Genomic DNA, 272,742 nt, shown 5'->3' on the forward strand with positions numbered 1-272,742 from the left:
GGGGCCCCATCGAGCCTGCAACCGGAATCGAACCCAGGACCTTTTGGTCCATAGCCCCATGCTCTAACCATGGTGTAAAACTGGCCAGGGCCATTTTCTTGTTTTTAATGTTAATCATGTCTGTTACACCCTCAACTGTTTGGCTCAATGGACAGAGCTTCAGCCTGAGGATTGAAGAGTCCTAGGTTCAATTCTGATCAAGGGCACATGTCAGGATTGCAGGCTCAATCCCCAGTGGGGGGCGTGCAGGAGGCAGCCAATCAATGACTCTCTCTCATCATTGATGTTTCTATCTCTCTCTCCCTTTTCCTTCCCCTCTGAAATCAATACAAATCTATTTTTAAAATAATAATGTCTATTACAGAGCCCTTTGTACAAGTTAAGTATGTGATATTGCATGTGAAAGAATGTTGTAAATGGCTCTTCCAAACTTTTCTATTAGCAAATTAAGTGGCAGATAATCCTAAACAGTTCTATACAGCAGGCATCTCACTTGTGTGTGTACACCGTGACAAAACATCCCCAATGTTAATCATTGGAGTGCTCACCCCATAAAAGCAGGAGGCTTTAGAGAGAGGGGGAAAGAATCGTATGTAATGTCTTAAATAGATCAGAGCTCCTTATAGATGAGGATTCAGAGGTTTGAATGGGAATGGAGGCTAAATGATAGGTTCAGAGTCATACAGCTAATTAATGGCAAAGCCAGATATAAAATTTAGTCAGACTCCTGATTGAATGCCATCTCCTGCATCTAGCCGCCTACCCCTACATTATAACATACTTCTTTTCTCTATTCTCTATCATTTGAATTTTGGTCTTTCACAGCAAAGAGAGAGTTGCAGATGACTGGAGCTTTGCTGACTGGGTTAAGAGAAGAGGTGTTTAATTTGAACAACTTTGAGGGTTCAGATGTAAGCTCCTTGTAGACATTTGTGAACTATCTCCTCCCCTCTTATTTTTTTTAAAATATATTTTTATTGATTTTTTACAGAGAGGAAGGGAGAGAGATAGAGAGTCAGAAACATCGATGAGAGAGAAACATCGATCAGCCGCCTCCTGCACATCTCCCACCGGGGATATGCCCGCAACCAAGCTACATGCCCTTGACCGGAATCGAACCCGGGACCCCCCAGTCCACAGGCCGACGCTATATCCACTGAGCCAAACCGGTTTCGGCTTATTTTTAAGACTTAAGAGAGGTGCCAACTTAGTCTAGACCCCCAGCATAGTAGAGGGATCAGCCAGCAGCAGAATAACTAGGGCTGCTACATATTCCTTTCAATGACCCCCATTCATAATTGAAGAGCTCTCCAAAAATCAATATTAAAAGACTAGTTTGAGACAGGTCTTGAGTGGTTCACAGAACAAGCCTGAAAACGAGTGGTATGGAAGATTTATTTCTATGACAAGGACAGAGATGCTATTTCCCCTTGAATATCTACATCTCCATTTCCTTTTCTAAGCCGCCCAAAGCAGGGCAAATCCTTTCATCCCTATTACCCAGAAGAATGTACGGCATGCAGTAGGGGTCCTATATACGATAGTTGAATTTGAATGAATGAAATAATTTATTCATAGCTCTCTGATCAGTTTATTCTTTTTTAAAAAAATATATTTTATTGATTTTTTACAGAGAGGAAGGGAGAGAGATAGAGAGTCAGAAACATCGATGAGAGAGAAACATCGATCAGCTGCCTCCTGCACATCTCCCACTGGGGATGTGCCCGCAACCCAGGTACATGCCCTTGTCCAGAATCGAACCTGGGACCCCTCAGTCCGCAGGCCCACGCTCTATCCACTGAGCCAAACCGGTTCGGCCAGTTTATTCTTTTTTTAAAATATTTTTTAAAATTGATTTTAGAGAAGGAAGAGAGAGAGAGAGAGAGAGAAACATTGATATGAAAGAGAGACATTGATCTGTTGCCTCCCGTACAAGCCCTGGGGGGATCAAACCTGAAAGCTAGGTATGTGCCCTGACTGAATCGAACCTGAAACCTTCCAGTGCATGGGACATGCTCCAAACAACTAAGTCACACCCAATAGGGCTAGTCAGTTTATTCTTTAACAGAAAAAAAAAAAGAAATCCCTAATAAATTGACTCCCACACATTATTGTTTTCCCTGTCTTAGACTCTCAAGCTTCATCCCTTCTGTCTAGACTTCCACTAAGCTAATTGGATCCTCTACTTTGCCCTTTCTGATACCTTTTTATAATATACTAGAGGCCTGGTGCACAAAATTCATGCATGGATCGTGGTGGGGAGAGGGTCCCCTCAGCCCAGCCTGCACCCTCTCCAATCCGGGACCCCTTGGGGGATGTCCGACTGCGGTGGGGCCTACACCGGACATCTCTCTCACAATACTGGACCACTGGCTCCTAACCGCTCACCTGCCTGCCTGCCTGATCACCCCTAACCACCTCTGCCTGCTGGCCTGATCGCCCCTAACTGCCCCCCCCCACTGGCCTGATCACCCCTAACTGCCTCTGCCTGCCAGCCTGATTGCCCTCAATGGCCCCCACCCCCCGCCCGCTGGCCTGGTTGCCCCCAACTGCCTCCCCTGCTGGCCCAGTCGCTCCATGCAGCCTGCTGCTCAGTTGTTTGGTTGCCCCTCACTAACCCCCCTGCCGTCCTGGTTGCCCCACGCAGCCTGGTTGGTTGTCTGTACGGTTGCGATGGTTGCTTAGGTTTTTATATAGATAGATAATACTCTACAGTTGACTAGATAAAGGAAGTGTGTTTATGCTCTGCTTTATTTTGTGAACTGATAATGTAACAAAATATATGAGTTAACACAAATATATTTGGCAAGACAACCTAATCAAAGTCACAACACTTCATTGATAGATTTTAATAAACATTAATGTTTATGAATTAAGATGTTTCTTGATAGAAAGGGAAGTGGTTTTTTTCTCTTAAAAGTCTCCTTTTCCACTTTGTAGAGTTCATGCTCTTTTCATTCCCTTTAAAAGGGGGACATTGATTTGCTGTTTCCTTAGATGTCACCCAGTTCTGTTTCCTTTTTCATAGTTTAAGAAACTTTCTTTTGAGTTTTTCTGGTCACCATGTGTATTTATCTGTAATATTTGAACTGGAAGCTTTTTAGAACAAGGGCTGCCCTCTATAGATGAATAGAGTGATGTTTATTTTTATGTTTATTTTTAGTGTTTATTTTCAGTAGTTTTTAAGCCTCTTCTTTTTTTTCAAAGAAGCTGCAATTGTCATAATACACCTCAAAAAGGCAGATCATGATACCAGAAACTGAAGAGTCCTGTATGATGGAAATATGAACAAAATGCAATAAAAAGCAGAGGTTAGAGATAGTTTAGGTCTGAGTCAGTTATTGAAGAGGTATGGGGTGATAAAATTGGGATGTGTTATTTGGAAATAACTCTGCTGGGAGGTTAAGGCATGGGAAGAAAATGAAGTTCAATAATCGTTCAAGTACTGACTTAAGGTTGAGGAGGATTCAGGGATGGGGAAGACATGATCCCTAGCCTCTGCAGTGATGGAGACACACGTAACTGGAGGGTAAAGCAGACCAGGATAAAGTAATACGTTTATAGAGAAAGGGCATTTAGAAAAAATTGAAGAAAAAAACAAGTTTACTCATTAAGGGTGAAAATTATCCAGAATGCCTGACATTCTCATGCATGAAGCTACTTTTATTAGTTCCTGGAAGCCACAAGGACTAGTATTTCCCCAACCCAGAAGCATGCCTCATTGAGTACTTGTATATAAAGTCCCTAAGTATTTTATTTACTGCTTTTCCTAAATTTTGGGATTTAATATAGAATTGTACTTAAGATTTTAGGTTACCATTTAAGCACTGCAAATGCAGTTTCTTAAGTTCCATGTTTTTATTAAGTGAATATCACTTTTTGAAATATTCCTTGCACTAATGAGTCTTAAAAATTCAAAGATTCACAGCTAAAAGGAATTCCCATACAACATATGGTCAACTTGAAGACTTCTCAGCAACATGCAGTCAAAAAGTCAAGCATTATAGCTGGTCTAAGAGATAAAACATTTCTAAAGTCCTAACCAGTTTGGCTCAGTGGATAGAGCATCAGCTTGTGGACTCAAGGGTCCCAGGTTTGATTCTGGTCAAGGGTATATGCCCAAATTGTGGACTTGATCCCCAGGTGGAGGCATGCAGGAGGCAGCCGATCAACGATTCCCTCTCATCATTGATTTTTCTATCTCCCTCTCCCTTTCTCTGTGAAATCAATAAAGATATATATATTTTTTAAAAAAATATTTGCTTTCGATTTTTAAAATTTGTCATGATAGCACAATATAAAGTCAATAGCTCTTGATTTTCTTGCTATGCTCTAGCTAGTGACCACTGATGGTAATGTGGAACATTTCCTGCTAGTTATTCATTGATTTTTTTTTTTTAAGTCTTTTTCTTTTCCAGAAAGTGGGCAGGAGATAAGATGTCAAGAAGTAATAAGTAGTGAAATGAAAGAGGGGAATGCAAAGGAACCAAAAAGAGAAAACATTAAAGTGACCTTATTTTTTTTTTCCTCCCTGTGTATGCAGATAGACAGGAAAATTATAGCAGTAATTGCAGACTCCTTTCCACCAAAGACAGAATGACCTTGGGGAGGTAGAGTAGGAGAGAAAAAGTCCATAAAGCTGCATTCTCATCCAGGCCCCGCCTGACTTGCTGGGTATGGCGTTGGCCAAGGTTATTTACCCTTTCTGTGCCTCAGTTTCCTTAAATATTGAAAAAGATTATTCGCCTGTTTGAACTACAGGGAAGCTGAATGAGATAATGCTTTGGGGGCACCCAAAACTGGTGAGAAAAAAAGGTGCTATAAGAATACCAAGTACAGTAGTACTATTATTATTGAACTGTGGATCCTGTTGGAATGAGTCATCTTGCTGCAAAGATGCATAAGCAATTCCAAGTGTGGCAGAGGACCAGACACAATAGGAAGAGGCAAGTATTCCTAAGTTAAGGGAGAAGATCTGATTTGCAGTGAAATCTGTCCTTCTCTTGTTCAAAGAACATAAAAAAGGGGTAGGGGGGAGGGGGTAAAGAAGATTTGAAAATAAGTATAGCAATGTGGTTGTACAAATAGACTTTTGAAATACTAGAGCTTAAATACTGAATTCAGGCTTTGCCACTTAAACTATGACCTTGGGCAAGTTGCTGTTTCTATAAACCTCATTTTTTCCCCATTCGGAAAATGGGGATTATGATAGAATCTATAGGGTTGTTATGGGGATTTAAAATGTACACCCTCTCAAGGACTCCGTAAAATTAGCTGTTATTGTAATTTTGGGGAGATAAGGAAAAGTAGAAATCCCGATTGACAACAGTGAATCTTTTCATTTTTATTGTAAGAGGAAAAGGCAAGTGTTTATTTTATAAGACATTACATGATTGAAGGGGCCTAGGAAGAGGAAAAATTTGTTTTGCCAAGTCTGGATCCACTTATATTTCACCGATCCGGTAACTAGTCAAACCTTGGATATCTGGCGAACAAAACACAAACAGGAAAAGCCTTCCGTGTGCTTCAATAAAAACAGCTTTCTATTTTAAAGATGTATCCATACAGATTAGAAAAATCTCTCGGCTATCCAATGGCTCTTATAAAACAAAGCCCAGATGCCCTGCTTTTGTTGTTTTAAAAGAGAGCCGTCAGGAGCGCGGGGACTACGCTCCCCTCCCCTTGCGCGCTGGACTGGGAAGCCTTGGGGCAAAGCCCTGGGTGCAGAGCGCGGTTTGAGTTTTTTGTGTTTTTTTTCTCCATCGATCCCGGAACCTGCGCTCGGGCGAGGGGGGCGGGAGCGCCGAGGGCGCGAGGGAGGGGTCTGGTCGCGGGGCGCGGCACCGCTCGCCCATCCCCCGAGCGCGCGGCGGGGCGGCCGGCCGGCGGCCGCGGAGGATGCGGAGGGGCGGCGACGCGGGCCGGACCCAGCCCGGGCGGCAGGGCGGGCGCCGCCCGAGGGGGTAGGGCGCGCGGGGGCGCGCCGGGCTGGGGAGGCGCGCTCCGGCCGCGCTCGCTCCGCGCTCCCTCGCTCGCTCCCTCCTCCCGCGGCGGCAGCAGGAGAAGGCGGCGGCGGCGGCGGCTGGGGATCAGACATGGCGGCGGATCTGAACCTGGAGTGGGTCTGCTCCCTGCCCCGGTCCTGGACGTACGGGATCACCAGGGGCGGCCGAGTCTTCTTCATCAAGTAAAGAGCCGGGGGCGGCGCGGGGGCCCGGAGCGGGCGGGGGGGCTGGCGAGGGGGAGAGCGAGCGGGGTCTGTGCCGCTTCAGCCCCTCGGGGCTCCCGCGCCCCCACTCACGCTCGGTCTCTGCCCCTCTCTCACCCCTGCAGCGAGGAGGCGAAGAGCACCACCTGGCTGCACCCCGTCACCGGCGAGGCCGTGGTCACCGGCCACCGGCGGCAGAGCACAGGTAACGCGCCCCCGGCCCGGCCCGAGCGGAGTTGGGCTCCGCCGGGAGGAGGCGGCAGAGCCCGGCCGCCCGTCCCCCGGCAACCTGCCCGGAGCCGCGGTCCCCGGGAGGCGGCGGCCCCGCCGCCAGACTTCTCTCGAGTCTCTGGACGCCCCTCTTTTCCGCAGCCTTTCATCACCACTTGGAGACGGCGCCCTCTTCCTGCGCCCTCTCCCCATCCCAACCTGGACAAACCCCACGCCCCTGGCGTGGCCGATTCCCCTCTCCCCGGGATCCTGAGGTTTTCCTCCGGCAGCCGCTCCTGAATCCTTCCACTACCCGCCACCCCTCTCGATCTGCCCCCTTTCCACCTTTAGGAAGTCCGTTCCCACTCCCCTCCCCGCAGCCCGGGACCCTGCCTCTGGTGCGCGGGATAATGTATTCACATCCTCTCCTTCCTTCGGGGGAGCTGCCTCCTGCCGCGCAGCTTCCTCCTCCTCCTCCTCCTCGGTGGGCTTTGTGGGTGGGTAGCTGATTGAGGAGGCAGAGAGGAGTCTGGGGGTGCTGCGATCCTCCCTGACCGAGAGCTGCTGTGGAAATGCTGGGCGCTTGCCCTCCTGCCGCGGGAGGAGGCATTTGCAGCCGCAGTTGCCGGCCCAGCCAGATTCAAAGTCCCCGGCAGCCGCCGCCGAGGTTGCACAGACCGCCAGGAGGCGGTGGGCGTGCAAGGGGGTGTCCCATGGGTGGGCATTTGTGCCCTAATTGGAGGGGGATCGGCGGGGAAGCAGGTCTCCCCGAAGCCTTGGGTAGCTTGTTTGAATGCTAACATGTGAGTTGAGCTGGAGACGGGCTGGTGATAGCTTCAGTGCTGGTCTGGCTTTCTTTTGTCATTCTTTGTTTACATTCGTGAAACTTGTTTGTCTTTGAAATGGAACATGTGTTCTCTGACTGGCCTGCCTCTGAATCTGGTGGTTGGGGAGGCTTGAGAACAGCTTGGGTCGAAGGTGAGGCCGGCTTCAGCAGTCCTTTATAGAGCTGTCTTCCAGGATACTACTTTCTCTCCAACTCTGGGGTTCTGTGACTCTCAAGTTGCCAAGGATATTGAACAAACCTGCCTTTTCTTTTTAAATCCGGGGTGCACTAAAGTGACTAATGTCTCTAAATTTGCAAAAAGGTGGAGGAGGAAAGGGAAGGTTAGTGTAGCAAACATGAGATTACATTTTTAAGGCATTTCTGACTAATAATACCGTCATATGTAACTCCCCGGAGCAGTCTTCGACTTAAATATACCTTTCAGTGTTTCGCATACGTATTTCAATTTTGCTGGCCTCTTTGCCTTATGGATAGTAACAAATTTATTTTAGAAGACTGTATAGTATTTAAGTTACTTAGTTTGGAATTGTTTTTCTTGCTTATTTTGGTTATGTGTATCCCATTTTACCCGCATAGATTTGATAACATTAACACCACAGAACAATTTCATTCTCAGATAATTTCACATTAATTTTTTAAAAACACGATCTTTTTTGTTTCTGGTTTGGTTTGCTTTGCTTTGACTCTGGTTTTTGTACACACATCAATGCTTTTTGTTTCAGAGAGATAGATACTATGATTAAATCCAAGCCACTAGTCATTTATAAATACTATGCAATAATGTCACCATGGTTCCTCTGAATTATTCAGGTTTATTACTTGAAACTTTAATTCTCTTAAAGTCAAGTCTATAGAAACACACATGTATAAGTGTGTGATGTCAAGATTTTTTCCCTCTCATTTAGTGTTTAGGAAGTACTTTCTCATCGGCGAAACTTCCTGGATGGATTCATTAACGTAGCCTAGAGGAATGGCCTTAAATAGACACAGTACACCTAAGAAGAAGCAGGTGTTACCTTTTATGGACGGGTTTTTTTGGTTTGTGTTTTTTTGCCAACTCTTCATGGTTATTTCACCTAAGATTACTTCATTTGGTTTTTGGGTGTCAGCAAAGTTCCTCTCCATTCTGATCATTACAGTATATGATCATATCAGATAATCTCTAATATTGTGAGAGATTATTAACATTGTGATACTTTTCTGATGGCTTTCGATTTGAATTGCCATTTTCCTAAAAATGATATTATATCTCCTGTGTTTTATTACCAGCCTAACACAATTTTTTTTTTGGTTAGGAACCTGCTTAATAAATGCAAACAGCTGTTCATGAAAATGAATAATTAAAATGGATTGAAACTTATTTTGCTATTCTATTGAAGTAACACTAATTGTGAAATGTATGTTTTTTAGATTTGCCTACTGGCTGGGAAGAAGCATATACTTTTGAAGGTGCAAGATACTATATAAAGTGAGTTTTTTTTATTATGGTTTTTTTCCTTGGTAATTTGAATGTTGTGATTAATCTGCAGTTGAATAGTTAGTTGTATGTGTAGGTAGGATTATGATATGGCCTTTCCCCCCTTCATATGGTGGTGTAATTTTGAGAGAAAAGATGACACTCTTAGTTGCATGTTATTTGCCTGGGCACTCATCGGTTTGGAAATGACATCTCTTCTGGCCACAATTACATTTTTGGTCTTTCTGATTCCTGGATGATATAGTATTATAATATTTTTGTCTTTTATCTTTTTTTCCTCTTTTTATGTGAATTCTGTTCATGTGTTTTTTGTTCAGTGCTGTTAAGAAGTAGCAGAAGTGATGGAAAGCTAGGGTACAGTTTGATGAGTAATATCAGGGCTGAAAGTAAAAACAAATAAATACTGAATATTTCACAAACATCTGTTAAGCATTATTTGTAATTTGCCTCAGTATTTAAATATATCTGAGTTTTATAAAATAGATCTAAATGTGTTACTGATGTTTGTGATTGAATAAAAGGCGCTCAGTGGAGCATGCAGAGGAGGGGTGACCGGTCAGTCTTGACCTTTGAACTAATTCCATGAACTATTGAACTAATTTCTATTCACAGTTAACTTGGTAGTACTTAGAGACAAATGCAATGCTTGAGGTCAGACTACGTAGGAAAAATTTTTATACCCCAAGGGAAAATAAAGGTGGTTTCATATTTATTTTAAATTAGAAACTTGTTTAGCATGTTTTTTGTCATTTTAAATTTTTTGCTTCATGCTAAGGAACTAAAGCTTGAAAGAGAATATAAGATTTGGCTGAGATGTCAATAGTTTACTCATAATAACAGATACCTAGCTAACGTTACCTTTATTTCCTCGGTCCCTGTAAGGTATTTTACTAAGTGACATTTTTAAGATCATGCCATACTAACATTAAATTATAATTGCTTGTCTGACTTCAACATTTTTTAGAATGATATTCATATAAAATGTCGAGGGATGTTTATAGGTATTAGGAATGCTTGCTTTTAGACGTAGAAATAGAGAAAGCACAAGTGTGGTACTCCTGGGTATTTTTCAGTTACATCTTTCATTTGGAGATGTGTGATACACTCTTAGATGGCCTAAAAACTAAAGATCTGAGTAAAGTGCGGCGTCATCAAGTACCTTTGCTAGTGGTTATTGTCTCTTAATTTAAGGTGAGGGTTTATTGGCATGAAAAGGGATGCTTCTTTTTTTATTTTTATTTTTTGGATGTAGTCTTAATGCTTCTGAAGATGTTCATTTATTTCTATCCAATATCATTTTTAACTAAATAAGCCTCACTGATCTTACAGTAATAGGAGTAGCACAACAATCCTCAATGTTTTAATTCCTGTGATTGTGTACATTCTTAGATGAATGTTTATTTGAGAGTACACAGTGTTACTCTGTATGTTTTACTTTAGAACTAAGCTGTTTAAGAGACTGAATTTTGTTTTACTAGCCGTTTTGATTAGACTTTCTTTTATGTTGACTTAAATAAGAATTTTCTTTTGAGTGTCATGCCTAAGTAAGTTTCTCAGGAGAATGAGGGACAGTATTAAGGAAGCTGTAATTTTACTTGAACTCTGAGGACCTTTTAAGACTAGTTGGTTTTAATCATCTGGTATTAAGAGACATCCGATAATTGTGTCTAATAGTAACAGTAAATAATTTAGGTTATAAAAGTAATTTGTCCTGAAATTGAGCATATTACAGAAACATATCACTCATTAAACTTATTTTACGTAAAATTGATGATTTGTTGAGTGATACGTAGATTTTTCCTTTCTGGGTTATATCAGAAGACTAATTTCTTTTAAGATTAGTTGTATTCCCAATGTTGGCTGTAATTTCCTAGAAACTTTTTACTTGTGTTGTTATGACCAATTACGGATGCTTTACCATTCTAATACATGCTTTTATCTTAAAGCTTACAGTTTACAAAGCGCTTTCACATATATTACGACGTCTGAATCTCATTTTAATCATGAAAGTAGAAGGAAGAATGACTATGTTCATCGTCACACCGTGTAATAGAATAACAGAAACATGCCTTTGGAACTTAGAGTCTGCAAGATAGCAAGATGAGGAACAGCAGGAACATGAACTATATTTAGAATGTTCTGAGTAGAAGAAAGGATAGGAATCTGAAGTAGGAAAGTGATTAATGTTGGTGAATGTCATTTCTCTAAGTTGGTTCTTAGATGAAGAAAGGAAATTGATCAGATTATAAGAAAAAGAGGTGATACAGTAAGCAGAGTGGATTTTGTTCACAGGGGAAGAGGGAAGATTGGCCGAAAAGAGATCTATCCACCTCTTGCTAATTCCTAATCACGTGTTCCTGGGAGGCTCCCTTAGCAAGAAGGGAGAGCTAGAGAACTTGAGGAACATTTAACTCTCCAATTTTTTCTCTCTTGAACATATGTTGGCTATTGCTCAAAATGGCAGATTGCCAAAAAGAATTATCTTTGGATAATAGTTTGGTATTGACTGTTGGATCAATGTGTGTGGTAAGACACCCGGGCTGGGAAGAGGCAGAAGAGCTGGGCAGCGGTCTTAAACCTCTCAATCACTTTGGAGTTGTCTTCACAACTGTTTTTTTAAAATCCCCCATTCACCCTCTCCTACCACCCCCCACCCGTCTGTCTTCACATCTTTATATTGGGCTGTCTGAAAAAGGCAACCTCTGAATTCCATTCCATTTTGCCTGACTGGCGTGGCTCAGTGGTTGTTGACCTATGAACCAGGAGGTCACGGTTCGATTCGCAGTCAGGGCACATGCCCGGGTTGCCGGCTCCATCCCCAGTGTGATTCTCTCTCATCATTGATGTTTCTATCGCTCTCTCCCTTCCTCTCTGAAATCAATAAAAATATATTTTAAAAAAGAAAAAATAGTTTTAAAAAATAAATTCTATTCCATTTTTAAATTTCTTTGAATTTTATACTATCCTGGAAATTTACAATAGTCTACAAAATAATGAACTCACAGTACCAAGAAGAGACGCTGTGGGAAACTGGGAAAGCTACTTAGCTTTCCTATCTTGCTTAACTATTTTAGCCTCTCTCTTTAACCTTTTATAGACAACCACAGATAAGTATGAAGCCTGTAGTGGCAGAGCTGTGTGGGCTTGCTTTCGTTTGCTGCAGTTTGTACTTTGTACACATCTTCCCTGCAGAGCTGCATGAAACAGTTAATAGTGTTAATGTCAACAAAGGGCCTGGTTAGAGTAGGAGTTGTGCAGATAAGCATTGGATAAACTAGTTTATGTTATACACTTTTTGGATTTGTTTTTAATAAAAGTTTCCAGTTAGGTAACAGAATATGTAATATAGAGAATGTATTTTACTCTAAATCCATATGGCCAAAAAATGTTAGTATTTGAAAATTAATTTATCTCAAATATAGATATTTAATACTTTAATTCTTTTCTGTGAAACCTTTTTCTGTGTACCTTAAGCCGGCCATCCTCTAAATTATTGTATTACGTGTGTGTGTGTGTGTGTGTGTGTGTGTGTGTGTAAATACATGTACACAGAGTTTGAATTTGATTACTGAGTTTCTATATTGCTTTTAAAACTTAATTCATGCTACTTATCTTTAGAAATAATTGTCAGTGAGTTTCATAATTTATGAAGTGTAGCTTAAAATATTCAATACCTTAGCCCATAAAGTACAGAAAATAATTTTATATGTTTAGAAATTATAAAGCTTTCTGCTTACTCCTTGAAAATAACACTTAATGATGCTGTAATGACAGGTCACGGTAACTTAAATGGATGTGTCATTGACTATTCCTTTGTGTTTCATAGCTTTGAGAAGGTTAACTTAAAGTGCCAGTAAGTCTTAAAACAATGTCCTCTGAATAGTGAGAAACTTTGTTCTGATTATTTAAAGGTCATTGTTTTATGTGGCAGGATGGGAGATGAAAAAAAGTCGTTGTAGGATAATAAAATAGTATGTAAATTTTGAGGTTATATTCTCTCATATTGCTTTTTCCTTGGCTTAAATTTTTTTTATTCAGTTCTGAAAATTGAACTTCTTTTTAGCTATGCAAATAGAGCAGTGTTTGATTTTGACTAATGAAGTTTTATTTCAATATCTGCTATAGCTGGATCTAATGTGTGCTGAGAATTTCAAACTAACCTTCAGTGAGGGGAATTTCTTACATGAAGTAGCCATATAAGGTTGCAAGTGATTTAAAAAATGTTTCTTCGTAGGTTGCTACAATCCAAAATATGAGTGAAGATGGGAACATAAAATAACTGTCGCAAGAATGTTAGGATATATTACTGTGTATTTCATATTTAAAATGTTTGATATATCTTAGTACTGTAATATGATAATTGGATTTTGATTACTAAAGTAATAACTGTATGCCGCTCAGAACAATTCATTGACATTGTATTTCTTTTTCATATTCATAACAGAGTTTAGACTAATAAGGAATTCTTATGAGTGTAAAGCACTTTATACTAATTCAATAGGTACAACACAACTGTGAACAACCTTCAAGGAGTTTGTAGTATAAAGACATGTATTAAAAGAGGGCGATGGTGTGGGAATCATAAACATTTAGTGCTGGACATTTCAGCATAGCATTAAATTAATTTAATCTTCACAATAGCTTTTGTTGTGTGTGTGTGTGTGTGTGTTTTCTTTTCAGATGATGAAACTGAAACTTAAAGAGGTTAAGGACCAATTGTAGGTCATACACCTTCACTATTAGTCACTAGCATTCAAATTAAGGGCTCTGGGCTAAAACTCTTCTGTACCTAAAAATATCTGCTATAGCTGGGCAGTATTAGCAGGTTCTTTTATCCCTCCGTAAGTTGATTGCTTGGACTAGAGGTATTCTTTCATAGAAACAAGTGCAGTGGTAGGTTATTGGCCAAGCCTACAAATAAAACTTATTTAACCTTCCAAAAGCCTGTTGACTAGTGTTATATATTGGCAGGGTCTTAGAATTTGGTCATTTCTTTTCATCCACTCAGTAGTGCCTAGTAAATACCATGCACTATTCTAGGGACTTATAAATTAAAAGGAAACCACTCTCTAGGGACCCTGCCTTCCTGGAGCCTGCAGTCTAGTAGGAGGAAAACATTAAAACAAAAAATGGAAAAAAACGTGATTTTTGAAATGGCATCTTCATAAAGGGAGAGAAGATTGTTCTGTGACAGATTAGGGAAGCTTAACATTAATAGCGGTGTTTCAATGATAAAATGCATTTAGAGTTTCAAGGTTGGGATACCAGGACTCCCAACCACAGTAAATTTTATTGCGGAATCCCCTTGTCCATCTTTTTAGTCCCAGGACCACTGCTCAAGACCAGGCCTCTGGTCTCCTCTTCTTGGAATACGTAGCTTAATGCCTGGCATCCAGTCATCCTCTGAGGAAGCCATGTCCATGGTGATGAAAGGATGCTGGCTCCTGCTCTGCGAAGGAGTTAGTTGGGGATGAACAAGAGGAGCCGCCACATCTCAAGTGGTGGCATTTTGAGAACCCTTTCTGAATTTCTCAAATGATTGTCCCGGTAATCTGGATATTTTTTTGTTTGTTTGTTTGTTTGTTTTTTATATATTTTATTGATTTCTTACAGAGAGGAAGGGAGAGAGATAGAGAGTCAGAAACATCGGTGAGAGAGAAACATCGATCAGCCGCCTCCTGCACATCCCCCACTGGGGATGTGCCCGCAACCCAGGTACATGCCCTTGACCGGAATCGAACCTGGGACCTTTCAGTCCGCAGGCCGATGCTCTATCCACTGAGCCAAACCGCTTTTGGCAAGGATGTTTTTTCTTATTTGCAAAGCTGGTGTATGTTTAATGAAGGGGGGAAGACATGAAGAGTAGAAAAAGATAGAATTGGTTAGAAGAGTCAGAGTTGGAGGCCCTGGAGGTAAACCTCCCTGTCTACCCACCTCTGTCCTGTGAAAGACATAGAGTTCTTTAGCATTTGTTGACAAATGCTCTTCTGTCACTTTTTCATTTTTCTATAATAGATACGCATAAGTTCGGGTTGATGGTGAAAAGTTACATGTATATATGTGTGTATGTGGAAACTGGAGTAATGGTGTGAAAAAATGATACTAGTTGTCAGATGGTGTTATAAGGAATCAGAGGAGGAAGAGGCAGATGGGCTGGGCTGTCCTAGAAAGGCATAAAGGAAGGAGGTAGGGATTGCTAGGCCTGGGGATATGGATGGAATTCACATGGGTTGATCTAAATCAGTGGTTCTCAATCTTCTGGCCCTTTAAATACAGTTTCTCATGTTGTGACCCAACCATAAAATTATTTTCGTTGCTACTTCATAACTGTAATGTTGCTACTGTTATGAATCATAATGTAAATATCTGATATGCAGGATGGTCTTAGGCGACCCCTGTGAAAGGGTTGTTCGACCGCCAAAGGGGTCACGACCCACAGGTTGAGAACCGCTGATCTAAATGAATGGTAGGATAAATTCATAGGAGTTGGGATATATATATATAATGTGTGTGATGACTAGTGATAACTACCCTGCTGGTAAATGATAGAGCTCTAGTGAGTCTGGTCTTCGAATGTCAGGCTGAGCTTTTTATTTCCTAGGCAAGCCATGGCAGATGTCTTTTGGTGTATGCAGTATTAATAGTGTAAAGTGGAGGTTTTAAAAGAGATTTTAATGTAGGCAGCATGGATTAGAAAGGGACAAGCCTAGAATCAAGGAGACCAATTCTGGCTCTGTTGCTGTAATCTAGGGGCTAGTTGCTTAAACCGAGTAGCAGTGGGAATAGAAAGGAAGGAGGCCATTGATCAAAGATATTAAAAAGGAGTTGACAGGCCTTAGAAATCTTGCTGAGCTATCAGGTTGACAGAGAAAGAGAAGTCAAAAGCCACGGAAAGCCTTTGTGTCTGAGTGGCTACAAGAATGATTTGTGTAGGGAGGGGGGGGGGGACTCTAGGTGGAGGTATTAATGATGGTTTGATTTTTGAGCTATTGGCATAGCATTTTAGGTGGCTAAAATCTGGCGTTTCCAAAGGACTCCCAACATTATTTTCTATTCCTCCTTTATGAACAAGAAACACAACTTCCTATCCACAAAACATCCTCTCTCAGCTACCTAATTGACTATCTGTGTATATACAGAACCAAGTTGGAAATACCATGTTCATCCAATCCATTATTTATTTAACAAATACTTATTATTTACTATGCACCAAGTGATTTAGGCTTTGTCAATGAAACAGACATAGACCTTACTCTTAAGGAGCTTATAGTTAAATTAGTGGGAGAGTCGATCATAAAATAACCACAGGTATATCACTGTAGACTGTGAGAAATGCTGTGAAATATACATCATGCTTTGACCAGATATATTGAGAGGACTTGACCCAATGTGGGGGCTATTGGAAGAGGCCTTTGTCACAAACATAGAGATGAGCCTGCCTCTGAAAGTTCAGCTGGAGTGGGTCAGGACAGAGCAGTAAGAAAATCACCTGAACGATGAACAGTTAACTAGTATCTTGGGCTTGAGATTGGACCATAACCTGAGTGAAAGTATTGCCATTATCTAAAGAAAGACTTGGAATGGGATTGGTGTGATGTGGAAATGTAGAAAAAGGAGTAAAACTGCAGCAGAAGTAGTTGGAGTTCCTGTCTACTATCCAAGAGAGAGCAAGGCTTGGCCAACTGATTTTGCTTATTACTTCAGTCCCAGTGGCAAGATCTTCCAATCAGTCATCCACTGATGTTTTCTTTCTTTCATTACTCTTCACCACATTTTGAACTCCGAATTATATGCCTTGGCATTTAGGATGCATCACTAATCAAAATAGAACTAAAAGCTCTACCCTTTTGGGGAGTGGGGTGGTAGGGGAGCAAATGTCAGAGTAAACAGATAAGTACATTGTATAGTATGTAAGAATATATAAATGATATAAGAAAAAAATTAGAACAGGGTAAGAGCAGGAGAGAAGTGATAAGGAAGGAGTATGGGAGAAAAGGGAGGTGAAATCCGAGAAGTAATGGGTGGACTCCAGGGGCCTCACTGGTTGATGTGATCAGCTGTTGCTCAGGAGATGAGCCATTGCAGGTCTGAGCAGAGGAGGAGACGTGACCCTTTGAAAGGGTCATTGATGAGATTTTGGAGGATTAATGCAGCCCCTCCAGAGCCAGTTCTGTGCCCCATCAGATTCTCTCCTTATACTTCTTAGTTCTTAACAGGATTATGATTAAATATTTAATATGTAATTACTGTATTTTGTTTACAGTGCCGTGATGATCAGTTAGCATTGAGTTAATAACAGCTTTACAGGAGAAAAGGGAGACATGACCATATTATATAAAATAACCCCTCAATCCTTATTTCAGAAACAGTATATTTTAGAATCAAGTCAACACTTAGTTTGATACCTGTTTGCACACACTCTGTGTGATAGGTAAGCTTCATGAAAAGCAATCTTGTTCATTGCCATATTTTTAGTCCCTTAGCCTAAGCCTTTCTCGTAGTAGTTCCTCAATAAATATTTCTCGATTGAATGAATTTTGATGATGACAGTCAACTTAATTTCATGCTATTCAGAAACTTTATAATTTGGCCCTTTGGGAAACTTAAATATTTTCCATGTGACATTTATCCAATCCAATAGGGAGTTAGTAAACCAGCTGTTGATCAAGTTTGCTTTATGTGATTCTCCTCTGAAAGGCAGATAGGATCTGCCCAGAGGCCTGATGGTAGGACCAGAGGCATGAGAAAGCCAGGATAGTGCAGAGACCCCTGAGGCCTGGGTGAACATAGCCGAAAGTCAGGCCTTGCCATTGATCGTGCTGTTTCCAGTTAGAAACCTTCACAGTTTAGGCCGCTGTGGTTTCCAGAGAACAGGGGAGATATTGAAGTCTATACTGTCAGGAATAGCATTGGTAAAGCGAATGCAGACCAAATCGGAAAATACTAGTCCGTGGGTCCTTATAGAAACCTGGGAGGAATAGAAAATAGTCCTCGTGTTGTACAAATGATAGGAGTTTAATGAACCACTTAGGAGTAACCTCTGTGCCTTTGGGGATTATTCTCTGAAGTGGCTAGTAACTATAGAAGCACCTGAGAGAAGCCCTCCGGACTTCTCACTGCTCTTTAATAAGGAAGCCTTTCCCTTACATTTCAGGGGGAGTAGTTGAAAATGTGTGGTATGTGCATTGCCATATTTTTAGTCCAGGTTTAGGCCTGTACCTGTGAGAATGAAGAGGAAGTGTTGAATTCTGAGCAAGAAAACAAGAGAAACCAATCCTCTACTGGCTGTCGTGGGCAGGGATGATTGAGGAAACCAGGCGGTGGAACTTCACTGTGATCAAAACTCCACCCTGCTGTGGTAGGCCAGGGATTCCCTTCGGTTCTTCGGAAATTACTGGCCACTTCAGAGAGTAACTCCCAAACCGTGTCAGTGCTGCGGTCATGTGCTACCAAAACTTGCCCACTACATATTCCCAGCGATGTTCTGCATGGGTTTTGTTTTCCCTTTCCCTTCCAAATGACTTAGGTTCATTACACATATTATTTCTTTGGATAGACATGATCTTAAAAATAAAAAAGGGGAGAATTTATCTCTGAGATGAAAATTAGTTTTAATCTTCATACTGAATCAATTCCAACAGGGTTTGCTGAACTTGGTTGAAAGTGCAGATAATACCCATTTTATTAAATATTATAAAGCTGTTCAACCTAAAATTTAAAGCTCAGTAAAATAGGACAGTTTGGCAGAATCCTAAAAAGAAATAAGTCACTCCTTGCCCAGTTCTTATAGCACAAGGCAATGATAGAGGGAAAGTAGCATGTTATATACTTAGTGTTGATTTTTTCTTCTCTTGAAAATTCATCTGTTGCGCTGCATTTACTTTTAAAAGTTGTTCCATCACAGAATATAGGTGCATTCTAATAATTGCAGCATTTAAAAAAATTTAGTAAAGAAATATCAGAGGATTCCAAATTAAACAATAAATCGATCAGACAAATAATATGTCTGTTTAGTGGGCGTGCTTTTTCCCAACCTGTTTTATGATGTGTTTTTTCTGATTATAGAAGTAATGCATTTTTATTATAGAACATTTGGAAAATACTGAAGAGTATAAAGAAGGAAAAAACCAAAACCACCCAGTCTTGTTACTATGCACAGAGAATTTATATTAATATTTCTGTATATATGCATAATCATTTTTTAAAAGATTTGGGTCTTATCACCAATCCTGCATTAAATACTATTTTAATTAAATTTATATTATTGGCCTGGTCAGTGTGGCTCAGTTGGTGCTGGAGCATTGTCCGGTGCACTGGAAGGTCACCAGTTGGATTCTCAGTCAGGGCACATGCCCAGGTTGCCGGTTCAGTCCCCTGTTGGGGTGCATACAAGGAGGCAACGAGTTGATGTTTCTCTCTCTGTGTGTCTCCCTTTCTCTCCTTTTCCCTTCCTCTCTCTAAAATCATTAAAAATGTACATTATGTGTTCCCATGTCATTATATATTTATTCAATAGATTTCACATGTTTTTTATTCCTTTTTATTGAATTTTAGAAAGAGAAGATGGGGGAGGGAGAGAGAAATAGAAACATCAATGAGAGAGAAACATCAACATCGATCTGCTGCCTCTTCACACCCCCTGCTGGGGACCGAGCCCCAAACCTGGGCATGTGCCCTGACCAGGAAATCCGACCATTGCCTTCCTGCTGCATGGGTCAACTCTCAACCACTGAACCACACTGGCTGGGCTGTTCAGTAGATTTTTTTTTTTTTAACTATGATGTTCTGTTTTATGAATACATAATACTTTAATCATTCCTCTATTTTTAGATGTCTGTGTTTCCAGCATTTTGCTGTGAGGAAAATTCTTATATAACATTCTTATGTGCATGTCTGTTCCCTAGACTTGGAATTATTGATGGAAAAGGATATGCGTTTTTTAAAAGGTTCATCACTTAACATTTTGCCAAATTGCTCTCTAGAAGATTTGTGCAGATTTATGTTCTCTCCTACAGTATGTGAAAGTGCCACCATTTCTTCATACCTGCAATAAATTCCCTTGATTGGACTGATAAAATTGAAAGGTAACTGATGGAGAATCTGTGTGGATTGTTATTAGTGATTCAGTTGGTTTGGAACAGCCCCCAAAATTTAGTGGCTTAAAACAGCAATGATATATATATATATATATACACATACACATACATAATTCCGCACCTTTCTGTAGGTGAGTGGGCTCTGCTAGGCTGTTCTTCTGTTATGTGTGGTATCACTGAGGTTATTCATGCAGAAGTCTTTTGCTGGAACTGGGCTGTGGCTGGAATATCCACTGTCTCTCCTCGTGGCCTCTTACCACCTAGTGGTCTATTTCGAGTTTCTTTATAACATGGCAGCTGACTTCTAAGGGAACATCCCAAGGGGACAAGCACCAGTGTGCTAGGGCTTGTAAAATCTCTGACTGCATCATGCTTGCTTATGTCCTATTAGCCAAAGCAGGTTGCATGACCAAGGCCAAAATGAAAAGTGGGAGAGGACACAGCCTGTAAATATTGGGAGGTGTGGTTTCTTGCAGACCATTGATGTAATGGACTACCAGACATGGTAACTGAGTTTCAGTTAACACTGCAACGCTAATCGGTCAGCAGTAGCTGTATGGACCACTGTATTCAGAAGATTTGGAGACCCACTTCTGCATCAGTAAGAAAGCCTATTGTGAAAAGCTAGTGATGTTTGCAAGGGCTTAGGTGAGGATGTGGATGGATTTATCATCCTTAATTTAATATCTATGAATTTATATCATAAAGCCTTAAACCTAAAAAATAAAAGCAATTCATGAGCTTGCATGTAAGCCCAAGTAGTTTAGAAACATTTGAGTACTTGGGTAAATTGAGTCTTAAGCTTTTGTTCATCTTGGTTTCACATTGACAGCTAATACAATTGGTAGTATAAGGGATCAGCAATTGGTATCTTCTGCGGGGTTGGTTTGCAAAATACCATTGTATTGTACTAGAACTGCTGTTGCCCATTTCTGAGTGAAAAAGATGTAGCAGAGTTCACAGATTAGGGTCAGTGCCCTTAGTAGTGATTAAGAGTGTACAGCCCAGGATCGTGTGTGTGGATGGATAGTTGGATGGATGGATGGATGGCTAGATGGCCAGAGTCACATATGTATCGATATATATACATGAATGTGTGATTTGTAAGTACTTGACTAAGTTGTCACTTGACCTTTGGATTGCTTCATGTGATTTAACTAGTAATTATCTGTGACAATTTAAGGTCAGGCCCTATAGCCTGTATTCCAAGGAAGATTTATTGGGAAATGTTGCTATTGCTCCTGGAACAGTTTGTGGAGTCTTCTTTTATGCTCCCCACCCCCCATACTCTGCACCCTAGGAGGTTATACATAACAGTTTGGTTCACCTTCTAATCCCCCATTTTTGCATTTACACACACACTGCAGTTCTCTTCTCCGCACAGCTGCAAAAGAAACTCGAAGTTGAAAACAAGCAGTATTATTGGTAGGAGAAATGAAACCCTGTGATGAGATTCTAAATCCTTTCTGCAAATAATACTTCCTGCCTGGCCTGCTATTAAAGTCTCATTTCAGAAGACACCAAAATTAAAATATTTCACAATTTTTGGCTTCAATTCCTGAAAATCATTAAAGGAGAAGTGTAATTGATTATCCAGCGTCAATAGATATGATTAATTAATCTTGTTATATAAGCCAACCATCCAAAAAATGCAGTGGCTTAAGAAAGAACTATATTATTGTGTACACATCTCTGGGTTGGCTGGGCAATTCCTCTAGTTTCTGTTGGGTTGACTGTTGTGTGGAATCAATTGTGAGTCAAGTGGGAGATTGGCTGGTCTAGAATGGCCTTATCTGAACTTGGCTCTCTTTTACATGATCTCTCGTCTTCCAGTAGGCTTGTTCTTGTGGTGAAAGCAGGTGTCATTTATACTGGAAAAGTGAATGAGCAGAAGTGCTCTGTGTCTCTTGAGGCCTGGGCTCAGAATTGAGACAGCATTCTATGACCACTGCTTTCTGTTGGTCAAAGAAAGACACGAGGCCAGCTCAGATTCAAGGAGTGGATACATAGGGAAGCATTACAAACTCATATTGTAAAGCTTGTGGAGACAGAGAATAAAGAATTAGAGGATTTGTGTAATCCATATAACACACGTGCCCCCAAATTACAGAACCCGGCTGAATTGAAGTTTCTCTGTCTTAAATATGGGATTACACTTGGGCATGGCCACACTGCTTGTCATGTATTCCTTCAATTACATAGAAAGTTAAGTGGACATGTGTGTGAGATTCTTTTACCTTTTTTTTTTTTTTAAAGTGCTTTTGGGGGTGGGGGGGAGACAGAGAGAAACATCATTTTGTTGTTTTACTTATTTATGAATTCATTGGTTGATTGTGTATGTGCCCTGGCCCGGGATTGAACCTGCAATCTTGGCGTATCGGGATGACGCTTTAACCAACTGAGCTACGCTGCCAGAGCTGTGAGTCTTCTTTATTAAAACATTTAGTACCTAAATCCTCTAGAGTAGCGTTTTTTTCCTTTTGATGATGTATATAGTTGGTTGGTAGTCTCATTGAGGCCACATCAGTTTCAGGTTCAGAATGGGCCTTAGTGTTTCCATTGTGGGAGGTGAAGAAGATACTGTAGGTTCAGTGTGCTTCTGAGAAGGCTTTCAAGTACTGGCATACCTTTGCTCTATTACACTTCACAAAGGTTGTGTGTTTGTGGGTCTTTTATTTTCCTTGTGGCACTTAACCAATGGCTCAAGTTCTTGTTCATTTACTTTTGTCATTTGTCTAATTCCACTGAGACTTGTGCTTCATAAGAGCAGGGACCTCCTCTGATCTATTCACTACTGAATTCTCAGAGCTTAAGTTAGTGTCTTAGGAGATGCTCAATAAATATTTATAATAAAAAACGTGTGATAAACAAGTGAGCAATGTGTTAAAATACAGAGTATTATATGCTATGTCTCTGGTATATTGTAGACATTCATTAAATCTTTATAGATTCTTTAAGGGAGGGTCATGGGAGTGGGAGCTCAGAGAACACGAATAATTGGAACCACAAAAGTTTTTTTTCCAGATAAATGTGAAGGAAGGCAGAGGAGAATTTAGGGTATGACAAATTTGTTGAAACAGATCGTTGGACTTTAGGCTGGGAAGGAGGGGAGGGGAGCAAGAAGACATCTAATGGGTTGGGATAGAGACTCTCCCAAGACAGAGGGAGAGTGGTTAACATGCATGCTGGGAGGTTGAGGGCTGTATTGATGGAGTGTGGTCACTGATGTGATGACTTCAGATGGGCCATGTTATGAGTATGGTCCTGGGATTAAGGGAATGAATGGCTCGGGTAGTTGAAGGACCATGAACAGTAGGGAATAAATAGCTGCTGTTGGTGCAGCAGGGCAGCTGCTGTCCTCAGGGAGAAGTCTTTAACAGCCAGGATATTGGGGTAATGCTTTGAGAAGAGGTTGAGGATAGAGGGGAGTTTGCTAATGATGGACCACCACTTCCATGGTAGTCTAGTTTACAAGATTGAGGTGGCATGAAGGCTAGGTCAGGGATAGACAGAGCAAAACATCGTAGGGCTAATGCTGGTTTAAGGGATGGATTAAGAAATGGAATGGAGACTGTCTGACCTTGGGCACTGAGAGGTTTGATGGATTTAGGTTCAGTAGAGTATTAGAGAAAACTGACCCTGAGACTAACAGACAGAGGCTAAGACATTTGACCAACAGTGTAGTGGTTAGCCCAGGGGCTTAGGTAGACATGTTGTGAACTCACTCTGTCTGGAACTTGCTTACTAGACAGAGATAGAACTCGTTTATTATGTCAGTATTTTTACTGTAAGTTTTTTTCAGAATATTTTAAGTATCTTTTTATTGAAAATGACATTTTCCTTATGCAAACTATTTAAAAATATCAAACATTAATGATATATGCAAATGCTAAAGAACTATGATTTAATTACTTTATGTAGTGCTATATCTCAAATACTAAATCAAGTCTAAAATCCAAGGATCAGGATTTTCAGATTAACATTTTCCAGTTTTTGTTTCTAAAGTCTTTTTTACTTGGTATTAACAAAATAGATATTTTAAATGTAAATATTTAATCTCTTCCTTTTGCTCTTAGTCACTTTGAAAGTTTAAACTGTGTGGTGAACCAGAGCAAAATTTCATAATCTTTAAACCACAAAGTTGCCTAATAGGCGGCAAAAATAGGGATGACAACAGTGGGAGATTTACAAATTCCCAGAACCACCTGGAAATAATTTTACTCTAAGCTCATAAGTAGGAACTCTGTAACATGAGGAATAATTAATAATAATTACTTTCTTGCCTCTAACTCTTTGGTCATACTTGTTCCATTGAAAGGAGCAAGGCAGGTTAAAATAATCTGTGTAATTTAAACTGTACAATATAGGTGAGTTTATTTTATGCAATTAGCAATTTTCTAATCTCTGTGGGTGAAATATTTTACTACTGCATTTATCTGATCTAAGACAGTTTAAGACCTTTTTTGAGTATGTGTTTTATTTCATTATGAAAAATTTAATACATGCCAAATGAATATAATACAGCAAAGATAAAGGAAAACAAGATAAATAACCATTACACACAAAACTCAACTTTAGCTCTAGAATGTGCTCAGATCTTTGAAGGTCCCTCTTGGCCCCCCCCCCTTCCCATTCCTCTGCCTCCCATAGGTAGCCACCATCCTTCGTTTTGTGTTTATAACATCCTTATGGTTTTCTTTAAATTTTACTACATATGCCTGAATCCATATACAATGCATGGTTTAATTTCCCCTGCCTTTTTTTTTTTACATTACAAAAGGGAAATTACTCATTATGTGATTTACTTATTGTGCTAAGTGTATTATTTGTGAGATTCATCCACAATTGATGTAGTTTATTTTAATTTTTTTTGTATGTTTATACTATAATTTAACCATTTCCCATTGGTGGACATTACTTCCTGTTTTATTTTATGGCTATTATGTGAATGCTAGGGGCCTGGTGCATGAAATTCGTGCACAGGTAGGGTCCATCCTGTGATCAGAGCCAATCAGGGCCTTCCTTCATTCCGCATTACCCCCTGGTGGTCATTGCACATCATAGCGAGCGATCCACCTCTCAGTCTCCCAGTCGAACTTCCCAGGGGACATTTTGCATATTAGCCATATATATTATGACTGTAAATGTGATCAGGCATATATATATAGGTTATTGTATGACTCCTCATGCACATTTATATGCGTTTCTCTAGAAAAAATAACTAGGAATATAATTGAGGTTGTAAGGTGTGTGCATTTCCACTTTATTGAATAAATCTAAATTATTTTCCAAAGTGGTTGTACTATTATATTATAACCCTTCTAGCAGTACATGAGTTCTTCTTGCTTCATATCTTTGTCAGTACTTGATATTGTCTAACTTTTATATTTTTGACAATCTGATGGTTGTCAAATGTTTTCTTATTGTGGCTTTTTCTTTGATTTTCCCAGATTAATGAAATTAAGCATCTTTTATTAGGTTCATTGTGTATTCATGTTCTTCCTCTGAAATGCCTGTTTATATCTTTTGTTCACTTTTCTTGGTGTCTTTTTTCTTGTGATTTTTGTTTAATATAGATAATAATCTTTTGTAAATTCGAGTTTATAGCCTGCCTTCTCTTCTTTTAAGTGATCTTTTGATGAATATAATTATTTATCTTCTGTAAGTTATGACAAAGTGTTTTTTTCCCCCTTTCTAGTCCTTTTATTTCTTTTTCATTTTAATTCTTCTATTTATGTTGCCGGCTAGGTATTTCTTTACGTGGCTGGCTAGTCCTTATCAGAAAGCTCATTGTCACATATTTGGAAGACAAGCTCTATGTAAAATAGCTTAGGTGTGTTTTTATAATACCAGCTGTTTTCCCTGGCAAGAAGGAAATCCAGACAATTCTGAACCTGTTTTGATCATGAGATTAAGTAAAATGCTTTTATTAGATGCCTGTGAATAATGAACGCAACTCTATCTAGTAAGAGAGCCTCTGCCAGGAAAGGAAGAAAGCAATATTCTTTCCTACGAAGTCCATAAACCTTGATTTTTCTTCAGGTCTCCCGTTTCTATGTTTCTCTGATAGTCTTTAGTCAGACAATCCACCTGATCTAGTGTGGTTTGGGAGCCTGTTGGTTTTTTTTTTTTTCCTCACCCAAGGATATGTTTTATTGATTTGGGTGGGGGGGAGGGGGACATCGATTAGTTGCCTTATGTGTGCCACCCCCCACCGGGGATCGAACCCGCAACCTAGGTATGTGCCCTGACTGAGAATTGAACACGCATCCTGGTGTACGGGAAGGTGCTCCAACCAACCCAGCCACCCAGCCTGTGCAGGGACTGTTGATTTTTAAATGATCCTTGGAATCACCATTATCAGGACTGTAAATGTGATCTACCTAGAATCAAATTGGAATAGAATATGTAAAAGACAATAACAATTTAATTGTGTGAATTGTAGTCTCAGGCATAAAATATTATTAATCTTTATCTAAAATTTGTTACTGCTCTGCACTCAAGATTGCAAAGGCCTTCACTTAGGTGATAAGATTCTATTATAGATAGAATTTCTCATAATCAAACACATAGAGGAGAATAGTAATGTTTTCTGGCTTCTGTGGAACTAAGCATAACACCTTACTGACCCAAATACAGATGCTTCTAGACTTATGACGGGGCAACACCCCAATAAACCCATTCTGAACTGAAAATGCATTTCAATAAACCTAACCAACCGGTCAAATGCCATAGCTTAGCCTAGCCTTCCTTAAATGTGCTCAGAACACTTAACATACGGCGTACAGTTGGGTCGAATCATCTAACACAAAGCCTAGTTTATAATAAAATATTGAGTATCTCGTAATTATTACATGTATCACTTTTGCACTATTATAGATTCAAAAAATCAATCATAATTTGAACCATTTTAAGTTGGGGACCATTGGTGTACTAATGCCCTCTGAAACAATTCACATAGCTCTCTGGAAAAAACTCATCTCTGAATGAAAATCTTGTTTATATTCAGTGACATTCCTGAAAAGTGGATGTGGAATGAAGGGTCCTTTTCTCAGTAATAGGTAAATCCACATATACAGAGAAGGTAATTTTTATAATTTGCTACATATTATTTCTGTTTGTGCGTGTTGTTTTGTTTTTGAAAGAATTATTTGTATTAGAAAATAATTTCCATTTTGTAATCTTGCTTTTTGAGGTTTCCTGTTATTATCTTTCAAAGTTGCTGTTGCAGGGACCTCCCGTGGAGTATGCTCTTTAATTGGCAGAGGGGTCAAAAAGACTAAGTAGGAGCATTTCCTTGCTTTGTTTAGGGCATAGAGCCTAAGCAGTTATTACAACTTCTGGGAAACAGAAGAGGAAATAATTAGAGATTTTTATAGAGCAGTGTGGAAAGTTGACTTTTTACTTTAGAAAGTTGGTTTTATGGAGCTTCTCAGGTAATAAAGCACGTATTATTGATAAAACTATACACGGCACTGAATTGTTATGTTTAAGTTTTATTAAGAAAGCACACAAAAATTCAGTGCTATTCAGAGTAAATGTTTATGGGATCCATAATGATAACATTGCTGTTAGGCCTTTACTGTGATCAGCTTATTCTACTTGTCACTTCCAAGTCTTTGTTTCCTTTTTCTCTAGCTTTATTGAAATGCACTGGACATAAACCAAGACTTTTTTCTTAAAACACCTTCCCAGAAGTAATGTTTCATTATCGCCTTCTCATCTGTGTTTGGTATGAACTCTGGTTAGGAGTTATTCCCATTTCTATAGAACATGAAAAAAAAAAGCATGCATTTTTTTAGATATTTGGGTCCCTAATATGTGTTAAACATTGACTGCCTATTAGGAAGATAGTAATGAACTAGACCCACCTGGCCCTTATCCTTGTATATGTCATCATCCAAACACAAAACCCCATGCATTGATTTTAAAGTTTTAAATTTTCAAATAAATTTATATTTTAATTGAATGGGAAAAAATGAAATTAGCTGAATACTGTGTTACATAATCTTCCAGGCACTGGGATGCAAGGATGAAATAGAGAAGGTCTCCCAACTAGTAGTACTCAGTTTCATAATTGATTTTGATAGTAATTGTTTAGTAATGTGAAAATGTTTACCCTATACCTACTATTTGCTAGGAACCTATGGTACTAGACATTAGGGATAAAAAATTGCATGCTAGGAATGTGATTTTTTTGTTTTTTACTTTTTCAGATTTTGAGAAAACAATTGAATTAGAGCAGTGAAGGCGAACCTATGACACGGGAACTCATTTTTTTGGTTGATTTTTCTTTTGGCATTTAAATATATAAAATAAATATCAAAAATATAAATCTTTGTTTTACTATGGTTGCAAATATCAAAAAATTTCTGTATGTGACACGGCACCAGAGTTAAGTTAGGGTTTTTCAAAATGCTGACACGCCGAGCTCAAAAGGTTCGCCATCACTGAATTAGAGACTACATTCATTGTATTTGCTGTTCTAAGTTCTTGCCTACTTTTTATGTAATTCCTGCTATTTATGGGATGCTTAACTATGCTCCAAGCACTCCGCTGAGCGTTTTATATGCATTAAGTCATTTGCTGCATATGCCATGCAGACCTTCCCACTAGTTATTGAGCACTCAATGTACCTGTCACTGTGTGAGCATTTCATCTCCTTAGGAATGAGGAACCTAAGCCTTAGAGAACTGGCGGAGCTGGGGAACAGGCTTGGAGTGGGTTGGCAGTCGTGGGTCTGTACTCTCCTGCAGAACATCTTTTAGCAATTGAGCTTTATGGTAATATTTTCATCTGCAATAATAAGTGATCTGATTATTTAAAATTCACCAATTTTTTTTTAAAAAGCAACAAGTTTTAAATAATACCCACATATGGAGCTTATTAATCATTTTTTGTAACCTTTGTCATCTCTATTATGATCAGCTTTTTAAAAAATATTTCCAGCCCTAGCCGGTTTGGCTCAGTGGATAGAGGATCAGCCTGTGGACTGAAGGGTCCCGGGTTTGATTCCGGTCAAGGGCACATGCCTGGGTTGCGGGCTTGATCACCAGTGATTCTCATCTTTGATATTTCTATCTCTCCCTCTCCCTTCCTCTCTGAAATCAATAAAAATATATTTTAAAAAAAAGTAAAAAATAAAAAAAATTTCCACACATTTCAACTGATATAGCTGTTGCCATAAATGTAGGATCAAGTTTATAATGAAATTAGAAAAAAAATTAATTCTATAAAATTAGGTTGAAAATTAGTGTATTTTCTTATAATCTCAAGCATCCTGTGTAAAGGTAGTCATCTTAGGCTGATGGCATTAAAAATTGATAGCTTTGAGAAATCTCTATAGTAAAATTTTCAATGTTCCCATTTTGATTTCTTTCGGGTCCAGGCTTCCATTGACATTACAGTTCTCATTTAAAAGAAAAAAAAATACCCTGGCGGGGTGGCTCTGTTGATTGGAGCATCATCTCAAACACTAAAAGGTTGTGGGGTCCCATTTCCATCCACGGCACATACCTAGGTTGCAGGTTTGACCCCCAGTCAGCACATGTGGGAGGCAACCAATCAATGTGTGTGTCTTTCTCTCCCTACCTCTCTCTATCTAGAATCAATAATGAATAAATGGAGAAAAGGGGGGAAGGGGGAACTAGTGTCTAAAGTAGCTATAAGAACACATTCACCTGCTAAGGTATTGCTTCACCTCCATTTGAACATATCTCTGCGTCCTTAATCTCTTTGATTACAGTAAAAATCTTGCTGTAGTTTCTGAAGTGTAAAGAACAGGGCTTTTTGCAATTAGGACTGACCTCAGTCTATATCAGCTTGCTTTATTATTGACTTAATTGTCTTACCTCCGCAAAAAGGGTATGATTTTAATTTGCCCAGCCTTCTTATATTTATACTAGAGGCCCAGCGCACAACAAATGTGCACTGGTGGGAGGGAAGGGGGGCTCCTTCAGCCTGGCCTGTACCCTCTCCCAGTCTGGGACTCCTCGGGGGATGTCCAACTGCCAGCTTAGGCCCACTCTATCCCCCTCCTCCCAGGGAGCAGACCTAAGCTGGCAGTCAGACATCCCCCAAGGGGTCCTTAGTGGTGCTGTGGAGGCAGGAGTGGCTTCCGCCACCACCGCTGCACTCGCCAGCTGTGAGCCTGGCTTCTGGCTGAGTGGCACTCCCCCTGTGGGAGTGCACTGACCACCAGGGGGCAGCTCCTGCATTGAGCTTCTGCCCCCTGGTAGTCAGTGCACGTCATAATGACCGGTCGTTCTGCCGTTCGGTCGATTTGTATATTAGGGTTTTATTGTATAGGATTTTAAGTCATTTATAAGTGATCAAGCATTTCTATCATCCTCTCTGCTTTTACATGGCATTAAATTAGAATTAACTCCTGAATAATTCAACTGATGTTGTACAATTTAGACTATAGACCAGACAGCAAATTACTGAATCTAACATTCTAAGACTTTTCTAGTGTGCCTCTAACTTTCACTGGGCACAAATGGATATTCTCAGCCTCTATCATGAAAAGAGAGTGTTACTATTTAGTAATACAAATTAAAGCACAGCTGGGAATGAAGTTGTTAGCCCAATCTCTCAGACATTATCCTCCCTCTGTTTATTTCCTCCTGTTTGTATTCCTAGAAGCAAACAGCTGCACATTCGACTTGATTCTTATCCCTTTACTTAAAATCTGAACCTCAAAATAAGCAAACTGAGCCTTTAGGCTTAGAAACAATAATATATCCATAATAATAAATTATTTTTTGAAATAGTTGCCCACAATTTCACCATCACCCAATTTCATATAGTTGCAGCCATAATCTACATTCCTTTTTTAGCAGTCTGCTTTTTTCACTGGATGGTTGCTATAACACTTTCTTACAAATCTGCATAGTGATTATAATTTTAACCTCTTCATACTAGGTGGGGCAAAAATAGGCTTACAGTTGTGAGTACAGGAAACAGGGAGTTTATTCTTGTATTGTTATTTGTTAGACATTGTATTATTTTACATACAAACAACTGTAAACCTACTTTTGCCCCACCCTGTAGTATTCCACTTTTAAGCATTTAATTTAAAACTCTGTACAGTTTACTTAGTGCCAAAATAGCATTACTTACAGTAATGAATAGCATTAATTTTAAACTGTTTTTTTCTGGACATTGTACTGATTAAATTTTCTTTTAAAGCCATTTATACTGTGCATATTAGAATAGGTAAAATTTTTCAGTTAAAAGGAAGTCAGGTAAAAGAAAACTTTTAATGTTACCAGTCAAAATTACTACCCTAAGCATTTGCAGTATTCCTTAATTGTAAACATAGGCAAGGAGTGTGTTAGTGGCCTTAGTGAGTTTATTTTTTATGTCTATCCAGGATTGCATGTTCATACCTAGCAATTTATGTATAATTGGCAATAGTAAGCTGTTTATTATAGCAAGATGATGTGGCTCCTTCAGGTGACAGTCTGTCTAGTGGAATTAAGGATACCGTATGGCAGAGCGTAGTCAGCTTCTGTGATTGTTAGTGATAGTCCAGTCCCCCCCCCCCCCCCCATTTTACTTAACATACTGGTATGTATCTATCATCCATGGACTTATTTTATTTTCATTCTGTTAAATCATTTTTTAGCATATGTTAAGTAAATAACTTTTTATAATGTAATGTTTTCTTTCTCCTAAATTTATTTATTGTAACTCATATATATCAAATTCTAGTATTGATTTTTTAAAGTGTGTGTTATTGGGCACTGATAATCACCTCCTCCCCATTCCTGTATCATCATCATCGTTATTTACTTTATAGCCTGATTTTATAGGCCTGGATCATAAATTACTCCTTTCTTTTAAACCAAAGGATTTTTAACTATGGCATTTATATAGCAGCTAAATGGGACATAACAATATATTACGAGAAAAACTTTTTTTTTAATGTAAGTGAAATACATGCTCCTATTGGAACACCTAGAAAATTACTAAAAAAATTACCTATACTCCATCACCTATTTATATAAACTATTGGGAAATAGTCTTTGTTTCCTTCCTGTATATTTACATACATAAGAAATTGGGGTCATAGCATACTGGTACATATTCATAACTTGATTCACTTAATGATTTGGAACATTTTTCTATTAAATAGTCTTTGACATCTTTCTAGTAATTATTAGAAAATCAGTACATGCTGCTGATAAATTCAAGCAATATAAAGGGCTATGAGAAGACTGATAGTCCTACTCTGTCACTCCAGTCCCTTTCTTTCCCCAACCACTGGTGACAGTTTCTTATTCTATACCTAGAGTCCCGGTGCACGGATTCGTGCACTGGTGGGGTCCCTCGGCCTGGCCTGCACCCTCTTGTAATCCGGGACCCCTCAGGGGATGTCAGAGAGCCGGTTTTGGCCCAATCCCTGCAGGCCAGGCCAAGAGACCCCACTGGTGCATGAAACCATGCGCTGGGTCTCTAGTATACATATAAGATCTTTGGTTAATCTCTTCCTGCCCTCCCCCCTTCCCTCTGAGATTCATCAGTCTGTTCCATGTTTTCATGCCTGTGCATTGAGTGTCTGCCCCCTGGTAGTCAGTGTGCGTCATAGCTACTGGTCGAATGGTCAAATGGTTGCTTAGGCTTTTATATATATACTAGGGGCCCGGTGCACGAAATTCGTGCACTGGGTGTGTGTGTGTGGGGGAGTGTCCCTCAGCCCAGCCTGCCCCCTCTCACATACTGGGAGCCCTCAAGCGTTGACCCCCATCACCCTCCAATCACAGGATCGGCCCCTTGCCCAGGCCTGACGCCTCTGACAGAGGTGTCAGGCCTGGGCAGGGGACCCTCATTTCCCCCCATCACTGGTTCTGCCCCCAGCCCAGGCCTGATGCCTCTGGCCCAGGCATCAGGCCTGGGCAGGGGACCCCCAGACCCCTCCGATTGCTGGCTCTGCCCCTTGCCCAGGCCTGATGCCTCAGCCAGAGGCGTAGACCCCCATCACCCTCTGATCGCCTGATCGGCCCCTTGCCCAGGCCTGACGCCTCCGCCAGAGGTGTCAGGCTTGGACAGGGGACCCCCATCTCCCCCCGATCACTGGCTCTGGTCCCCGCCCAGGCCTGAGGCCTCTGGCCCAGGAATCATGCCTGGGCAGGGGACCCCCATCTCCCTCTGATCGCTTGCTCCACCCCCCGCCCAAGCCTGACACCTCTGACCCAGGCTTCAGGCCTGGGCAAGGGGACCATCATATCCCCCCAATCCCTGGCTCAGCCCCCCGCCCAGGCCTGATGCCTCGGCCAGAGGAGTTGACCCTCATCACCCTCCTATCACCAATCACTGGATCGGCCCCCTCCGATCACCAATCACTGGATCGAGTCTGGCCAGTGATTGACCAGGCCTGAGGCGTCCGGCTCGGGCAGCGGGGACCCGCAGCTGCAGCAGCCCCGCGATTGTGGGCTCCGCTTTAGGCCCAGGCAAGGGACCCCTAGCTCCCGGGACTGCCAGCTTCGACTGTGTCCAGCTCCCATCGCTGGCTCCACCCCTACTTCCTGCTATCACTGGCCAGGGCGGCAAAGGCGCCTGATTCTCCGATCATGGGCCCCAGGGCCGCCTTTGCCCTGCCCCCCAGCTCTTAGCTGCCCCCTGGGTTTCCAATCACTGTCAGTGGCAGGGGGCTTCTTCCTGCTTTCCCTTTCGCCTCCCTGCATTGTGCCTACATATGCAAATTAACCGCCATCTTGTTGGCAGTTAACTGCCAATCTTAGTTGGCAGTTAACTGCCAATCTTAGTTGGCAGTTAACTGCCAATCTTAGTTGGCAGTTAACTGCCAATCATAGTTGGCAGTTAATTTGCATATAGCCCTGATTAGCCAATGAAAAGGGTATCGTCGTACGCCAATTACCATTTTTCTCTTTTATTAGTTTAGACTAGAGGCCCAGTGCACAAAAATTTGTGCACTCGGGGGGGGGGTCCCTCAGCCCGGCCTGTGCCCCTCTCGCAGTCTGGGACCCCTAGGGGGATGACCACCTGCTGGATTAGTCCCGCTCCCCGGGGGATAGGGCCTAAGCTGGATGTCAGACATCCCTCTGGCAGCCCGGCAGCCCTCAGGGGAGTCCACTTGCCAGCGGGGAGCAGGCCTAAGCTGCAGTTGGACTTCCTTAATGCTGCTGAGGAGGCAGGAGAGGCTCCCACCACCACCGCTGTACTGGCAGCCATCAGCCTGGCTTGTGGCTGCGCAGAACTCCCCCTGTGGGAGCACACTGACCACCAGAGGGCAGCTCCTGCACTGAGCATCTGCCCCCTGGTGGTCCGTGTGTGTCATAGTGACCAGTCATTCCCAGTCTTTCTGCTGTTAGGGTCAATTTGCATATTAACCTTTTATTATATAGGATAGAGGCCTGGTGCATGGGTATGGGCCGGCTGGTTTGTCCTGAAAGGTGTCCCGGATCAGGGTGGGGGTCCCCACTGGGGTGCCTGGCCAGTCTGGGTGAGGGGCTGCGGGCCGTTTTCAGGCTGGCCAAGCCCCCTGGCGACAGAAGCTCCCAGCGTCTCTCTTTTTTTCTTTTCTTTTTTCTATTCTGGGATTTATTTATTACCTTCTATAATTGAAACTTTGTAGCCTTGAGAGGAACTCAGAGCCGGCCAGGGCGGGCGGGAGGGAAGCTTGGCTTCCTCCATTGCTAGGGGCAACCCAGCCTCCTACTCGCTCCAGCTCCGTGGCACGGCCAGCTGAAAGCAGGTATCTGGGGTTTATTTTTCTTCTGTAATTGAAACTTTGTTGCTTTGAGTGGAGCTCAGAGCGGCTGCGGCAGGCGGGAAGCTTGGCTTCCTCCATCATTGGCGCAACCAAGCCTCCTGCTCGCTCCAGCTCCATGGCTGCCAGCCGCCATCTTGGTTTGGTTGATTTGCATATAGTCGCTCTGATTGGCTGGTGGGCATGGCTCAATGCATAGCGAAGGTATGGTCAATTTGCATGTTTGTCTTTTATTAGTGTAGACTAGAGGCCTGTTGCACAAAAAGATTCATGCAATAGGCCTTCCCTTCCCCTTGCTGCCAGCACCGGTTTTCCTCCTGCACCCGGGACCCAGGCCTTTGCTCCGGCTGGAGCCGCCTTCAAGCCTTCGCGGCTCCGGCCGGAGCCACCTTCAGTCTTCACTCCGCCGCTTTGCGCCTACGTATGCAATTAACCGCCATCTTTGTTGGCGTTTAATTTGCATATATCGCTGATTAGCCAGTGGGAGGTGTAGCAAAGGTACAGTCAATTACCATGTTTGTCTATTATTAGATAGGATAGACTAGAGGCCCGTTGCACGAGTTCATCCACAGGTGGGGGGTCCCTCGGGGTGGCCTGTGGAGATTGGGCCAAAACTTGCTATCCAATGACACCTGCCGCTCCCGCTGCTGCTCCCGCTCATCCTGGCCCCACTGCACCTGCCGTGAGCTCTCGCCTGGTCAGTCCCAATTGGGAGAGGCTTGCGCCGCTGCAGCAACACTCTCCAGCCATGAGCCCTGCGTCTGGCGCCCATCCCGAGGGGGTCAGGAGGTAGGACGTAATTGGCCCTCTGGGAGGGATGGTGGGATGCCCTTGCTGGCCCAGGATCCGGATCCATCCCACTGACGTTCATGCCGGTTGTCAGGAGCCACCTGGCCAGTTTTAATAGTTTCTTCCTTGTGGAGCGTCTAGGGAGGGGAAGTGGCCGCGGTGCCTGAGGCCAACATCCAGGAGGCTAATAGCGCTGTTGGGATCGTGCTGGCAGTGCCAGTTCATTGGTGCCTGGACCATTCTCTGGAGCTTGGACCTGCAGGACTACTGAGGAAGAGTGGCTGCCGCCGGGCTGGTAGGGGTCAGCTGAGTGGCACTCCTGCTATGGGAGTGCAGTGACCACCAGGGGCCATCTCCTGTGTTGAGCGTCTGCCCGCTGGTTGTCAGTGCACATTATAGCAACCGGTCGACTGGTCGTTTGATTGTTTGGTCATTCAGTCAAATAGGCATCCTATCTAATAAAAGAGAAACATGGTAATTAGCGTACCCTTCCCATTGGCTAATCAGCGAGATATGCAAATTAACTGCCAGCCAAGATGGCGGCCGGCAGCCAGGCAGCTTGAAACTAACATGAGGCTTGCTTGCTTCAGTGAGGGAGGACTGCAATGTTCCCCACCTGCCTTGCCGGCCTCTGAGCTTGCAGTTTAAGAAACATTGTAACAAATATAGAAGCTAAACAAAACCCCAGAAACCTACTTTCAGCGAGCCCGGGATCTCAGAGCTGGAGTTCTACATTGTTTCAATTACAGAACACAAAGAAACCAGATACCTGATTTCAGCAGCAGAGGCCTCAGAGCTGGAGCCAGAGCTAAAGCTGGCCCAGAATAAAAAAAAAGAAAGAAAAAAAGGAGCAGTTGGGAGCTTCAGTCACCTACCAGCCTGAAAACAGACCTCAGCCCCTCATCCAGACTGGCCAGGCACTCCAGTGGGGACCCCCACCCTGAAGGATGTATGACCAGCTACAAACAGCCATCATCCCCTCACCCAGGCTGGCCAGGCACCCCAGTGGGGACCCCCACCCTGATCCAGGAAACCCTTCAGGGCAAACCAGCCAGCCCCACCCATGCACCGGGCCTCTATCCTATATAGTAAAAGGGTAATATGCCTCCCAGCACCGGGATCAGCGGAGCCGCAAGGCGTCCCAGCACCGGGATCAGCGGAGATGAGAGGCCTCCCGGCACCGGGATCAGCATGACAGGGGCAGCGCCCTAACCCCCTGATCGCCCTGCGGCTCCGTGTGTGGCAGAGGGCGGGGCCACAACCTCCCTTTCCGCCCTGCTCTGTTCATGACAGGGGAAGGCGGCCCAACCTCCTGATCAGCCCTGTTCTGTGCCTGATAGGGGGAACTCCCCAACCCCCGGATCGCCCTGCGGCTCTGTGTGTGACAGGGTGTGGCACCTCAACCCCCTGATCGGCCTTGCTCTGTGTGTGACAGGGTGCGGTGCCCCAACCCCCAAACCCCCACCACGGGCCCTGCTCTGTGTGTGACGGGGTAGAGCCATAACCCCCCCATCGGCCCTGCCCTGAGTGTGAGAGTGGCGGTGCCCCAACCCCCTGATCGGCCCTGCTCTGTGGGTGATAGAGGGCGGCGTCCCAACCCCCTGATCTGCCCTGTCCTGAGTGTGACAGGGGGTGGTGCCCCAACTCCCCTATCGGCCCTACTCTGTGAGTGACAGTGGGGAGCTCCTCAACCCCCTGATCGGCCCTGCTCTGTGCATGACAGGGGGGAGCTCCCCAACCCCCTGATTAACCCTGCACTGTGCGTGACAGGGTACGGAGCCCCAACCCCCCTGATGGGCCCTGCTCTGTGCATGACAGGAGGCAGCGCCCCAACCCCCTGATTGGCCCTGCTCTGTGCATGACAGGGTAAGGAGCCCCAACCCCCCTGATGGGCCCTGCTCTGTGCGTGACAGTGGGTGGTGCCGCAACCTCCCCATCGACTCTGCCTTGAGTGTGACAGGGGGCGGTGCCCCAACCCCCCAATCAGCCCTACCCTGAGCGTGATTGAGGGTGGCATCGCAACCTCCCGATCTGCCCTGCTCTGTGCATGACAGGGGAAGGCGCCCCAACTCCCCAGTCGGCCCTGCTCTGAGCTCGACCAGGGGTTGCACCTAGGGATTGGGCCTGCACTCTGCCACCTGGGAGCAGGCCTAAGACAGCAGGTCGTTATCTCTCGAGGGGTCCCAGATTGCCAGAGGGCACAGGCCGGGCTGAGGGGCCCCCCCCTCCCCTCCCCCCAGTGCACACATTTTTGTGAACCGGGCCTCTAGTCTATATGTATGTATATATATACACACACATATATATATATATATATATACATATATATATGTGTATATATATATATATATACATATATATATATGTATATATATAGAGAGAGACTAGAGGCCCAGCACGTGATTGAAATCGCGCAAGGAGGCACCCCGCGGGGGGGCCGGGACCCGCGCCTCACCCATGTAGCACTGGCCGCCACGTGTCCGCTGGGGTGGGGGCAGGTGCCCCTGTGTGTTGTGTCTCCGCTCTGGCCCACCCCCAGCCCCAGACTCCCTGCGGCCACTGGGGTGGGGGCAGCATGCAGTCCCCTCCCACCCATCTGCGCTCAGCTTGGCCTGAGCGGTCATGATGCTTGGCTAATTAGCATATTCCCTGTTTATATAGATAGATGACTATGCAGTTTTGTATTATAAAGGTATATCATTATATATTCCACTAGCTTTCTGTTTTCAGTGGTTAGTTAATAATATACCAAATAATTCTTTTGTTATTAAGATAATTTAGTTCTATGAAAAACATCCTTGAACATAAATTCCTTAAGGCATTTTTTTTTCAGATAAGTTCACAGGTGTAGAATTGATGGGTCAACTAGTATGAATTTTAAATTTTTGACATTTTATAATGAGGTCTTTATATATTGAACTTTAATTTTGGGTGGGCACAAAAACTTTATAATCTTAATATTGTGCTAAGTATCATATTTTCTTTGTGACTCAGATTTTATGAATAAACACAAAAATAAAATCAATAATATTAGCATTAATGATAATAGCTTGCATTTATAAAAATAGCAGTAAGGTTTTGTTTTCATTTAAATCAAAGATTTATTATGGAAGCGTCATTCTTTCATTGAAATGTCTGGCTCTTGGTTGTTTTTTAAATTTTAATGAATTTATTGGGGTGACATTGGTTAATAAGATTATATAGATTTCAAGTGTTCAGTTCTAAAATATATGATCTGTATATTGCATTGTATCTTTTAAAAACCTATTTAAGCTCTTAAAGATTCACTTTCCTTATTAGCAGGGGTATATTAATATTTTATGTTAGAAATGTTTAGTACATTCCCTAAGAAAGAGAGTGGAAAAACTTAAATATTTTGATGGAATTTTTTCCTTTTAGTCTTTCACTTAACCCCATTTTTTTAAAGGAAGAAAAAAGCAAATTGCCGCACTCTTGCGCCTCTCTCTCACTCTCTGGCTCGCACACTCTCTTATAGTTTGAGTGAATCATTGGTTTTCACTGGAGAATATTTCAGTAAATGTCATGAAACTTTCATTTGAATTGACCAAAATATGTTTCTCTTGTCTTTTCTAAGGCCAAAATGTTACCTCATTTGTAAGAAAATCCTTTATGTATTAAGAGCTAATAGGTTTAATAGCTATGTATTAAAACACACAATGAACACCCCTTTCTCTCTCCATGATGCTAATGTGCACCCAAGATTGAGAACTATTTTTAACTCTTAGATTTAACAGATAGGATCTTGTTCAAAGAAAAAGTCAACCCCTTTTATAGATTTAAAATGGAACCTTTACTTTTCTAAAAGTGTGTTGGCCATTCTTGTTTCTCCAGGATTAGCAGGTATTGAAATACTATGTTGAGAATGTGCCAGTAAAACAATTTCTGAGAGCAAAAACTTTGGCATTGAAAGAAGAGGATTTACTATAACATATGTGCTTTTGGAAATTAACCAAGATTGAGTATGTGGGTGCCAGCTACAAAACTGAAAATGCTCTTTCCTTCAGGGCAAAGGAAAGAAATATAATCCTGATATTCAAATTAGATATCCCTTTTAAAAAACAAAATGAGTAGATTTTCCTGGGCTCATAAGGTAGTCTTTTGTTCCCATAATAAAGATATGCACACACTCAAGTAAATGGGGAGGGGGTAGAACAATTACCCCAAAAAACATTATTCGTCTAATGTAAATCAGATCTTTTAACTTCTGAAAAGCAATTTTATTCTGATGCAATTATTTGGGGGAAATGCAGGAAGTTTACAGTTAGGTTTATTGTTTTAGCAATTGCTTTATATTTACATCAAAATACAAGCTTATTTTAATGTATAATGGAATTAGTATACATTTGCCTTAGTTTAAGTTTTTCCTTAATACACAACTTATATTTAAGTAATTTGAATGAGAGGAACAAGTTGCTATTCCAACTTTCATTTTATTCCCACTGGAAGTTTTTCAGCACTGAATGCCTTTGTTCAACAATTACTTATTGAGCTTCTATTATGTGCCAGGTGAACTTTTTTTTTCTGCCAGCCTCTTGGTAGATTATTTTAAAAAGATGACCACTAATTCATTCCATTATTCTTTCACTAGAGGCCCAGTACATGAAATTCGTGCATTGGGGGGTGGGGGGGAAGGGGGGCGGGTAAGGTGGGGTCCCTCAGCCCGGCCTGCAACGATGCCAGCATCCCACACCCCAGCTGTCCTCTGACCAGAGGCCTGCCTGCCCGCCATCCCTCCCTCCCTCTGCGGACTGGGGTGCGCGGGACACTGGGGCTCGTCGCCTGGGGGTGGATCCAGCTGTGCCGCTCGCCTGCCGCTTTCCCCCCTCCCCCCCGGTGGGGCTGACAGGACCGGACACTCCAGCAGCAGGGCTGAGGGGACTGGGCGCCACCATCTTTGTGGCAGAGTGATGGTTAATTTGCATATTACCCTTTTATCAGATAGGATAAGAAATGGATTTCTTAATTTTGACTCCTCTTTCTTATAAGAGTGTTATATTGAACACTTTGGGAGGAAATATTTTCTGTTGAGGCAATTAGGCAAAGAAAATGGGTTATTTGTGGGTAAATCAATTTTTCTTGAACATGGAATTGCTGGATATAATTAATTCATTCCTTCAACTCATTTTTATGAAAACTTTTTTTTCTTATAGTATAATTTTAAGATGTAAAGAAACCAAAATTATAAAGAAGCTTCTCTATATGTACTATCTAGTCCAGCCATTCAGGTTTAGGATCTAATTACCTTTTTTTTCAGATTGCTTTGTGAATGTAAGGTACAAAGCACTTAAATATTTCCTCTCATAAGAATGTGGACCTTACAAAAAATGTTGGGTAGAAATTTTATTCCAAATGTTATATTAGGAAGGGTGTGATAAAATAGTACTTGAAATTATAGAGGGGGTGAAAATAAGATGGTATAATTAGGCAAGTAATAATTTAGGAAGTATAGAAGGGTCAACCTCCACAGTTACTTTGGAAAAATATAGTAGGCCTTTTAATTTTAGTGTTTACAGTCTTGATGTGTCATTTCATCCTAGTATTTTGAAGTAGCAGTAAGCTGTTACATTCTTATTTGAACATTAATTATAGAATAACAAAGTGTTTTTTTAAAGCTAATTTTTGCTCATAAGTCAGTAAAAATACTCTAATTTTACATTTTATAAGCCATACCTACACAATTTTTGCTGTATCTTTTAAAAGAATAACATTATATCATGTAAATACTATTGCTTATTTTGATTTTCTGGTTGAGAATGTGTTTTATGTATAAAAAGGAAAAGAAGGCTTTTTATTGGAAAAAGTTTTTATAGAGGAATAGCATAGAAAAATAGCCCACATTTGTGTGTTTTAAATTTTATCTTAAAGCATTGAATTTATATATCAAATTTAAGCTTGACTTATGCTTTGTGTATCCTAGTGTTTAATAACTTGAAGTGTACCCAACTAAAATTTGTGTAAAATATCGAAGTAATTCCTGTTAATTTCTTTAAAAATAGATTTACCACTGTCTTAATGTTTTTATCATTTCTTAAGCTTTTACTGTTTTAAATTTGTTGCTGCATTTGTCATCTGTTTGGCACTTTGGGAATAATAAAAGTAGTTCTCAGGCCTTGGCCCGCGTGGCTCAGTTGGTTGGGTGTCATGCTGTGTACTGAAAGGCTGCTGGTTCAGTTCCAGTCAGGGCACGTGCCCGGGTTGCAGGTTTGTTCCCCGATCGGGGGCATGCAGGAGGCAGCCGATTGATGTTTCTTTCTCTTTCCCCCTCTCCCTTTCTCTGAAACTCAATGAAAACAAATTTTTTTAAAGTAGTTTTCAGTCATGAGTCATGTTAAGACTTTAGGTAAATCATTGGTATAGAACTTGCAGTACATTTTCCCTTAGAAACAATATTGTGTAGGTAAGCCTGTCCTTAAATCAGCCAGCCTATATAAACCAGCACTGACAATACTGGAAAACTTAAATTCATTTGCAGTTATTTATTTGGACAGATACATCACTCTACTGTAATCTTGCCTTCCCCCTCGCTTCTTAAGCAAGTGTGAGGAAGTGTCTCTAGCTCTGAGCCTCTGAAGATAGCTCCTAGGGCTTAGGGGAGGGCCTCCAGTTCTGGATGTGTGGAAGCTGGGGAGAAGAGCTTATGAATATGAGGAACCCTGGGCTTCCTATTTGGACACTTGAACTATGTGCTTGGCTGTCTTCTATCAAAAACCAACCAGCCTGTCTTCTTTTTTCACTGTTTTCTCAGTTCAACCTGTGCATCTTTTCTTCCATTAGGGACACGCTCTCGCTTATTTCTTCTGCCTTCCGAAGCAGTGTCACAACCCACGTGGTGGTTTTCATGGGTGTGAATGTGTATGTCCGTGTTTTCCTTCCTTCATTCCTTGTTTCCTTCTAATTGCTAGGAAGATGAGAAATCAAAGCTCTTTCCAATAGTCCACCTTCCTTCCCCAGCCCATTTCCTCCATCCCCCACCCACCTCCCTATCCTGGCTGTTTTCTCTTTTTTTGGTAGACCATGTTCTAGCAATTGTATAGCCACACAGATTATGGGTCTTTGGGTATTAAAAAGCTGTAGTTTGTCTACCGTAGACATTTTATCACTGATAGTGGTTTTAGGGTTTAGGGAGCAAAGAGAACATTTCGGAGTTTAGGAGAGGAAATGGATTTAGAGGCAGTGGATGTAAATAATAATCATTGTGTCCATATTTGAGGAGAGGGGGGGAAAGGGATATAGAATATAGAATTGGCCATACATTTTACTCTTCGTGTTTTCTGTTTTTGAGTTCATTGCATTTGAAGCCAGGCAGGGTGGATGAATTGGGCGAGGAGGAGGAAATCTCTTGAATTTTAGAGCACAAAGAGGGAAATTCTCCGGAGTCTTAGCCATCCTTTGAAGCAGAAGTTTTTAATCTTTTAAGATGTATATTACAAGCACACATGTTTACAAAGCAGGCCAATCGGATTGAAATATAGATATGACAATTTTTAAACAAATTATTGATATAGCAGTATCTGCTTCTTTGTTAACATTAAATAAAGTCTAGAAGTGAGTCTGATAACTATGGTAATTTTGCTTCCTCGCATTTCAAATCATTGACTTGATTCTTGCGCTCCTCTGGTCTGCTGTCGGGAGTCTGAATAATATTCCTTGTTTCAGTCCGTGTATGCTTAATTTCTAGTTGGTTCCCCAATATAAGATCGAGGGTCTTATTAGTTTTCGTGTAGATCTCATTAAGTTTATCGGCAGCTTCTAAACAGTTCTTGAGAGACCTTAAAAGTGTGGTTCTGAACTCTATTTCTTCCATTGACAATTTTGTCCTGTTTCTTTGTCTCCGCATTTTGTTATGCTTCCTTGGTGCACCCCCTAGTGGTCTTTGTTCGCAGTCTTATAGTTAAATCTTGATTGTTGTAGCTAATTCCAGGGAGGGTTTGACCTCCAGGCCAAGTGGCTATGAGAATCAGCTGTGTCAGCGGTGAGAGAACTTCTGTCCTCTAGGGAGGTGCTAATCTAGCCTTTGCCTGAGGCTATCCGGCAAATGCCTCTGTGCAGGGCTTGGGCGGGGCGGGTCGCACAGGATCAACAGGGTGGGCGGGAGAGAGCAGTTATGGCGGCTCTCAGTCCTGTCCCCAGGGGCTCTGCCTCTCTGAGTCCCAGCACCCGCTGCAAAGCTGGGAGAGAAAGCTGCACTCGCTCTGACCGAAGCCAGACAGTCCCACTTCTCCCGTTTGAGTCTGGGTCCCTAAAGACTCGCCCGGATCTGGTGCTCAGAGTCTGTGACTCCCTCCCAATTGAAAACAACAACCGCGCCCTCCGCCGCCAGCCCGCTCCGCGCACTCCGCACCTCAGAATTTGACTTCAGCACTGCGCCTCCTCTGAGTGTCCGTATGCGTTTCTCTTTCCTCCTAGTTGTAGGACTTCCACTCAGCCAGCGTTCCTGTGGTTCTGGGTGATGTCCCTTCCGTTTTTTGGTTTCACTTTTGAAGTAGTTGTTCAAAGCAGCAAACTCCGGCGTTAACCTATGCCGCCATCTTGGTTCTCCCAACTATGGTAATTTTGAAGTGTTGATGAGTGTAAATATTCCAAGACATCTGCAATCACTATAATATGATATAGAATATCTGAATTCTCTTGGTGATAAAAATCAGAGATACTGCTAATACAAGTGTGGCTTCTTATTTGCATTCATTCATAATTGAAGGAAATGCTAAATTTCTGTTGGAGATCAGTGAAGGTGAAGGATATTTTCTTTCCTACCTGAATAGATTTTTCTGAATTTCACCCTCTGATCTCTGTATATTCCCCCCTGATTCCTTGGGGTACTATTTGTACGTAGAGAAGAAAGCAACTTAGAGGCTATTTTTCACGTAAAAATTGTAGCCCCACCTCAGTGAAATAAATTATACCTGTAAATGTAGAATGCAGGAAAGATTCTCATATGTATTAAATTATTGAGGAATATTTAGGACTCCATCAGAAGGTGTTTTGCCTATCAACAAACATCCCATCAGTATACTTTTATGTACTTTATCTGATTTTAGATGTTTTCTCTGATTTATGGGTAGTGTTTAACTTGTGCCTTTTAAAAAAGATGTGGCAAATTAAAGCACAATTCAAAATAAGATACAAATAAAACCAACGTTTAAGAAAACAAGCAAAGGGAGCCTATTTTCTATACAGGGACAGGCCATCTTTCTTTTTAATGAACTTCAGCAACTTTATAGAACAAAGATAACCAAATGAACAAATGAACATTAAATTGGTCTAGGTCTCTAGGACAAGTCATTTAATTCCCTGCCTCTCAGTCTCCTCATACACAAATTGATGGCAGTTAACTGTTCTGTCTACCTCAGATGGTTGTTGTCAGGACTAATGAGTGAGATAATGAAAGCAAGTGCTTTTTAAATTACAAAGCACCTGACAAGTCAAACATAAGATGGCACCATTATTAGTCCTGGTGGTGGTGGTGTAAAGGAATTTACAAAAATCAAAGGTGCGAACACAACTAAATCTAAGACAGATTTCACAGTGGATGGGATTCTAGCCTGGTCTGATGTCCTCATTTTATGCAGAAAAAAATATATAACCCCTGTATTTACTTAGTACCTATTAAGTATCAAACAAACTGGGTCTTTTCATATGTTATCTTCATTAATACTCAAAATAGTTGGGTAAAGGTAGGCATTACAAGCTCCTATCCCCTTTTTCATGACTGACAAAAAAACAGTAGCTTGGCCAACATCATAGCTAGTTGACCAGGAACCAGTATTTGAAAACACTTATATTTGATCTTTCTGTCATACTGTGTCTCAGAGGAGGTTGTATGCCTCCAGGTAGGTTCTCTCTGATGTTTATTGCTAATGAGTTTGTGTTCTCTGGAAAACTGGTGTTGACTTCTTGTTCATGTTTTCTATTCCTGGTTTTTTCGTGTGTGCGCCAGCTAAATGCCCATCTGCTCTTTTCTGTTTTCTTGGGAAAAATAAAGTAACTCTGCCGTTTGGGGCCATTATGAATACCTAATTTCCAACTCTCGCCTGCGTCCTCAGTAATAATACTCAGTGACCCTTTAAATCATCGGTTCTCAACCTGTGGGTTGCGACCCCTTTGGCGGTCGAACGACCCTTTCACAGGGGTCGCCTAAGACCATCCTGCATATCAGATATTTACATTACGATTCATAACAGTAGCAACATTACAGTGATGAAGTAGCAACGAAAATAATTTTATGGTTGGGTCACAACATGAGGAACTGTATTTAAACAGCCAGAAGGTTGAGAACCACTGCTTTAGGTCAAGCTTTCACACACACATCTTTATGCCTGGTTTGTGCTGGTGAATCTCAGAGGGAAGGGGGTGGGGGGTGGGGGGACGTGAAGTGATTAACCAAAGATCTTATATGCATACTAGACCATACTTGACCTGATGCATACTTGACCTAAAGCAGTGGTTCTCAACCTTCTGGCCCTTTAAATACAGTTCCTCATGTTGTGACCCAACCATGAAATTATTTTCATTGCTACTTCATCACTGTAATGTTGCTACTGTTATGAATCGTAATGTAAATATCTGATATGCAGGATGGTCTTAGGCGACCCCTGTGAAAGGGTCGTTCTCAGTGGAATTTTTTTTGTTTTCCTTATAAACCTAAGATATAAATACCTTCCTTCTTGGTTGTTTCACCCAAGTTTCAGTTCATATAGTAAATCTGGGATTTAAAAAAAAAAATCTTAACCTCTGGATAGGAACCTTTTATGTCAGCATCCTAGACATCATTTTTACAGATCTTTGGACAACGTTTAGTTCACCCACATTCTTAATCAGTTTTAAATTGGCAGAGATAAAATCTTTGACACTCAGAAACGAGGTCTGAAGTGTGAGTAAAGAAGACGAGTTCAAACTAGAAACCAGTAATACCTGCTCAGCCTGTGTTTTAACTACGATGGGGCAGATTCTCTACAGGATCCACCTTGGGGAACTTCCTACTCTAAGTGGTTTGTAATGTCTTTTATCCTTTAAAACTACTGTATATTTTGGTCAGACTATTCAAACACAGAAGCCATTTAAGGGGGCGTGGTTACTTCGTAGTTGTACTGTGAGCAGTTTGAAGAGGGCTCTCACAAAAGGGAAAATAATTGGTACTGTCCTAAGTACCATTATTTAACTTTGGTTTCCATTTGCGCAGTGTACAGGATTGTGGAAGATTTAATAGCTTTTCACTTCAGTAGCCAAGACTTACTGAAGGCCGACTCTGGAGGCACTATGATAGGCTCCTTGGAGAATATAGCATCGAATAAAAGGCCCCGTTCCCAAGGGGCATGCACGTGCTAGACGAGTTTACAGATTAGGAAACTGGATTTAATTGAGAAACGATTTTATCCTGAGCAAGTGGTTAACCAGGATGATCTAGTGTAAATCCAAACCTGTCTGTCCATTGCTCACCAAAATACCAGAGGTTATACGCCCTGGATCCCCAAGGCTTACTTCCTGGTTTTTGCATTGCCCCTCCTACCACTCCTTTACTTCCTTTAAAAGAAGAGTGGAATCTTAGCAGTTGTGGATAATGTCCCTATTATAATTATTTTTACATTGTACATGCATGGCCCATTTGAACATAAAAATGTGATCCAGAAATTATGCATCCTAATTCCAACATTTTGCTTTATATTGACACCAACTGAATTAATATTGAGCCTGGACAAAAGGACTCCTCGTATTCAAGTATTGAGAGGAAGCCAATTAGTGGGCCCTGTTTATCCAAGTCAGAATTAAGAATTCCCTTCCATGCTTCCCAGAAATAATATTCTGAAATTGTTGTTCCCAGCATTTTTAACTTTCTGTTGTGGGACTTGTTAGTTAATGCAAGGATTTTTCAATTGATCAGTTTGAATTTGGAAGTTGTTATAAGATGTGGAACTAATGCTCTGTAACGCCTATTTACTATTTAAAAACATAGTTTTTATTAAGGTAATCTAATCTTTTTTGAAAGTCTACGTATGATTAAGCTAAATATTTAAAAGCTATTGTACTCAGGTAGATAACAAAGCTACTTTTAGAACAAGATACTAAGGGATTATGAAGACAGACTTTGGAATCAAAAATACCCTGGGTCTGTATTCCAGTTTTATCCTTATTAAATACTAGAGGCCCACTGCACAAAAATTTGTGCACTCGGGGAGGGAGTGGGGGCCCTCAGCCCGGCCTGTGCCTTCTCACAGTCTGGGACCCCTCAGGGGGTGACCACCTGCTGGCTTAGGCCCGCTCCCCGGGGGATTGGGCCTAAGCTGGCAATCAGACATCCCTCTGGCAGCCTGGCAGCACTCAGGGGATATCCACTTGCCAGCGGGGAGCAGGCCTAAGCTGCAGTCCGACATCCTTAGTGCTGCTGAGGAGGCGGGAGAGGCTCCCACCACCACCGCTGTGCTGGCAGCCATCAGCCTGGCTTGTGGCTGAACAGAGCTCTCTCTGTGGGAGCGCACTGACCACCAGGAGGCAGCTCCTGCATTGAGCATCTGCCCCCTGGTGGTCAGTGTATGTCATAGTGACCAGTCATTCCCAGTCATTCTGCTGTTAGGGTCAGTTTGCATATTACCCTTTTATTATATAGGATAGAGGCCTGGTGCATGGGTAGGGGTTGGCTGGTTTGTCCTGAGGGGTGTCCCAGATCAGGGTGGGGGTCCCCACTTGGGTGCCTGGCCAGCCTGGGTGAGGGGCTGAGGGCTGTTTTCAGGCTGGCCAAGCCCCCCCTTTAGGGTGGCGGAAGCTCCCAGCCTCTCCTTTTTTTCTTTTTTATTCTGGGGTTTATTTACCTTCTATAATTGAAACTTTGTAGCCTTGAGAGGAGCTCAGAGCCGGCCAGGGCGGGCGGGAGGGAAGCTTGGCTTCCTCCATTGCCAGGGGCAACCCAGCTTCCTGCTCGCTCCAGCTCCGTGGCCACGGCTGGCTGAAAGCAGGTATCTGGGGTTTATTTACCTTCTGTAATTGAAACTTTGTTGCTATGAGTGGAGCTCAGAGCCGCTGCGGCTGGCGGGAAGCTTGGCTTCCTCCATCATTGGGGCAACCAAGCCTCCTGCTTGCTCCAGCTCCGTGGCTGCCAGCCACCATCTTGGTTGGGTTAATTTGCATATAGTCGCTCTGATTGGCTGGTGGGCGTGGCTTAAGGCATAGCAAAGGTACAGTCAATTTGCATGTTTGTCTTTTATTAGTGTAGACTAGGTCTGGTGCATGGATTCGCCCTCTTGCAACCCGGGACCCCTTAGATTAGAAGGTGTCGATCTGCCGGTTTCAGCTCTGTCCCTGCAGGCCTGGCTGAGGGACCCACCAGTGCATGAATCCATGCACCAGGCCTCTAGTATCCATATAAGATCTTTGGTTAATCACTTCACGCCCTTCCCCCCTCCCCTTTTCCCTCTGAGATTCATCAGTCTGTTCCATGTTTCCATGCCTGTGCTTTGAGCATCTGCCCCCTAGTGGTCAGTGCATGTCCTAGCTACCAGTCAAATTGTCTCTTAGGCTTTTATATATATAGGTAGATGTCCTTCAGCAAATCATTTAACCTCTCTGAATCTCAGTTTTCTCATCTGTGAAATGGGGACACATCTAATTTATAGGATGGTTAATTGTAAGGGCTACATAACAACACGTATTGTACAAATTAAGCACTCAATAAGCGATAACTTTTGGGAGGGGGCATTCCTTTATATTGAATCAAAGTAAAATATGTACACTTTTTTATAGAATTTATTATAAAGGTATGAAAAAATTGGTCTCTTAAATACTTAAGCTCTTTCATGTGTTTTATGACATGGTGGAGTTTTAGAATTCTAATTAAAGGGAGCAAGGAATGCAAATGGTACTTACTTAATAGAAACATATAAGGCATTCCATCTTCCAGGTCTTTGTACTTTCCCAAATATTAGTTCACTTAATCCTTGTGCCAGTGAAATTGAGATTATTATTTGGGATGTTTTACAGAAGGAAACTGAGGCAAAAAGTCCAGTGATTGCCCAAGGTCACACAGGTAGCAAGTGGTGGAATTGGGATCTGACTCTAAAGTCCTTATTCTTTTTATTTTTCTTTCCTATATATTTTTGTTGATTTCAGAGAGAGGGAGAGGGAGTGAGAGATAGAAACATCAGTAATGAGAGAGAATTATTCCTCAGCTGCCTCCTGCATGCCCCCAAGTGGGAATCAAGCCCACAGCCGGGGCCAGGGCACATGCCCTGACCAGGAATCGAACCATGACCTCCTGGTCGACGCTCAACCTGAACCACACCGGCTGGGCTAAAGTCCTTATTCTTAATGCTACACTATGCAGCCTCTCTTCTATGCTCTTTTTTTTCCTTATAAATTGTGTGTGGGCTTAAAAAAAAGTAGTAGCAGTTCTTTTCTGGTGTCAAAACATAAAAGAAAAAAGTACTGAATTAGAGCAGGGTTGAAGAATGTATAAGCTAAATTTAACACTTGACTTAATTTTATCTAGCTTATTCCAGGTAATATTGATCTCATTGAAACAGTACAGTTACGCAAACACATCAAGGTACTAAATGTCTTGTACCTAATGTTTTATACTTAAATGGCAAAAGATAACAATGTTGCCTCATTACCTCTGGCTGCTTTTGCCTCTCTTTCATATGAGTGTCTGGCTATCTTTTCCTGGGTAGGATCTTTGTGTCTGTACTCAACTTGCACACATAGTATTGATTATTACCCCTGAATGGTCTGCCACTTATTACCTTAGCTGACTAGTGGCTGTGGTCCAGGGATTCACCTCCCTGGCACCTATGCAAAGGTTGTTAGCAGTCCAGGGCAAGTTCCAGGTTATGACTTCACTGGTCTTTGCAATTTACTAAATATCAAGTTTCCATGTTTGTAGCTATTATGTGTAGACAATGATAAGCTGAACTTAAAAAAACCCACCTGTATGTTTCCCCCCCCCCCTTTTCTTTTTCTTTTTCTTTTGAAGGTAGTGGTGACCATGGAAACATAAATGTAGTTTTTCCTAATTATTTGGACCATTTGACCTTTGATATGTCACTTTTTTGTGACTCATCTTATATGGTCAACATTACATTTTGTTTAAATGGAATTAGCAAGTTTATTTTATAAGCTATTGGCTTTTAAACTTCTTTTCTATAATCTTTCCACCACCAAAAAATAAAAAGTGATTCGAAAGAAGTTGTTAGCATATGTTTATTGAGACATATACTACCTGCTTCCTGTGAATTTAACAGACTGATACTATTCACTCACCAAAGCCGCGCCTTTCCCACCTCGTTGCTTACCCAATTGTTATATCTGTTTAGGAGATCGTTTCCCTTTTGCAATCTGTACTGTGCATATAGATCAGTGATGAAAGCAATCTCCAGGGTAACCTTGGAGCAGTAATCTGATTTCACATTTTTCTGGAAACCAGCAAGCGCTAAAAGAGTGTGTATCTATGAAAAGGGGTGAACTGAATGTAGCTATTTACTCATAACATGGACAACAGTGGCAGCAGAAGCACTCATTTATTTGTTTTAAGAAGCTATGCAAAAAGTGGTCTTGATTTTGGTGTTGGCATCCAACTTAGGACTCTGCAAGTCTTTTGAGAGTCGTCGTTGTCCCCCTAACACATCCCGCCTCCCCAACACACACACACACACACACACAATTTTTTTTTTTTTTTTTGCTTTGGAAACATGGCTGTGGGAAGATACAGTCTTAATGCCGAGATAATTTTTTTTGCAATTCTTTGCTATCCTGATAACTTTGAGGTTTTGAAATCCTATCTTTTCCCTACTGGTTTGACCTGTTACTTCTCATTCTCATTTCTTCCATTCATTTTATTCATGCAGTCAACCAAAAGATGTTTATTCTGCCTCTACATTGCACAAGGCGGTGGGTTCTTCCCTGGGGTTACGGTGGTGAGCAAACACAGGTGTCCTTATGGAGTCTTCGTGTTAGTGAGGGAGACAGTCACTAAACCAGTTGCCGCACAAATCAGTGCAAACTTATGATTGTGAAAAGCCTAGTGAAGGAGAGGCTCACAGTGTCATAAGACCCATTCTGACTGAATTGAGATCCAGACCCACAGGATATATGGGAATTACTCGGGCAAAGAAGGAAAGGCAGTTTATTGTCTGCATAGGGAATAGTTGGCCAAAAGGCCTTCTGGGAGGAAGCATGGTGGGTTGCAGAACTCAAGGAAGGCCTGTGTGTCAGGAGAGTGTAGACGGAGAAGTCTGGGGCAAGCTGAGGCGGGAGAATTAGGTCCGTGACATACCAAGCACAGGACCATGAAGGCCATGTTAAAGAATTTTGTGTTTATCCTCGAAGCAAAAGGGGGCCAAGACCACGCTTTTCTAAAAACTCATCCTGTGAAAAGGGATTAGATAGGCCTGAATGGATGTAGGGAAATTAGTTAGGAGGCTTTTGGAAATGGCATTTTAATGAATTTTCAGATATAAAAGTTGTGTCCTTATTTTGCCGTCTTTGCGTTTTGTATTTGGGGTTTGCATGGTAGAAGCTTGTCATCTGCCTTGCAGAGGACCTTGAGTCCACTTGGAAGTAAGTGAAGGTAAAGTTTATGGGAGAGCGCCCTAGCCATCTGGCCACTTGGTCTGATGGTCAACTGTCAGTTTTACAGAATAAACTCAGGTGAATGGGTGTCCAAGTGCTATCTTGCCTGATGATTTCATTGGCTTGCTTCTCCCCCCCCCCCTCCTCCCCCGCCCCCGTTAGATGTGAGACTCATGGTGGTGGCAGTGGTAATTGCTGCAGCGGTAACAGTGATGGTAGCAAATGCATATTGTTTATGTGTCTGACACCGTCCTGAGTGCTTGCATATATACAGCTATTTATTTTTCATTTGGTCCCACAAGGTGTGGTAACCTTTATTTTCTCTACTTAAAAGGTGAGCATGAGGCCCGGAGAGATAGATGACATTGCAGAGCAGGGTTTGAATTCAGGCAGTTTACTTCTAGAGCCCAAGCTGTTTCTCTAAGGGGTGAAAGCTGAAGTGGCGGGTTAGAGAGGTTATTGCACAGCGTGTCATGGAAGCGGGACTCCAGCCCAGGCGCTCGGACTCTAGAGCCCATGTGCTGTTTCCCAGGGAATTGCAGGATCAGGAGGGTGGTTGGTTTCCTTTTCAGTTAAGGAAGGTCAGGTTGCCGCTGTCTACAGTCCACTTTACAGAGTGGCCACTCATTTGCCTTTTGTGTGTTCTAGACATTATTAATTTTACAACATTGAGAGCACATTTTATATTTAGTGTTGAAATCACAGTATTTCATTGTAGAGGTGCTCTATAATTAATGAAATTTCTTTAATTTTAGCTAATAAAGTATTTTATGTTGAGAAGAGGTAAAAGTACTTACCCACCAGAATGACAATGAGAAAAGAAAATAGCAGGTGTTGACAAGGACATAGAGCAACTAGAACTCTCATCTACTGCTGGTGAGAGTGCAGAATTGGTACCATCGCTTCGAAATACTGTTTGGTAGTATCTACTGTAGCTGAACATATGCATGTCCTGTGATCCAATAATTCCTCTTTTAAGTAAAAGTACCCAACAAATAATGTATGTTTACCAAAAGACATGTACAAGACTATTCATGGTATAGCTGTATAAGAGCAAAAACTGGAAACTACCCAAATGCACATCAGTAGTAGTAGGTAAATAAATCGTGGCATAGTCACACAATGAAACACTTTGCAGCAATGAGAATAAGTAGTCTGCAAGTGCATGCAACTGGAGGCTTAAATATCATAAAAGATAAGTTTTGCTGCATATCTTGGCAGACCTTTAAAAATATTTATATGCACATATAGATTTCTTTAAAAAGTAAAATTACTGCCCTAACTGGTTTGGCTCAGTGGATAGAGCGTCAGCCTGTGGACTCAAGGGTCCCAGGTTCGATTCCAGTCAAGGGCATGTACCTTGGTTGCGGGCACATACCCAGTGGGGAGTGTGCAGGAGGCAGCTGATCGATGTTTCTCTCTCATCGATGTTTCTAACTCTATCCCTCTCCCTTCCTCTCTGTAAAGAATCAATAAAAAAAAAATATATATATATATATATATATAGTAGTAAAATTACTGGTATTCTACTGTACTAGTTAGAGCAGGCCACACTACTGAATGGAGGCTCAAAATGGAATGGCACAAACACAACAGAAATTTATTTTTCTCTCACGGGGGCTCAGGGTTCCAGGTTGGGGTCGGAGTCGGGGGCTGTTTCCAACTCTTTGCCGTCTTTCAGGAACTCAGGCCAGGGTTATCACTGCTGTCTTTAGAGTCTATCAGCCGTGGGTAAACTACGGCCCGCCGGATCCGGCCCGTTTGAAATGAATAAAACTAAAAAAAAAAAAAAAAAGACCGTACCCTTTTATGTAATGATGTTTACTTTGAATTTATATTCGTTCACACAAACACTCCATCCATGCTTTTGTTCCGGCCCTCCGGTCCAGTTTAAGAACCCATTGTGGCCCTCGAGTCAAAAAGTTTGCCCACCCCTGGACTAGCTCCAAAGTTACACGTCCTCTGCTCATGGTCTGTTGTGGAGAACATAACCACATGACACAGCACAATGAGTGTGTTGGCAGGAGGGATGAGGGAGGAAATATAGTCTCTCTGCCCAGGAAGAACGCACTTTGGTAGTGGGCTAGCCATGAACCTTGTCTTGCTGTTTGGTAATCTCTTTTTTTTCTTCCACATAATGTAGTACATTGTGGTTGTTTATCATGTCCGTGAATATAGATCTCATTCAGTTTTCTTTTTTATGGCAATAGATTATTTCATTGAGCAGATGGAATATAATTTAACGTGCTTATGTTGGTGGATTTTGGTTTTTTTCTATTACAATACTGAAGTGAATATCCTCGATAAGAAAATTGTTTTTGTAGGGTAAATTATTAGGAGTGAAATTTGATGGTAAAAAAGATGTTAGCCCATTTTTAAGGTTTTAATACACATTCCTATATTGGTCTCCAGATTAATTGCTCTCCATGTCCATTTTTGTTCATTATGTTTAGTCATTTTCTTATCACTATGAAATATGTTTTTAATTTGTTTTGGCTGTCATGTATTTATTCCCAGAGAAGTTTTCTTTTGTTGTAGTGAAATCTTGGTCTTTTCCCTTTTTTGATCTCTCTGCTTTTGGTATCATACCTGGATTTACCCTTAGATTATAAACATAGCTATAGCTGTATTTCCTTTGATATGATTATGTTTTTGTTCTTCATATTTACATTCCTAGTTCATCTGGAAATTATTTTGCATATAGAATCTTATTTTTTGCCAAGTTGTTGGTTAGTTGTCCCAGTAGCATTAGTTGTTGCTGCTTTTAATACATAGCAATGTGTGAACCTATCTAAAACTATTACAAAGTATTTTAAAATATCCTTATAATTAGTGATTAGGATGGTGTAAGGTCGAAAGTATCGATTCTCTGGGCCACTTGAAGCAGAGAGCCACTGCCATAAACAAAAGGCAGCACCATTCAGCTTTAAACACTGTGTCATTGAGAAGGTGAGGTCCCTTTTATTGGCTCAGAGGACATGGCATGCTTGAGATTTGGACAATCCTCTCTACTCCTAGCTGGTCCCCAATTATATAGGTTTACAACTAATTTATCTGAGATTCTGTTTGGCTGCTAGTCCCTGTACCCTGTGCCATCTCACACTGAGTTGGGGCAGGTGAGTATTCCTGCCAGGCTGAGTGCTGATTGAAGCTAAAATAGGTTCTCTCTCTTTTTTTTTAATATATTTTATTGATTTTTTACAGAGAGGAAGGGAGAGAGAGAGTTAGAAATATTGATGAGAGAGAAACATCGATTAGCTGCCTCCTGCACATCTCCCACTGGGGATGTGCCCGCAACCCAGGTACATGCCCTTGACCGGAATCGAACCCGGGACCCTAGAGTCCGCAGGCCGACGCTCTATCCACTGAGCCAAACCGGTTTCGGCTAAAATAGGTTCTTTTTAGTGGAAATCAAGATCATGATAATTTTAGGGACTTTTTAAAAAATGAGTACTTTATATTATTTTAATTTTTTAAGTTACCATTAAAAGTAACTAAAGTCCTTGAGTGTCACTATGCATGTTAGTAACATCATTTTCTCCATCAATTTACATGACATGCTTAGAGTAAGTCCGTATATGTGCAGCAATTCTAAGGTCTCCAAAAGAAGATAGAGGGAACCTTTCTTGCTTGCTTGCTGTGCTGTCCAGCGGAACATAAAAGCCTAATATGCAAATTGTCCCCTCGACCGGGTGTTTGACCACTCGCTATGACATGCGCTGACCACCAAGGGCTGGCAGGGAACATGACAGGCGTCGGCCACACAGCACAGGCAGCGAGCGGCAGTGGAGGCGCTGTGGGCCCTGGTGGGCCCTGATGAGAGTGGGACCGTGGCGAGATGGTGGAGCAGGTGAGCGGGTGGCACCAGGCCAAGGCTGGTGTGAGTGGGGCCCAATCGCCCCGCAGATGGTGACCAGCAGTGGCAGGGTGGCGGGGCCGCCGCCGGCTCCCGGGCACTGAGGGAGCCAGGCCCCCCATCACCCCGCTGATTGCCCCGCAGATGGTGACAGCAGTGGCGGCAGGGGGCGGGGCTGGCTCCCAGGCACTGTGGGAGGCAGGTGGGGGCCCAATTGCCCTGCAGACTCAGGGTCCCGATGACTCAGGCGGAGGGGGGTGCGCGGGGCCCAGGGGTCCAGGTGCTGCCCAGGGCCCAGAGGTCAGCTGGGACTTGCCCTTCCACACCAGACGCTCGCGTTTCAGTCACCGGACAGGCCTAGGGACTGCACCCGTGCACAAATTTTGTGCATCCAGCCTCTAATAATAAATATTTATTTAGGTTCCTTGGGTTGCAGAGTCAGAAGTTATTTGTTACAACTGGTTATTGAAAGGGTTCTTGGAATGCTTGCAGTGTTAAAGGAATTGCTGCACAGCTCAACTGGGCAGGGTGGGAATCTAGGCCGTTGAGCAGTGGGAGCCCTGAACCTTCTCCGGAGTGCTTTCATTAAGGTGACACAGCTCTGACCATCTCTTCCCTCAAGAGAGAGAATCTTACTGCTTGATGGATGGGAGGATAGAGTAGTAGATTGAATCATATTCATTTGTGGGTATTGGATTGTTTAGCCATATTGCAAAAGCAATTTGAAATTTCACCTTAACAGTACAGACATAGCTTTTGGGCTCCCTTAGTGTTAGGAGAATTGTGGAGTGGTGAGCATCCCCAGCTAATGTCTACTACATGTTCCTTTGATCTTCTCAATTCCAGGAATCTTGCTTTCCTCACACTCTTTCCCATTTTGCTACACCCCCCAAAAAACCCCAACCCCGGGCCAGTTTCCCTGTGCAAGAAAATGAAATACTGCTGGGGAAAAGGACACGACTCTTGACATGGCCCTTGCCTGCTTGTCGTTGGATAGCTGGAGGTTTCCCCAGTCCTCATCCTGCGGTAAGGCAGCCGTGGTTTGTCTGCCTTCCTTCTGGTCGTTGATAATTCTGTACTTCACTGCAGGGCGGTGTAACGGGTCTGGTCCAACAGTAGGGAGTACAGTTAATTCGTGGAGAGACTACTGCTTCATAGTAGTTCACACTAGTTGAAAGCGTCTATTTGTTTTCCCTACCTCCAGCCAGCCCTGAAGGAGTTCTTGATTAGTTTGAGTCATAGAGTTCAATCCACTAAAGCCATGTCTTTTGACTAGAGATAGCTTTTTGGATTGTCTTCGGGATATAAACTTTCTCAGATAAACAGAAGGGACCATCTTTTGGCTGCAGTTTGGCTTCATTTCTTTTGAAGCATTGTCTTTGGCTGACATAATGGTTTTCGAGATTTACTTTTCATTGAAATTATGTATTTGGATTCTATCGGTGGGACAAAAACAATATTCTATTTTGTGTGTAAATTGGCTATTCTAATACAAAATAAACTTCAGAGTTTCTGCAGCCAAAGTGAGTTACGCCACATTTATGCCGTGGGGGAAACAAATCAACTATGGCAAGTACATTTGTGGAAACCACAAGACTGTGAATTGAAGGCACTTTATTGCCGTGATTCACAAAGAAGTAGCTTATCCAGCAATTTCTTTTGGGAGGGAGAAACAAAAAATTGATACCAATACCTTTGCCTTTGTTTGATTACATAGTAAATTTACTTAAAATTCTGCATCTTCCCTTGCATCCCCTTTTCCCCATCCACATGCCTGCACACATATATGCACACATTCTCATTTTCATAATGCTTTATTAGAAACAACCACGTCAATAAGAAAGCTCTAAATGATGGAAAGAGTATAATAATAGTGGGTAATGCCAAATTTTGAGCTTGTGTTATATTCAGAGACACAGTTAAAGGTAAATGAATGATGGGGATCTAGTAAGTCAATATGCTGGAGGCAACTTGATGAAGTGGAAAGAGTTGGGCTTTGGAATCAGCCAGACTTGGCTTTGAATCCCAGGCCTGATTCTAGCCAAACAACCTCTTTGAGTCTCTTGTTTCTTTCTCTGTAAAGTGAGATTAACAGCTACCATATAAGATTAAAATAACACTTTTAAGTTCCTGGCACATAGTAGTAGATAGGTAAATAATAAAATATAAGTTATTATTTTGAAAAACTTTATCAAAGGTAAAACAAATTGCTTGATTTAATTGCTTGATCGTACTCCTAGAAAGCTTGTGCAATCTCTCCCCCCCCCCTCTTTTTTTACCCTTAAAGAAAAATTGAGTTATCAGTAGCAGGTTTAATAGCTTTGCTAATGTTGGATAGCATTTTGGACCCAGGTGACTGACTAACCTGGTTTTATCGTTGGACCTCAGTAAAGGTCTTTTCATTGCTATTTCTTAAAAAAGAAAGAAAGTGATGGTTGTAAACTAAAGCCGCCACAGATGAATGAAGTTAGTGTCGCTTGCCTAGTTGCCTTCCAGTGATACTACATGGAAGGGAATCAGAGCCGGCTCTCTCTGTCCAGTACTGGCCTTCACTCAGCCAGTATACAGTGATTTGGATGACAGGGCTAATTGGCTGCCTCTACCTACAGTGGTAGATTTCAGTTTCACATTGCCTTCTGAAGGCACTTTGATTGAAAGATTTTTCAGTAGTTTAGGGTTAAAATAAACAACTACATTAAATGCACACATTGAATATAAGATGAATCCAATTTCATAAACATTAAAATGTGGAAAAAATATATAAACCCAGAAAATATGTAATTTGAAGAACATATTAGTAAATCTTTTGTGACCTTGAATGTTTTGGTACAATCAAGGTCGTCTGCATACTATTGAACCATTATGGTTCCCTGTAAAGAGTCCGGGTAAAACCAGGTCAGGGTTTAATTGGGCCTCAGTCTGGTAGACAGGGCTTAAACTGAACATCTTTCTGGGCCATTACTGATAACTTGAGCTCTTTTTCTTCGACTTTGTGTAACTTTCTCTGCTCTTTTTTTTTTTTTAAGACTTTCTTTTTTAGGGCAACTTTAGGCTCACAGCCAAATCAAGAGGAAGGTGCAGAGGTTTTTCCACGTAACTCTTGTCTGTACACATGCATGGCCGCCCCTGTCATCACCATCCCCCATGATAGTTCACCTTTTGGTAGTCTTTCATTCCTCACCCAGTAAGAAATGAACGTTAAGCTCTATATGTAGAGAAGGAGCAATATGTAAAAGAAATTAATATTTTATCAGTATTTACGATGCATTGTTAACAATGTGTGTTCTGTCTGGTCTAGAGCTGCCTAGCAACCTCTGGCCCTGAGTGAACCATTTCAGGAAGTAGGCTGCATAGAAACCCTGCATTAAAATACGAAGCAAGATCGGGTGCATACCTGCTCCCAGTGTTGCGAGCTCCCTCTCTTGTCTGTTTTCATTTATTGGTGAAATTCAAGTGTATGGCCATAGCCATAGATCCAAAAAATCTTAGGGTTGGCTTATCCGGAGTGTTTCTTTTCCCCCCCCTTAAGTTAAAAAATAAACCCTGTACTAAACCTATGCTGGGGTACTGAAGTTTCTGCAAGTATTTTGTTTCTAAATTGGAATTGAAAACATAGGCAGGAGTGAGGTAAAAACTCTTCATTGTATGTGGGAGATTTGTGAGGCAGCAATTCAGAAAACTCAGTGACAACATTTTTATATTTGTCATTGGCTTTAGCTTAATTAAATAGTAGGAATCTCAGGTCAGAAATGACATAATTGCACTCTGTTCTGCTAAGGTTTGTTCTTAACCTCTGAGGTGGAAAACAGGAAGATGGACAGCCTGTCTGACTTACTGTAGGTGGTATGGTATATATTTACAGAGGTGAATTTTAAACCTGGCCTTAAACATATTAAATGAACAATTTAATGGCTTTCTTGTGTGTTTTAAGTTTCGATTTTTCAGTTGTATATATTTACAGAGCATCCCCCATCTCCCGCCTCCCACCCCCACCCCCACCCCGTAAACAAACTGTAAAGGGGAAAATGTCATCTATGGCTATGTCATAAGGTTTTGTTTTAGGGCATTTAAACCCTGTTCATATAGATCAGTAACTTCCTATACAAAATGAGATTGAAATCTGCCTGCAGTGATTTTATAAATAATTTATCATCCTTCATTTCTGGAGTTTACATATTATTTTTATACTGGCTGTCTTTCCTTATATACTGGGAAGGTAGCTGAATTACTTGGGAGGATGACTGTGTCACAGCCCATATGCTTTATAAAACCACAATTGGAAAGTCCCCATTTATAATTGTAGTCTGATACTTTTGCTGATTTCTGATGTTTTGTGGTATTTGGCTAATAAAATAATTGCAAGAAGTTCATAAAATCTTAATCAACTGAACATGTTTCTGCAGTTGGAGATGTAAAATGCGAATAGTAGCTAGAATAGAGATAGAAAGATTTCCTAGCCTTTTCCTTTTCCTCTACTCCAGAGAGAAACCCCAAACAGCCTGGTTTGACGTATAGGGGGGCTTGCTACTGAGAGACAGCTTTATTTATAGCTTGAGGACTGTGGCATCAAGTTATGCCTAAAAAGACTGAGATTATTAAGAAGAAATCGATGGAGGGAATGAGCACTTAAAGCCTGTCACAAGACTTTGATAAATGGTTTGGGAAACATGGAGATCAGCTCCTTCATCAGCCTCTGGGAAGATTTTGGTGTTTCTTTTACTGTAAGGATTTAGAGACGCCGAGTATTGCCTCTGAGCTCCAACCGCAGCCTGTAAGAAAAGCTGCTCTAAGTATGGATTTACCCTGCTTACGAAAGCTTGGTAAGCTATTCTAAAATTTATGTGGATTTATTTATATTTACATGCTTATTTATATAGCCAGAACTATTTTTAAAGAGAAGAACAAAGGAGGAAGACTCATGCTGTCTGATTTTAAGAGTCACTATTAAGCCACAGTAATCAAGACAGTGTGGCATCAAAGGGGACACATACACACACACACACACACACACACACACACGGCAACAATGGAACAAAATAGAATCTAGAAATAGACCCATCAAAATGGTTAATTGATTTTTTTTTCTATTTTATTTTTTTTGACAAAGGCGCAAAGGTACTGCATGGAGAAAGGTTGGTCTTTTTAACAAGTGGTGCTGGGACAATTGGATGTTCACATGTAAAAAAAGAGAGAGAGAGAGACCTTTGACTCACTTTATACTTTATATTTCCACGTGAGAAATTTACAGAGAATTTTTATGAGTTTATTTGAGCCAAATACAACATATGCCGAAGAGCGCGATCTCAAATGCTCCCGAGAACAAGAGTTTTGCAACTTCTTTTATATATTTGAAATTAAGGAGACACCGCACGTGGAGGTGGGAGAAAGCAAGGTGGTGCTGGAATCCGGAACAGTTAACAAGGTTATGTGCCCTCTGGAGGGTTAATTGCCCCTTCCAGGGGTATTGCTTCTGGAGTTCCAAAGGTGTGTTAACCTACATGCACAAAAACAGTGGGCAGGGCTTGCCTAAGGCAAATATAAGCCTTTTACTAAAAAGTCATGTGCCTGGGTTGTGACTACCCACCATAACCTGCCCAGTTAGGAATTTGTGTTCAGATCACCCTCTGAGGGTATACTTCCCCCCTCCCTTTGTCCACAACATAAAAATCAAAAGAGATCATAGACCTAAATTTTTAAAATATGTTTTTATTGATTTTTAGATCGGAAAAGAGAAGGAGTGAGAGAAATATCAGTGAGAGAGAATCATCAATTGGTGGCCCCTGCAGATTCCCTACTGGGGATCAAGCCAGCAGCCCTGGCATGTGCCCTGACCGAGAATCGAACCAGTGACCAGTGATCTCTTGATGCAGGGGACAACGCTCAATCCACTGAGCCACAGCAGCTGGGCAATAGACCTAATTTTAAAACCATAAGAAAACATAGTTGACAGTCTTTGTGATCTTGGGTTAGGTGAAGATTTCTTAGAGATGATAGCAAAAGCATAATCTACAAAAAGAAAAAATTGATAAATTGAACTTTATCAAAATTAAAGCCGTTTTGCTCTGTGCAAGACTGCTAAGGGAAAGAAGAGACAAGTAGCTGACTGGAAGAAAATAGTTGCAGATCCTACATCTGGCAAAGGAATTGTATCCAAATAACATAAAGAACTCTTCAAACTCAGCAATAAGAGGACAGACCATCCAGTGGGCAAAAGATTTGAAAACTCTTTTCAAGTAAGAACATATTATACAGATTACCAATAAAGACATGAAAAGAGGCTCAGCAACATCAGCAGTCTTTCAGGAAATGCGAATTAAAACCACAGTTAGGTACCACTGCATACCTATTGGAAGGACGCAAAGCAGGGAACATAATTATTCCTTTATTAGGTGCTTACCATGTGCCAGCAGCAGTTCTCAGTGCTTTACATATATGAACTCATTTGATCTTAGTAGCACAGCTAAGAACACCACCACCATCATCCAGGTTTTCAGATGACGGATCTGAGGCATGAATAAATTGGCCACAGTCGAACAACTAGCAAATGGCAGAGCCAGGAAAATATTACAGAATTACACAAACGCTGTATTACCTCACCATGTTCAGTGGGGCAGGTACTATTGGGATAAATTAGTGGTGGTGATCGTTCCCTTTGTGCCCGGGGTACACGTTGCACCTGGACATTACAGTGGGGAGGTGGGGGGTGGTTTAAGAAAACTGCTCCTGATTTTCCTTTCTTATATACATACAGTCCTACACATTTTGACCATCTGTTTATAGAAAAATACGGTTTTAATTTCTTTCGGTTGCCAGTTTTTAACCTCTGCACATCAGAATAATAAGGAAAGGAGGCTCAGGAAAGAGGAGGGTGGAGATACCAGTTCTGGCTGCGCCCCCATCCCCCCACCACTAGGTGATAGCATGGTGCTAATGCTTTCTTTAGTAACAATTCCTCAAAGGTGCACAGATCACTTAACCATTTGATGCTGTCACTGTCCCATTAACTCCATTGGTTCCCTGGAAACAGGAGATAGAGAACAGCCTGGGAGATGGCCTAAAATGTTGTGATTGATTTATAGTTTTATCTCTTATAATTAAAGAAGGCACTGAATATGTTCCATTTTTTGTTTGTTTTTTTATCCTTACCCAAGGATAAGATATTTTTCCATTTATTATTATTTTTTTAAATATGTTTTATTGATTTTTTACAGAGAGGAAAGGAGAGAGATAGAGAGTCAGAAACATCGATGAGAGAGAAACATCGATCAGCTGCCTCCTGCACATCTCCCACTGGGGATGTGCCCGCAACCCAGGTGCATGCCCTTGACCGGAATCGAACCTGGGACCTTTCAGTCCGCAGGCCGACGCTCTATCCACTGAGCCAAACCGGTTTCGGCCCATTTATTATTTTTAAAATATATATATTTTTTTTTTATTGATTTCAGAGAGTAAGAGAGAGATAGAAACATCAATGATGAGAGAGAATTATTGACCGGCTGCCTCCTGCACAGCCCACACCGAGCAACTTGGGCATGCGCCCGACCTCCTGGTTCGTAGGTCGATGGTCAACCACGCCTGCCAGGCTTCCATTGATTTTTAGAGACAGTGGAAAGGGGGGCGGATGAGGGGGAAGGAGCAGAGAAAGAGAGAGAGAGAAACAGCCATATGAGAGACACACATGGATTGGTTGCCTCTGAGGTACATTTCCTTGACCAGAATTGAACCTAAGACCCTTCAGTCCGTGGGCTGATGCTCTATTCACTGAGCCAAACTGGCCAGGTCGCATTGGGATCCAGTTCATGATAATCATACTGAAAGGTCAGGAAGTACCTACCACTCTGTACCCACAGCCATCAAACATCAAATAATTAAGTGAAGTGTTGGAAATGTGCAGTTTTCACCTTTCAGTTCTCATAAACTGAAAGCTACTGTTGCTAGGCAATGATTTTTCCACCTACATAAAATTTGTGTTTTATACAGTTTTTTTCTTAAATGCAGTTTTTAAAACTATAAAATGAATAAGCGTAGGCATGGTGGCCTTGAAATACTTAAAATGAGAGAAAGTTAATATTTTCATGAGTGGAAACATGAAAATTTGATCACAGATCTCAGTTGATTTCAAGGGTGGGAGCATATAAACCCAAATACAAGTCTAATTTGATTTGTATATGTAGCTCTTTCAAACCAAGAGTTGAAAAATTAAAATAACATGAACGTCACTGTCATTCCAGCAGCAGGCAGCTTTTAATAGCAGTGGGCTCTTCAGTAGGTTTATTTTTCATTTCTGCTAAACTACTGCTACAGTGATTACCAGAAAATCACATGGAATGCTTTGGATATATTCAGGATATGTGTATGTTTTCCTAAGTCCTAATAGCAAATGTCTAAGAACTTAAAAGAATGAGTTAGTTTTATTTTTAAAAACATACTTATTTTTTATTACTTATATTTATTATTCTTTTTTTTTTTTTTTTTTTTTTACTTTAAAATGATCAAGTTCTGTCCTACTATAGGTGTTGCATGATCCTAAGAAAAATGTTGGAACCTCTTAGACTCGCGGGCTTTATACTTGGGAACAGCGGTAGGGACCATTCTGCCCAACTTTGCCATTTATTGATTGAGGGGTAACGCCTCTGGGTTGTTCAGCTTCCTGTGGCAGAGCTGAGACCAGAACTGCTGGACCCTGGCCTCTGGGCCTTTCGCCTGCATGATGCTGTGTCCTTGTCAGTTTCTTCCCCACCAGAGCGCCCCTTGGTTGCATCTATATGGATCTTCACAGCAGGTTTCTGCATGTAGAAACACATCTGCAGGCAGTCATCTCTGCTGGACTTGGACAGGAGTAAATAAAAGCATTTCACACAGCATAAGGAAACTATAGTCGGTTTTCAGAATTATTTTTGTCATGAGGGAAATTTTATCGCGTGACATTGAATATGTAGCATTTTTAAATATTTGATTTCCAGTAAGAATAAGCAACTAGTAGAAAATGTGGATAAAAGATGGGAACAATGAAAGTCAGCCCACACCAAGAGAAGTACAAATAGACACTTAAAAAATGCTGGCTAGAATATGACACCTTATTTTCTAATCAGATTGGCAAAGATTAAGTGTGGTAATACCTCGTATTAGTGAAGACAGAGGGAAGTAGTCACTCTTACTACTGGCAGGACTATAAACTGCTGAAAATGGTCAAATACAAAATGGTCATACGTTTCTTTTGACTCATCAATTTTCTAACTACAACTTTGTCCTACAAGTATAATAGTATTAATAGAAGGTTGAACTTTCATGTAGTTTATAATGATGTAACAGGATGATTATTGAAGTTTTGTTTTTTATACACACACAAAAATAGCAAAAACTGATCATTGCTCAAGTATCTTAATAATGAGCTAACTGTATAAATTATAGGATAATAAAAAATAATAGAATATATGTAGTAATAGATCTGGGTACGTATATTGAAGTCCAAAGCTTGTTAGAGGGAAAAAAAACCACACAATTAGTTTGTATACTAATAGAGGTATACATATTTATGCTTTTGATATTTAAAATTTTGGTAGGATACAAATTAAAATGTTAATGACTGGGTTTCATTGGGTTTTAATGAGGACTATTGAGGAGTAGAGACTTTAAATCCTTCTGTAGTTTGTGAAAAAAGATAAACACACTATGCACATATGTTGCATTTGTTAAAGAAAATTTAAAACAGTAAGGTGTGTTCATTGTTGAAGTGGTTTTAATTTCATTTCTCTTGAAAAAGCATATTTAGTTCCAAAATTCAATTAATGGAGATCCAGCCAGCAAAGTTTCAAAACCAGTAGGATTCTACCTCACTCATACCCTACATCCCAGTTTTAATTTAGGAAGATAGACATCTAAGGAGTACATATACCAAAAGCTATAAAGGTAATTATATTCTTTATTTTTGGGTCTAGATGCTAAAGAAATAAAATTAAAAATCTTATAACAGTACAAAATGAATGTAAAACAAATATCTAGCAGTTGACTCCTGTTGACTAAGCCATGAGATAACAGGGTAGAATATTATGTAGCCTTGAAAAATATTTGACACAGATATTGTGAAAGTACTTGCAAAAAAGATACAGGGATTTGCCCAGCTGGTGTGACTCAGTGGTTGAGCATCAACCCATTCACCAAGAGTTCACTGGTTCGATGCCTGTGTTGCTGGTTTGATCCCCAGGAGTGGGTGCGCAGGAGGCAGCCGATCGATGTTTCTCTCATCAATGTTTCTATCTCTCTCTCCCTTCCTCTTTCTCTAAAATCAATTTAAATTTTTTAAGAAAAGACACAGGGATTAATGTTAAGAAATGCATAAATACAAAAATAGGATCTGTGGTTCCAATAATGATTTTTTTTTAATGCATTTGAATATCAGACATGCATGGTAGAAACCAGTTTTCCTATATATTACCTTTAATCCTCACAAAAACCTGATAAGGAAGATAATATTGCCCCTATTTGACAAAAACGGAAAGGTGGGGCGGAGAGAGTTAGCAGTTGTCATGTAGAAGAGCTTTGTTTTGAAACCCCAGTGCTAGCCCTCAGCTCCTACTTCAGTGCACCCACTCGGCACCATGCTGCGCCTGAGGAAGAAGTTCTGCGCTCTTCTGTTGGCAGGAATGCTTAAATGACCAATCCTGGTTTTAAAGAGCACCAAGAGTGGACCTGGAGCCAGTGTTAACTCTGGGATGCCATGAATTAACATGTCATGCAAAAAAATGACATGTTAATGAAATATAGAATTTAGGGCATAATATAGATTTCCCCCTAGTGTGTAATAGAGAAATCCACGTGACGACATCAGTTGTCATGAAGTTGCACAGAGGTAGCATTGTTAGCAGCCAGTGGCTTTTGGAGCCTCCTCACCTTGGTTTGGAGGGGTTTCCGGTGGATGCAGACTTACCCTGGGCAGGAAGCAGTCGGACCCAGGCTTCCGTCCTTCCCACTGCATCATCACTTTCATGGTTTCCTCATCTCCACAGAGGAGGTGTGGGCCCGAATGTGGTGATGTTTGCTGCTTGCTTTCTTTTAAAAAGGCCAAAGAACCTTTAAAAAGAAGCAGAATTATTTATAGTGAGAAGTGATATATGATAGCTGATTAGTTGAAATGTAGAAATTCATGCATATCTTACCTGGTTTATTCTTCTTGGGAATAGAAACCAGATACTTAGAAGAAAGAAGGTAAAATCTTGTTTATGTGTCATTTCAATTGCAGACACACACTGCCTCTGAGTTTCTTATGATTCTCAAGACTCTGGTGATCACATTTTAAAGAAAGACCTTTAATTTCTTGGCACTGAAATCAGTTTTTTGGGTACAGGTTGGTATGTGTTGTTTTTTAACGTGAAATTAACTATTGTATGCAACTATCGAATGATTTCGATTCCTTTTTTTTTTTTACCCCATTCATTACTTTCAAAGGCCTCATGCATTTTTGTTAAGGCCTGTGTTTTACATTATTATTTATATTAAAATAGAAGAAACGATTGTGATACACTGTGATTGCAATTTGGTAAATTTATATGTAAGGCTGAAGACTGGAGGGGAACCTGAAAAATAATTGGAATTGCAAAAAAATGACATGTTAATTAAATATAGAATTTAGGGCATAATATAGATTTTCCCCTAGTGTGTAATAGAGAAATGGGCTTGTTGCAGTAGTAACTGCAATAAAGTTAATTTCAGGGTAGCTGGAATGTAGTCTCTTGTTTGTAACACAATAGTGGTATAATTTTTTTATGAAAGAGAGAAACAGGAAAAAAATGAATAGAATAAATAAAGAAAATGAGATAGAATGTCACTTGATAGATTTATATGAAAATATGGCATTTATTGAAGCAAAACTCTTTCAGAGCCTCCCCCTTATATAGTTAATACTATATTTAATTTTATGTTTTGCATCAGGGTGCAGTATGCCAATGACTTTTTTTTTTTTTAGAGTATGGAAGTGCCCGAGGGTTGTAAGCAAAACTCCAACTGTCAGCTTTGAGATTTATTATGTGTGTCTGCTATTTGAGTCCAAAAGGGCTGAACAGCTGAATATAGACTTTAAATCACCATTGGGATTTACATTTTTACTCTGAAAGACTAGGTCACTTGACAGTAATCAGGGGCGTTTTCATTCTCAACAATGTATCACAGGGGCAGCAGGAAGCTCCTCCCTCCATCAGCCCGAGAGGAGTCTGTCTTGTGGAGGAGGCATACTAACCCCGTACCCCACACGCAAAAATAATAAAACACAGGAGGGCGGGGGCTGTGTTGTGTGGACGAATCCAGAAAGTGAGTGTTAAATTGGCAACAAGCAGGTAGGGAACAATTTGAACAGACAGCGAGGATTCAGCACCCAGAGGTCATTAGTGTCTTGTTTGGAGATGGAGGGCGGTCATATAGAGAGGTGGTCATCACCCTTGCACGATGCAGAGATCAGATAGGCAGAGCCAAGTCTGAATTTTACCTAGCTTGTGACCTCAGGTTAACTCGGTATCTCTGTTTAAGTCTCAGCTTCCTCCAGCTAAAGTAGGGTTAATAATACCTCCCTCTGTGGTACGCAGAGTAACTGAATCTTTAGCACAGGGTATTAGTTATTCGTTGCTGCTGTAAAATTTACCATAAACTTTGTGCCTTAAAAGAACACACACTTCGCCTGGCTGGCATGGCTCAGTGGTTGAGCCTCGACTTATGAACCAGGAGGTCACGGTTCGATTTTCGGTTAGGGCACATGCCCGGGTTACAAGCTCGATCCCCAGTGTGGGGCGTGCAGGAGGCAGCCAGTCGATGATTCTCTCTCATCATTGATGTTTCTCTCTCTCCCTCTCCTTTCCTCTCTGAAATCAATAAAAATATATTTTTTTATAAAACAACAACACAGATTTCCTGCCTTCTAGTCCTGTAGGTTAGAGGTCTGACCCAGGACTCCCTGGCTAAAGTCAAGGTGGTGGCTGGGCCGTGTTCCTTTCCTGAGGCTAGGGGACAACCTTTTTTTTTGTTGCCCTTCTCCAGCTTCAAGGCCAGCAGTTTTGCATCTCTCAACCCTTTTTCCACAGCCACACCTTGCTCTAGCTCAGTGGTTCTCAACCTTCTGGCCCTTTAAATACAGTTCCTCATGTTGTGACCCAACCATACAATTATTTTCGTTGCTACTTCATAACTGTAATGTTGCTACTGTTATGAATCGTAATGTGCAGGATGGTCTTAGGCGACCCCTGTGAAAGGGTCGTTCGACCGCCAAAGGAGTCGGGACCCACAGGTTGAGAACCGCTGCTCTAGCTTTTCTCCTTCCCTCTTCTGCCCGAAAACCTCATAACAATCTCTCCATCTTATCTCCCCATCTTAGTCCCTTTTGCCTAGAAAGATAACCACAGATTCCAGGATTAGGACATGGGTCGGTGGGTGCGTATGCTGCCTACTTCCCATAGTGCCATATTCCCTCTCAAATAGCTCACATTTGAGTCGTTTCTGATATGATTAGAATCATTTTCATGATCATTTATTACTGTTAATGGTGGATTGCTCATCCCTAACATTGCAATGGTGACATTAATGTCACAATGCTACTGAAAATTGTGCTTCCATTCAGGGCGCTACTGGGTCTGTTGGGCAGAGGTGTCAGGCTGTTAATAATGTAAGTCATTTACCAACATTTAATTTTAAGTGTCATCGTGTTTTTTTAGAAGTTCTCAGGAAGACAAAAATGAACAGTTAGATTATATCTGGTTGGGGAGATTTTGTATTATATAAGTTGCTTTATAGTTTATGGTTTCAATAGTTATTTTTAAACAGCAAATTATGAAAAGGCAACAAAAAAATTTCCTACTGTTGGATTGCTACTTTTTTTTTTAATCTTCGCATTTACTTATATACCATCTAAAGTCCTGAAAGTTACTCTTGAACAGGACTTAATGTGTGTGCCTAAAATGTTAAGTTTTTTGTTTGGCCAGATGAGGGCACTTTTTCTCTACATTTCTGGAGTTTGGCTGTGGAGCAGATTTGTTTTTCCCCATCCAAGCTGTTACTTACTTTCTGTTATTATTGCCAGTGAGAGAAATAGTTTTGACATTTTTAATGTTTTGGTTGTGTTGTATTCTTATACGTTGATCTTTCCCCAGAAGGGAAAAGCTTCAGTTTCTTGCAAAAATATACAAAACTTTAAAGTGAATGATAAAATTTCTGTGCAACAAGGTAGTTTTAAGAAAACAAAATGGATGTGTGATTCCTTGTTTTGCTTATAATTAATAATAGAAGTTGAAATTTACTTTTAACCCTAATGTAAGTTTTCTCAGTTTGTGGCATGATGAAGGGGCATTGACTACATTCTTCTCCCCTCCTCATTAGATTTCTAATACCTTACACTCAATCACTGTCCCCTGTGGTGCTATCAAAATCATTCAGAAGCAATGGAGAGGAAATCTAATATTAGACATATTTTGTCTTAAAACACACACACACACACAATAAGGACGATAATCCAATACCTAAAGTAAAATATCAGAAGTGCAGCATGTGTAACTTTATTTTTAGTGATGATGGCTGTCAAGGACTAGATTGAGTAGGATGAGGTGTCTAAGGATACGGGTAATGATATTAAAAACAATACAGACTGGGAGTGTTTGGTGTTGATGTGAACAATGTAATGAGAAAAGCAAAGAGAATAATGTTGAGGTTTATTGTAATGCGTCTACTTAATAAACTTTAACATACTAGAATCTAATTCTAAATCGTTTTGTTGGGGGTTTCTTAAATAAAACTTTAATTTTAGATTTTCTTTACATGATTTAAAAAAAAAAACTGGATTGAGCCCTGCCGGGTTTGGCTCAGGGCTTAGAGTATTGGCCTGAGGACTGAAAGGCACATACCTTGGTTGCAGGCTCTATCCCTAGCCTCAGTCGGCCCGCATGCAGGAGGCAACCAATAGATGTGTCTCTCTCACATCGATGTGTTTCTCTCCACCCCACCCCCTCCATCCCCTCCACTCTCTTTAAAAAATAAAAGGGTGGAAAATGAGCAGGGATGAGTTCAGAGAGCAAGTTTGTTTAAAATTGAACACAATTTTAGGAGTAGTGAGAAGGAATGAATTATGTTAAACAGCTGTATAACAAGATGAGTACAAATAATAATACTTTCCAGGAGTAAGTTAGAGAGAGCTGCTATCTGGTGGCGCTGGAAGAGGTGTCAGCTGAGCAAAGCCAGCAAACCTTCGTGTCCTTAATCAGTGCCAGAGAGCAGTGCAATCACTGCCATCATTACCCCTCTTATGAGCACCAGCTATGCTTCAGGTGCCTGTCAACAACCTCATGAGGCAGGTATTACTATTCCCGTTTTAAAGAGGAGGAAATTTAGGCTCAGAGACGTTACTTGAAGTGTTCAGCAAGCAAGGGCATTGGGTTAAAAGGGTTAGGTTCCCAGTCCACTCTGTCTGTCTCAAAGGGCCATCTGCTGGCATGGCAAGGAATAGCAGCTTTGTTAAGGCCCCAACAGCAAGCACATCTAGTTCTGTTGAGGGACTGTTGTTATTAGTCCCTTAAAGAGGAAAGAGTTTCCTAGTATCTCTTACCTGCCATCATTTCTTTTTTTAACCCATCAGGTTACCAAGAAAAAGGGAAGAAGAAAGTAGTGATTTTTATTTTTTACTTTCTGTTCCCCGAGTTTGTATTGTATGAATTTTGGTGGCAGTCTTGTTGTCTAGACCTTACCAAGACTCAAGTCTGTCTGAATAGTAAACCAAACAGATGTTTTTTTTGTTTGTTTGTCTTTTTGCTGACAGTCCTGTTTAGCAAATAGTAAATATTTTAAACTAGGAAAATTACAGATCTTTAATAAGAATTAAATGTTTGTCTCTCTTTCATTAAGCATTCATTGGGAGCCTTCTGTGTGTCAGCCACTCTGGTTGGCATATGGGATACAGATGTAAGACACAGCTGTGCCCTTGCTGTTACGTTTCGAGTCCAGTGTGAGGGCTCAGGAAGTAAACCAGTCATTACACTGAATTGGGATAAGTACTCTGACACTGGCAGGGTGCTGGGAGAGCACACACCCGGCCTGGGGAGACGGAAGAAGTCATCTCTGAGCTGAATGAATCCAGAAGCACAAGTGATCGATGGTTTCTCAGATAGATGACTGGGAGTGAGGAAGACTGCAGTTGTTAAAAGATGTTTATTTTTGATATTTTGGGTGTGGCTCCTAGGTTTTGGGGTATATATTTTTGGCTTTTACAAATGGAGCAGGGTGGAATTTTTTAAGGATTTGGGGAGGGGGGGGTGCCTGAATATTCAAGAATCATTTGGTTACAAGTCCTAGCTAGCTAAGATGGAAAAAGAGGGGAGGAGACTAGGGAATGCCTAAAAAAGTTAGAGAGGTAGACCCTGACTAATGCATTTCCTGGAAGCTTTCAAAGTCAGAAAACGGTGTTTCAAGAAGAGATGATTATGTGGAGATGCAGTGCTTATGAGTTGAGGAGTCAGGCACTGGATTTGATTAGGATACATCACTCACTTGAATATGAACGCGCAGAGCAATGTTAGGTTTCAGGTAGCATTTTAGAATTGTACCTATTCTCTAAACCTGTTTACACTTAACTTTGGAGAGGGCATTCAGGGACCTCTGAAATGATGGACATGCCTAGATGCCATCCATTTATTTTGTTCCCTGCCCATCATCCTCTCCTTCCTCTCAAAAGTCTTACCTGTATTGTCCTTGTAAAGTAACTCCTTCCTCACTCTCAGGCCGGTCTCAGGGGTGCTTGTTGTAGACCTGACCCCAGTAATTGTTCAGGAGAGCGTACATGATGCCAGCTGGGCCATGAGACCTGATGCTGGGGCTCTCCTTAGGCCCTGCAGGAAGGGACTCTCTTTGTTGAATGGGGAGCTGGAAAGGTGTAAGTACTAGCGCTGTTTATCTCTGAGACAGAAAAGGAGGAGAAAGAAGGGAGGGAGGGAGGTGAGGAAGGGGCTGAGACTGACAGATACACATTTTTACCATATGAATTGAGTTTCTGAATCTACCCATTCCTGAATTTACTCCTGGACTTTTCAGTTATTTGAGTCAGTAAATTCTCATCTTTTGCTTATGCTATTTTAAATTGGATTTTAATCATTTGAAGCTGTAAGAGTCTCCCCTGAATAATGCCCTGTGCACTTATATATTTAAAGGTATGCAAATGATTCAGGGGTTTACAGATATGTAGGGGCCCACTGAACTGAATTAAATGCCTCTGCTTTATTTCTTCAGCATTATTATCAACAGGATTTGCCCCACAAATCTAGATCCAATATTGTTATCATTAACTAATTAATAGCCATCCTTGAACAATTTGACATACACATAACATCTTTTTATTTATTGTAGTTAAGGAAATGAGATATTTTTGTTAATGCCTTTTAGATTAATCAAGAGTTAACCCTTTATCTCCAGTTTCTTTCAGCAAGTATATCCTCTTTGAAATCCATTTTATTTATTATCTGTCGCTATAGGCTTATAAATATTCTTGCTAACCACAAACCTTAGGTGTAGGAATCAGACCATATACTATGAAAGCAATATAATTGGCCAAAGGCCCCCATAAAATGTGAAGTTGTCCCTGACTCGAACCTAAGTTAAGTAATTTGAAGATAAAGGAAAATGCTTTTGCTAAATTTGTCATTAGGAGTAAGCTTCCAATTGAATAGATAACCCTGGATATTTTAGAATATAATTTAATAGGGACTGTTTGCCAGAAGGTAACATTAAAATTAGTAGGGCAGTCGGAAAGTGCTGCTATGCTAACAGGATTTCAGAGGGCATGTGACCTGCAGTCAATTAATAGGTGTGAGTTAGCGAAACTGGTCACAGAGGGTGATGCTTTCTTTCTGAGCACTACACCTGCAATAGCTGTAACTCCAACAGGGACACAGTAATGCTTCCTTTGGGTTAATATAAAGCAAAAATGTTGAATTATAACCACCTGTTGAAAAAAGAATAATGTCAATTCATTTCTAATTAGTAGGTAAAAAAAAAAAAAAAAAAGGATTGAGAGTAAAAACAAAAAAAGTCGAGTCCCAGCCCACACTCCCTATGCTCTGTCATATATTGCTTGAAATGTGCTAATTAAGCCTCTGTGCTTTTCTGCTTTATTCTCTAGAATACCGTTTGTGTATTAGTATCCATCCCTTGAAGTCTTGTATTCTAACTGAACTAACACCCCAAGAAGCTTTTTTAACAAACATTCTTCTTTTCTCCTTGCTTCCATTTGTACAGAATTTTTATTTTCTTCCTACTATGTACATGTTTTAGGCTTTAGGTGCTAGAAGGTCAAAGAACAATATGCCTTGCTTGCCCTCTGGTGGTTGAAAGAGACATTGCAAAAAAAAAAAAAAACAATTCTAAAGATGTGTGCTAAGACTCTTAACCGGCCTCCGCATCATCTCTTTCTGTTATTTCTGCTGCATTGATGGGTTCACTGACTCATCAAGCATGTAATGAGCATCTTCTGTATGACAGCCTTTGTTAGTGCTTGAAGGGTGCCTTGTCTGGTGTAGTAGCATTCTGGCCTTCCGTAGCAATGGTTAACAGATGCAAGGCCTTACAAATGGAATTTCAAAAGCTTGCTTCTGGTATGCCTAGATATTAAACACTACATGTTCTCAGAGCTTCTGTGAGTCAGGAATTGTGATAGTGATTCAGCTGGGTGGTTCTGGCTCTGTCTCTTAGGAGATTGCAGTCAAGATACTGTCAGGGCTGCAGTCACCTGAGGACATGAAGATCTGCTTCCATGTTGATTGTGTTTGGCGGGAGGCCACAGGTCTTGAGGTCATGGTACGTGGCCTCACTCGGTGTGAGTGGCTCAAGAGAGAACAAGACGGATGCCAAGACTTAGAAGTCAAGCTTTTGTCATTCGTACAGTATCCTGTTGGGTCTAAAAATTGGATCTATTTAGTGTGCAAGGGGCTGACATAACCGGCTTCTGAATACCAAGAATCATTGGGGGCCACTTTGTATGCCGCCTTCCACACGTTGTAACCCTATGTTTGTAAGCACCTGTCAATGAACGTGGGCCCATATGAAGACACAAGTAAACCTTCCAATGGAAGTAAGTATTTTAGAGTGAAATAGGGGATTGAAGCATTAGACCAGCTCATCTTCACGTTAATTTCCATTCTTCATTCCCCTGGGAGAATGTCAGTAAGCTCTCAGTGTTCCCAAGCTGACATTTTTAAATGCAGCACTTAGGGAAGTAGGAAAAGAACGGTAATAGAAATGAGTTTTATGAGAACATTCTTTTATGAAAGTGAGAATGGAACATAATAATTTTTTTAATGTGATCTATTACAGCCTACGTTTCTGTGCCACTCAGTGGTGAGAAGTGTTTCTGCAGAGAGAATGCTTAGTAGGTGATGGCTGACCAAGCTTCACAAGATGCATTTGCTGCTTGTTTTTCAGAGATTCTTGGTCAAATTACTTACATATTTTTCCTGGGGCAATGGGCACCATTTTTGGTCTGCATCCTCTCAGAATGCTGCTGGTCTCATCAAGGTCACGATGAAAAATGGAAAAAATACAGTTGTTTTGGCGGTCAGGGGAGTGTGCCTCATGCATGTTCAGGGTTAAACAGTGCTGGGTTTTTAAGAACATATATGAACAGAGCTGAGGGTAAAATGTCTAGACCGGACTTTGAAGTAAATTTAGAAAGGAGAATTAAAGTTGTTAGTCCTGTCTTCTTCCTACCCCCCTTCCCCCGCAAGTATTTTCTTCCTCTATTTTCCATCCTATCTTAATACATTTTTTCATAAGATAAAGTCTGTTTTCAGGTTGGTATGTTAACTTTGAAAATACAACACTGATGCTTTCAATATTTTGAATGTATGAGAAAGAAAAATATTAGAGGATATAAGCAATTTAAAAGATTAAAATTATATCGATCTGTTTTTCATATGATAGGTTTCAATACCATTTTAGAAACAAATTGTATTAGAAATGATTTTCCTGGCTCTGAATTTTTATTGATGCTTCTGGTAATGGCCAACCTAGAGGAAACGTTCCCATGGAATAACTACAACAGCCTGTTTATCTAAAGTCTTATTTTGCAAATTTGACTTACGAAATTAATATATTAATGAGTTTGTAATCCCCAACAGCGAACAGATAGATTTGTAATGCATTATACAGTACATTGAGGTTATTTCCTTTGGGACATATTTTGTTCAGAGTGCATTCTTTTTTTATGAGTTTAATGCAATCATTTCTTACTTTTTCTTGTGATTTTTTTATTTTAAAAATTGTTTCTTTTCAATTACAGTTTACATTCAGTATTATTTCAGGTGTGCTGCATCACAGAGAATCATTTACTTTACAAATAGTGATGATTTACATGTATAAGTTATGTGTAAAGGCATTGTATATACTTAGTGAGAATTTAAGTGAGATAAATTTAAAAGAAAGTGCTTTCTCAGAGCGAGTATTTATTGGGCGTCCATTTTATACCAGGGCCTCTCTGATGGCTTCTGGGCTCACAGTGATGAACAAAACAGGGACTGTCCCTGAATTTTTGCAGCTGCCAGTGTAGAGGAGACATGGCCATTAGAGCGGTAACTACACAGTTAAATAAGTGGAGACTAGAACGATGTGTAAGGGGAGTTAGTTTGCAAGGGAAGAGCCTTCCAGGCTGCAGAGGTCACAAGGTCTGAAAGCAGCCCGGGTGCCTGGAATGAGTGAGTGGGGAGTCTCCCCGGCTGATTGTAGCTGGAGACAGGGCAGGGGCCACAGGGTGCAGGGCCTTGAAGCCCAATTAAGGTCTTGGCACTTTATTTCAGGTGCCATGGAAACTGTTGAAGGTTTTAAATAGAGGAATTGCATTTTCAATATTCCTCTGGCTGCCAGATGAAGAATTAAATTTAGAGTAGAAAAAAGGAGAATAGTTAGGAAGCTCTTGCATTTCTCCCAGTGAGAAAAGGTGGTGGGTGAATAGAGGGCGTGTCAGCAGAGATGGAGGAAAGTAGACTAGTTGGAGAGAGATTTGGGGGGCAGAGTGGACAGGATTTATTGGGTTGCATGGGAGGAATAATTTCCAGCTCTATGATATATGTTGCTGGATGGAAGTTCCATATTTGAAATGAGACAAATGGTTTGTTCTTTCGGGAAGTGGGGTGAGGTGGGGCCTCGGGGAGGAGTTGTGGGTTGAAGGATGGAGATCAAGAGATTGGTTTGGGGGAAGTTGAGGTCGTTGTGGGAAGCTAACTGAAGATTTCAGGTGGGCAGTTGAGTATACTAGCCTGGAACTTGGGAGTGGGTTAGAGAGATAAATTAGGCAACGTCCACATATTTGTACGATTTAGGCCAATAAACAGACTGTAGTGCATATTTTTAATTCTTGTTTGGACCAGTGATAGGACTAGGATGATGTAACTATGCTAAAATTGTATTGACATGAAAAATAACTACTTTTTAAATAATTAATAAAAATCCGGATTGTTGCTTAGAGAAAGGGCTTTTGGGAAGAGCCAAAGTTTTCCTTTCATTGGAGCTTTTTTTGTGATTTAATGTCCCCTCCCTCCCCCGCACCCCCTTGATCTTATTCTGAGGGAATTTGGTTACTTGCCTTTCTGTGCTATTCCAAAGACATCAATCCAATTTCTTATTAAGTGTTGAGATCTGGTCACAACATGCTGATCCCCCATTTCCGCCTTGTGGCGTGTTTTTTAGAATTTATTAGTCAGCTGCCTCTTGTTCCTGGTCTCATTTTTTCCGCCGCCTTTCATGAGCTTCACTGTGCCCTTTGATAGAAAACCATCAGGACACACTAGAACCATCACCCTGACCTTTTCTCTTCATTCTCTCATTTCAGAGTAATCTTGAAATCCTCCCTCCTGTCATGACACAGTTTTAGGAAATGTTTCACTATATTTTCAGTGGTCAGAATTCTGGCTTCAAGCTAGGAAAGCTTCCTTATGAAAAATGACTTTCCCTTGAAGCATTACAAGTAAGTAAATGGATTATAGTTGATTAGATGAATATTTCTCTTTTTTTAATTCCCACCCAAAATACTTTTTTCTTAGTATTCATTCATTCATTTATTGACTGGATGTAAAGTCTGTGCCAGACACTACAGAAAAAAGAGCTGGGATATACTTCCTGCACTCCGGATCCTTCCTACATCTGTACCCCTTGTCATAAAAGCAAGGAGCATTATTACTGCCTGTAAGTAGGTAATAACAATCTGAAAGTCCAGGTGGAAGATATCATTGTTGCTAGGACATTATGGAGTCAAAAATCAACCTTATGAGCCCTGGTTTGGCTCAGTGGATAGAGCATCAGCCTGTGGATTGAAGGATCCCAGGTTCGATTCCAGTCAAGGGCACATGCCCAGGTTGCAGGTTCGATCCCCAGTAGGGGACATGAAAGAGGCAGCGATCAATGATCCTCTCTCATCATTGATGTTTCTATCTCTCTTTTCCCTCTCCATCCTCTCTGAAATCAATAAGAATATAAAATAAAATTTTAAAAAATCAGCCTTATGATGTAAAACCATCAGCCGCCAGCGTAATGTCTAATTATTTTTAGCATGTTGGAGAAATGAGGACGGTTCAGTTAGTCAGAAGTCTGGTCATTTCCGGTTCCCTGTACGATCTTCCTCTTCTTGCTCGCCCTACTCGTGGGAGACTACCACTAAACGTGGTGTGTTACGAGGGGTGTCCCCACGGAGAAGGGGCTTCTCTATTCTCAACCCTTAAGATGGACAGGACTGAGATGAGGAAGAAAGCAACTGGGTCAGAGCCAGTTTCCCCTGAGGTTTAAAAATATCAATGTGGAAACAAAATGAGCAGTGAAGCCCAGATATTTTACAGGCAGGCAGAGAGAAGTCGGAAACGGAGAATGAGGTGGGTAAGAATTGGGAGATGGTGGCAACTCCTTAAGTTTTCTGTAACATTAATTTATTTGGTATTTAATGTCACTGGTTTTAAACTTTTGACCATGATCCATGATAAGAAATACATATTATTATATGAGCCCTGGTTCACATACAAATACATTTCTTTCTATAAAAATCCAAAGTACTTTCCCTTTACTATATTATATGTACCTTCTCTTCTGTTCATTTAAAAGTGCTGGTAGAAAGCATCCCATAGACTGGGTTTAAAAATACTGCCCTGTGCAGCAGTGAGAGCTACAGGGCCAAGAATGGAAGCGAAGTAAGGATTGCTTTTCCGCATGTAACTGTTATTGTGGATAACGCGCCCTCGTGTAGAAAGCAGGCTGTCTTGCTAGCCTGGCACAGACCTTGCCTCAGAGCACATATCAAGTTCATGTTGAGTGCAGGTGGACAAACAGCATAGCAGTCCTCACTGCCGTGCAGCCGGATTGGTTGTTGCTGATGTCAGCCTGGTCCCCTAAACCCATCTTCCTGCAGGTCAGGAGGTGCCTGTTTATCAACGGCAGCTGCCACTAACCAAAATATTTATTGATACAGCATGAGCTAAATCATAACCTTGTTGGATGAGGGGTATGCACTGTGGCCTCACATCACCCCGGAATTTGGTATAATTCCTTAGCATTCCCAGTTCCTGTGGGGCAGGACTTCTCGAGCTGCGTGGTTAGACATTTCTGGCTGAGGGTGTCTAAGAGGCTGTAGTTGGGCAGTGGCTGGGGCCTCAGTGTCTGAAAACTTGAAAGCTGGAGGATCACATGGCTGGCAGGATGGGGCTGGCTAGCCGGTTTCTCTCCACGTGTGCCTCTCCGCGGGATTATGTGGCCCTCCTGACATGGCAGCTGGCTTTGTCCAGAGTGAGCCATCCAAGAGACCAAGACAAGCTGCAATGGAGGGGATGCTACCAGGGTGTGCATGCCAGGAGGTGAGGATCCTTGGGGGCTAGCGCACAGGCTGGCTACCCTACCTTAAAAGGATATGTATCTTTATTCATAATTGCCTTGACTTCTTCATAAAGAAAAAAATCTAAATACTTGATTTATTTTTCAATCTTATAAAGCACTTAATTGCAGCATTCTGACATTCCTACTTTCCACAGGAAATTTGGGGAGTATTCAGATGCATACAAATAAATTTTAGAAAATGGGGTTCATGAGGAAATGCTAAATGACTAAGCAAGTTCTGTTTGGTTAAGTACAGAATTATGAAAAATTACTTAAATGTTGGGAAGACCCTAAATAAATTTAATAACTAAGTAGTCAGAGACATGTGTTAGCAAATTTTTAAAGGATCGAAAGATAATGGATTAGGAGTTGGCAACAGTGACCTGCAGAACTAATTCAACCTGCTGCCTATTTTTGTAAATCAAGTTTGATTGGGACATAGCAAAGCTCATTGGCCTATGTATTGTCTATGACTGCTCTCTCATTACAAAAAGACAGAGGTAATAGTTGTGACCAAGACAGTCCACAAAGCCAAAATATTTACTGTCCTTTGTAGAATAAGTTTGTTGAACTCTACTCTAGATTTTAGACTTTTGAATAAAAGATAAGTTTTTGGAGTGTTGATGAGATGCATAAATCCAAGCACAGTAGCATGTAAGTGAACTCTTAAACATAAAAGAAGGTGCAGTGTTAATAGGGTTTTTTTTTTCAGGAGTCTTAATAATTAGAAGAGGAATAAGATTCACAATAATAATGCTTCATTAGGCAAGACTTTGTTTATTAAGATAATTCATGAGCTTTGAATAGGGCCCAGTGGGAACACGTGAAGCCAACATTTGAATAGCAAATGTGAACATTATGTTGACGGAATTAGGTTATTGTGGAAAAGCAATATAAAATTTTTAATCAGTTTCTTACTCTAAATTGGAAAGTAGGAATATTATTTTTTTTATTTTTTTAAAATATATTTTATTGATTTTTTTACAGAGAGGAAGGGAGAGAGATAGAGAGTTAGAAACATCGATGAGAGAGAAACATCGATCAGCTGCCTCCTGCACACTCCCCACTGGGGATGTGCCCACAACCCAGGTACATGCCCTTGACCGGAATCGAACCTGGGACCTTTCAGTCCGCAAGCCGACGCTCTATCCACTGAGCCAAACCGGTTTCGGCAGAATATTATTATTTACTACTTTGAAATCTGTTCTGGTTTATGGTTAGAGTTTTGATTTTTTTTTTTTTTTTACTTGAAAATGTAGTCTTAAGGTTATGCCCCTAAGTTAATAACCTTTATTTACCCATCTAGTGCAGAATGACAGGTTATCTACCAGTCCTTTGATATGCTGCAGACAAATTGAAATGTGAAGTTTCTGAATAAGAAGCACAAGGTGTAGTGCTCAGTGTCGAATGAGTAAGGACAAGAATGAACTATATTTCTAATATTGCCATCAGCTTATATTCTCCTACTAGATTGGTTTGGTGATCGTTATTAAAATCTTCTTTGTAAACTAGTAAAAAAGAGTTCATATCAAATAAAACATGCTTTAAGAATGTGATATAAAGAGGAAGTGATTTAGAGATGACATTATTTTAGCATTTCGATTCAAGAAAATAACACTAGCTACCATTTACTGGGTAGTTACACTGTTCCAGGCACTGTGCTAGGCATGTTTCAAAAGTAACTCATTTCGTGTTCACAGTAACTCCAATGGATAAGAAATACCTAGTGTGATCCTCACTCAACACATGAGTAAACTGAGCCTTAGAGCGTTTAACTTGCCCAGAGGCAGTAGCTGGGCTAGGACTTGGATATGGGGACATCGCACGCTGTCTCTCCCCAATCACACTGCTCACCCATGAGCCTGTCGCCTTGTTCCTGGCTCCTGTCTTCCTTTCCATTTCCTTTAACCTTCTTCTCACCCCTCTTCCTTTCCCATTTCCTTATTTTTATTGTTAGTTGTACAACTAATACATGCTTAGCACCAAACAAAAGTATAAAGTTAAAAAAAAAAAGTAGCTTTCATCCATACTGTTAATATGTACTGTTTTCTTACCTATTCTTTTACTCAAGATAATATACATATACTGGAAATCTCTTCCAGGACACACAGTTCTGCCTTATTATTTTTAACAGCTGCGTTTCATGATTCATAGAACAGGTACACTTTAATTTGTGCAACCATTCCTATTGATTATTCTCTTGATTTTTGGCATCTTGTTTTCTTTCCTTGTTGCTGTTTATATAACTGCCTAATGAGCATCTGATGTTTGCCTTGCCTACACTAATGGAAATGACCAAAGTATATCTATCAATATAGATAATTTTTAAAAGCAATAGTTACATTCTTTCCATGACCTTGAATGGTATTCTATTGAGTCTAACTTTTTTGAGTAGGGTTTTGTTTCTGTATCATGAGGTCTTGTGTACCTTTCTTAAATTCCTTGAAGATTCTGTCTCCTTTGCTCAGTTATCAATATACTAGAGGCCCAGTGCACACAAAATTCGTGTACTCATAGGGGGGTCCCTCAGCCTGGTCTGCGCCCTCTCGCAGTCCGAGACCCCTCACCCTTCATTCCTTAACTGCAGCGAAGGCAGGAGAGGCTCCTGCCACTGCCACTGCGATCACCAGCCATGAGCCCTACTTCTGGCTGAGCGGCGCTCCCCCTGTGGGAGCGCACTGACCACCAGGGGGTAGCTCCTGTGTTGAGCATTTGCCCCTTGGTGGTCAGTGCGTGTCATAGCGACCGGTCATTCTGCCTTTTGTTCTATTTGCATATTAGGGTTTTATTATATAGCAGTGGTTCTCAACCTGTGGGTCGCGACCCCTTTGGGGGTTGAATGACCCTTTCACAGGGGTCACCTAAGACCATCAGAAAACACACATATAATTACATATTGTTTTTGTGATTAATCACTCTGCTTTAATTATGTTCAATTTGTAACAATGAAAATTAGGGGTCACCACAACATGAGGAACTGTATTAAAGGGTCTTGGCATTAGGAAGGTTGAGAACCACTGTTATATAGGATTATATTTTATCTGTGGCAAAGTAGAAAACACAGACTCGTAATCCATTCCCTTTGTTTCATAGTAGTGAAATCCTGGTCACCTTTCCTCAGTAAAACCTACCTGACAGCATTCTCGTACAAATGAAAGAGCAGTCATCTATCTGCTCTACCTGGAATGACTCTCAACAAATGGTAGTTGGTACTGTTTTGCTTCTGAAACTCTGGTTTATGCGTTTTTAGCTTTGTTTTCCCTCTGCATTCTTTTTTCTTTTTTTTTTTTTTTTTATCTTTTTTGAGAAATAGCTTAGAGTTGTGATTTTTGGGTGGGTTTATCATTGAGAAAATAAGCAAAATGGACTTTTTTGGATTCCAGAGTTGATTGATGACGTTGGCACCATTAAAGTGTTCAAACCCTTGCCTGTTGGTTGCGATAGAGCAAGAATTTAGTTCAGTCCTGAGAGCCAAGTTGTGCTGCCGGCTGGACCTCCTTCCTTGCCCTTCTGTAGAGAGGGCTGTCTCCTCCACTGACTCCACATGGCACGTCCAGCGTTAGGAGGAGCCTCTCTGTTCTCATCTTACTCCACCTTTCCCCTTGTCTTCATCTACTTGTGGGTTTCATGCTGCTTTTCTGGCCACTCCTTTGCTGCCCTTTTTTCTTCTGCTTCAGCCATATTGGTCTTGCTGTTCTTCAGATGGGCTCGTCCTACTACTTCAGGTCTCATTTATTCCTACCTCAGTCCTTTGCACTGACCTTTCCCTCTGCCGGGCTCTTCACACACATCTCATCTTTTGAATGAGGCTTAACCATGACACTCATTTAGCTCCATCCCCCTAAACACACCCCCAACTCCTCTACTTTTTTCCTTCTTTCCCTGGCACATGCACTTTTATCATACTATCCAGTTTACTTATTTATTATGTTTTTATTTGTTTTCTCTGATAGAGTGTAAGCTCCTTGAGGGCATGGATCTGTCCTTCACACTAAGCACATAGCACAGGGGCTGGCACATAGTAGGCATTGCTGGTTAATGAAGCCTGCATCATGTATTCTCTTTTAGGTCACCTCATTTACTACCAAGGTTCTTTGCACAGCATTTGTCAGTCACCCATAAATCTGTATCCCCAGCATAGACCCTTTTCCACTTCTCTCCTCGCTGATCTCTCCACATAGTGTCTACTAGACACAATCAGGCAGGAAACTTGGTAGCCATCCTTCATTTTTGTCTTTCCTTTACTCACCCTCCAACCCCAACTTCCAGTCTATCCGTAGGCCCTGTTGACGTCTCCTCCTTCTTCCAGATACAGCCCAAATCTACCTACTTCTCTATCTCTGCCATTGCTCCCATTTTTGCCACCATTATCTCAGCCAAACAGTTGCAGTGGCCTCTCACTGTCCCCCTGCTTCTTGACCCTCTACACCTCCATTCTCCCCACTTCAGACAGAGGCATCTTCTTAAAATGTAGAAAGATAAATCAGATCAGATCACAGCCTCCCAATGGCTTTCCATATCACTTAGAATAAAATCCAAAGTCCCTTCTCTGGCTTATAAAAAATCCAGCACTAGTTGAGTGGCTACTTCTCACACCTCATCTCTTAACTGTTTCCTCCTCACCCCACCATGCTTTAGTCACACCCCTTCTTCTCTTTAGGGATGCCAGTCTTAGAGCCTTTACACTTACTACCCACTCTATCTGGATTTCTTTTCCCCCTGTTCTGTCATTGTTTGAGCCAGTGCTTAAATGTTGTCTCCTCAGCAATTTTCTTGGCCATCCATTCTCTCAGGCACTTAGCCTATCTTAGTTCTTGGCATAACCTTTGCCCTCTAACTTATATAGTCTTTGTAAATTGCTCCCCGCCCCCCCCCCCCCATTAGGATGTAAGCTCCACGGTCACATAGACCTTTCTACCACTGTGTCCCTAGTGAGTAGAAAAGTGTCTGGCACAGCGGTTATGCTCAGTAAATATTTGTGGAATGAATGAATGAAACAACAAAGGGTACACAGTGTGTGTGTGTTTTTAAGTTACAGATTTCTGTAATACTTAATAGGAAATTTTAAGTAAACCATTAAGAGTATCCTTAGGCAGGCCCAGCCAGTGTGGTTCAGTGATTGAGCATCGACCATGAACCAAGAGGTCACGATTCAATTCCCAGTCAGGGCATATAAATGGGTTGCGGGCTTGATCCCCAGTAGGGGGCATTCAGGAGGCAGCTGGTCAATGTTTCTCTCTCATCATTGATGTTTCTCTCTCCCTCTCCCTTCCTCTCTCTGACATCAATAGATATATATATATTTTCAAAAATTATCTCCTTAGGCAGAATGGAAAGAAATTGACTATTCTGGTTTTGGGGAAGAGGCACTAAGAAATTCTTATTGTTCTGTCCCTTAATTGAAAGCAGGAAAATAGTCCTGCCTCGTCCTCATTTCTTCTTTTCTTTGCACAGTACAGTGCTTACAAAAATATTTTCCTCATAATATCTTTATTTAGAAGCAAAATTGTGTGTGTGCCTTTGTTTTTCTAGTAAAGCACAAGAGATAATCTTATAGTCTAAGCATTGACAGTCTGAATGGCAAAATAATGTATAATTAGGACTACTCATTATCTTGTCACATGCTAAGTAGATACTAAGGGTTTATCACTGCACTAAAAGTCACTGGGATATTTAAGTTTATTCTATGAAAATCTATTGTAAAATTTAAAATAAATAGTTTCTGTCAGACAGTAACAAATTATTATGCAGAATTTGTTTATTCCTTTGCCCAAGGTTTTTGCAGATAGTATGCCCCAGATTTTGTCTTCCTGTTACTCTTTCCTTTTCATTGTATATTTCCCAGGGCTTTACTTTCTTGCTCGATATTTGAAAAAATATCCTAATTTTGTTAGTTATTAAATCGAATGTTTTAAAAATCAAAGTGCTTCTAATTTTTTTCTTTATTTTTTTAATGCCTTCTAAAGGTCTGAATGGGAAAGCAGTAAAATATAAGTGGGGATCCTTTACCAACGAGACTTGGTGCTTCGTGACTGATTGCTACTGTGTTGTACTGAGGTTTGTCATCGGTTTGTCCCAAAGAAGGCAGCGCGGACAGTGGTGGCCGCGGCTGTTTCTAACTTGTGGTTTATTTCTCATCTTCGAGATCCCCTTGCTGGGGGGCTGCGGTGGGAGTTGGAATTGCCTGTAAATGGGCGTGACTTACTGAATTTTTCAAGGTGTTGGAAATGGCCTAAAACTGGATGTGATAATGCCTGCACAACCTGTATATTTATTAAAAAACATTGACTTGTACACTTACCATATGTGGGTTCTCTGAATGTAAATTTAACGGCAGTAAAACTAAACAAAAAACCGGACTTGCCCCCTTTGCCTGGGGTTCCTTACTTCTTGCTTACCAGTTCTTCCCTTCACGATTATTCTCCCCCTCCTTCCTCAGTACTTTTGCCTCCTTCATGAGCTTATTGCCCTTTAGGTCACATTTAGATCATGGGTTTTGGGATCCAAAGTCCGGATCCAGTTCCAACACCGACTATCCATGAGCCTCGAAGCTTCAGTCTCCAAATGTGTAAAACAGGCAGAATAGTAACGGGGTCTGCCGCACAGGGATGTTGTGGCTATTTAATGAAGCCCTATATCTGAAACCGTCCGTACATGCTAGCTATTTGTATTGCCATTTGAGGCAGTATGTGAGATGGGGGTGAGCACAGAGACTGGACCCCGCAGTGCGGAGGCCTTGCACACCTCCGCCACTTCCCAGCTGTGGGACCCAGGGGAAGACCTGTAACAAAGCTCTCGGGCTTTGTTGGACATTTTAAATAAAGTTATTGCATTGGGTAAATGCTGTCATTCATATAAAGTTTTCAGCACAGTGCCTGACAAAAGTAAGCGCTCAGTAAGTGTTTATTATCGGGTCCTTCTTTAGGACTCGGCCCGCCTCGGCCTTTTGTAAGGTGACATTGGAACCCAGGATACTATCAAAACAGTTTTCACGAGGGCTGTGGCAGCCAGTAGGTAAATCCAGTAGCCTTTTTCATTCTGTCCCTGACCGTGTGGCCACGTCCTTGAAGTTTCTTCCCTGCGTTTCCTTAATATTACTCCCGATGGGTGATTCCCCCGTTCTCTGCTCCCTTCCCGGGCCATCGGGGTCTATTCTCTGCCACAGGCGCGGGCATCCTCCATCGCTTCATTTGCTTCTCCTCTTCTGTAAACAGGCGTTGTTGGCCCTGATTCTTCCTGAACTCCCAATGTGTATTTCCTTTGACCTGCCGCAGATATTTATTACCAGGCGACTGTCCGCTACCTCAAGTCCACCTGTTTGAAACTCAGCAGTCTCCTTTCCCGTTCCCGCGCCCGTTCCCTGTGCTGAACTCAACGCTCCCTCCTGCCTATTACACCTGTATTTTCTGGCTTGGTTAGTGGCCTCCCTGCACCCAGTTGCCCCAACCAGGATCCTTGTCTTAGAAATAGGTTATATCTTTCTTTGATTTTTTGTTTTGTTTTGTTTACATATCCATTCACTCTTATCAGAGCAGCATTTGGAAACTATTTTATCAGGTTTTGTCACTAGAAAAGGGATAAGCAAGTAAATTAAAGAATGAGTGATGAGAGATAAAGATATTTTTAAAATAGGACTTCTAATTAAGATCAAAAGGATAAATGTAATTAATGAGACAGCTTCAATTTTAAATCACAATGCTATATTTGAATATGTGAGAGAGAGAGGGAATTCAGGTTAGAGAGTATTAAGTGATATGGAATTCAAAAAGGGACTTCTGATGCCAGGGTGCTGGTACTAATGCCTCTTTTACCTCTTTTGTATCTGTCTTTCCAAAGTCGATTCCTTTGTGCTGCTGTTTGGCCATGGCCCTCCTTAACATACTGGTATGACCTACTTACTATCCAGGGTGTAAAATGCTTCTTGCCATCTGCTTCCAAATTCCATCCCAGATGACTTCGCTTCTCTTCCCAGGGTTGACAGCCTCCACTTTCCAGTACTCACACCATCAGGGCCCCAAGTTCTCTGGTGCCCACACCAGTTCCCAGGTCCCCTGCTGTCCTCCTCCTCAGCCTCCTACCTGGCTGCTTCCTCTTCCTTCCCTCTCGTTTCTGGTCCAGATCCTCAGTCTTTAGGCGTTTCCAAGAGCCCACCCCCTCACACAGCTTTCCTGGATTCCCCTATCAGAATGTGCGCTCACTTCCCTCTGCACTCTGCCTGAAGCACCGCTCTTTTGCCAGGATAATCCTGTGTTAGTTACATGTACGCTTGCCTCTGAGCTCTTTTAAGAGATCGTCCTCCTTTGTTTTCTTTCTTTTTTAAAATTTATTTATTTTTATTGTCTGAAGTTTTACATATGTCTCCTTTTTCTCAGATTGACAGCCCCCCTCCCACCCCCAAGGGCAAGCCCCCATCGCCCCAGTGTCTGTGTCCATTGGTCATGCTAATATGCATGCAGACAAGTCCTTTGGTCCATCTCTAACCACCTGCCCCCCCGCCCCTGCCATTTGTCTCTGGATCTAAGTCCTCCTTGTTTTTCTTCCCACTCTCGCACCATGCCTCATATATAACACGTTCTCAATGCATGTTTATAGATCAGAAGTAGATTAGTTTGTTTTTCAATGAAGAACTTTTTCTTTCTCTTTCAGAGATGTAGAGCTTCCCTCGAGTGCCCCAGGTAACCTACTCTTTCTACAGAATCCTCACCTTCACACATACAATACACGAAACATGGTGATATTTACACTTCATGGTACAGTTGTAGCTCTTGGTACTTGGCTTTTATTGTGTGCTCCCTCTTTCCTGGGCATTTTTTTTTTTCTTTAGAGCTAGAATGCTTATATGGCCTACAGAATCCACAGAATTTGCAGTTATGCCTACCTAATACTCGTCAATAAGAATGAGTTACTTGGGTAGAATGTTAAAGAAAATTGTGTTGGTAATTTTCTTTGAACTTAACTTTTTTTTTTTCCTAGAAAGGTGTTGGAATTAAATGTGGCTCCATAAATGGTTCTCTGTAGTTTTTGAAAAAAAATTCTAACATTTTCTTTTTTACAACCTCTAAACTTCTTAATGATCTTGTTCCATTATCTGTGAGGGACTTGACTTAGCTGCTGCTGTGGAATTTGTCTCTTTTCTAAGCCTTCTTGCTTTCCCAGGCCTTCCATGTTAATTTGGGGGTGGGGAAGAAGGGGTAGTCAAGGCTACTGTTCATAAAATGAGACATTTGTGTGGGGTGTGGGTAGGCAGTTTACAATAGGGAAGTGATAGAAGTAACCAGGAAGGGTTGTTAAGAGAGGAAAGCCATGCCTTAGCATATGGGCCCGTTTAAAGATGCGTTAGCTCCACTCCTACAGCGGTTTGCTCTCCCAAGCTTGGTGTGTCGAGTGTATGAACACTTCCTGCTTTTGCTTGTCTGCTCAAGGTGAAAATGGGAAGTGGATTTATAAGAGTTGTCTGGTGGTTTTGGTGGGGCTCTGTCTGCTGTGCCAGATTTCTATATCGGGAACATTGAAATGATCACAGAGCAGAGGATAAGCTTGTTCACCACATTTCCAGTGTTGGCAGCAACTTACCAGAAAAATTAATTAGTTGATCACTTAAACATACACATGTAAACTGTTTGGTTGAGTGTTGTAAAAATTGTTTCGCAGAATGCAAAAAAAAATTTATTCCTGTTTATAGCTTTAGCAACATTTGGGTGAGGCTTGTTGTTATATAAGCATATAATTTATTATGTATAAGCTATAGATGAGAAATATTCTATTGCTATAATTTAAAGCAGCGGTTCTCAACCTGTGGGTCGCGACCCCTTTGGGGGTCAAACAACCCTTTCATAGGGTCGCCTAAGACCATCGGAAAACACATATATAATTACATATTGTTTTTTGTGATTAATCACTATGCTTTAATTATGTTCAATTTGTAACAATGAAAATACATCCTGCATATCAGATATTTACATTACGATTCATAACAGTAGCAAAATTACAGTTATGAAGTAGCAACGAAAATAATTTTATGGTTGGGGGTCACCACAACATGAGGAACCATGTTGAAGGGTCGTGGCATTAGGAAGGTTGAGAACCACTGGTTTAAAGGTAGCGGGCATTTTTACTAAAGGTACGGAACATTTCAGTTTACTGATATTTACTAATATTTCCCAAGGAGAAATTAAAGTACTACTAGATAGTTTGCAAATTGTTTTATTTGCTGAATAGGCAAGAGGACAGGACAAGGGGTTAAAAATGAAATATGAATGGCTTACAGTTTGCTTTGTTTTTCAGTGGTCAGATTTACTTGTGGGGACCACATCTTGGATATCCTGAATTCTCCTGTTCATGCCAGCACTTTTTGGAATACTTAATGTTGACATAGTGAAATATTGAAACCAAAGGATCTATTTTAATAAAAGTGTAGAAATAATCATTTCCAGTCACATCAAGTTAAATGAACCACAGAAATCAGGAAGTTAAAAACAAATCAATTACCACTTGGTGGTTCTGTGTAGTGTTTTGCAGTTAATCATCTTCGATTGAATTTGCAGCTCTCTGAGTTTGTTGGGAAGTAGGCCATCTCATGCCGAGATGAAATACCAAGTCATTTAAATTAGATACTGAGCATGCTCATACTTTTGGAGTACTTTTGGAGACTGCAGTGTAGTCCAGTTTTATTTTGTGGCGAGAGCAGAAAAGAGACCATGGTGTGCCCTTTTGTCATCATTCTGTTAGAGGGCATGTAATTTGTCTTGGAAACCAGAAGCCTAAGATAAAAAGAAGAACGCAGGTCTTAGCAAAAGGCTGTTTGGTGAGTTGATTAGCTGTTTTGTTCTACTTTTATAATCCTTAGCAAGGCTGTGTATGTCTTTACTTAGATCTGCTGCTTGTTTTATACTGAGCTGAAGCTTTATGTAGCAAGGAACTTAGCTGAGATGAGGAGAAAATTGTTTCTGCAGTCCAGATCTTTCTTTTGAAATATTTTCAGTACATTTTTACATTTCTGAGGTGACAAGTTCATAAATCGCTATGCTGCTACCTCCTTCATGTTCCTCACAAATTTCATTTGTTCACTGCTGCTGAATAATGCTGGCAGAATTATGTGCTGAGGGAATACAGGATTTGTCAGTTTGGACAGGTTAGCATTTTTGTTCTTGTGTTTTAATGAAATTATAATGTTTGCTTTTACATTTCTTTGCTAAATCTAAAAAGTAGTCGTGGTTAAGTCCCACTTAGTATAAGAGCAAGAATTCTTTAAAGAAAGTGAAAAGGGTATATTGTAGTAATAGCTACATATTGTTCAAACGGTAGCTCAAAAATAAGTTGGTTTTGTAATATAATTGGTCATTTAAAATACTGTAAAGTAAAATGAGATTGACGGCATATTTGTAAAATGTTACAATTATTCAGCATTCGTATTTATAATTTATTCTATTTTTAGATATTGAATTAGCTTCAGAAGTGTTTAGAGCACAATAATAGTTTTGCTGTTTTGGGCTCTTACTTCCCTTGAGCTCATATTATGGTGATTACTAGGGAGATAATTTTATTTAAATGTTTTGTGATTATTTTTATTATTTTTATTATCCAAAATGTTCATGAAGTTAAAGTGAGGGAGATCTTGTGTATTTTTCCCCATATTATATTCTCATAGTATCAAGTGATATTTAAAATCTACATATTACTTTGTAATGAACATGATTTTTTAAATATATTTTTAACGTACAAACTTGGCAACCAAATCTTCAGGGTATTCTCTTGGAAATTAAAATTGCATACTCTGCTTGAGCTAAATCCTTGTGTTTTTGGAGATTTGAAGGAAGCAAAAATTAACATATTTATTTCCTTGGGGGGAAATAGTATTTGAAACAAGAAGTCAGGTAGGGAATTTGAGGTGCTTTAAAGAGTTCTAGAAAAAATAATGTAGAGGAGTGGGAGGAATAGGAAGAGAATACTAAAAGCTCGGTGCCTTCAATTGCCAGGCAATTATGTGATGGTTTCCTGAAATATCTTTATTTTGTGAACTGCCCCCTCTATGCCATTTTCTAGGATTGGCACATGAGAAGGAAGTGGGTGTATACTCAGTTTGTATATTCGTGAAAAGGGAGGGTTAACAGAGATGAGAACTAGGTGATAATACTCAAGAAATCTATTCCTACTTCTAAATACTGACTCACTTGTGTGACCTTGGGCAGCATGCACACTTCGTTTACTTCCATTTTTTAATGTATTATTTTACCATGGTAATAGGTTTATTTAAGGTTTCTAAAGTAATGAGATTATTTCTTGGACTGTTGCAAAGATTTATGAGGTGCCATAAGTTATTCACAGATAGCTGCTGGGGGGGTGGGGAAACACAAGTATTGCTTTTACAGAATCTTATCAACTGCTTTCTTATTTTTAATTAAAAAAATTTCAAATGTGTAAGTCCCTCTGTGGTCTTTGAAACTAATTTATTAGAAATACATATTTCATGTATAGTATGTAATTAAAGTATGACAGATTTTTTTAAATTCCCCCACTCCCCCCACATTTATTCTAAACTATGGATAATAATGAAATTTTCATGGCAAAATTATACTTGACATTGTTTTTCTCTTACGTATTTAGTCCCATTTACCTCTAATCATAGATATTCAATAGTCGCTAAATAACCAGACAGCAATTTTGTACTATAATTATATAATTTAATAAATAAAGGTGCAAAGACTATATATATAACAGTATCTATGTAATAAAAGCCTAAGCAACCGTTATGGCGGAATGACCAGAATGACCGGTTGCTATGATGTGCACTGACCACCAGCGGGGCAGACGCTTAATGCAGGAGCTGCCCTCTGGTGGCCAGTGCGCTCCCACAGGGGGAGTGCTGTTCAGCCAGAAGCCTGACTCACAGCTGGCAAGCGCAGTGGCAGTGGCAGGAGCCTCTTCCACCTCCACGGCAGCGGTAAGGAGCAAGGGGTACCGGAGTGCGAGAGGGTACAGGCCGGGCTGAGGGGGGACACCCCCCTCCCCCAGTGCACGAATTTTGTTCATCAGGCCTCTAGTGTAAATATATCAAGGTGGCATGTTGTATACCTTAAATTTACCAATGTTTTATGTCCAGTGTACTCAATTAAAAAGATAAACAATGGCAGTTTGTAGAAAAAAATATTGAGAAATATTGGAAAAATGAAAGGAGAGGGGATATGAAGAGAAATATTACTTATGACAAGGATTTCTTTGCCAGGTCTGTAAAAATTAAGTACACAACTGTATATTTTGTTCATTTCTAAATCATTACGTTATTCAGCTCACGTATTTAACGTAACATTTGCCAATGAAGGAGCATTTATTTCCCAAATTTTATGAAGTTAAATAATGCTTGAAGATCCCAAGATCTTATTTCAAAATGAGATCTGTAGTCATGTAGGTTTGGGGAATAATGGGCCGTAAGGGCTTTTTATAGTACAACTTCTTGGCCTTAAACAACCGGTTCAGAACTTTATTCTAGAACTTAGTTTTCTCTGGAATATGCTTTACTTTTGCAAAGAAAAAAACAGTACATGATATTAAAATTTTATCAAGTCTTTTTATTAATTCTGAATATCAACTCTTATAAAATCTGGGTGAGAAAAGAATGGTGGATTTGCTTATATTTTCCAGAAAACTGCCTCAGTTCTTTTTTCATTTACAAGAACAATCTTAGAATTACAATGTAAATAGGATATAAAGGGCATGATTAGATTTAGTAATAGTGATATAAGCTAAAATTAGCATTTTTGAAAACCCCTACTCTACAAGTGTAGGCAGTGAATACTATGTGAAGAATTTGGGGCACATGATTACCATGTAAAGGTTTAATAATTCTCACAAGTTTCCATTCATTCTCTTAAAGTTACTCCTAGATTACTCCTGTAGAGAAATTAATTTTTAAAATATAGTTTGTAATGGGAAATAAGTGATCACTTATTTATAATCTAGTGGACCTGAGTTCTGGTTTTTACCATTAAGTATCTTCATTTCTCTATTCTCTTTGTTTTCAGTAGTGTAATCGAATGATTTGCCCCTCCCGCTGCACAGCAGAGCCAAACACTAAACCCGAGTTCTGCAGTGGAGAAATTAGAGTTGTTTTATTTGCAGAGTGCTAAGCAAGAATAGGAAGCTGGATAGCTTAAAGCCCGAACTCCCCTATGTCTTAACAATTTGGGGCTTTTAAGGGCAAAAATCATGAGTTAAGGGGTCAGGGTTATGAGCTCTGTTGATTGGTCAGTTGCTATGCAAGCTTCAGCAATCCGATTTATTCAGCTTCTGACAACGTTCTGTTCGGGTCTGTATGACTATGGCCAGGTGGTCTCTTGCTTAAAAGACTGCATTCTTCCGTTATCTATATACCTTCTGAAACTTGCTTTCCAGGCAGGCCCTTATATAAACCCTTATTATATAACCTTCCAGGTGGACCTATGACTCTTTAGAAAAGCTAATTTAATAATTTTAACTAAAAGTTATTTTCTAATATATTTAGTCTATTATGACTTGTCTGTTTTCATAGTAAACAGAAATATCAATATATATATATATCTATATATCTTCTATATTTATGAGTATTGAATTTTATATAAAGAACCTAGCATGATGTATAGTCACAAAGTAGATGTTCAATGTTTGTCTTTTTATTTTTAAAAAATTTATGTTTTTTCTGTATTAAACATTTTTTAAAGTTCTATTTGAGCCCTAGCCAGTTTGGCTCGGTGGATAGAGCATTGGCCTGCGGACTGAAAGGTCCCGGGTTCGATTCCGGTCAAAGGCATGTGCCTTGGTTGCGGGCACATCCCCAGTAGGAAGTGTGCAGGAGGCAGCTGATCGATGTTTCTCTCTCATCAGTGTTTCTAACTCTCTGTCCCTCTCCCTTCCTCTCTGTAAAAAAAATCAATAAAATTTATTTTAAAAATAAATTTCTATTTGTAATACTAGAGTCAGAGATGGGTGCCGATTTATAAATAATTATATACTTGGATTCTTTTTATAATAATAGATTGTTTAAACCAGAATGTATAAATGATACAGTGTTGGAAAACTCTCAATTGCTTAGTCAACTTTCATAAATAGAGTAATGGCTAAATATCTGCATATTCCAGCTGTTTGGGGCCTGGTCGACAAAGTGGTAAGTATTTTGGCTAAAGAAATACCTCAAATTTGTTTTTATCACTATACAATTTTAAATAAATAAAATCACATTTAGTGAAATATGAGCTTTTAAATTAGTAGAATTTAGCAATGCCTAACACACAGTTGGTACTCACTAAATGCTTATTGAACTAAATATTTTATTTATTTATTTATTTATTTATTTATTTATTTATTTATTTATTTTTATTGCTTAAAGTATTACAAAAGAGTATTACATATGTCTCCTTTTTTTTCCCCCGCCCTTGACAATCCCCTGGCCTCCCCTACCCCCCAGTGTCTTATGTCCATTGGTTATGCTTATATGCATGCATACAAGTTGATCTCTTACCCACCCCCCTCCTGCCCTCCCACCCTCCCCGGCCATCCTGCTGTAGTTTGACAGTCTGTTCGAGGCAGCTCTGCCTCTGTATCTATTTTTGTTTATAAGTTTATAATGGTCTTTATTATCCAGAAATGAGTGAGATCATGTGGTATTTTTCCTTCATTGACTGGCTTATTTCACTTAGCATAATGCTCTCTAGTTCCATCCATGCTGTTGCAAATGGTAAGAGTTCCTTCTTTTTTACAGATGCATAGTATTACATCGTGTAGATGTACCACAGTTTTCTAATCCATTCATCTACAGATGGGCACTTAGGCTGTTTCCAGATCTTAGCTATGGTGAATTGTGCTGCTATGAACATAGGGGTGCATATATCCTTTCTGATTGGTGTTTCTGGTTTCTTGGGATATATTCCTAGAAGTGGGATCACAGGGTCAAATGGGAGTTCCATTTGTAGTTTTTTGAGGAAACTCCATGCTGTCTTCCATAGTGGCTGCACCAGTCTGCATTCCCACCAGCAGTGCACACGTGTTCCTTTTTCTCCACATCCTCTCCAGCACTTGTCGTTTGTTGATTTGTTGATGATAGCCAGTCTGACAGGTGTGAGATGGTACCTCATTGTTGTTTTGCTTTGCATCTCTCGGATGATTAGCGACTTTGAGCATGTTTTCATATGTCTTTTGGCTTTCTGAATGTCCTCTTTAAAAGGTGTCAATTTAGGTCCTTTGCCCATTTTTTGATTGGATTGTTTATCTTCCTTTTGTTGAGTTGTATGAGTTCCCTATAAATGTTGGAGGTTAAACCCTTATCAGTGATAGCATTGGCAAATATGTTTTCCCACACAGTGGGCTTTCTTGTTGTTTTGTTGATGGTTTCTTTTGCTGTGCAGAAACTTTTTATTTTGATGTAGTCCCATTTGTTTATTTTCTCTTTAGTTTCCAATGCCCTAGGAGCTGTATCGGTGAAGAAATTGCTTCGGCATATGTCTGAGATTTTGTTGCCTTTGGATTCTTCTAGTATTTGTATGGTTTCCCATCACATATTTAAGTCCTTTATCCATTTTGAGTTTATTTTTGTGTATGGTGTAAGTTGGTGGTCTAGTTTCATTTTCTTGCATGTATCTGTCCAATTTTCCCAACACCATTTATTGAAGAGACTATCTTGACTCCATTGTATGTTCTTGCCTCCTTTGTCAAATATTAATTGAGCGTATTGGTTGGGGCTGATTTCTGGGCTCTCTATTCTATTCCATTGATCTATATGTCTGTTCTTGTGCCAGTACCAGGCAGTTTTGAGAACAGTGGCTTTGTAGTACAGCTTAATATCTGGTATTGAGATCCCACCTACTTTGTTCTTTCTCAGGATCGCTGCAGCTATTCGGAGTCGTTTTTTATTCCAGATGAATTTTTGGACAGTTCGTTCTAGGTCTGTGAAATATGCCATTGGTATTTAATGGGAAGTGTGTTGAATTTATAGATTGCTTTGGGCTAAATATTTTTCTTTAACAAAACCCTTTCATACTCTTATTATTTAAGAAACACACTTAAATTATTAGACTTCATTATATAACCTCCTTAAATGAGCTGATAATGTGAAATGACAAGGACATGAAAATTTAGTGGTTTGTTCAGTTTTCAGAAATTGAATGGGCACATGGGTCGGTATTGGAAAAACACCTTGAATACTATCGTTAGGCCCATGGATGTTGTACATTATCTTCTCCAGTACGCTTCCTGTGAAACTAGCTTTTTGACACTTTAAATCAATGAGAAACTATGATTTGTTTACTAAAAGTGATTTGATAAGTATTTCAGAAACATATCTTTCCTTTGAGGACAAGTTGCTTATGGCAAGAAAGGGAGAGAATTGCAGTAGTTAACAGCTCACCAGCAAAATCCATCTGGGGTATGGATAACTTAATCTTAGGAACTGGTGTAGAAATCATTCTATATAAACAAGTAGAGATTATAGGGCAGAGGATGTGAACATTGGGAAACTTTATCAGCGTTATCTGTTTCCTGGGTGGTCAGAGACCTCATTTTCACTCCTTTTCCTCACTTCCCTAAAGAGTTTATAAGGAAGCAGGAATTTTTCTTATAATCAAAGAATTGATCTGTTTATAGATTTTAACAATGATATTTGATAGTTATTGATGCAATTCTAGACATTAACATGAAGCTTAGCACATTTCACTTGTTTTTTAGCGCTCATGGAGGAAGATTACATTGTGTACTTTTTCTCTTTAATACTTAAAAATTATAAAATAATATTGTAAAAATATTACACGTACACAAAGGATATGAGTGGGATACCCATATATACCCACTATCTAGCGTATGACAAAACAAATACTTGAACTTCATAAGACTCAGTGTTACTGTATTGCACATTTCAGTTATTTTTAGGTAACTGAGGAGTGATTTAACATTAAATGCCAAATTCCTCCTCTACTGTTGTAGTTATAGCATATATTTTTAAGTAATTTTAAGAGAAAACAATATATTCGGGGGGGTTTCCTCCTACAAACTATAATTTTTGTTATAACAAATTTGAATCTAGGTAATGTTTTCTTCTGTTAAAAAACATGGTCTTGATTAGGTAACTGTATTCCCAAATTTTCATGTGCTTGTAGTGGCCCTGCCACCTCTGGCCCATGATCTCCGTTCCCAGGTTTGACTGACAGGCATCTTTCCTGTGCCACCCCAACTTCACCGCACATGCGCACATCTCCCTTTGTCTAGTCCCTTCCCCCAGAGGTTTGCAGGGAATGGGCCGGTGGTTCCCTGGAGAATGTAAAGTTTCAGCTTCCTGGTGAAGCTGCTCAAATGGCTATGCTATAACCTCTGGCCTTCCTCTTGCTCCTTTTCTATTATTAATAACTAGCTAATTACAACGGTATCAGTAACATCTCAAATGACAACTCATAAATGGGTGAATAAAATGCAGTATATTCATACAATAGAATGTTGTGTGGTGACAAGAAGAAACGAAGTGTTCATACGTGCTACACCATGAATGAACCCAGAAAACATGTTAAGTAAAATAAAGCATTCATAAAGGACTACATGTTGTATGATTCCACTTGTATTAAATGCCCAGAATAGGCAAATCCATAGAGGCAGAAGATAAATTCATTGAGGATGCCGGGGGGGCTGAGGGGATGCGTGATGAGGAGTGACTGCTTATCGGATGCAGGTTTTCTTTTGAGTTATGAAAATGTTCTAAATTTGATTGTGGTAATGATTGTACAATTTTTATGAATATATCAAAAACCATTGAATTGTATACTTTAATGCTGAATTCTATGGTATCTGAATCCAAAAAAGCTGTTATTTTTTAAAAAGTAATACTAGGTCATTATGAAGAAATTGGAAAATACAGAAAAGTATAAATAAGGCAACAGAAACTACTAGTAATTTCACCTACCAGAGAAACTAAGAATATTTTTTGCATGTTGCCTTTTTCTTCATTATGTATACCTAATTAATACATATTTTACCCTTTAATTGGAGTCATTATGAATATACAATATTATAATTCTACCTTTTCACCTAACAACTTATTTTAAGCATTTTCAGAAAAATTCAAGAATAAAGTTTATTGTAAAAAGTTATACATGCTTATTGTTTTATTAAAAAATTAACAGGTGCCGAAACCGGTTTGGCTCAGTGGATAGAGCGTCGGCCTGCGGACTGAAGGGTCCCAGGTTCGATTCTGGTCAAGGGCATGTACCTGGGTTGCGGGCACATCCCCAGTAGGAGATGTGCAGGAGGCAGCTGATCGATGTTTCTCTCTCATCGATGTTTCTAACTCTCTATCTCTCTCCCTTCCTCTCTGTAAAAAATCAATAAAATATATTTTAAAAAAAAATTAACAGGTAAAAAGGATAAAATAAAAAGCATAAATGATCTTACTGTTTTACTATTGATAGTTTGATAGGTCTTGATTTTTGTGCTTAGCTTTAAGCTGTTGCTGTTGAATAATAATAGCTGTCGAGTTCAAATGACTTTCATATCTAATTTACATATTTGTTTATTTTTTTCTAATTTTCTAATGTCTATTAGCTTAGTCTGTCTTTGGATCACTTTTTCATTTTACTGTAGAACACCAGAATTACTGAGTAGTGAAGTAGAGAAAGTAATTGAAACTGTTATGTTGAGTTTGAAAAAATAGAAATTAGTGATTTCATGCTTTTTTTTCTATTATTGTAAAGGTTATAAAGATTTTAAATAGAGGGCAGCTCTATTTACCAACCAAAGTAAAAAGAGAACAAATTCAAGTTTGGTTTTAATAAAGATATAAAACATCTGTTAAAATGTTAATTTTAAGTAAATGTATTAATAAATGGCTTTTTGAAAACTTAATCTGTGTTCCCATGTTTAGTTTTAATCTTAAATATTTATGACTTGAAATGTTACATGGCCAACATGTTCATAAATTCACCAAACATTACATATACTTATGTTAAAGGTTATTGAGGATCTGTTATCTCAAATAATCCTCACAGTATTCTGTGGGAAAGGTATTAGTTTTAGAAATAAGAAAATATTTTTTTGAGAGTGGTTCTTTTAAGTTCATAGAGCTTAGCTTGTAAGTAGCAGAACCAGGATTTAAACCCAGATCTGTGTGATTCCCAAATTCTTCATGTCTAACCTGAAGAACTCTATGTGTTTTTAATATTTTATTCCCTGTGCTAGATTCTGGTGAGCCTCAGACAGTTTTAATCCAGCCAGTAGAGGGGAATATGGCCTAAAAAGAGGTAATTTCTGGTAAATAATTAAATATACATGGTACCATTTACCAAGTCCAGACCCAGGTGCCTAAATCTCCAAAGAAGGGTCGCATCCCTCGGGGGCATGCTGAGGACAAGGAGAGGAGTGTGCGGTGCGAGGGGGCGGAGCTCCTCCTACCCACGGAGCCGAGCGAGCGTGTGGGCGGCTTCCCGGAGCAGATGATGTCTGTGTTGGGTTTGGAAGGATGACTAAGAATATGCTAAGCAGGGGTGGATAGCACTCCAAACCGTGAACAGTGAGACCTAAGGCTTGTAGATCTCTTCAAGGAACAGTTACTTAAGTGCTGCTCAAGTATTGGGTGTGAGGTGCTTGGGGACAGGGGCCTTAGGCAAATAATGAAGACAGATCAGAGTAGCATTGAGTGCTGACTACTCACCACAATTGGGGTATATTTGAGACGAGAAATTTAGGATATAAACAGGTTTAACTGGGAGTAAATAGGTTTGGGTATTTTGAATCTTAAATATGGATAGGATATTCCTTTTGTTGAGATAGCAGAAATTAGATCTTTAGGTTTCTGCAGAGCAAGAAAAAAATATTAGGCCAGATGCAGATTGGAATGTATAGGTGTGATTAAAACACCAATATTGTTTTTGAATAATAACGAGTCACTAAATGAGGAGTGAATTAAATTACTTAAGAATAGTAGGTGTAAAGAGCATCAAAGATAGAACCTTAAAGGAAACCCAATGGTTAGGTGATGGGCAGAGGAAACCTAGAAGAAATGGTTAGTATCAGAGAACCAGAGTGAGATTAGGAAAACCAAGAGAGAGGAGCAGGAGCATAACTGTACATACACATCAGTCCTGTGGATGAGGACTAAGGAGGACTGCGATGAGGACATTTGTCCATTAGGAAGACATCAGTAACCATGAGTGTGGAGGATAGAAATAATTTCACAGTGAGTGGAGGAGTGATTGGGGGTGGGAAGGAGTGGAGTACAACCAACCAGTGGGAGCTAGTCTTTGGACCAAGAAAGAAAAGAGAAATGAATTGACAAGATGCATCAAAGAATGGGAATAACTAAATTTTTTTCAGCTGGTAAGTAGCAGCTCAGTACAGCAGAGATTGACGTTGCAAGAAAGGAAGAACCAATTGTTAGAACAAGGTCCCAGAGAAATTGGGAAGGCAGATCAGAGATACAGAACAGAGGGAAGGCATCTCCACTTCTGAAGACTTGAAGGAAGAAATAAGAATGGGCTTCACTTCTGTTAAGATTTGAGCTATAGGGCAACAAAAGTTTACTTGGGGGCACTGGAGGGATTGGGTAGGTGGCTTAAGGAGGGTTAAAAATTTTAGAATAGCTGCCAAAGGGAGAATGAAAGCAAATTAAAAAGTTGCCTGCCAAGTGGTATTAAGAACTCATCTGAAGCTGGAAACCAGGAATTGTTTATGCTGACTTTCATTTAAAAGCCAGTGTATTTTTTCTCCTCCTCCTCCTCCTCCTCCTCCCCTCCTCCTCCTCCTCCTCCTCCTCCTCCTCCTCCTCCTCCTCCTCCTCTTCTTCCTCCTCCTCCTCCCCTCACTTCCCCCCTACTCCTCCTTCTCCTTCTCCCTCCTCCTTCCTCTGGATAGATGCTGGCTTTCATTTAAAAGCCAGTGTATTTTTTCTCCTCCTCCTCCTCCTCCTCCTCCTCCTCCTCCTCCTCCTCCTCTTCTTCCTCCTCCTCCTCCTCCTCCTCTTCTTCCTCCTCCTCCTCCTCCTCTTCTTCCTCCTCCTCCTCCTCCTCCTCTTCTTCCTCTTCCTCCTCCCCTCACTTCCCCCCTACTCCTCCTTCTCCTTCTCCCTCCTCCTTCCTCTGGATAGATGCTGACTTTCATTTAAAAGCCAGTGTATTTTTTCTCCTCCTCCTCCTCCTCCTCCTCCTCCTCCTCCTCCTCCTCTTCTTCTTCCTCCTCCTCCTCCTCCTCCTCTTCTTCCTCCTCCTCCTCACCTCACTTCCCCCCCCCTCACTTCCCCCCTACTCCTCCTTCTCCTTCTCCCTCCTCCTTCCTCTGGATAGATGCTGGCTTTCATTTAAAAGCCAGTGTATTTTCTTCTTCTTCTTTTTTTGTTTTGTTTTTGTCTTCTAGAATTTGTGTGCTTACTAAAAACTGTTTTTTCTTTTGCAATACTTGGAATCCCTGCCAGTTTAAGCTTGTTTAGGTTAGTCAGAAAATGTTTGTGTGAAATACAAAACTATGTTATGAATTATAGATAATACAGAAGCTATAACAGAATCCAGATATTGAGTAACTATTTACTGTTTAGTGCTCTCTCACATGCAGAGATGGCCAGGGTAATAGGGACTCTGACATGTCCACAACTGAAATTTTAGCCACATGTGTGGGTTGCACATAAGAAGTTGAGATAACAACATCCACCCAACCCTACTTCAAATTACATTTAAAATTTTGTAAAGCATTTTTGTATTTGAAACCATATATCCATATTCTTCTGAAAATATGTCGTAAGTCATATAAAGGACAAATCCTAATCCCTGAGACCCACTCTAAAATTTATTTAGCAATTTTAAAGAACTCAAATTATCTAACAAGTTTAAAAAAGTCTGTTCTGACCAATTGGTACTGAAGAACCAAGTTCATCTAATAGATCTCATTATAGCTCAAAGTGTTGGGTTTGGGTTTCTGTCTAAATTTGTATCTCCAAAGATAAAATGGTAATTTTAACAGTTAGTCCCCATCTTTTATATAAGTAAGATGTACTCGAAAAGGTTGTATAACTTTGAGTTTAGCATTCTTGGATTTATTTATATTGCTTTCTTATAGAAATCTTCTCAGCAAAAGGTAAAACACATGATCTACTACTCTAAACCAGTGTATATGTTTTTAAATCCTCACCTGAGGATTTTTTTTTTTTTTTTTGAGAGGCTGGTGGGGGAGAAACATTGATGTGAGAGAGAGACACATCTATTGATAGCCTCCTGCTTGCACCTCGACAGTGTGGGGATCAAACCTGCAACCAAGGCACGAGCCCTTAACCAGGAATCAAACCCATGACCCTTCAGTCCACAGGCCAACACTCTAACCACTGAGCGAACTGGCCAGGGCCAATAGTCTATTTTTTATTGTAGCCCAACCTATCTCAAAAAAGAGATGGGCCCTCGCTGGTTTGGCTCAGTGGATAGAACATCAGCCTACGGACTGAAGGGTCCTGGGTTCTATTCCGGTCAAGGACACGTGCCCAGGTTTCCAACTCAATCCCCAGTAGAGGGTGTGCGGGAGGCAGCCAGTCAGTGATTCGCATCATTGATATTTCTATCTCTCTCTCCCTCTCCCTTTCTCTCTGAAATCAATAAAAATACATTTTTTTAAAAAGAGAGAGATGCGATCTGTGTGAGTTTTCCAATCATTTGTGCAATAAATATTCTACCCTGTGCTCCATAAACATCTCTATAACAAGCCCTGTTCTAAAACGCTGAAGCGATGATGGTAGACGAGAGGAGAAGGCATTTGGAATACAGTGTACTTGTGGAAAGGGGAAGAGCGCTTGACTGAAGCGGTAGATTGCCCAGAATGGCGGAGTATGTTTAGGCACCAAAGGGCTCATGGGAAGGCCCCACGTGTGTAGGATGAACTATATGATACGTGAAGATACGGCATAAGGCACATTGGTGCTCATACGTTTCCGTTGTGCTGGGTGATGCTGTTGCCGTCATACCTATTGCAGAAAATGGTGGGGACTGGAACCAGAATCTTGGAGAAATGCCTGTGCTTAAGGGACACGAGTCACGGTGCAGCTCATGAGGTAAGTCAGAACATTAGTGCAGAGAGCTCAGGTCTGAACTCAGGAGAAGTCAGTGTTGTGGAAGCCAAGGATGTAAAGATTTTCAGTTGTCAAAAGCTGGGTAGACATCAAAGGGATGAGAAAGAAGCAGAGACCATTGATGTAGCAATGACGAGACTATCGATTGCCCTTTGAGGAAGCAGTTTTAGTGGCATGCGTGGTGCAGACTTCTGGAGAGGTTTGGCAGAAGCAGAATGATGCAAGAACTGAGTGCTTTTTTACATTTGAAATAAAAAAATTGGGAGTACCTGTGATTTAAAAAAAAAAACATCAAACAAACAAATATTTAATCTATTTATCAAGAATACTACGGGATGAGGATTTGAGTGTTAAACCCCAAAACGTGTTTTATTCTCATTTGGGAAAGGAACCTTAATTTTTTAAATTAAATACATTTTGTCATGTAACATTGGGGAAGTTTAAGGTGTACTTATATAATTGGTTTTGGTGGTTATGAAAGGGAGGAGGCATTTAAAAATGGGGACAGTAGAAACAGTTTTATTTCTGGTTGGGTCAAACACCCTATAAAATAGCAGTAAATACATACTCATGCTAAAGGTTTTTCTTCTCAAAATAATTCACACAAGGAGAAAGTGAGAAAAGCTCTTTAATTGATTTTTTTTTACCCTTGGTTGAATGCTTCTTTCACATCGACTCCTTGAATGCAGTTATAATTCCTATTGAAAATAGAGAAGTTAATTCCCTTTAAATTGTTATTAGCCACATCTCCAAATAAAATGGCCAATACCACTTGAGAAAACGTCTCAGTTAACTAGCTTGCCCTCTGTATCATTAAGCTTGACTGAGGTATGAAAATGAACATGGATATTTGCCAAAGCCCTGATAGTGGGCAGCTGTGTCCTTTACATGGCTCATATTTTAAATAGTACAACCCTAAAGCCAAAATGTGGTCAGAATTTATAATGAGCATGTTAAAAGCTCTGTGGTACACTGTTTCTATGTATGTACCTTAATTTCTTTCATCATTTCTCCATAATTTGGTGACATTTGGGTTGTTCAGTTTTATGTGCTGCTTTTAAAGGGAGAAAAAGCCAGAGACTCAAATAGTTTGCTATTGGTTCCACTTTTGTTGAGTTAGATGGTGTCAATTTATTCTCTAGTAAGTTTTGTAAATCTGAACACACACACACCAAAAAACCATACTGCCCTGATTAAAAATGTCTTTACTCAACAGTAAGAAAACAAACAATCCAATTAAAATGATGAGCAAAAGATTTAACCAGACACCTCACCAAAGAAAATATACAGATGGCTGATAAGCATATGAAAAGATGCTCAGCATATTTATCATTGGGAAACTACAAATTAACTTAGCAATGAAATACCGCTACACACATTGGAATGGCTAAAATCCAAACAACTGACCATACCGTTTGCTGGCAATATTGTGGAGCAACAAGAACCCACACTCATTGCTGGTGGGAATACAAAATTGGTAGGTCACTTGGCAGTCTCTTAAAAAGCTAAGCCTAGTTTTACCGTACCATCCTGCAATCAGGATTCTTGGTATGTACTCAGATGAGTTGACAACTTACATCCACACAGAAACTTGCACATGAATATTTGTAGCAGCTTGATTCACAATGGCCAGAACTAGAAGCAGCCAAGATGCTATCCTTTACTAGGTGGCTGGATAAACAAACAGTGGCACATCCATATAATGGAATATTATTCAGCAGGAAAAAGAAATGGCCAGGCCACAAAGAAACACAGGTGGGTATTGAATGCACATTGCTAAAGGAAAGAAGCCAGTCTAAAAAGTCTGCCTTGTGTAGGATTCCCACAGACATTCTGGAATAGCAAACTATAGAGACAGACAATAAAAGGCTCAGGGGGTTCGGGGGAGGGAAGAAGGGTTGAACAGTGAAGCACAGGGGACTTTTGGGTGGTGAAACTGTTCTGTGTGATGCTGTATTTGTGGTTACTTGACACTACGTATTTGTCAAAACCCAATGACCTTTACAACAAAAGGAGTGAAACCCCTTTGCAAATGTAAAAAATCATTTAGGGCCCGGCCAGTGTGGCTCAGTGGTTGAGCATCAACCCATGAACCAAGAGGTCACTGGTTCAATGCCCAGTCAGATCACATGCCTGGGTTTCGGGCTTGATCCCCAGTAGGGGGCGTGCAGAGAAGGTGTTTCTCTCTCATGGATGTTTCTATCTATTCCTCTCTTTCTCTCTTTCTAAAAATCAGTAAAAATATATTTTAAATAAATAAATTAAATAAAAAATCATTTAGGAAATCAAGGGATCCCAGGATGGAATTCAGACTGTGACAAAAGACTCTTCTACAGATTTATGGTACAACCTTACGTGAAGACATGGGCAACAAGGTGCTGACCTAAGTAACTGTGGAACTGAGCTAAATTCAGTCTAAAGACATTGTACATAAACACTTGAATTAAAAAGCAAGGAACGTCTGAGAAACTGTCACAGCCGAGGAGAGTCCTAGCCTAATTTTGATTCCTGCCTCTGAGATGTTGCTGAGGGCCTTCACCCCACAAGCATTGGTAAACGTGTGCTTGCTTTTTTTTCCCTCTGGGGTTTTATTCTAAGCTATTGACACACTGTGCTTCTGACAAATGAGAATACACAGGTAATACAAATGACACCACAACCGCCACCTGGTGGACAGCGATCATAAAATGCGACGCGATGTGAGAAGCCTCCCAGTTTCAGAGCTGTTCAAGTGTGGTTTAAAAGGTGCTTCTGCGCCCTGACTGGTTTGGCTCAGTGGATAGAGTGTCGGCCTGCGGACTGAGGGGTCCCAGGTTCGATTCCGGTCGGTGGCATGTACCTTGGTTGCGGGCACATCCCCAGTAGGGGGTGTGCAGGAGGCAGCTGATCGATGTTTCTAACTCTCTATCCCTCCCCTTCCTCTCTGTAAAAAAAAAAAATTAAAAGAATAAATAAAATAAAAATTAAAAAAAGGTGCTTCTGAGAAGAAATGAAACAGGACACACTCCAAGCCTGTTTGTATAATTGTTCTGACTGGGAGATGGCGTGCTACTACTTTTGTACACCAGCCACTCATCTGAGAGTCAGTTTGCAGCCATAATTGTTTACTTTGTTAGATTTAAAAGTCGCTTTTTTTAAATGTAAGATTTAATTTGGCGTGTTTCAAAGCATGGTGCCCATGTCACTGGCCTTATGAAGTGCTTTTTAGTTATGTTGGAAGCTGAGACAAGCCAGTTTGGGCCTTCGCCTTTGTGACCCATATTTTCCTTCCACACAGCCTTGCTACCAGGTAGCACGAAAGCAAGTCCAAGACTGAACTCTGCCGCACACACACTCTGTTAGTAAGTGGGTACAGGAACAGTCACTTAACCTATTTCTGTAAGAATAGTAAAGTCCCTCCCTGCTTTGTGTCTTTTTTCGCCATCCTAGTAAGCACCTTCCATGAAATATTCTGACAGGGCGATCAGCTGGCGTAATCAGTTCAGGCAGCAGAAGCCTCACTGAGAGGAACAAAGAACCAAATGAAATTCTATTCGGAGCCTCTATTCCAAAGGTGTTTGGCTGCTGGAGTAGCCACATTTTTGTCTTCTTTTTATGCAAGGACCTTCTAGCCATCCACATACTTTGAACCCCTCCTCATTTCAACATAAAAAAAATATATATTTCCAACATCCTTGAGTTGATGAGCCTCTGGCACAGTTTAGTGATACTCAAAGTGCTCGTGTGATGGTCTTAGGTGCCCTGAATGGGGATAGCTGATAGGGAATTTAATATATTAACCAACTATCTCGCTCCACTCTTCATAGTGAAGAATTTTAACGTTAATGACAGTGTAACACAGTGGTATATGAATAAAATTTTCTCATTTTAATGTTCATTATGTTAGAAAAATATAGGTAGTAGATAAAAACTGCGATTTTATAAAGAATTTGTTGCAGATAAATTTAAATGCTATTCAGTTTTAGAGAGTTTTATATAATTTTCCTAAATAAATAGTACTGACATGGAATTATAGGCAGTTTACCTCAGTGGCGGTTTCCACTTAAAGCATTTTCAGGAATTATCAACCAGTATTCTAATACAGTAAAGTTAACATGGTTATACTTCAAAAGAGTATGACTTCAAATACATATGTACATTTTAAAAGAATTCATGTCATTCACTAATGAAATATCTATGCTTCATATTTTATAAATGTATTAGAATCTGTCAGAAATGGAGTTATCTCTCTTTTAGCCCCAGTGTTGTAGCAGTTTTAGAACAATAAGTGACAGACACCCATGAAAACGGTTTTTGCATTCCCTTTTTAATATATATATATGTTTATTTATTTATTTATTTCAGAGGGGGAAGGGAGAGGGAGAGAGAGAGAAACATCATTGATGAGAGAGAATCATCGATGGGCTGCCTCCTGTATGCCCCCCACTTGGGATCAAGCCCGCAACCCAGGCATGTGCCCTGACTGGGAATCGAACCATGACCTCCTGGTTCATAGGTCAATGCTCAACCGCTGAGCCATGTCAGCTGGGCTTCATTCCCTTTATCCCACACTCTGAAGTGCCTCGCAGTACCTGACTGTTGCCTGTACTGCTGATTCCAGTATATTTCCCTAAAGATGAGGATCTCAATATCAAAATACTCAGGGGCCCCAGAACTGCTTGCGTCTGCTCCATCTTTGCAGCGACATGAAGCTGCCCGAGCCCCAGCCAGCTTCCATACCACAGGGGAGGATGTACAGCTCCTTTCATTACTTTGCTCGGGGCAGAGATTCTGGGACATTGCAAGAACTGGGTTACCACATCTAAAAATTTGCAAACAAGTAAAATTTCTAGACAAAGATGGAGTTTTAATTACGGGGTTTTAATATAAAATTTAACGCAAAATTAAATTGAATACAAAATTGCACGCATTAGTTGTTCTTTTTCCCTTGTTACCTTATACCATACTAGGGGCCCAGCGCACAAATTCATGCATCTTGAAAGGAACTGTGGGCCGAGAGGCTGCGGTGGGCACAGGGGTGGGTCTCGCACCATCCTCCGCGCCCCCGCCCAGCTCCTCCCGCCGCGGCCCCTGGTTCCCTGTCTGCCGGCAGCCATCCCCTGCCACCACTGCTTTCACGCACCGATGGTGTCGGCCCCACTCGCACCTGCTGACAGCGTGAAGCGATTGGGCTGGCACCAGCAGTGGGTGCGAGCAGGGCCAGTGCCGTCAGCAGGTGCTAGTGGCAGCTGCTGCCCTGATCGCCCCTCAGGAGCAGGGGGGAGGTGGAGAAGCCCTCAGGGGCAATTTGGGCCGGGAGCCGCCGCTCACACCTGCTGATGGCGCTGAGTGATCGGGGCTGGCGCCGGCAGCAGGAGCAAGCACCTGGTGGGGCGGTGGTTCACAGGAGCAAAGAATTTTCAGTAACCACCAGAGGCTCGCCACGATGGCAGCAACCAGCACCCTGCCTTGGTCTGGTGCCCCCACCCACCTGCTCCACCATCCCGCTGCAGCTGATGCCCGCCATGTTCCGCCGCCTGCTGCCAATGCCCGCCATATTCCCTGTGCGCTTCCTAGCGACTGGTTGTTTGGTTGTTCCACCATTTGCATATTAGGCTTTTATATATATACTAGAGGCCCAGCACGCGAAATTGCGCGAGACCCAGACCCCCTGCACCGCGGGACCTTAGACTCCCTCCCGCTGCTGCCATGAACCCATCAGTGCACCTCCTGGTGAGTCTGGTTGTTGGTCATTTCAGCGTTAGAGCGTTATGGCCACAGGCTTTTATAATATAGGTAGATGGTCTGCCTTCTGGGAAGGACCACTCTGAGACTTGTAGAACCTCACTTTAAAACAGCAGCAGTAGTAAACAATCTGTTTATGTCATCTTTCTTGTGGGAAGCCAAAACAGCCTTATACAGTGATGTCAGAGGGTCCTAAATGACCAAGGAATTTCCCCCAGGATCTCCATAACATTAAAGAACTAGGGTCTTTCATTGTCATTTAGGTCAGAATGCTCCTTAACTCATCTGTCTCCTGAAAAAGCTGGGTGGGCAACTCCATTTGTAGTGTAGGAATTAATCTGAGTTTCAGTACAAAACCTCCCATTTAAAATCTTAGAATGCTGGGTATAATGAAGAAGATCCCCAATTACGTCCAACCAAAGAAAGAATAATAGACTAGTCTACTGTATAGAAGCAAGTCAAATACTACTACTGACCAGGGTTGGTTAAACTTCAAAACACATCTTTATATATTTGCATATTTCATATTATAGCTTCATCAGTTATTTTTTTGCTGTAAAATTAATAGTATAAAATTAGCTTTTGTAGCCCAGCTGGAGTGGCTTAGTTGGTTGAGCATCGTCCCGAGCACCAAAAGGTTGCTTGGTTCCATTCCAGTCAGGGCACATGCCTGAGTTGCAGGTTTGATCCCTAGTCAGGGAGCGTAAGGAAGGCAACCAATCGATGTTACTCTCTAACATGGATGTCTCTGTCTCAGCATGTCCTCGAGTGAGGTTTAAAAAAATTAGCCGTTGTAAGGTAAAGTTTAGTGGCATTTAGTGCTTTAACGGTGATGGGCAACTACCACCTCTCCTAGTTACAAAACATTTTCATCACCCCAAATGTAAATCATGTGCCCACTAAGCAGTCACCCCACATATCTCCTTTCCCCACAACCACTAGTCTGGTTCCTGTCTGTATGGATTTATATATTCTGGGTATTTCTTATCATGCAAGCTGTGGCCTTTGTGTCTGCCTTCTTTCACTTCATATAATGAATGGTTTTCAGGTTCATGCATGTTGTAGCATGGTACAGTACTTCATTCTTTTCACACTCATGCCAACACTAAATATTTATGCTGGAATTCTGGATGGGCTCTGGGGCTTCCAGATTAAATATTAAGCAATCAGGAATTTTTATTGTTGTTAGTAAACAGCAGAATATATTGTTTCATGAGACCTTTCAAAGGCAGCCTGTGAAACTGATCCATTTATTCCTTTCTTGTTTTGTCTTTTATTTCTAATATGTAAGTAATACTTTTTTTTTTTTTTTTAATCCTCACCCAAGATTTTTAGAGAGAGTGAAAGAGAAGGTGGAGACAGAGAGGGAGAAACATCCATGTGAGAGAGATACATCAATTAGTTACCTCCTGCACACGCCCTGACCTGGGGCTGGGGATCTAGCCTGCAACCAAGGCATGTGCCCTTGACTGGAATCAAACCCAGGACCTTCAGTCCTCGGGCTGACACTCTGAGCCAAACCGGCCAGGGCATAAATTAGTTTTTACTTTTGAAATATTTAGCCAACATAGGAATCAGAGAGTAATGAATACACGGGTAGATTACAAGATGCTTTTTATTTGATGGACTAATTTTGCTGCTTAAAGAAGTGGGTTATATCTTTCCAATTTCCTTTGGGTACATCTTTTTGTTTCTTCTTGTTGTTGCTGGTTAACGTTCTCCAGTCACTTCGTGCACTGAACTGGTTTTCCCATGCTAAGTTACACTTAGATTGGTTTAAGTGTGGTTTATTAATTTGCCATAGAATGTGCTAGGCCACTCTTGGTGCCTAACAAACTGCTATCCTCCCTCCCCTCCAACTTTATTTCCGTTGGAAAGAGTCCAGATTTTGTCCTAGTGGGTTTTCTTCCCTGTGCTCTGGGTAGGTGAGCCTCCCGAGCCCAGGAGATGGATAATAATTATTCTTAGCAAGTCTGTCCTGTTTCCTACTCCAGGGATTGGTTTAACCCGAAGAATTTCTGTGTAGGTTTTCTTTATTTTCTTTAAAAAAGGAACCTAAGACAGAATCCATTCCTTCTACTGTAATAATGTGGAGCCCTGAGAGAAAGCAAGAGATTCCAGTGTGGTGCTTCTATTGGTAGTGGTGAGGTTGTTGCTATAAGCTCTGTTTTATAGCAAGCAAAGCTGCTTCGTGGAAAAACCAGCTTTCTCAAGGGCATTGGAAACATCCAAATGCTCACCAGCCCTCTGTGTGCCTTATAAAACTCTGCTGGCAAATGTCCTTTGATCATGAGCCTCCTTTCATAAATAGCTCTCATGGCCCACCAGGTTACACCCCAGCCCCATTGTCTAACGTTCACAAAATTCAACCCTGCTCTTCACCTGCCTTTCTACCCCAAGCCAAACCAGTCATCTCATTCTTACTATATTTTTTCATCATGACTTTTCTATTTTCTCCTCTCCAAATCCTCCTACCCACGGTTTACAAGGTGCCATGCACAAAGCCCATTTACTTTTATCTTCGCTGTTTTGAGCCACATATCTTTCAGAGCAGTAAGTTATTGCATACTGAGCTTTAATTGTGTATCAAATGCTGTTGTAAAAGCTTTAATATCTCCATTCATTTAATCCTCATAACAGCTCTATGATGATGTTATTGTTATACCCATTTTAGAGATGAAGAACTGAGGCACAGGGAGGTACCAGTAGTTTTCCTAAGGCCTGATCCAGGGTTCTGGTTCCAGAATTCATTTATGCTATAGCATTTATTCTTACTTGTATTTCAGTTATGTACTTATTTACCCACAACTGGTTTGACTATTTTCATATACTTTTTTTAAAATTCACAGGATCTAGCAAACACTCCTATTTAGAGGAGCAATATCCTCAGTAAATCTTCGTTGAATTAATTAAAAAAAAAACTATTAATACTAGTCAAGGAAATTAAATCCCATCCCAGGTTTATTTATTTTTTTTACACTAAGCAGCAATATATATAACATTTCCAGTAAACTTCTAAAATATTTGTATTTAAAAGAAGGAGAAACTTGTGGGCCAAGGAATTTATACAAAAGGGGTGTAAAAACAAAGAAATTGTCTCCAGTGCCAGAAAATGTGAGCGTAAAAAAGTGGCAAGTTAAAACCTGTTTTGCTTTTTGGTTTTAAGGGAGAATTCCCATACCTCAGTAGAACTGGGCCTTGGCAGGCAAATGGTCTTGGTTGTAGTTGTTGCCACGAGACCTCCTGATGATGTCATGTAATGTGATGAAGAAAGGACGACTTGCAAAGTCAGTGGCTTTCTCAGGACCTTTCCATTGAGTCAGCTGTAGAGATAGGTCCTACAGCTCTACCTCAATCCTGAGTTTCCGTAATCTATTCTGTCCTGTTCGGTGGACGTGAACATTTTTTTTTTTTTTTACGTGCATGTTTTCTTGCTCCCTTACAAGCGAGTAAGCAAGAGTTTCTAATTGAGTAAATCAAGCCAACACATAAAGCAACCATTACAGTAGTTTCTTTGGGGCCTGGTTTTTCGTGATCATGTAACTGGTAATATGGTCGTGTGTTTGATTCTATTCCTACATTAAAAGCAGACCGTGTATCTTCGAGGCAAATGGTACAAGTGTAGAATCAACTTAGTACCTGAATAATAAATGTTTATTGGTAAATCACTCTGTAGAAAATCAGCTAGATTCTACAGTTTCTTTCCGAATGAAAACCCACAATATAAAGATACTGTATAAGTTGCAAACTATCACTAAAAAATGTGTATTCATCCAGAGTTGAATGGAAACTAGAGCGGAGATTCTGTTTATTTCTTCTTCACAAAGCTTGGTGGTCAGTTTATTCTTTCATACTCATCAATGTGTCTGTCCTTGAGTCTGAATTTCTTTATTGTGCTAGAATTTAAGATTATCTTTCATAAGACACAAGCACAGTTGACCCTTGAACAATATGGTTTGAACTTCACAGGTCCACTTATACAGAGCTTTTCCCCCACAATACGGTAAATATGTGCAATATGGTAAATGTGTTTTCTCTTCCTTATGATTTCCTTAATATTTTCTTTTTGCTAGCTTACTTTATTGTGAAAATACAGTATGTTAATACATAGGACACACAAAATGTGTTATCAGGAAGGCTTCCAGTCAACAATAGGTGAAAAATATAATTAGGGTCCAGAGCCTACTAAAAATTCACTACTCATAATACATTTTTTTCTGTCAGGTGAAATTATCTTGAAGGAGAGAGAGAGAGAGAGAGAGAGAGAGAGAGAGATCTCAAATGTTTTAAAGGAGATGTAAATATAACCAGACATTATACCTAGAGCCCAGAAGTGGAGCTTTCATATGATCATAGGGAAATGGAAGGAAGATGATCAATTTTTTAAAAAATATATTTTATTGATTATTTACAGAGAGAAAGGGAGAGGGATAGAGAGTTAGAAACACTGATGAGAGAGAAACATCAATTCAGCTGCCTCCTGCACACTCCCTACTGGGGATGTGCCCGCATCCAAGGTATATGCCCTTGACCAGAATCGAACCCGGGACCCTTCAGTCCGCAGGCCGATGCTCTATCCACTGAGCCAAACCAGTTAGGGCGAAGATGATCAATTTAATGTCCTCATCATTGTCTTTTAGATTGTATCACTCACTTTGGCTTGTATTTTGTTGTGTAAAGAACTTACTAGAGTTAGTCCATTCTCCATGAGTATAAACTTTTTATTTATTGTGCAAAAGAGTTTATATACATCCCTGCTGGCAGGTCCTTTGGGGCTAAGTACGTATGACAGCAGTTTTGTTGGTCACATCAATTATTCCTGATTTGTAGCACTGGAACCAACTGAATGAGAGAGGGTGGGGAAATGCCTCTGAGGAGGTAGCATTTGTGCTGGACCCTATATTGTGAAAATTGGTGATATCCACAAGTTAGTTTAGAAGGAAGTCCTGGCAACCCATCTCACACACACACACACACACACACACACACACACACACACACACACAGGAAGAACTTAAAAGGAATTGGAAAAGAAATAAATTGAAGGGAATACAAAGTGGCTACTAGTAAGTCAAGGCTTTAGTAAACTGGCCTTCGAGGCCAGCGTCGTTCATTGATGACCTGAGACCTGTATAGGTTTCATTAGAAGGTTCTGAATCCTATTAGGAAGCAAGCGTTTTTTAGTAGCTACCACTCCTGGGGGAGAAGATTCTCATGATTTGAAGGGCTTTTCATTTTAAGTGGTCCCTTCCTAAACAGATGTTTATGGATTAATTTGATGCTTAAATCATTCAACTCTTCCAATTACTTCTTCCAAGAGTTGGCTGCGTTGTGGAATTTTAGCTCTAAGAGAACAGCAAGATGATAGATAGATCACATGGGATAGCCCTTGAACATTTCTTGGGAAGTAATTGAGACTGTCTGAACTGTTATGTCAGTGTCAAGTGAAGATGACTAACAGCGTGTTTTAAAGTTGTTGGCCCAACACTCACATTGTCTTGCTTGGTGGCATAGTTTGTTTCTACACTGAATTTTAGTTGATGTAGAAGTTAGCACAGTGAGTATATTTAACATCTATCCAGGTTATCATCAGGTGTGAGTGTTTAATTTCTGTGAGTTGATCACTCTTTACCATTTTTTAAAAATATATATATTTTTATTGATTTCGGAGAGGGAGAGAGAGATGGCAATATCAGTGATGACAGAGAATCATTGACCGGCTGCCTCCTGCACACCCCACACTGGGAATCGAGCCCGAAATCTGATTACCACTTTTTAACAAAAAATAATGAGGGTGTGAGAGATCATATTTTCAAATTATTTAAAACTTACTTTTGTAATTAATTTGCTTTGGTGTTACTATTTAAATACTGAAGATATGGTATGTAATATACCAAGATAAGTGAATTTGGAAATTTGGGATGAAAGAAAAGGAGACTATAAGTATTCTTATCTTGCCTCTGTGCTCCTTTGGTGTTATAATAAGAAATACATTTGGTTTTTGTCCCCAGTTTTTGGCACAGAGCTACTCAAACCCTTAGAATTTTCTGAATGATCAGAATGTCCTTTGTCGTTCATGAAGTGACTTGGAGTCGGGACCCTAGATAGCCTCAGTGTTTGGAGGCTTAGACCTCTCAGCCCCATTCACTGACCTCTGGGAAGTGGAAGGTAGAGGGTTAGGTGGGGTTGGGCCTGCAACAAGATTTTATGAGCTTCCTGGTTGTGAATTCATCTACTTGCCCAGAAATTGGTACAATCCAGTTCATGGGGACAGAAGTTCCTGTGGTGAGGAGCCTTCCAGACCCTGTCCTATGGACCTTTCCATCTGGCTATTCATCTATGGCCTTTATAATATCCTTTATAATAAACTTGTGAACATAACTAAATGTTCTCTAGGTTCTGTGAGCCCCTCTAGCAAATTAATCAAACGCGAGGAGGTAGTCATGGGAAGATCCAGTTTATAGCCAGTGGGTCAAAAGCACAGGTAACAACCTGGGTTTGCGACTGGCATGTCTAAAGTGGGGGCAATCCTGTAGTTCTGATGCTATCTCCAGGTAGGTGGTGTCAAAAAGTGAGTTAATTACTTGGTGGTTTGTGCTCTTCTTATTATACTAAGTTTTGTTTTTTTTTTAAATTTTTCTGTGTTCTTTTTTTTTCTTCAGTTTTTTTTATTAAGATTTTACATATGTGTCCTTATCCCCACATTCCCCCAACTCATGCCCTCACCCCCCTGTTATCTGTGTCCATTGGTTAGGCCTATATGCTTGCATATAAGTCCTTTGGTTGATCTCTCCTCCTTACCCCCACCCTCCCCTACCTTCCCTCTGAGGTTTGATGGTCTATACTAGTATTTTTCTGATCTGACAGAATTTTACCCAGTGACCTAGGAAATAAAAGTCAGTAATCCACTGATGCAGCAGTTGAGTGCTTCGTATTATACGGCACTGTTAGACACTGTATGGAAGAGATTGGTAGGAGAGCTATTTCTTAACCATTAAAAGAACTTCTACTTTGGATATTAGTGATGAATAAATTGCCACCAAAATAATGGAGACAAATTATTGGGTACTAGGTTGAGTCATTTGGACTACAGCCCGTTATGCAAAGTGAACACTGGGGAGCCAGGTCACCTAAATCAAGGTCAAGGGTGGTATTGTCAAGTGACCTACGAGTAAGAACGGAAAAATGATAGTTGTCACAACTGGTCCTCAGTCCCAGTCACAGACATATCTGAAGGATGCACTGAAACATTATTTTTGGCGACTACTTTGGAGGCCCTCCCCGGACTTCTCTTTCTGTGGCTTTTTAGTGAAGTACGATTCCTGCCTTTTAGCGTGGAGATACATGAAAAGAGAATAACGATTAATTGAGATTTAGGGTCACTGCCAATGTAAGGAGGTTTATTAGCTCCGGCGAAGGTGGAGCATCCATCCATGTCTGCCTCAGCTTCATTTCCTGAAATGTGATTTGGGCAGAGTTGAGAAAGCTAAACTGTCCATTGCTGGCATTTAGGAAAAGCAGGGAAGAATTTTTTAAGGCACTTGTGAGAACTGCCCTGTTGGTATGCATTTTTTTTTCTTAAATTAATAATTTCTCTGTTAATTGGACACCTTTTATAGGTGTAAATTTTAGATTGCATCTTAAATTTGTACTTGTACCGCTACTGCTGTCTCTAACTGAAATTTCTTGAAATAGTCAGGTCAGCTGTCATTTACTTTGCTAATAAGCATTTTCCAGATTTCCCCCAGGCATTGTGCCTCTTCCTCTTCTGTGCTGCACAAATCGGGTTATGTTATAATGATCTGTTTACAGCTCTCTCTTCCCTAATAAACTGTCAGTTCCAGGCTGTTATGGCCTTGAGAGGAGAGACCTTATCTGATTCCCCCTTTCATGCTCATTGCCTGACCGCTCTGTGTTCCCTGTGGGAGTCCAGTGTTCAGTGGGTGGGTGAGGAAGGGGCCTGTGCCTCCCAGGTCCTAGAGAAATAGTGCAGAGCGCTGGTAACTTCATAAACCAGACACTTGGGCAACTTTTTAGTCCTCAGTATCTCTGGTAGTCTCTTACAGTCTCTTGACAGATCTCTGCTGCTTCATTATTATTGTTTTTCTCCTGACAGCAATATACAGAGCCACCTTACCACTGTGTGATTCTGCAAACATACTATGCTGCAATTATATTACAGAAATGTCTGCTTTTCCATGAGATAATTACACAGCATGTGAAACAATGAATACACCCAAACCAGATCTGCAAGAATAATAACTCTCCTGGTGGTGAAAGCAGTTGAAGGCTATTACATAACAGAGGTCAAATTGATTTGGGGGTGTGGATAATAAGCTTCCTACATTTTAACCATCATATATTCTTTTTGTAGGTTGTTAGGTCATTTGAAAGGGGCACTGTCCTATGCTTTTAGAACTGTGGAAAGGTTGTTTTGTTCTGTTGATGTTTTCAAGAGTGGGTTTTGTTTTTTTAGTGAGAGACGGTGAAACTGAACACAGCTGAGACTAGCCAAACCTTCACTTTGGGGAAAGATCATGAATCACTACTTTTCTAAAACATATGCAAACCCTTCTGATTATAGCAAACCATGTTGGCTTGCCCGTCTATGTTTCAAACTACATGATGAAACAATTTCGTTTTTTTCAGCTTGAGGTGCTATTTTAAATCTTTGTTATAGCAGTATCATATGAAAGGAGTGTTTTAACACTGGTTAAATTAGTTGCATGGCAGATTTAGTTGTGAGACAACTCACTTTGAGGTACCTGAACATTTTTACATTATTAGTATCGTAATCATTTTGGGTGAAGGGCATTAAATGCGGAAGAAATGTAGTTGGCTATTAAATATGAGTTAACATTTAATTAAACACATATGGTGGGCACTGTCCCAATTGCTTACATGGTTTTTCTCATATAATTCTCACCAAAATCCCATGAGGATTAAGTTATCTTTATTTCTCATATAAGGAAAGTGAGTCATGGAGAGACTAAGCAACTTGCCTGTGGTAAGGGGACTATTGAGAAGAGCTGGGCTTGAACTTAGGCCGTCAGACTAGAAGCTTTATCCTTGTGACCATGAAGCTGGACTGCCTCCTGTGAGAACAGATATATGGAGAAAGGCTTCACCTCACTTGCAATTAAAACACATAAACACAATTAGAATTGTGTGATGGCATACATTTTCTATTAGATTTGCAAAGAAAGATAATGATCAATGCCTAGTATATGGGGAAATGGGAATCAAATCTAGAGGACAAAGCATTTAAATGTGGAAAACACACACATGCTTTGACCTGTTAATCCCACTTCTAAGAATTATCTTACACAGCTAAACACACAAAGCACAGGTATGTCTGGACAGTTATATACATGTAGTATTGTTCATATTAACAAAAAATTTAAAATTAAAGATGTGGCGGTAAACAGGTTTAGATTGTTGTGATTGGCAGTGATCATAAAAGGAAAAGTTAGGCCCTAGCCGGTTTGGCTCAGTGGATAGAGTATCAGCCCGTGGACTGAAGGGTCCCGGGTTCGATTCTGGTCAAGGGCACATACCTCGGTTGCAGGCTTGATTCCCGGCCCCAGTTGGGGTGGGTAGGAGGCAACCAATCAATGTGTCTCTCCCCCTTCCACTCTCTATAAAAATCAATGGAAAAATTTCCTCAGACGAGGTTAACAGTAAAAATCCTATCTAATAAAAGAGAAACATGCAAACTGACCATACCTCCAACATGCTTCCCATTGGCTAATCAGGGTGATATGCAAATTAACTGCCAACCAAGATGGCGGCCGGCAGCCAGGCAGCTGAAGCTAACAGGAGGCTTGCTTGCTCCAGTGATGGAGGGAGCCAAGGTTCCCCACCTGCTGCTGCCGGTCTCTGAGCTGCACTCTAAGCAACTATGTTGCAATTATAGAAGCTAAACAAACCCCAGAAACCTGCTTTCAGCCAGCCGGGCCTCAGAGCTGGAGCTGCAACAGTGTTTCAATTATAGAAGCCAAACAAACCCAGATACCTGCTTTCAGCAGCCGAGGTCTCAGAGCAGGAGCCAAGCCTCAGAGCTAAAGCCGGCTCTCAGTTCCAGTGACAGCCATAGAAGGTAAATAAATCCCAGAATAAAAAAAAAGAAAGAAAAAAAGGAGAGGTTGGGAGCTTCAGTCACCCACCAACCTGAAAACGGCCCTCAGCCCCTCACCCAGACTGGCCAGGCACCCCAGTGGGGACCCCCACCCTGATCCGGGACACCCTTCAGGGCAAACCAGCCGGCCCCCACCCGTGCACCAGGCCTCTATCCTATATAGTAAAAAGGTAGCCGAAACCGGTTTGGCTCAGTGGATAGAGCATCGGCCTGCGGACTGAAGGGTCCCAGGTTCGAGTCCGGTCAAGGGCATGTGCCTGGGTTGCAGACACATCCCCAGTGGGAGATGTGCAGGGGGCAGTTGTTCGATGTTTCTCTCTCATCGATGTTTCTGACTCTCTATCTCTCTCCCTTCCTCTCTGTAAAAAATCAATATAATATATTAAAAAAAAAAGGGTAATATGCAAACAGACCCTAACAGCAGAAGGACTGGGAATGACTGGTCACTATGACACACACTGACCACCAGGGGGCAGACGCACAATGCAGGAGCTGCCCTCTGGTGGTCAGGGCGCTCTCACATGGGAGGAGCTCTGCTCAGCCACAAGCCAGGCTGATGGCTGCCAGTACAACGGTGGTGGTGGGAGCCTCTCCTGCCTCCTCAGCAGTGCTAAGGATATCCGACTGCAGTTTAGGCCTGTTCCCCGCTGGCAAGTGGACATCCCCCGAGGGCTGCCGGGCTGCCAGAGGGATGTCTGATTGCCATCTTAGGCCCAATTCCCCGGGGAGCGGGCCTAAGCCAGCAGGTGGTCATCCCCTGAGGGGTCTAAGACTGTGAGAGGGCACAGGCCAGGCTGAGGAACCACCCCCTTCCCCCCTAGTGCACAAATTTTTGTGCACCGGGCCTCTAGTAATAATAATAAAAGGAAAAGTTAGGAACATAATTACTGACATGGAAAACTATTCATGACATTGTTGAATGAAAAAAGTAGGTTGTAAAACAACATATGTGGTTTGATTTTCCTATGTTGAATATATATGTGATTATATATACAAACTATAGTCTAAAAGAATGCACCAATGCTAACAGCTGTTATCTTTACTGCTAGACAGTATAACTTAGTGATCAAAGATATGGCTGGTGGAGAGCCTTATTAGTAGAATTTTTGAAATAAGTATACAGTGGGGCCTTGACTTACGAGTTTAATTCGTTCTGAGACCGAGCTCGTTAAGGAGCTCGTTAACTCAAATTACTCTATCAACTCAATGCAAAAAATCGGCTGAGAGACAGCTGGTATCTCAAAAAACTCGTTCGTCGGGACACTCGTAAGTCAAGGCCCCTCTGTGTATCAGTTTTGGAAACAATAACAACATATTTTTAAAGGAGTCCTTTAAGTTGGTATGTTTACAGTTTTAATAGGAAATACACATTTTTTGAACTCAGTTTAAAGTTTCTCGCTGAAGGTTTTCGTCAAGAGCGCTTTGCAGACCTGGATGCTGATAGCTCCCCTCTGCTGTCTGCCAGCTGTAAGGGAATTGAAGTTGCATTTTTCTGTTAGGGCTGGAAAGCATGCATAATCACATCAAATTCTTCTTGACGAAGCTGCCTTAATTTGCGGCTGCAGTGACATGTGAGGGTGTGACGTCAGTCTGGTGTCAGCCTCGCAGAGTGGCAGGCCTGCCTGACAGCCACAGTGCGATTCCCAAGTGCTTAGTCCCCCCAGTGCTCATTTGGGAGAAGCTCAAAGACAAAGGAGCTGAGTCTGTCTTTTTTGTTCCAGTAGCCTTTTTGTCTGTAGTTGGATGTCTGTTTACGAATGTGAGTTTGATGAAGGCTGGTGAGTAGTTCTTGTTACTTTTATATATAAATAGCTAATGGCTAAGTGAGCAGCAGTCCTCTTTTTTTCTCAGCTAATGATCCTGTGGCAAATAATCTTTGCAGCCCCAGTGCCAGGCACAGTGCCTCCTGCAAAGGGTTTGCATTTTATAAATGTTTCTAGAACTGAAGTATTACATTGGTGTAGAAATGTAATGCGTATTTAAGTTTTCAAATGACTTGGGCATTTTAAGATGTAATCTTCTTAGTCTCTCCTTACCTTTAAACTACATAAATGCATGGTAGTTGCAAATTGCTTTAAAGCCTAAAAATTTTCATTTAAAAATTTTAATTTATCCTGTTTCTTTAACTTGTTAATTTTTTTATTTTCATAAAGAGAACCTTATGTGAATGATTCTCAGGTTCCTATGCAGATGCTAATAATATCATTATATCATGCTTTCATTTAAAAGTGTATTAACATTAGTCTAAACTATTTAACATTTTGTTGAAGCTGCTGATATTTATTTGATTCTTTAATTATTTGGGCTGTTTCAGTAAGGTGATTCAAAATAGGAATCCTCATTAATCTAAAATTTAAGAGCAATATAATGACAGGAGATTATTACAGATAATATTTTGGCATTTAAAGAAATTAAGGAAGTTATTATTACTATTGATTGTAAAGACTGGGTAACATTCCTTTAAAGATTTATTTCTTAACAATATTCAGTCATGTCTCTTTGAATTGCACTATTGTAAATTTATTTAGTTGTTTTTTAAAGCATTCGTTTAACAAGTAGGTTATTGAGTAAGATTTTTTCATGTAGCTGTTTGCTCATTACTTTTTTTCTCCATTTTGAGTGGATGAATGATATTATTTTAATTTCATACTATTTATATGATACAAACTGAAGCCTTTAAAGTTTTTTACATTTTGCCATTTTAGATTCAGTAGCAGCCGTGTGATTTCAAGGTCCTTTAGAGGAAATTTCAAACAAAGTTTTCTCTTAAAGAACAGGCACTTTTGCTTTTTAAGTCTAGTTGAGGAAAAAACAATAGGAAATTCTTAATAAATATATTAAATATTTTCAGATCAGTTTTCTGAAGCAATTAAAGAATAAGATTTGTTATACATATTTTGTATATGAATAAGATGGTTAGGTGTTGAAAATGATCTAAATCCGCGTTTTATATGTGAATGTGCAAAAATAGCACATTTGAGGAATTTGGCAGTAACTGCCTCCTATTATGATTCTTAGTACATTATACTATTTCTATATTTAGAAGCATAAGAAATAGAGAAGTAGGGTTTCAAGTACATTTTATTTGATTCGACGGCCTTAATTCAAGATCCACATTTTTTTCCCTTAGGTTGCAGAATTTTCAGCTCCCAGCTGAAAATTGTGCCCAAAGCTAGAATATTTAAGTATATGGAGAACTCATGCATATTTTTATTCCCTTTAAAAATTTATCTTGAATCCACTTAAAATATTTTATCATGGTTTTAAAATAGCTTATATTTTAAACTTAGTAAGTTATATAGTAATGATGAGTTGGAATACATCGCTGAACATTTTAAACAAGGATGTTTTTGAGACATTATGGCATCAGAAGTCACTGGCCTAAAAACCAGTAAAGTTCAAGTGAGGAGAAGCTACTTAAAACTTTTTTGTATGGACAGGAAATTAAATCTGACAAAACAAAACAAAACAAACAAAAAACAAGGGGATGAGCTGAGCTGCAAGGGGAATAACCTGAAATTGACATAAAGGTTTTACTGAGGACTAAGGCAGTCGAGGATAAAGTGCTTGTCTGTTTTCTGATGAATAAAGTATGCTTTGAGGAACCCTTCCCACCAACCCTGAAGCCGGATGGGAAAGTATAATTGTGCTATTTATTCTTTAAGTTTGGAATTTAGGTTAATAAATTCAGATGAAGTAGTGTTCTTTAAGCTGCATATAGTCTTGAACTGTATTTTTGTTTCCTAGTGGTGGACAGCACAAAACCTTGTGTATATTAGCTGCTTAGTAAATATTTGAGCATAAATAAATGAATTGATGAAGCAAATAAAATGAATGAGGAGAATATCTTGATCTTTGTATTATAAGGATTCATCTTCACTGTGCTGGTGAAAACCTCTTAGTTACCTAACCAAGTAATAGCACGCCATGGCCTCGTCCTCGGCTAGGCAATGTGTCTCTGGGGTACAATACTGCCTTCACAGTGTACTGCCGTGGACATTGGATTTCATTGCTGGCTCTGCTCGCTGTGTCTTTGCTATAGAAACTGGGTCTGACCCTGCTATTCTGGGTCAGAGTTCTGTCTCACTCTGCCTTTTCTGTAAGTGAGGAATTTCTCAGTGCTTGGGGATAATTATTTGCTGACTAAACTGAGCCTTAACTAAGTGCCATGTGCGTCACATAAGTACATTAGCATTAGGACCTTTTGAGAGTTAAAAAAAAAAATTTATATTATTTTTATATCATTTTGAAATTGAAATGACAGGAGTGGAGCAAATGCATTGATTCAGAACTTAAATTACAAACTTTGTATACATAAGTCTATTGTTACTCAAAGCCTAGCACTCAGGTGGATAACAATTATGATACTACATTTTGTTCGTAACTAGCACGGTGTTAACTGAATTTTTCTTATGTTACTTCCAAAAATTATTTAAAATCTATTATCAAGTGTTTAGTTTTTTAGATTCTAAATGTGTATGTAGATTTTGTTTAAGAAGGTGGTGGGTTTGTTTGTTTGTTTTTCATGAGATTTCAAAATTATAAATAACCAAAAACTAAAACAGATAGATTTGTATATGAGCCTCATATTTTGACATTTTTATTTTCTATCTGTATTGTTTCTAGTCTGCAATAATGCTTTCAGCTTTGGACTTGCAACATCACCTCAAATTGATATTTTCCCACTGGGAAAAGCAATATTTTCAGTTTCTGTTGGGCGCTTTTATAAAACCCATGCTTTACATTTGTGGTTATTTGTACTTAAATTTTTGTGCCTATAATCAGGGAAATGAGTACCATTGGTAAATATGTTGTGATAATTTTGTCTGAGCAGCGAAGAGTGGAAGATGATTGAGAAGCCGTAGAGAACAGGAAGATAGAAAAGAGATAGTGGATTTAAAACGGAATTAGAGTCAGGAAAGGTTTCATTGCCGCACTTCAGATAGACGTAGACATGGGCTGATGCTTGGCAGTGACATGGGAGGAGGAGAGGAGAGGAGAGGCACAGCAAGGGAGGCTCATGTTCGCGGTCTGCGCAAGAGGGGAAGGGCCTCTAAGGAAAGCTTGGTGTTGTTTTGTTTTGTTTTACCACTGAGCAGAAAATGGGAGAAGATGTAGGGCAGAACCGAAAAGTCTTGTTGGCTGTGATGAGGGTCAGGGAAGGGGCAGCATTTGAAAGGTGAGGATCCGAAAAGGATGCCGCTCAGGCCTTGGACGACGTTGTGGATGCTGTGAGCCCAGTGTACCCATGTGTAAAGCGAAGATAGGAATGCCTCAGAGGGTCTGTATGAGGGCTCATTGTCAAGTTTCAAGTACAGTGTGTGACACAACTGAGGGTGTGAGCAGCATGGGGAGTGATGCCCAAGTGGTAATTATTATTAAGGTGATGATTTTAGAATTGAATGCTGGGAGGGAGGCTCCATCAGTGAGGTGCTCCCACCTGAGTTTCCCTCACAAAATCTGAGATGATCCATTTTCTAAATGATGAGAGGAGAGAGGGTAGAAGATAATGGGTTAAGGCCTTAAGGAGAATTTGTAGATGGTGGATAAATGAATCACTGAGGTTTGGGCAGGATGTCTGGAAGCAGTTAATTCTAAGTTAAAGGCAAGTGGCATTTAGAACTAAATGCGGGGAAAGGACATATGCACTTTTCATGTTTTGCAAAAAAAAAAAAAAAAAAAATACAATCTTGTAGATTTCTAACTTGGTGGTTGCTTCTTCACATAACCAAGGCTCAAGAATTCAGTTTCTCAAAAAAAAAAAGGCAGGGCGCTCTTAGTGTTTTTCTTTTGTTCTTAAAACATTGCCTTTAATTGTCGGCACAACTTTTCATGCTATCATATTTTCAGTTTAAAAATAACTTGCAAGAATGGTCATTGTGGTCGTCAGATTTCAGCATAACAGTTTTCTCCTTTTTATTAAAAAATGAAAATAGTTATCTGTATAAAACATTAATAAATTTTACATTTAACGGTATTATTAAAAGTTACTTGGTCCAACTGGTGTGGCTCAGTGGTTGAGTGTTGACCTATGAACCAAGAGGTCACAGTTCAATTTCCAGTCAGGGCACATGCCCCGGTTGTGGGCTCCGTCTCCAGTGTGGGGCTTGTAGGAGGCAGCTGATCAGTGATTCTCTCTCATCATTTATGTTTCTCTCTCTCTCTCTCTCTCTCTCTCTCTCTCTCTCTCTCTCTCTCTCTCTCCCTCCCTCCCTCCCTCCCTCCCTCCCTCCTACCTTCCCTCCCTCCCTCTCCCTTTCTTTTTAAAAATCAATATATTTTTTTAGAGTTACTTGGACTACCATAAAGCCAGTTGACTGATTTAATAACTAAGTCACTGCTACAAATAAGGCTTTTTGTGTTGTTGGTTTTTGTTGTTGTTGTTTCTTACCTAATTTGAGACTGTTTGAGTCTCAGAGTGATAAGGCTTTATGATTTCAATTGATAAAAGCTATTCAACTTTAAAACAAGCTGGAGAGTATAATTGAGAGTATAATAAAACCAAGTCTAAACTGAGAATATACAATACTTTTTTTGGTTTGAGTGTAAGGGTACTGAAATCAAGAGTTGTAACTACACATGTGAACTGTTGGCTCTATAATTTTCTACCTAAATTTGAGAAATACAATAGCTTCCATAGTGCCACATCTCTTTTGCCTTGTTCCAACCTGACAACATTGTGGATATGACTGCTTTTATGGGTTGGGTCCTTGTAGAAGTCCAAGTCATGATACTGGCTTCATTCCCAGGGTTGCCAGAAGAATTGCCAAACCACTATGATATTCTATGTTTCTTTTACTAAATTAAGTCCTCTTTCTTTCTCATGAGAAATACATGATTCAGAGCAAAGCATGCAAATGGTTTGCATTTGAGTTTAATAAGAGGCAACCACAATTTCTTCTGTGGGACAGACAGCGTTTGTAAAATACGTATTTTTTTATGCATAGTGGATAAATTTTCAACCTCATTGCTATGGTTGCACATACAAAACACTACCTAATAAAGCTTGCTTTGTCTAACATACCACTCAGAAGAATTATATTGGTTCTTATTGACAATACATTAATAGCAATTTCAATATTTATTTCTTAAATTAGAAAAGAGAATGAATTTTGTAGCAAAACAGTAACTGAAGTTACCCCTAAAATAAAGGTGTTTTTAATACACACACACACAGGCACGCACACATGCACACACACACACACAAATACAAATACTCTCACAGGAGAGAACTGCTAAGAAGTTGCCAGGACATAGTTATTGATTGGCCAAAACATTTTTTTAAGACATTTTCTGAGAGTGGAAATAAAACCTCAAGAGTTCTTGGACTTTCTGTAAAATCGCCCTTTTTACCTTTCCAAAGCTTCTCAAAGGAAAAAATTTATAAACCCATTTTTTTTTCTTTTAAAGAATGGCGAAATCTAGTTTTGAATATTCTAGTGTAAGTGTTTTCTTGGAACATATGTGTGTTGCCCTCTCTATGAAAAATGAAGTGTTTCCTTTGCAATGAGCCTGTCCCTTCCCAACTTTTTCTTGCTGGTATAATAGAAACTTATTTTATTCACGCTCCTCTAGAAGGGCAGCAAGCAAAGTTGAGACTCTTGATTGACCTAAGTTCACTTACCATTGATTTGATTAGGCATAGACTCATACATCTGGCTAGTGACATTCTAGGAAAAGATGGCCAGGGAGATTTGGGGAAACTTTTTTGAAAATGTATATGTAAAGAGAAACTTTTCATTTTGCCCTCGGACCTTGTGGTCTGCCCATGATATTTTGGACCGAAGCAGCCAGTTTGCGACGACTGTGAGGGTGCCTAGCTAAATAAGACAGGCCAATCAGTGCTACTATATGACATGCTTATAAATAATCATATCTCCTTGAAGTCGTAATGTTGTTATTTTTTAAGTCAGGCATAGCTCCTTTCTCTGCTTGTTTCAAAGAATATGATATGTACTAATCGGTATAGCATTGCTCTCATTTTTTCATTGTAATTCAGTACCATACTTATTTTTGCAAAAATTATATAAATCTTAATGTTTTAAAGAACTTCTTATAGGGTATATTACCTATATGATTTATGGTTTCTTGCAGTGAATAAAGGTTGCACAGTTTTGGGCCTATTGTTGGATAGCAGGAGTTTTTAAACCACATATTATAAGTCCGCCCATTGTTAATTGTATTGAATACTTTCATTTTTTTCCCTAGAGTAGTTTGAAAGAGCACTTAAGAATGAAATAGTTACTTAAGTATCACTGACTTTTATCATTTTACTAGAAATTTAAAACACCATATATTATTGAGCAAGTGCTTTTTCCTCTCATCATTTTATTGGGGTTTATGTTTGAAATGTGCATTGTGTGCATTTTATGCACCTACTGGGGGCGGGGTCTTTCCTTTCTATAGAGATGTCATTGTCATTCTCCTCTATAAGCCTTCTGCTGAGGGTGGATGTGGACTAAACAATAACAAAAGGTTGTCTCACTCCAAGGACCCTGGAAGGGACACAAATACTGGCCTCCCCTACCTTCAGAGCGCTGCCATGCAATTTATTTATTATATAAAAGCACCTGCTACTAGAATTGCAGTAACTTGCTGTTTCCATAAATAGGTTATAGGAACTCTGTAGTTGATCAGCTTTCCCTTTTTATGTAGGCTACCAGAAAGCTCAGAACTGCTTCAAAGTAGCACAGCTTAGCTTTGCTTTTCGGTAGTTACCTATGTGATTTACTGTTTGATTCACACACATACACAATTTGAAAAGCCATTAGGTAGACTAATGAACTTCTCTCACTGATAAACATGTCCCTTTTTAATTTGTTGTGTATGCAATTTGATAGAAATATATATACCAGTTTATACGCAACTGATTTATTCATCTTAAGGTCCTTTAGAACCAAATTATTATTGAATGAAATAGTTCCATAGAGGCTTTAAATAAGCAGGTCTTTCCTTTGATCTTCTAGTTATAGCAAATGATTAAATGTCTGGGAGTAAATAGTGAAGAGGGCATGATGCCAGAGAGCAAGCAATTTGTGTTGCTGTTTGTCAGTCTCTTGATGTCTTTTCTAAAACTGGCATTGATTTCATCCTTTTACCAGTATTGAAAAAAAATCCACATTATTAACTGGTACACCTGGTATCTGGGCCTTTGCTGCAGCATGATCCTCAGACTGAGCTAGTGAATATGACCTATTTCCTTCAGACCTGAACTCCCTGGAAGAGCTGAGTCCTTTTTTTTAAGTGTTGTCACTATTTAAGAACCTGCTCACGTACTGCATTTGTTAGCATAAAAACATGATCCCTCCGGAGCTTTTATATGGGAACTAGAGGCCCGGTGCACAAATTCGTGCACGGGTGGGGTCCCTCAGCGTGGCCTGCGGGGACTGGGCTGAAACCAGCAGTCCAGCGCCGCCTGCCGCTCCCGCTCATCCCAGCCATGCTGCGGCCTTCCCAGTTGTGACATTCACAACTATTGCCAGATATTTCCAAATGTCAGGACGCCCAGTCAGTCCTGATCGGGAGAGGCTTGCGCTGCCACAGCAGTGTTTGCCAGCCATGAACCCTGCGTCTGGTGCCCGTCCCGAGGGGGATGATGGGAGCTAAAAAGCGATCGGCCCTCTGGGTGGGATGGTGGGATGCCCTTGCCGGCCCAGGATCCAGATCCAGATCCAGCCCGTTGATGTTCGCGCGGGTAGTCGGGAGCCACCTGGCAGCCGCTTTTATATCATTTCTTCCTTGCGGAGCGTCTAGGGAGGGGAAGCGGCCGTGGGGCCCGAGGGATCGTGCAGGCAGCGCAGGTCTGTCGGTGCCTGGCCCCTTCTCCAGAGATTGGACATGCAGGACTACTGAGGGAATGAGTGGCTGCCGCTGGGCTGGTGGGCTGCCGGGACAGGTCAGTCAGTTGAGTGGTGCTCCCACTGTGGGAGTGCACTGACCACCAGGGGGCAGCTCCAGCATCGAGCGTCTGCCCCCTGGTGGTCAGTGTGCGTTATTGCAGCCGGTCGACCAGTTGTTCTGTCGTTCGATTACTTAGGCTTTTGTATATATGGATTACTTTTCTTTATCCTTTTGACATATTAGGGGCAGGTATTTTTACCAGAAGCATGAAAATCAGGAGAGACCGCATCTTTATTCTTTTCCTGTATATATTGAGTAGAGTGGAATAGCGTGAGTTTTAAACAATTACTTGGGCAAGTGCTAATTTAAACTGCTTTAAACAGTTAACGAGCAGTAATCCAATGACAACGACATAAGATGATTGCCCTGTAGTTGATAATAAAAGTAAATAATGATCGAGGACTTGTGTTCCAGGGCACGTTTATACTGTTCACTCTAAATCCTCATGAATATCTGCACTAGAACGTGGGGGCAAGGAATTTTGTTTGTTTTGTTCACTCCTATCTCCAGTACCTGAGGCAATTCTGAAAATCTTAACAGTAGCCAGGATACAGGTTGTTGGTTATTAAATTGAGGAAATTGAGGTATAGAGAGATAAAATAACTTGCCTAAGATCACCACATAGCTAGTAAGTGGAGGTGCCAGGATCTGACTCCAGAACCTGTACTCTCAACTGCCATTATTTCCTGCAGCCTCTGTTGTCTCTAGAGAAATAGTGCAGGTGGCTTACTCATTACAGTTCATCATTAGAAGGCTGTGAAAGCCTGGTGCAGGGTTTTCCAGCATCAGCCCTAGTTCGACCTGGCTACTACTCTCATGTCGAAAACTTCCCTGTTCATTGTAAGGTGGTTAGCAGCTCCCTGGCTTCTACCCATTATACCAGTAGTAACTTCCCAGTTGTGACATTCGGCACTATTGCCAGATATTTCCAAGTGTCTCCTGAGAGATGAAATCACTCCTCGTTGGGAACTACGGATCTAAACCTATGTATTAAAATTTCACGGACAGACAGATGTCTGGAAGGAAAAGTAGCTGAACACCTAGGGTTATGTTTAGAAAAGTTTGGACTTCTTGGTGTGCCACAGTGAGTTCAGAGACAAGATGGGAATTAGTTTGACCTGAGTTTCATACCTTCTTTGTAAGTACATATTCCTCTGGAAACACAAATTTATGTAAAGCCGTATCTCCCAGTGTTTCCTTTTCATTTATGAAGCGTAAAAATCCCTGGCAAGGATTTTAAATCTGACACCTTGTCTAGCAAAGACTCAAATGTATTTTCTAATAGCATGGAGAGGCATGTTCCTTCTTAGCGTAGTAGCACAGTCAGTTTTGCAATAACACAACACATATGTTCCTAAAAATCACCCCACTGTGCAACATTGGGCAATGAAAAGCATGGGACTCCGGTTAAAAATGGGTTTCAGAGCATACCACTCAAAATGTTCATTAGTCACACATACAAATAAACACAGGAACCTAATAAAAGTGGTGGCACCGTTTCACACACGTTAAATGGATAGGACATACAAAAACACTGCAATTACACTTTGCCTTGAAAAAGACCTGCCGTTTGCTTGTGGACATGGACATGGCCAGGGCCTCCGCTTGTGAGTTATTGGGAAGTGTTGGAAGTAGGGATGCATGGAATTAGCAGAAAGGTGTATCCCGTGTGGATGAGTGTGCTTCATAAAACAGGCAGTGACCTCAAGTCGCTGGAAATGGTTGAGGTTGTGCAGCTGTGTGATGTGTGTGCACCCGTGTGGCTGGGATTCTGTTGGCTGCAGTTTTCTGCATTCTCCCGGAGTGGCCCGCAGACAGGTTCACGCGCAAACAAAGAAGGAATGTATGTGATGCTCAGATTGTTCCCTAGTAGACGAATCACACTGGGACACACTGCTGCACAAGCCTTAGAGTGAAACTGATGGCACTCCTGATCTGAATTTTGAGGCCCTTCAAAAACAGCCTACCACAACCAAACTTGTGACTACAAAAAGAATGGCAAGTTTAGGCTGATGGAAAACATATGCTTTGTAAATAACGGAGGGGACAAACTTTGGTTGAATTGAGGAAAGGCCGGGAATCATTCTTTGTGTTCCCTGCCAGCCCTCATGGTCCTGAGCAGGCAGCCACTCCTCCTTTGTGCAGGGACAGTGGTCATGACTGGGTACTTACCAGTAATAGTGGGCCAGCCAACTCTCTCAGGGCCCTGTGGCTATACATATTAAAGAGTTAGTGTATTAGGTATTAAAAAAATTTATACATTAACAGGTGCCCTTTTTTAAATATTTTTTATTGATATTTTTACAGAGAGGAAGGGAGAGGGATAGAGAGTTAGAAACATCGATGAGAGAGAAACATTGATCAGCTGCCTCCTGCCCACCCCCTACTGGGGATATGCCCACAATCGAGGTACATGCCCTTGACCGAAATCAAACCTGGGACCCTTCGGTCTTCAGGCCGACGCTCTATCCACTGAGCCAAACCGGTCAGGGCTAACAGGTGCCCTTTTTTGGGGGACGGGAGGGTGGAGATTTTTTTCCGCAGACTCACTTGGATTTTATTTACATTGATTTTTTTTATTGGCTGTCAGTATTTAACTCATTTTCAGTTTCTGTGAATGATTTAGAAATTATGTTTATACTTTGGTATTGTGCGTAAAAATGCAACGTACTATAGAAATCAAGTGTAAATGCCATTATAATAAGAAGGAATAGTTTTCAAATTTTAAAATATTTTTAATTAAATTTTGATAAAATTAGAAAATACTACTCTGGCTTTTCTGTTTACTCTGGTTTTTCTATTTAGAAGTATGTTTTACAGGAGATGGCAATTTTTTTATTCTAATTGCCTATAAAATCTTGTTCTTCTGACTTTGAATTTTATAGAAACCTCTAGTAATCTTGACTAACTATTACTTAAAATATATCATTGTACAGATTTTTGGGATTTAACATTTTAGAAAATGCACTACATTTGTGTGTGTGTGTGTGTGTGTGTGTGTGTGTGTGTGTGTGTGTTCGTTTTAATTAGTAACCAAGACCCAGATTTTAGGAATATTGTATAAGTCAGAACAAATGAGTAAACATTTCAGAAAACTTCTTTGTTTACTATGTTTTAGCAATTAGATAAATATATTAGGAAAGATTATTTTGTTTATTAAAAACAATAAAAGACCTCAGAGTGTTCTTAGAGATTTTATATGAATTATGTTAATTTAATACAAGAACATTAAGTAGTAGAAGAAGAATGTAAAAGTACTCATATTTGATGTTGGTTTTAGTCACTGGTCTTTTAACTAAGATGAAATATTAAGATTTTTATTTAATTTTACTTTAAAATGAGATGATAAAAATGTCAATTTAATTGAAATAGTGCCACTTTTAGGGAAGAGACTGTTTGGGCTCTGTTTTACTCATTCTTTATTTAGATTTCTTCATTGTCCTACACCTTGTCTAATGGTTACTTAAATCTATTTAGTGTTCAGGAAGTCATTGTAGTCTCTTAGCCCAATAATTACTCCAGAGCCATATTGTTATGATTTAGAGCCTCTAGAATATTAGGCTGAGTCTACTGTATCCCTCCCAGGTAATATGACATAGCATGGGAAAATGATGCAATATGGGGGGGGGGGGGCGGGGGCGGGGTTTGTTTTCTTTGTACAGTATTGGTTTTCAATAAAAAGAATTTTCATATTTCTGTTCTAACACTGAGCCAACTCTAGCTCTTTAATGCCCATTCCCAAGGAGAAGCTTTAAGGAAAAAATAGCTATTCTCCACTTTTCATCATTAGAGAATCTAATTTCTGTCACAGGTTTCTTTCCATGGTGTTTTATACTGTTTAAATATCAGAATTTATATACTTTGGCACATTCATAATGGTCATCACATTTGAGTACTTCGGTATTTTCCAATTATCTCCAGAGGCTATACTTTCTTTGTTTTTCCGTTACCAATTTATTGCTTATTACATAAATTTATTTCCACTATGGTACTTTTTTTAAATCAACAGGTAAGAGAGGCACGTGCTTATTTTTTATGTAATAAAAATACCACCCAAATAAATATCTAAAACCCACTAAATCTCAACACTTACTGGGTATGTTTGTATAAAGACAAACCACCACAAAAAATAAATAAATAAAACTGATATAGTAACATGCGCTTAGTGGACCAATTCACTGAAGAAATAATAGAAACTCATTATAGTCTACCAGTCATTCTACTATGGCAACTGTCAATGTGTAATTTTTAAAAAACTGTATCTGTACTTTTTCTTCTATATGGTTTTAGTTTTATTTAATGTCTAGAGTTTCAAGTACTGAGTTACCAGTAAAATATTAATGGCAGTTAGGATTTGGAAAAGGAACTTAAGTATCTAAAGTTTGCCAGAAAGTTTGTGGCTTGTGGTTGTAGAGTTCCCAAAATTCAGCACACATGTAATAATCTTTGAAGATTTAAAAGCAGTATTCAATATAACATTTTGAAGATTTTCTTCGTAATGAAAGTAAATCTTCTAAGTTAAAACATACCAATGTTAGGTTGTTTTGTGGCTAAAACCCAATGGAAAAAATGATAATTTTAACATGATGATATGTCTTCTATGTCAGTGTATATTGCATATTACTTTGGGCATCTAATATCTTTGGCTTAGCTAGATAAATAGTTGGGGATATTTTCTACTCTCATTTCAAGAAGATAGTAGAAGACCTCATCTTATCACTCAACCTTGAAAGAACAGTATTTCTTTTGCAAAGGTCTTACTCTCCAAAAAAAATAGTCATTCTTTAATTCACTTGATCTTAGCCAAAATGGTGAGAAGTGATGTCATCCCTTTAATTCAAAGCAAACTTTTTTTTCAGCACAGATAACAAGTAGATTTTTTCTTTGTTTCTGTTTTCACGTTTTATTTAGGGTTTTTATTTTCTCCTTCAGATTCCACCTTTCTATAGCATATTTTCCTCAAGTATCACAAAAAGCAATCCCATTACATTATTTATATAGCAATTCTTTTGTAAAACAAAAACACCATAAGTTACTGCTCTTCGAATGGTACTATTTGTTAATGTGCTGGTGCCCTTATAGTAGTACTGTTAATTTTTCCCCAAAATGTGAATTTTAGCATTAAGTGCTTAAATTGAGATACAAAGTAATGGAGGTGGGTAGATACTAGTACTTACTTTTGTGGCCTACCTGTCAAATGTAACATGCAGTGACTGTGGAAACAAATCAACTTTATTTATAAAATAGTGGGAAGAAAGAATTGGGGTCAGACTGGAGGGTTGAGCTTATCTGCATTGTAAAACTAAGTAGCATTTACATGTGTACACAGAGTGGATAGTAAAAAAGGTATATTTCAACAGCTATGGGTTTGAATTTCATCTTTTATTCACTGACTTCAATGTTTTAATATAGAAGTGGTTATTTTGCTATAAGAATATTAGAAAAATGTTTGTGATAACGAAAGTACATACATACATTTTCTCTGTTTCTCTTTTCTTTCAGCCATAATGAAAGGAAAGTGACCTGTAAACACCCAGTCACAGGACAACCATCACAGGACAATTGTATTTTTGTAGTGAATGAACAGTAAGTAAAGAGTTCGGTGGAATGCCTCTGTTCCAAATGGCATTAGCATTGAGATTGCTGTTACCCATATTTTACTTAATGCAGTACAATTTAACAGTTTTCTTATCTGGATATGTGCAGCCAAGTATAATAACAGAATGACATCTGTTTATTATATGTGGTATAGAAACATTACCAAAAAATGTTTTTATAAGGAATGAAATTTCAAAAGATGTTTTTCCAGTCGTTCAAAAAGAGGTATTTCAAGAGCTCAAGGTGTAAGGTCAGAAACTAAACTTGGTCAGACTGTTAAACTAATTTGAGCTCAGTTTTCTCATCATTAAATCAGAGATTGTGGTAATTACCATTTCTCAGGATTTTTATAAGCATCAAATGAAATATGTGTGGAAATATCTTATACTAGAAATCTATTCACAAATATTAGTTATTGATATCGCTGTTATTGTTTTCAATATTAATCAGCTAATCTTGTAACTAAATTTTTAAATTTCCAATTAGATGACCAATAGAGTATCTAATAATGCTTATCAAAATAAACATATTTACTTGCGTGGTGATTAGGAGAAGTATTATATGTAAAGTAGTTCTGACTCTAGGCAGCGGTTCTCAAACTGTGGGTCGCGAACAATGAAAATACATCCTGCATATCAGATATTTACATTACGATTCATAACAGTAGCAAAATTACAGTTATGAAGTAGCAATGAAAATAATTTTATTGCCGAAACCGGTTTGGCTCAGTGGATAGAGCGTCGGCCTGCGGACTGAAAGGTCCCAGGTTCGATTCCGGTCAAGGGCATGTACCTGGGTTGCGGGCATATCCCCAGTGGGAGATGTGCAGGAGGCAGCTGATCGATGTTTCTCTCTCATCGATGTTTCTGACTCTCTATCTCTCTCCCTTCCTCTCTGTAAAAAATCAATAAAATATATTTAAAAAAAAAAAAAAGAAAGAAAATAATTTTATGTTTGGGGGTCACCACAACATGAGGAACTGTATTAAAGGGTCGCAGCATTAGGAAGGTTGAGAACCACTGCCTAGAGCTTATTAAGTTCTACTTAGTATCCACCTTTTTTTTTTTTCTTTTTATATTGATTGGTCTAGTTTGACCAATCAATATATTTTATTGATTTTTTTTACAGAGAGGAAGGGAGAGGGATAGAGAGTTAGAAACATCAATGAGAGAGAAACATCGAACAGCTGCCTCCTGCACACTCCCTACTGGGGATGTGCCGGCAACCAAGGTACATGCCCTTGACCGGAATCGAACCTGGGACCCTTGAGTCCGCAGGCTGACGCTCTATCCACTGAGCCAAACCGGTTAGGGCTATCCACCTTTTCTGAGAAAGTAGGACTCCAGCATTGTTAACTCTAGGTAAGCTTTGTTGTAAAGCAGTTTAAATACTCAGCAAGTTCTAGCATTCTGACATATATTTTCAGGACTGTTCCAGCTATGACATCTGAAGACAAGAAGGAACGATCTATAAGTATGACAAACGAAGCTTCTAACTATAACATGACTTCAGATTACGCAGTATATCCAATGAGCCCTGTAGGCAGAGTAAGTTATTTTGCTTACTGTTAATTATTGATAGCTGGTATAATTGGTAGTCAGTATCTTACTATGACTCTCAGTAGATTTTATAATTACAGAATAATCATTTCATTTTTATTATTACATGAATCTAATTATATTCGCAGTAATTGACATAAGCAGTGGCTTGGAATATAAAGTAATAAGATTATGTTTTAATAATGCAATGGCTTACATTTTTAAAAATATTATAGAGTTCAGATTTTGAATAATTTTACAAATGTAATGGATGTTTGTGTGAAAGAATAGCAATTTATTGAATCAACGTAAGTTTTAAAGGTGAAGATTAATATGATGGCCTAGAAATTCCTATTAAGTATGCCTGGAGTGAGCAGTCTCACATTCTTTAAAAATGTAAATAATTTGTAATTCTTGTCTACACTAATCAAAGAGAAATGTGTAAATTGACCGTTACTTTTCGACACCCACCAGCCAATCAAGAGTGAGTATGCAAATTAGTGGAGCAAAGATGATGGCAGGAGCCAGCCAGAGCAGGCGGGAGGCTTGGGTTGCCCCCGGCGACGGAGGAAGCCAAGCTTCCCACCCACCCTGGCCGGCTGCCAAAGGAGGGGCTTGTGGGCGGCCGCCACAGAGCCAGCCTGAGTGCGCGTGAGGCTTGGGTCGTCCGGGCCAGCTGCCAAGGGAGGTGCCTGGAAACGGCCCTCAGCCCCTCACCCAGGCTGACCACAACCCCATGGAGTGAGGGTCCCCCTGGGGTGCCTGGCCAGCCTGCAAACAACCATCAGCCCCTCACCCAGGCTGGCCAGGCACCCCAGGGGGGACCCCCCACCCTGAAGGGGGTGTGGCCAGCCTGCAAACTGCCCCAGCCCCTCACCCAGGCTGACACCATCCCCAGTGGGGACCCCCACCCCAATGGGGGCATGGCTGGCCTGCAAAGCAGCACAGGCCCCTCGCCCAGGCTGCCCTGCCATCCAGGGAAACCCCCACCCTGATCCGGGACACCCTTCAGGGCAAACCAGCTGGCCCCCAGCCGTGCACCAGGCCTCTATCTATACTAATAAAAGGGTAATATGCTAATTAGACTGGGAGACCTTCCCGACAATCTTCTGGACCAAGCCATGGTGGTTGGGGCCAAGGTAGAGGCAGTTAGGGGCCAAGAGGGGAGGGCACTTGTGGGTGATCAGGCCAGGATAGGATGGCAGTTGTGGGTGATCAGGCCAGTGGGGGAGGGGGGGCGGCATTGGGGGTGATCAGGTCGGCGGGGGGATAGTTTGGGGTGAGCAAGCTGGCAGGGGGGGGCTCTGTTGGGGGTGAGCAGGCCATCAGTGGGGGTCAGTTGGGGGTGAGTAGGCCAGCAGGCAGAGTGGTTAGGGGCAATCAGGCAGGCAGGCAGGTGAGCGGTTAGGAGCCAGCAGTCCTGAATTGTGAGAGGGGTCCCAGATTGGAAAGGGTGCAGGCCAGGCTGACGGATTCCTCCCTCTCCCACCCCCCCCCCCCCACGCACGAATTTCGTGCACCAGTCCACTGGTATAATATAAAATGCTAGTAAGATAACTAAATATTATAATGCTTAATTAATAATTTTAATTAAAATCTAGAAAAATTGTAGGTGTATTAGGGTCCACCAAGTCATCGTCTAGAACAGCTGTGGGCAAACTATGGCCCGCGGGCCAGATCCAGCCCGTTTGAAATGAGTAAAACTAAAAAAAAAAAAAGACCATACCCTTTTATGTAATGATGTTTACTTTGAATTTATATTAGTTCACACAAACACTCCATCCATGCTTTTGTTCCGGCCCTCCGGTCCAGTTTAAGAACCCATTGTGGCCCTCGAGTCAAAAAGTTTGCCCACCCCTGGTCTAGAAAGAAAGTTGGATCTGTGCCTCGTACTTTACACCAAAAATTTTCCAAGTAGGTCAGGTATTGAAATGTTAAAACTATAAAAGCAGTACAGAAAACAATGAAAGATTTGTTTGTTTTGTTAGAGAGAGAGAGAGAGAAGGTCGCTGGTTTAATTTCAAGTCCCAGCACTTGCCCAGGTTTTGAATTCAATCCCCAATAGAGGGTGTGCAGGAGGCAGACAGTCAATGCTTCACTCTCACATTGATGTTTCTCTCTCCCTCCTTCTCTCTTCCCCTCTCTCTAAAAATCTATAAAAATATTAAAGAAAGAAAGAAAAGAACAAACTCAGAATGTGAATGGGCTTTCTAAAAATGATATAAAACTCAGAACTCAAATTGAGAGATTCGACCATAGAAAATTTTCATGCATGCATATATCTGCAATCCATGTAACAAAGAATAATTCCTTTATAATTAAAGAGATGCTATGAATCAGTAAGAAAAAGGCTTACAAACCCAGTTTTTAAATGGGCAAATATGTAAAATCACTTTACTGAAGGGGGGAAAATAGTTTTTTTCTTAAACATATGTGAAAAAGGTACTCACATCCTTCATAATATGAAAAAGATGCCAGTTAAAACCAGAAAGGGACACCATTTTTTCACTTACCTGATTTACAAAGTTTAAAAGTTTTATAGCACAGACAAGAATATAAATAGCCATTTTCTTTATATAGTGAGCTCCAAGAAATAGATGAAAAGTAGATATTATATATTAAATCATTTGATGGGGGAGAGAGATTCCATATCTATGAAAACAGTTATTTGAGGTAGACAGACACAGATGCACACACAGTGATTCTTTGGGTGCTGGTGTCTAGAGCTGAGAAAGAAGTAGACTGGTCCTCGTATATCTTTTTGTACCATTTGAGTTTTAGATTATATTTAAATATTAAAAGCAAATTAAAACTTTTTTTTTTTTAACACACACATGCTTTAGGTAAAACAAAAAATTCTAATAAGCTAGCTTTCCCGAAGATTCTAAGTTGGAAAATAAGAAATCACTTGATATTACTTACTTTCATACAGAAATTAAAATTCAGCTTCTTGTTTTTATGTTCGTTGGTTTCTACTACCATTTATGCCAAAATAAATCGTTATGCTAAACACAGCAGTATCTTAAAAGTTTATATATCCTTATGTGTACTTCTAAGACTATAGTAAACACCATCTGTCTGGTATCATTCAAGTTCAGATTGGTCTATGACATTAAGCCTTGTTTTGACTTGATGTGTGATTTGTTTGCTTGTGTTTTATATCTGAATATTTCTCTTGTGACTTGCTGCTAATTTTCTGTAATTGAAACAACACTATTCAATGCAGATATATCGCATAAAGTTCTGTCTTTTGGTTTATTCTTCAAGATTTGTTAATAATTTTTATTCAAGGTTCATTCAAGTTATGTAGCAGGTAGGACAAAATACTGCCACCCCCAGTGCCTTTTTAGAAATTGTATGTCCATCTTTTAAAGGAGAGATTGTCAAACCTGTGATCCTTTTGTAATATCCCGGGGGAAGAAGTCTTTGTGCAGAATTATTACACTTGGAAGAACTAAGCCAGCAAAAGCAGAGTTGCAATAATTCACCTGAAAAGATTTAAGTCCTGCAAGTTTCAGAGGAATCTGAAAAGAGATTAAAATTGTGAGGATGAAAAATAAACTCAAACACCTAATCATTAATACCACCTTGTGCTTTTTTCTATTTAGACTTCACGGGCTTCGAAAAAAGTTCATAATTTTGGAAAGAGATCAAATTCAATTAAAAGGAACCCTAATGCACCAGTGGTCAGACGAGGTTGGCTTTATAAACAGGTATTTATTTTTTTTCCTATTTGATGTGGAAAAAGGACAGAATAAAAGGGACTTTTCCAGTGGAACGTTCCCGAGACAGTTGTGTCACATGGAGAAGGACCTGTCGAGGAGCCACCCAGATTCTTTGACTTCTGTTAGCACTGAGGATGTTAGGGGAACAGATGAGCCAAGAAAAGGATGATGGTAGAACAGAGACTGCGTGTTTGTTATAGGTCGGTCTAGATTTGAAGTTAAATATATGCTGTTTGAAATGTTAGGAATGACATGCTAAAATTTGGTGGCCAGAAATATTTTTTAAACTGAAAAAACCCATCCAGAGGTCTTGTTCATTTTTCTGTTCATTTAAAAGCATTAGAGAAATATATAACTATATACTTTAATTTATAGAGAAATCTGATCATAATTTAAGACTTTTCTGATTTTCTTCCAGATTTTTGTGCCTGTGCTCTCAAGGCCTCTTTCTTAATGCTGTTTTTTGTTTTATTTCTCTTTCTTTTTCTTTTTCTTTTTCTTTTCTTGTTTTCCTGTTTGCCCAAACATGGTTAACATCCTGATAAGTTGGGCTATATATTGTTCTATTGTCTGGGAAACTTGATGACTAATTTTTTTTTTGGAACTTTGTCATATGTGTTGGAATTAGTAAGGATGTGTATCTATTTTGACTGCATATTGCCTGCTGTTTTCTTATTTAATTTCTGGTTTGCAGCTAGGTTTCAGCTTAATGACCACCAGATAACTGAGGTGATATATTTGGCATTTAAGACCTTTACCTGGCCAAAACCGGTTTGGCTCAGTGGATAGAGCGTCGGCCTGCGGACTGAAGGGTCCCGGGTTCGATTCCGGTCAAGGGCATGTACCTGGGTTGCGGGCACATCCCTAGTGGGAGATGTGCGGGAGGCGGCTGATCGATGTTTCTCTCTCATCGATGTTTCTAACTCTCTATCTCTCTCCCTTCCTCTCTCTCCCTTCCTCTCTGTAAAAAATCAATAAAATATATTTTAAAAAAAAAAAAAGACCTTTATCTGGTTTTATTCTGTCTCTGATTCTACATGTATACAGGTGATACAGAATAAGTTAAATAATAATTCATTGGTGGTGCATATTTTTTCTGTCAAATATTGCTAATTGTTTTCAGATGACCTAATTATTGTGTTCTTAAAATTAATAATGAGTTTGATAAGAAGTATTAATTAAACATTGCTCCCTCTGAAAGATGGATGGGTGGCAGCCAAGCTAATGTATTGGAAGAGGACCATCTTAAAAATCCAAAGAATTTCCAAATTATTTTTTCCAATTTCTCACTGAATTGGTTGGATATGTAACTTGGGTTCAAGTTTTAATTTTTATTTAAATATCATTTTCTATATTTTAACCATCTTATATTTAAACTTATCCAAGTTAAAAGATTTTTTAACTAGTCTTTCTAATGAGACCACATAATGTACATAAATAGTTCAGTGCAATATTGAGCCTAATAGAGGTTATGGAACTCTTTATTTAAAATGAGTCTTGTTCTTATTTCTTGATTCCTTAATTAATTTAGTATTGCAAAAGTGTTACCAACCAATTTCTCTTTTATGAGTTATTTTGTAATAAGTGTGTAACTAACAGAGAATATTTGTTTGCAGAGCTGCTTAAAAATCTTTTTAAAAGTGCCTGTACTCAAGAAAGACAATATAATTAGGAAATTGAAAGTACTATGTAACTTTAATTATTTTTTTTTATTCTTTCTTTGGCATAGCTGTCCGTTTTAAGGACAAATATTTTTCTTAAAAGAGATTTTCATCCATACAATTTCCTTAGTTCAAAGTCATCATAAGATACTGGTCACAATTAGAACTAAATTTAAAAAATATTAATCAATGAACATCAAAACTGGCCTCTTTTCTTTCCCCTTCCATCTTTTTCGTGTTCATGTTTCCTATTTTCTTGCATATGGGACATGTGGGAAGATATATTTTATTAAAATTGTAATTTTGTTTGAGCTTGGTATTTTTATGAACTAAATTATTTAGAAGGAGCTGCCAAATAGGCACTCTTTTCTGCCAGATGAGCAAAACGCAAACCGTATATGTAAGAAGAAAACTGTGTTTATGAAATGTATTTATATGCTGAGGTTTCTTTAGTGCAGTCATTTTAAATCACCTCGCATATTTTCCTTCTTGTTGACGATTAACATATTTATTAAATCTGGTTTACCAGAATGCCCTCACTGCTTCATGGTTCCATTATCCTCAGGCTCGCAGACATGTTTCCAGAAGAGTGAATTTCACATTGTTTAAAAATGTGAAACCAAATCAGATCGCTTCAACAGTATTCCTTTTACATGACTGTATTACTCTTCAGAGACCAAGTGTACTTTGGAATATCTTTATATGATGCAAGCCCCTAGAAAACTACCCCAAATTTTTATTAGCTTTTTAGTTAGATTTCTGTGTAGCAATATCAAACACACCTCGTTTTTAAAGCTTATTTTAAATAAATGCATCAGAAGTGGGTTTTAATTTCCTGAAATGAAAAAGAGTTCTTTGTTATGCTGATTGAATGCAGGACAGCACTGGCATGAAGCTGTGGAAGAAACGCTGGTTCGTGCTTTCTGACCTCTGTCTCTTTTATTATAGAGGTGAGTTTACCACTGTCATAGTGTGTTATTTCATAATTGCAATAGAAGATATGTTAAGTATAGGATAGTTTTTTTTTAAGAGAAAAACATTACAGTTTTATCTGTTATTTTATGTCAAAAAATAGTATCAAGAAGACCTATTTTTCATTGACATATAATACCAGTAATTGAGATAAAACAGAAGATGATATGCTATAGTTTTTCAAACAGATTAGTCTGAATTTTGGTCCCATTTCTGTAATCTAATGGTGCTAATCTGATTTGTTTTGTGTAAGGAGCATATGAATCTTCACTGTATCATGTTATCCTTTAATACAGTGCCTAATAGATAAAAATCATTCGTTTGATGAGATTCTTTTTGCACGTCAGCTCTATCAGGTCTCCTGTAGGTCCACTAAACACCCAGTTCTCCCCAGCAAATGATTTTAGGATATCAAAGACTACTGGATGCATTGGCAAATTGAAAAATCACAAACAAATGTATTCATTCTGATCCCTTCCTGCCCCTCCCCTCCTTTTTTCAACAAACAGTGACAACTCCCTGAAAGATGGAGAAAGTTGTAGCATACATGCCAGGCTATCAGTCTTGCTGGAGAGGAAATAAAGGCATTGGCTTAGGTGTGGAGTAGCAGTCTTCATTAACCCTGTCTGGATATCATAAACTCCTTTTTTTCTTTAAGTGTTTTCTATTATTAGTACAATTTTAAGTAAATTATTAGTAGAGTGTTAAGTCAGAGCTTCTGTTCATATGCTGTCTGGATCTGTTACGTACTACAGAGTCGGTACCTAACCATGAAAGGTGTACATGGGCTGTGCTCTCTATAGAAATCTGCTTCCGCTATAATATAAAATGATGAATCTGAGCAATCACTTCTTCCCTACTTTAAAGTTGGGTTAGAAACAGTCACAAAAGAATTAGATTGTCAACATGTAATTAGTAATTTATAACTATTCTAGATAAATATATGACAGGATTTTAGGACCAATCAGCAGTTTTTAAAATTTACTTTGTGATTATACCCAAAAATAGTGGCAAAATTCTGTAGTCATCTAACAAAGCAATAATAAAGCATATTAACCTTCAAAATCTGAAATTTCCAGACTTATATTCATCTTTTCCCCCCACCCCACTGCAAACTGTGGTTGAAAAGTACTGCTGAGTCAGAATTAACTAAACCTATAAATTTTCATTTTGTCGTAGAGATGTTGGTCAGGCTGCAATTTTGGCATTATCTTCAGTTCAGTGCCAAGTATACGCCACAATTTTCCTTAAAGGTTTTCCCACTCTTTCAGGAAAGTAAGGAGTTGATATTCGGGCTTTATTCCTAAGCTTATAATTTGTACTTTCCTCTCCTTTTCAGTATATGTATAGACTGTTTAGAGCTTTAAATGAGAACAAGAAAATGTTTGTTACTACTTCTCATGTAAAAATTTCTAAATGTTAAATTGCAACAAAAAACAACACTGAATTCCTTGTAATTTGCTATTGTTATTGCCCATGGATATGTGCTCATCATCACTTATTAAAATAGAAAAACTTTTTGTTTAATTTGAGAAAAATAAAGGTAAGTTCAAAAGCTATGTTGAAGATGAGATTCCATATGCGTTTTACATGCAATGTATTAATTAATTTTAGTACGGTCCCCCTGACAGGAGGAATGTAAGGGGGGGGAGGGGCCAGTAAGGAAAGAAGTAACATTTAACTCATTTCTGTTCTTCAGATGGTAGGAAAGAAGTATATAATATTATATAATTTTACTATTTTATCAACAGAACATGTCAGGTTTTACATAAAAGCTATCAGATTTTAGTGAGATGATCAGAACAGTTTGCAGTGTTGTTGTTTGAGTGGTTAAGCACATAACAAAGATGATCTATTTAATCTCTTCCTCACAGCCATTTGATAAGGTGGGACATCATGTACTCATTTATACAAAAGGGAACTAAGGGACAGCAAGGTCAATTTGGTGGCCTGAGGTCTCACAACTAGTAAGTGTCAGAGCCAGAATTATCACCCAAGCGCTTCTCTTAATCACAGGTTTTTAGCCCAACCCAGATCTCTCCTGTATGCTGAATACATTGGCCTCATTCATTTTTCCATATCTCTCAAAGCATCTGGTATACTAACACATAGAGTGTGCTGTCAGAATTTTTTGACAGAGCAGTTTGTGTTTCACAGATAGGGAAAATAAGACATAAAGAAAATGGAAGAGAATAAGTGATTTGTTATTTTTTTACAATAGGTTGGCAACAAATACCAGATGGAAGCCCAGGTTCCCACTACGCTTTGCAATACAGCAGGCAGATCATGAACCTGCTCTAATAAGTCGCTTAGGTTATTCTATGCTATAGTCAGCCTCTTGACAAAACTTACCAGGGAACTTAATTCATTCACCACATATTTATTGAGCAGGACCTGCTTTATTTCAGGTGCTGTCAAAACACCAGTGAGAGAAAGCTCTCATGAAGCTTACTTACTAGAGAGATCAGAGAGACTGTAAATAAACTCAGAGAAGTAAAAAAACAAAAAACAAAAAAAAAGAAACCATGATAGATGCTTTTAGGAAAGTACAGTCATATTATGAAAGTTGGGCCTGGGGGAGAGGTCTCTGGATTGGTACTCTGAGCAGTTTTTGGTGGGTTGTTATTGTTTTGTTTGTTTTTTTCAATCCTCACTGGAGGGCATGGTTAGAGAGAAGAAGGAAAAAAAGAGGAGAAACATCAATTAGTTGCCTTCCATTTTTGCCCCAAGTAGGATTGAACAGGCAACCTTTCGGTGCACATGACAACAGTCAGTTAGCTGAGCCACTCCGGCCTGGCTCAGCAGATATTTTAAATGGCAAGGTCTAAATTACAAGGAGGAGCTGGAGGGAGCACAGTATTCCAGGCAGGAGGAGCAGTAATGCAAAGGCTTTAAGTGTTGGGAATATTGAAGGAGCGGGAAGAAACCAGTGTGCCAAGCTGAGGGGCTGGCAGTAGGAAGGAGATGGGTGGGAGAGATGGAGATCGCGCCGATGCAGGACTCTTATCGGAGCTTGATTCTACCCTAAAGGCCGTAAGGAAACAATTGGATGTTTTTAAGCATAAGAGTGATTCAAACTGCCACTGGAGAAGGAATTATAAAGGGGAAGGAAGGTAGCAGAGACTGTTAGGAGCTATTATGTAGAAATGATGATGGTCTAGTGTGGTAGTTAGCAGTGAGCTTTTGATGGGTCAGGCCTCTTATTGGGTAGCACTTGCAGAAGTGAACCATGTAAACCCCTCTCCTTATGGAACTCACAGATTAGCTGAAGGAGTGTGAGAGAGAATGTCATAGTGTTCAGTTAGGTTGAATGACTGTTGACCAGGCCTGTACAAGGAAGGAATTAGGAAAGAAGGGTGATCTAGGCAAAGGACTTAGCATGGGTGAACATGAAATGTGTGTAAAATTACACATAGGGCTTATATTGCTGGAATGAGGGCCACATCTGAAGACCTGGCAGGAAGTAAAGGCTAAAAAGTAGATCAGAGCATAAAAGGCATTTGTTTGCCATCCTAATGAGTTTAAACTCCATCTGACTGCAAGAATAACACCAGGATTTGAGTGTATATTTTAGAAAAATCACCTTAAAATCACCAGTGTACATTTTAGAAAAAGCACTTACACCAGAAGCCAAGAGACCAGTTAACAGAGTATTGAAGTATGTATGTATTCTTGATAATTAGTGAGGAATGATAATTAGTAAGTTTGTATGTATTCTTTATCTTGTTCTCCAACATCTTTAAAGCTGAAGTAGAAATCGGGTATTTAAAATGTCACTTGAATCCAATCAAATTGATGAGATTCTGTGGTTCCTGTCCCAGCTTATGTTCCCAGGAAGCAAGCCCTATGATGGAGATTAATGGCTTATTGGGGAGTATCTGGGGGACCTCTCCCTGTTGCTGGGAAGGACGTAGGAGGGGGCAGAGGGAGAAATTGTGCTGCAGTGTAACCTTAAAAAGGCTCAGCTGAGCCCCACAGAGGGTTTGTTCATCTATAAACATTGTTCACCACCTGCCCTTCGTTTGGCAGTATATCACACCCTCTGGGTGACAGAAAGTAAGGCAGTGATTTAGGTCGGGCTTGAGAGAGAACCAAACAGAAGAATGCCCTGATTGGGAACATTAGAAGAATCTAGTAGTGGATGCTCTGGCCAATGTGGCTCAGTTGGTTGGGTGTCATCCCACGAAGTTCAGGTCCCTGTCAGGGCACATGCCCTGGTTGTGGGCTTGAGGCAGTGAGAGGTTGCCGGCATGCAGGAGGCAGCCAATAGAAGTTTTGCTCTCACATCCATGTTTCTCTCTCTTTGCCTCCCTCTCGCTAAAAAAATCAATTAAAAATCTTAAAAAAGAAAAAAAAGGGATGAAGGTTTTATAGGCAGTCTTTAACTTTATATAATAATGGCAATATTTATTGAACACTTGATATGGACGGAGTGCATTATTGAGTCCTTTATGTCTATTAACTGACGTAGCCCTCACAACAATTCTTTGAGGTAAGTCCTGTTTTCCTTAAATTGCTGGTTGATGAAACTGAGATACACAGCATCAATAACTTGCCTGAGACCTCACAGCTACTTAGCGTCCTGCCGGGAAACAATCCATGATCATACAGGGAAGTGGCCCTGTGCTGTGTTCCCTCTGCATGTCCTGAAATAACTTCAGGAAAGTCGATTTTATTTCATAAAAAGACTGTATTATTTGATAATGATTTTTTACTAAAGATGACTTCATGAGCTGTTTCTGATTTGTTTTATATAAATATAAAATTGGATTTAAAATCAGAATGTCACTCATTTTTTTAAATTGTCATATTCTCTATAATTGATGACTTACTTTGTATTTCTTTTTACCATTTAGACTAAATCTGCAGTTTTGTTTTTTCTTCTTTATATTTGTGAATTACACGTGAATAAGCACAGTATAGTAAAACCAAAATTTTGTTCCATGTTATTAGACAAGCTATAGAAATTATATCTATTTAATGCAGCTCTTCTTATTTTGGAAGTTCACCATTTATTCTTGTTAAGTTTATGATAATAAAAAAATGTGGCAAGCAAAATAAAAAAAAATTTCTAATGATCTCTTTCATTGATGAGTTCATCAGCCTAATGCATAGCTTATTAACTTGTCTCATGGGTCTCTAACAACGAACTATGTATTTCAGGTTTTATAAACATCTCTGCCCCCAAACAGAAAGTTAATAACATGAGTCCATACTATGCCAAGATAAATGTTTTATTTTCCTAAGTTTATTTTATGTGCTTGCCTTGTAGGCCTGTAATTTATTCCCACAAATTTATTGTATATCAGAATGACTGGTAAAAGCAAACCGTCAAGGTTATATGTCCTGAAAAGCATAGAATTTTTATAGTATACTTTAAAATATATACTTCTAGGTATATCATTTATTCAAAACTACTTGGAGTTTGCATTCTAATGAGAAGAGAAAGATGATTGATTGATAGATAGATGATTGATAGATAGATAGATAAAAACATATAGCATGTCAGAGGTATTGAGGGTGGAGGGTAATGAAAGTTCCAGAAAGAAGTGAGGACTCTAGGAAGTATTTTAAAATGAGTAAAGGAACGCCTTATTGGTGAGTCATTTGAGCCAAGACTGTTAGCAGGAGGGCCATGCATTTGTCTGGGCTCAGAATTGTTGGGCATTTTTAATCCTCATAGGAATGTCCTGTCATTTCTTACATGCTAATATATATTTTCAGTAATTCACATGTCAGAGGACTTTGTAAAATTCCATATATATGCCAAACAAATATATGCTTTTATTTCTAATTGACATATCTCTGACATGTGGTGCCAATTTTGATTTGCTTAGGAGAGGGAAACTTGTTGAAAGTAAAGAATATGCTTCTGCTATTTAATATTTTCCCTAAACACCTTATAAAGTACTACTCTAAACAGTACTTGAATACCGTTCATTTATATGTAAAAACCTTTTGATTTGGTCAAAATAAATTTTGAGAAAATTAATTCTGCTTCATGGGGACATTTAAAATTCTAATCAGATATTCAATTATTTCTTAGATGAGAAAGAAGAGGGTATCTTGGGAAGCATACTGTTGCCTAGTTTTCAGATAGCTATGCTTACCTCTGAGGATCACATTAACCGCAAATATGCTTTTAAGGTAAGGAAATAGTCATACTTTTTAATTCTTTGTTTGAATGTTGCATGGATTGAAAAATGGATATTGACCCATAGATTATTACAAAAAGATATTTCAGTTAGTCTTTTTTATATTTAAGTATATTAATAGTCTTGTGATTGAAGAGGAGAATGTCACTTTAATTAGGAAGTCATATATTTAGGGTCAAGTGGCTTTATGTCTATACTTTCAAATGGTTCAAGATAAAGCAAATATGTAAAAATGCTAATAACTGGTAAATATATAGCTATCATTGTCCTGGTGATAATTTTACTATTTTTTAAATGTTACTATATGCTTGAACTTTTCATAATAAATTTGGGGGAAGAGTACTATAAGAGACACTAACTATGTTTTTTAACATAATATAAGTATGTGCATTTATGATCTTATAGAATATTTGCAAAGATTCTTTTTTTTCTTTTTTTTTTAGTCTTAAGTACATTGTGAGCATCAGGTACTTTTGAGAAAACATTTAAGTTGAGACGTAAAATGTATTACTAAATCTAGCAGACCTGTGTACCACCCCCTTCCTTGTTAAAAAGTATTCATTTAGAACTGTGTAACACTGACACTGTTATTTGACCATGGGTTTAGATTTTATTTTTTTGTTAGCTCATTAATTTGACAAAGGTTTATTGAATTTGTACTATTCCTAGGACATTTTGTTGGGTTCTTAGACTCTTAAAAAAATACTAGAATGTTAAAATAGCAATAAAAGTGACTGTTAAGTGTATACTCTCTGTAATTATTTGATTTAATTTAAATTTTATCTGTAACAATGATAGTAATTTCTGTTTCAAATCCTCTCTTCTGTGATGTTTCCTCTGAATTTATGAGCCACTTTTACTACTAAGTCTGTTGACAGTGATGCTACTGCTCATCACCATGGTAAGTAGAAACTTCATAGACAATTGTTGAACAGTGTGTGGAACTCAGAGCTAGATAGGGAACTTTGCCATCATCTAGTAAATATTTCCATTTCGTAGATGGTAAGCCTGTCAAATCACAAGCGTGGTTTGTTAGTGTCTGGGTCAGGGCTGCAACGGGGTCTTAGCACCAGCCAGTCTTCCTTCCGTTGATCAAAATATAGGCAGTGGTCTTTATTTATTTCTCCAAAATTCCACTCAGACCAGTTACACTTTGTGGTGGTTTTAATTATTTTAGCGACATATAGCATTTGAGCTATTTTGTGTGTTTTTCTATTGATTTTTTTTTTTTTTTTTTTTTTTTTTAGAAAGAGAGGAAGGGAGATAGAAACATCAGTCAGCTGCTCCTGCATGCCCCTTATCGGGGACCAAGCCAGCAACCTGGGCATATGCCCTGACCAGGAATTAAATTTGTGACCTCTTAGTTCATGGGTAGATGCTCAACCACTGAGCCATACCAGCCAGGCTCTTTTGAGTTATTTCTATAGTTTTATATTTTTTACATAGTTAAGTAAGATTTGGTGGTTATATAGTTATTTTGATCATTGTTTTTGTTGAATTTATTTATATTCTGGTGCTTTCTGGAAAAAATGTTAAAGTTAATTAAGCGAGACAGTCAAGATATTAGAATAAAGTTTGTGGTTCCAGATTTATTTCTCTCATCTTTTTATATATTGCAGGCTAACTACATACTTAGTACTCTTTGCCTCATTCTGTTCTGACATAGCCTTTATTTATTGTTCCTTGTTGTTCATTGTCTAATAAGAAACTGTCATGGGCATCTTCAAATGGAAATTAAGAATGCCTCCCCCACAGAATCCCCACCATGATCTGTTTTTCTTTTGTTTTTTGTCGTACTTTGATGTCACTATTGATGCTGTCCATCTTTGCCTGATCAGCCCCTGGGTTAAGCTGAGCTCAGTGCTCACAGCTTGGGTAGCAGTCTCATCAATACCTTCTTCATTCTGATTTCCTGTTTCTGGAATAGAGGCACATTGAACCACCATAAAGAAAATCAAACAAACACTACTTACCATTTACATAGGCCTCTTTCCTCAAACCCAAAACATTTATATTTCAACTCTGAAACTTGAGAATAAAAGTTGAAGGCACATACCATTTGTGATTATTGCTACATCTGTTATGTTTATATACAGGTGTCTAAGGATTAGACAAATGCTTTAACAGTAGTACCTTTTGAGGACTAAAGGAATGTCTAACAAGGGGAAATACTAAGATATGTACATATTTATTTTGTTGCTGGTTTCTCTGGAACAATTTTTTTTATGTATTTTTATTTATTTTAGAGAGGAAGGGAGAGGGAGATAGAAATATCAATGATAAGAGAGAATCATTGATCAGCTGCTTCCTGCAAGCCCCACACTGGGGACCAAGCCCTTAACCCAGGCATGTGCCACGACTGGGAATCAAACCATGACGTCCTGGTTCATAAATCAATGCTCAGCCACTGAGTCACACTGACCTGGTACAGTACATTCTTGAATAAAGCATGAATTATAGTAAATGGATATTGCTAGGGACTTGTACATGGAACAGACACAACTAAGTGCTACATTTTTTGCCTCCTTCCTTCCCATTCTTTTTTTTTTTTAAGAAAAATTGTAAAATTAAAAGGAAAGATTAATATTTATACAGTTTCAAGGTTGAATTATATTTTTCTTAAATCATTTATTTCTATATCTGTATTTATGATAAGTCTGCTCTTTTGAAATTTCATAGTAGTGATCTATGCACAAAACCACTTTTTTTTTTTCCTTTTACAGATCCCATATTCCTATTTAAAGCGATCGTGTCATTTTCAATCAGGCAGCCCATCCAAACATGCGGACCTATTATTTCTGCACTGATACAGGAAAGGAGATGGAATTATGGATGAAAGCCATGTTAGATGCTGCCCTGGTACAGACAGAACCTGTGAAAAGGTAAAAGGCTTGTAGGAAAAATGATGGTGATTTCCACTTACATTTTATTCCATGCCTTGTAAGTATGTCATTATCCTAGTACATATCATTTTAGTTTAGTAGTCATTGTATGAAATCATTTCTCAGAAAGCAAGGATTCATTCATGTTTTATATAAAATTAACACACCTTACTAAGTTAGTCTGAGATACCACCTGCATTGTTATTCCACCTCTCCTCCTCATTCATTTTCACCTATCAGTGTACTGAGGTGAATCCAGAATTCTAACATTCAAACTGAATGTTCTTTCTTCTTACAGAATTACCTTTAATTTCCGGTAAGTACATTTTTAATTGTTATCTTAAAACTACACAAGATAGTTTTGTTTTTTTTAAGGTCCTAAATCTTAGAAGAGAATTTATATTCATGAAGTTAATTTTATTATATTTTTAAAATTATGTTGTATGTTTTTAAAGTTTGATAAATTGAAATAATATTTTGTTATGAGTTTCGGTGGTGTTTTTTTTTTGTTGTTGTTGTTTGGTTTTTTTTGTTTTCAACATTACCTGGTTAATTGATTGTTTTATGATGAATGTCTCCAGAAAATAATTCATCAAGCATATACATTATTTCTAAATATATCTCCTTTTTGCTGAAATCTACATCCTTTCTTTTGAAACTTCAGCACTTAGATTCTTTGATAATATGAATATGTACCATTAAAATTGATCTGTTATTTTTTTCCTGCTTAAACATGGATCATTTTAATATTAAACTACATTAAGAACTCGTGGGAGGAAATCTGTTTCTAAAGCTGAATAATGTACTTTAAAAATATTTTTTTATATCCCTGTCATTTGAAGAAAGATGTATAATAAAGTTAAAATATTTTTTTCCCAGTCAGCGATAATTGAGCAGGTCTTATAAGGAAAATGCTAACTTGTGCTTCTGGGGTGTTTTTTCTTCTCAGGAAAAAAGAGGATTGTCTTTAGTCTTTTTTAGTGTTCATATAAAGTCTTATGACTTATTGAGTAAAAGACTTACGTTGATGCTATGTATTTGTTTGTTTTTTAAAATGCCAAGTCCAAAGCAACTTAAGTAATCACTATTAATTGAGCCATGGGAAATATAAGGAACATTAAAAAAAGAAGGCCCATGATTGAACTCAGGACAGATATTTTTAAGAAAAACCACCTCAACTATATGCATATTCTGGATTGAGACCTAATAAAAGGAATTCCATTTGTTAAAATGACCTGAATGCTAGAGAAAATAATGTAGGTGAAAATAATTAATGGAAAATCTCAAAATAATTTTAACTTTAAAGTAAAATTGTTAGGGTATTATTTAGAATTCAGAAATCAACATAATAATTGAAATATTTGATTTCCAAATACTTTCAGTATTATATGTTGTACTTTATTATCTCAGAATTTTAACTTTTCTGAAAACTTATAACTGCTGTTATATTTTAATCCTGCCCTGTTAATATTGATTATTAAAACTGAAGGTACCTAATTATTGTCATATTTCATTTCATTACTATTGGGAGATTTTTTCTTTGCTTGGTTTTAGGGTAATGGGCTCTCTTTCCTATATGGCCAGAATACTTAGAAGTATTTATTAAGGCTTATCAACTAAGACATAAAAACATTCAGTTTTTAACTAGATAGTTCATTGCTTCTGAATTCCTACTAAAGTATTTAAGCTGTGAACAATAACATAGTCCCCTAGTATGCCGATCATTGGTGGAATAAAGCAATCTAAGCATAATATACATTCTCTGACTAATTTCCATCTCCGTGGCCTATTATTTTCATTTTCTATATTTGCATGTATCTTCTACAATAACTTCAGTGTCTCTTTTTAAAGTTAAATCACAAGCTTTACATCAGTTATGTTATCCTAGCATACATTTCCGAATCAGTTTTATTCCAGTTAGAGAAAAGTCAGCATATGTGATTTTTTTATTACATTTTTTTAAATGATAAATTGCGGGGAGGGGGAGGGCATAAGACAAAAGGCAATGCAGTTCTAGTTTAAAATATAGCTTTAGATAGACTAGAAGTAGCTAAGTTAAAAAAGTCTTTTCACATATTTGATATTTGTGATAAAAATTCCTTCCCACCCCACCTCCAAGTTTAGGGTGAGTGTGCCTTTGTGGAAGTCTTCTGACTATTGTCTTTCAAGGGGAAGGCGCTCCATAGCATATCAGTAAATTTTCTCAGTATCTAATATTGCTTCCAGTCTAGATGCCGTGCATTTTATCTAACCTGAATATAGGGGTAGTCCTTAACTTTACTGCAAGAAAAACAGTCCCATTTCATTTTTGCCTCATTGATCATATTCCAAACTACCTACCGATCAATAGCTGTGTATTATGGATTATTGTCTGCACATCACAGAACTGGCAGCAGTGGCACACTTAGGATTCAACAGCATTTTTACCTATTGAAGTGTGGCCAGTTCCTGAAAGGCTCCCAGCATTGATCTTGGCCATTTCATGCAGGTTCAGACACTCAGCTTGACCTTGACAGAGGTCAATGCCTGGAAGCGATTGGTCTCAGGGCAGCTGATGCTCATCAGAAAGACGTAGAGATAGCTACTGGGATGGTGAGCAGTAAAACTGTCCAGTGGTCCAGGCACACATAGTTAAGTGACACATCCTTCTGGTGAAAGATGGACATGGGATGCCAGATTCTAATCCAAAATTGCTTGATGGAATGGGGGTGATAATAAAGGTGGCAGCCACCAATGTACTCCCCAGGTCCTCATAACATCCTTCAGTTATCCCCATTTACCAAAAAGGAGATTGAGGCACAGTCATTTTCTACGCCTTGCCCAAAGACGGACACGGCTAGTAAGAGGTAGAACTGGAAGCTGAGTGTGTGCCGTCTGGCTCCAAGAGCTATTAACCGAAACTCGGATCCTCTTGAATATGAACAGAGCCGGTTAGTCATGTGGTTCAGATCTCTGATAGCACCAGACTACAATTTCCTGGTGTCATCATTTCCACAAACCAGACTCATGTTTGTCTCATGATGAATTAGCCCTCCTGGCTGGAAGCTATGTTGTTTATTTCAAATGGCTAGATGCTGCGGTCCTTTAAGTGTGGATTTTGTGGTTTCACTGCGAAGGGGCAATCTGATTTGCTTTCTTTCCAGATTTCTAATGGTGGGTACACTCACCACTTTTTACTCTCTGTATGTTTTGTTTCATACAGAGGATTTGTACAGGCTTGTCCTCAGTGACCCTTTTAGGTGTGTGTTTTTTGGGTTTTTTTTCTTTTTTTTTTTTTAATTAAATCTTTATTGTTCAGATTATTACATTTGTTCCTCTTTTTTCCCCCCCATAACTCCCCTCCTCCCAGTTCCCGCCTCACCCTCCGCCCTCACTCCCCACCCACTGTCCTCATCCATAGGTGCACGATTTTTGTCCAGTCTCTTCCCGCATCTCCCACACCCCTTTCCCCCACAAGAATAGTCCATTCCCTTTCTATGTCCCTGATTCTATTATAATCACCAGTTCATTCTGTTCATCAGATTATTTATTCACTTGATTCTTAGATTCACTTGTTGATAGATGCATATTTATTGTTCATAATTTGTATCTTTACCTTTTTCTTCCTCTTCCTCTTCTTAAAGGATACCTTTCAGCATTTCATATAATCCTGGTTTGGTGGTGATGAACTCCTTTAGCTTTTCCTTATCTGTGAAGCTCTTTATCTGACCTTCAATTCTGAATGATAGCTTTGCTGGATAAAGTAATCTTGGTTGTAGGTTCTTGGTATTCATCACTTTGAATATTTCTTGCCATTCCCTTCTGGCCTGCAAAGTTTCTGTTGAGAAATCAGCTGACAGTCATATGGGTATTCCCTTGTAGGTAACTGAGTTTCTATCTCTTGCTATTTTTAAGATTCTCTCTTTGTCTTTTGCTCTTGGCATTTTAATTATGATGTGTCTTGGTGTGGTCCTCTTTGGATTCCTTTTGTTTGGGGTTCTCCGCGCTTCTTGGACCTGTAAGTCCATTTCTTTCACCAGGTGGGGGAAGTTTTCTGTCATTATTTCTTCAAATAGGTTTTCAATATCTTGCTCTCTCTCATCTTCTGGCACCCCTATAATTCTGATGTTGGTACGCTTGAAGCTGTCCCAGAGGCTCCTTACACTATCCTCGCATTTTTGGATTCTTTTTTCATTTTGCTTTTCCGGTTGGGTGTTTTTTGCTTCCTCGCATTTCAAATCATTGACTTGATTCTTGCGCTCCTCTGGTCTGCTGTCGGGAGTCTGAATAATATTCCTTGTTTCAGTCCGTGTATGCTTAATTTCTAGTTGGTTCCCCAACATAACATCGAGGGTCTCATTAGTTTTGTTGTAGATCTCATTAAGTTTATCGGCGGCTTCTAAACAGTTCTTGAGAGACCTTAAAAGTGTGGTTCTGAACTCTATATCTTCCTTTGACAATTTTGTCCTGTTTCTTTGTCTCCGCATTTTGTTATGCTTCCTTGGTGCACCCCCTAGTGGTCTTTGTTCGAAGTCTTATAGTTAAACCTTGATTGTTGTAGCTAATCCCAGGGAGGGTTTGACCTCCAGGCCAAGTGGCTATGAGAATCAGCTGTGTCAGCAGTGAGAGAACTTCTGTCCTCTAGGGAGGTGCTAATCTAGCCTTTGCCTGAGGCTATCCGGCAAATGCCTCTGTGCAGGGCTTGGGCAGGGCGGGTCGCACAGGATCAACAGGATGGGCTGGAGAGAGCAGTTATGGCGGCTCTCAGTCCTGTCCCCAGGGGCTCTGCCTCTCTGAGTCCCAGCACCCACTGCAAAGCTCGGAGAGAAAGCTGCACTCGCTCTGACCGAAGCCAGACAGTCCCACTTCTCCCGTTTGAGTCTGGGTCCCTAAAGACTCGCCTGTATCTGGAGCTCAGAGTCTGCGACTCCCTCCCGATTGAAAACGCCAACCATGCCCTCCGCCGCCAGCCCGCTCCGCGCACTCCGCACCTCAGAATTTGACTTCAGCACTGCGCCTCCTCTGAGTGTCCGTATGCGGTTCTCTTTCCTCCTAGTTGTAGGACTTCCACTCAGCCAGCGTTCCTGCGGTTCTGGGTGATGTCCCTTCCGTCTTTTAGTTTTACTTTTGAAGTAGTTGTTCAAAGCAGCAAACTCTGGCGTTAACCTATGCCGCCATCTTGGTTCTCCCTCTGGTTTTTTTTTTTTAAGTAAAAGGTAATTTTACATCTTTACTAATGTCCATTGTTTCATCTGACTCACTATGATTTTCTTCTCTGATTTCAGAGTGGACAAGATCACATCTGAAAACGCACCAGTGAAAGAAATCAATAACTTTCCCAATCATCGAGTGCTGATTAAACCAGAGGTCCAGAATAACCAGAAAAACAAGGAAATCAGCAAAAGTGAAGAAAAAAAGGCATTAGAAGCTGAAAAATATGGATTTCAGAAGGATGGTCAAGATAGACCTTTAACAAAAATTAATAGTGTCAAGTTGAATTCTCTGCCATCTGAATATGATGGGTCAACAGGCCCCGCTCAGACCGGACACTACAGGCCAGTCAATGTGAATAGTTCAGAGAACAAAACAGTCAATGTTAGCCTGGCGGATCTCAGAGGGGGCAGTCACCCAAACGCAGGGCCCTTCCACCCAGAGGCTGACCGCGTCATACAGAGAACCAACTCAATGCAGCAGTTGGAGCAGTGGATTAAAATCCAGAAGGGGAGGGGTCAGGAAGAAGAAGCCAGGGGGTGAGTGTCTGTCATGTTGTTACATGTTATGAGCCTACGTTTCTTTCATGCTGTGTTGGGGGAGATTGGCTTCTGAGATGCCAGTTAAAGGTATTACTTTACATTGTGATTTAGATATTATAGTTTTGTTACTATATCTTTTTTATAGAATCAAATGTGTGTGTGTTTTTTTCTCTGTCTCCTATTGTTGTCACCCAACTTTACTAATAATGACAAGGACTTCTTCTCCTGTGGTGCAGCACAGGTTGTGGGTAGAGATCATGTTTGTTTGGGATAAGAATGAGAGTAAGACCTATCCCTCCCTCTCCCCCTCTCCCCCTCTCCCCCTACCTCCCTCCTCTGTCTTCCATTGGTAACTTGTGCAGAGATCTCCTGTGGCGAGTAACGGAAGTAAAGGCTTATGCTCTCTAGTTCTCCATCTCCTTCCCTGACTTGCTTAACTCGTAATACACGTGACTAAGTAATATATTTATTCATATAAGCATGTATCATTCATGTACACACGTGTTCTTTCATATATTTATTATTAGGTACTATGTGCTAATCATGAGGCCAGAAAATAAAACAGTGAAAAGGTGCAGTCCAGATTTCTCCCAGAGGATCTTATCTAGAAGGAGAGAAAGTTAAATAAACAAGTGCAGTATCTAGTGACAAATACAATGGAGGAAGAACAGGATGCTATAAGGACATGTTTCAGGGACTGCCAACACAGTCCAGGGGTTCACACAAAAACTTTCTGGAGGAACAGGATACAGTCGACCTGTAAAGATATGCTCATGTTGGTTTAGATAGGCAGAAATACAGATTAGACAGAGAGCAGGAAAAGGAATCCAAAGACATCCAGTGTAGCTTAGGTACAACTGCTACAATGCTGGATGAGAAACAAGGCTGGAGAGATAAGCAGGAATATATGTATTCAGATTTGTGTTCCAGAAAGATCATTCTGGCTACAGAATCTGGAGAATAAATTGGAGGAAGTTCAAAAGCTATTGGAATAACTGAAATAGGAGGGGGGCAGGGGATGTGATGTGTTCAAGATACATTTGACTTGTCTAGTTGAGTGCTCGAATGTGCTTGATTGCAAACTGGTCTCACTCAAATCTGGTTTGAGTGATTGAGCCAAATCAAGAAAGACGCCCTGCTCTGGGGGCCTGGTCATCAAAGTTGTCTGGTGCCTTTTACTGCGCAGAAAAGATTTGGGAAGAGAGGAGGTAATGAATGATTGCGCAGGTTAAATTAAGGGGTAGAGGGGAAGGAGTAGGGGACTGTCTGCAAAGGAGACAAAAATGAAGGCCAGAGGAAATGGAGGAAACGCAGGTACCTACGGGATGAGAAAAAGTGTTCTGTCGTTCGTTGGGAATTTAATGATGCAAAATTTAAAAAGTACTCTAATGTACTGGCATATGCACATAAAAATTAACTTCAGCCCTGACCGGTTTGGCTCAGTGGATAGAGCGTCAGCCTGCAGACTGAGGGGTCCCGGGTTCAGTTCTGGTCAAGGGCATGTACCTTGGTTGCGGGCATATCCCCAGTAGGGGGTGTGCAGGAGGCAGCTGATCGATGTTTCTAACTCTCTATCCCTCTCCCTTCCTCGCTGTAAAAAATCAATAAAATATATTTTTTAAAAAAAATTAACTTCAGAGTTACTGTAACTCTTACCTCTCAGTAGTAGAAAACATTAATGTGTTTGATTAAAGGAAGATTAACTTATTTTAATAGTGGAACCCCTAAGGTATAGGAAGGTGCATCCAGTTTGCTCGGTTGTCATGACTGACATCCGCAGTTATCGGCTGAAGTCTGTCTTCCGCTCAGCAACACAGCTCAAAAGCCTGGGTGCACGTGGCTCCACCTTTTGTTAGCTCCACCAAGGTGCAAAAACTCTCTCCAGTGATGTGTGGTTCACACCCATATTCTTCCTCCCCACCGTCCGTGCTCCCTTCTCTAACTTTCCCAAGGGAGAACTGTCAGAAATATTTGCTATTTCCCAAAAGTAAAATTTGATTAGACCGAAGAGGAGCCAGAGGTTGTTCTGGGAAGAAAAGAAAGAAAGAATGTTTGGAAATACTTATTAAGGTAGTAATCATTTTCAGGAAACAACAATAAAAATGCCAGCCAAAAGATTTGCCGAATGTGCACCCAGCCAGTCAAATCTCACTTCTTTGTGGAATCATTTTCAAGTAAAATCATACTTTCTTTTTTTTTTTTTTTTTTAATATATATTTTATTGATTTTTTTACAGAGGGGAAGGGAGAGGGATAGTTAGAAGCATCGATGAGAGAGAAACATCGATCAGCTGCCTCCTGCACTCTCCCTACTGGGGATGTGCCCGCAACCAGGGTACATGCCCTTGACCGGAATCGAACCTGGGACCCTTCAGTCCGCAGGCTGACGCTCTAGCCACTGAGCCAAACTGGTTAGGGCAAATCATACTTTCTTACTGTTGAAAGTTAAAAGGGTTCAACAGCTATCTGGGAGTTAGTTTTAAAATGGGTGAGCATGACGATTAGGTCTCAAGCACTTTTAGGTCCCTTGATGGGTATAATTAACATCCATAAAAACTTTTAGTGACCCGCGCCCCCCCCACCAGACAGCTTCTGAAGGCTGCTGGCCCGAGGTTATTTTGAGCTAAGGTTTCTCTGCCTTGCTCTTCCAGCTTTGGCTTCACTGGCTAGTATCCAGTATGGACCATTGCGATATATCATCTCCATTATTATATAAACCTCATACTGGGGAAAAAAATAGTTGTGATGTCTTATAATGAAATAATTTAATTTTTACTGGTGGAAAGATGCCTAATGGCAGTTCATGGTAATCATTTATTTTGTAAAACTTTAAGAAAGGCTTGCTTTTATTGTTCAAGTGCTGGTAGCAAGAAAACAGGTTTACTATGTCGTCAAAGAGTAGATCCCTGCATCTGTGAACAGAGCCTTCAACTTTCTTTGTGAGTGGGGGGCACTGCTCAGACGCACAGGGCCTTAAGCCATTGTTCTGCTTGGCGGAATCCCAGGGCCTGGGTTTTCACGGTGCTTGACAGGCGCTGCTGGTGAATGGAGCACTAAACCTGACGAAGGAGCCTCCAGGGTTCCTTTTTTAAGCTTTCACTTAAAAGTAAATCACATTTTTCCTTAATTTGAATTTCTTTGGGGAAGACCACAGAAGGAACCTGTAGTTTTTGAAAAAACAGTTATCAAAATGCTGGACAGGATACGGGATGAAAATAAACTTACTTCATCAATAACCTAGTTTTTTAAAACTCCCCCAAAGTGGTCCCAAAGACGGCAGAGGGGGCTTTTAAACTTTGTGGTCATTAATTAGGCAAGCTGAGTAGGAAAACAGCCTGTGCTCGTGGTCATATGATGGGCTTGCAGTTCAAGTTCAGTACACATTGCTACAACAGGGCACAGCTCACAGGTTAGGAGCACTTCAGAGCACTGACCAGGTGTCTGGTGTGATTATATTTTCTGAACTGGAATCTACACATTAGTGTATAGGCAGTTTTTAGTGCGTTTTAATGGACAGTGTACGCCCCTTCCTTATATAATGGTAAACGATCTTTTCACATATTTCCAAACTTGATATAAAGTTAATAACATCTATATTTTCAGTGTATGCTTCTGTGATGTAGTTTAGTGCCCAATCCAGAGCCTTTTGCATGTCAAGGCCACTCTAGTATTTCTTGAGTTTATGAAGGAGCAGGTAAATGAAGGTAAATTACCTTCATGCTAGAGCAGAATTCCTTGAATGGCCTCAAATTCCCCTGACTGGCAAGCTTCCTAAGCAGATAGCCATGGGTTGCCAACTCTGGCCTTTTTTTCAAGGGGGAACAGGGAGGGAGACCAAACGGGAAATGGGAACCTATGGAAGGGAAGCAGCAAAGAATGGAGCTTTTTATACTGGTCATATCAGAGCAGTGGTGCTTCAGCCCCAGCGTCACCAGATGGTCGGCCTCGCTGCAGTGTTTCTCATCTAGGAGGTTGTGTTCCATTTTGAGCAAGCCCGTTATGAGTGGAGACATTGAAAAGCTAAGGAACAATTAGCATGATGAAGGAAATTTAGTTTAGGGAAAAGGTTGGGAAAATTGGACATATTTTGAATACAGAATAACATGTGGGGTTTTCACGCTGTAATATAACTTGGTGATAAAATCATCTTCTAGATAAGAAAACCAAATCCCCCAAATTTTCAGTTGGCCAGATTTTGTTCGCATTTTTACATCTGAAATGTTGTGTTTTAAGTATTTTGCCTTTAAATGTTTAGCTTTAGCTTTAAGTGACTTTTATTTTTCAAGTTAAGAAAAGTAATCAAGGGAAATTATTTCTTTAAAACACAAATGTACTGATGTGCCTTTTCCATGATCATGCTTTCTGAAGGAAAGGGTACAGTAGAATAGCCACATAGACCTGCAATTAATTGTTCATTTCCTGTCTTCATGTTCTTTGGGCACAACTCAAAGACTTCGGTCTTCCATTCCATATCCAGAAATCCTATTTAACTGCCTGGAGATGTGTCTGAGAATGACATTCTAGGATTTTGTTTTTTATACAAAAACAAATAAGATGTGAAACAAATATGGGATTAGATATTGAATATTGAATATTAGTTATAAAAGAAGTATAAATATTCTTCTTTAAACCAAACTGTACATTGTGCAGGACTAATGGTCTTTTATGTAAGTGACATAGATGCTGTTTACATAATGTCCTAAATCCATCAAATTAAATTTCATGAAAAGATTAAAATGTGTTCATTATAACGTAGGCCTTGTATAATATTCAATGTTTTAATCTTTCAAAAAAAAATATAGTCCTCAGATATGCCAGAAGAAAAAAAGTACAGACTCTGGAAAGCAACTCTCCCCTTCATTTTTACATTTCAATTCTTTTATTTTAGAGTAATTTCTTACCAAACATTACCAAGAAATATGCCAAGCCACCGAGCCCAGGTCGTGGCCCGATACCCTGAAGGTTACAGAACACTCCCGCGAAACAGCAAGACCAGGCCTGAGAGCCTCTGCAGTGTAACCCCGTCCCCTCACGACAAAACAGTGGGGCCTGGAGCAGAGGAGAAGCGAAGGTCAATGAGAGACGACACGATGTGGCAGCTGTACGAGTGGCAGCAGCGCCAGTTCTATAATAAGCAGAGCACCCTCCCTCGGCACGGGACTCTGACCAGTCCTAAGACCATGGTTAATATCTCGGACCAGACGATGCACTCGATCCCCACGTCACCTTCCCATGGGTCAATAGCTGCGTATCAGGGATACTCCCCTCAGCGGACCTACAGATCGGAGGTGACCTCGCCAATTCAGAGAGGAGATGTGACCATAGACCGCAGGCACAGGGCCCATCACCCTAAGGTAAATGTCTGCTGATCTCGTGTCAGCTGCTGCTTTATGCATGCCGTGGTGTGTGGGTTTTTCTAGTACACTAGTCTTTTATTTATTCATTCACTTATTTTTATGTATTTTTGTTGGGTGTTTATTTTTGAAGTAATTTTAAACTCACAGAACAGCTGCAATGAATGTGAGGCAAGAAAATAGGGAGGAACAGGCAAGGTAGCTCCTTTTTTTGTTTTAAAAATGAAGGAAGAATGTTCTGCAGTGTCAAAATCTCATGCATCAAACCTCTCAGGAGCACAGGGACAGTTCTTGAGCGGATGCATTATGCATTCTCCTGCTCGGTAGCGTATCCCATCAGCTTTCCATGTAGGTTAGTACCACGTGCATTTCTATTGGCTCTTCACTCGCAGATTCTACACCTGCCAACCTCATCTCCTAACCACCAGCTGAGTATATGGCATACTGACATGTCTCCTTACATACTAATTTAATACTGGAATAACAATGCTTACTGGTATGTACTTCTAAAAAATTGAGTTTAAGAGATCATGTTTTAATTTATATCTTAAGTTAGTTAAAGCATTGCTTAGGAGATTATTAGAAGTGACTTCAGAGAGCTTTTATCGATCAGCTTCTCTTAATGCTAAAGAGTTGTTTCGATCAGACAGCCTGTTCTCCGATGTCTGTCCTGTCATTTTCTTTTTAATTATAAAGCATTTCTTGCTTTATGCCGTTTTAAGATACACTTCTTCTTATCCTTGTGATAGGCTGAATCTTTCCGTCACATCATTGTCTAACGCCTTTACTTGCTTTTCCTGTAAATAAGAGTTCACCAGAAATTGACAGGTCAGTCAGGAAGTTTCTGATGGGAGGAAGTGAGCTTCTCTTTGAACTTCATTGACACAAAGTTTAGTGTTTGTCACTTTGTACATCCAAAGGCAAATCATATGTGATAAAGATAACTAACAATATTCAAGAAAAATCTGATCAAATACAACTTATTAATGTGTGGTTGAGAGTGTTCTCACTTATTAGTATTTTTTGTATTCTTGGCCAAAATTTATCATCTGTTTTTTGTTTGTTTTTTAATTTGATTGATTTTTAGAGAGAGGGGAAGACAGAGAGAGACATCGATTGGTTGCCTCCTGCACTCAGAAGGCGCCTACAACTGAGGTACGTGCCCTTGACCGGAATTGAACCAGGAACCCTTTGGCCCACAGGCTGACGCTCTATCCACTGAACCAAACCGGCCAGGCCTATCATCTGTTTTAACAATAAATATTAAATGAATATGTGCTCTTTATTCAGTTCCCTGTTAACTCCTCCTCCCAAATAAACTTCTCCAACATTGCCAATCCCCCCCACCCCCTCGGCACAGGACTCTGACCAGTCCTAAGACCATGGTTAATATCTCTTTGATCTTATCTTTGATGTGATCAATGGTTCTCAAAGTATGGCCCATAGACCCCTAGGAGGTGGGGCTTCCCTGGGGTCCCCTTGGTTCTTTCAGGCAACCTGTAAGTAAGTTCAAAACTATTTTTATAATAATGATAAGGCATTTTTCATTGTGTTACCATTTTCAAAGAGTGCAAAAGCAATGGTGGGTAGAAGAACTGGTACCTTAGCCTAAATCGAGGGAAGGGCTCCAAACCATGCTAGAGGTCATTGTATGCTTCACGGCTATATACTTGCAGTAAAAATAAATAAAGGAGCAGTTTCACTTAAGAATCCCTTTGAGCCCTGGCCGATGTGGCCCAGTTGGTTGAGTGTTGGTTCCATGTTCCAAAAGGTTGTAGGTTAGATTCCCGATCAGGGCACATGCCCAGGTTTTGGGCTTGATCCCCAGTAGGGGGCGTGCAGGAGGCATCTGATTGATGTTTTTCTCTGTCTCACTACCTCTCCCTTTCTCTCTCTCTAAAATAAATAAAAACATTTCAAAAAAAGAATCCTTTTGATAAAACAGTAAAGGATAATTTTATCATTTTAATATTCTGTGTGATGAAATGGGAAATATACTTCAAGCATTTCTATTGCATACCAGAGGACTAATGGTTGTCTCCCAGAAAAACACTTGCATGATTATTTGAGTTGCAAGTTGAACTAGCTGCTTTTTTTTTTTTTATGAAACACCATTTTTACTTGAAAGAATGAATGACAGACAAAGTATAGTGTTAGTATTTGAACGAATGACAGACTTAGTATTTGACAGACACTTCTCAAAGTGAAATGTTAGCCTGTCACTTCATGGAAAGCACCTGACAGGATCTGTCACTGATGGCAACGTTCGAGCTTGCAAGCAAAAATTAGAATTTTGGAAATCTCATATCTGCCGCTGTGAGCTTGCTAGCTTTCCAGTGCTTCAAGATCAGTGGTGGTACTAACAAATATGCATTACTAGTGCTGTATGCTGAGATGTGTCAACTTGGGAACATCTGCATAACTCACTAAACCAGTATTTTCCACATGACCAATGTTTGATACCATAAATTCATGAATGGCTAAGAGAGTCATTTAAACTGCAAATAGACTAATAGATGTTACTGTAACAGGGTACAAAAAGTTGATTGATATAGTTTCAGATACCACTTTACAACTAACCTTTAAGAAAATAGCACTTTTCAAGATTTAGTGTAATTTCAAAGATACTTACAGTTATCCAAAAAGCTATTAAAGCTCTCTTTCCTTTTCAATATATATGTATAAATTGTAGGTGGGGCTTTCTTTGTGTACTTCCACTAAAAAAGATTATCACAGTAGATTGAATACAGCAGCAAATATGAAAATATAGCCAGACATTAAAGAGATCTTAAAAAAACTGTACAACAGGCCCTAACTGGTTTGGCTCAGTGGATAGAGCGTCGGCCTGCAGACTGAAAGGTCCCAGGTTCGAATCCGGTCAAGGGCATGTACCTTGGTTGCAGCATATCCCCAGTAGGGGGTGTGCAGGAGGCAGCTGATCAATATTTCTTTCTCATTGATGTTTCTAACTCTCTATCCCTCTCCCTTCCTCTCTGTAAAAAATCAATAAAATATATTTTAACAAAAAAAAAAACCTGTAAAATAAGTATCCCTCTTGTCACTAAATTTTCTTTTTAAGGATATAAAGGGCTCCTGAGATCAATAAGTTTGAGAACCACTGAGCCAGACGATAGAGAATTACTCTGTCGGCATCCATATTTTGTCAAGAAATTTTAGTATCTGTCTTTTGGGTGGTGGTTTGTTTGTTTTTTAGGAAAATGATTTTATTTATTTACTTTGTTTTTCTATCACCATTTCTTCCCCCACCCCATATCCTTTTCCACCTCCACCAGTATCTATCTTCTATCATAAGCACTACAGCAATTTGTAAGTGGTATTCTACAATATAAATTTAAGATTTCTCATCGCTGACATTGACCACAGAAATGTATATTGTGCCTTTATTTTCCTAGCATGTCTATGTGCCTGACAGGAGGTCAATGCCCGCTGGCCTAACTTTACAGTCTGTCAGTCCCCAGAGCCTCCAAGGCAAAACAGTGAGTATGATATCTCTGTTTACCATATCATGTTTTATGCATGTGCTAACGTGATGGCACATGTCTGACATAGCTTGTAAGTTTGAATTTTCAGACCAGTGCCTCGCAAAGAAAAGCCATGAATATTTTTGTGGAAGAGAGTGCTCATTAGAAGAACGTGGAATCATGTAGCCATTTCAGAGTCCGGCTGGTTAGCTCGCCCTCAAATGTCTGACTGCCTCCGTAAAAGATTATATTTTCAAGTTTTATTGTAGAACCTGAGTGGGTTTCTCTACGGCGTTGGGTGTCGATCCCCTCACCCTTAAAACAGAAGTTGGAATAGGTCATTAGTGGAGCCAGTTCAGCAAGCAACCATGTGTAGTCAAACTAGAAGCCTAAGAAGAAGTTTCTCCTGTGGGTTTTTAGATAGATTAACTGCTCTAGAGCAGAATAAGAACTAATTTGCATATGTATGAAGAGAAAGAGAGACTATAAAAATACTTAACCATTATCATTTTATTGTCAGTGTTATGTTCAAGTTGAGAAGAAGCTGTATTATCAGGACATTGTTATTCAAGTTAAAGAGAAAAGATGATTTTTCATCATTTTATTTTAATGGCGTTCTTTTATCAGGAGAACTATGCTTTGGTATCAGTAGGTAGTTTCACTTTCTGTGGAGATGGTGATTTGAAGACCTATATACACTGTAGCTGTTCCTTATTTAAAAGTCTCTTCCTGCAGTAAGCAGAACAAATTTATCTGACATGTATTTTTCAAACATTCTTTTATCTTTTACACACTTAGGTATAAGGATGATTCCCTGGTTTTAAATTACTTGCTGTTTGTTCAATCAAGGTTAAAATATTGCTTGACTAAAATTAAAAACTTTTAGATGTTGCAATTTTAAAGTATTAAATTATAAATCTAACAAACAGACATTAGACATAAGATAATGCTAAATATCATACTATAAAATTTTCTCTTCTGCCTTGCTCCCTCTAGTGGGCATTTAGGATAAAAATTATTTAGCATCTACTTTTGAGGGAGTCAGATGTGCCCTCTTTTTATTTTGATTCAAAATTCAAATATCTTGTAAACTCATTGGAATATTTCATCCTTTTGTGAAAATATCTCTTAATCTCTTTAACTCCATAAACAACAAACCAGAGTTTCAAAATTTCTTCCTTTGGTATGTCTGTCAAATAGCAGTAATTCCCTTACTCCACCCTACCCTCTCCCTGGTCAGACCTCAAGGGCTTGGTCATAAGACATGGACTACCCACAGTCATGAGGTCACAAGCTGTGGTTGGCATCAGTTTAAAAGCAACCATTCTTTTTGTTATGATATTTCTTTTTCAAGTCATACACACATTCTTAGACTATTGACTATAAAAGACTTCTGTCTCATCTTTATACGTAATGTTATCTAGAGAAACCAGTAGTAACTGGATTATTTACTTCTGACACTTTTCTCACCTGAAGGCCCAAGTTTTTAATGTCATTTTTAAATAATAGTTTAAAATTATTTCTGTCCCTAAAAAAAAAAAAAAAAAAAAAAATTGTATGGGGGGTGGGAAGCAACAGCAAATGAACAACAGAAGAAAGCTGGTATAAAGCTGTGCTGTAGGCAAAACAGATCGATCTCAGGAATGCTTTTTGGCCTGGAAGTTTGAAAGCACACTGTAGCCCTTAAGTGAGGAGAGCCTCCCTCTGGCCCCGCTGCAGTTTTTAATCATAACAAGGCTCAGAGAAACACTCACCACTGTTTTATGGCTTATAGCACTGCCAACGTTCCTACTTTACTGTATTTCTCACAAAGGAAAACGTATCAGATTGGCCTGGTGGGGAATTGTATCTACCTTTGAAATTTTCTCCCACTTAGGGATGATAGGAACCAATCGGAAACCGGAATGGTTCTCTGCTTTCCCCAGAAGGTAGAAGGAGGTTGCGGTACCGATGAAAACTTTCTATGTGTATTAATTTTTTTTTTCTTCTTAAAAAGTCAAAACTGATTTTTTGGGTCACATAAAATATCCTATGAAAGTACTAACAGTGGCATTTAAAAATATAACTGGAAAGCAATGAACAGATCCCAGGTACTAAGTGTAATGATGGAAAGGTATCATCCAAGTTTTATGTGAATTTTAATTCTTTTTATTTACCTTCTGTTTTGTAAAATAGAGAGTTGGACTTGCCAGTATTATTCTGTTGGTGTAAAAGTCTTCGGTGTCATTTTTAAACATCTTATTAAAATAGTTTTAATAATCTTTTAATACCTCTAATATACAAATCTTTGTAATGTTTTTTGGCATTATGCTTTTTGATGCTTAACATTTAAATTTCGCACGTGAGTTCTGAGAAAATTGCCTTAATATACTGTCTTTTTGCTGTTCTTTTAAAGTAACACTGTTCCTTCTATTTCTCTAGATATCTATGCATTTATGTAGGACCTATCATCATAGTGCCTAGGCACTATGTTTGGTGTCAGCCGTAAGAGGAAACTTGCCAAGAAATCTTGGTTTAATGTCTGTCACTTAAGACAACAATTAATCTGTTTTCCACTGTTTGGATTCTTAAATTGTACTCCTTCAGCCAGAGGAGCTTACGCTGCTGCTAATAAAGCTGAGACGGCAGCAAGCGGAACTGAGTAGTGTCCGGGAGCATACGTTAGCACAGCTCATGCAGCTAAAGCTTGAGGCCCACAGCCCGAAGGTCAGCTATGAACAGCGTTGTCTGTGTCGTCTGCCATTGTCACCTATTTGGAGCCACTCATTAATCAGTTTGATCGGTGTCATTAGTGGTGAGCATGAGCCCATACCATCATTGCAAGGGCAGCATTAGGCTCTCCTATTGACCCTTTGAGAACGCACTTGTTTGTACATCCTGCTAACATACCAGGAGGATGCATTGCTTCTTAGCCCTCCGTCCACCCCCGTACCTGCCAACTTTGGGTTGTGAGCAGTGAAATTCATACGGACTTCAAAATAGTGTTGTCACTTAACCAAATACTGTAACTTCCGCCTCTGGTAAGGCAGATATTGAAAAGTCCTGTAATTTCCCATAAAGTGATAAGCTGAAAATTGATTATAGTTCTAATCAATTTATTAAGTATCAAAGATTAATTTTAAGATATTTATTTCGTTCTTGATTTAAAAAATGAACACATTTCTCAAAGGGTTTAATAGCCTCTAATTATATGAGAAACATCCAAAGAAGCAGTACTATGTTGCAGAAAAGAATTAACCTGGGAAGCTTCTACCATTGCGTCTGCTAAAGCCATGTGAAGGATTTTTCTGCTTAATATTTCAGCTTGTATGCATGTCTACTTAATTTCTTACAAAACTAAGTATAATTTTATAATAATTTCATTTGTCATCTGTACTGTTTACAGGGGAGCATGTGTATCAAAGTTATTGTGTATTGTGATATTATAGGTTGTGGTAAACTACCTGCTTTTTCTTATTTCAAAATTGACCTTTTCATGAATTCTGCACCTTCTTTCTCTATTCCTTTGTTTCTTGATTGATGCCTACTAGAATGAAATTCTTTCGCATCATCTTCAAAGGAACACCATATATTTGGACCATCAGGTGGGATTTGTAGAATTTTCTTACATATAATACCTAAGAGAACTCTAAATGTAGTGCGATTTTTCAGGCTAATTAGATATTTCTGTCATTTTGAGTTAATAGCATGACTTTACGAGTGACGGGAGGAGAAATCCATAACTGGGTAAATTCAGGAATACCATAAAGACAGGTAGGAAGGCAGTTGTAGAGATAAGGAGTGGGGAAACAAATGCTGGGTCACCTGACATTGAGAGCCTGAATTCTCTAGACTTCTTTATCGTCCCAAGAAAACTCCTCCTCGTGAGGCTTACCTCAGCGTGGCCTCGACCTTCGTAAAGGGAGGGCCACCCAGCTGGGACTGCTTTGGTGGAAGGCGAGGGGGGCAGGTGCAGTGCGCGCTGTTTCCCGAAGGGGAGTTTAAGGACAGGTGAAATGGGTCGTGAAGATAATTTTTAAATGTGCGTCCTTCTCCCTTATTTGTCATCTCCTCCGAGTGTTTGGTCTTTGCTAAGCCTCAGAGTCCGTTTTACTCAGTGGTGGCAACGAGTGTGACTGGTTAAGGCGAAGATTCAAAAGTGAGAGTGGCAGTTCTTGAGCCAGGACTGACGCTTCCACATTTCAGTTTTTATGAAATTCTCTATTAATATTTGATTTTAATTTGATGAGAATTTTTGAAATGTTCTTAAACAGCATGTCTTCGGTAAATCCATTTTGAGCTTGTTTTAAAATATTCAAGCTTGAATATTTTATCATGAAAAAAGTTACTGTGGAAAATATGATGTTTATATTTGCCTGTTTGAAACAAGATAATGTAATGCTTTAAGTTACTTTTCTCATTTAAAGAGGGATTTTACATTAGGATAACCCTTTAAAAGGTGTTAAATCATTTTTCTTTTAATTTAAAAAAATGCATATATTGGTAAACGTGAAATTTATTTATTTATCCACAAAAATGTTTTCTTCATGATTTTGCCAGTTAGAATGCTTTAGAAATCAGCATTCCTGAGTCAAAATTCAGATCTTCCCTCAGGACTGGCGCTACTGAAATTTAACCAGTGTTTGTGGTACACTTTGAAAGCAGTCAAATAAAAAAAGTCTCCCCTCAAAATTTCACACTGCCAGAAAACTACTAAGATACATGGGAAATAATGGTCTTAACAGCTCCTTTGTCTAAAAAAGCTAGAGATAGTGCAGAAAAACAATGGAATGTCACAAAAATTAGGCTTAGAAAACAATGAGATAAATTTGAATTTGAAGTTATCTAGAATCCCTAGAAGTAAACCTAGTCATGCAAGGGTCCTCAAACTTTTTAAACAGGAGGCCAGTTCACTGTCCCTCAGACCGTTGGAGGGCCAGACTATAGTTTTAAAAAAAAAGCTATGAACAAATTCCTATGCACATTGCACATATCTTATTTTGAAGTAAAAAAACAAAACAGGGACAAATACAATATTTGTATTTGCATGTGGCCCACGGGCCGTAGTTTGAGGACCCCTGACCTATAGGTTTGATATAATTGATTATTCACCCCAATAATCAAAACTGGAATTGCAGAGGCATAGAACTCGAGAAAATCTTAGGAAAGGACAGGTAAATATATCGAAAATACCACAATTTGCTGAGCTGCTTCTCCTCCGCTCTCTTTCCCTAGTCAACCTCTGTCCCTTCCCTCTACCTAAGCAACCCAGACTCCACTGGAGGTTTATATTCCCATCGTTCCTCTCTAAGCATGCTCTGCTGAGCCTTCCTATTGCACCAGCTAGTGGTCCTATAGACGGCTTCCAAAAATCTCAACTTTTTATTGAGCCTCTCTAGTCTCTCATCATGTCAGCAGATCCAGTAATTCACCTTTTTCTTGTATTAGATCCTAAAATAAAGTTGTATTATTCCAACTTTTAAGTAATATGATAATGTAAAGCATTACAGAATTTGTCCTGGCCAGTGTGGCTCAGTTGGTTGAGCATCTCCCCATGCACCCAAAGGTCCCTGGTTCAATTCCCAGTCAGGGTACATACTTAGGTTTCAAGTTCAGTCCCTGGCCATGGTGTGTACAGGAGACAACTGATCGATGTTTATCTCTCTCTCTCCCTTCCAGTCTCTAAAATCAACAAAAACATATTAAAAATAACTACAGAATTTGACTGTGCTTGAATTGAGACTACTTCTGAAGGGAAAAAATAATTGGGCCAATTTTAGATAATTGGACAATTTATAAAAACATGGTGGGAGCTTTGCTCAGAAACTCAGATATTCCTAAATGTATATATCCTTAAGGTTTCCTAAAGAAAATCTCTCTTTAAATAAAACGAAATGTTTTATGGTTTCAAATAACTGCTGCTTTCACACTATCCTATTTTTTTTTATTATCCTATATTTCATATCAGTAGTAAGGTTACTAAGTTATATAAAAATAATTATTGATAATTTTGAAATTTAATAATAAATTTTTATTGAGCGCAAACATTTCCAGCTTTTAATCTTATTACTGCCAGTAACCTACTTTAGATTACCAGGTCTGTTGATTTTATAGGCATTATTAGTTGCCTGGGTTTATAAATTAAATCATCAGTTTTATATAAGTACAAATTGGAAAATAGACTTTAAAATCTTAAAGCGAAATGAAAAGGCTCTGGTCCCATTTTATGGTATTTATCATACCAAATGAACATGTACTTATTGATAACACATTTTCAACACTTGTTCTGTTTGCTCTAATAAATCATCAGAATAGCCTAAGGCCAACAAAATGCACCCTTCTCCTGCCCCTTGTCAGACTCCACCATCATCAAAAGAAGAATTTTAAATGATTTAAGTTCTTTTAATCCCTGTCACTGTTCATGAAAATAAAACCAAGGGGTCGTCTCTAAGTTGCTTCACAGGTAAATTCATTTCTTATATTTCTGGAATACTTAAAAATTGAAAATACCTTATTGAAATTATGAAGACTAACATATTACACAGTCAATCCAAAAATCTTAATTTCTGATATCTGTAACCTGAGCAATATAATTTGGTTTCTAATTATCATCATCATGAGGACAAGTTATGTAGAGAAGTGCTTTTAAAAATAACAAAAGCTTTGGTAGAATTTCTTCCTACATCTTTTTTTTTCATTTTGAAGTATATACTATTCTAGTTTGTTTATGTTTTTATAGCTTAGTAGGCTATTCAGAGTGTACATTTATTAAGACTAGTGTAGGTTTATTTGTTGTTTTTGTGAATTTTCAGAAAATATAGTTCCACAGTATTACCTGGGAATATACAATAATGCTAACTGTATACTTTATGTGACTCATCCAGGTTCTATTTCTTAAATGAATAAGTACATAATATATCAGTAACTTATTTTCTTCTCATTCAGCTTACTTATCACCGAATATGAGAGGAACTTTTGGTTATATTTTAAATGAAACTTGCAAGCTTTAGCCTAAAATATACCTATCAAATTGATTTAACATTTATTAGTTTTTCCTTGTTTATTTCTCTTTCTAGCAGAATACAGAAGGGGTGGCAGGAGCTATCAGTAAAATTTTGCAATGGGTCTGTACTTCCCAGGAAGTGGGAAATAAATTCAAGATTATCAGCCCTTATAATGGTATCGCCTCTGGAAAAGAATGTTGTAGTTCCTTGAAAGTGAGGGAAAAGAGAATATCATGATATACTTTCTTCTCAAAATAGGGCAGATTGAGCATGATTTTTGTGACTATATGGCCCTGCTGAACAAGAATTTGATGGTTAGGAGTTCCTAATGTTTCTGTGGAGTTAAACATAATTCATCTATAATAATAAAAGAGTATGCTAATATGCTAGTTAGACCGGACATCCTTCCAGGCGAAGCTGGGGCCGGAGGGAAGCCCGGGTCCTGGGTGCCTGGTGGCAGCCAGAGTAAGGAAGGCCTATTCTTGCACGAAGTTCGTGCATCAGGCCTCTAGTTTGTTTATAATTGAGGTTACAGTTCCCATTGCAGCTTATTGTAGTCAACCATCTGGAGTTCAGCTGTAAGATATAGGAAGGGCATACTGGTTATTTGGGTTCCTGTACCCTTACTTGTTATTAAATTGTTTTCTAATAGTAACCCTGTTGGTTAAATTCCCAGTCCAGGCCATAAAACGCTGTATTAGTATACCTAAAAACTGTACTTACTGTGTCATGTACACTAACTAGTGTCTAATTCTTGGCTCCTGTAGCCTGGACTGGGATTGGTTGGACTGAGCCAGGAAGTGAAGCTAGGGTATTAGAAACTAGACCAGGAGCTAAAGAGGAGCTAGTCAGGTATGCTTCAAATTGAAAAAAGAAAAAAAAAATGCAGAGCTTTTGTTATGTTTAAGAGCACTTCTGTACATAAGTTGTCCGGATAATTAGAAGCCAAGGCAGGATGAAAACGTGGAGCAAAGGCTGGAGCTTTCTGAGCAGTCACGAAGGGAGGATTCGTAGGAATGAGGAAATTAGAACAAGTCCCACCCCTTCATCAGTTTTCCTCCTATTTTAGCTCCTTCCCCCATTTGTATCTCTCTGTCACTTGCTTTCTCTTTCTGATTTCCCCCTATTAACGACTGAAGAGCAGTTATGGGGGATTTAGGTGATGTTCCCTTTTTCTTCTTCCTGAAGCCTTCCTGTCAGTTTCCGTGTTAGGCAGTGATGACGGAAAATGAGATGCTAAGAGATACACAGTTTGGGAGAGTCCGGATCCAGAAACTTGGAGCAGTGTTTCACAAGCCTTTTGTAAGCATGCTGCCCCCTTGTGGGTAAACTAAATACATTCCAACCCTCGCCTTTGCTATTACACCTCTTCAGTAGCCAGTCACTGCCTTTGAGAAGACCAGCTACAGTTAATTGAGTTTGACTTCTACAGTTTAACAAAGCTGAGCTTTACTTGCACTGGTCCTGCAGCCGGTGCTTTTTCATCTTTTAAATATAAAAGTGTAGTAACATTGAATGTACTTTCCCAAATTGCCCTTAAAACTATGACTTTACCCCTCTCCCTTCAAGGGTCAGTATAGTTAATGGCATCAGAAACACCTGCATGAAAATAGGAAAGAAAGGGACATACCTCAGTTGGCCACACTTATGTTGGGGATTGCCCATGCCCAACGTATTCGAAAGTTCTTTGAGGAAAGAATATGCCTCTGCTACCATCATTCAATGAACTTCATTTGCCTCTACGCAGCTGGACTATCTCCCCCAGCTAGAACATACCTAAGTCATTTCTGAATATAGCATCAACTAGTATACTCTGTTAACCCTAAAAATCAAAAGCCAAAGTAAGAGGAAACAAGCATTTCTTTGAGATCAAAAAGAATTGCAATCTGGGGGCATAGATTCAGGCAAAAACCCAAAGTATGTCTCGATTATGGGATAAAGGCAAGAGGTTTTATGAGAAATGAAAGGAAATAATTACATGAATAGAAGGAAGGAATTTCTGTTGGTGCTAATAAGTTATTCTTTAGCTATTCATAGTGGTGCAACTTCTAAAGAATGTACTTACTATTCAGTCCTCTAGCCAGGATGTCTGCCTTGCTGTTAGCTTTACAAACAGTTGTTTAGAAGACAATGTTGGTTTGGCCCAGTTCAAAGGTTATTTTGCCCAGTTCAAACATTCCAAAGGCTCACGGAGCAAGAGGTGTACAAGGCCTTCCTCTGGAATGACAGCTCCAACTCCATTTGGAAATGACTCAGTTTGTATCTGTTTTCTCAATCTTCTAACACCAAATGGCTAACGGACCTTATCCTTAAATTCTCATGGAGGAGCTGGAGGTTTCTCATGACAAGCCAGTTTGCCATCATAGACGGAAAAAAACGTACAGCTTAAGCATGCCTATGCTGTTCCTTGTTAACATGAAAATGCTTAAGGTTCACAAGAGTTAGTAGCTAAATTCTTCTATCTTGCTTTATCAGCACATTTTTTTAAAAGTACTATCAAGTACTTGTGGGGAGGATAAGAAAATCATTTTTGCTTAATACTAACTTCTAAAACATCTTGAAGAGTAAGCTAAACTTTTTAATTTGCCAAAGTTTCATAGTAACATTCAGATTTTATGATATGATTTTCTAGTAAATATTAATACTTTATGAACTGTATACTAAAACTACTAGTGACTTTTGAAAGAAATCTGATATTCTACCATAGGTTGCCGAAGACATTCCTTATCATTATGCTTTCTAAATCCTTTCAAGAAACCACAATGAGAAAACTCTATGGACAGGAACTCTGGCCACTTTTAAACATACCATGCCAAGGAAAATGCAAAAAAGGAACAGTTCGCTGGGTGTATGTAATTGGTGCTGAAACCATTGGAGGTAAAAATCCCAGAGAACTTTTTTGCATTTTGTTCTTTGTGTTCATGAAAGACAGCTTCCCTCTGAGGGAAGAAATGCTAACAAGATGATTGAAAAGATTCTTGATGGCTTTCATTGTTCATGTCAACTCAGCAACTTCATTCTACTGAGCTATTAAGCAAGATCCCATTTTCTCTAATATTTCAAGGGGTCCTGGAGCTTCTATTTTTAAGGATGATTGAGAGCTCCACGTGGTAAAGTTTCTAGGCGATGTAGAATAGGCATTTGGAAAAAGCAAACCCAGGAAACTAAAAAGTGAACGTGTGTTCTTTAACACTTGCTAACCCAAACTAGTTACATGGTACTGAATCTCTGTATTTTCTTATGCCTGGCTGTTAAGAACGATACTGTCTCTCTTTCCCTCACATCCCATGCCTCCTTTTTTCTTTTCCTGCCTCCCCCTTCCTCTGATTATTTGATCATAGAAGTAGTGGGCAGAGGAAGGGCTGACACCCAGAAAATTCTTAGGCCGAATGTGACATCATAGTGGCAGAATTCTAAGACAGTGGATAGAATAGAATTTAGAACGTGGATTGACAGTGTATGTGTGTCAGTACTCTGATCTCTTGACCTATCCAGTGCTTACATCATATTACCATGGTTCTCCTGCTTCTTACCAGGAATTAATCTCTCTCGGTGTTCTCTAAAGATTCATCTACCCAATCATTTTACTAATTGTCTCTTTGTTGTTTTCCAGTCTAGCCCCTGGGTGTCTCCCAAAAAGCAGAGCCTGTGATCTGGGCTTGTTTGCAGAAAGTTTACTTTGGGGTGTGGTACCACAGGAGTGAAGAGAGTAAGCAAGGAGGGAGGGGATATATTATCAGCTGCAGTAGGCAATTTGAGCTTCATCTGACTGGTTCTTGTTGACAGCTGCATAGAAACACTGCAGAATTACCCAGCTGAGCAATAGCAGAGGGAAGCATTTGTACTGGCTTTCACCCTTCACTGACCAAGGGCTTCCCCTAAAGACGAACTCGCCAGCACATTGACGTGACACATGCATGAGCACCCAGTGGGTCCCCATGCAGAAAAGGTGTCTCAAACAAACTCTCGCTCTCAGCAGTTTCATTTACATATTTCTGGTTGCTTATGGAGAGCTCCACTTGGCAGTTCTGCCCTCATTACTTCCCCAACAATTAGTCACCAAATATTGGCAGTGCAGAAACCACCTGCCACATGTCTTTCGTCTAACTCGGGAAATTTCGCAAGCTTTCTGTTCCCCGCAAAATAAGGTTTCGTTTTGGTTTGTCATTCAAACCACCACTCCACCACTACCACCCCCCAACCTGTGAAACGCTTCTTCCCCTGTAAGCCCTTTCCTCCAGCCTGCGACTCCCCGTTTCTCGAGTATTCCAAAAGCACGCCCTTTCTCTTCCCTGTGCACCTGTCCAGTATCTGTGCATCCTAACAGCGTGACTCTCATTTTACAATTTTCAAAGCACTTGTGTGTCCAGTATCCCACGTGGCTTCTGCTCCATAGCCTCATGTGGCCTTTAACCCCGTTCTGTTTTAATGACCTTATTCCCATGCAGGCTGTTCTAAGAACTTGCCTAAAACCACAGAGCTAGGATGAATACTTTGTATTAGTGAATTTTTTTTAAGTACTTACTTACTTTTTTGATCCTCACCTAAGGATATTTTTCCACTGATTTTTAAAGAGTGGAAGAGAGAGGGAAAGAGAGAAACATTGATGTGAGAGAAACACATCGATTGGTTGCCTCACGCACGCACCCTGACCAGCCTACAACCGAGGTACGTGCCCTTGACCCAAATCGAACCTGAGACCCTTTGGTCTGCAGGCCGACACACTATCCACGGAGCCAGACTGACTAGGGTATGAATTTTATTTTATTTTTTTCAACAACTTTGACTTTTTTTAAATTAACGGAGTTGTTCTTAAACTTAGAGTAGTTCTGTTTCAGGCTGCTGATCTTTGCTACCTGAAGACTATCAGTTCCTGGTTAAAACAGAATTTCCCCACCCCTCCTAAAATGCTTAACCGTTCAGTTTTGTATTTTTTTTTCTCGAGAAAGTTATTAAGCAAAGATTTATGGAGCTCAGTGTAGGGCACCATGTTAGTACTTACAAAGTAAGAATTCATAAATGGTTTTTAAAGCCCAGGAAGGAAATAAAGTTGAACCTAAATGCCAAAAACATTCCTAGGGTTAACCTAAGGGTATGATTATTTCTTTAATTACATATATAAGCTGATAAGTCTTTGAATTAATGTCAGGAATCCTGCTACTCAGTACCAATTATAACTCAGTAAGAATACAATTGTATTAATAAAACCCAGATCCTTAAATCTAGAAGATATTTCAGTTTTGATTTAAAGCTCAGATATATTTTAGAGTAGATAACCATGGCCAGAACAGATATCTTATTTTACTAACAGAGATATAAGATTTCCACTTTGGTATCTTCTGTCCCTTTAAAATGGTATTGTTAAAACACTTGCAAAGGCCCAGCCAGTGTGGCTCAGTGGTTGAGCATCAACCTATGCACCAAGAAGTCATGGTTCAATTTCCGGCAGGGGCACATGCCCGGGTTGCGGGCTCGATCTCCATTAGGGGGGCATGCAGGAGGCAGCCCATGAATGATTCTCTCTTATCACTGATGTTTCTATTTCTCTCTCCCTCTCTCTTTTTCTCTGAAATAAATGAAAAAACATAAACATATATATATATATGAAACTCACTGTAGATGATTTATAAAGACATTAGCTTAGACCTTCAGAGTTTTTTTCAAAATATAACACAGGTATATATCTATCTCACAATGGTAGCCTTTAAGATTATGTTGTGCTGGGTTCATGGGAGTTGCATGTTTCTCAGGAAGTGGGCTTTCTCCCCATTCTGAAGCCAGTTTAGAAGTGCTTTTTTCTTTTTTCTTTTTTCTTTTAAGGGAATGTCAGATATGTTTTGACTCCTGTGTTAGTTTCCCAATTTGTTGTTCCTTTCTGATTCTTCTGAATATATAGCAATTGTAACATTCTTCCCAGGTTTTATTTTTAGAAAACATATAGCATGGTCAGTTTATTCTGATAGCTTTAAAATTTTCAAATAGACCTCCATACTTTGACCCACCAGTTATAAAGAGACTTATTTACATTTTTCTATTGAAAAAGTCACTTCACATTTCCCTGCTTCCTGTTAAACAGTGAGTGGTTTCAATAGGTAGTCAGTCAGCCTTCAGTCTCAGGTTCTGGGACTCTCAGATGTGCCCCAGTGAGAGTGGAAGGCATTTCCATTGTCATTGTCCAAAGGCCCTTGCATTCCTCAAAGCCTCACCCGAGGCATGTCAAATTCTTTAGCTTTTTAGTTTTGCCTCACATCTGAAGAGTTGATTATCTACACCGGAGGACATTCTTAAGAAATGGATTCTTCAGTGATTAGGCTATCATGGTTTTTTGCTATTCTTAAAACAGATTCCCAACTTAAAAATTCTTTTCCTAAGATGTCATTAAGAATGCTGGAAAAGTCCATTTTCCATTTAAAAATCACAGCACAGAAATTGGCCTTCTCATTGGTTATCAAGGAAGGACAAAAGCTTGTTCAAAAAAAAAAGAAGAAGCTGTCAGCACAGATTCAGACTCAAGGAAACTCAGTTACAAGATAGAGCTTGAGCGGTTTTCCTCTCCTGGGAATGAGATCCAGATCGGGGGTGGTGGGGGGTGGGGGGAATTATACTTATTTTACTGGTCTAGAATTTCTAGACCTGCTGTCTGATGTGTTAACCACTAGCCATATGTGGCTATTTAAATTTACATTCAAATTAGTTATGTTTTTGGAATTGTAAAAGTCATTTCCTCAGTTGCACTAGACACATTTCAAAGATGAAAGAGCTACCTGTACTGATGGCTGTAATACTGGACCACACCAATATAGACATTTCTGTCATCACAGGAAAGTCTGTTGGACAATGCTATTCCAGGTGATTTATTAAATGAACTTTTAAACTAGTAATTAAGCTATTTCTTAACCACTTCTTATTCTTAAAGGAAATTGGAGAATTAATCTTTTCCAAGGATAAGATTTGAATGAACATGTTGGCTCTGCTCACTGCTATTCTCCTTCCTACCCTTCCCCCTAAAAATTATTCAGGCACATTTATCTCATGGGTTACAATATCCTGTTCCTTTTGCATTTGTAGCTGGTCTAATTTCTATAGCAATAAGAGACTTGGAAACCAGTATTTAGTAGAAGTCGCTAGAATAATAGAACTGGCGATTGGAAACTGGATTCCTGACTAACATCCCAGGTCCCCTTTGATTCTGCTGAGTCCATTAATATTATTAAGAAGATTCAGTTTATTTCTTAAAGGGCTTAAGTCTCTTAATGCTGTATCTTATACAGTGACGAGAATATTTTACGCTAGAAGCAATATTTGTTCAGATAATTTGTTTGAAATTTTTCATCTTTTGATAGTTGTGCGAGAATCCTGACCAGCATTTCAAGGTCCATTAGGACCTTGAAAAACTCCTTAAAGGTGATGGCTAAATTAGTCCTCAATTACTTGCCTTAGTGCCAGGATGGGACCTTGATTCTCAAGCCTGGTTACCTGTCAGAAGTGTCCAATACTCCAGGCTCTCTGTCCCCCAGTCAGGATTGCCAGAGCTCCACCCAGCCCTGCATATATTTTTAAGTTTCCATAGGTTGTTTTTTGTTTTTCCAGTCAGGTTGAGAACTACTGAGCATAATAATCACCAGGAACACCAAAGAAAGAAGAAGTCTAGTTTTTCTCAAACACCATCTTGGTGCTTTCTAGCCTTTTCAATGGATGACACACGGAGGGAGTGACAATATTTGTACAGCCTTGAGAGACACTGGAGGAGGTCCTGTCGGGAGCATGTCAGGCCCACTGAGGACTCAGATGGTCCCTATCTCCACACCCTGTAACCCTTTCCCAGCCCACAGTGTCAGTTGGGAAGTTCTGCTTCAGATCCTAGCGAGTGTGACCTAGTTACATATAATCACGTTGAAAAGGTTTTTTGGTGATGAGTTTTTGAATCAAGATATTTCTTATAGTAGCAAAGGATGCTTCATATTCATACCAGTATTACTCAGGTTATCTCAGAGCCAAGAAAGAAGCTAGACACAAGTGTCAGATTTTCTAGGTAATTTTTCTAAACACTTGAACTTATAATTTGAAGTAAAAATAGGTGTTCTTATTGTAAGCAGAAATGCATTGGCCTAACTAGGTGTAATTTTAAGATGTTTCCGCTTAAACGTTTTCTTGTTTAATTGCTGAAGTTAATTATGAAAATAATGGAATGTCTGAATCATACATTTTTATTATTATAAAATAATGGGCCTTTTATAATTTAGCAATTAACTGAAACCTGAACCTGTATTACCTGTTACTTCAAAGAAGGCATTAAAGCAGGAAGCAAAGCATTTAATTCAATCCCAAGTAAATTATTAAACATCCTCCGCGTACTAATTAGTCTTTCTCTTGCTCTCCTTCCTTAAAGCATGTCGGCCGTTAGCGCCATTATCATAATGCTGTCTAGGATTCTTGTATTCAAACCAGAAGAGATTTGTTAACCATTCCTTTTTCCAAGAACTTAAAGACGAAATCCCAAAGAGCTCATGGAACATTCTGTATTTTTTATTTTAGGTTAGACTTTAGTACTGTAACTCAAAAACTATTAGGAAGTTTATGTAGCAAAAGCCAGATAAAATGTGCGGTTTCAGTGTAAGTTACAGAAACAAGACAGTCTCTAAATATTAAAACATGGAGTATTTCAGAGATAATTGAGCAAAAGGAACCACTAGCCTATTTCTAGTATATATTTGGAGACAAAGCAGATCTGCTATTTCCGATCCAGTAAATCTGCAAAGAGTGAAGGTTTGGTCAGATCATTGAAATTGTCTAATAGGGCCAAACTTGCCTTGTATGGGATTCTGATTATGGTGATGAAGTGGCTTCAGCTGTTGCATGTCATGTACAAGGAGTGAGGTGGTGACACAAAGGACCTGCGCAGACCATTGTTACAGCCCACTACCCGTCCTCCTGAGAGTCACGCGCTCGGTGGGTGGGTGCCCAAGGGAAGTCTGAGATGGTCCTACTGCTTCTGCCTTTCTGCATATTGTCTTATCCCATCTCTTCACCTTGGGTAAAATGCGATTCCAAAGGGTGTATGAGCTGAGGAACACTCACTATTATAAAATTACATTTGGCTTACTTTAACCCCTGAGAACATCCTAGTTACCTCTCCCAAAGGAATCTTTAGACTAGCCCGCCACCTTGATATTTTAATGATATTGTCTACAGCAAAGATTCTCAAGATTTATGTTAGAATTATCTGGGAATCGGGACAACTGTATTCTTTTTAAGGTCCTCAAGTGATCCTGGTGTAGGTTACAAACCACTGGTCTATATAAACTGGAACTTCAGTTTCTGAAGTAGCCAGTAATAACAAGAAAAAGAAGTATTATAAGATAGTCATATGTATTTGCAAATGCATTGGGAGCTTACTGATTAATTAGTTAACATTTCCTCCAATACATTTTGGATGTGGATGTAGATTCATAAGTTAAAATAAAGGCTGTGAGAACTGTTTTGTAGATCAGAGCCTCACTACACTGGAGGACTCCAGGATTGAACATGATATGAACACATTTCCTTACCTCTTTACGTCACCAAGGGGTATTTGCTAGAGGATAATAATTTCATAGTATATTTCTTGTTTATGTATTATTATTCTTGACTCTTCAGTACATTTTTAAATCATTATTGTTATTACTAGAAAAGCAGAATCTACTCAGCAGAGAAAATTTGGGTAATGTAGAGAACTATAGAAAAAAATAATAATCCACATTCCCACAGTTCAAAATAATTGTTGCAAACATTTTCAGTCCTTCGTTGTACTAAATTGTCAGCTTCCAGGAGAGGCCTTCTAATTCAAATATTCTGGGATTTGATGTATATGTTTGAAATTTTTCACAATTAAAAAGTCTATTCTAGAAGCAACTCTGAGACAATCTGCAGTTGGTATATTTTAAACATTATTTTTGCTTTTAGTTTTTCTGTTCCTAAGCCAGTTGCTTTTGCAGTGATTCCTTCTTAGTAACTTAATATTTAATTATCTTTGACATGTCAAGTAAACAGGCATTTCCAAACCTCACCCATGGCTTCCCTCTATATGCATGCATATTTACTCTCTCAAAGTAAATATGCATGTGTATACCTAGCTGGTTTGGCTCAGTGGATAGAACATTGGCCCACGGCCTGAAGGGTCCCAGGTTCAATTCCAGTCATGGGCACGAATCTTAATTGCAAGCTTGATTCCAGCTCTGGTCGGGGCATGTGCAGGAGGCAACCAATCAATGTGTCTCTCACATCGATGTTTCTGTGTGTGTGTGTGTGTGTGTGTGTGTGTGTGTGTCTCCCCCTCCCTTCCACTCTCTACAAATCAATTGAGCCCTAGCCAGTTTGGCTCAGTGGATAGAGCATCAACCTGCAGACTGAAGAGTCCCAGGTTTGATTCTGGTAAAGGTCACATGCTCAGGTTGTGGGCTCGATCCCCGGTGGAGGGTGTGCAGGAGGCAGCCGATCAATGATTCTCTTTCATTGATGTTTCTATCTCTCCCTCTTCCTTCCTCTCTGAATTTAATAAAAATACATATTTTAAAAATAATTTGTTTTAAAAAAATCAATGGAAAAATATCCTCGAGTGAGGATTAAAACAAAAAAAGTTTTCCACTAAATAAATCAAGCCTCATTACCCATCTGCAGAAACCATATTGTCCCTTGTCCTTTTTAAATACATTTTTAAGTAAATTCCTCAGTCCTGGAGTATGAACACTAGTCATTGACTGTGCCATATTGGAGCTCCACTTAAAGGAGCAAGCCCTGTGGACAGAACTGGCTATGGGACACAGAGGCCCATTTGTAGTACCAGATATCCAAGACTCAGTGAAAAATTTCAGTTTGACCTTGAGTATCCTTTACATTTCTATCTGATCCTCATTACTTCAACTTTCATACCCATGACCTTCACGCCCCCCACCCCCACCCCCAGTAATCTGTGAGTCATGTACTCTTTTGTCTTATTTCCGTGGCATGCTGTTGAAAAATAACAAGTATAGATGAGATTGCTTTGAAAATTCACATTACATAATACCAAAAATGAATAGGGACTTAAGGTATTTGTACTATTTTATCTATAGTTTTCTATTTATAAGTTACTTTCCGACACTAAATATAACCTGTGCTGCATTGTTTCCTGTGTGCATGAGATGTCACCTACAAATGCCTTAGTCCCTGTTGGGTAATATTGGGGGAAGGAAAAAGAAGTTTGAGGTTAACTGATGTGTAGATTTGAGTTCCACCGATATATAGAAGCTCTAGTTGGACTAACATTTAAAAATAAATTATTTAGCTTGAATAAAACTTTTTAAAAAGTAGTTTAAACCAGTCACAGGAAGTTTCTAACTTGACAAACAAAACATTTTATTGACATGAAACTTTGGTAACTAGGCTGAATATAAACTTGTCTTGCTACACAGTTTTTAAGATTTATTTTTTTTTACTTCTTTTATGTGTTTATTATTCTTAAGATTATTAAACTTTTGTTGTAGATTTAGCTAAATCAGTAAAAATAGCATTGGTTAACCATGATAGAAATGCTTATGTTCTATAATATGGAGGATTAAAATTATTTAAACTAAATGTCACAAATTGCAATTATAAACAGACTTGTCAGCTTACAAATGGTGTAAACTCTGTTGGCCTTTAACTCTATATACATTATGATGATTGTCTATTTTTTTAATATATTTTTATTGATGTCAGAGAGGAAGGGAGAGGGAGAGAGAGAAACATCAACGATGAGAGAGAATCATTGATCGACTGCCTCCTGCACACCCGCCACTGGGGATTGAGCCCGAAACTTGGGCATGTGCCCTTGGCTAGAATCAAACCCTGAACCCTTCAGTCCACAGGCCAACCCGCTATCCATGAGCTAAACCAGCTAGAGCATGGTTGTCTCTTGAATGCTTTCACTCTTGAGTCCAGAGCCTGCTAAAACAAATGTTTTTCTAGAGGCAGTAATTAAGTACAACATCGCTGGAAATGTGAGACCTGGGTTCAGCTTTTTCAGAGCTACGGGGATACATTGAATCTTTGCTAAGTACATTTTAGTTTGCATATCCTTGAAATAATCCTACATATGGTTGCACTGTGAGAAAATTCAAAATAGAGTATATATAAATGTCTGCCAAGATTAACTCTAATAAAATGTGTGCTTATCTAAGTGACAGGATATCTTATGATATTAAAATTTTAATATTTGTAGAGAACTAAATTTTCTGATTAATCTTATAAAGAACTGAATATCATTTTAAGCTCTTTTACTGATTAATCAATCAAATGAGGCTGTGTTTCTCCTTTTAAGTTCATTGGTTGTCACCCTCTAGTTTATCCTTAGAATCATGATGCTTTATCATCTTTTCTATACGTAGGATTATTTATGAATTGACTATATTGATTATATTTATGATGAAGTTAAACCTAGTTGCAGCAGTATTGTCTTTAGTACGCTTTTTTTGGTATGACCTTGAATGTATTTTATAGCATTTAATATTCAGAATGGTTTATATAAGCGAGATCTGTACAACTGTGGGGTAAAATGTAAACAACTGCACTATTAGGAAGATATTAAAGTAGAGGCTATATTTACAGTGTCGTCTTTCAAATCTAGCTATGCTGTAAACTGATGTTTGCTGTATGCTCCTCCTGATTTGAAATAGATGAAAGAAAATGAACCTATTATCACCATGGTTCACACAATGATTGAGAACTCGGCGCTAAGACCCCAACTGTACCAGCAAGTAAGGTCTTGGACAGTGAATGATACCGCTTTATCATCTGCAAAATCCCTCAGTGACAGTTTTGGTTTATCCTCAGAGTTACTCATAACATTAGTGTTTTTCTTATTCCATTTTTTGTTTCTGTCTACTTGGGAAAATGCAATTCATCCATGCTTTTCAAGATGCTGCAGTATTCTTAGCATGGCTTCGCTGAACATTTTGCTGTTGAATATTGAGTGTGCCATTTTCCTGAAGTTATTGTGCAGAGTATTTGATTGATATGTACTTGGAGGTCTGCAGTACATTTGCAAAACTTTTACTAATATTGCCATTAATACTGATTAACTGTAAAAACATTTTAACTGATTTTTAGGAAAAACTTTAAAAAAAATTTTTTCCTTATGTTATAAGCAGTTCCCCACCCCCACCCAATGTTTTAGGAATAGGTGATATTTGTATGGAAGTTCTTTACATGTAGCTTCTCTACTGTGGTCTGGTAAAACCAACAGTTGGCCATTTCTCAACATACTGGGAGTATCTTCTCCCTGTATTCTTATCATCCTTATGCAGTTATCAAGATAGCCTTATCTTTCCTCATTCTTTTTCCCTAACTCGGAATATATACCACGTAGTTGGCTGGCTTTCATTTAGGACCTTGGTAATCTGCAGATCTGCAAAAGAAGTCATTTTATGCATTCTTATCCACTTTTTTATTTTTTTATTTCATGGTCTAAATGTTCTTAGCTGTGTGTTTTGCAACATCAGCTTCTTCCACCTCAACACTCTCAAATTACTGTGGCCTATGACCTGTTAGTTACTTAAATCGTAGAGAAGAAGAAAATCAACTAACATGAAAAATGAATATATGTTTTGACTAAAATATGTAAAACATCTGCTGTTGTTTTTTAAGTGCCTGGAGGTCACACTGGCTTTAAAGGCCTCTGGTTTGCTTTAGTCACCTTGGGGTCTCTGCATTGTGGCCTTGCAACTGTGAAACTGCAACAGTCGGGGGGGGGGGGGGGTGACTCATTTCTGAGCAGTTTTCAAAACATTTAACATATATTTCATGATGGAGCATAGTTTTTCATTTGCAATAAAGAGATAAAGTATTTAATATTTAAAGTTGAACAGCTTTACTTTTCAAAAGAAAACAGAACCTTTCCATTCTGAAAGTCACCAGATTAACGAACCTACACACTCCATTCCAAAATATCACCCAAGAACCTCAGCACTTGTTCTGGAGTCGATACCTTTCTCGGTGTCAATGCTATTGGTTTATTGTTTTATATAACGCTACATTGATCTGAGGTCAAAGCCATTTGGTTTTATTAGGTTAATAAGAATGCTAGCCTGGATGTTCCGGTTTGGTTTGGTTTTTTTTTTCTTTTTTATATTGGCTGCTAATCAGCATTGATGATGCAGACATCATTGCTGATTGAAAGTCCTCAGTCACACTAAAACTTCTAATTGGAGTTTTTTTTAAAATGTGGGGATATCTGAGATTGGTCTTATCAGATCACTGACCTTGAATACTGAAAGAACAGTAGATTTATATAAATATATTTCCTCATATTGATAATGGAAAGAAAAAGAGAACTAAAATTGATCAGAACAGGAAGATCTGACTGTCTGATAGCAACAGCCATGACTGGGCATGCGAAGGGCAGCCAGTTGCTGCGCAGTCGCTGTTGACCCTCAGCACTGTCCAGGTGGTCGCTTTTTTTTAAATCTGCCACCGGGAAAGTGCTTAATTTTTGAAGGCCATTGCTACGGGATGACAGTTATAGTCAGCCACATTTCTCAAGCTATGTGTTATAAATTAAAATTAGATTTTTTTTTTCCCTCCAGATTTCCTTTGTCATGTTATTATCCAGAGGAAACCTTTATCAGACTTTACATTGAACACTGTTATGCTTTTTTGACATTGCATTACAATACTGTATTAATGGCTCCTGAGTTTAGCTGAAAATACAGTGACAATATAATGTCTTATGACCTGTTACTCTAAAGCACCCTGTTCGAGTTTTCTTTCAGGAGGATCTTTATGTTGGCATTTTCTTAGAAGAAGAAATTACCTAGATAGTAATTATCTTAAAATTAGTCAAATAAGTAGGACCGAAAACTGAATCAAAACAAATGTTAAAGAAATAAGCATCAAGTTTTTAAAATTCCTCTGTATTTATTCTACCGTCTTTAATAATTACATTGTTGTATCAGGGTTTTTATAATATAACTAATCAGTGAAATTAATCACCTGATAAATAATTGTTTTAAAAGATATAGACCAATAGCAAATACTTACAGCCCTGTGAGCATTTTTGAGTCTGCATAAGGTGTAATGTCTAATATTATTAAATATTTCCCCAAAAATCATTTTTGGGGTTTGTGTGTAGATATATATATGTTACATACTTAACAAGGGATACTGTAGAAAGTTGAATTTTAATGGACAAAACTAATTTTGTTTTGCTTAATGCCAAGCCATTTTTTTTTTAAAGATGATTAGATACCTTATGAAAAAGTTCTGGCTTTCTAAATAAAATGCAGCACATATCCTACACAGTCGGTCAAGTTTGCATAACACAACTTCTCTAATTGAAGCTGGAGCAGTGCTCAAGCTCATCTAATTACTACATGGCCACTTTTATTTGCTTTTCTAATGTTGCTGAAGTACTGCAAACCCAGGACGTTTGGGGGACTTTTTCTTTTTTTTTCTAAAGATGACTTTGAAAAATGGTAAAAAGTATTGCCACGAAACATTATTTTATGCAGAATTTTACTTAATCTGAATATTAATGAAATTATTTTTTTTTTGTAGTAAGGTTTTCGTATTGAGGACTAAATAACAAACTTCTTCAATTCTAGGTGGAAATTGTTTTTTTAATAAATTATATACATCTTCTCTTAAGCACAGTTTAGCAGTTATCAGTAATGACAAATCGGTCATGCTTAAAAATTAATTATTTAAAGGATAATTTTGTTTTCTTATACTCTTCTTCTGACAGGTAAAAGCACTGGATAGTGGAAGGTTGATTATTTTAAGAGTTTTCTCAATAATGAATATCTAACAATGATATCTAATAATGAATATCTTTATTGAATAATTCCATAAAAGGTTTAAATAAATTTTTCTGTGATACTTTTTAGGTACAACAAAAATTTAATTTGTGTAAATAATATATTCAGATATGTATAAGGATATGTCATTCTAAAATTATAACTATGCAGTACATGTTTTTCTTTTTTATACTATGCCAACTGTTATGAAAATGAATTGACTAATATTCCGTAGATAAAAATGTTATACCCATATCAAAAATATTTATTACAGGTTACTAAGTTTTCATTTAAAATTACTAGTCTTTTTGCTGTTGACCCTGGGATGTAGGATACAATTCATATTTCAATCTGGATGTGGCACTGTCCACGAGTTATGTTCAAATTACACATTCCACTGTTTAGTAAAGCTGTTCTGCATTTAACTTTAAATATTAAATAAGCAAAGTATATTTGAACATTTAGTATCTAAAGGCTTTATATCTTTTAATTCTTATAAATGAAAAAAATTTATTTTGTCATATTACTTACATTTTTTGTCATGGATCTAAGCATTTTAAAACTTATTTCTCATTGATAGGAGTATACATCCTTTTCTTGGATTTAGGTGCTTTAATTTAGAATGATAATTGACACTCCTCAGAACATATTCAGCAATCTTTATTTCAATATAGTACACAAGTATTGACTTTGGTCATTAAATTCATTTTTCATGTGATGTTCATTTCTATGAAAGTTTTGTGGTTTACAATCACTGTGCATATTCTTAAATTGTCACGGGTTCATTTGCATGAGGTACGTGAAAGTCGTGTCTTGAAATGAAACATGAAATCCAGGATGATTATTATATGTTTGGAATGCTGACATTTACCCTGATTCCCACATTTCCAGATCCATTCAAAATTATCTGCTATTTAAATTATGCCTCCTTCTAAAGTTGTAACTGTTAAGCAGTTTTATTAAAGAAAGGGCAGATATACTTATAATTTATACTTTCTTATACATTTGTATGTGTATATATGAAATTGAATTTTCTAATCTAGAATGTAGTTGGGGATACATTACTCCCATCCCCACTTTGAGAAAAAGTGTACCATTTAGTAAACATGCAATGAGCCCCAATTAAATTTTTCCACTGTGTGTTTGTTACTGTCTAACAGTCAATATAAACTCTTAAAACAAGAGAGACAGTGAAATATTGCCTGCAGAGGCTGTGATGTGATCTGTGTATAACCAACGGGGGTGGCTATTGAAATCTTGGTAAGCACAACCAGAAATGAGCATTTGTTTGACCAAAAGATATTTGGAAGAAGCTGAAGAAACCATGTTTAAATACACTGAATAATTATTATTTACAATATAATAAAACAAATGTTGTCAGTGAACATATATAAGTTTTTTTATGAAATTTGACTTTCATAGTTTATAATATAGGTTTTCAGTTTTATAAGGTTTTGAATGATTTTTTCCTCTTTTCAATTAAACCCATACTTTTCCTCCATTATCTTTTAGTTCTTAAGACAGAAGAACAAGATAAGTCTATATTGTGTATGTGTGTTTATATATTATGTATCTGTATACAATATGTTATAAGCTTTGTTGGTAAAATTGTACTAAGATGTGTTGACGTTTGAGTGTACACATACACAGTTGTGTGATTATGTGTATACTGTGAAGGACAGTTTTGACGTTGAAATATGCCTGATTCAAATTATTTGATTCAATATAGTTGCTACAATTGTATTTGTCAATTTTCATTAAAATGTGTGTCTTACAAATGGAAAATGTAAGGTGCTATATAATTTTGTGTGACCAGCTTATTATTTTGTTTGATAAGCTGAAGTTAACACCATTTTTATGTATCTTGCATATTGTATCACTGTGAAATATTTTTCTATTTTTGTAATGATCTCTGTTTGAATTAAACTTCTGAAAGTATAAGAATCATTAAAACCCCATTTTTATTGTTATATAAACCTAAAATATTAACTATAGACTAAATGAGTATGTTTTTAAATATTAGTGTTAAAGTTGCTATATGACATTTTTCCTTATAGCTGTCACAAGATGAATGCAGAGGCACCTTATACAAATACAGACCTGACGAAGTAGATATTGATGTAAGTATTACTTTGCTGTGTATTGTCAGTGCTGTCATATTCTCTGCCAAAACATTGTAAATAAAGCATGACAAAAAAATCCCTCTTCCTTTTCTGCCCTGCAAAATGACATCAAATGAATTAGCATTTTCTTCTTTTGCACTTAGATTGAATCTATTCTCCAGCAATCTTCACTCCCATAGTTAGCAGTCAAATATATTAATAATCACATAGTTAGCAGTCAAATATATTAATAATCACATAAGTGAAAGTAAAATACTATTTCATTAAAAATTATGTAGGACTGAGGACAAAGTAAAATTGTCTAAATGTTTTGGATAAAGTATCCACTTCTACAAATTCTATCACTCCTTCCTTTTTTATTTAAATTTCATATTTTTTAATCATATTTCAGATCGATAGCTTGCCATGCAGTCTTACTTATTTATATCTCATTCTTCCCTCATTTCCCCTGGTTTTTATTCATTGAATTGTACCTCTTTCTCATTTCAGTTCACAGTAGTTCCCCCTTATCTGGTTTTGCTTTGTGCAGTTTCAGTGACCTGCAGTCAACCCAGGTCCAAAATATTAAATGAAATATTCCAGAAATAAACAATTCATAAATTTTAAATTTCTTCCCATTCTGAGTATCATGATGAAATCTCATGCCACCCCACCCATCTTGCCTATGAGGTGATTAATTCACCCCTTTGTCCGTCATCTCCTCCCTGCTGCATACACTCCCCACCGACTCATTCATCACTTGGTACCCATCTCGGTTATCAGATCGAATGTCGAGGTATCGCAACGCTTGTGTTCAAGTAACCCCTATTTTAATTGAATAACATCCCCAAAGCTCAAGAGTAGTGATGCTGGCAATTCAGATATACCAAAGTGAAGCTATAAAAGTGTATGTATGTACAGGAAAAAACAGAGTATATGAACCGATGCCCTATGGATAAGGGGAAACCACTATATCCCATTAGGTATGACCTGAGTTTTGTCTAACAAAGAGAAGGTAGTTACTTTAATCGATAAATGGCAAAGAAAGTGAAATCTCATATTTCTTGTTTGTCATTATGCATCAAAGTTTGGGACAGATTTACAGTTTGGGTAAGGTTTTTATTTTCAGACCAGTGGAGAACCAGTTTATTGTGGTATTGAAGTTTTATTAGCATATACTTTGATATTTTCATAATTTAAAAAAATGGGGTAGTACCAAGAATTTAAAGCATTAAAACTACTGAAAGTGCCCTATCCGGGTTGGCTCAGTTGGAGGAGCATCATCCCATCTTACCAAAAGGTGGTGGGATCTATTCCCGGTCAGGGCACATACCCAGGTTGCAGGTTCTGATCCCCAGTCCACTGCTCAATGTTTCTCTGTCACATGGATGTTTTTCTCTCTCCCTCCCTCTCTTTAAAAAAACTACTGAAAGCGATTTTTCTCTACTAGCAATATTTTTATTTGCACTGTTACAATTAGAAGCAATATTTTGTTTATATTCTTTTCTAAGAACATAACAGCATAATCCTATATAATAAAAGGCTAATATGCAAATTATCTCCTCCACCTGGAATTTAAAGGGGTGGGGTGGGGTGGGGCCCAATCGCCCTCGGCCCCTCCCCCAACCTGCTCCACCCCCTGTAGCCCTCCCCCCCCACCCTGATCGGGGACAGTGCCAGCCCACCAACCTTCCACGTTCCCTCCCCCTGGCAGGCCCTGCTCAATAGGGCCAGCCAGACCCCATTCATGCACAAATTCATGCACCAGCCCTCTAGTTTTAAAAATACAAAAATAGTATCCAGTTGGTATTTTAAAGTTTGTAGGGGAAAAAATCTTAACCATGTTGAAATGATTTGTTTAAAGTGACTGCTTGATTACTAAGAATATGTTGAATCATTTAGGTCAGCGGTCGCCAACGATGGTCCATGAGGTCCGAAAGGTGGGCGACCGCTAATTTAGGTTACATAATATAATATATTATGTAATACAATGCGTTATATAATATGTTTTTTCACTTTATATGCATGTTTTTTAAGCACTTTATCTTTTATAAGCTATATTTAAGTGTTTATTTTATTCATTGAAATAAAGATTGAGCCCTAGCTGGTTTGGCTCAGTGGATGGAGCGAGCTTCTGCCCATAGACTGAAGGATCCCCAGTTAATTCTGGTCAAGGGCATGTACCTTGGTTGCAGGCTCGGTCTCCAGTCCTGGTCAGACCACGTGCAGGTGGCAACCAATTGATGTGTCTCTCTCACGTTGATGTTTCTCTCTCTCTTTCTCCCCTTCCCTTCCACTCTCTCTTAAAATCAATGAAAAATATCCTTGGGTGAGGATTGACCAAAAAAAAAAATTAAAGATTGACACAATTAGGTATTCCATAGCTGTTTTAAGTGTGTTTTCTTGTTAGAATCACCTCCAGTTACAGGAGTGATAACTAACCTACCTCCAGTTACAGGGAGGGGAAATTGCTAACAAAAGGTATCTTCTCTTACAACCTAGGCCAAGTTAAGCCGTCTCTGTGAACAAGATAAAGTGGTACATGCTCTGGAAGAGAAACTTCAGCAACTCCACAAGGAGAAAGTAGGACAATTACGTTTATTATCTACAATTGATGTCACTTTATATGGTTATTATTGGGACACTGTAATAACTGAAGTAAAAAAGAATTAATTCCATGGTGCAGAACATTAAATGTAATTATTTTTATTACAATAGTACACGCTTGAGCAAGCTTTGCTCTCCGCCAGCCAAGAGATAGAAATGAATGCCGATAACCCAGCAGCCATCCAGACTGTGGTGTTGCAGAGGGATGATTTACAAAACGGGCTGCTTAGCACATGTCGAGAACTTTCTCGAGCCACTGCCGTAAGTAGCAGATTCTGTTTTCCTATTAAATCTCCCTGAAATATTAGGCAGTTTTTTTCTTTACCTATTTCTGTTTGGTTGGACTATCTTTAGAATTTATTTATTATTACTAGATATTAATTTGTTATTAATATAAAAAATGAAGGGTGGTCTTCATTTCTCTAATTAGTAGTAGGCATCTTGTTTATTGTGAAATAGTTTTCGTAAGAGATAAATACTCCTGTTTATATATTATGCAAATGGAAAATTTTTAAATATGTTTAGATTTATTATAGTAAGGAAATAAATATTTTTTTAACTTTAACTTTAAGGGATAATTTTGAGAAGGTGGTAATTAGGTTCACTCAACCAACCATTTCAGTAAAAGGCACCTGTGAAATGCTTTTAAGAACCTGTCAACATTTTACTTCATAGCTGCAGTGTAATCTAAGTTTAGATGATAGGTTTCAGTAAGAAATATCATTATCCGAACCTTTTAACCCACAGTCTTGTCGCTTTATAAAGAGTCTCTTGGCATTACTAAATCTAAAAGTCTTACGTACAGTTTATAAATTAAGTGTTTTATGAGTCTACACAGGCTGCTTTAGATCCTATATGCATTCATCTCTAAACATAGTAAGAGCACCTGCCCAAGCAGCCCTTTGAAAGAGAAATCCTCGCAAAAGCCACCTGTTTCAGAAAGCTGCTACCACACCCTTGTCTGTAGTTTCAATGGACTCTTTAGGGAGCAACTACCTTTTAAGAAGGTCCACAGCTTAACTAAGAAAGGTCTTTTCAAGCTGGCAGGATTCCAGAGTCTCAATGTGGCTTCAATTCTAAACACTAAAATAGTATCCCAAACATGAGCTATTTTTGCCCTAGCTGGTTTGGCTCAGTTGGCCCGCGATTGAAGGGTCCCACGTTGGATTCTGGTCAAGGGCACGTACCTTGGTTGCAGGCTCATGTGGAAGGTAACCAATAAGTGAGTCTCTCTCACATCAATATTTCTCTCTGTCTCTCCTCCTCCCTTCCACTCTCTCTAAAAATCAATGGGAAATATCCTCAGGTGAGGATTTAAAAGCAAACAAACAAAACAAAAAAAAAAAAACAGGCTATTTTTAAATGAATATAGCATGGTGTTAAATCAAAACTTAGATTTTTATGATTCTTAAATACCTAATATTTAATACTAGAGGCCCAGTGCACAAAATTCATGCACTTGGCGGGGGTCTCTTACAGTCCAGGAGCCTGCGGGGAGCGGGCCTAAGATGGCAGTCAGACATCCTTAGTGCTGCCTTGGAGGCAGGAGAGGCTCTCATCATCACCACTGCACTCACCAGCTGTGAGCCTGGCTTCTGGCTGAGTGGCACTTCCCCTGTGAGAGCACACTGACCACCAGGGGGCAGCTCCTGCATTAAGCGTCTTCCCCCTGGTGGTCAGTGTACATTATATCGACCAGTCGTTCTGCCATTCGGTCGATTTGCATATTAGCCTTTTATTATATAGGATACTTATCCCTGATTTTAAAGTTATAGTTATTTAAATTATCTCATTTAATGTTTGTTACTTACACAGTAATGTTATAGGTGTATTTTTTAAGAGTTTAATATTCTTTCATTTGTGATCTTGAAATCAGAACCTTCTAGCTGTAGCATCCAGTACTCTAAGATGTGCATTGAAAATTGGATGAATTGATTGAACTGAATGATTTGCCAACGTTACAAAACTAAGAAGTGCTGTGTCCTTAACACAAATCCGACCTTTTAACCATAGACCTGAAGACCTAGATTACGTAGATTTTTATAATCCCATGTAATAAAACCCTAATATGCAATTCAACCGAACAGTGGAACAACCAGTCGCTATGACATGCACTGACCACCAGGGAGCAGATGCCCAACGCAGGAGCTGCCCCCTGGTGGTCAGTGTGCTCCCACAGGAGGAGCACTGCTCGGCCAGAAACCGGACGAGCACAGCGGCGGTTGCAGGAGCCTCTCCCACCTCTGCTGCAGGCAGGCGGTAAGAAGCGAGGGGTCCCTGGACTGCGAGAGGGATGTCTGACTGCCAGCGTAGGCCCAATCCCCATGGGGATCCGAATTTTGTATACCAGGCCTCTAGTGTAGTCATAAAGAAAATGAGTACACCTGAAATGTCTACAAGATGGTAATCAATTAATGATGGGTCGGATTTGGATAGGAGGAAAGGGGATATGAAAGGTGGTCCTTAAATCACAGCACAGAAATGAGAATGTGGGAGACATGTCTGGAGAAGCAAGAAGTGGAATTGGCTGGGAATTTAGGGATCCGGAATATGAGATTAGAAAGGGAAATGGGGCTGAGCTATCAGTGCCAAACTCATGAAAACGTCAGTATTTCTGTGATGACCTGAGTCAAATCAAAATTTAGTTGGAAGCTATTTCATGATTGATGTCTGTGTTAGGGAATTCTGGGGATGTGCACTTAAATCTCATTAGGGGGCTTAGAATTGGCTCCATCCCAAGGTTAACTCCAGCACTGATGGAGGTTTATTAAAAATGTTTTAATAGATATTAATCATGTTTTAGTAGCCCACTTTCTGGTTTTATCCTATATAACCACTTTTCTGTTTTGTTTCTTTCCCCTTGCCTTCAGCATTATTCGGTGATCATTACAAACCCTCAGTATGTTCTTCTAAGACATGTCTTACTGCATAGAATACAAACTGTGTTCATTTGTGCCTTTATGTAAAGTTAACGCATATTAGCAGCTGAAGGCAACAAATGATGCATAGCGTCATACTGGGCATATAGTGGACACTCAGTGGATGTTGATTAGATTTAAATTTCATTTAACATTTATGGCAGCAGAATCTCAGAGGAGTCCTCTGATTCTCTCACAATTGATTCAGGGCATTGGTTCAAATCTACCTTCTGAGGTATAAAAAAATAGAACATCAGAGGCATAACATTAAGGCATCCAATGATCAAACCTGGGTTTCAGAGAACATCTCCTCACCTGGTTGGCTACTTAGGTAGATAAAACCAGGATTAGCACAAGGTAAACATGTAAAGCAGCATTCCCTTTATGTTTTATTTAATTCTTGAAGCTATACTTCCTCTCCATAAGCCCCGTCCAGCACACCCACATGCTTGTAAGCACACGGTGTTCTCTCCTCACCTCTATTTTACCTAAACACGATTAGTGAGAAAGATCATTAAAGCAGTCTGTTATACCTTGGAATTTTTCAGTGTGTACCTGTCTTAGTTTGGATTCTCCTCTGAAAGCAGACCCTGAGATGAGGAACTGGGTTCAGAAAGTTTAGGAGGAGGTTCAGGAACGGAAGCGCACTGAGTGTGGAGAGGGAGAGGGGAAAGCCAATGACGGTTTCACTGCTGAGTCCGTTACCGCTGTGAGCAACGGGACTTCGGTCCCACTGAGGACTCTGAGAAAATGCAGAGTGCTTCAGGATTTCCCAGAGAGAGGCTTGCCACGGTGACGAAACTAATAAGGAACAGAGTCAGACCAGAGTCAGCGTCTAAGTCAGACACTTGATTCTAGGGCTTCTGTACTTCCTGCTCTACCTCACGAGGCAGTCACATGTACTTTCTGGAACTTGAAATCAAATTTATATTTTCTTATAAAAAAAAAACTAAAATTGGCATTACAGGCATCAGAAACAAGTTATAAAGGCCCCCAATCATCCTGAATCATCCTAGTAGAGGGCTTCTGTATTGATCCACTGTAAAACTGTCAGTATATGAAACCGTAGTAATAATCCTGAATATTTCTCCAGCAGTTACTAACTGCCGGGTTCATTATGAGTGCTTTACATGCACTTAATCCGAATAATACCCCCTTGAGGTGGGTACTTTTTTTTTTTAATATATATTTTATTGATTTTTTACAGAGAGGAAGGGAAAGGGATAGAGAGATAGAAATATCGATCAGCTGCCTCCTGCACTCCTCCTACTGGGGATGTGCCTGCAACCAAGGTACATGCCCTTGACCAGAATCGAACCCGGGACCCCTCTGTCCGCAGGCTGACGCTCTATCCACTGAGCCAAACTGGTCAGGGCGAGGTGGGTACTTTTATTACTGTGTTAAAAGTGGAAAACTGAGACACAGAGATTACAATTAAGTAGCAGGTATAGACTTCCATTAAACTTAATTTGTGTTCTAAACTTGATTGGAGATAGGAGGGCCATGAGTAAGTGGGGAATTTAGACTACAGTGGATAAACTAGGTTTAAGGTTGTAAACTTAAGGGGGCATGGAAGCAGTGAGAGACTTACACCACGTGAAATGTCACAGATTGTGCTTTGAAGGATTTTAAGAGGGATGTTAAATACCCTGGTTACTTCGTGATTACTAAGCCACATCCCCGATAAAGGGACAGCCAGATGTGATAGGCCCCCTGGTGTGCTGCAATAGAAAGTCGCCAGCAACACTTAAGAGGTATTTTTACCAAAAAATCAAATCTGAATCACAACAGTCTCCATATCTAACTACGAATTTACAGGAAATACAGGAAACAGAAAAGCACACTAAGCAATATCACAGGAATTTAATTAGCAAAATCTAAAGTAGGAGAACCTCTACCGAAAAAGGAGCCCATTTTCTTCAACAAATACGTAGCAAGGGAGAGGGGGGAAGAGGTTGTTATAATTTTTTAAGTGTGTTTTTTTAATATATTTTTATTGATTTCAGAGAGGAGGAGAGAGCGAATCCTTAATCGGCTGCCTCCCCTATTGGGGATCGAGCCCAAAATCAGGTTCAATTCCTGGTCAAGGGCATTTGCCTAGGTTGTAGGCCTGATCCCAGTCCAGGTTGTGTTTCTCTCACATCAGTTTCTCTCTCTCCCTCCCTCCCTTCCACTCTCTAAAAAAATCAATGGAAAAATTAAACTGTTATATTCTCCAAAAAGTACACTGGTAAATGCACAGATATGCCTGCTATCCATATCAAGGCATTGAATTTTATTGCCTCCTCCCAAAAACACCATCACTTCACTGTTAAACTATATATTAGCTTTGCCTGTTTTTGTATCTTAATAAAATATGATTATATAATATACCAGTATACTCTTAGCTTTGTGTCATTCATCCATGTGGTTGTAGATTGCAAGAGTTCATTCATTCTCTTAACTGTATGACCTGAAACTTTACACATTTTTATTTCAAGCACTGTTGTCTATGGTTTTAGGATAATTGCCTATTTGAAAGTCATTAAAATCCTTTTAATTGCCTTGATGCACTTAAATATTATCTTATTTTGAAAAAAAAATAGTAAGGTCATATTTAAAGATTTTAACATTGTACTGGTATAATCCATTAAATTCTTTAATGACATACTCAGCCAGGTGTTAGAAGGAAACTGATGTCATGCCAGTGCCACCCCTTTTCTTGGGATCACCTATTGACTTGTGTTCTGCCCACCTGTAATTATGTTTGAGGAGCCGAGAGATAATGGCAGAAATGGGAGGCTCAACAGGATTATAGGACTCGGGCCAAATGATACAGTGCAATGTGGGACTTTCCAGGTTATGGAAACTGAAAGTATATTGTTTCCTCACTCCTAAAATATTGGAAAAGTAATCTCTAGCTCTCAATCTCTCTTTCTCATGTTTCTATAAGAAAAATGAGATTCCCACCATCCTAAAATGTTCTTATATTTAGATGCCTCTACAGCGCCTTTGGGCCTCCCACTCTCACCCCCTGAACTCTGGCTTTTCTATGAGATTTTAGGTGTTAGATTGGCAATACCATCCTCCTTAATCACTGGGCTGCCATTGGATCCATTATCCTCATTTTACACTCCCTGAAGCCTTCAAAAGCCCACTATTTAAATTTATATATAAATACACACACACACACACACACACACACACACACACACACACACACACACACACACACACACACTAGAAGATGGCTAGAAGCTATTTTTATTAAAGGAGATAATATCCTTGTTTATTCCGGTAAAAAGAGTTTTGCTGAAGCCAAGTAAGAAGGCTAGTATTTATACCATAGAAATCAGATAAAAATCTTTAGTCCTTTATCACTTTGCTTTTTAAAAATTTAATTCTTTGTGAAATCTGCTTAATAGGCTCCTTAGGCTACCTAGTTAAAACCTGTTAAGGAGGCAGACCAGCATGGCTCAGTGGTTGAGCGTTGACCTATGAACCAGGAGGTCTCAGTTCAGTTCCTGGTCCGGGCACATGCCCAGGTTTCAGGCTCAGTTCCAGTAGTGAGCATGCAGGTCTTTTAAGGCTTAATTTTTTTGAAGTATGCGCCTTTAGAAGAGATCCTCTAGGAACTTGAGGTATTGCTGTTTGTTTGTTTGACTAACATTATTTTCAGTAGCCTTTCTTCCACACTCAGTACCCTCTTTCCTATCCCCAGACTGTTGCTGTTGTTAAACTGACATTTCCCAGGGGAGCTTCATTCAGAGCAGTTCAAGGCAAGAGATTCCTGGTCATGGGAGGTTCTTAGACAAGAGTCATCAGTTCATTTTACAACAGCATTCAGTAAACATTTGTTGATTATGTTACATGTGCCAGCACCATGTAGATAACTGGTGATAAAATAGTAATCAAATATTGTCCCTGCACCCTACCAGTGTGGATCAGTTGGTTGAGTGTCCTTCCATGAATCCAGGAGGTCACCGTTCAATTCCCAGTAGGGGACATGCAGGAGGCAGCCCATCGATGTTTCTCATTGATATTTCTATTGCTCTCCCCCTCCTTTCCTCTCTCTGAAATTAATAAAATATAGTCTCTGCCCTATTTTAGTTTATCAAGTTGTTGTCCTCATACCACCACTCTCTGACGTGTCGGAAGGGTCACTGCAACCCATAGAAGCAGCATTCCTGAAACAGAATGAAATCATGTAATTTGAGCACTTGTAGAATCATTCTATATTCAATAGATATAGACCAAGTATGAAAATCTTCTCTATGATTTTAGAGTTTGGGGGTGATGGTTTTTCCAAAGGAGAAAAGTGTAGGTGGATAGTGTCTATATTGAGTCAGTGGATTCACTGGCTTGTGTAGTTAGCCGAATTAGGTTTATACGTTACTGTAAATTTACTCTTAAGTAATTAAATTCATGTCAGGCTTCTGTGTTGTTGAAAACCTAACATGGTAAAATACAGCATATTTAGTATTTTTATTCATGGAAAAATTTTAATCAAGACATGTAAGGAACTTTTTAATAAAGGAAAATGTGTTGCAAAGGTGTTTTATATTTTGCCCAATATAAATTACATGATAATTGCAGTGATAACAACATAAAAGCAGAATTTCTCCATTAGAATAATGAAAGCTCTTTTGCTTTTAGGAACTGGAACGAGCATGGAGAGAATATGATAAGTTAGAATACGATGTAACTATTACCAGGAACCAGATGCAAGAGCAGCTAGATCGCCTTGGTGAAGTTCAGGTATAAAAGTGTTGTGTTTTTTATGTTGTTTTACTTGTTAGATTCATGTACGCCCATAACAGTTTTTACAATATTGGCTACCTACGATCTGGGTTTGAATATTTTCAATGATAGGAATCTTACTATCACACAAGATTTCCCTTCTCTCACTGTTTAAAGTTCTTTATTCTATCAGGTGCATGGTGTAGTGTTCTGTGCTCCTAGCTAACTTTATGTCACTTGGCACTGAGGCGTTAAATTATATGAATTTATCAAATAATGGATATTTTACCTTTTTTAAAATAAAGTTTATTCTGACTTATTCTAATTCATTCTATATTAAATGCCTTTTTTTTTAACAAATTATATTTAGCCTATTATCTTGACCGATACATTGTTAGAATAGGGGAAGATATAGCACCATTTGGAATAAAGAATTCAGTTTTGTAAACAGGCCACAAGTAGTTACGACATTTAAAAAAAGAAAGAAAGAAAAAACTAGAAGACATACTCTATGATTAATAGCATGGCACATGTGACCTTAGACCAGTTACATTACAACTCTGCACCTCGGTTTCCACAACTATAAAATGAAAATAATAATAGTACCTACTTCTATTGGCTTTTTATAGTGATTAAATGTGTTGATGTTTTTTGAAGTACTTAGAATACCATCAGACACATAAATCATATTGTATAAGTGTTTATTAAATAACTAGACAATGACGGCAACATTGACAAACTTAAAAGGTGACATACTGGAAAGAACTACTTTGACGCCTAGACTTCAATAAGAGTTACTGTTTAGATTTGCAAAGATTTTTTATTTTTTTTGAGAAACAGTACATTAGCAAAATGAACAAAGAACATGAGTAGTTTTAATTCATAAAAAGTAAAATTCAGTTGCTAACAAGTGTGTATATATTATTCAAAGTCACTGGTAACCAGAAAATGCAAAATAAATTTAAAAATGAGATTTTCACTGTGTACCTTTCAGATAGGCAAAAAATACATATATATAATTTTTAACTGTTGCATAAGTAATACATATTCTATATAGAACATGTATAGTACCAAATATTTGTAGTTGCTGTTCCCTCCCTGTGTCCCATAGCAGTATTCACATCTCTGGACTGCCGTCATCCTGGGTCCATGTGTCAGTCCTTCCTTCCTCTGCTTTGGTGCTTTCAGCCTGTGGCTTGGAAAGCTGGATCTCTAAGGTTATGCAGTACATTTGGAAGCAGTGTTAGCGCATAGTCCTTATGTTTCTAGACTTGGAACACTTATTTCTACCCCTCAGAGGACTTGTTAGCTTACTAATGAAATATTGATTATATCCTCATATCTACAGTTGTCAAAAACTGACCTCCCCTCCCCCCCAAAAAAAAGAAGAAAGAAAAACTTAAAAAAAAAAAAAAAAAAAAACACTGAATATGCAATGAAAAAAAATTTTTTTCTAGGTAATGTGATGGTTTTATATTTCATTGCCTATTTTTTTTAAGTAAAGTTCCATTCCTAATGATATTTATTGTTATCTTAAGTATCCACCAATAACAGTCTTACTGAAAACCAGTATGATCTTATTTTAGTTTCAGTTACTGTACTTAGCCTGAGGACATGAAATGGGTTATTAGAAGTAAGACAGTGGATGTAACTTAGAATGAAAATGGCAATGATAAGTTTAGATTCCAAAACTGAGAATTAGTTCTTCAAACACGTTTCACTCCATGAGTCAAAAACTCATTTGTTTTATTTGTTTGTTTGTTTGTTTGTTTGTTTATTTGGCATGTTTCTATGTTTCAGAACTTCAGAAATTAATATACTTTCCATTTCTTCCCCCTGCCCCAAAAGTTTCTTTCTTTTTTTTTTTTTTTTAATTTGCATTTTGGGGGTTTCTATTTTGTTCAGTTTTTCTTTTGTTTTTCTGTTTTCCATTTTTAGTCCCCTCTGATCAGTATTCCATCCTGGAGTTATAACACAAGACAAAGTTCATTGAGGAGATGTGAATAATACGCTTACAGCTGAAAAATGATATTGTTTCTCTGCCTTTATCTTTTATCAGTGCCACTAAAATTCTCCTTTTAAAACATATAAATAGCAGAATATACAACTTTAATGATTTCTTTTCTGTATGCGGCCTATTTTTACTGATAGACCGAATCAGCAGGAATTCAGCGTGCACAGATTCAGAAAGAACTCTGGAGAATTCAGGATGTGATGGAAGGCCTGAGTAAGCACAAACAGCAAAGAGGCGCTACAGAAACAGGTAAGTTTGCTTTTTGTGTTGTGTTCTGCAGTAATGGACCATCGTATTATATCTAAATGGGATGACACAGAAAATTGGGTTACTTTTGTTATTTTAATAGGTTTTTCAACACTCTTCTTGGTAACATTGAGTCAGTACACAAGTTTATAAAGTAAAAAAGCAAAAGTTCTGCCCACCTCACCCACTCAAAAATAAATCATGGTTTTATGTGCACTGTAATTATAAACACGCAAACAGTGTTTTGGTTGTGCGAGGTTTTTTCCCCCACAACAAAAGACGGAATCATACTGTACTGATTTTCAACCATTTGCTTTTTTTATTCTTAACTGCAATATAATAATTGCTCTGTACAAATTCATTGTGTAGCCCTGGCTGGTGTGGCTCAGTTGATTGAGCATAGTCCCATGCACCAAAAGATGGCTTGTTCAATTCCTGGTCAGGGCACATGTCTGGGTTGCAGGCTCTATCCCCAGCAAGGGTCATGTAGGAGGCAGCCAATCGATATTTCTTTCTCTTTCCCTTCCTTTCTCTCTAAAAAAATAAACATACTTTAAAGAAAAAAGCACCCTGGCCGGGGCCAGTGTACCTCAGTGGTTGGAGCGTCAGCCAGCACTTCAAAGGGTTGCGGGTTCAATTTCCAGTCAAGGGCATGGCATGTTCACTCCCCACCCCTATCTCACATCGATGTCTCTTCCCCCCCTCCCACCCCCTTCCTCTCTCCCTCTCCCGCTTATACTCTCCCTCTTCCCTCCTCCTAACCCCCTCCCTCCCACTCTCTCTGAAAAAGCAATGGGGGGACAATTAACCTCGGGTGAGGATCAACAACAAAAAATTTTCAGACTATATTCATTTCTGTGTTGATGAACATTTTTTTAGGTTTTAGAATTTGTTGTTGTTGTTTTCCTTAGTCATAAGCCATGCTATCATGAACATTATTGTGTATATATAACTAAACTTTTATGCTAGTCCTTTTGGATTTCAAGGAGTGGGAAATGATACATTTTCTATTTTGATAGGCACGGCCAAATTGCCCTCCTAAAAGATTATATCAAAATGTACTTACACCGGTAAATGTTGGAGAAAACTCATTTCCCTATATAAGTTGTTTTAATTTATATTTTTTAATGTAGTTGGTTTCAAATTCTGAAAACATTAAAAAATGAGGGATTAGAAACTGAACGTTTAATTTAAAATAAATGAAATGAAATCATTTCCTTTTTCTGTAGATTTTAAAAGATATGTTTAGTATAAGTTATGTTTTATGCTTTTTTAATAGGTATGGCAGTATCAAAGCCTTTCACAACAGTTAAGTACAAAAATGAGGTAAGTTCGAATTGTTTGTCTAACTATAAGTTATTTTAAATGTTTAAAACATGAATTAGAATTGTCTACTCTTAAACTCATAACAAGTATTTTTTAAATATATTCTAGTTATTGTTTTAATCTTGAAATTCCACTGGTTCAGTGATTTGGTACTTCTAACAAATGTGATTTTTCTTCCCTTAATGCAAAAAATTTAATCACTATTTTTCATCTCTATGTTAGAACTTTAACATTGTTATACTTTTTATAATAAAAGTAATTTGAATTTTTATCATTATTATACTTGATAACATTTGTAGGATGATTAATAGATAAGTTGGCTGTGTATTATGCATACTATAAAGAAATTGCAACTACAAAGAGATACTGTCAACCGAATTGAAAGCATCTATGGTCTTAAATTATATATTAAAGCCAATCGAAAAGAAATGTTTGGGTTTTTTTTTCCCTTGAAAATGGCCCAAAACATAGGCAACAAGATTTTCAAATTAATTTTTTCTCTTCTGTTTTTAAAATGAAATGCAATCATTTCATGTGTCTGTTTAGATGGTGAGTTACCAAAAAAGATAAACCATATTTAAAACTATATTGACTATCATAAGTATTTTGGGTTTCACTTTTCAATATGAGACTCTTGGCTTGGCAGTGTCCCTTTAATTATCTTAAAGCTAATTTAAGTTAACTTACCATTGCAAAGAATTTAGATATACTTAACTCAGTATGCTTATCTAAATAAGGTGACTGTTCTACAATCTTTAGGAAGAGGAAGTAGTCCCACCTCGTCCTCCACTTCCTCGGTCCTATGACTTTACAGAGCAGCCTCCCATAATCCCCCCTCTGCCCAGTGATAGCAGCTCCTTGCTCTGTTATAGCAGGGGCCCAGTCCATCTGCCTGAAGACAAGAAGATTCAAGGTCAAGGATATACAAGAAATGGATCTCACTGTGTAAGTGGCTGCAGGAGCCACAGGATAATCAATGTGACGCACCCTCTCATTTTTTGAAAGTGAATTTATTTTGCATTCAGACTTTTTTTATTATAACACCACTTTTAGCCAGTGCTCTTTTTGTTTATAATGTTATCCTTTTGGGTTGTTTTTTTTTTTTTTTCTGTTTTGGTTATGTCATTCTCACTTTTTAATATTTTCACAACTTTAATCATCTTTCATAATTTCATCTTTTTCATAAATATTTTTCTAAAATGGTTACTTTGCATTTGTCAAATGAGTCCTATTTTAAACATATCATGTCGGGATGTCAGAGACCAATGGAATCTTTAGGTCAGAAAGAAGCAAGAAAGAAAAGGATTACTAGGAATGATAAAAGGGTTGGGACGCGGGCAGTTCAGTCTAGAAAAACTGTTAAGGATGTGGACATTGCCAAGCAGAGACATCACCCATGGAAACTGGAAACGGAGATTTGGGGTTAAACAAATAAATGTAAAATGCAACAAACAAGGAGAAGTGAATAAGGAAAAAAGCAATAGAACTAAATTGAGTTAATATGATATAATTATTTTCAGGCCTCAGTTATATTATGATAAGAATGTTCTAAAAATGACTTTATTCCCAAGAGAAATATTCTTAATTTTTAAAACCAAAACATTTACCTGTTAAAAATACTTCAAATTCTTTTTCTTCTACCTTAGTTGTAGCATATATTAATTAGTTGTGTTATACCCAGTATAGGTAACTGAGGCTTTTAATTTTTAGAGTTTGATTTGAGCCTTTATTGGTAAACATTTTACAAGAAACTTTCACCAATTTTTTGTTTAATTGCATATCTTCCTTTCAAGGGTCCAGATTATAGACTCTACAAGAGTGAACCAGAGTTAACAACAGTGGCAGAAGTTGATGAATCTAATGGAGAAGAAAAATCAGAACCTGTTTCAGAAATGGAAGCTTCAGTTAAAGGTCAGCACTTGGGGATATGTTTTATCTCCTGTATTTTCAGACATTTTAGCAATAAATTCCGTTTTCATGTTGACCTAGTACATAAACAAGTCCACAATCCCTTATCTGAAAACTTTGGAATCTGACAAGTTTTTGAATACAGAAGTTTCATATATTAAAAAGATGACATGACCCATAAACCATATATGATGTCACCTCAGCTAAAAATATCAATGGCATGAGGCAGCACCCCCTTTTAAACACATCGATATTTCTGGAATGTTCATTCTAAGTAGGATAAATCAGTTCAGGTTAGGTTTACTGGAAAATAAGTTTATGGCACACTTTTAAAAGGCTTTTCTTTTCCTGTTATTTTTTATTTTTGGTTTTCTATTTTAAAATTATACATAAAGGATTAAGGGCTGAAACAAATTTTCATAAAATTTCTATAAAATGAATAAATTTCATAAAATAATACCATTATTTTTTTAATGCTGGTCATTCTTCAATGTTGTAAAGAAAAAGGGTAACGGGAGGGGGCTAGTCAGGATTAAAAATGTTGAAAATGCCGGATATAATGCAATGTTTGAACCTTGATGGGATTATGGTTTGAAGGAAAAGTCTCTAAAGATATTCTTGGGACAATTGTGGAAATTTAAATATGGTCTAGATATTATCTAATAGTAAGTAATACTGTGATATTGTGGTTATGTAGGAGAATGTGTTATGTGAATTCTGAATCACTTAGAAGAATATTTGTAACTTATTCTCATTTAAAACTGGTTATTTTTCATCAAAATTAAAAACTTCTGCCCATCAGAATGGGAGAAAATATTAGCAGTACATATACCTGACAAAGGCCTTGTATTCAGAATATTTTTTTTAACTCTTGTGAATCAGTAATAAACACAGACAACCCAATAAAAAGTAGGCAAAAGACTTGGACACTTAACAGATAAGGTATACAAAATGGCCCTTAAGCATATAAAAAAGTTTAGAACTGATTAACCATAAAAGAAATTTTGTTTGCCGAAACCGGTTTGGCTCAGTGGATAGAGCGTCGGCCTGCGGACTGAAGGGTCCCAGGTTTGATTCCGGTCAAGGGCATGTACCTGGGTTGCGGGCACATACCCAGTAGAGGATGTGCAGGAGGCAGCTGATCGATGTTTCTCTCTCATCGATGTTTCTAACTCTCTATCTCTCTCCCTTCCTCCCTGTAAAAAATCAATAAAATATATTTTTAAAAAAAAGAAAGAAATTTTGTTTTAATGCAAACTAAAATTACAATTTACACCTTCTAGAATGGCTAAACTTAAAAAAATTACCAAGTGTTGGTTAGGATGTGGAATAATTGGGACTCATGCGTTCCCGATGGTGGTATAGGGTAGAACAGCAATTTGGCAGTTCTTACAAAGGTAAACATTCAGTTAGCTTAGGGAGTAATTCAACTCCTGTATCTTTACCTAAGAAAAATGACAACATAATTTCTCAAAAAGACATACAAGGATTTTTATAGTAGCTTTAGTTCATAATAGAAAAAAAAAAAAAACTGGAAGCAACCCATATGTCAGTAAACAAGAGTTCATACAATGGAATACTCCTCAACAATTTAACCCATTGGATGCCATAAGCGTCTGTAGACGCAAGCGACGGATCTTTCCCACAAGCCTCTTAAAAAAAAAAAAATGTTTTCCCTAAGTGGCAGCCCTGACCAACTTTAAAATCATTTTTCATGAGAATTTTTAGCTGAAAATATTCAAGAACACCCTAATTGTGAGTAATATATTTACTTTTATAATATTCATTACAAATTGATTTTTTTAATTAAATTCAAAATATCGTGGCATGTGGGGATGGTTTCCGTTTTGGGCGTGTGGTAGTTAACTGGTTTAAGGAAATGAATAGATTTACATGTCTGAATGTCAACAACATGTATAAACATGGGAAAAATTATGTTGAATGAAAAGCCCAACTCAAAGGAGACATGGTATATGATTGCCTTTGTATTACCTTTAAGACCAGGTAAAACCAGTCCATTGGTGATAGCAGAAAAGTCGTTGCCTTTGGCAGAAGGGTAGGGTTGACTAGAAGGAAACTTTGTGGGGCGGTAGGGATGGTCTTTATCTTAATTGAGATTATTAAAGGCATACATTTGTCAAACCTCATCCATTGTACACTTAAGATCCGTGCACGTCCATATACATTTCACCTCAGTGGAACTTGAGAGGGGTGGTGAAGACAAACCTGGGAGAGTTTGCCACATACTGGCCCTCAGTTACGGGAGCCCTATAATACTTCAGGTAGAAGGAAAGTAGTCAGATATGGGAGATCTAAGAAGCATAGAACTAAAATATTTGACGACAGTTGCACATAAGCAAGAGAGGAGGCTCACAGGTATTAACATCACAGGTATTAACATGTTCTAAGGTCCTAGTATTGCAGAGCATAGTAATGATTCTGACTACCTTAGACTTGAACAAGCTAAATATGCATGCTAGGGAATAAGATAAAGAAAAGAAATGGACTGCATATCTCCCAAACTAGTAGGGAGGCAAACGGAACACTAATCCGAAAGAAGAAAGAGTGGAAAGGAAATAGAGAAATATTGGGAAAATGCAAAGCAAAATGTAAGTTGTTAGAAATCTTAATATATCAGTAACTGCAACAAATCAAGTTAAAAGTATATAAAACTAAAATAGTATATTTTTAGGAATTCAGGTATTACAGAACTATAAGGAAAAGCAGGGGGAAGATACACACTGCCGGGGTCCAACCCCAGCGGGTCCAGGGGTCCCCAAAGGTGTGGACGGAGTCGGCGAAGAAGGAATGACACGGAGACAGCGTTCAGTTGATCAGCAGCCTAGCCCGGATCTCCAGCCAAGTTCTGGTCTCGATCTCCAGAGAGGTTCTGCTTCAGATCTCCAGCCAGGTTCAGTCCGGGTTCTCCAGCCAGGTTCTAGTCAGGCTCTCCTGCCAATCTCTGTAGTCAGGTTCAGTCCAGGATCCCTTGCCATGTTCTCCCGCTAGGCTCTGTCTCTAGGCTCCGAGGCCAGTCCCGGTCCAGGATCCTCTGGCATGCTCTCGCCAGCGAAGTTCTTCTGTCTCTAGGCTCCGTGTAGGTTCTGTCTTCTGAATTCTGTCTCCTGAGTTCTGAGTCTTTCTGTCTTGTTACAACTGTATTTATACCAGTTGATTCAATCCTATCAATCTCTATTACAAAGGTTAGGGCGTTTCTTATCTCCATTCCAGGGAGAAAAGATTATGTAGTTTAAGCATGATTGTTCGTAGTTAAAGGGATTAATTACCCGCCTGGCACTTAGTTGAGGGGTTTTATTCCCTCCCTAACTTCAGGGGAAAATCCCTACCTGGGGATTCAACCTTTCTCGGAGAGGTGACTTTGGTTAAAACACAGCGCCAAGAAGGTGAGCAAACATATTAAGAACCGTATGCCATATATGCCAGGTCCCTTGAAACAGCAAGGATGGACCGGCTCCCGGCAAATTCCCCCTTTTTTATTTTTTGAAAGCAGGCATTAAAAAGAAAAACCTCAAATGCTCTCTTGTATCCATTTTAAGAGTAGGATTGGCACTTTCCGCTATTACCTGAGTCCTGATCTATCACCCCAGGGAGAGCTTGCCAATCCTGCACTTTCCCGGGGTGGAAAGGCTGCAGTGGGGTTAAGGATAAGGCTCCTTGGGCCTACCTTCTCCCATGCCTCTACATTTACCTTTCCGGCACCTTTCCTTCCTCAGAAAAGCATGGACGTATTTCTTGTATAAAATGTTCTGTCTGACTGGGAGTAACCTTAATTCCTCTGCTAACAAGCATATATGTTAAAAGATCAATACGGAGTCTTTTTTCTTTAGACTCAGTATGGCACATCTTCTTAATCTAAAGATCAATACAGAGTCTTCTTTCTTTGGACTCAGTATGGCACATCTTCTCAATCTAAGAATCAATACAGAGTCTTCTTTCTTTGGACTCAGTATGGCACATCTTCTCAATCTAAGTTCTGTACTATCCACCTTCTTACCCTACTTATCCTCTATAGGGGGGTCTGTAGCACCCTGGTGGAGTCCTATCCGTCCCGAGTGTGGGGTTCTCAATGGGGGGGGGGCTTACCTAAGGGAATCCTGTTCCAGGGGTTCCCAAAGGTGTGGACGGATTCGGCGAAGACTATCCACCCTCTTCCTACGGTGGAGTCCTATCCGTCCCGAGTGTGGGGTTCTCAATGGGGGGGCTTACCTAAGGGAATCCTGTTCCAGGGGTTCCCAAAGGTGTGGACGGAGTCGGCGAAGACTATCCACAATCTTCCTACGGTGGAGTCCGATCCGTCCCGAGTGCAGGGCGCTTACCTAGGGGTCCCTGTTCGGGCGCCAGATGCCGGGGTCCAACCCCAGCGGGTCCAGGGGTCCCCAAAGGTGTGGACGGAGTCGGCGAAGAAGGAATGACACGGAGACAGCGTTCAGTTGATCAGCAGCCTAGCCCGGATCTCCAGCCAAGTTCTGGTCTCGATCTCCAGAGAGGTTCTGCTTCAGATCTCCAGCCAGGTTCAGTCCGGGTTCTCCAGCCAGGTTCTAGTCAGGCTCTCCTGCCAATCTCCGCAGTCAGGTTCAGTCCAGGATCCCTTGCCATGTTCTCCCGCTAGGCTCTGTCTCTAGGCTCCGAGGCCAGTCCCGGTCCAGGATCCTCTGGCATGCTCTCGCCAGCGAAGTTCTTCTGTCTCTAGGCTCCGTGTAGGTTCTGTCTTCTGAATTCTGTCTCCTGAGTTCTGAGTCTTTCTGTCTTGTTACAACTGTATTTATACCAGTTGATTCAATCCTATCAATCTCTATTACAAAGGTTAGGGCGTTTCTTATCTCCATTCCAGGGAGAAAAGATTATGTAGTTTAAGCATGATTGTTCGTAGTTAAAGGGATTAATTACCCGCCTGGCACTTAGTTGAGGGGTTTTATTCCCTCCCTAACTTCAGGGGAAAATCCCTACCTGGGGATTCAACCTTTCTCGGAGAGGTGACTTTGGTTAAAACACAGCGCCAAGAAGGTGAGCAAACATATTAAGAACCGTATGCCATATATGCCAGGTCCCTTGAAACAGCAAGGATGGACCGGCTCCCGGCAACACACGTATCAACGGTTACTATCCCTGACAAGGACTTTTAAGGAAGGTTGAGAAAGGGCTACTAAAGGTAATGATGCTATTTCTCAAACTGGGTGATGACTATAAGTAAAGAAGTAGATGATTATTCATTCCACCCGTGTGTGCATTTACCCATTAAAAATATAAAATATAATGTCTGAAATATGTTCTCAAATATGGTTTAAATTCTTCCTCAGCGTTCTGCCTCTTTTAAAATTTTGGGTGTTTAACTTAAAATCATAAGTTCTCATCTAAATAAAGTGTCCAAAGTACACGGACCAATTGTGGTGCATTTTTAGCACATGACTTAAAGTAGGGCTTTTGTAAATGGGCTACTGACTGGCATTAATAGAGGTCTTTTCTCTGTTTGAATTGCAAAACTATTTGCTAGTATACTATTAAAAATTATTCTGTTCACATTCTCAAAAATACAACTCTATAATAAACATACAGAGTTCATAAATAATATTAAAACTTAATTAAGCCCTGGCCAATTTGTCTCGGTTGAGCATTGTCCCATGCACCACAAGGTTAAGGATTTGATGCCCAGTTAGGTCACATGCCCAGGTTGTGGGTCAGTTCCCAGTCAGGCATCTACAGGAGGCAACCGATTGGTGTATCTCTCTCATATCAATGTCTCTCTCTATCTCTCTCTCCCTCTCTCCCCCCACCCCTCCCTTCTTCCTCTCTAAAATCAAAACACAACAATAACAAATAATTGAGTTGCAGATTGTTTGGTTTAAAACCTAAAGGGGCCCTGAATGACTGATCCACCATTTGTCTCTGTGGGTGGTGGGGAGTAAGACACTTCTTTTTTCTGGTTGATGTGAGTTTTTGTTTTTTTTAAAATATATTTTATTGATTTTTTACTGAGAGGAAGGGAGAGGGTTAGAGAGTTAGAAACATCAATGAGAGAGAAACATTGATCAGCTGCCTCCTGCACACTCCCTACTGGGTATATGCCTGCAACCAAGGTACATACTCTTGACTGGAATCGAACCTGGGACCCTTGAGTCCGCAGGCCCATGCTCCATCCACTGAGCCAAACCGGTTAGGGCTGATGTGAGTTTTTGTTTTCTAATTGTAAAAGAGAGAGTGACCGTGGTTACCTCAGTTAACTTTGTTAGTGGATTCTTTATTGAGACAGTACAGCATAATTGAAAGAGACCAACTGGAAATTAAGGACATTTAGATAAATCACTTAAACTTTCCTGGCCACTTTTTGTCATCTGTGGTGAGAGGATTAGATTAAGGCACTGAAAATGTGAATGATTCATGAAGAAGCTGAGTAGCAGCAGAGGGCTAACGCAGACTCCGGCCATGCTGCTGCTGAGCTCTGTGGACTTGAGGAAGCAAATAACCCATAAGGATATATGATCCATTAGGGATACTGAAGTTTATAAATTTTTTTTATTGATTGATGTGAGGGAGAGAGAGAGCACGTGCCTTTAATTTGTTGTTCCACTTATTTATGCACTCATTGGTTTATTCTTGTATGGGCCCTCACCAGGGATCGAACCCACAACCTTGGTGTATCAGGATGACACTCTAACCAACTGAGCTACCCAGCCAATATATATATATAAAATTATTGATTTCAGAGAGGAAAGGGGGGGGGGGAGAGAGAAACATCAATGATGAGAGAGAATCATTGATTGGCTGCCTCCTGCACACCCCCTACTGGGGATTGAGCCTGCAACCTTGGTATGTGCCCTTGACCGGAATCGAACCCGGGACCCCTCAGTCCGCAGGCCGATGCTCTATCCACTGAGCCAAACCAGATAGGACAGGGGCATTACTTTTTAATATCATCTTTTAATTTGTAGAACTTTATTTCTAAATCTAACCCTAAATTTGTCTGGTAATATCATTGGCTAGCTTATGAGGCAGAAAAGGTAATGGAAGGCTAGTACATTTTCCCTGGCTCTTTCTAAACAATAAATTTGTCTTGTGATTTTAAAAGCCTCAGAAATCGGGTATATTTTAAAAAGCCATGTTATGTGAGAGATGTCTCCTATTTTAATTTTTAGGTTCCCACTTTCCTGTTGGAGTGGTGTCTCCGAGAACAAAGTCACCAACACCCGAATCTTCGACAATAGCCTCATATGTAACCTTAAGGAAAACTAAGAAGATGGTGGATTCAAGAACGGTATTTGGCTAGAAATTAATTTCTAGAAGGAGTCTGACACTTCTAAGAATTTCCTTGAGGAGAGGGATAGATGTGTCCTGTGGTCACCCAAGTTAATGGGTTTCCAAGCTAGCCTGAGTGTGCAGGGCTTTTCAACTGGGGTGGGTTTGGAGTTTGCCAGTCCTCTGGCTACTCTGAGAAACGTGAATTGGGAAATAAATCCTGTGTTTCACACTTTCATCTGAGATCATTTAATTCAAACCGTCTGATCTTGGAAGATTCTCAGGGTATATACCTCCCTTTCACCAAGTAGTCTTAGAAATTTGAGCTGCAAAAGAACTTCTACTTTGCATCTTTGCAAAGTCTCTACTTACTTTGTATGAGATCATTTTAAGCTATAAGAAAAGATTGAATGGTACGACAAAGGAAAAGGTCTATGGTTATCTTTGAAAGATATTAAAGTATAGCTACCAAGTATATGCCAAAAAATCTGACAAATCTATATATAAGAACTATATTTTCAATTAATACAAAATTATAAAGACCCACATAGAAATAATTAATGTAGAATAACAATAATGAATAGCTATGTGTCAATATTTACATGACTGATCATGATTGTATAATACTATTGCTTATTCATAGAGTTAGGCATTTTTTTGCAGATTGGAGGGTGTTTTCTATGGAAATTGTGATGCTAAAGTAAATAGAAAAAGGATGTTGAGATCAAGCAGAAGACATTAATGGATTTATATTGTTCTTTTTTTTATAACTCTCTTAGATACTAGAAGAAAAGATTCTGCATAACTGAATACTAGGGGGGAAAGTATAGAAAACTATAGTTCTATAATGTTGGTACAAGGGAGATCTTTATAAGCAATACCTGCTTATAAATACCTGCAGTATAACAGACAAGTTCCATAATAGATGAGGAATAAATATAAATTATTTCTTTTTAAGGGTTTTTGTAGAAAATATGAAATAATAGTTCACAAATAAATGAAAATTGCTCAGCCTCAGTAATAATTTTTTAAAATCCTAACTGAGCTGCCCCAATGAGTTACTCTTTCCCAATTATCATATTGGAGAAAAGACCTAAAAATTGATAATATCCAACATTTAAAAAGAATAAAGTAGACTTGTACAATCACTTGATAAAGTAAGTTGCGGTGTGATAACATTTTTATGTAAACATAGAAAAACCAGGAGGAATACACATTTGTGATTACTGAAAATGAAAGGTGCACTAAAGTAGCCAACTTCCCAATCAGTATCTAGAATTAATTGTTTTTTAAAGCAAATATGTTTTATTTTCAAATACATGAGAATCACTTATTTCTGCCCGCTAGTCCTTTTCATTTTCCTTTTAGTTTCAACTTTAAGATATTTATTCTGTACAGTAGGGGATAGTTCTAGAGTTACAGCTCCTGCCTGCAAACATTGTCCAGATTGGAGTGGAGAGGAAGGAATCTTAGCCATTGGCCTGCTGTAGTGCTTGGTCACAGGAATACTTACCTCTGTCTTGGGTTCTCCCAAAATCTCCTCCAATGTCTTCATCGGTTTCCACCAATTCTGACCAGAAGATCCAAAGGAACCTATGAATTCCATAGCTTCTAGAATATGTTTAATCTTTAAAAGTTCTATCATAAAATAAGCTAAAATTTGCTTATGATTAATTATTGAAGTATGTATTTTGAATCTTGTACCAATATCTTTTTACATCCTTAGTAAGAAAGTGAAAAGTAAGAATTGGTTGTTTAATGGGACTAATATTTTTAAACTCTTTAGTAAACCATAAAAATTAGTCATATATGTGTAATGCTTTCAAATATAACCATCTGATTTATAGAAAATAAATAATTCCATAGTTTTATTCTTGATCATAAACTAAGGATGTTTTCTCTACTAGTCTTTCACGTTACAGTTTCATTAAAATAAGTCACTGCTATTTAGAAACTGTGCCCCCTATTTTCTCCTGTTCAAGTTTTATATAATTTCCTGTTGCATGGGGTAGAATCATTCCAGAGCTGCCATACCCGTTTGTATTTGGGGGTGGGGGGAGGGAGAGAGAGAGAGAGAGATACTGTTACTATTTTCTTTTCTCTTTCTCCTCTCTTTCCATCATAGACTATGCATCACCAATTACCTATTGAGGTTAAAATAATTTGCCTTTCTGTTGTTATATAAGTGACATTCAAAACCTCCATTTTTTATTTTGAAGACAAAAGAAATGCATTTCAGAACCTATTTTATTTCAACATACTTTTCAGAAGTCACTGTAGTTATGTGTTCATATGTTTATCCTTTAATTTAAAGGAAAGACCAAGGAGTGCAGTGGAGCAGCTGTGTTTGGCTGAAAGTACTCGACCTAGGATGACTGTGGAAGAACAAATGGAAAGAATAAGGAGGCATCAACAAGCATGCTTAAGGGAAAAGAAAAAAGCATTACATGTTATTGGTGCTTTAGACCAGTCACCCTTACAGAGTCCTTCAAACTTAAGGGATAATCCATTCAGGCTTACCCAGGTATAGCAGTTGCTTTTAATCATTGTGTGAAAAACTAATATCACTTGAATCTTAGAATCATAGTTACATGTTTTATGGGTTTTCACATGTCTGCCATATGGATAGTTATTTTACATTCTTTAACTGGTATAATGATAAGCTAAGACAGCTTGGTATAATGGAAATTCCCTGTGTTCAAAAACCAAAGCTAAGTAGCTTGTTGGGGCCCTTTGCACCAGCCATGGACTTAATCTCCTTTGCTGTAAATCAGGTAATGATTCGACCTGTCCCCTCTCCCTCACAGAGATACTAATATAAGTGCTTTCAGCAAATGTGAAATGCCATGCAGGCTACCAAGATAGTCCCCAATTCCCCTCCCAATAAAATGTGTATTACTCTGTGGCCTAATTTCACATGACCTAAATTGGAGCCGGAGAGAGCATCTAAATTAAAGCTCTGCTATTCATCTCATTTCAGCTTCAGCATTGTAAACTGACAACCTTTCGTTCCTTATTATTTGTTTGTGTGTTACCCCGATTCATAAATCAGAGCCTAGTCGCTTCAGTTTGATCTATCCCTGTTAGCAGACATGGATAGCTGAAAGTGCTTCCCCGTCTTCCTAGAAGTCTCCTTTTCATCGAACCCAGAGCAGGCGTCACTAATGGAGAGTCAGCGATTAGCAGTGTAATAACTGCATTCTGCAAATTACAAAATGAGTGGTGTTAAAAATAAGAGAGATGAGGATGAAAAAGTGTGAAATACTGCCTTTTGTTAGTATGCCATATATAATCCTATCTAATAAAAGAGAAACATGGTAATTGGCGTACGACCGCTACCCTTTTCATTGGCTAATCAGTGAGATATGCAAATTAACTGTCAGCCAAGATGGCGGCCGGCAGCCAGGCAGCTTGAAACTAACATGAGGCTTGCTTGCCCCAGTGACGGAGGAAACCAACGTTCCCCGCCTGCCGCTGCCTCTGAGCTGGCAGTTTAAGAAACTCTGTAACAAATACGCCCAACTTCAGCCAGCAGATTGGCAACATTGTAAGCAAAGGCCAGAAACCTACTTTCAGCCGGAGGCCTAAGAGCTGGAGCCAAGCCTCAAGCTAAAGCTGGCACAGAATTAAAAAAAAAAAAAAAAGGAAAAAAGGAGCGTTTGGGAGTTCAGTCACCCCCAGCCTGAAAACAGCCCTCAGCCCCTCACCCAGACTGGCCAGGCACCCCAGTGGGGACCCCCACCCTGATCCAGGACACCCTTCAGGGCAAACCAGCTGGCCCCACCCGTGCACCAGGCCTCTACCCTATATAGTAAAAGGGTAATATGCCTCCTGGCACCGGGATCAGCGGAGCCGCGAGGCCTCCCGGCACTGGAATCAGCGTGACAGGGGGCAGCGCCCAAACCCCCTGATCGCCCTGCGGCTCTATGTGTGACAGGGGGCGGGGCCACAACCTCCCTATCCACCCTGCTCTGTGCCTGATAGGGGGGAGCTCCCCCCCCCCCACGGGCCCTGCTCTGTGTGTGACGGGGTAGAGCCATAACCTCCCCCTCGGCCCTGCCCTGAGTGTGAGAGTGGCGGCGCCCCAACCCCCTGATCCGCCCTGCTCTGTGGGTGATAGAGGGCAGCACCCCAACCCCCTGATGGGCCCTGCTCTGTGCGTGACAGGGTACAGAGCCCCAACCCCCCTGATGGGCCCTGCTCTGTGTGTGACAAGGGGTTGCTCCACAACCTCCCCATCGACCCTGCCTTGAGTGTGACAGGGGGCGGCGCCCCAACTCCCCAATCAGCCCTGCTCTGAGCCCGACCAGGGGCTGCACCTAGGGATTGGGCCTGCCCTCTGCCACCCGGGAGCAGGCCTAAGCCAGCAGGTCGTTATCTCCCGAGGGGTCCCAGACTGCGAGAGGGCACAGGCCGGGCTGAGGGACCCCCCCCCCCCCCCGAGTGCACAAATTTTTGTGCACCGGGCCTCTAGTACCTAAATAATTAATATGTAGATAACATATATAAGTATATTGATATATATTAAATATATCTTGTTCCTCTTGATTTTCATAAAGAAAGCTTTTGAGTGAAGATCTGGCTTTCTTTTAGAATTAGCAGGTGCCATCTAATTGGTGCATAGTGTGACTCTAAGACTGCTCTGTGTCTTTTGGACAGACTCGAAGGAAGGATGATAACAGTAAGGACCCGGACACTGTCATTAGAGAAAATGATGTAAAGCCAAACCATGAAACTCCTGCAGCAGAAAGTGTTCGACTAAAAGAAGCTGAACCACAAAACACAGATTTCAGTGAAGAGGTACAGAACTTATGTTAGGACAGGTATTCCAAGAGGTGGGGGCAGGTTTTTTTGAAGATGAGATCAGGTGGTAATAAGGTTGAAAGTAATGTTTCATTCTGCCACAAAAGGCAAAGATCTAAGTAAAATGATCGGTTTTATATAATTTCATTAATTTAAAACTTTAAATTGCTGCTGGCCCAATTAAATTTGAACTCTTATATCCCAAAACAACTAACTAAAGCAATGTGCTTCGTCCCTTTGGGCAAATAACTTTTTATATTAGTAGTAAAGAATGTTAAGGAGGCATTTTAGATCCTGCTTCCTGGCATGTCAGTTTGGTGCAAATAAACTCATTAAAAAATTTTTTAATGTTAATATTTTTAAGATACTTGTGTCTACATTTATATTTCAGTAAGTATTTGACAGCATATGATTTTTTTAAACTTTTATTTAGTAATTATTTTAGATTTACTAATCAATATTAGATGTGGTATGAATGCCTTGAAAAAGAAAGTCTTTCTTCTTCTTCTGTAGTTTAAAAAAACAGAAAATGTTTTTTACGAAACACTTCTCAAGCCTGAGCCAAATGGAGTAAACTCTGAGGAAATGATGGATAAAGAAAGAAACAAAGAAGAAATGCCAGAGGATGTTTCATACAGGTACTAATTAAGGGAAACAAACAAATCATTCACAGATTTGGATAACTGCTTAAAAAATGGTAAACTTCAGAGTCAAAAAGTCTTGGATTCCAGTCCCAGCAAGCTACATACCTGCTTAAGGTGCAGTTTCCTCACTTAGAAGAATGGGGGTAATAATGGTATTTATTTCACAAGTGTTTTGTAAGGATTAAAAAAGAAAATACATGTTTAGCACTTAGAACTTAATACCTTTTTTTTTTTTAGAAGAGCAAGCAGTGAGACTAGGAAGGGCTTAGGAGAAGCCACAGGAGAGCCAGGCTGGGCTGCTTTGGCTCACTGGGAAGACAGAGAAAGAGGAGCCTGGGAGACAGGTTCAGGGTGTTAGCCCGGGATGAGTTGCCGCTCCCCTGGTTGCAAGTCTCGTGAGGTCCCTTAGAGATTAGGGAATACGTGTCTGTGGGAGAAGGAAAGGGGGCACAAAATGGCACAGGTATGCTCTCTGGAGGCAGAGCGCCTCGATGCCTTTTCTTTAAATGCCAAAAGGCACATAAGCTATAGCAAAGTAAGCACCTCACCATTGCCTTTGTAATGATAGTCATTGGTCAAAAGAAGTCTAAGCTGTCTGGTAAGTGTTTCAAAAATTATAGTGCTTTGCTGTTTATTTTTAGCTGTGTTTATTAACTAGCATCTTTAAGTGCATATCCTCAGTCTCATCCTCCATTTAAAAAATTACCCGTGTTAGAAAAGAGAAATGCTATGAATTAATGTTATTAGCAATGCCTTTATATTTCAAATTCAATTCTGCTATTCATTGAAGTCACTGAACAAAATATTTGGCAAAAGCTGATAAGAAAAATATCTCTGCTGAATTTTTGTTAATAGGCATAGATTGAAACACATCCAGTATAATATATATATATATATATATATATATATATATATATATATATATATACACACACACATATCTTATATAATAAAAGGCTAATATGCAAATCGACTGAACAGCGGAATGACCGATCACTATGATGCGCACTGACCAGCAGGTGGCAGATGCTCAACGCAGGAGCTGCTCCCTAGTGGTCAGTGTGCTCCCACAGGGGGAGTGCCACTCAGCCAGAAGCTGGGCTTATGGCTGGCAAGCGTAGCCAGGCTGAGGGACCTTCCCCCAACCACCACCCCGAGTGCACAAATTTCGTGCACCGGGCCTCTAGAGTGTGTGTGTGTGTGTGTGTGTGTGTGTGTGTGTGTACACATACATACATACATACAGTACACATAGACAACAGTATGGGGACAGCCAGAGGACAGGGAGGTGAGGGGAGGTGGAAGAGGGCAAAGGGGATAAGTAGGGATGGAAAGAGACTTGACTTTGGGCAATGGGCACATGGCGCAGGGTGCAGATATTTCGTTGAGTTGTGCACTTGAAACCTGTATAGTTTTGTTAACCAATATCACCCCAATAAACTCAGTTTTTAAAAATCTATGAGTTCAGCCTGGCTGGTTTGCTCAGTGGTTGAGCATCAACCCATACACCAAGAGGTCACCAGTTTGATTCCCAGTCAGTTCACATGCCCTTGTGTGGGCTTGATCCCCAGTAGGGGGCGTGCAGGAGGTAGCCAATCAATGATTCTATCTCATTGCTGTTTCTTTCTCTCCCTCTCCTTTCCTTTCTCTCTAAAAAATCAATTTTAAAATGTTTTTTGAATAAATTAGGAGAAAACTTAATTGCATTCTATAATAAATTTTAAAACATCTATTTTCATTAGCCCTCAAGATGAGACACAGATCACAAATCATAAATCAGAAGGCCATCCTGAAGAAAATACCGAGGACAATATTCCTGAGCAGGAAGAAAGTGATGTTTCTTATGAACTAACTCCTGAGGCTTCTAAAGGAAGCCAAACAATGGCAGGTAGATATTACGCATTTCATAATTTTCTCACTGACGCTTCCTCTGGACCTCTGAGCCTATTTCCCATGTAAAGGTTTTAGCCAGTTAAGCACCTTGACTACAGATGAATCCACCTTTGCCTTCCACAAGCACCTTTAGGAGGGTTGCCACTGAAAAGGAGAAAAGGGTGACCCCGCCTAACCAGCTAGGTACACTCAGAGGCTACTATTCTGGCTTGGGATCAGTTCATTTTTGGTTTGGGTTTTGCTTTTATTCCTAACACATACCATAAATTCTTTTCTAATAAGAAGATTCTTCAGTACTTGGAAAATTTACCTGGCTGAGTCTCTGAGAGTAGATTCTCAGTGTTCACAAACCTACCACTTTAGAAACTGGACGACTGAATGTCTACATTGGTAGAATGGATCTGTTTACTCTAGCCTAATCCATATCTGGGGTTTTCTTTGATGGTAGAAGACTGTGATCCATAGCTAAAAATGAAAGATTTCTGTGCTATTCTTTCACGTGTTTAGACTCTTCACATATCTTTTTTTCTTTATTTAGGACTTTTGGGGGGGCAGGGATCATAACATTAATGTATATTTCTAGCTCAAAAAACTATTCATAGTAATCCTCCCTCTCCCCCACCACTCCCCTAATCACTTTGCAGAAGGATAGGTACAATGAAATTCAGTTATTCAGGATTGTCCTTAGGTAGAGCATTTTTTGCATCTGATATGCATATGACATGCAAATTTATCTCATCATGATCCTTTGTAACCAATAGTAACCGCTCTCTCTTCCTTTGTCTCACTATCACTTACAAGGTGCTGTACACAGAAATTCTCACTTATTTTTTCATTGTCAGTGACACTTTTAGTTACTATTGTGGCAGGCCTGGGTCAAAGTGGTGTTATAGCTGTATTAAAACCACAACGTTTAAACTGTAGTGTATACCCGCATGGAACTAGAAAGGCTTTTAAAAAGTGATTCACTGCTAGACACCTGAAAATTGACTTCAAAGCAAAAAAATCCTTATATAATAAAAGAGTAATATGCAAATTGTTCCCTCGACCGGGAGTTCCACCGGAGTTCAACCAGGGGGCAGGGCAGGCTAGCCAACTGCCGGGGGCCCCGCCCACTGCCGGCCTGGCCCAATTTCCCCACCGGACCCACCCATGCACAAATTCGTGCACCGGGCCTCTAGTATATATATATATATATTTTTTTTTTCATTTTTATGAGATACAGTTGACATAAAACACTGTGTACATTTAAGGTCTGCAAGGAAGAAAAAGCTTAAACTGTTCCAGAGACATTTCATGCTGAATATTCAGTTTGCAGATTAGAAAGTAAACCAAATGCAACTATTATTTCCTCCTCGAAACATGTTCTTCACAGTATCAGCTTTCCTTCCCCAAGTGTCTTAAAGATGTTTCTCTTCTCGCGTTTTCTCGGTGTTTTAGTGAAAAGTCTGCCCTCGTCTCCGGAGTCCTCCGCATCCCCGGGCCCGCCCGCCCAGCCGCAGCTCACGGAAGGATCGCATTTCATGTGTGTGTAGTGTCGGAGCAAGTACGTGGTTTCCCTTCGCGCTTTCCCCGTAGGCTTTCTGACCAACGGCAGTTGCATTCATTCGACGGTTTAGTGGATAAAAACGGAGATTAATTCCCGGCCAGGCTTAGGGATAGTTGGCAGAGCAAGTATTGGAACCCGGGCAGTAACTCGCGTTTCCTCCCTTGGCCCTTCCAGTGACTGGCTGTCTTCCAATGTCTTCCAGCATTTTCCCTGTCTCTTATTTCATCTGTAAAAACAGCAAAACCTGGCCGGGACGTCCAACGCCAAAACAGGCCTCACAGTGTTCTGCAGCTGTGTTCCCATTGAATGTTCCTTTTCCATAGTCAGGTCTCAGAAGTCTGTTTAAGTCATTACATGTCGATTGAGTAATGTTTCTAAGTTAGTTTGACATATCTACCGCATTGGGAGTTTGTTAATTATTTTAAAGGACAAAGAAATGTTTATGGTATAGCCTAATAGATGGAATATTAAAATCTTTAAGATATATCAGAAATTATTTCTAAATTTAAAAAAAAATTTTTTTTTTAAGACAGGGAAGTAGTTACTCAGAAAGCCATGGGCAGGGAAAGAGAGAAGGAGAAAGCGTTCCTTGGAGTAATGTTCCTTCAACCACAGTTTCAGAACTGAGAATAAACCTTAAATTATTTAAACAACGCTAAATGCTACCTGCACTTCTGTGCGTGTAGATATACACTGTTTTTAACTTGTCAGAAGATCCGTAAGATACGGAGTGAGCATGTTATGCCCTTTCCTGCATTTTTTTTCCCCCTCAAAATATCTACCACATCTAGTAATTTTGTGCCCCAAGGTGACCGCCAGTTTCTGTTACATAGTTATAAGCAGCAAAAACACCTTGAGACATGAGCACCGTTGCACATCGCTTGACTTCTAGATTCTCAGAGTAACTGAGTACGGCAGTTAACCCGACCACGTCTGTTCAGTGGGCTTTTTTTTCTAGAGCCCCCTCACTCCAGTCGCACCGTTTGGCAGCAGCTATGATCCGCACCCTTCCTTTCAGCCAGAAGCGTTTGTGTTGAACTGTCTTGTCCTGTTGGTAACTTTTGTTTGAGATTGTGTCTATCTGGAGCCCTGTCGGTGCCGGGTTGACATCCTTTCTGGAGTCACAAACCATCTATCTGTTAGAGTCTCACCTGTGCCTTTGCCTCTGTCGCTCGAGAATTTAAACTTTAAACTACATATGTTGAGAAGTGACAGTTCTCACCAGTGACAGAGTCACATCCGGCAGAGGAATAGTACACGTTATGCTCCTCTGATGCCTCCTGTCTGAAGAAGTGATCGGGGCCCCTGTCCGTCTTAGTGGAGAAATGTACATTAGAAACCTTGCTCCTTACCTTTTGGTTCGATAAACAGGGTACAACTCTTTGTACACAGGCCATTCTGGTAATAACAAGTGTTCAGTTAAAACTCAAGCACATTTCCAGGTTCCTTAATTTGTTATTACTGGATTTTGTTTTGTTTTACTTTTATTTCCAGAGCCACTAGCATCACACACTAATGTGAGGTAGTTATTGCCTGATAGTTTCCAGTCCTGTGGCATGCAGCCACCACGAATAACGAGTGACACTCAAATGTGGTTATTTTATATCTTCGTATTGTGCCCATGTCATCTTTCTGAACTAGTAGTTCTGGCAGAACCTAGGAAAGTTTTACACACAGGCACTGCTGTGCAGGCAGCTCACCACATTATTACATGTGAAGTTATGCAAATCTTTGCTCATTTTGCTGATCTTTTGGATTCGGAATTGCTCTTTTAATTGCATTATGCTCCTTTGCTTTGTGAATTGAGCTTTTGGAAATGAAGAGAGAATGTCCTTTAATTGTATTATGTTTTTGGATTTTCAAGGCCATGCTTGTCAGTTCTATTGTTATGGATTGTCAGCCTTAGTTGCTTTAGGAAATGGTCATTCATTAACTTGCAGGTGTCAAAGTAAATTTCCCTCTCTTTGTTTTTCAGCTACACTGACTTCCGTGGAAGCTGTTCAGACCTAAGGACCCCGACCTTCGGCAATGTGAGAAGATATTGTACAGTATATTTTAAATCTATGAAATTCATAGTTCTGATGCTTTCGGCCACAGAGCATCGTTTTATCACTTCTGGAAAATGTTTATTCCAAAACAGCTTTAATGGCCCATATGTGCACTCCGTAATCTCAAGGTTATTATTCTGACACCAGCTTGCTGCTATGATTTCAGAGCACATAAGTCAAGGTGCTTTTTACTGTGTGGTCCACAGCCAGAGCTCACTTAGTTGCTGATTTCCAGATTTTGATGTTTCTAAAGTCTAGGTGGAGTTATATTTCCTTTTTCTTTTCAGTACATCATTTTAGTTCTTTCCAATGAAGCTTGTTTTGTTTTGTGTTTTCCTTCCATTTTGGCTACTGCAAGGCTTTGTTTCTCACTTGATTTGTAAAAATTTTATATATATATATATATTTAAAATGTGCCATTTTATTATTGCTAAGTGAAGTACGTCTCGTTTCCTGCTATAATTATTTCTCAGTCAGATTGCAATGTCAGCAGTTACTGCCACACTCTTGTCAGCTTAAACACAAATGTTATCGCTTACTGTTTCTTGAAAGACAATTTAAAATGTGGGTATTTTGAAGTACTGGGCTTATACTTCATTGGAATAGATGTGTACAGCAATAAGCAGGTTTTCAAATCTCCAGTACTTAGTTTGTGTACAAATGTAATTATGTTCATTGTGTATATATTATACAATGAGCACATGTAATGTATTAAAGGCTACTTACTATTGTTTAAATGCAAATGTTCATATCTCATTTCTTTTTTTATCATGTTAAATAAATGTTGATGTTCTTAAATCACTTGTGTTAGAATTTTTGCTCTTTCCATCTAAAATGGCAAGCCCGAGGACCAAGAGACTTGGCGGGGGGGTGGGGGCGCGCGGTATGTTAATCTTACCATTGTAGAGAATATCACAGGACCTTTTCCGTCATGGAGCCCGGCCTCCCCGTCAGGTTGAGGAACTTGAGGCCCAGAGAGATAAATTGCTTTTTGGCCACAGTTACATTTCATTCAGTGACAGAATCTGGACCAGAATACAGTTTTTCTGACTTGTCCCCTAAGGCCATCGGCTCAACACCACTGGGCAAATTTAGTTTTCTGAGGTTTCTCTACCTCATGTTGTGGAAACCAGCTCCAAGCATGTAGCCTCACTCTGCTCCGTGGTTTGCACTTGGGGGAGCGGGGGACGGTACAGAGCAGAGGGTCATTTCTCCGACACGAGTAACTAGAAACTGTTTCATCACAAGTAGGACCCTCAGAGATCGTTTTCTCTTACAATTCATTCTTTGCAGATGTTCACGCTCTTCAGAATCAATTACATTTTCTTCCCTCCGTAACCTTTTGTTCGTGCTCTATATTGTTCCCAGTGTGTGAGGAAATTTGACGCTTTTGGATTCCTGTATAAAATGGCTGGAACTAAATTGGCAGCGGTCAGTCTTCCTTTTTTTTTTTTTTTTTTTTTCTCCATGCTATATTAAAGAGGATTTAGATTTCATTCAAAACGCAGATGTATAAAATTCATCTGCTCCAAACTAAATCACTCAAAAAGAAATGCAAATAGATACAGTCTGTACTGTAGAAGGTCAGTGAAAAGAGAGGTTAAATGGGAGGATAGCATTTGGCTCTCTGTGTCCATTAAAACATGTTTACACATATCAAAGATGACATACACAGGTCTTCTCAAAGGAAACCATGGACAAATCATTTTTCCCCTTAGCTATGTTATGGTCATTGTTAGCGATCTTTTGTCAGTGTGGTGGGAGTATTTCTCTTTGGTTTTCGTTTGGGGCCTTTTGTGGGGCTTTTTATGTTGAATTGTGTGTGTGTTGCTTTGGTCTTATTAAGCACAACTTTTTTTTTGTAAATATTTCAAGAAGGAAACATATCCCATACTGGGGTACCTGGAAGCCTCAGGAGTTTGGAGAAAGCAGCATAGAGGAACTGTGATTCTTGTCAACATTTTAGAAAGCCAGATGCTAACCGTATATTTGCAAACAGTAAGTCAGCACAGGCTTGTTAAAAACACATTACTGGGCCTCAGCCCTAGCATTTCTGATTTAGCCAGTCCAGCGTGGTCCAAAACTGGGAGTTCTAATTCTAACAAGTCCACAGGTAATACTCATGCTGATGCTCTGGGCACCACTCTTTGAGAATCACGCTGTATTGTATGTTGAGTTTTCGTTTTATTTACTTACGTGTGATGGAATAAAATTAGGGTAAATTCAGGAGTTTTTATTTAGTTACAAGTGTGCACAGAGTGTAGGAGAATAAGAAAGATAATGGAACGACTCACGCTGTGGCCCAAAGGGAGGAGGGCAGAAGGAACTGGAACCCACAGAAGGGAGTCACGTGAGAGAAGCCCTTACTCTATTCAAGAGGCAGAGCCAGCCCTGGTGTTGGCAGCCCTACAGGGACTGAGCCAGGAGGAGACTGATGGCGCTGGCTTAGCGCCAGTTTCTTGCTCAGCCTCCCATTGGCTGCACTCGGTGGGAGGCAGCGATCACAGGAGTTGTGTCGGGGGGTGGCTGGGAACTCTTGGGGGTTTCCAAGACCTCTTCAGGAGAGCCTTGAAGTCAAAGTTATTTTCATAACAACACTAAGATGTTATTTGCCTTTTTCACTTTCATTCTCAGTAGTGAAGAATGGTGTTTCCCAAAGGCTCTCTGGCCTGAGAGATTTCAACAGATTGAGTGCAGAAGCAGATGTGAAAATCTAGTTGTCTTTGTTAATTCAGACAGTAAAGAGGTTAGCAAAGATGGAAAGCAATGTTTTTTATTCAGAGGTATGTTGTTTACTCTAACATGTAGTGGGTTTGCTTCTGTTATTTTAGACGAATGCGTCAATATTTTAACACCTCTCCGCTTTAATTTCTACTACAGTAAATGCCAATAGATATAACCCACAAAACAAGCTACTTAGAGTACATCATTGTTAAACATGTGTGAATCCTGAGACCAAAGATTTGAGAAACCCCCATATAGTTCTTACTGGTCAGCCTCCTGTGACAGGGCACAGCTGAAAAATAGCTGATCCAGAGGGACAAATAGAAGATATCAGCCCATCTTCCCAATAAAATGCTGCTTGCTCTTTTTTTTTTTAATAAGGCTCACTTTTTTTGTTGTTAATCCTTGCCTGAGAATATTTTTCCATTGATCTTTTAGAGAAAGTGGAAGATAGAGGGAAAGACAGAGAGAAACACATTGATTGGTTGCCTCCTATATGAGCCCTGACCAGGGCCCCAGCAGGGGAGGAGCCTGCAACCAAGGTACATGCGCTTGACCGGAACTAAACTCTGGTCCCTTTGGTCCGCCGGCTGACACGCTATCCACTGAGCCAAATGGGCTAGGGCAATAAAGCTCACTTTAAAAAAAAAAAATTTTTTTTAATTGACTTTTTTTGACAGGGAGGGAGAGAGAGAAAAAAAATGATGTGAAAGAGAAACATCAATCGATTGCCTCCCACATGCACCCCCACCGGATGGAACCCGAAACCTGGGCATGCAACCTGACCTGGAATTGAAGGCGCCACCTTTCAATGTACAGGCTGAAGCTCCAACCGCTCCAACTGAGTCACCAGGCCAGGCGCTGCTTGCTCTTTTCGCTTGCAAACCCCGGGGTCTGCTCCTTGAATTGAAAACCCCAATGTCTGAGTGCCATCCAGAGCCTGTGGGTCCTCCTGAGGCGCTGCGGGCTGTGGATCAGTCATGGGAAATGCTTCAGAAAGGCAGTGTCCAGACATGCAACAGTCTAGAAAGGGTGAGGCTCTCGTCCTGTGTCAGCTGCCACACACCCTTTGGCCATTCCTTGATCTCCAGGTGTACCTGGATGTTCTATCTAGCCCTCATGCCCAATTCAGACTTCCCATTCTCATTAGCCTGAGGTGATTACAAAATCATCAATTAAAAGTGGGTAAATGAAGATCTAGTCCATGTCAAAATGGAGTAGGACCCATGAAAAATAACTATGTCATCTATTCAAATTATATTATTTGAAATATGTGATTTATACAGAGACATTTGTGTTATTTATAAGAAATTTCTATTCTCTGAGTATTAGCTGTCTGGTTCTGCCCAACATAGGACAATGAATGACTCATTCCTTTGTATTTGAAGGAGCAGCTAAAGCTGTCTAGAAAGTTGTTGAGAATTTGCCCTAAGTAGCAGATGCTCCAAGATTTGCAGTTTTGTTTTTGGTTTGGTTTTTTTTGTTTGTTTTTTTTTTTAGAAATAACATCTCAACTACATTCCTGCCAAGTGTGTTGGGTTGTGTAGGCATCTGGAAACTGCCAAAGAGCAAGCCTGGGACAGCTCATGCTTGTCATATCCTACTGGAAAGTGACAGGCAGGTCATGGAGTTGCTCGCTTTTCTTTTTTTTATAATCCTCACCCGAGGATATGTTTTTGTTTTAATATATTTTTACTGATTTCAGAGAGGAAGGGAGAGGGAGAGAGAGATAGAAACATCAATGATGAGAGAGAATCATTGATCTGCTGCCTCCTGCATGCGCCCTGTTGGGAATCAAGCCCACAACCTGGACATGTGCCCTTGACCAGAATCGAACCCAGGACCCTTCAGTCCACATGAATTGCTTCCTGTGCAGGTGCCCTACCAGGAATTGGACCCTCCACCTTTTGGTGTACGGGACAACTCTCCAACCAACTGAGCACCTGGCCAGGGCTGGAGTTGCTAGCATTTTAAACAAATTGGCCCCTAGCCATGTCCCCCAAAACTGCCCATAAGCAAAGATGAGGGCAGCAATTCCTTCTAGAAAGGTCTCTGGTCTAACTTGAATTTTACAAAGATATACAAGCTTTCAATAAACATTGAAACATGCTCATTATTAGTGGCTATCAAAGATATACAAAACAATGAAATCCTTTTTTTAACCCATCATTTTGGAAATGATGCCCCCCAAAAAAAGTGTGATAATGCAATATGGTATTGTGCACTTCAACATTTCTCAAGAGGTGAACTTACACAATGTATGTCAGTTATATCAGTAAAGCTGGGAAAGAATTAAGGGGTAGATCTCATGTTAACTGTTCTTTACACACACACACACACACACCAAAAAAATACCCACAGAGGGACTCAAGGACACTCAGGAAGTGTTGGATGTCTATTACCTTGATTGTGATGGTATCATGGGTATTTGCATATGTCTAAACTCATCAAGTTGTGCACATTAAATGTGTGTTCTTCATATGTCAATTATACCTCAATAAAACTGTGTTGGTTTGTTTTTTGTTTTTTAAAAATGAGTGATAGAGCCCTGACTGGGTAGCTCGGTTGGTTAGAGCATCATCCCAATACCCCAAGATGGTGGGTTCAATCCCCAATCAGGTCACATAAAAGAATCAACCAATGAATGCATAAATAAGTGGGACAACAAATCAATGTATCTCTCCCTTCCTCTCTCCAAAAATCAATAAATTAAAAAATGTATTTAAATAAATAATAAATGGGTGATAGAGTTAGCAGGGTGTAGAGAAAGGAGTATATTCATATGAGGTTGGTGGGAGTGGCAATTAATAAAACCTTTCAAAAGCCTTAATAATGCACCCTCTTTGGCAATTCTTCTAGGAATTTATCTTAAAGAAATAACCTAGTGAATCTTTTGTACTTTGGTTTGTTAGTGGTTCAAAGAAGGGGTCTATTTGTCTCCCGTCATAAGAGGGAGGGAGCCCAGGGTTGACTGGAGGCTCGCTGGGAGTTGTTCTTTTCCTACTCTGTGTCAGCAGTGACCTCTACACTTTGGGCAGCGCCGGCAGGCTTCCTCCACTGCTTCCATCTGTCTCATTGGCCAGAACCAAGTGACAGGGCCACCTGACCTGTAAGGGTGTCTGGGAGAGCAAGTGTTTACCTTTCCAGCTTTTAGAATAAAGGAGGGCAGTGAGAAGGGAGTTGAAGTGGGTGTTGAGTGAGCCAAGCTGCAAAAAATACCCCACAACCCATATGTCCACCAGGAGGGAGTTGATGAACTAAATCAGAGACTTTCCATTGTACACAGCCGCTTACTGCGGCATGGTTAATCTCGTTCACTGTGTACTTAGTGAAAAGGGTAGATTACAAAGTAATATGTTCCCCAGGATTCCATGTTGCTAAAAAATGTTACATGTGTATCCTATACAGTCACAGGAAACCCTGATATACATGATAATGTTAATAAAATCCACTTGATGAGGCCTCCTGCCCTTCCTGTCTTCCACTCCCACCCCCAGCTGTGACCTCCATATCTTAGCCATAAATCTTTCCAGATTGATTCAAAGCCAAGAATAAGGAGAAAACCATAAGTCATTTTGGAAAACACAGTCGTTTGCAGTCTGTTACATTTCACTTGTCTTTCTAAGAGAACAAACTCCAGCATTTCCTCAATTGGCTGACAGAACTCGGTGGGTGAAGCCAGGTGAGAATTGTTGCAGGAACAGACTCAGCTCAGAATGGCGCAGAACCTGATGCTGCAGGACCGCCGGCCAGAAGGAAGCCCTGGGTGAGTGTGCTACGAAGAAGCTGTTTGTGAATTGGTCTGGGAGAACTTGATACTGTGAACGTGTCAGCTCCGAGGAAATCTCAGGAACCGCAACATTAAACATAGGCTCTCCTTGGAGTGCCAAGTGACTTCCTTTGTTTGGCTGCTGATGGGATGGTTCATAAGTAACTAACGACATTGCAATAGACCAGTGGTCGGCAAACTCATTAGTCAACAGAGCCAAATAGCAACAGTACAACTGAAATTTCTTTTGAGAGCCAAATTTTTTAAACTTAAACTATATAGGTAGGTACATTGTTAGTAACTTAATTAGGGTACTCCTAAGGCTTAGGAAGAGCCACACTCAAGGGGCCAAAGAGCCGCGTGTGGCTCGCGAGCTGCAGTTTGCCGACCACGGGCTCGGAGAACAGAAGAAGGACTAGGTGGGGAGATGAGTCGAGGCTGGCCTGCTTTAGCTCACTAAGAAGTCAGAGAAAGGCGACTTGGGGACAGGTTCAGGGGATTTGCCCAGGACACACTACTGCTACCCATTGATGCCCTAGTCCGTGGTCGGCAAACTGCGGCTCTCGAGCCACATGCGCCTCTTTGGCCCCTTGAGTGTGGCTCTTCCTAAGCCTTAGGAGTACCCTAATTAAGTTAATAACAATGGACCTACCTATATAGTTAAAGTTTAAAAAATTTGGCTCTCAAAAGAAATTTCAATCGTTGTACTGTTGATATTTGGCTCTGTTGACTAATGAGTTTGCCGACCACTGGCCTAGGTGCAAGCCTCTGGGGTCCCTTACAGTCCAGGAGGTGCAGGCCTGTGGGAAGGAGAGGGGAGAAGAGGAGGGGAAAGGTACCGGCGTGTTCTGGGAGGGAGAGCGCAGGCTGGACCTTCCTTTTGAGGGGTTTTAAAGGCTGGGCATTTAGGGTAGGTCTTAGGGAGGATCTCTGTGGACTGTTCATCAGTTTTGTGCTGATGTGCCAAAGTGAGATTTATTCCCTTAACTCAGTGATGGCGAACCTTTTAAGCTCGGAGTATCAGCATTTTGAAAAACCTTAACTCTGGTGCCGTGTCACATATAGAAATTTTTTGATATTTGCAACCATAGTAAAACATGATATTTATTTTATATATTTAAATGCCATTTAACAAAGAAAAATCAACCAAAAAAATGAGTTTGCGTTTCACCTCTGACACGCGTGTCATAGGTTCACCATCACTGCCTTAATTTAATCTGTCCTTGGGTTCTTGCTATCTATCTTCCTGAGTAGGGTGATTCAAGCTATTTACCCTCTGGTTGGGGGAAGAGAAGTGTAAACCATTTACTCTTTTTTTTTTATGTATTTTTTTAAAATATATTTTATTGATTTTTTACAGAGAGGAAGGGAGAGAGATAGTCAGAAACATCGATGAGAGAGAAACATCGATCAGCTGCCTCCTGCACATCTCCCACTGGGGATAGGCCCGCAACCCAGGTACATGCCCTTGACTGGAATCGAACCTGGGACCTTTCAGTCCGCAGGCTGACGCTCTATCCACTGAGCCAAACCGGTTTCGGCCATTTACTCTTTTTTAAAAAATATGTTTTTATTGATATTTTTAGAGAGAGAGAGGAAGGGAGAGGGATAGAGAGATGGAAACTTCAAAGAAAGAGAAACATCTATCGGCTGCCTCCTGCACATCCTGTACTGTGGACTGAGCCTGAAACCCGGCATGGGAATCAAACTGGGGACCTCTTGGTTCATGGGTTAACGCTCAACCACTGTGGCTGGGCAGCCATTTACTCTTAAGTGCCCTTGGTTTAGGGAAAATAGGAATACGATTTAACTTCTATTTGACTATCTGTCTCAGTTCCCCTATTCCACTTGTCCTGGCTTACTAGCCTGTCTCAAAAGGAGGTGTGATTGTTTTTAAAGTGACAGCAGCCCTGACCGGTTTGGCTCAGTGGATAGAGCGTCAGCCTGTGGACTGGAGGGTCCCAGGTTCGATTCTGGTCAGGGGCATGTGCCTTGATTGCGGGCACATCCCCAGTGGGAGGTGTGCAGGAGGCAGCTGATCGATGTTTCTCTCTCATCGATGTTTCTGGCTCTCTATCCCTCTCTCTTCCTCTCTGTAAAAAATCAATAAAAAATATATTTAAAAAATAAATAAATAAAGTGACAGCAATCGATTCTCATAAGGTTCCTGCAGATGAACCAAAAGGAGAATCGGAACATACTAGTACACTTTGCAGAAAGAATATATGAGCCCTGACCGGTTTGGCTCAGTGGACTGAAAGGTCCCAGGTTCGATTCCGGTCAAGGGCATGTACCTTGGTTGCAGGCACATCCCCAGTAGGAGGTGTGCAGGAGGCAGCTGATTGATGTTTCTCTCTCACTGATGTTTCTAACGCTCTATTCCTCTCCCTTTCTCTCTATAAAAAATCAATAAAATATATATTTTTAAAAAGAATATATGAGCTGTGGTCCCTTTACCTCCTTTTACAAAAGTAAAAGTAATCCTAAAGAAAAAGGAAGTAAAGAAGCTAAAAATCTGGAAGCAACAATAAAGATATAAACATGAGGCCCTTGTCAGTTTTCTCAGTGATTAGAGCATCGGCCCAAAGACTGAAGGGTCCCGGCTTTGATTCTGGTCAAGGACACATACCTGTGTTGCAGGCTCAATCCCAGGCCCCGGTGGGGTCACCTGTGGGAGGCAACAATCAATGTGTCTCTCTCACATCGATGTCTCTGTCTCTCCCCCTCCCTTCCACTCTCTCTAAAAACCAATGGGAAAAATATCCTTGGGTGAGGATTAGCAACAACAACAAAGATATAAACGTGAGGGTTGGGGACAGAAAGGAGCAAGGACTAGTAGATCAGGTTGAGACTAAGAGGATAATGAAGGACAAGGACACTCAAGTTTATCGTTCACTTAGCAGCTTTATACAATAGTGAAACCCAAAGAAGATCCTGTTTAAAATCAAATTATAAAATGTTCCTGACTATTGGTATTTCCTAAACTATCTGCATTTCTTAGCCTCAGCGGATCAACAGAATCATTTGGAGCTTGTTTTGTTTTAGTGTAAATTCCTGAACCCCATTATCCCAAATTTGCGATTCACTAAGTCTGAAATTTATCCAAGGAAGCTGCATTTTTTTTAAATGTATTTTATTGATTTTTTACAGAGAGGAAGGGAGAGAGATAAAGAGTTAGAAACATCGATGAGAGACAAACATCGATCAGTTGCCTCCTGCACATCTCCCACTGGGGATGTGCCTGCAACCCAGGTACATGCCCTTGACTGGAATCGAACCTGGGACCTTTCAGTCCGCAGGCCGACACTCTATCCACTGAGCCAAACCGGTTTCGGCGAAGCTGCATTTTTTAACCATTTAATTTTTTAGATGAACTATTAGTAGGCTATAGTTCACATAAAATAAAACATACTCATTTTAAAGTTACAGTTAGGTTTTGGGTGTTTTTTTGGCAAATATATATACCCATGTAATCTCTACCACAATCAAGATATAGACCGTTTCCATCTGATGAGGCCTCCTGACCCTAAGTGACCTCCAAATCGAAGCCATAAGATTCTCTAGAATTGATGCAAAACTAAGTATAAAGAGAAAACCATAAACCCCAAAATAATATCAATTACTGAGAGAACAGCACTGCGAGCTCCACTCTGCGTGCCTCTTGGAGGTGCAATTATGAGCAAAAATAGATATGGCCTTCACACACTTACAGTTTGGGACTAACATTGATTCAATCATGTGCTCATTTGTTCTGGTAAGTGCTCTACTGAAAGGTTGCTTTGTTGTGAGAGCACATTAGAGACTCGATCTGATCTAGCAGCCATGGTGGTGGTGGGGAAGACTTTCTCAAGGAAGCAGATTTGAGCTGAGATCTGAAGAATGAGTTGAGGTTAATTCGTAGAAGGGAAAGAAGCAAGGGACTTAAGATGAGGCTTTGGCTGGTCGGCGGAGCCTGAAATCCAGCTGGGCCTGATTGTAGTCTTCAGTCTCAGAGCAATGGAAAAAGTGCTGAGGTACTTCAAGCAGGAGATTGACATGATCAGATTTGCCTTTTCAATAGAAAACTTGTCATTTTTGCATCCTCTTACAATGAGAGGATTCCACTGCACTGATAATAAATGCCTAAAACAACGTGTTATGGCACGAAAACTTCACACTAATACGAGCTGAAAGCAGGGGTGGGGCTGGAGAACAAAGGGCGGAAGATGCACACAATGTGGTTCCACCTTTAGGAAGCATTAAAACACTCAAGGAGCCCAGCCAGTGTGACTGGGTGATCAACCTATGGGCCAGGAGGCCACGGTTCGATTCCTGGTCAGGGCACATGCCCAGGTTGCAAGCTTGATCCCCAGTAGGGGGTGTGTAAGAGGCAGCTGATCAATGATTCTCATCATTGTTTCTATCTTTCTCTCCCTATGGCTTCCTCTCTGAAATCAATAAAAATATTTTTAAACACGTAGGGAAATACACAAATACACACACAAACACATGAATGTTGTGAAAGTATAAAAGATCTATGAGGAAATGATAAATACCAAAATCAGGATCGTTGTTGCCTCTATGTATAATACTTATTACAGATAGAAAGAGGTGAGGGAAATACGACTGGAGAGAGTTAGAAGACACAACCATATGTATTTGTATTTTTTATTTTATTTTTTGTAATATATTTTATTGATTTTTTACAGAGAGGAAGGGAAAGGGATAGAGAGTTAGAAACATCAATGAGAGAGACACATCAATCAGCTGCCTCCTGCACACCTCTTACTGGGGATGTACCCACAACCAAGGTACATGCCCTTGACTGGAATCGAACCTGGGACCCTTCAGTCCACAGGCCGATGCTCTATCCACTGAGTCAAACCGGTTAGGGCTGTATTTTTTAATATATTTGTTGGGCCCAGCCAGTGTGGCTCAGTGATTGAGCAGTGACCCATGAACCAGGAGGTCACAATTGGATGTCAGGGCACATGTCTAGATTGTAGACTCAGTCCCCAGTAGGGAGTGTACAGAAGGCAGCCAATTGATGATATTTCTCTCTCATCGATGTTTCTATCACTGTATCCCCCTCCTTTCCTTTCTCTGAAATCAGTAAAAACATATTTTTAAAACACATATATGCCTTTCCTATTCATTTTATTTTCTACAACTCTCTTGATTACATCTACTTAGTTTCATCCTCATTGCCACTGTTATTTCCCACCTCAATTACTATACCAGCCTTCAAACTGAACACAGACTTACCTCTTACTTTCAATCTATTTTCTTTGTCATCATATTACTGTCCTATTTGTAACCCCTATTAATGAGGGCCCTATTAATCTCAGACAAAAGATAAGGTGTGTTGACATGGCTCTTACCTAATTGAAACAAATTTTTTTGTGTGTTTTTTTGTTTGTTTTTTAAGAATTTTGTGAGTTTATTTGAGCCAAACTGTTGACATATGTCGGGAAGCAGAACCTCAATGAATTGAGATAATGCTCCCACAAATTGTTATAAACTGCTTGCTGCTAGGTTAAGTCATATAAAATCACCTTTTCTGTACATCAGTAACAATCAATCAGCAACTTACTGTGGTTCAGTGAACTCAGGCCAAACACTGCTCTCTACATATTAACTAAATGTATACATATTAGCTAAATTTAATTCTTGCAACAAACTGGTAAAGGAGGCACTATTATTTTCATCATTTTACAGATGAGAAAAACTGAAATACAGAGACGCAAAGGACTTTACAAGTGACTTATAGAGCCAGGATTAAAAAGCAGACAAGCCTTGCCTAGCTGGTGTTGCGCAATGGTTGAGCATCAACCCAGGAACTAAGAGATCTGGATTTGATTCCCAGGCAGGGCACATTCCTGGGTTGTGGGCTTGATCCCCAAGCGGGCGTGCAGAAGCCAGCCAATCCATGATGTTTCTCTCTCATAGATGTTTCTATCCCTCTCTCTTCCTCTCTCTAAAAATAATAAAAACATATTTTTAAAAAAGATATAATTGTCCTAGCCAATTTGGCTCAGTGAATAGAGCCTTGGCCTGTGGACTGAAGGGTCCCAGGTTCGATTCCGGCCAAGGGCATATGCCCAGGTTGCGGGCTCAATCCCCAGTAGGGGGTGTGCAGGAGGCAGCCAATCAATGATTCTCTCTTCATTGATGTTTCTATCTCTCTCTCCCTCTCCCTTCCTCTTTAAAATCAATAAAAATATATGTTTTTTTAAAAATATATATACATAAATAAATAAATAGCAGGTAGGTTAGGCCAGTGTCCCTGTCAATGTGGCTCAGTGGTTGAGTGTTGGCCCATGAACCAGGAGGTCATCATTTCATTCTTGGTCAGAGATGTGTTATGTTTTTGGCTTGATCCTTCTCTCTTCCTCTTTCTAAAATAAATAAGTAAATAAATAAATAAATAAATAAATAAATAAATAAAATCTATTAAAAACAAAGAAACAAAAACATTATGCTAAGTGAAAGAAGCCAGACATAAAAGGCCGAATATTCCATGACTTCACTAATATAAAATATGTACAGTAGGCAAGTTCATAGAGAAAGAAAGCAGCCCAGCCAGCATGGCTCAGTGGTTGTGTCAACCTATGAACCAGGATGTCACGGTTCGATTCCTGGTCATGGCACATGCCCAGGTTGCAGGTTCAACCTCCAGTGTGGAGCGCACAGGAGGCAGCCAATCAATGATTTTCTCTCATCATTGATGTTTCTATCTCTTTCACCCTCTCCCTTGCTCTCTGAAATTAATAAAAATATATTTAAGAAAAAGAAAGCAGAATAATAGCTCCCAGAGGCTGGGAAATGAAGGAAATGAGAAATAACTATCAGGTTTCCATTTGGATTGATGAATAATTTTGTAACTAGATAGTGGTGATGTTTGCACACTAGATAGTTGTGAATGTACTTAATGCCACTAAAATGCACCCTTTAAAAGAGGTTAAAATTGTAAATTTTATGTTACATGTAATTTACCATAATTAGAAAAAAAAATGATACAAAGTCTGTGAACTTAATTACAACAATCCTCTGACTACCTGTCACTTCAGGTCTTACTGCTTGCTCATGCTTCCTGGAGTGTGAGATCCAAATTAACCAGAAAGATATGCTTGCTTGGGACACTCCCTATAGGCATGCAAGCCCTCACTCACATACCATCTTGCCCCCTAAGAAATTCCTACTTAGCCCTAGCCAGTTTGGCTTCCTGGATAGAGCTTGGCATACGTACTGAAGGGTCCTGGGTTCGATTCCGGTCAAGGGCACATGCCTGGGTTGTGGGCTCAATCCCCAGTAGGGGGCATGCAGGAGGCAGCCGATCAATAATACTCTCTCATCATTGATGTTTCTATCTATCTCTCCCTCTGCTTCCTCTCTGAAATAAAAAATATATATATATTGAAAAACAAAACAAAACTTGACTCAGCTTAGACCTCAGTACTTCTAGACGACTTTCTTTTTTTTTTTTTTGAGAAAAAAAAATATATATATATATTCTTTTATTGATTTCAGAGAGGAATGGAGAGGGAGAGAGAGATAGAAACATCAATGATGAGAGAGTATTATTGATCAGCTGCCTCCTGTAGGCCCCCTACTGGGGATCAAGCCCGAAACCTGGGCATGTGCCCTGGACCAGAGTCAAACCCAGGACCTTCCAGTCTGCAGTCCAACGCTCTATCCACTGAGCCAGACCAGCTAGGCTAGATGACTTTCTTGACTGCATCATCCCTCTTGGCATGAAACACCCTCCTTGTGTCCTTCCCAGCCTTAGCTTCTCCCCTATCATGGCACATAGTAACCTTGTGAGTTCAGCAACTGTATGCATCATCCTTGTAGCCCCATGGCCTAGCAGAATGCTTTGCACGCAGTAAATCTTTACTGAAGGAATGAGTACGTAATAAATGTGGTTTTTTTCGTAATCAAATTTGATTATCTCTCTCTGCCCCAAGGCTACAGGAATGTGGGGTCACAGGGAAAAAGAACAACAGGAAATGCCTTAATTTTCTAAAAGTCTGACCCTATATTTAAGAGAACAACCCATTCAAGTGGGAAGGTGAGACCCACCCAGCTCCTCCTGTTCCAGGTAGAGCATTGCTCCCGGCGCCATCAAGATAATCTTGTCTTTTCCAATCTTCATAACAAGGCCGAAAGGGAAGTACTGAACCTCCTTCAAGGTGTGCCTGGCTGGCTCTTTAGACTGGGGGTGGAAGCTGTGATGAGCCATCGCTCCTGTGATTAGGACACATTTATATGGAAAAGAGATTATCTAGATGGGCCTGATCTCTCTGAGGAGCCTTTTAAAATCATGGGGCATTCTCTGCTGAGCAGCCGGAGAGATCAGAGAGGGCTCATGTTTGAAGGACTCTCGGCCACGCTATTGGTGGTTTGAAGATAGAGAGGCCACGTAAGAGGGAATGTAAGTGGCCTGTAGGAGCAGAGAGCCGCCCCGGGCTGACAGCCAGCAAGGAACTGCTGCCCTTATTCCCACAGCGACAAGGACCTGAGCTCTGCCAACAACGTGAATGAGCTTGAAGGAGAATCTTCCTCAGAGCCTCCCGCTAAGAGCCCAGCCCAGCTGGTAACCTTGAGTTTGGTCTTCTGAGACCTGAAGCAGAGGACTCAGTGGAGCCCACCAGGACGTCTCACCTACAGAACTGTGAGTTAATACCTGGGGGTCGTTTTAAGCCCGTAGATTACTAATACCAGGAATAGAATTCTAAATACAAGACTCAAACTTTAGTATTTAAGTTTTTGGGGAGGACTTGGTCAATCAGTTACCTCTTTTTTAAAAATAATTCTTTATTGTTGAAAGTATCACATATGTCTCCGTTTTCCCCTGCACTGACATCCGTTACCTATTGAATTCACTGTAAAACTGTGCAAAAGAGAACCCTTTCTCCCCCCACATCTCTAAAAAGGACACAGAGAGAGAGGGCATGCTTCCAAGTAAAATGACTCTATGCTAACTTCAGAAAACAAGAGACCCTTTCCCCAGAGGCAGGGTGCCTGTTTACTACTCTGCTGCTCTCTGGCAACACTGTTCAATTTCTCATAATCAATATATTCTTCCATTCCCTCTTGCCTTCCAAGTGAGCCTTTCACCCTATGTTTTCCGAGCCCTGAATTAACCAGAGGACATTCCTGAGGAATTCTGCAGCGCGTGAGACATAGTTCAGCCCTGACAGCTAACCTTAGTGGGTCAGCTTGTCCTTATTGCATAGGGCCTTTTAATTACGAGAGTAACCAAATTCTGAGCTATTAATGTGATATTAATAATAGATTTTGTTGTTGCTGCTGGAATTACAGTGGGAGCTCACGACCCAGCACTTGCTTCTGTCATTATATTCCAGCAAAGAAAAACCCAACTCAACTTGGGGTTGTGAACACCCAATGTAATATACAGATGACGTATTATAGAATCGTACACCTGGGAGCTATATAACTTTATTAGCAAATGTCACCCCAATAAATTTAATGAAAAAGAAAACAATGAATTCAAATGATGACCCAAATCTGTTTACGGCCGTGGTGACACTGACACTATACATATGTCTTAAATGATGTGAACGTGAATCCGTTCCAAAAATCTCCTTCGGTTGGCAGCCGCAGGAACATCCCCGGGTGTTAGACTGGTGGGGTCAGACTGGACTTGGGTTCTGGCTAGGAAAACATTCAGAGCCTAGACTCAAACTATAAGAGAACATTTATTTGGAAAATCACAGAGGTAGATGAAATAGTTTGTAGAAGAAATGGGCTTAAGAAACAAGTGATAAAGGAAAAGGAAGGGCCCTTGGAGCTTAGAAGTGAGTAAGGTAAGGTGCTGGGGGGGGCGGGGGGCGGGGGACTGGGAGGAAGGCTGGGCATGCTCCCAGGAGAGGGAACCGACTGGGTCCTCGGTCCTAAGGGTTTTAACGCTGGAGATTTTAGGCGAGGTCCCTGGGGAAGATCTCAATAGAATATTCAGCAGCTTTCCAGGTGTGTCCTTTCAGGGTTGGGGTCTCCACTGATGGATTGGTGGGGGCCAGGGCAGGGGGTCATTATTCAATGCAGCCATTCTCAGGTCAGCCATGGGTTGCTGGTCTGGTTTTACTGCTTCTCTGGACCTGGAGCTGAAATACAACTGAGGCCTAGATGTTATCGCTAAGGAGGAAAGGTCTAGGCATTCAAACCGCATGACCAAAGATATGCGAGAGGAGGAAAGGTCACCCTGGGGACAAGGTCCTACCCTACAATTGTCCCGTTGCTAGGCACCCTGAGCTTTCCACCCTGGTGACCTTCTGTACCTGACCCTTGTCCTTGCTCTACTCACGTCTGTTAACCGCCTACCACACTTTGAGAACCCACCATGTCTCCAGCAATGTGCTATGTGTTGTGTAGGGTATATAAGACAGTTCCAGCAGGAGACACTCTGTTAGTACTGCTGCAGCATGGGGACACCCACAGCTTCATTACTTTTCTATACCACCCTCTCTAGTTGCACAACCATGGTCCCTCCCTTTTTCCCTTCCTACCAGAGACCAGTTCTTGAGCAAGGAGAGTGGCACGAATCAGGCAGTGGTCCCTGCTTACAGTTTACCCAACCATCTGCCCCCCCTCAGACAGTTTATCCCCCCTCTCCTCAGTCAGACAAGCTTCTCCCAGCGTTTCCTCATGTGATTATAAAGAAAGTGGGAAAGTGACCCAGGTCTGTACCTGGCCCTAAGGAGACTCTCAAGATGGCAGTTCCCTTTTCCTCCTTTCCATCCGACTAAGACTATGAAAGAGGGGATGTGTGTTCAGGAAGTTTGACTCCAGATTCGAACATTTAGTAGACTAAAATGATACTGAGTAAAAGGGAAACTAGACACTTAGGGAAAGAATGCCTCTTTTGGCAGAAACATTGCTTTTGGGTTGTTTAATGATAATGTAGGCTCAATGGAACTACATATTCTGTCCGGACAGAAGACCATGTGATTTCTCTAGAGAGAGGGTCATTAAAAGATGACTTCTCTACCAAATTCTCATTTTTCCTCTAGAGATTACACCCCACCTAAAACATCCTGCCTTTCCTAGCTGTTTCTGCTGCCTGCTAAATCTTGCCTACAAAGATGTTAAACAAGTTACATATTAATGAATCCCAGTCTTGCTGGATGGGAAGGTGAGAATAGCGTGGGTTATAACATGGCTTTAAAACTCTGGCTGTGTATCAGTTAATCAATCAATCTAGGGATGTTTGTGGTTCCCAATGGTCACCTGCTATTCTAACAAGGAAACAGACTCATTAATGTGGAGACAGACTCGGAAATTAGAGGAAAAGCTCAAGGATTTTTTCTACCCCTACTATCTAACTTATGTGAAATACAGTAATGGGATTTAAAGGAAGAATCTATGCCACTTCAGCCAGTTTGTTGAACTCTGGTGCCAATGAGGCCAGGGGCTTGCCCCAAGGGGGCCAGGAGATTCAAACAGGTAAATTTCCTCCCATCATCAACACCCCTAATCCTGCTTTGCCTTCTCAAATATGAATGCTGTAAATTCCCAAAGGCTTTAAGGAGGCAGTGTAGACAGAGCCTTTTCAACACTCCTGGGCGAAGCGTGTCTGTATCTATATTTTTAATGTGTCAGTAGCATCATCTTTATATTCAAGAGGTTGCTCTATCTTAAAAAATAAACTTGAGAAACTTAAATTAAGTGAATAATGTTGAAGTTCATGTTCAAAGGCAACATGCCTCTTGACCAAGGAGACTTGGGACATGTAAGAGCCTCACATTTGTGCTTTAGATCCTGATTTCCTTCTAGGTCACAGGTCTCTCTTCCCTTGCCAACCTCGTACACAATCCAGTGGCATCTGCTTTCGGTGAAAGCTGGATTGATTTCTTCTCTTTCAAAAGCAATCACGAGAATGAAGCAATTAAACTTAATAACATGCAGTAGAAAGAAAACAGCTCTGTTTGTGTTTTAGTCCTACCTCAGGAAGATCATGTGGCTTTTGCATAATTTTAAAGAATTGTATGACAATAGTTATATGGTGGGTTGTTGTTTTTTGTAAACTGCTAATTGAATCAATCTGTCCAAACAGTTCACAATTTATGAAGTTAAAGCGTTCTTAAGTAATTGAAGAAGAGGGTTCTTAGTAGGATATTAAAGGGCATTTCAAGTGAATAAGAACAGCATTGTAGACATAACTTAGGACTTGGGCTCATCTTACAACCTAATGTCATTTTCCTTCCTAACTGATATAGAACAATAAATTATCACTCATTTTAATCAGCAAAGACTAATAAACTTCCCAAAACATGCCTTTAAATTTTTAATTAACTTCCTCATTTAGATGTTCTTACTACTAATCAACCTGCGCATATGCTCAGTAACTAGTTCTTGCTTGTCCTTATTAATCTGCCTATGTTATACATGCTATAAGAATATAGAGAACACTTGTTGTATGGTAGTGGAGCCAAATACATAAAATCTACATTTTTTTTCTGAGTCTAATTTTACTCAAAGTTTTAGAAGTTTGAATTTGGGGTTTTCCTACACGGGAAACCCCTAAGTAGTTCTTAACTCTCAGCTACTTCATATCACTTTACCAATAAATATAATCCATCCATTTAGGTAGAAAGTTAAAAAAATGTTAAGAGGTATTTTGGACATTCTAGTGGGTGTGTAGTGGTGCTGGGGAGGATGTGGAGCAACAGAAACTCGATTCATTCATTGCTGGTGTGAATACAAAGTGGTACGGCCACTTTGGAAGACGTTTGGCTGTTTCTTATAAAACTAAACATACTTTTACCATATGATCCAGCAGTTATGCTCCATGGTATTTACCCCAATGAAGTGGAAATTTATGTCCACATAAAAAAACTGCACATGGATGTTTATAGCTGCTTTATTCATAATTGTCAAAACTTGGAAGCACCCTGATCAGTGTGGCTCAGATGTTTGAAGCATTGTCCCTTAAACTACTAGTAAAAGGTGGCAAGTTTTTTTGTTTTTTGTTTTAAATATATTTTATTGATTTTTTACAGAGAAATAGGGAGAGAGATAGAGAATTAGAAACATCGATGAGAGAGAAACATCAATCAGCTGCCTCCTGCACATCTCCCACTGGGGATGTGCCTGCAACCCAGGTACATGCCCTTGACCAGAATTGAACCTGGGACCTTTCAGTCCGCAGGCCGACGCTCTATTCACTGAGCCAAACCAGTTAGGGCAAGGTGGCAAGTTTTATTCCTGATCAGGGCACATGCCCAAGTTGCGGGTCTGATTGATTTTCCACTCCCCTCCTTTCTCCTTCCCTCCCCTCTCCTCTCTCTGTCCATTCCTCTCTCTAAGAATCAATTTAAAAAAACTAAAAAACCAAAACGAAACACAGCAACACTTGTTAGCTACCAAGATGTCCTTCAGTAGGTGAGTGGAGAAATAAACTGAGGTAAATCCAGACAATGGAATAGTACTTAGCACTAAAAAAAAAAAAAAAAAAAAAAAGCTTTCAAGTCAAGAAAAGACATGGGAAAAATCTTAAGTGATTTCTACTAAGTGAAAGAAACAAATCTGAAAGGGCTACATACAGTATAATTCCAATTATGTGATGTTCTAGAAAAGGCAAAACTAGGGAGACAGTAAAAAGATCAGTGGTTCTCTTTGGTCTTGGTGGCAGAGCGAGATGACAAAGGGGACAGCATTGCTAGGCAAGCGCCGCAACAAGAGGCATGCGCTGTGCTGTGGCTGCTGTGGCTTGAAGGCCTACCCCCTTCAGAAGTCCACCTGCGGCAAGTGGACTACCTGCCAAGTGCAAGCAGCAGTATAACTGTCACAGCCAGTGTGGCTCATAGGTAAAGCGTTGACCTATGAACATGGAGGTCACGATTTGATTCCCGGTCAGGGCCCATGCCCGGGTTTCAGGCTTGATCCCCAGTAGGGGGCATGCAGGAGGCAGCTGATCAATGATTCTCTCTCATCATTGGTATTTCTATCTCTCCCTCTCCCTTCTCTCTGAAATCAATAAAAACATATTAAAAAACAAAAAAGAAGGTCTCTGTTTAATTCCTAGCTCCACTACTCTCTAGCACAGTGGTTTTCAACCTTCTTACTGCCGAGACCCTTTAATACAGTTCCTCATGTTGTGGTGACCTCCAATTTCATTGTTACAAATTGAACATAATTAAAGCATAGTGATTAATCACAAAAACAATATGTAATTGCATATGTGTTTTCCAATGGTCTTAGGCGACCCTTGTGAAAGGGTTGTTCGACCCCCAAAGGAGTCACGACCCACAGGTTGAGAACCCCTGCTCTAGCGGCATGATTTGGAGCTGATTACTTCTTTTTGACTCAGTTTATATACATCTATAAAATAAATATAATAATATATAGAGTGGGCAAAATTAGGTTTACAGTTGTAGTATAAATAAATAATATAATAATTAATAAATAATAATACAAGAATAAACTCCATGTTTACCATACTCACAAATGTAAACCTACTTTTGCCAACCCCTGTAAGCTCCCTCACAAGATTGTAAGGACCTAGAGTATGTAAAACACTTACTGTAGTGGCTGACCTACAGTTGTGCTAAGTAAATATTAGCTGTTGTTAGTAGTAGTTAGTCAGCAAACAGTAGTTCTACTTGCATAAAAAATATTAGGCTTTATTTACCAGTTCAAAATTGTATGTCAATTCAGGAAAAGAAAATGTAAGTCATTCTGAAGGAGAGTCCAGATAGAAGATATATCTCATAAAAAACATTTGTTTTAAGTTGTCCTATCCACTAGGACTAGCCATTTGGAAGTTCAAAAGAATGTAATAAAGAAAAATCTGGGTCACGATAACAAGATAGCCTCTAAAATGCCTAGAAATAAACTTAACAAGAAATATAAAATATCACTGAAGGAAGTAAAAGAAGGCTTAAACAAGTGGGGAGACATACCCCATTCCTAAATTGAAATATAGCAGTTTGTGCCATGAAATCAGTCTATGAATTCAATGCGAGTCCTCATTATTTCTCAGAAGGATTCTTTATGCATATTCACAAGCTGACTCTAAAATTCATTTGGTGGAATAAATGACAGTGAATAGAAAAGCAATTTTAGACAAGGAAGACTGGTAAGTAGGGTTTTCCCTGTTAGATATCAAAACAGTCTGGTACTACAGTCATTAAAACTATAAAGGGGTTGGATTGGGTATAACAAAATACAGCCACAAAGCATAACAGCATCCAGGAAGAGGGAGCCTTTGAAATGGATAAAGAAAGGGCACAGCCCAGTTGCGGTGGTTCAGTGGATGAGCATTGACCTATGAACCAGGAGGTCATAGTTCAATTCCCGGTCCAGGCATATGCCCATGTTGTGGGCTCGATCCCCAGTGTGGAGCGTGCAAGAGGCAGCCAAATCAATGATTCTCTCTCATGTTTCTATCTCTCCCTCTCCCTTCCTCTCTGAAATCAATTAAAAAAAAATATATATATATATATATATGAAAGGGTGGACAGTGTCTCCTATTACATACATAATATTGAAAGATAGTTCTCTATTTCTCACATCTTTTCATAGTTTTGTAGCTCATTTCTTTTTAGTTCTCAATAATCCATTGTCTGGATGTACCAGTTTATTTACCCATTCACCTACTGAACAACATCTTGGTTGTTTCTAAGTTTGTACAGTTATGAATAAAGTTGCTATGAATATAATATTGAAGGAAAAATATCTCTTTCTCACACTGTTCCCTAAATAAAATCCAGATGGATTAATGATCAAAAAGTTAAAATCTTACAGAGCAGGAAATATAAATTACTCATGAGAAAAAAAAAATTTTTAAACAGATAACATTTTTTGAGCCTATCAGATTGGCAAAGATCCAAACATTTGATAAAACACTCTTGTGAGTTTGTGGGAAACACACAGGAACACTCTTATTTTGCTGATAAGAGTACAAATTGATACAACCTCTGTAGAGGCAATTTGGTGGCACCTATAAAAATTACAAAGGCACATTTATCCTAAATATATACATGTACACCTGTGAAATGGCAGACATTGTAACAATATGGTTTGCAATAACTGCAAAAGATTAGAAAAAAATGCTTAAACTTAAATGTCCATTGACAAGAAACTGGGAATATAAATAATGGCACATCCATAGTGTCAATGTAAGAATCGTCCAAATCTGTAGAGAATTTTTATGAGTTTATTTGAGATAAACTGACAATATATTCTGGAGAGCAAGATCTCAAATACTTCAGAGAATAACAGTTTTGCAGTTGATTTTATGCAGTTGAAATTAAGGAGGGGACGTGAGGAAGATTGCATGAAGGTGGGAGAAAATAAGACAGGGATTGGATTACAGGATGACTACAATTAGTTGCTCTTTGAGGGCAGTTGTGTCAAAAAAGCCGAAAGAAGTCTGAAGGAGTGGTTCACAACATTACAAAAAGGGAACTGAAAAAGGCATTTCAAAGGCGTGTTAACCTAGCTGCACAGAAACAATGGACAAGACTTGCTTACGGCGAAGATAAACCTTTGGCTAAAACGTTATAGGCCTGGGGTGTGACTATCCACCATGACCTGTGCAGTTAGGAATTTATGATTTATTAGAGCACTCCCTTTTCATCACAACAGCATAGACCTACCAGATAGATTGAGACAAACTTAAAATGCTGATACAGAAATATCTCCAAGATATATGTCCTATTTTGGGGGGGATAAATTTTCATAGAATATTGTTTAGAGCAGTTTTAGGATCACAGCAGAATTGGGTGGAAAATACAGAGAGTTTATATATACCCCCTTTCCCTTCACATGTACAGCGTTGCCCACTATCGAGCACAGCTGTGGTATTTTTGTTTCTCAGTGAACCCATATTGAAAGCCTGTAGTTTATACTATGCTTCGCTCTTGGTGTTGTACATTCTACGGATTTGGACAAATATACAATGACATGTATTCACCATTATAGTATTACTAGATGCCCGTTGCAGGAAGATTCCTGCAAGAATAGGGCTTCCTCTGGCCTATTCCTGCAAGAATAGGGCTTCCTGAGAATGGAGCAAAGCCTAGGCGGGCTTCGCTCCCTTCTCCACTGCCCTGCTCCCTCCCTTCCCCACTTAGCCCTTGGCTCCCTTCCTTCTCTGCCACCTGGGCTCTCTCCCTTCTCCGCCGCTTTGCTCCCTCGCCAGGTCACGGATCCGGGTCCCGGGTCCCTCAAGCAGTCTCGTGTGCTGCCGGCCCCGCCTACAGTATGCAAATTAGCCGCCATCTTTGTTGGCGGTTAATTTGCATATAACACTGATTAGCCAATGGGAGGTGAAGCGAAGGTACGGTCAATTACCATGTTTGTCTATTATTAGATAGGATACACTACTAGAGGCCCGGTGCACAAAAAATTGTACAGCGTTTTATGGCCTGGACTGGGAATTTAACCAACAGGGTTACTATTAGAAAACAATTTAGCTGAACCGGTTTGGCTCAGTGGATAGAGCATCGACCTGCAGACTGAAGGGCCCCGGGTTGGATTCCAGTCAAGGGCATGTACCTTGGTTGCAGGCACATCACATCCCCAGTGGGGGGCATGCAGGAGGCAGCTGATCAATCTCTCTCATCGATGTTTCTAGCTCTCTATTCCTCTCCCTTCTTCTCTGTGGAAAATCAATAAAATATATTAAAAAAAATAGAAAACAATTTAATAACCAGTAAGGGCACAGGAACCCAAATAACCAGTATGCCCTTCCTATATCTTACAGCTGAACACCAGATCATTGACTACAATAAGCTGCAATGGAAACTGTAACCTCAATTATAAACAAACTAGAGGCCCGGTGCACAAAAATTTGTGCACTCGGGGGCAGGGGGGGGGGGAGTCCCTCTGCCCGGCCTGTGCCCTCTTGCAGTCTGGGACCCCTCGGGGGATGACCACCTGCTGGCTTAGGCCCCCACCCTGGCAGATTGGGCCTAAGCTGGCAGTCAGACATCCCTCTGGCAGCCCGGCATCCCTCAGGGGATGTCCACTTACCAGTAGGGAGCAGGCCTAAGCTGCAGTCGGACATCCTTAGTGCTGCTGAGCAGGTGGGAGAGGCTCCCGTTACCACCGCTGTGCTGGCAGCCGTCAGCCTGGCTTGTGGCTGAGCAGAGCTCCCCTTGTGGGAGCGCATTGACCACCAGGGGATAGCTCCTGCATTGAGCATCTTCCCGCTGGTGGTCAGTGTGTGTCATAGTGACCAGTCATTCCCAGTCGTTCTGCTGTTAGGGTCAATTTGCATATTACCCTTTTATTATATAGGATAGAGGCCTGGTGCACGGGTCGGGGCTGGCTGGTTTGCCCTGAAGGGTGTCCCAAATCAGGGTGGGGGTCCCGCTGGGGTGCCTGGCCAGCCTGGGTGAGGGGCTGATGAGTGTTTGCAGGCTGGTCAAGCCCCCCCCCCCCAGTGGGGGACCCTCACCCCATGGAGGTTTGGCCAGCCTGGGTGAGGAGCTGATGGCTGTTTTCAGGCTGGCCACACCCCCTTTAGGGTGGGGGGTCCCCAATGGGGTACCTGGCCAGTCTGGGTGAGGGGCTGAGGACCGTTTTCAGGCTGGCCAAGCCCCCTGGTGATGGAAGCTCCCAGCCTCTCCTTTTTTTCTTTTCTTTTTTTTTATTCTGGGATTTATTTACCTTCTATAATTGAAACTTTGTAGCCTTGAGTGGAGCTCAAAGCTGGCCAGGGCGGGCGGGAAGCTTGGCTTTCTCTATCGCCAGGGGCAACCCAAGCCTGCTCGCTCCAGCTCCATGGCCACGGCCGGCTGAAAGCAGGTATCTGGGGTTTATTTATCTTCTATAATTGAAACTTTGTTGCCTTGAGTGGAGCTCAGAGCTAACCGCAACAGGTGGGAAGCTTGGCTTCCTCCATCACTGGAGCAACCAAGCCTCCTGCTTGCTCCAGCTCCGTGGCTGCCTGCTGCCATCTTGGTCGGGTTAATTTGCATATAGTCGCTCTGATTGGCTGGTGGGCATGGCTTAAGGCATAGCAAAGGTATGGTCAATTTGCATGTTTGTCTTTTATTAGTGTAGATAGTTTCACTGCCTTAAAATCTTCTGTGCTCTGTCTCTTCATCCCTCCTTCCCTCCTCTAACCCCTGGGAACCACTGATTTTTTTAGAATGTCCCATAGTTGGAATCATACGGTATATAGCCTTTTCAGATTTGCTTCTTTTTCTTACTAATATGCACTTAATTTTCCTTATGTCTTTTCATGATTCTATAGCTCATTTCCTTTTAGTGCTAAATAATATTCTATGGTCTGGATATAACACAGTCTATCCATCTACCTATTGAATGACATCTTGATTGTTTCCAGGTCTGGGTAATTATGAATAAAGTTGATATAAAACATGCATATGTAGGTTTTTGTGTAGATAAAAATTTTCTACACATTTAGGTAAATACCAAGAAGCACGATACTATATTTATTATCTGGTAAGAGTATGTTTAATTTTGTAAAAAACTGTCTTCCAAAGTATCTGTACCATTTTGCATTCCTACCAGCAATGGATGAGAGTTCCTGTTGCTCCACATTTTTGCCAGCATTTGGTGTTGTAAGTGTTTTGGATTTTGGTCATTCTAATAGGTATACAGTGGTATCTCATTGTTGTTTTAATTTACAGTTCCCTAATGATATATGATGATGAGCATCTTTTCATATGCATACCTGCCCTCTGTATAACTTGTCTAGTAAGATGTCTATTCAAGTCTTTCATGCTTTTTTAAATCAGGTTGTTCATTTTCTTAATGTGAGGGTATTTTTCCCCTGACATCAAGTATATGGTGTCTTTTCCAACACCAATTAATTCTCCAATTCTCTGTCACCAACTGAGTGTCCAACAAATCAGTTGACTTCTGGCACTATCTACCTGGAGCCAGTCTCAGGTCCCACAAATGAAAAGGCCCAATCTCCGAAGTCTGCCCTCACTTCAGATGCCAACTACTAATGAGATGCCCACTTACCCACATTTTTGCTCAAACAACTACATCTTAGGGGTTCCCATGAACCCCTCTCAGATTCATTCATTTGCTAGAATGGCTCACAGAACTCAGGAGAACTCACACACTTATGCCTTTTGCAAATATTTTCTCCCAGTCTGTGGCTTGTCTTTTCTTTTGTCAGTGTCTTTCACTGAGCAGACTTTTTTTTTTAAATGAAGAATAGCATTTCTGTTTGTCTCATGGATTGTGCCTCTGGTACTATGTCTAAAAAGACACCACCATATCCAAGATCACTAGGTTTTCTCCTATGTCATCTTCTCGGAGTTTGATACTTTTGCATTTTACATTTAGGTCTATGATCCATTTGAGTTAACTTTGTGAAGGGTCTGTATCTGTATTCTTTTTTTTTTTTTTAAATGTTGATAGTCAGTTGTCAAATTACATATATTTTTAGTTTAAAAATGTAAGTCACAGCCCTGGCCAGGTAGTTCAGTTGGTTAGAGCATTGTCGAAATACACCAAAGTTGTGGTTTTGATCCTTGGTCAGGGCACATACAAGAAGCAACCAAGGAATGCGTAAATAAGTGGAACAACAAATTGGTTTTTTTCTCTCTCTCCCTCTTGCTTCCTCTCTCCCTCCCTTCCTCTCTCTCCCCAAAACCAATCAATAAAATTGTTTTAACAGTAAGATAAATGGATATTTTGCTATGTTACTCTTTGTATAAAAATGAAGATTGGTATTTAGAGAATATATACATGTAGTTACTTAAGTATCCATCAAATGTCTGTTAAAGAACAAAATTCCATGAGTAAATCTGAAGATCTAATTGGCTTTATGAAGTGATTCCCGAGCCAAGCAGAATTCCACTTAGCAACTAGAAGGGCACGCTGAGGAGTTGTACAAAATGGAAGGTTTTTGTAAGAAACATCCAAACCTGAAGAGAATTTTTATGAGTTTATTTGAGCCAAACTAACAATCGCTGGGAAGCAACATTTCAATAGATTGAGAAAATGCTCCAAAAAATGGCAGTTTGCTGGTAGATTAGGGAGGTGGGAGAAAGCAAAGCAGGTAAATCTCTGAACTTGGATAAAAAGTAAAATGGAGAGATAAATGCTTCTTTTACATTGGTGGGTGTAAGATAATGAACAATGAACATTTATAGCACAGAGATGGTATTTGGCAACAAGATAAGATCTAGTGGGAGGCCAAACCGGTTTGGCTCAGTGGATAGAGCTTCGGCCTGCAGACTGAAGGGTCCCAGGTTCGATTCCGGTCAAGGGCATGTATCTTGGTTGTGGGCACATCCCCACTGTGGGGCATGCAGGAGGCAGCTGATCTCAGGAGGCAGCTGATCGATCTCCCTCATCAATGTTTCTAACTCTCTATCCCTCTCCCTTCTTCACTGTAAAAAATCAATAAAATACATATTAAAAAAAAAAAAAAAAGATCTAGTGGGAGATTGTGCCCTGAGGTGCCTGGGGAAAAGGGGGTTACTCTGACATTCCAAAGGCTTGTTACCTAGATGCAAAAAGACAATAGAAAGGCTTGGATAAGGTAAAGATTGACCTTTGTCAGGGAAGATCCTGACCTAGGACATAACTACCCACCATGACTCACTTTTAGTTGGGAATTTTTATGTTCAGACCATCCTATGTGGTTACTTTCCACCTCTGAGTTTTAAGGGCCCGACATGCAGGTCTCAGACCTCTAAGCTTGTCTCCCCTTTTTTTCATTCACCATAGGCAGCAAGAGGGCAGAATAAGAAGTTAGAAGAGTGGGTATTTCAGACCACGATACCTTCCGTTAGACAGCAGGGAGTCTTATCAAGATTACCCCACAGTGTTGACCAGAAAATTCCAGCCTGGTTAGTTTAAAAATCCCAGTCCTGGGTGAGCCCGAAACTGCAATTAGGCCTCATTAACTTTTGGTTTGGTGACATGGGTTAGACAAATTGACTCCACTTAGACCTGTTGTTTCTTTTTCTTTATGTCTCCAAAAAAAAAAGAAGGTATACTTTTTTTAGCAAAGACATTAAAAAAACACAACAAAATAAAAACAAACTTAAAATATTAGTTGCTTTGGAGCCCGGTCAGTGTGGTTCAGTGGTTGAGTGTCAGCCTATGAACCAGGAGGTCAGGGTTCCATTCCTGGTCAGGGCCCAGGCCCAGGCCCAGGTTGAGGCTCGATCCCCAGTAGGGGGTGTACAGGAGGCAGCCAGTCAATGATTCTCATCATTGATGTTTCTATCTCTCCCTGTCCCTTCCTCTCTGAAAGCAATAAAAATATGCAAAATATATGTTAGTTGCTTTGGAAAGGAAAACTGGGCAGCTGAGGGATAGGGGTAGAAAGCCTTCCGTGTACCCTTCCTTGTTTTGGAATAATGTCAATGAATTACCTATACTGTCAAAAGGTAAAAGTAAAACAATTTAGTCATGAGTTTGACGTTCTTTACACGAGGAAGGGTAGTCTATAAATTGAGGAAATGCAGTGTCCTGCACATAACTGGCACTCTTTCCGAGGGATGTTGGGCAAGAGCGAGTTCTAGTGTTTTATAGACTGTCAGGAAAGGCAGCAGGGGAAATGAAGCATGATGATTGACTAGCTGGACAGGATTTCCTTATAAGGCCAGCAGGTCCTATTTTCTAGAAAGATAAGCCAGCTAAAGCTGATTTGGAGGATTGTGACTGGTGTATGTTTTTTGACAGGTGTTTCCCTAAGTGCAGGCTGACTCAGGTTTAGATTTGTGATGTGGCCTTCATTTCGTGGGTCCCAGTATACAAATTAACTTAATCAATAAAAAAAAAAACCAGGAAATATAAAATATGCAAAAATGTAAAAGTTTTATGTGTGTTTCTGTTCTAGGAGATATATTTTATGTATGTAGAAGCAAATATGTATACATTCTTTCTGCCTGGAATAGAGTTTGGCATAGGATGAGGAGGAAATAGGCAAGGGAAATAAGACATCCCCAAAAGAATCCAACTTGACTATAAAAGCTAGCAGCCTCCAACCAATAAGCTAATTTTTAATTAGCTTATTTAATTTTGCAATACAAAAGCAAAACATAAAATAAATCCGGTGTCATTTAATCTACCTGCATTGTTATTTCTCTGGCAGGTGGTTGCAAAATCATATTAGTTCAATTACAAAACTTTGCATTATATTAGGCACAGCTATTCCCCTTGGGTTCTAATTAAACAAGGTTGAATCAACTTTCTGCCTACAGCATTTGTGCTTAAAATTTTTTTTTCCCATTGCATTATTCCACATACCCTTGGAAAAAGTTTTTTAAAAAAAAGAGAGAATAAAAATTTTCTCTCGAAGGGTTAAATTCAGAAAAAAATTTAAGCCCACTGGAAAATGGCTTCCACATTCCAAAAGATGAGGAAGGAAAACTATGAAATCATTTTGAATGGATTTGTTCAGCAGGGGAAGAGCTAGCTCATTTTCCACGTGAGCTGCCAAGTTCACCAGCCGTGGGGGGAGAATGATTTTACTCTTACTTTCTTACCTCACAGAGTTGTTTAAACTGCAGTCTTATGGAAATGAAAGTCCCATTTGGAGATCAGATTCTTCAGATGGATTTAATTTATGTACCATTTGACCAAGTCAATCAGACCAGGCTTAGTAGATGGCTTTTTTCATTAAAATGTTGTAGGCTTAGCTTAGGAATCTTTTCAGTAAGTTACAGAGAGTCCGTTTAGCAAGTGCTGCACTTAATTTAAGCTTTCTACCTAATTATATTTGCGCTGTATTAACATTTTCTACTGAGCAATAGTTCTATTGCCTCTCTTTAAAAGCAGACTTTCTGAATCATCCTCTGATTTTGCCTTCTAAAGTCTAGAGTTTCCACCAGATTCATTGGTAGCTCAGTATGCTCAAGGGAACTGATTTCAGCCTGTGTAGCTTGTTTGTGTGGTTGTCAGAAACGTGCAAGGATGGGGCAGACCAGGGCAAGATATCTGTACAGTTAGAACCGCTCTTCTCAGGGATCAGACTCTGTCTCACTCTAAGATAAGGCCGAGTGTCCTAACTTCACTGCTAAGCTTCCTTTTTCTTACTGTTTGAGAATATAAATGAATTAAATTACTGTAACTTGCAGCGCTGAAGCCTGTTGGATTTAAGAGACGGTATGCACACCCACATGTAAATGTGCACCTGGGATTAACTCCCTTCAAGGGAAGGTGCAGCAAAGCACACCTCCTGCTCCCTCATTATGTCAGAGGTTAGTAAATCCACAGAGGGCGGACCTCCTGGCCGGCCAATGGTGTGGATGTGTTGGAGGCATAACAGCACCAGCTGCGCGACCGGGGGAGTCAGAAGGGACCTTGGTTTAGCAACCTCGGTACTTGAGTTCTGCCTAAGAAAGAACTCAGAGTCAAGACTCAAACTATAAGAGAAAGTTTATTTAGAAAGTCAGAGAAAAAAAGAGAAAAAAGCAAAAAAGGCGGGGCAGGGGGAAGAAATTTTTTAAAAAAGAAAGGGACAGAGGCAGAAGAAGTGAGCTGTAGAAGAAATGGGCCCAGGAAAACAAGTTTTACAGAAGCGAAAGCAGGACCTTGGAGCTTAGGAGAAAGAGAGGGGCCGGGAAAATGGCCTGGAGGGTGGGGGTGGGGAAGGCATGGGCATGCTCCATAGAGAGAGACGCACTGGGACCTCTCTGGAGGGTGTTTTTCTGGAGGTCTCAGGGGGAGGATCTCAGTAGAATATTCCGCAGTTTTCCAGGTGTGTTCTTTCAGGGCCATGGTCTCCTCTCATTAGTTGGCACCAGGCAGGAGGGTCATTAGTCAGTCAGCCATGGCGTCTCTAGTGGTTTTGCTGCATTTCTGAGCCTGGGGCTGAAACACAACTGAGGCCTAGATGTGTTTTATGCAGGTGGGAATCTCGTTGTCATGGGAGCTTCATGCTTCAGGCTATTCTCCGGCCCCTTGTTCTTCCCCCTCTAGGGGAGGTCTAACCGGCATAATTAGCAACATGCCAGGGGAGGAAAGGTCAGGGGAGGGTCTGAACCACATGGCCAGTGATATGAAAGGTCAGCGGTCTCAAGGGCAGGATCAGAGATGTGCTAGGGGAGGAAAAATTACCCAGGGAGGTGAGGATCTTGTTTTCCCAGGTTTGCCCGTTGCTTGGCACCTGGGGCTCTCCACCCTGGTGACCTCTACCTGGCCCTTCGTCCTTGCTCTGCTCACGTCTGACTAACCGCCTACCACAAATGGAATAGATTCAAATATCTGAGAACAGAACTTGCATCATGTCTGGTTGTTTACCGATATGTTCTCTAGCTGAGAGAGCTCGTGAGAACTCCCCCACTCTCTCCATAGCCTCCTGGTGCCTCTAGGAATTGCTTCTCTCGTTTCTAAGCTTTATCTATCCCTTTCTCCAACCAAAAAGAGATCTCTGAGGTTTTTTGACCCTACAAATCCTAGCACCTAGTAGGTATTCAGAAATTATCTGTGGAATAAATATAAATACTACTTCCTTATGGCCATATGGGACGTGCCTGCCAGATTGTTGGAAATTATCTGAACTGTTTCTGCCCACATGGATCTTAACAGCTAAGAATTCTGAGAGGGGAAGTGTCTTGAAGGCCGCCCATTGAGGTGCTCTTGAAGAGACCTGTCATTGTTATGCCAGTACACATAGATAGCTGCTTTGGGGGCAGAGGAGGGAAAGGTTAACATGCTTTTCAAGTGCTAAAGTGCATAATTTGTTATGGGCAAACGAACTTTTGTTACTTAAACTAAAGTTAACTTCCATATCAATGACAGAGGAGTTGATGATGACAACAATGATTAGGCTCACTGAAAGCTCTCAGGAATGCTAATAGATGTGAAAAGCTGGGCTATTTTGCTGACAGATAAACTAAAGTACTGGCAAGGCTGTTAGAAAATGATTAGAGGTCAGTGTGTGGGAGCGAGGACTACAATTTGGGGGTGGGTCTTCTAAAGCTGTTTAAGTCCGCTAAACAAACATATTTCATAAAACACAAGGGAAATCATCTTAGGGTCTAGTGTTCATTAGCTCAAGTGTTAAAATACATACTGTAAGGTGGCCAGTGTGGCTCAGTTGATTGTTGTCCTGTGAACTAGGAGATCAGGGTTCAATTCCTGGTCATGTTACATGCCCGAGTTTTGGGCTCGATCCCCAGTAGGGGGCATGCAGGAGGCAGGTGATTGATGTTTCTCGTGCATGGATGTTTCTAACTTTCTCCCTCTCCCTGAAATCAATAAAAACATATTTTTTAAAAAAATGACTACAGTATACAGCTGGCCCTGGCCGCAGGTGGTTAGAGAGTCATCCAGATACACCAAGGTTGTGGGTTCATTCTCGGTCAGGGCACATACAAGAATCAACCAATGGAATCAACCAGTGAATACATAAATAAGTGGAACAACAAAAATCTCCATATTTCTATTGCTCTCTCTCCCTCTCTTCCTTCTTCTCTCTCTCAAATCAGTAAATAAGAATAAAATAAATACAGCCCAGCCAGTGTGGCTCAGTGGTTGAGCATCCATCTGTGAATCAGGAGGTCAGAGGTCGATTCCCTGTCATGGCACATGCCTGGGTTGTGGGCTCAATCCTCGGTAGGGGGTGTGCAGGAGGCAGCCAATCAATGATTCTCTCTCATCATTGATGTTTCCCTCTCTCCCTCTCCCTTACCCTCTGAAATTAATACAAATATTTTTAAAAATATATTTTATTGATTTTTTTACAGAGAGGAAAAGAAAGGGATAGAGAGCTAGAAACATCGATGAGAGAGAAACATTGATCAGCTGCCTCCTGCACAACCTCTACTGGGAATGTGCCGGCAACCGAGGTACATGCCCTTGACCAGAATTGAACCTGGGACTCTTCAGTCCGCAGGCCGACGCTCTATCCACGGAGGCAAACCGATCAGGGCAATACAAATATTTTTAATTAAAAAATAACAACATAAAAACGTACAGCTTATTTGAGAATTAAAGCTAATTTGAGAGTTCACAGTATTAGAGATTGATCAAGAGAGAGGATATAGCTCACCATTAGCATGGGAACCCCTGGCCAGGCAGTGTGCCCTGACTGATGGACCCCACCTTAAACAGACTCAGGCTGCCCAGATACCCACCTGGACTAGAGAAGGATAAAGCACAAAGAGAGAATTTCTTCTCCTGCCTTTAGTCTTACCTCTTACAGGGCCAGAGGAGCCTGCGGATGAAAAAGAGGTGCTGTAATAAATCATAAATTCTTTTATTTTAAAAAAATATATTTTTATTGATTTCAGAGAGGAAAAGTGAGATAGAAACATCAATGATGAGAATCATTGATTGGCTGCCTCCTGCACACCCCCTACTGGGTGTCGAGCCCACATGCCAGGCATGTGTCCTTGACCAGAATTGAACCAGAGACCCTTTAGTCTGCAGGCCGACATTTTATCCACTGAGCCAAACCTGGCCAGGGCAAATCATGAATTCTTAACAGGGTAGGTCATCATGCCCTATAACTTAATTTTTTTTTAAATCCTCACCCAAGGATATTTTTTCCATTGATTTTTAGAGAGAGTGGAAGGGAGGGGGAGAGAAAGAGAGAGAGAGAAACATTGATGTGAAAGGCATCCATCGGCTGCCTCCTGCACAAGCCTTGACCAGGGACTAGCCCACAACCAAGATAAGTGCAGACCGCTCTATCCACGGAGCCAAATCGGTTAGGGCCCTACAACTTTTCAGCCAAAGGTTTATCTTAAGGAAGCCCTGTCCATTGTTTCTGTGCATCAAGGTCACACACTTTTTTTTTTTCAATATCATGGCATTATTTTATTTTTCAATTGCAGTTGACATTCAATATTATTTTATATTCGTTTCAGGTATACAACTGTGGGCAAAAAGGGCCATGTGCTAACCTGACAAGTTCAGGGAAGGCCTGCTTGGCAGCATTTCAAATTCAGAGACGTAAAGTAACCACAAAGGATGGTCTGAAATTAAAACTTTTTAATTAAAAGCAGTTTATGGCAGGGAGTCAAGTCCTCGGCTAGTACCTCCCTGACAAAAGTCAGTCTTTCCCTTAACTGAGCCTGTCTGTTGTCTTTTGCATCCGTGATGACATACCATTGGAATGTCAGGGTGACTTCCCTTTTCCCGACCGCAGGGAGCATCCAAGGCACCAGAGCAGAGCTACACATCCTCTCGCTTTATTTTTGTCCTATTAATTGCTGACTAGTAACTATGCTGTGTCCACCTATGTAAAAGATGCATCATTTCACTTTTTATCCAGTCCCAGAGGTTTCCCACTTTGCCTTCTCCCCCCTTGCTAATCTAGCACCAATGAATTTCATGTAACCCACTTACACATCTTTTTTTATTGTAATGTATAAAATAAGGTGCAAAACTGCCATTCTCTGGAGAATCATCTCAATGCATTGAGAGTTTGCTTCCCAGCAACTGTCGACAGTTTGGTTCAAATAAACTCACAAAAATTATTTACAGGTTTGGCCTTGTGGTTCAGTGGTTAAGCGTTGACCCAGAAGGTCATGGTTCAATTCCCAGTCAAGGCACATGCCAGGGTTGCCAGCTCAATCCCCAGTGTAAGTGTGTGTGTGTGGGGGGGGGGGGGGGGCAGCAGGAGGGAGGGCGTGTAGAAAAGCAGCAGACCCATGATTCTCTCTCATCATTGATGTTTCTAACTTTCCCTCTCCCTTCCTCTCTCTGAAATCAATAAAAATATATTAAAGCCCTAACTGGTTTGGCTCAGTGGATAGAGCATCGGCCTGGGGACTGAAGGGTCCCAGGTTCGATTCTGGTCAAGGGCATGTACCTTGGTTGCAGGCACATCCCCAGTAGGGGGTGTGCAGGAGGCAGCTGATCAATGTTTCTAACTCTCTATCCCTCTCCCTTCCTCTTTGTAAAAAATCAATAAAATATATTTTTAAAAAAACATATTAAAAAAATTCTTTACAGGTTTGAATGTTTCATATATATATATATATATATATATATATATATATATATATATATAATGTACCATGTTAACAATTTTATTTTTTTAATATATTTTTATTAATTTCAGAGAGGGAGGGAGAGGGAGAGAGATAGAAACATTACTGATGAGAGAGAATCATTGATCGGCTGCCTCCTGCACACCCCCTACTGGGGATCGAGCCTGTAACCCAGGCATGTGTACTGATTGGGAATTGAACCATGATCTCCTGGTTCATAGATTTGACGCTCAACAACTGAGCCATGCCAGCTGGGCTGAATGTTTCTTATATGGACACAGCATGGTGGTTAGACAATTATACAATTTACAAAGTGATTCCCCCCAACAATTCTAGTACCCACCTGGCACCTTACAATGTTATTACAATGTTATTGACTATATTTCCTATGCTGTACTTTACATCCCTGGGGAAGGTTAACACCTTGTCTTTTTATTATCATCTTTTTTTTTTTAACCCACCTTTTGAAATTCCTGTTTTCAGACCCCCTCCTTCTAAGACAGGGGAGGGCAAACTTTTTGACTCGAGGGCCACAATGGGTTCTTAAACTGGACCAGCGGGCCGGAGCAAAAGCATGGATGGAGTGTTTGTGTGAACTAATATAAATTCAAAGTAAACATCATTACATAAAAGGGTACGGTCTTTTTTTTTTTTTTTTTTTTTAGTTTTATTCATTTCAAACGGGCCGGATTCGGCCCGCGGGCCGTAGTTTGCCCACGGCTGTACTAAGATGTGACCACCCTCAAGAGAGCACGTAATCTTGTTAACTATCCTGTAGTCCAATCCCTGCCTTGCTTTCACCCACCTTTCTGTAATCTTCCTTTTGTCTCCTTTTTAATTTCAAATACATAAAAGAAACTGCAGCCCTAACCGGTTTGGCTCGGTGGATAGAGCGTGGGCCTGGGGACTGAAGGGTCCCAGGTTCGATTCTGGTCAAGGGCATGTACCTTGGTTGCAGGCACATCCCCAGTAGGAGGTGTGCAGGAGGCGCTGATCGGTGTTTCTCTCCCATCGATGTTTCTAACTTTCTATCCCGCTCCCTTCCTCTCTGTAAAAAAAACATAAAAAAACCCCTATTATATATATATGTGTATATATATATATATATATATATATATATATATATATATATATATATATAAACTGCAGAGCGCAGTAATGGGTTTTTGGTGGGCCCTTCTCTGTGGGCGTCTCACAGTGCACCCACGCCAGAGTAAATTACAGCCTGGAACCACTGCCCGGCCTCCCACTCTGTGGTTTGGGAGCACAGCGTGGGAAAAGTAAAAAACACAAACTGCAAAACTCATGTTCTGGAGAGCATTTGAGATTTTTTAAAATTTTATTTCAGAGGGAGGAAGGGAATTAATCCATGTAAAGCTCTTAGAACAATGCCTGGCGTAAGTAAAAACTGAATAAATGCTTGTTATTATTATTAATCAGCATCATTTCAAGTCCTGCCAGATCTGAGACCACCACCACTGCTGGAACGTCTCCTAAAAAAAACATATTTATTAAATTTCTATTAAGCTTGTGTAGGGAAACTAGCATTTATTTGTTTTTTAAACTATGTTTTTATTGCTTTTAGAGAAAGAGGAAGGGAGGGGGGGGAGAGACACTGCCTCCCGCACGCCCCCTACTGAAGATGGAGCCCCAAACCTGGGCATGTGCCCTGAGCAGACATGGAACCTACAAGTGCTTAGTGAAGGGAAACTAGCACTAACTATGTTACAGGCAGGAAGCACCTTTTCATTTTCTTTCTTTTAAAAAAAAAAAATGAGTATGTGTCATTCTTTTTTAAAATATTTTTATTGATTTCAGAGAGGAAGGGAGAAAGAGAGAGAGAGAGAGAGAGAAGCATCAATGATGAAAGAGAATCACTGATAGACCACCTCTGGCACAACCCCACTGGAGATGGAGACAGCAACCCAGGCATGTGCCCTGACCGGGAATTGAACCCGTGACCTCCTGATTCATAGGTCCATGCTCAACCACTGAGCCACACCGACCAGGCACTTTTTAATTTTCATTATTATTTTTTAAGTGTATTGATTTTAGAGAAAGAGGGGGAGGGGGAGAGAGAGAGAGAGAGAGAGAGAGAGAGAGAGAGAGAGAGAGAGAGATCAGTTTGTTGTTCTACTTATTTATTCATCCATTGGTTGGTTGTTGTATGTGCCCTGACCAGTGATCGAAACCTTGGCATATCAGAATGATTTTCCAACCAACTAGGGCTTTTTTTTTTTTTTTTTTTTAAATTTAAAAAGCACTCCTATATATACCTACTGCTTTACTCCTCACAAGAAAGTCACCATTATTGCCCACATTTTTGAGATGGGGAAACAGACGCCACAAGTGAGGTGAAGCCCAAAGTTTCCTGGCAATTGCTGGCTTGGATTTGGAAAACTCTACCTGTCTCTAAACCTGGTACCTATTTCACATCACCCACATGCGAGGGAATCATCAGTCCCTGCTGTTCAGGCGGTGCGCCTTCTGTTCTGCACATCCCCGGCCACTGCCTGCCCAGCCTTTGCCCTCCACAGGGCTGTCTCTCTCCTCAGGCAGTGCCTTTTTGAAGTCACACTCAGGTTTTCTATGGACTCTCCACAGACCTGGGAATCTTACATCTTGTGCCAAAATTCAAGTCACCTATGAACACTGTCATCACGACTGCATGTTTCCATGACCAGTGTGGTTTAGTGGTTAGAGTGTTGGTCGTGCACTGAAAGGTCATAGTTCAATTCCTGCTCAAGGGCATGTATCTGCATTGCAGTACCTGGGTTCTTGGTTCAATCCCCAGCCCTGGTCTGGGTTTCTCTTTTTCTCTCTCTCCCTGCCCCTCCCTTCCTTCCACTCTCTAAAAATCAATGGACAAAAATCTCCTAGGGTAAAGATTAACAACAACAAAACGATTGCATGTTTTGATTTCCAAAGTTTTTATGAGAGGGAATCTCAAACTGAGTGGGTTTTTAGGATGTGCTGAAATGGCACACGTGAAGTGCCTGAGATTTTCAGGGAAAAGGGCAGACTAGGGTAAGGTGAGAGAGATGCCTAGGACCAGCATTTAAGGAAATGTTACTCTCACAGGAACCAGAGAATGCTGCCTCTTTCTATTTTCTGTTCCAGGCTTCTCACCTCACCCTCATCCTGGCCCTGCCAGTAAACACTGAATAGCTCAGGATGTATGTGTGGGCACAAAAGAGACGGTAGAAAAGTGGTTTAAGGCCAAGTCATAAAGAACCTTCAGAGTCATCCCTGACAGTTTGTATGTGATAGCATGGTGTTTCTCAAAGTGTGGTGTTGAAATCATCTTTTTATTTTTATTTAACTTTAGATAGGACTTACACCCATGATATCACAATAAGATATGGAAAATGTCATTGCCCTAAAGTAGCAGTTAGTAATGTTGTCATCAGTATTAATTTCTTTTTTTTTTTTAAATATATTTTTATTGATTTTTTACAGAGAGGAAGGGAGAGAGATAGAGAGTTAGAAACATCGATGAGAGAGAACATCGATCAGCTGCCTCCTGCACATCTCCCACTGGGGATGTGCCCGCAACCCAGGTACATGCCCTTGACCGGAATCGAACCTGGGACCTTTCAGTCCGCAGGCCGACGCTCCATCCACTGAGCCAAACCGGTTCCGGCTCAGTATTAATTTCTAAAAGAATTAGAAAGGTCTTTTCTATAGAGAATACATTAGCCTGGCCGAGTCCTTCGGAAATCTTCTTCCTCTTTGCCTTCAGGAAAGGCATAAATAAGAAAATGCTGAAAATTTCTAGTGAAGTCATTGTGAGGTCTGGAATTTTCTTTAATATATTGTAGCAAATACGTTGTGATGTTGTGTGTGTACCATTTGGATTAATCTATCACCCAGATGCTGCCAGCATTCTAATCCAGAAGGGACAAGCCAGTAACAACCAAATTCTTGTTGGGTCTGGTTTTTAAAAATTAACTGTGAAATCCACTTTGGGGAAAAATGTGGAAATTTGAGACCAGACTGAGCATTAGAGGATATTAGGGGATTACTAAGTGTGTAACGGTATTGTAATCATGGGGAAATGTACTTAGGTTGTGAGAACTGCATACTGAAGTATTTAAGGATGGCCTGGCTGGCATGGCTCCGTGGTTGAGCGTGGACCTATGAACCAGGAGGTCGATTTCCAGTTCGAGCACATATCTGGGGTGTGGGCTCTGGGCTGGATCTCCAGTGATGGGCAGGCAGGAGGCAGCCGATCGATGATTCTCTCATCATTGATGTTTCTATCCCTTTCTCTCTCTCTGAAATCAAGAAAAATATATTGAAAGTATTTAAAGGTGAAATGTCATGATGTCTCTATATAATATATGAGCAAATATGATAAAATGTTAAGACATAAAGTCTTGGTGATGAGTATATGGGTGTTCATTTTGCTACTCTTTTTATCTACGTTTAAAAATGTTCATAATGAAAAGCTAAAGAAAGAAAACAAGAGTGCACAGTCCAGGGGCGGTGGTTTTCTGACACTCAGGCTTCAAATGCTTCTGTTATCAGTATCTTGGTCAACACTGACACACTTTAATTTGCTTACTAAATGTGAGAAATGGGTTTTACTGGTAAAAAAAAAAATGGGGCCTGTTGACCAACATGATGAATGCTAGCAATAAGATTTTTTCCTAACAAAATGAAACACACAGAAGATTTGTGATTATCTAAAATATCCCAGAGTCTGCTCTTACATATGCGTGTAGGAGTCCCCAGAGGCCCTTAGCAATGATGGCCTGGGCTAAACCCTACAAGGGACCTCTGGCCAAGAACACTGGAAGCTCCGGGATGACTGACCCAATTCTCCCTCTAGATATAATCTTGGCTTTCAGTTAAAGAGAAATTTTGTGTGTGTGTGTGTGTGGCTACTTTTATCTACCAAAAAGAACCTAAAAGTTGTGCATACCCAAATTGGCTCAGGTTAGTTTGCAAGATAGGACTTACACATACTAGGTTCTCAATATTTGCATATTACTTCCATTCCCCAGTTTTGCACTTTCTATTGTTATAAATAATCTGAGATATGTGGTGTCTTCTTAGCTATCTTTTCAAAATAGCAATGTCCCACTCTCTTTTACTTACTGTACACTCCAGCTAAACTGATAATTCAATAGTTGGCTAGGTCATCTAAATAATCCCCATATAATTTTATTTGAAATGAAATGTTGGATATAATGTAAACACTAATGAACACCATGGTGTCCTTGAAGACCCATTCTGTTCATATTTCTCAGAAGTTGATGTCAATGTCAAGGATGCATGTTTTATTTTCCTTGTTATTATATGTGTCTAGGAAAATCACATCGTGTTTTCCTTAAATCTCACACTCACAGTACTTTTGATACCAGATGTGTGAACCAATTCTCCAACACCAGCTGAGTGTCTTACAATTCAATTCAGTTCTGACACTATCTATCTAGAATTAGAGTCAGACCCCACAAGTTAAGGGCTCAGTCTCACAAGATTGTCCCCCCCACTTCACACGCCAATCATAGGTACTTCTGATCTATAGGCTATAAATCAGAGTTCCCAAAACCCCTCATCAGGTTCAATAATTTACTAGAACAGCTCACAGAAATTAGAAGAATATTAACAGGTAAAGGTATTTACCAACCTGGAAGCTATCTAAACTCCATAGTTCTGGGACTTTTACGGAGGCTTCATCACTTAGGCCTGATCAATTGGGAGTAGGGGCTGAAAATTCCAAGCTCCTAATAATCATGGCTTGGTCTTTCTGCTCACCAGCCCCCATCCTGAAGCTATCCAGGAGCCTACCCAGAGAGTCCCTTCCTTAAAACAAAAGATGCTCCTATCACCCAGGAAATTCCAAGTGATTTAGGAATTCTAAGGAACCAGGGTCAAAGACCATATATAAAAACAAAAGAAGTTCCTAGAATCTTTTTTTTCTTTCTTAAATGTATTTCTATTGATTTCAGAGAGGAAGAGAGAAGGAGAGATAGAAACATCAATGATGAGAGAGAATCACTGATAGGCTGCCTCTTGCACATTCCACACTGGGGACTGAACCTGCAACCCGGGCATGTGCCCTGACTGGGAATCGGAACTGTGACCTCCTGGTTCATAGGTCAACACTCAACACTGAGCCACACCAGCTGGGCCCTAGCATCTTTATTGCTTAGGAAATTACCAGGAACCAGGGATGAAAACCAAAATTTATATTTATTATATTATATCACAATAAGATATGGAAAATGTAATTGCTCTAAAGTAGCAATTATTAACACTGTCATCAGATCATGTGGGACTACATATACATACATGTATATGATTACTTACATAAATGGACCAGAACCTTAGCATTTCAAAGGCACATTGATAGTTACTTTTTATATAAATAAAATTCTCTAATACAAATGATTCAATAAAGTCCTGCTTTTACTTTCCTTTCTACCCATTTTACATTCCATTGTCCACTCTCCTACTTATGTCTTTAACTTTTTTGGTTCTTTGCCCGTTTGACTTACCCTTCTGGAAACACCCTGACGCTGGAACAATTCAGTATGCCTGTCACAGACTCCTACAGAAGTCTGTTGTAAATGTTTCCTTCCACGTCCCGCGTGTTACAGGGCTCAGGATCTGGACGAGGAGCCGCACACAAATGAAAGAGAAAAGACAGGAGATAATTTGGAAATATTGGGGGGCCAGGCGGGTAAGTCCAACTCAAGGGGAAGGACTTCCACTGGTGCTCAGGCCTCCAACCTTTTATTGGTTTGGGATCCAACCATAGCCCTTAGGCAGGCAATTTCCAGTAACAGGCAGACTAGCCCATCAGCAAGGATTTACATAATAATAAGTGGGGAAGTTGCTTCAGCTACCATTGTCTGGACTAACAATGAGTGCACAGCCCTGACCTTTGCAAGGGCTTCAAGGATCACCAGCCTTCTGGGTTCCTTGTCCACACCTCTCTGCTAGTGAAGACAATAGGCGGTCTCCCACAGAAGTCCTGCAAGCATCTCCATCACCCCACCAAATGAGAGTGTAAAGGTCCTGCAGCCTGGACAATCAATTTTGGCATGAATTCCAGACTAAGCTAAGACAGTTGTAATGCTATCCCCGAGTTATTTGGGGTAAGATTCAGAGAGTTTAGTCAATTTCTTCAAGGCTAAAGATTTGAGCAAGAGTGGTATTCAAAATATTCAGTGCAGTGGTTCTCAACCTTCCTAATGCCGCGACCCTTTAATACAGTTCCTCATGTTGTGGTGACCCCCAACCATAAAATTATTTTCATTGCTACTTCATAACTGTAATTTTGCCACTGTAAACAATATGTAATTATATATGTTTTCCGATGGTCTTAGGCGACCCCTGTGAAAGGGTCGTTCGACCCCCAAAGGGGTCGCGACCCACAGGTTGAGAGCCGCTGATTCAATGACTGGAATGGTATGGGCTCTGGCCATTCAGAATGGTTGCAAACCATGTCACAGTACAAGGGGGCTGGAGGCACCTGATATGCCTATGTATATGTATATACATCTATATTTATATATCTACATATGTATATGTATTTATTGATTTCAGAGAGGAAGGGAGAGGGAGAGAGAGAGACACAAACATCAATGATGAGAGAGAATCATTGATTGGCTGCCTCCTGCACGCCCCACACTGGGGATAGAACCTGCAACCTGGACATGTGCCCTGACCGGGAGTCGAACTGTGACCTCTTGGTTCATAGGTCAACACTCAACCACTGAGCCTTGCTGGCTGGGTCTGATATACCTTTTGTTGTTCTGGTAGTTGCTGGATCATGGGGAGAACCAGGGGAACCAAAATATTTGGTAACTTTTAGTATTTTAAAATCTGTATGTGAAACTTGAAAGCTCTGGTCAGCCATACTCCCTGCCATATGTATTGCATCTGTTAGAATTTTCTTTAAAATACTTCCTTATAAACAGTGTTATGTATTTGTGTGTAAATTAACTTTAATCTACACTCTCAGGGAGGTTGGTTATCATTAGAGTTACCTATTAGGCATTCACACTCTAGGGGTGGTTAGTTATCATTTGAAGTGCCCTAATCAGAAAGCCATACTCCCCAGGTGGCTACTTAAGCGTTTCAAAGATCTTCATCGAAATTTACACCAAGAGATTCATTCATTAGCATAAGGGATATTAGAAATACATTTTCATTAGTGAAATAAATGGAGTTCCAGATGCATGGCTAGCTAAAAAGATTTCACAGCCCTAGCACTCTTGTGAAAAGAGGTCCAAGAACACTTGACCAGAGTGTCAATTCCATGAGAGCAGGAATTTTATTTGCTTTACTCATAACTATAGACCCAGTGCTAAGAACAGGGCCTGACACATAATAGACACTAAAGATATCCTCTATATGACGAATAAGTTGCTGGAAAGCCCAGTAACCTACTACTTCCTAAGCCTGTTTTATTGGAGAGGTGTTGTCCACCTCTCCCCATTACTTTCTGTTCCATCTACTGACAGACCGGAACAGTTGGGCTGATTATGCTCTCAGAGTGAACCTCTCATATAAGATATTTGAAGGCATGCTTGAGGACAGAGAGTGAGACTTTCCTGGAACATGAGTAGGTTATATGACTTTCTGCTCACTTGCTCAAAAAAGTTTATATGTTTGGAAGAGTTTGGGCTCAGCCTTGTTTTCCTTGTAATCTACCACCTGATATTAATGTTGGAGGAAGGCATGCTTCTATGTAGTCTAATCAATGGATATTTTTGATATTTGCTAAAAGAATCTACCAGTGGCCCTGGCCGGTTTTACTGACTTTTTAGAGATTTGATGAATAAAATATATTTTTTAAAAATATATTTTTATTGATTTTTGAGAGGAAGAGAGAACATCAGTGATGGGAGAGAATCATTGATCAGCTGCCTCCTGCACGCCCCCTACTGGGGATCAAGCCCACAACCCAGGCATGTGCCCTTGACCAGAATCGAACCTGGGACCCTTTGTTCTGCATGCAAGCCGATGCTCTATTCACTGAGCCAAACCTTCGAAGGCTGATGGATAAAATATTAACTGGTATTGTAATTTGTATGCTACAATAACTAATCCATCAAATTCAATTTTCATAATTGAGAGTTTTAAACATTGAAATAAAGTTTTTTGGTTAGCAAGTCAGATATAAAATACATGAAAGGATAAAAAATGTGGTGTGTGTGTTATTTACCTTTCACATTTTGCTTACCTTTTTATTGATAGTTTATAGGAAAATCATTTACTAAATTCAAAACAAGCAATTAGCCCCAGCTGGTTTGGCTCAGTAGATAGAGCGTCGGCCTGTGGACTGAAGGGTCCCAGGTTTGATTTTGTTTAAGGGCACATGCCCAGGTTGCAGGCTTGATCCCTTGTAGGGGGCATGCAGGAGGCAGCCAATCAATGATTCTCTCTCATCATTGATATTTCTATCTCTCTCGCCCTCTCCCTTCCTCTCTGAAATCAATAAAAAATATTTAAAAAACAACAACAACAAAAAACACAACGAGAAATTATCCAAAATACTAAACATGCCTATGATCTATTTATTGTGGAAAGTTGCCAGCCAAAGCAGTTATGTCTCAAAATGGTTGTATTGACAGAAATATTATAACTCAAAAACTATAATCATTCCCCTGGCTGGTGTGGGTCAGTTGGTTGAGCATGGTCCCATACACCAAAAGGTCTCTGGTTCGATTCCTGGTCAAGGCACATGTCCATGTTGCTGGCTTGATCCCCAGTTGTGGGAGTGTAGGAGGCAGCCATCAATCAGTGTTTCTCTCTCACACTGATGTGTGTGTGTCTCTCTCTACCCCCTTCCCTTTCTCTCTCTCTCCCCCAAATCAATAAAAACATATTTTTTAAATAGTAGAATCATTATTCGGTTGTGTTTTGGTTGAATTGCAATCTACCAACTGGGAAAGCTTTTATTGGATTTCTAGTTCTTTCTAGTTTTCCGATCTTCCTGTAAGATGCTCTGTCTTTTCATGCATATTTTCTTTAGACTCCCAGGCAATCAGAGAATACGGTCATTATGCTGCTATTGATCCTGCTCAATACGGCAGTATCAAACCGCAGAATGAGGAACCTGAAATAAAGGTGCAAAACGGGCTGTCGCTGCATATTCTAGAGACTTTTTCGGAAGTATCTCACGTGTAGGGAGGTGTCTCACATGGGGCAGTCATCTCAGCTTGAATCTCAACTGGGTCTGTTGCTGGGAGTCAAGCATGTCTGGGCACGTCTGGCAAACGGGTGAGTCAGGACAGAAGGAAACCTGCTGACATGCGGGCTGAGACTGCTTCCTAGAACAGAACTCATTTTAATGGAAGAGAGATTTAGACAGAGAAGCCCTATAAGAAAGACTTAGTCATTGGATGGGGAGTAATAAATACGGCGTGGGGTAGCTGTTACTCAAGTCTGTCGCCAATCTGGGCCCATGAAAGCATGTCTGGGTCCCTAAGAGAAACAGAGCTCTGAGTAAAAGCATAAAGAGCCATTTCACTGGAAACTATGATATTAGGTGCAAGCAGTCTGCTTTGGGGTTCCCCTAAAAAAAGGTCAAACACCAGGATCTCCATTTCTTTAGCTGACACCATGGCTTTGGGTGTTTTGTTTGTATCACAGATCCTGACAGGAGCCTGCAGCACCTAGAGGAGCAGAGCAGAAGGGGCCACTGGGAGAGAGGAGTCTGTGAGCACATGAGAGGCCCCACCCCAGGGGCCAGAGAGCTGGAGGTGTCCTCACTAGGTTAGTAGGCTTGATAGGTAGAACCAGTGACGTAGAAATTACTGTTGCTATATCGGACCCATTAGTGCTGTAGTCAATGGGTCTGAATGCTATTCCTAATCAAATAGCTCTTATGCAACGGTGTGTTCTTGGGGGAATTTATAATTATTAATTACCAAGCAAGAAGGAGGGGACACTGGACACTGGTCCTCAATCTATGAGGGACCAGGTTTATTTTTGTTTTTTAAATTTCCAGTGGACTGATATTTTTGCAAAATACATAAAAGTTAGTTATCAGAATAACCAAATAAACAGATGAAATAAAAAAGAGAAGCCCTGGGTTGGTTTTTTTTTATTATTAGGTTCAACAGTCATAAAATTACTCTATCAAGTTGTGGTAAAGTTTTCAATACTTCTGTAACTGCAGACTGGTAATGAACAGTTTGTGGATGGGACTGGTCTGTAGAACTCGTTTCCCGGTTTTATGAAGCTTCCACCTGATGCCACCTGAAGGGACTCCATCACCTGGAGCTCCTGCCTCTAGTCACACATGTTAGTGAATGGGATAACGACACTGTGACACTGTGTCGTGTAGGAGAGTGCCCTTGTTCTAAATAGATGTGTGCAGAGTAATGATGTCTGCAACTAAACATAGAGGGAGAGAGGGAATGGGAGAGGGGGTAAAGGAAGGTGAGTAAGGGAAGAGGGGGAGGGGGAGAGAGGAGGAAAGAGACCAGAGAGAAAACAGAGGGACACAGCCTGCATATATTTGGCAAAATATTAGTAATTGATGTTATGCAGGTGTACAGGTGTTTATTATCCAGTTCTTTCTAATTATGAGATTTGTAGTTCAAAAAAACCCCCTCAAAACCAAAAAAACACTTTCTAAAAAAGAACAACACAGCTCTAACCGGTTTGGCTCAGTGGATAGGTAAGGGTCCGGGGTTGGATTCAGGCGTGCAGGAGGCAGCCGATCAAGGATTCTCTCTCATCATTGATGTTTCTATCTCTCTCTCTCCCTCTCCCTGCCTCTCTGAAATCAATAAAGATATATTTAACAAACAAGGACAACAAAACTTTCCAGTGATAGGAAACACCCTTTTCTTCAAAAGCCCAGTTCCAAGATAGCTCATTTTACTCTTCAGTATATATATTGCAGCTCGAGCATTCATTTGTGGCTTTGATACCTGCCATTACCACATGGCTAATCTCCATTAACTTTTCACTCTTTTCAGAATGTCTCCTATATATTTGATACCCTGATGACATAACTTTAATCATGTCA

At 39.9% G+C, this 272,742-nt stretch overlaps 1 protein-coding gene across 17 annotated transcripts; it reads left to right on the forward strand.

The window, feature by feature from the left end:
• Positions 1-5,824: 5,824 nt before the first annotated feature.
• PLEKHA5 (pleckstrin homology domain containing A5) lies at positions 5,825-226,151 on the forward strand. Of its 17 annotated transcripts, none has more exons than XM_059682329.1 (31): positions 5,847-6,187; positions 6,334-6,413; positions 8,676-8,733; positions 134,959-135,042; positions 136,481-136,601; positions 140,201-140,305; positions 142,856-142,928; positions 148,997-149,097; positions 151,872-151,987; positions 152,286-152,303; positions 157,252-157,716; positions 162,607-163,072; positions 166,486-166,569; positions 169,141-169,260; positions 170,085-170,138; positions 186,209-186,289; positions 190,838-190,873; positions 191,383-191,445; positions 193,930-194,010; positions 194,146-194,295; positions 201,588-201,689; positions 203,823-203,934; positions 205,211-205,257; positions 206,017-206,202; positions 207,051-207,168; positions 214,317-214,435; positions 216,731-216,940; positions 219,076-219,216; positions 219,733-219,857; positions 221,606-221,751; positions 225,281-226,151. In XM_059682329.1, exons 1-31 carry the CDS (start codon positions 6,096-6,098, stop codon positions 225,313-225,315), a joined length of 3,789 nt encoding a protein of 1,262 aa, XP_059538312.1. In that variant the 5' UTR covers positions 5,847-6,095; the 3' UTR covers positions 225,316-226,151. The 17 variants fall into 17 exon arrangements, with proteins under 17 accessions (XP_059538309.1, XP_059538310.1, XP_059538311.1 ...); XM_059682312.1 differs by lacking the exon at positions 169,141-169,260 and adding an exon at positions 223,197-223,302 and having other exon boundaries at positions 5,849-6,187; XM_059682314.1 differs by lacking the exon at positions 169,141-169,260 and having other exon boundaries at positions 5,848-6,187.
• The last annotated feature ends 46,591 nt before the right edge of the window (positions 226,152-272,742 follow it).

This window comes from Myotis daubentonii, chromosome 2, assembly GCF_963259705.1.
Source record: "Myotis daubentonii chromosome 2, mMyoDau2.1, whole genome shotgun sequence".
Taxonomy (NCBI): domain Eukaryota; kingdom Metazoa; phylum Chordata; class Mammalia; order Chiroptera; family Vespertilionidae; genus Myotis; species Myotis daubentonii.

Coding starts and splice junctions, on each gene's coding strand:
- PLEKHA5 (XM_059682329.1), top strand. CDS start 6,096: ATGGCGGCGGATCTGAACCTGGAGTGGGTCTGCTCCCTGCCCCGGTCC. Junction 8,734..134,958: donor GGTGCAAGATACTATATAAA/GTGAGTTTTTTT, acceptor CTTTTCTTTCAG/CCATAATGAAAGGAAAGTGA. Junction 201,690..203,822: donor ATCGCCTTGGTGAAGTTCAG/GTATAAAAGTGT, acceptor TTTTACTGATAG/ACCGAATCAGCAGGAATTCA.